This window comes from Pseudoliparis swirei, chromosome 11, assembly GCF_029220125.1.
Source record: "Pseudoliparis swirei isolate HS2019 ecotype Mariana Trench chromosome 11, NWPU_hadal_v1, whole genome shotgun sequence".
Classification (NCBI taxonomy): Eukaryota; Metazoa; Chordata; class Actinopteri; order Perciformes; family Liparidae; genus Pseudoliparis; species Pseudoliparis swirei.
In genome coordinates, this window is record NC_079398.1 from 3,762,695 (window position 1) to 3,977,895 (window position 215,201).

General features: G+C 44.7%; 12 protein-coding genes and 1 non-coding gene across 25 annotated transcripts; 6 read left to right on the plus strand and 7 right to left on the minus strand.

Annotated features, from left to right (window-relative positions):
- Positions 1 to 342: 342 nt before the first annotated feature.
- On the minus strand, positions 343 to 9,807 carry prox2 (prospero homeobox 2). Its single transcript, XM_056426659.1, has 5 exons — positions 9,709 to 9,807; positions 6,727 to 8,292; positions 4,742 to 4,849; positions 3,095 to 3,289; positions 343 to 1,083 (listed from the first exon to the last, which is right to left on the minus strand). The coding sequence occupies exons 1-5, from the start codon at positions 9,805 to 9,807 to the stop codon at positions 916 to 918; spliced, it is 2,136 nt and encodes a 711-aa protein (XP_056282634.1). The 3' UTR covers positions 343 to 915.
- A 774-nt stretch (positions 9,808 to 10,581) lies between these two features.
- On the plus strand, positions 10,582 to 19,196 carry dlst (dihydrolipoamide S-succinyltransferase). Its single transcript, XM_056426425.1, has 15 exons — positions 10,582 to 10,686; positions 11,577 to 11,610; positions 11,699 to 11,738; positions 13,319 to 13,380; positions 13,493 to 13,567; positions 13,958 to 14,013; positions 14,445 to 14,553; positions 14,644 to 14,793; positions 14,962 to 15,041; positions 15,163 to 15,260; positions 16,527 to 16,657; positions 17,047 to 17,120; positions 17,417 to 17,500; positions 17,625 to 17,792; positions 18,566 to 19,196. The coding sequence occupies exons 1-15, from the start codon at positions 10,624 to 10,626 to the stop codon at positions 18,698 to 18,700; spliced, it is 1,359 nt and encodes a 452-aa protein (XP_056282400.1). The 5' UTR covers positions 10,582 to 10,623; the 3' UTR covers positions 18,701 to 19,196.
- Positions 19,197 to 20,019: 823 nt separating this feature from the next.
- On the minus strand, positions 20,020 to 26,425 carry rps6kl1 (ribosomal protein S6 kinase-like 1). Of its 3 annotated transcripts, XM_056426423.1 has the most exons (12): positions 25,417 to 26,425; positions 24,566 to 24,667; positions 24,277 to 24,428; positions 23,863 to 23,987; positions 23,511 to 23,603; positions 23,372 to 23,419; positions 22,753 to 22,885; positions 21,242 to 22,645; positions 21,065 to 21,154; positions 20,814 to 20,896; positions 20,591 to 20,686; positions 20,020 to 20,507 (listed from the first exon to the last, which is right to left on the minus strand). In XM_056426423.1, the coding sequence occupies exons 2-12, from the start codon at positions 24,598 to 24,600 to the stop codon at positions 20,397 to 20,399; spliced, it is 2,370 nt and encodes a 789-aa protein (XP_056282398.1). In that variant the 5' UTR covers positions 24,601 to 24,667; positions 25,417 to 26,425; the 3' UTR covers positions 20,020 to 20,396. The 3 variants fall into 3 exon arrangements, 2 of the variants coding, with proteins under 2 accessions (XP_056282398.1, XP_056282399.1); XR_008833178.1 differs by lacking the exons at positions 20,020 to 20,507; positions 25,417 to 26,425 and having other exon boundaries at positions 20,664 to 20,686; positions 20,814 to 20,877; positions 24,566 to 24,655; XM_056426424.1 differs by lacking the exons at positions 24,277 to 24,428; positions 24,566 to 24,667; positions 25,417 to 26,425 and having other exon boundaries at positions 23,511 to 23,595; positions 23,863 to 24,087.
- Positions 26,426 to 27,619: 1,194 nt separating this feature from the next.
- On the minus strand, positions 27,620 to 32,465 carry LOC130201780 (leucine-rich repeat-containing protein 74A). 2 transcript variants are annotated; one of them, XM_056426893.1, is made up of 14 exons: positions 32,388 to 32,465; positions 31,650 to 31,762; positions 31,156 to 31,331; positions 30,966 to 31,073; positions 30,753 to 30,846; positions 30,503 to 30,552; positions 30,278 to 30,359; positions 30,101 to 30,186; positions 29,838 to 30,032; positions 29,665 to 29,760; positions 29,434 to 29,538; positions 28,847 to 28,951; positions 28,522 to 28,607; positions 27,620 to 28,317 (listed from the first exon to the last, which is right to left on the minus strand). In XM_056426893.1, exons 2-14 carry the CDS (start codon positions 31,747 to 31,749, stop codon positions 27,741 to 27,743), a joined length of 1,860 nt encoding a protein of 619 aa, XP_056282868.1. In that variant the 5' UTR covers positions 31,750 to 31,762; positions 32,388 to 32,465; the 3' UTR covers positions 27,620 to 27,740. The 2 variants fall into 2 exon arrangements, with proteins under 2 accessions (XP_056282868.1, XP_056282867.1); XM_056426892.1 differs by having other exon boundaries at positions 29,434 to 29,577.
- On the plus strand, positions 32,419 to 38,405 carry angel1 (angel homolog 1 (Drosophila)). Its single transcript, XM_056426891.1, has 10 exons — positions 32,419 to 32,512; positions 33,297 to 33,965; positions 34,119 to 34,342; positions 34,439 to 34,508; positions 34,653 to 35,095; positions 35,266 to 35,401; positions 35,522 to 35,632; positions 35,721 to 35,766; positions 36,683 to 36,846; positions 36,947 to 38,405. The coding sequence occupies exons 1-10, from the start codon at positions 32,419 to 32,421 to the stop codon at positions 37,099 to 37,101; spliced, it is 2,112 nt and encodes a 703-aa protein (XP_056282866.1). The 3' UTR covers positions 37,102 to 38,405.
- A 1,064-nt stretch (positions 38,406 to 39,469) lies between these two features.
- Positions 39,470 to 45,687, minus strand: vash1 (vasohibin 1). 2 transcript variants are annotated; one of them, XM_056426894.1, is made up of 7 exons: positions 44,806 to 45,687; positions 43,773 to 43,861; positions 43,012 to 43,068; positions 42,286 to 42,360; positions 41,745 to 42,126; positions 40,855 to 40,973; positions 39,470 to 40,753 (listed from the first exon to the last, which is right to left on the minus strand). In XM_056426894.1, exons 1-7 carry the CDS (start codon positions 45,025 to 45,027, stop codon positions 40,681 to 40,683), a joined length of 1,017 nt encoding a protein of 338 aa, XP_056282869.1. In that variant the 5' UTR covers positions 45,028 to 45,687; the 3' UTR covers positions 39,470 to 40,680. The 2 variants fall into 2 exon arrangements, with proteins under 2 accessions (XP_056282869.1, XP_056282870.1); XM_056426895.1 differs by having other exon boundaries at positions 40,864 to 40,973; positions 44,806 to 45,672.
- A 414-nt stretch (positions 45,688 to 46,101) lies between these two features.
- Positions 46,102 to 51,053, minus strand: fcf1 (FCF1 rRNA-processing protein). Of its 3 annotated transcripts, none has more exons than XM_056426898.1 (8): positions 50,972 to 51,053; positions 49,265 to 49,329; positions 49,002 to 49,073; positions 48,755 to 48,903; positions 48,566 to 48,638; positions 48,370 to 48,457; positions 46,486 to 46,580; positions 46,102 to 46,344 (listed from the first exon to the last, which is right to left on the minus strand). In XM_056426898.1, the coding sequence occupies exons 2-8, from the start codon at positions 49,297 to 49,299 to the stop codon at positions 46,296 to 46,298; spliced, it is 561 nt and encodes a 186-aa protein (XP_056282873.1). In that variant the 5' UTR covers positions 49,300 to 49,329; positions 50,972 to 51,053; the 3' UTR covers positions 46,102 to 46,295. The 3 variants fall into 3 exon arrangements, with proteins under 3 accessions (XP_056282873.1, XP_056282872.1, XP_056282871.1); XM_056426897.1 differs by lacking the exon at positions 50,972 to 51,053 and adding an exon at positions 50,491 to 50,592; XM_056426896.1 differs by lacking the exon at positions 50,972 to 51,053 and adding an exon at positions 49,898 to 49,998.
- arel1 (apoptosis resistant E3 ubiquitin protein ligase 1) lies at positions 50,030 to 62,602 on the plus strand. 3 transcript variants are annotated; one of them, XM_056426887.1, is made up of 22 exons: positions 50,233 to 50,377; positions 51,077 to 51,184; positions 51,623 to 51,791; positions 53,595 to 53,815; positions 54,332 to 54,403; positions 54,569 to 54,795; positions 54,948 to 55,185; positions 55,303 to 55,472; positions 55,641 to 55,821; positions 55,935 to 56,176; positions 56,269 to 56,346; positions 56,435 to 56,576; positions 56,654 to 56,775; positions 56,873 to 56,948; positions 57,119 to 57,228; positions 57,647 to 57,826; positions 58,145 to 58,270; positions 59,191 to 59,320; positions 59,429 to 59,487; positions 59,575 to 59,664; positions 59,766 to 59,941; positions 60,584 to 62,602. In XM_056426887.1, exons 1-22 carry the CDS (start codon positions 50,320 to 50,322, stop codon positions 60,684 to 60,686), a joined length of 3,078 nt encoding a protein of 1,025 aa, XP_056282862.1. In that variant the 5' UTR covers positions 50,233 to 50,319; the 3' UTR covers positions 60,687 to 62,602. The 3 variants fall into 3 exon arrangements, with proteins under 3 accessions (XP_056282864.1, XP_056282862.1, XP_056282863.1); XM_056426888.1 differs by lacking the exon at positions 50,233 to 50,377 and having other exon boundaries at positions 51,037 to 51,184; XM_056426889.1 differs by lacking the exons at positions 50,233 to 50,377; positions 51,077 to 51,184; positions 51,623 to 51,791 and adding an exon at positions 50,030 to 50,048.
- A 17,598-nt stretch (positions 62,603 to 80,200) lies between these two features.
- On the plus strand, positions 80,201 to 168,889 carry LOC130201776 (latent-transforming growth factor beta-binding protein 2-like). 2 transcript variants are annotated; one of them, XM_056426885.1, is made up of 41 exons: positions 80,201 to 80,989; positions 83,688 to 83,761; positions 98,888 to 99,149; positions 115,269 to 115,495; positions 117,149 to 117,322; positions 121,615 to 121,821; positions 123,070 to 123,353; positions 124,790 to 124,892; positions 133,473 to 133,547; positions 137,679 to 137,801; positions 137,887 to 138,051; positions 139,726 to 140,022; positions 140,744 to 140,763; positions 140,924 to 140,960; positions 141,409 to 141,483; positions 142,244 to 142,369; positions 143,353 to 143,481; positions 143,622 to 143,741; positions 143,986 to 144,105; positions 147,826 to 147,945; positions 148,091 to 148,213; positions 148,324 to 148,449; positions 148,524 to 148,649; positions 148,839 to 148,964; positions 149,146 to 149,271; positions 149,723 to 149,848; positions 151,379 to 151,504; positions 151,793 to 151,912; positions 152,077 to 152,202; positions 153,314 to 153,436; positions 154,738 to 154,866; positions 160,109 to 160,237; positions 160,454 to 160,588; positions 161,549 to 161,755; positions 162,205 to 162,297; positions 162,617 to 162,745; positions 162,928 to 163,068; positions 163,356 to 163,529; positions 163,616 to 163,885; positions 164,507 to 164,656; positions 166,731 to 168,889. In XM_056426885.1, the coding sequence occupies exons 1-41, from the start codon at positions 80,556 to 80,558 to the stop codon at positions 166,931 to 166,933; spliced, it is 6,180 nt and encodes a 2,059-aa protein (XP_056282860.1). In that variant the 5' UTR covers positions 80,201 to 80,555; the 3' UTR covers positions 166,934 to 168,889. The 2 variants fall into 2 exon arrangements, with proteins under 2 accessions (XP_056282860.1, XP_056282861.1); XM_056426886.1 differs by lacking the exons at positions 80,201 to 80,989; positions 83,688 to 83,761; positions 98,888 to 99,149; positions 115,269 to 115,495; positions 117,149 to 117,322 and adding an exon at positions 118,512 to 118,592.
- A 1,070-nt stretch (positions 168,890 to 169,959) lies between these two features.
- pomt2 (protein-O-mannosyltransferase 2) lies at positions 169,960 to 179,872 on the plus strand. Of its 3 annotated transcripts, XM_056426922.1 has the most exons (22): positions 169,961 to 170,198; positions 170,446 to 170,732; positions 170,820 to 170,904; positions 170,992 to 171,096; positions 171,193 to 171,301; positions 172,788 to 172,896; positions 173,334 to 173,493; positions 173,583 to 173,689; positions 173,773 to 173,855; positions 174,495 to 174,604; positions 174,693 to 174,759; positions 174,859 to 174,919; positions 175,038 to 175,116; positions 175,494 to 175,645; positions 176,348 to 176,439; positions 176,526 to 176,602; positions 176,685 to 176,756; positions 177,400 to 177,459; positions 177,543 to 177,648; positions 178,264 to 178,404; positions 178,881 to 178,992; positions 179,134 to 179,872. In XM_056426922.1, exons 2-22 carry the CDS (start codon positions 170,455 to 170,457, stop codon positions 179,237 to 179,239), a joined length of 2,271 nt encoding a protein of 756 aa, XP_056282897.1. In that variant the 5' UTR covers positions 169,961 to 170,198; positions 170,446 to 170,454; the 3' UTR covers positions 179,240 to 179,872. The 3 variants fall into 3 exon arrangements, with proteins under 3 accessions (XP_056282898.1, XP_056282897.1, XP_056282896.1); XM_056426923.1 differs by having other exon boundaries at positions 169,960 to 170,732; positions 175,527 to 175,645; XM_056426921.1 differs by having other exon boundaries at positions 169,961 to 170,732.
- A 2,181-nt stretch (positions 179,873 to 182,053) lies between these two features.
- On the minus strand, positions 182,054 to 182,125 carry trnad-guc (transfer RNA aspartic acid (anticodon GUC)). Its single transcript has one exon. It is a non-coding gene; the product is annotated as a tRNA-Asp (tRNA).
- Positions 182,126 to 183,495: 1,370 nt separating this feature from the next.
- On the minus strand, positions 183,496 to 193,795 carry LOC130201425 (ribosome quality control complex subunit NEMF-like). The gene is made up of 32 exons (XM_056426426.1): positions 193,647 to 193,795; positions 193,479 to 193,547; positions 192,855 to 192,957; positions 192,613 to 192,738; positions 192,347 to 192,495; positions 191,589 to 191,656; positions 191,370 to 191,453; positions 191,165 to 191,238; positions 191,006 to 191,076; positions 190,821 to 190,896; positions 190,533 to 190,673; positions 190,178 to 190,386; positions 189,909 to 190,079; positions 189,757 to 189,820; positions 189,551 to 189,639; positions 189,369 to 189,472; positions 188,999 to 189,061; positions 188,780 to 188,892; positions 187,972 to 188,029; positions 187,789 to 187,847; positions 187,585 to 187,705; positions 187,244 to 187,499; positions 187,099 to 187,141; positions 186,910 to 186,959; positions 186,583 to 186,709; positions 186,134 to 186,211; positions 185,831 to 186,046; positions 185,702 to 185,737; positions 184,909 to 185,015; positions 184,329 to 184,372; positions 184,153 to 184,232; positions 183,496 to 183,798 (listed from the first exon to the last, which is right to left on the minus strand). The coding sequence occupies exons 1-32, from the start codon at positions 193,703 to 193,705 to the stop codon at positions 183,721 to 183,723; spliced, it is 3,186 nt and encodes a 1,061-aa protein (XP_056282401.1). The 5' UTR covers positions 193,706 to 193,795; the 3' UTR covers positions 183,496 to 183,720.
- A 92-nt stretch (positions 193,796 to 193,887) lies between these two features.
- LOC130201426 (MAPK/MAK/MRK overlapping kinase-like) lies at positions 193,888 to 199,068 on the plus strand. Of its 2 annotated transcripts, none has more exons than XM_056426427.1 (12): positions 193,888 to 194,226; positions 195,049 to 195,163; positions 195,523 to 195,612; positions 195,705 to 195,775; positions 195,913 to 195,991; positions 196,112 to 196,160; positions 196,265 to 196,443; positions 197,075 to 197,176; positions 197,290 to 197,463; positions 197,624 to 197,783; positions 197,871 to 198,065; positions 198,312 to 199,068. In XM_056426427.1, the coding sequence occupies exons 1-12, from the start codon at positions 194,040 to 194,042 to the stop codon at positions 198,387 to 198,389; spliced, it is 1,479 nt and encodes a 492-aa protein (XP_056282402.1). In that variant the 5' UTR covers positions 193,888 to 194,039; the 3' UTR covers positions 198,390 to 199,068. The 2 variants fall into 2 exon arrangements, with proteins under 2 accessions (XP_056282402.1, XP_056282403.1); XM_056426428.1 differs by lacking the exon at positions 193,888 to 194,226 and adding an exon at positions 194,304 to 194,685.
- The last annotated feature ends 16,133 nt before the right edge of the window (positions 199,069 to 215,201 follow it).

The following is a 215,201-nucleotide window of genomic DNA, read 5'->3' on the forward strand; positions in this document are numbered from 1 at the left end:
GCACCGGCCGCACGATGAATGCAGGCCTTAGAAAGTTGACTTGAATTGGCTTCGGTGGACAATGTGGACAGCAGAGTGCGGGGGACATTTAACTGCTGGCTGCTGGACGTGGATTAGAGGCACCTCAGGGGCACGGCAGGGGCTCGACCCATGTTCAGAGGGAGAGTTCAACTTTTACAACTAAAAACAAAGCATTTACCTGGTGCGTTTAAATGCTAAAATATGGGAAAGCATTGCCAAAGAAAACCATAACACACAATTTGTATATTATAATTTAGTGCAGCATCTTTAATTGTAATAATCATCCGGTACAGTGTCTGTGAACGAAATATCAGAAAATGATTGTACTTTACATGACCTTTTATACGTGATAATAAAACCCACAACAATCACTTGTTTCCACATGCACATTCTGGGGAGCTCAACATTTACAACGTGATTATAGAACACTATGCGACGTAAAACTGTAGCACATTCACATGTTCACAACACACACAGCTCTGAAGTTAAATGAAAAGCAAACTAATACTGATAGTAATTGCCAAAAAAAACCTCTTCCAGTTCAGTAAAATCCTGGCTACGCTCTAGTTTCATGATAATACATTTTAACACCTACGAACTCAGAAGCTTTCTAAATGTGTTGAGGCAGATTATACAAGTAAACACTTCACCATAGAATAAACCACAGGATCATCAACATCTCAAAATGATTGTTTGTAAAAGTAGAACATACAGCATTTTAGACTATATAGCTTATTAATATTTAAAATGGATGTGTCTGTGAATTATGAATGATGAATTATCCAACATCTACATTTCACCTCACTAAAATGCACTACAAGAAAGAATGACAACATTCTGGAATTGTTAGTGACGAACTCCAATTCCTTCGCTGTTATAACGATCCACTTCAGCCTATAAATAGGAAGATGTCTTGAATTCCTCCGGGACGTCGCTGTCCAGTTTGCAGATCACCTTGTATATGGCCTTTTTCCAAGAGGGGTCTGAATCTTTGGCTGAAGAAATGGCGCTGTAAAACTCACGCAAGGTGATCTCAGAAACCTCCATGAATCTGTCAGGAACCTGCAGAAGAAAGAACAAGTAGAAAACCACAAGTGAAGTCAATCTCGTTAAAATCATCTTCAAATGAGGAAAGCGGTGCTCCGTGTGATGCCGCGTTACGAGCGTGCCGAACAATCTGTCTTGAAGACCTGTAGCGCAATTCTTCAAACACTCCAACTGATGAAAGGGAGCTCATGTCTTTGTTCTCTGCACACATACAAGAAATGTAACGCTGCCATCATTAGCGTTCATTTTGATGCCTGTTTGAGTAGCGAGTCTTGTTTTCTTCAACCTAAACTACTCGTGAGCTTTCTTTGCATGGATTCCACCCATCAACACATCATGAAAGTGAATCCCACCAGGAATAAAGGGGATTCAAATAATTCAATTCAATTCAGTTTATTTGTATAGCCCAATTTCACAAATTACAAATTTGCCTCGGAGTGCTTTACAATCTGTACACAGACATCCCTGCCCCAAAACCTCACATCGGATCAGGAAAAACTCCCAAATAACCCTTCAGGGGGAAAAAAAGGGAAGAAACCTTCAGGAGAGCAACAGAGGAGGATCCCTCTCCATGTGCTATAAGACTTGATAAAATTAGGTTTAGGTATAATCTTGTGAACATGGGTAATGGCAGTGACCTATAACGACAGCAGGGTCCATCAAAACGCATCAGATGCTAGGGATGCTGGGAGAAAAACGCCACGCGGCCCTCGTTTCCCGTCCACTGACCAGTGAACACAACAGCTGTTGGCACAAGTTATACGTTATTTTTCTTTCCCTTCATCTCCTGACACAAAAGCGTCCCTGGGAAAGGAATGTCTTGGTCCCAAGGTAAAGAAAACGATCCGGTCCCTTTCCCACCGAACGGCCTTCTCCCTCGGAATCCACAGCGTCTTTCTCAGCATTCCGCATCAGTAGCAATCTCAGTCTCGCTCAGGCGTACCGGTCCTCTAATCCTGAGTTGTTTTAGTGGGATTGTGCGGCTTCCTCTTCCCACAGTTTGATAAAGCATCACTCTGGAGTTTAGATAGTGGCTGTAAAGGCCAGCCACAGGTGCAGTGTGACACACAGGTCACGGACATGCGCGCTGACAGGAGAACAGACTGCAGAGAGTGAGTGAGACGGCCACAATGCCATGTTTGAAGGAACATTTTGGGAAATACTCTTCACTATCTGTCAGATTTAGATTGATCTCTCTCTATTGTCTCTCACTACGCACCTCCAGAACCCACGATTTAACGGTGTACGTCTCATTTGATGTGTAACTCTGAAACAAGAATTCAATGTATTTGGAGGCGATTGCTCATTAAAAGAATAAATTCCTTGTAAATGGAAAGTTGAAGAGGCGCTGGTAGGTGGATTGCGTTATCTTCGGACAGAGCTAGGCAAGCTGATTCCCCTTGTTTCCAGGCTTTATGCTAAGCTAGTGTGAGACAGTTAACTCCGATCATCAACAGTTATTTCAAGATCTATGCCTGAGTAATACTTTTTATTAAATACAGTTGTCTATGATAAACTATACAGAATTCAGTTTGAAACAATGGGCGGTCTGTGGACGCAGTGATTCATGCTCCCTCAGCTGAGTTATACTCTGTATCTGAACAGTTATTAGTTATTATCAACAGTCGCGGGGACAGATGACTTCACTAGGTTTATAAGCTAGTAGCTGTGGATTTACATTGAACTGACAGATATGAGTATGTAATGGGTAACAATCTCATCATTCAAATGTCGGCCAGAAATCCAATAAGCACATTCCCAGAAATGTCAATGTGAAAAATATAACTAATATGTCTAAAGTGACGAATGTATGTCCTGATGTAAGATTTGTGGGGGATTAACCCGCAATGGATGAAGAATAGACCTGCACATATGCTCCTCTCATGAAAGGAAACGTTGCTTATCTGTCGCACAATGTACAATGAGAGCAATACCTATCACAAAACCACACAAGCAAGATACAATTATTTCGGCGGAACCATACACGCTCCACTCAGAGGAGGACTGAGGAGTGAGTGGCACTTACGTGGAAGTCATTGGCTTTATTGTAGTGCATGTTCAGGGCCCGGAACAGCTCTGAGTCCCTGCCGACCGTCATGTCTTTGATATCGCTGACGCCCTCAACGATGGCCTGGCGGGCAAACTTCTCCATCTGGATGTAGTAGAACTCCCTGAAGTTACTGAACCACTTGATCAGCTGAGAGGTGATGCAGCGGTTGAACTGCAGAGAAAGGAGACACAGACCGTCTCTCAGTTTGGAGCAGACTGACATTCAGAGACGTGTCATCGACAATAATATGTCCAGATGGATCGTGCTTGAGCGAAACAATGAATCACGGACAGCTCCAACAAGGTGCTTTTCTGACCCGTGAGCTCTCTGTGAAGAAGGGAAATGAAAGCAGGGATCATCCTTTTTGGGATAAATGAAATATGCAATTCAATTTCAGACTTCAGTTAGACCATAGCAAAGTTAGAAAATATGAATGCTTTTCAATTAAAAAATAAATGGCCGTCTGATGCTTTGGTTTTAGCCATCTTTTCAATAATTGACTGAAACCCATCATTTGGTACCTGTAGGGCAAAATGCCACCAAATGGTCTGTCACTCTATGCGACATTAATTGCTCTGAGCTTTTCCCACCACTGTCCGGGGTGAACAAACATCTGTCAGGGCTCTGTATTTCTAAACTCAGTCTTGACATTAGTCTTGTTATTCTATCTCCTCATCCAGAAAGACAGGAAAAAATGCCTAAGGGCTGGGCAGGCATCAAAGACGCTTCTTCTCTCTGGTGCGGTGGGTGAGAAAGCGGCAGCATAAGGACAGAAGGAAGCTTCCCTCTCATTGACTCGGGGTGATAGGATGGAATCAGACACTGGGATTAGGTGCCCTTTTGTTCAGTGCCACTTCCCACCACAGGATTGGAAGCAAGGAGGAGACGTTCGCAGGGCTGCAGCAACAGCATCCTCCCCCCTGACCCCCGGGGTCAGAGCAGATTGAGAGGCAGGGGCCCGCACTGGCTCAGGGATCCAGGGCCGCAGTGGAAGGAGAGAAGATAGAACGAGGAGACGGAAGAGAGACTCGGGAAAAGAATAAGTGAAAGGGAGGCCGGAAAAGGAGGTATGAGCGAGAGTTTGTAACATAAGCAGAAAGGATGTACTGTTCCTATCGGAAAAGACTGAAAAGAGGGGAGCAGAGATAAATGGGATGGGTGATGAGCTAACAACAGGAGACAGATTGGGAGACAAGAGAGAAGACAAAAAGAGGAGATAGAAGAGGAGGCGTGACACGAGCCCACGGCCAAAATACACAGGATGTTGTGTTTCGGGCCAGCTCATCGCCGCACAAGTCTAATACCAACTCTGTGTTGACACTCAATAGCAATGCCTTGCCTACAGAGTCCTTTGTCACTCCATTTGCTGACTGGAGTGGCCTTTTTAAAGAGAGAATGCCCCTGTATCTCCCTCTGCCCCCAGGACATACGAGCAGCTCAGTGGCTTTGTTCTTTAAACCCTCTGCGTTTGTGTTTCTCTCCTCCGACACACTGCTGATTTTGGAGTCCCAAACACACACTGACAAGTAGATACCGGGGAGTTAAGCACAGGACAAACAATCCCGCCGGTTGTTTTGACATGTTAAATAAAAATAGATTTATTTATACGTAAAAATTAATTACCTTGACGTCAGGGAAGAAGGTTTTCAGCACATTGGAGCTGGGGTAGCGGGTGGAGAAGAACATGAGCTTGGCCTTCTTCAGATGGCTCGGGGTGAGGCCCTCCTGGATGTTCACATTTAAGTTAAGGCAGAAAAAACCTGACAATTAAATACAACAGACTGAATCAAGTCCCGTGCAAAGTGATAGCAGACCAGAGTATTGTGTTGCCTCAATCTTCAGCTAAATTGAATTTCCCTAAAGAACAGCTCGGCATTAACCGGGGAGTCAATAATGACCCTAACATGTGCGTATTGGCAAAACAGAATTACGAATTAGATTAGGGATTTTTAATTAGAGAGTGAAGCACTTCATGCCTGGCAGTTCAGACAGCTTGTTTTGAAACGTTTTGAAAAAAGGAGCTTATTTTCTGATATAATTAAGTTGATTTAAAGAAGACATATGTTGCTATATTCTTTTTTCCTCGGAAAAAATATATAAAAATCCTGCAATTTTGTAAAATCTTACTAAAAGGTTACAAATAATATATTTTCTAAATAGCGTTTTAGGTTAGCAGTATATTTTTTAGAAATAAATAAATAGTGTAAAATCTCAACATATATTTCCTCTATTGAACATTTTAATAAATTCAACACCTTCTCAAGCTTCCCCCTATATGCAATGAAGACGCTCAGGAGCATTTCCTCTGTAGTCCACCACCACGCCGTAGGTCATAATATTTCCGTATCAGGTCACCACGCCATACATTTATTAGGGAAGCCTACCTTTGAAATATGGAAGTTGGGATGAAAGATTTATTGGGTATTGTTCAAAGAGAAGCAGAGCTCTTTGCTCTATGGAGATAAAGCGAATCCTGAGAGGCAGCCCATAATATTCCTATCTGATGCGTCGCGACAAGAGAATCCACAATGCTGAACACTTAGGTCACTATTTTAGCATAATTTAATTTACAAAGAGCGATGGTGAAGAAATTATTTCTGTAAATTAACTTAAACAAAGAATGATGAAATGTAGATATTCTGTGATGTGAATGTCGGCAAACACATACGCAAATAAATCACACATTTCCTCCTGAATAGAATAAGTTATCCCAGAGGGATTTTCTTTGGGTTCCTATGAGGCTATAAAACTGTTATCTTGCACTCTATTTCAATCATGTACATTCTGACAAAGGTATCCAACAACAAATGCTCAAGACAAGAGCTCAAGTGCTATGGTTGGGAGGCACTTTTGGTTTCCACCAGCACTCAGATGTGACCTTTTAGATGCACCCCTATCACTCTGATGATGGAGAAATAGATCCTGCACCTTTTCAAGTCTGAAAAAATGACGCTTCCTGAAACAGAAACCGATGCTTTCTCTGCCTTTGAAAAATTGGCTTTTGTTCCTGGCAATTCTTATCAAAGCCTTGTATTCCTTTTTATTTGTCTTTTTCTAAACTTAAAGTCATTACTCCGCTCAGATTAAAGAAGACGCTCTCATTTTCTCCGGGGTTAGCAAGATCAAAGAAAAAATTCTCCTTGAAGTTTGTTAGTGGAACTGCCCGTGCTGCAATGAAGCTCAAGCATTATTCACAAAGAAGAGCTCAAATAGAAGGAGCTTGTATTAAATAAAAGGCAAATATTAAATAAATGAGATATGATCGAACAAACCCTGCTGTAACAGTCTCAGTGCGGAATATTATGTTCCATAAAGGTTTTCACTGCAGGTATTTCCAAGGCAATTTTTGTAATACTTGTGTAAATTAATTTATCATAATATGTGATCATTCTATAGTAGCTATTTTATATTCAGACAGTTTAAAATAAAATAAAACAGTTGAGTCTCTTTTTTTTACATCACTGCATTTTCAACCTACATATATTGAAAAAATATATATGTGTCTATTGTCTCGATTGATTTTGTCATTATTATTAAGCAACACTGTTTAAAATCTTGCATCAAGAAAAGGCAAAACGCATTGCTATTTCTTTTCTGTGAAAGGATATGTTGAGTGACATGTAGGGGTTTCGTTCTGCCATCAGTTCACCGCACTCGATCTTGACGTGAGGGAGACACAGATTGTCCACCGTCACTCCCCCCAGGGCCGAGGCACGGGGGTGGTGTCCGAGGTGGCCGGACGTCACCTTGGACCTCACGGCGATGGTTTCCCAGGGCAGCTCCACCGAGTCCGGGGAGGTCCTGTCCATTGATGGGGGCATGCAAGGGAGACCTCCAAAGCTGGAATGGGGCCCGTACTTGAGAAGATGCTCTAGGATCTGACTGTCGTGCAGAGGGGTGCTGTAATTGAACTGAAATGGTGTCTGGTGCACAGGATAGGGCCTCTTCACCGTGGGGGGCACTGAGCTCAGAGGGGTCACGGCAGGCTTGCGGACCACCAGTGACAGTGCCTCCGTCTGGTCCTGTGGACTTTGGGCCTCGGAGCTTTCGTAATACTCGAGAGAGCGGGGTTTCCCCGCAGCCTCCTCGTCCTGACGCCGTTCCTGGGTGGAGCCGGCCTGCTCGCTCTTCCTGTCTGCACCCACACCGATCAGCATCTCTGGAGATGAACACATGCGCTGCTGGGGGGACAGATCCAGCCCTGCGGAGGACACCTTCTTGAACACCCTGTCCACACAGTCAGTCACGGCCCTGGAGAGCTCCTGCTTCAGGGCTTCCTGCAGGTTCGGACTTTCTCTCCGGTGCGCCGGATTACCGACTGCTTTCATTCGGTCCTCGCACTCCGCGGTCACTCGGCTGTTCTTCCTTTCGAATTCATCTTCGGTGCTCGCGTGGCGCGACTCCGCCAGGCCGTCGCGCTCCACGGCGACTCCCGTCTCATCTCGGTCGTTGCGTTCGGGGTCTTCTCGGTTGTAAACGTGGAGGAACTTCTCCTGGAGCTGACGCAGGAGCCTCTGCATGCTGTGGAGCTGCTCCTTCAGCTTGTGACACTCCTCATCTTTGGCGTTGCAGTCGTCACTGCTGCCGCTTCCGGGTCTTCTGTTGGCCGGTGCTCCGACACTGTGTTCCTGATGCTGAGGCAACCGCTGCTTACGTTTGTTCTCCCTGTATGCTTCTCTGGCCTCTCTGGTGTCTCTGGCATCCGAGTCGGGCCTCTCACTGTCTCCATGCTGCCTGCTGTTGGGAGAGCCCGCCATGACCCTGATAATGTTCTCCACTCTGGCCCTCTTGGCCTGCAGGTGGTCCGGCACGGGGTGCTCCCCCTCCGTGTCGGTTCCGGTAGAAACGTGACCACTGGGAGAGGGCGCTTCCACCGCGCTGTCCTTTGAAGAGACGCTGCACTGGTCCTCCTGGCCGGAGTCAGCGGCAGTGGAGCTGGAGAGGTAGAAATGGCTTTCATCTAGCGCCCTCTTGTTGTGCATTGTCTTGCGAAGGAGTTGAGAGATGATGGAGCCGCTGGAGTACGAGGCCAGAGGCTCGTCATACATGTTTCTGCGGAAGCAAGGCAACATGACATCGGGTTTGTCGTCGTCGAGGCAGCCTTCGCTGGAGTTGTGCATGTTCTGGTCAACTGAGGTTCGGGCCGGCTGAGAAAACTGGCTTTCAGACACACGCTGCGCAGTCAGAGTTATGAAATACAAGAGTCTGAAAAGACAGAAAACACAGCAACACAGTTAGGATGATAAACACATTTGTTTTTATGCTTTACCCCTTTATTGTTCTTAAATCCTGCATGTGTATTTATTATATTTCTTTTTGAATTTTGCAAATTAAAGTGAAACATGTTTGAATCTTTTTTGTCTCTATGATTGTTGTTGAACAGTGCAATTTAAATAAACAATCATGATAATGTCATTTCTCTTGATGCTTTACGTACGTAAAATAAAGTACATTCATTTGATCAGATTCATTCACAGGTAATTCTGTAGTTTTGTTTAGAAAACCTGAAATTAGACTTTGACTTGAAATGTCTGCATTAACAAGCAAATACAGAATTACTTTTACTTATGATAGAAAAACAAAGGACACTGCAATATTTGCAAGATGCTCAGCCCTTTAAATAAAAGAGAGAGAGAAAAACAAAATGCACAACCTTATTAAAAAAGCTAGTGCGTCCTTTTGTATAATTTCATGTGGTTGTAATAATACAACACAAAGGATAACAATAACAAATGTGATATACTTATGAAAGGTAAATACAGCTTCTGAAAGCAATCGACCACCACGCACAAGAAACTGCTCTGTGTATTATTTACAGGAGAATGTATCATGAAAACCTTTTTTATAGTAGTCATCTTAAGAAATGATGAAGAGAATATCTTGGTAAAAAGAGATCCCACCACCCTAGTTTTATTCCTTTTAAGTTATTTTTTAGAGAATATTTTCACACCATGTGATGCAAGTACATTGTTGAACTAATTCATTCAAAATATTTCTTTATATACAAATGGAGCAGATGGAGTTGAAAAGACCATATTTATGTATATGTTAGTGCATTCTATGTCAGTCCCACCTATGTCTATATTTTTTATTTAATTAAAACCTTCTTTCGGTACCAAACTCTTTTCAGAGAATATGTAAAAACGACTCACTTATTTTGCACATTTTGAGATAATTTAATTGTCCTATTAATGGTGGACAGGATTAATTTAAATGTCTCCTTTACTCTTTTCAGTTTGAAAATGCCCTGCCACATAACGGACACACTGGTTATAGCTGATGTGCACTGTATGGAGAACAAACAATTTACAACCAATTGTGTTAATTTGAAACTCATTTACATATATTATGACACATAAAATAGACACTGGACAACATAATAACAACTCACCATACATTAGATTATAGTTGTCAGCTGTAGGCTGTTGTAAAAAAAGAAAAGCATGCATGAAGTGTCAAAAATACCTCTCGTGAAAAACCACTCAACTCAAGTGGTGGCTTCTGGAGCGGCTTGAGCTGCAGCACCTATTAGTCACGCGTCTCCAGGGATGCAGCCACAGTTCACACACAGTGCGCGGCGGGGACCTTACCTGTTGCGCCGGGACGTGCTGCCGAGCTGATGGCCTGCGCAGACTGACAGTTGCACAGGACGAGAGTGGAGGCATCACACACAGCTGGGGCGTGGCCATGTGAAAGCAGTGAGGTGCACGCACTTCGCCGACATAATGTCAAGACAAGGAGGAACATGTGTACGGTGTTGGAGTGATGGTGAACTCAGTGTGGTTGAGATTAAAGGCTACTGAATTACCAACAATTAAAGGCCAATAATTGTGAGTGTCACCTTTAACTGGAAACTGTATGAATACATGATGTAGGCCCGATACATCAATATAGACTAATCTGTTGCGATCCTTAAATCAGTCAATCGTTTTATTTAGCTCCAAAGAGTTTCATTGGTGGCCCAGTGAAACAGACACAGCATAACACACATAGACACGTTGAATAAATACAAGTATGGATATAAATGTACGTATATGTAAGTATATATGTATATATAATAATAATAATAACATTAATAATAATGATAATAGTAGTAATAATAATAATAATATATATTTTAAACTATCTGGTGCATATTTGAAGGTAATGGCCAAAACCCAACCAAATATTAGCTTTTTCAGTTGAAACTTATCTTTTATTCTGTTCTATTATGTTTCTATAATGCATATTTATCATGCATTGCCCTATCGTATCTTATCTTATCTCTCTGTTATTCTATTCTATTATGTTATATTCCCTGTTAATCACCTGTGAAAGTGGTTAAATTCTTTATATGGAGATACATTTTAGCCACTCTTTAAAGTTGTCTCGAACGATTCAGAAGGGACCACAATGAGGACTCCCCCCGCCCCCCCCCCACCCCTCCACTTGGTTTCTCCCACAGTACTTCCTCTTTTCCCGGCTTGTCGCTGTGACCGGAGACAGGCTGCTGTCACACGGCCACCATGTTATCCCATTCCCGGTGTGTCACCCGGAATTTTGGCCGTTCCCTCTCCGCTATCCGCCAGGTAGGCAACACGCTAGTAAAACGCTGCCATAGCAACCGTCGGCAGGACTCCTTGCGGCATTCGGCTGCGCGCGAGGCGTTCATGTGTGCAGCGCTACCGGAGCTAGCCTTAGCTGTAGCCTTAGCTGTAGCCTTAGCTGTAGCCTTAGCTGTAGTCTTAGCTGTAGCGTTAGCTGTAGCGTTAGCTGTAGCGTTAGCTGAAGGCCACGGCCAGGACGTACCGGTGTCAGCCAAGGACAGGATGACACCTTCCTTCGCGAGGGCCGGCTGAGCCAGGGCTGCAGGTGAAAAGCAGTGCCCGCTGTGGGGTTGGGCTCACCTTCTCGCATGAATGTTAAAGGTGTTCGACCCTCAGCAGAAAGTCTCTAGACACACGAAGCGTTACATGAAACGGTCGGTTGGCTCTGCTTCTAGCTGTCATGTCGAGGTCACGTTGAGGTTTATTAGAGAGAAATGCACAAGGACTATTATAGCGAAGTTAACGGAAGTAATCTGTAAACGTCTTCTTGGTTTAGAGTGTAACTGAGAGGATAAGTCAGCAAAGTCAAGTGTCAGTGAAGTTCCGGTTAGTGTCTCAACGTTAGTTGTCAGATTGACGTTGGATCTGTTCGTGTAAAGTTAGCTGCTAAAATAACATGTGCACAGCCACCTGTGTGCCAGGTAACTGTGTTGATCGTGACTAAAGTCATCGTCTCGCTCGTGGAAGTGACCTTTGAACCACAGCACTGACTCACCTCCTTGTTTTCACTCCATGTCCCAATTGTTATTTATTAACACTGTTAGACGTAGTCATTGACCTTGTCTTCGAGACATTGAGTTATGTTTCTGCACAATCATTAATATTTAAAAAGTTGACGTCGTTTTGTAATCACTCACTGTATGTTGTCACAGGGGAATAATGCATTAGCTCGTCGGGCCACGTCAGGTATGTGTTGTTCAAGCATGACGTCTTAAATCTCAATCTAGTGCTGCAGCAAGACGTTAACTCATTGTCCGTGTCTATTGTCTTGCAGCTCTGTCAGCTAGCCGCGCTCTCACGTTGAACAACAATGTGTAAGTATGTTGACTCACTAAAACACCAAACTATTTGAAGTGACAAGCAACTGTAAGTCCACCTGTCTCACCTTAGATCTGAGGAATGTCATGGACGGTGTTCAGTCCCTCAGTCGTTGACACCGGCTCTCATAGTGTCATAATAGAACAGCTTTTAAGTGATCTAGTCTTTTTATGCAGAACTTTGGTTCCCCTAATTTAGTTGTCTGTTTTTAATTTATTTGGTTTTTAATTAATGCATTTTTTATTTTCCATTTAATTTTTTATTTTAATATATACTTTTAAATGTAATATTGGTTTCTTGCTATTCCACTTGTTTTGCTTTGACTCTCTGTGGAGCACTTTGTAAACATTGTTTTTAAAGGTGCAATATAAATAAAGTTATTATTATTATAACTTTGCCACCATGTGCCTTCACATGTATTAACCACCCTTGAGTTGTTTTTACTATTTGCTGCATTACAACCGTGTTGTTGTTGTTGTTGGATTTGATGCAATGGAGCAAGACACAAGAGTCAAAATTGGTGTAGTGAAAAAAATTAGACATTTCCTGAAAAGTGGTGTGTGCATACGCATTCTCCCACTTAGCTGTGAAACTCCAAAATAAGAACTGTTGCTACCAATTACCTTCAGAAGTCATTAGTTGTATTAAGTCTAGCTGTGTGCAATCCAGGTGTTGGATGATCTTAGTATATGTTCACACACCTGTCCTGATAGGAGTCTGCAACACCACTCAGCCAGCAGCACCATTCAGACCAAGGAGCTCTCCCAACAGGTCAGTGTTGGGTTCATACAAAGTCTAAAATGTAACATCCCACAGCGCAAATAAAATAATAATAATAGTGCACCACAACAAACCTGCTAAGAGAGGGTCACCCACCAAACCCCCGGACCAGGCCCTGAGGACAGCAATCAGAGATGCAACAAAGAGATGACAGACGGCCCTGAAGGAGCTGGAAAGCTCCGCAGCAAAGATTGGAGTGTTTGGAAAGAGCTTTAGGGAAGAGGGGCCAGAAGAAAAGCCATTGCTTAAAGAAAGAAAACACCTTGATGTCTAAGTGTGTTTTTTTATTTTGTGGTGCCGTTTTAATTTTTTCCATTTTGGAAATGCGTGCTTTTATTTTGTCAAATTTTTTTTTTTGAGAACTCGTTGGTGTTCATGTTGCTGCTTGCTTAGCGGTGTCGTAGACTCGCTGGCCTTTCAGAACAGGTGTATCTGGTTGCAGCAGATCTTATTTAGGGGCTACATAGCAACGGCTACATATGCACACTCCACTTCTCAGTTTTCACAATATTAAAAACATTTAACTGCACCAATTCCTGTTATTCTGAGTAGCTCCATAACATAAAATCCCAAGAAAAACTCCATTTAGATTCCGGGTTGTAATGCAACCGAGTAGGATCAACACCAACATGGGGGGGAATGCTTTTACAAGGCACTGCATGTCGTGTCCATATGTTACATACACACGAGACATCTGAATCGGTCATTGTTTTTTAACTTTTGGGCTATAAATTGAGTTAATTTAGGGATTTTTATTACTTGTCTGATTTGATTATTTTCCCTTTTATTTTTTCAGAAAATCTGATCCCCGGTCCAGCGTCTTCCAAATCCAGTACTTCAGGACATCTGCAGCCTACAGTACGTTGCGGCCTACATGCATTTGATTTCTGCACTTATTTGAATGTAAAGCACGACCGCCCGTGTGAGAAGTGAAGACGTACAGATTATTTTACTTAACTTTGTTCTCCAGGAGATGAAGTTGTCACAGTCAAGACCCCGGCGTTTGCGGAATCTGTCACAGAGGGGGATGTGAGGTGGGAGAAAGGTAAGTACCTATCCTGAAAGCTGTGGTTCTCAACCTTTTTTCAGTAATGTTCGCCCCTGTGGAAATATTCTTGTAAAAAAAAAAAACATTTTACGCATTGTCTGATTTGATATATTCTCAAATCAGACACTAGTGGCCAGTTTAGTAACTTACACTTACACCTGATTGAATATTTATTAAATTATAATTTTTTTGAATTGATGCTAATTTTAAATAAATAATTTTTTTAATTTCACGTTCCACCCTGGAGCGCCTTACGTCCCCCCAGGGGTACACGTACCCCCATTTGAGAACCACTGCTGTAAATAATGTTACAAATAATACCAAATCACAACCGCAGTAAACAGTCAGTTTGCACTCGGATGATAAAATCTATCTTTCTACTTCCAGCTGTTGGAGACACCGTCTCGGAGGATGAGGTGGTCTGCGAAATTGAGACCGATAAGGTAAGACTAAGTACATGTCATACAAATTGACCACGTTAGGAAATGCTCGTAGCTAGTAGACAAAAGTGAACGCCTCCATAGTGTGTGGTCGAACAGGAAGTATTTGAGCATGTTGTTATTTTAGGGCTTAGTATTCCTTTTTACCCTGTAAACATTTATATATGTTGGTGCATGTGTGACGGAACAATGGCAAATCATTGCTGACGGGCGTCATTTTCTCCTGACTAAATCATTTTTTAAACAGTTTGATCATTTCTAAAACTGGAACGATTACATTCAACTTGTGATAATAAGTTAACGCTTGAATAAAAGCATGTAGTCAGTATTTAGGCACCAGGCACATTTAGAAAATATACTAAAACTATTGACATCATTTTTTTTTAAACAGACAATTATTCTGATGCTTTATATTTGTTCTTCCTGCCGTTAAGACGTCATTGCAGGTTCCCGCTCCTGCTTCTGGGGTGATCGAGGAGCTTCTGATCCCCGATGGAGGGAAGGTCGAGGCAGGAACTGCACTCTTTAAGCTTCGGAAAGGAGGTCTTAAATATAGTATTTTTACATGATTTATACAAAGTAAGATAATTTCTCTTCAAGTCATATCCTTACTGTTCCCCTCTGTGTCTTTAGCTGGTCCTCCAAAAGCCGAGGCCCCGGCCGCCGCAGCCCCTCCGCCGCCTTCTGCTGCCCCCCCTCCTCCCCCCTCAGCCGTGGGCCCCATTCCCACCGCCATGCCCCCGGTGCCACCTGTGCCAGCACATGCTATGAACGCCAAACCAGGTTAGTTGCCACGAGACAGACGGTCTTGTCATGTGAGAACTGTTTTGCGTGACATCTGTGCTCTTGACCTCCAGCTCGCATGATTAATCATTGTCGGCGGAGGCTTTCACCAGTCCCTCTGACCCGATGTGTCGAGACACTAACTGCTCCTCTCTGTCTCTCTCGTAGTCTCGGCCATCAAGCCCACTGCCGCTGGGGGAGGGGCTAAAGCTGAGGGAGGGGCTCGAGGAGCCAGGACCGAGAGCAGGGTAGAGCGCAGAAATAACATTGAAGGATATCTTCCATTTTTGTAGATTTGTTTAGTGATTTTGTAAAGTAAGAGTTGGGAGCTGTTTACCGAGTCTGATCATTCTTTTGTTGTTGTCTCAGGTTAAGATGAACCGCATGAGGCTTAGAATTGCCCAGAGACTGAAGGAAGCCCAAAACACCTGCGCTATGTTGACTACGTTTAATGAGGTCGACATGAGGTAGGAAATTGTCAATGAGTTGACCTACATTATTAAGCCCTCGATGCTATTCTAGATAACAAATGTGAGATGTGCTCCGCTGCATGAACACATACAAATTGAAGCCATTAAAGGGAAAAGACACACCGTACTGTAGAGTGTGGGGCTCCAAATCTGTTTAAATATCTATAAACATGTTTTCAAGTAATAGTACGCCGTACACATACTGTATGTTCAAGGCCTGAGTAACACTTGCACAAATGGTTATAGATTGGAAACTGCCAAATAGGAAAAGCTTTTCGAAACCCGATATCCTCTTAAACGCCGAAATGTAAATATTTGGTCGTAATGCCATCTAAAACGAAGATAAGAATTGTTAAAACGGGTTTTATTAATTTACAAGGAAATGTTATTGTCTGCACTCGCCCCCTGCGCTGAAGAGGACACTTTGAGGATTTCTTTTCCCCGCAAATGTGTGGTGTCGGCTTTCGGCTATTCAGGGTTTTCTATGTATCCTAATTAGATTGACATTGACGGTCTGGAGCAAGACTTCCCATGCTCGGGCTCATCTGGAGCCGAAGGAGCTGGTCCGAGCAGGAGGCCGGAGCATCTGTAGGGGCCCACAGAGACCTGCGCTCTGAGTGGAAGAGCCGCCTCAACCGATATGGGCTTTTATGACAGCCCAATAAGATTTACAGGCTCCAGAAAGTGAAGATTTTTATCGCTTCTTCTCTCCTTTCTCGGAGAGTCCGTGTCTTGGGAGGGGCTAATTATGTTAGCGGAGAAACCCTAGAGCTTCAACAGGGTTAGAGACAGGAAAACAAACAATTAAAAAGAGAGATACACGAGAAAAACGAGCAATGATGAAACGATTAGAGGGCCAATTTCAATCGCTTTAATTCACCGCGATCTGTAACAGAATTCTTTTATAGCCGTAAAAAGACATGCGTTTTTTGTCTTATCTTTAGACTGTATCTTTCATCACAGTTGCAGGGTATGACAAACTATTTTCATGGAGTTAATAAATGCCATACGTTGTTTTGGCCGATTGAATTTCAGTGATTCCTCTGTAATACAGATGACTTTTAAAATAAATTACAAAATATACATTCAACAATGAGCAACTCTGTACCTCCCATCTTTTGTATTCATGTGTATTACAATCCACACATCCTGCTTTTCATTTCGTCCCGCTTATTTTCTTTTTCCTTTCAAAATGTACTACCATAAAAGTTTAGCATCCTAAAATAATTTGCAATCCCCGATTTTATTTCTATTTCCTTGCAGCAACATCACAGAGATGAGGCAGACTTACAAAGACGCCTTCCTGAAAAAGCACAACATCAAGTTGGGCTTCATGTCTGCGTTCGTGAAGGCTGCTTCCTACGCCCTGGCTGACCAACCTGCTGTCAACGCCGGTACGGAAACGTCCCTTTGCGGTGTCTCTTTGACGGTCTCTGCACGCTCGGGTACAAGTCACTGCAAGAGTCTGACGTGAAGAAAAGGATTTGAGTCTCAGTACATTTCCTCTGCCAAACCTTAAAACCCACACCGACTTATTCACTGCCTTTAAACCACCCTGACCTATTTATTTAGTTAGACCGCAATGAAGACCGGGGGGTGGGGGGGCGTGTCTGGTTTGCTGGCTTTTACATATTTCAAATAGTCCGTGGGTTTCATCTCGCTTGCATGAAGCAGGAAATGGCACGCGTGAAAAGGAAATGAATCTTTTGTAATGATTTACAGTTTCAACCTGGCTACGTATTTCTTCTGTGTTCAATGTTTACACTTAATTTGTGTTTTCCAGTAATTGATGACACGACCAAAGAGATTGTGTACAGGGAATACGTCGACATCAGTGTCGCCGTGGCAACGCCAAAGGTGACGCGAGCGCATTTACACTGTAAAGCTAAATGTAAGCGTCTCTAATGTGTGTGTGTGTGTGTGTATTTTTTATTCAGTCATTCAAATACAATACAATATTATTATATATAATATACAAAACAGAAAGACTGAAAAGGTATAGGTAGAAGCAAAAATATGCTTATATATTCCTATCCTAAATTAACAAACAAATCAAAAAATTAATATAAAATAAAGAAAAATAACAAAGAATTAAAAAATATATATACATCCACATACATCTTCCATATAAGTAATGTGAACTTCTCTCTCAGGGTCTGGTGGTTCCTGTCATCCGCAACGTAGAGGGAATGAATTTCACTGATATTGAGAAGGCCATTAATTTGTTGGGAGAAAAGGTAATGCGTTACCTTTTCTTTGCAGTGCATATTTGGAGTCGTGTTTGGAGTTATTAATTTTTGCTTTGTTATTCCTGAGAACGTCTATTCTCTTCCTCACCGTGTGATTGATGTGCGTTCGTAGGCCCGCCAGAATGAGCTGGCGGTTGAGGACATGGACGGAGGAACTTTCACCATCAGTAACGGCGGCGTGTTCGGGTCCATGTTCGGCACACCGATAATTAACCCCCCGCAGTCTGCTATTCTAGGCATGCATGGCATCTTCGACAGGCCCGTAGCAGTCGGTGGCAAGGTGAGTTCGCTCAAACATGCAAATACATAAAATACACAATAAGATAACATATGTAGGAATAGAGTGGTCCCACAGGGCAAGTAACTTAAATATATACACTACCGTTCAAAAGTTTGGGGTCACCCAGACAATTTCGTGTCTTCCATGAAAACTCACACTTTTATTTATCAAATGAATTGAACATTTCATAGAACATAGTCAAGACATTGACAAGGTTAGAAATAATGATTAATATTTGAAGTATTAATTTTGTTCTTCAAACTTCAAGCTCAAAGGAAGGCCAGTTGTATAGCTTATATCACCAGCATAACTGTTTTCAGCTGTGCTAACATAATTGCACAAGGGTTTTCTAATCAGACATTAGTCTTCTAAGGCGATTAGCAAACACAATGTACCATTAGAACACAGGAGTGATAGTTGATGGAAATGGGCCTCTATACACCTCTGGAGATATTTCATTAGAAACCAGACGTTTCCACCTAGAATAGTCATTTACCACATTAACAATGTAGAGAGTGTATTTTTGATTAATGTTATCTTTATTGAAAAAACAGTGCTTTTCTTTGAAAAATAAAGACATTTCTAAGTGACCCCAAACTTTTGAACGGTAGTGTATACTCAATTAAACCTTTGCTGTTTTTAATTGTAAACATATGTTTCTGGCTGGTAGAATCTGTCCGACATCACAGCTCCGTTTGCCGATTCATGATTCCGTCTTCACTTGTGTGCATGCTTGTCATCGTGTATGCATCGGCTCCTTCCTGCTGGTTCAGGTGGAGATCCGCCCCATGATGTACGTCGCCCTGACGTACGACCATCGCCTGATCGACGGACGAGAGGCCGTCCTGTTCCTGCGCAAGATCAAGTCCGTGGTGGAGGACCCCAGGGTGCTGCTCCTCGACATGTAAATGCACTCCAGGCCCAACCAACCATCAGAAACGGTGGCGGTGCCCACCTGACGAAGACCTGACTGCAGTTGATGCTTTGTTGTGTTGGTTAACTCTAAAAAAAAAGTAGATTTTAGGAGAACAGTCATGCGTTGTACAGCTGGCCGTGATGGCGGTGGGGAAATGGGTCTGGGCTGTCGGTGCTGCTGGTCTCTAGATCAAACAGAATATATATTATATTACTCATTTGTGTCATTTTCTACAATCTCAACTTGCTGTGAGGTGAATGACCAACATGGAGAGAAACTGCCTAGTAACATGTTGTTTGGGTTGAGAGGAGAACAAAGAGCTCAAGTTGGGCCAGAAACCAAGAAACACTCGGCGCTAAATGAAGAAGTCGCTGGAGGTTCATGCCGTCTGGTTCACAAGGAATGAGGACAATTCTCTTTATGCTGTATAAGAGACTATTTAAGAAGGAAGAAAAATAAAGAATAAAAAGCTGCAATATTCGACTATAGCTTTTGTTTTGGCCTTTTGTCTGATGCTCACATATTGACACCTACATGTACAGGAGGAGAAACGGCACAGCTCGTCCACTTGAAACACAGATGGGTCACAGGTTCAAAGAGCCACCACTAAGTTAGTGGCTAGCTCTCACTAAACTAGTGGTTAACTCCCACTAAGTTAGTGGCTAGCTCTCACTAAACTAGTGGTTAACTCACTAAACTAGTGGTTAACTCCCACTAAGTTAGTGGCTAGCTCTCACTAAACTAGTGGTTAACTCTCACTAAACTAGTGGTTAACTCCCACTAAACTAGTGGTTAACTCTCACTAAACTAGTGGTTAACTCCCACTAAGTTAGTGGCTAGCTCTCACTAAACTAGTGGTTAACTCCCACTAAGTTAGTGGCTAGCTCTCACTAAATTAATGGTTAACTCCCACTAAGTTAGTGGTTAACTCTCACTAAATTAGTGGTTAACTCACTAACTTAGTGGCTAGCTCTCACTAAACTAGTGGTTAACTCCCACTAAGTTAGTGGCTAGCTCCCACTAAGTTAGTGGTTAACTCACTAAGTTAGTGGCTAACTCTCACTAAGCTGTCCACTGCTTATTCAGGAAACCTTGAATGGAAGCATGTTCTTGTTTCTGCCCTCATGTATTCAGGTGTTCCCTTTAACTTGTCACCTGCGTGTCAGTGGGTTGTTGAATGTTGTTTCATAACTAATAAGTTTCAACAAGTCAGAATACCTTTTGAATAAGTCAGAGATAAACTTCTAATGGTATTTTGGGACCTTGCTTTACTCTATCGAGCTCATCTGTGAATAAAGTACAGATATCGAAAAGAAGTAACAATTTATTGCCTGATATTCTTGTTATTTTACAGAATGTAATGGTGGACAGTCCGAACATTTGTAATTGTCAGAATTTACTCTAATACGTTGTCAGTTTTTTCATGCATGGTGATGCATGGATACTGACAAATGTAAATATTCCCAAATTGCATCAACGGTACTAAAATTGCAATCACGAGTCCCCAAAGTAAAATAATAAATTAATTTCATATTTTGGATGCGACATTCTGTTTTTATTGTCATTTTTCTTTGTGAAACAAAGAGAACCAGGCTCTGGTTGGTGCTGTTCCCACTCTGGCCACACGAGGAGTCGCTGCTCAGCTCGCATGCAGAACACAGGGGTCAGAGGTGAGGCAGCGGCCCCCGCTAGCAGCTCAACGCCTTCCAGGAGACGCTGCTGAAGAAGGGATGACACTTGATGTCGCTCACGCCTCCGCCTCCACAGCCCAAGCGATAGCCGGCGTCAAACTGAAGCAACTGAAGCGGCACAATGGAGAGGAGTAGAAGATTACATCACGAGTTAAGGAACCGAGCGTCACACTTCACGCCTTCGGTCTCACCTCTGTGAGCAGAGACGCAGCCGCGGCGCTCAGGTGGTTGGGGATGACCAGCTGGGTGTGAGAAAGGATTCCTGCTGGATGGAGCTGCCACAGCGGCTGCAGGCACAGGGAGGAGAGCGCGTGAGGGGCCTCGACCCCGGGGCCACAGTTTGGGGGACGGGTGCAAAAAAAGGACAGACATTGCAGACTTCTGAGTCGACGTGCTTGTGGAGACGTCACTTACCATTCCTGTTAAGAGTTCAAACAACAAAGCCCCAAGGCTCCACCAATCACAGGCCTCCGTCACCCTGGACACACCACCGATTTCTGTCAACATACGAGCCGAGTTTAGTTCATCCTGAACACGTTTAAAATGTTCTGCCGATGTGTGAATATTGCCATGCAATTTGACCCCATGTGTAAAGGTGCTCTGCTTAGTACCACCACTAGGTGGCAGACTAGGTGGTTTCATTGGACCGTCATGCATATCTTTACCTGGCGCACAGTACATCTGTTCCATGGCTTTGGAGCTGATCTCTGACTGGACCTCACTCCACTGTCCGAAAAAAGTCAAACACACCTTTCCTGTGAAAACATCGCATTTGATTTAACATCTAAAGTACTGCAGGATCCCACATGCAATCTTTCCCGGGTATTTGACGATGAACTCACCGTTGCTAGTGAGCAGAACGTTTTTCGGGTTGAGGTCCCGACACCGGATGCCTTGCTGATGAAGACTTTCCAGGGCCAGCAGAATCTGAGCCCCCCAGACACGCACCTCTGCCTCCGGAAGCCCCCAGCAGGTCGGCACGGCCTTACCCGTAGACGTGGAGGACTTCCCGGGGAACCGAGGCAGGTGGCACCAGCCATCCACCTCGATGATCTGGTCGTCCCCCTGCCCCTCCGATTCTTCCGATTTAAAGAAATCATCCGGCGCCTCGTCCCTCACGTGGGACGAGGCGCCGGTGGCGCTGGAGGACAACCAGCCCACAAACGAGTGCTCTTTTCCCAATGCCACCTCTCCGGGACAAAGCAATTCGCAGGCCTCCTCCACACCCTCCATCGTCTCACTGGAACACGTCTCCCCTTTGTACACCTCTGAGAGGGCCGAGGCGATCCCTGAAAACGGCCCCCGTTTCCCTGCAACGCCGCGGGAAGCGGAGAAAGGGCCAGAAGTCTCTGAGACGTCCGTGTGGTCAGAGAACACGGCTCTGTCTGTGCTCCTGACGACCACCATGCCGTTCCTCTCCTCTGTGGTGGGACTGCTGCCGTCTCTCTTCGAGTCCGTCGCCACATCTGCAGAGTTCCCCGTCAAAACAGATCCTCGGTGCGAGCCTTTGGTCTCCCACGATGCCTTGCCACAGATCTGGGTTTGGCAATGGAGAGGAAGATGCAAAATGGCCGGGGATGAACTCAAACCGTTAGTTTCACGGTTTCCCTGATTTGTGTGAGGTGGAGTTTGTCCAAGCGGGCTGTTGAGATGACCGCCGGTCACTGCGTAGGGGTTCATTTGTACGCTGTTATGAACTGGATCCGCAACTTTCCAAGCCACTTCGAACTCCGAGCTGCACTCCGTCAGTCCCAACGCCGCTTTATCCTTCCGCAGTTCGGACATGACATCGAGAGCTTGACTGACACGAGAGCAGGCGAGAGGGAGAGCCGGCTGCTCCCGGGTTTCGCCCGAGTGCAAACACAAGCTGGGAGCCGGTGGATGGATGCGGGCGTCGACCTGCGGGTTCAGAGTGAGCCGATCGAGCTCGGTGTAGAACGACGCCGCGGAGCGCGTGTTCTGCAGACAGCCCGTCTCCTCGATGTAGGAGTGGGTCCCGCAGCTGTCCAGCCGCCGCTGAGTCTCATCCCACGAGGTGGGGAAGTCGGTGTCCGGGCTCTCGTCGCATGTTTGATCCGGAGTGACTCCCGCGCTCCCTCTGCCGTGGCGCTGGTAGTCTGTGCTGATGGTGGGGGAGGTGTAGCTGGTCTTCAGCTTGATGCTGGGTTGGCCAGAAACGAAGCATTCCGGGTGTTCCTTGGCCTTCTCGTTCCTCAGCTTGTGCAGCTTGGAGAAGAGCCTCCCGCCTAGGGCAATCAGGGGGGAGGGGGGGGGGACACACACACTGGATCAGACATCGGAGCACATTCACTTCTTAAAATCCACCAAGCGGAGCCGTCGTCCTGCAGCTCACCTTTGACGTGCTCCAGATGCAGGTACACGACGTCCTCGCTGACGTAATATCGCAGCAGCTTCACCATGTACGGCACGCCCTGAGGAATAACGGTCGACCGGTCCCTGCTCTCCCAGCTCGACTTCACCAGACTCTGCAAGAACACACACACACATAATGTTTTTTTGAAATGTGCACAAAACACAGGGAACCTAATCAGAGATGGTTAAAAGAAAAAAGAAATATCCCCTTTCGAGATGACTGTGTGTGTGTGTGTGTGTGTGTGTGTGTGTGTGTGTGTGTGTGTGTGTGTGTGTGTGTGTGTGTGTGTAACCGTGTCTCTCTGGTCACTGAGGTGCACTTGCATTGACTAAAAGGGTGAGAGCTTTCAAGCCGATCAATGCTGGATGATACTCAGTAAGACAGGATGCAGAGCGTCAACTGCCTAAGGATATATAAGTACTGGCTTCCTGCCCGGCAACAACCCCCAAAACATCTCCACTTTCAGTGCATAGACTATATGTAGACATACGGCCCTGTTCATTTAAATGTATTATTACCCAGAGGAAAGCACAATCGTGGCTTCTCTGGGCTGCACCTGTGATTTACTAGAGTATGAGGAAATAAACTGAATACTCACCTTCACAACAAACGTCTCCTTGTGTACCATACTCTGGACAATCAGGACCTTTGGAATTAGAACACAGCACAACGTCGATGAGTGTCGCGGCACGAAGCCAACGCCGGTGCAGAAACACGGGGGTCTTTCACCGTCTTACTTTGTCAGTCACTCCCACCACCTTGCACATCTCCAGATCCTCCACAGGTGAACTCAAGTGTCTGATTGGACGGAATCTCAGGCTGCTGTAACCCTGGTGATGAAGGTCACGCAGGATGTCAGCGACAGAACAATGAAGCACAAAGAAAGACGTGTCTCCCTCAGTGTTTGGGATGAGTAAGTCTCATGAAAGAAGCAACGGAGAACGTGCTCTTTTGTGTTCATGCTTATTTATACAATATCAGACTTAAGGCGTCAACCCTCCACTGGAATTACATTCACCGCACATTCGGAGCAAATGAGTGACGGTAAGATTCACTTTTTGTAAATGGCAGGATGATGGATTGTCTTACCCCTAAATGAGAGCTTCCCTTCCCCAGGTTGTCCTGCAGATGCGTGATGAAGATTTCTTCAGCTCTCTTCAGATACTGGGTCGTCTTCCTCTTCACAGCCTCCCGACGTTCCTTGTTCGGATCCACTGTAAAACAGTTGGGCTCTGTTAGAAAAGAAAAACACCGGATCTCTGGGAATTCACTGAACCTAACAGACAAGAGTCTTTCTCTAGAATAACGGTAAACACTGCGAGGGAGAAATGTCTGGCCAGCAAGAAAATCTGTGTTTAACTTTTGGTTTGTCACTTCCTGTTTCTTATTCCGTCCCACGTGTTCCCATCACATGTCCTGTTCAAACACGCCTCTTCCAATCCCCCATTCACAGTCCCACATGGCTTCAACGCTCGCGTGTCAGACCGGGTGGCGTCCGCTTACGTTGAACCCCGTTCAGCAGCAAGTCCACCCCGTTCTTGTAGGAGCTGAAGGCGGCCTCGTAGTCCTCGTTGACCTCGCTGTCCAGCGCCATGCGGATCTGCTTGGCCGCCTCCAGCAGGTAATCTCTCTTTGCCATCGCTGACCAGACGGGCCTGAGCACAGCATAGAAAGTTAGACTTCATCCACACATGGTCCAAAGTCAAGTTACGCAAGCTTTCTTGTTGACTTAGGAGCTGAAAGTGAATCTCAGGTCGCTGTAAGTGGATCATACTGCCGCTCCGAGACTCACCTTTGCTCCCCCGTCTCGTCAACAACAGGACGCATCCCCGTCTGGTGTCACGCGGCCCCCGGTGACTCCCTGGCTCGGGCCTCGGAGGCGAAGCGTCGTCATCTGAGCCGGTGGAAACAAAGAGTTAACCTCCGGCACAGGAAGTGAGTGCGAGCGTGCGTCTACTATTCCTGGAGGATGGAACGAAGCGGAGTTGCAAACGTCCGAGAGGACAGGGAGATGAGGGGCAGGGACGCGTGTCTCGGGTCCATTCTGTCGTGGCGTCTCTCTGGAGGATGGTGGGAGCCTAAAGACGACACCGGTGTGGACGCCCACATCGTGCCGTATGATCCACATAATGGATGCTGCACTGGAGGCTCACACTGACATCAACCCACACACGTATGAGCACATGAAGGGAATCATTTCCAGGATGCAAATGCATTCTTTGCTGACCTAAATTGTATAAATAGAATCATGGAATAATATGCAATTAATCTTTGTTTACATTGTATTACCAGTCCGACAGGGAAGGCTAATGGCGACTAGAAAACCTCCCATTGGTGCAAAATAAGATGTTCCCATTCTCTGAATGTGGCTACAGCCTGAACCACAAACATGACACACACACACACACACACACACACACACACACCACCATCCTGGCTGCAGTCATGGAGGTGACATCATCTAAGGAGTGTTATGAAACACACAAAGCCATGTTCAGTCTCCTCCCTCATCATCTTCTCAACATGCACTCCCACAGCTAAAGAGTTAGCCATCACAATGATGAATACATGGATAAATAGCTTGGAAAACAGACACACACACAATCACACACACACACACACACACACACACACACTCTGTACCTGATGTGAGGCAAGTATGCCCTGGACCCTCCACCCGCAGCAGCAGCAGCAGCAGCAGCAGCGGCGGCCACACACTCCTCTCCGGAGCCAGGGAGGAGGACGGAGCTCAGGCGAGGCTCCCGATTGGCTGAGCATGATGTCACTTCAGGGTACCATTTCACACAAGGCGCTCACTACCCCCCTCTCATCCTGACAGAGGCTGGTCGATTTAAAGGGACAATACTCTTTTTGGTTACACTGACTGAAGGCCGTTTCTAACCCTGACTATTCCTTCCTAAATGGATTGTGCTCCGCCTTTAGTGCTGACTCGTCCCATATGACCACAGCTGCATTTATAAACTTGATACTAATTCCATGATTTCCTTGATGTCTCCCATCCGCTCTGAATGGAAGGCGCACCCCGCCCAGAATCTATAATCTGCCGGTGCCCAGTGCCAGATGGAGCCATGCTCCAGTCCCAGCACAAAGGAGAGTCCCCCCCCCCCCTCCCCAGGGGAGGGCCGGTTTACAGAAGGGGGTGGAAGCTCCATCACGGAGCAGGATGTGAGGAGAGGGGGGCCTGAGATATCATTTTGCTGCAACCTTATCCAAAAAGAAGCAAGAGAGGGTTCTGGTTTACTTCAATGATGACTTTACACCTCAGATGTTCATTCAGTCACACTTTATTGTGCACCCTGTTACATGAATTGAAACAAAACATCTCGTACGAATGCTCAAAATGTATTTCTTGCTTTTGCATAATCCTTTGCAGATTAACAAAATCCAGTGTTATTTGACTCCTTAATACAGGAAGATACCAACCAAATAACTAAATAAGGATAGGTAAACATAAACAGAGTTAGTACAGTATGTAAAGACTGGTAAGTGTGAACATAATGAAACGTGAACATGGCAAACTCGGCACTTTACTTTACTCAGCACTGTACTTTATTTTCACCCTGTATACTTAGTATTAGTATTTAGCTTTTAGTATTGTGTTTTGTGTTTTATATTTGTTTTCATTGATGCTCTGATGTGCACCGCTGCTGTGATTTTTTAAATGTCCCCACTGTGGGACAAATAAAGGAATATATCATATTATATAAATGTCCAAACATATATATAAATCCTTTGGACAAGAAGTATACTCAGATTATTCTCTGACTAAAATCATCGACTCGAAATGTGACTTTTTCACCAAAATGTGAAAAACACAAGATGCTGTTTCATATTCACTTCATTGATGTGGATCTCCGCCTCCGGCCTCCGACCTCTGGTAACCTGCTGCATGTGTTCGACAGGGCAAACACACTCCAGTGCTCCTCCAGACGTGGTCCTGTGAGCCCCCGTCTTCCACCAGCTGCAAGCAAACTCAATTATTTTACTGAGAACACAGAATGCCATTCTGTAAGGAATAACAGTCGTCTTTTAAACTCACGAGCCAGAGTCATCGAGAGAGTTTATCGGTGAGATGTCTGGTTGCTGCTCTGATGTTTGGGGTTTACAGCCACATAAGAAAATGATAAAACATGCCACATCCATCCACATAATCATTTGCATCCTTGAGATCAGTGCAGGTGTGTTTACTGAACACACTATCCTGGGATTACTATTTAAGATTGTGGGTTTTTCTTCAAATAAGTTTTTGTATATTTACTCACTGGCAACATCTGGTGCACTACGCAACACAATGAAGTGTTTCAGAATCTGTATATTTGACAACGAGGTATCACTTAGGCGGAATGTCGTGTTTCTATGTGACCTGAGGAGACATTTCCTCTTGATTAGACACACTCGTGCTACAGTACCTCATTAGTGACAATAGGAAGAAGGTCCCTCCCATTTGAATGATGCTTGGCACCAACATGTGGCCTGAAATGATAGATAGATAGATAGATTGATAGATAGATAGATAAATACTTTATTAATCCCTAAGGGGAAATTTGTCGTAGCAGTAGCAGCACCAATAAACTAAACACACGAGAATAAAATATAAAATCTAAAAAACAGGGATGAAAGATATAGAAGTATACAAAGTAAAAGATAAAATAAAATATATATGTATAAATACAACATATATGCATACACAATACAATACTAATGACAAATTAAATTAAATATAAAAATATTAAAGTCTGACCGAGCTCCCAGATGTTCCCCCAGATGCTCTGAACGCTCAATGCTGTGCACATTTGTCATTTTTTCAAAAATTAGAAACAAGATGATAAATTAAAGTCTATATTTATTTAATAATTGTGTTGCAAAGTAGACAACAGGCAAAAACAACACTTTTAAACCTTTACACACAGAGTTTTACAATCACTGGACTTGAACTCTTTGAGTCTTCAATCCTTTCTTTTGGTGGTTTTCTTTTTCTTAACTTTCTTGGATTTGGCTTTCGCCACTGGCTGCTTGGCATCAAGAGCAGGCCTGGACCTGGTCAGGTGGTACGCGGCGGGGCTCAGCTCGCTGTAGCCCATCTCTGGATCCGAGCGTAAACCCTGGGCGGAGACGGACTTGCCGGGGGAAGAGCAAGGAGAGTCATCCAGCAGGTTGGGCTGTGAGTAGGAGCGCACGGCCGGGGAACTGGTGGGCCGGCACGGCGTCGCGCCTCCGAACGAGGGCAGGTGGACGTGCTCGCTGCTCAGGTTGGTGACGGAATAGCGACTGCTGTTGGACATGACGATGTGGTGCCAAGAACTTAGAGGGGTGGCAGAGAAGTGCTGAGGGCCGTCGGAATCCTCTTTGGCTCCTCCCGGAGATATGACCATTGAGCTGCGTGGCGTCACAGCCTCCACGGCGTTCTGGAAGGTCTTGAGGATGCGGTCGCTCTTCTGCTTCTCTTTCTTTTGACGGGACTCAACCTTCTTCAGCTGCCGGCGGTGATCCCTCATCATCTGTTTCCTTGTGTCTGCCAGCCCCCTTCACAGAAACATCGGATAGCATCAATCTTTTACAAGCGTCATAGACGGTGAAGATCTGGACAAATAGCTCTTATTTAAAACATATTTGCTCCCATGCACCATCAATTAAACAATGAAAGGGTACGCATTCACAGCAACAATAACTTAGGAGGCTTAAAACCTGTGAAACTAGGTATGATCCTGATGTGGGAGACATGCTCACCTGTAGTCCACCATTCCTGTCCTGTCACGATCGAGTCTCTGAATCAGCTCCTCAAGCTGGTACCGATCCAAAGGAATACTTGATTGCTATCGTGGTTTCACCGGATAGAAAAATAAATCAGTTCCACAATGTATTCTTTCAGCGATTCCCTAGTCACCCACAGTATGTTTTACTGATTCACTGCGTGTTGGTCCAGGATCAGCACCACAAGAGGACCAGCAGAGAGCTAATCGTGCGCCATTTCAAAAAGGTCAATTTCATGGTACTCTGCCCTGCAAATGTCAATGACTCGGTTCACAGTTCAAAACAATGTGTATTTGGAAACCTGCACCGCCTTCCTGAAGTCAGCAGCAGGGACTCGCATTGTGCCATCTTTGTCAATGTTCCTAAAGAAATCCCACAGGCGTAGCTTGCATTGATCCAAATAGTCCTTCACAAACATTGGGAGGGACATTTTGAAAATTACAAAACAGATGTAACAGAAAGAGTTGCCGTCATTTGACAGCTTTACTAATTTATTAAAAAACACTTAAGTAAAACACTTATTATATATAGAAATAAATAAATATATTTATTAAAACACTCTATGTATATTCACATATATATATAAATATATATAAATATGTATATGATACTACATTTTTATATTCCGATTTATTATATATATATATAAATAAATATATTTATTAAAATATTTATTATATATGTATATTCACATATATATATCTATATATATAAATAAATATGTATATGATACTATATTTTTATATTCAGATTTATTATATATATAAATAAATAAATATATTTTATTTATATTATTATATATGTATATTCACATATATATATATATATATATATGTATATGATCCTATATTTTCATATTCAGATTTTCAGGAGTACTTGTTTACATACCTGGATGACTTTCATTGGATCAACACGTTTTGGAGGCTTCTTGGCGATGAAGCCTCCGACTCCTCCGTACTGAACATCCAGGCTGGGATGCTCCTGACATGTGACCTCCAACAGATGCACAAACGTCTCATTTACCAGCACATTCTGGATTAAAGGTCAAACACAATACTGGTGTTGACAAGATGGTATCCACAGGACAGACAGACAGACAGTGTTGCCACAGCAACTCACACATATGTTGATCTCCTCCAAGGCAACTCGAGGTGTGTTCTTCACCACATGAACCAGCGCCAGTGCTCCCTCGACTGTTAGCAAGTTGTAAGCCAGCTACGGGGGTGTAAAGACAGCCCATTAAAAAGCATACTGATGATGCGTGTTAGCTTCACACACCCTTGTCCACCCACCAGGAGGACTCGCAGTGTGTCGTTGAACTCAAGACCCCTGCACAGCATGCCGACACCCTCGTTGGTGATCCGGTTGTTGTTGAGGTCGAGGTGCACCAGAGTGTTGTTGAATTTTAGGGCCTCTCCCATGGCCAGAGCGCCCTCATTACCAAAACCGTTCCATGATAAGTCGAGGTGTGTTAACATCATATTCACCTAAACATGGAGAATGGGATCAGATGTTGCCAAGTATGTGATCCAATGGATCCCTTATTCAACCATACCTTGAGTCCAGCACAAAGAGCCACAGCCCCTTTCATTCTAAGATGGTTCCAGCTAAGATCCAGCACCTCAAGACCTTCATTATTTGCTGTAGAGATGAAATGTCTCTTGATTGGCAGAACATTCAGGGAGTAAAGAAATGACACATCTACAAAGACATTCGGATTAGTAAACTGTACCCAACAGTTGTCCCATATGTTCCCCTCCTTTTCCACAGAACTCATTATGGCTCAGGTCTAGCTCCTTCATTCTGGAATTGGTCTACAAGTAAAGAATTTTAGCGTCATCATCATTACAAAAGAAACAGACTAGCCTACCACTACTACGCAACACACCACGACTAAAATGCAATTTGTCATGTAGGAATTGAAAGTAAGAGTTTGGATCACTGATTATTTACTTACCAACAGGGCATCTGCAAAATATTTTGCATCATCGTCAGTAAATCTATTTCCTGTTTGGACGAAATATGAAATGTATAAATATATAGAATATGTTTACTTATGTATAAAATACAGTAATCTCATACAGACTACATTTTCCGATCTAGTGGGAAATTGTTTTCTTTTCCATCGTTGAGTCAGGCCTGATCTGGTCACAGTACATCACTCTTCTGTCAATACAGTAAAAGCTGTTAAAGTTACCTGAGATTACCTGAAAGTTTAATAGATCTTAATGAAATGTTGTCCAGCAACACTTTAGCTACATGTTCAGCTCCTGCAGACTTCAGAAAGTTATCGGACAAATCCTGAAAGTGAAACAGATGCTGGTCCAGTATACACTGCATGCTCCACTGTGAATGCCCATTAAAGATGCCACCTGCAAATCTCTTACGCCCTCTAGTGGTAGGTTAGCAGTCCGACATACCAGGTGTTTCACGGTGAAATTAACCCTCAGCATCTCCACAAGGTATTTGGCGCCCTCCGCTTGAATGTGATTGTCTGCCAGTTCCAGAGTGTTGATATGCATATCAGCCTAAATACAAAGAGCGTATCATAAATGTTATATTACAACAACAAAAAGAGTCTGCGCTCGATAGCGTGCATTTTAAACTTACCACTAAAGCGATAGCAAGCGCCTTACACCCCAAAGGCCCCAGCCCATGGTGGTTGAGATTCACGGTTGTAGAATCATAGTTTCGTATGAAGTAGGAGACTGGCACTACGCCCACCAGCTTGCAGGCCTGGAGGTAAACGTCAGGTATAGACGTCTCCTTGTTGCTCTCCTCTTTTTCTGGAAATTAGTAAGCTCATATGAGTAAGTGGCTATACATATATATATATATATATATATATATATATATATATATATTGTGATAATTATTATATATATATATTGATAATTATTATATATATATAATATAATATAATAATTATCAAAATAATTGTCAAAACAAGACATTTATTTGCAATATTTTTGATGTTTTTAACCACATGATCATGAATTAATATTACACATTTACGGCTTTACAGTAAGAACTTCAAAGTGGCTTCTACTGTCTTTACCCAACGACTCCAACAATGAATCCAATAGTTAGTTTAATGTACTTACCATCCGACTCCGAGTCTGTGTCAAACTCATCGTCCGAGGCCTGCGGTTGAGTTGGGGATGGACAATCCTCCTCTTTTAGGCAGAGGCCCTCCAAAGACATGCTGTCAGATGTCCTGTTTGAAACCATTTCCCAGATGCAAAGGGAATACAGTCTCCTGGTTATCTGTTCACGTATTGCTGTGTGTTCTGTTTGGGGCGAGCGGCACCGAGAAATGAAGGAGGCTTGTGCTGTCCGGCAGGTAATTCTACCCCTCAGGTAACGTTTCATGTGTAGCGGCATCAACAATTTATGCCTCTGTGTGGGTACAATGTTGTGTTTACTTTATTAACACTACGCAGCAACTGTAAGTAGGTTACATTTGTGAAATGATTTGGTGGTTGAAAGAAAAGTGACATTTTATAGCATGGTGTACATTATTATATTATCTTTCTTTTTTTTTATAGAATGCTGTTTTTTGTTTTGTTTTCTATTTCAGAATAGTATTTATTGCCAAGTAGGTTTACACCAAGGCCTACCTGGAATTTGTTCTGATGTATTGGTGCATACAGTGAACATAACACATACAAACACAATAAGTACTACACAATCACAATAAGTACTACAATACAAAAAAACAAAAACAAAACAGGGCAGGAGTGCAAAAATGCAAGGATTAAGATTAATCTAGATTAAGACACATTCATTGAAAAAAACATCCGTGAGCAGCCACACCGGTGACTGTCGACTTGACCCCTCACCTTTCTCGCCATGACCCACTTTAGAACGCGCATGCGCAAACGCCAGTCCGTAAGCATGATCGGCAGCCTGTTGTGCTACGTGCTCTACCCACTCGCACGGTACGTGACGCGGTGGCGGCACTGGGGTAAGTCAGCGTGTCCCTGTGTGCGGTTCAGTCCAGGTTTAGTCCTGGTCCAGTTCTGGTCCGGTCCTGGTTCGGTCCGGCAGCTCTCGGTACATTCAGTCCGCTGCTGGCCGAGCAGCAACTCGACATGTGTCGGTTCTTGGACCTGAAACGCGCTGTGACACTTTGCTCGCGGTTCTCCGGTGTGAGCTACTAGTTCTTACGGGAAAGTATAAGGCACAATATCGTATTGCCGTTGAGCTAAATCCGAGCTAAGCTCGTAGAAACTAGCGTTAGCTTACTTTACTTCTCTTAGCTCGCGTCCCTCGTGACGTCACAGCGTGCCCACGTGTGACTGTTTTCATACCTGCGAACTTGTCACCTTTCGGTGAAATTCACCGTTTTGAAATCAAAATGGGTCATCCACCAAAAAAAGGAAGTTGGTTCATGAATGACCATATTATATATAATGACAATTTATATTTATTGCTATTATTAAAGGGCCCGATCACTGACTTAGTGTCAGGATGGAGGACCTATTGTTCTTTAAATGTTTAATTTTATGTAGATGGTCAGAACAATCAAATGACCGTAGTTCATACAACGTGGATGTGGTCAAAAAAAGTCACCAGCCCCCCCCCCCCCCCCCCCATGAGTTTGCAGGGATGTGTTTTGCTGTGTAGTTGTGGTTCAGTAAGATGGTTTTTCATCTTTTACAAAATCAGAGACGCAAAGCTAAAGGGCTCCGTGTGTCTGAGCTTCGTATGAATGCACCCGTGTTTCTGACGCTCCTCTTGTCTTCTAGAGGCCTCGGAGAAGGCTCTCCCTCCTGCAGAGACAACCCCGCTGCGCCGGGGGCTCACCCCGGGCAGTGGGACGAAGGGAGAGACGGAAGACAGGATGAAGGAACCGAGCCCAGAAAAGGAAGAACAACGGTGTGTGGCTGTCCTGCACGAAGAAACACAGAATGGGGCGGCCTCAACGGCGAGTGAGCTGGACTGCAGCTCGACGGAGGGAGAAGCGGAGACAATAAATGGACTGCAGCAGGACAGAGGAGACTCTCCCAAGCATAAGGTCAGGGAAATAACTGTTCACCAGGAGGTGCTCCTTGTGACGCAAAATACGGAGGAAGGGATTATTTCTCCAACTGGGAACATTGTCCCAGAAGAAGCTCTCGGGGACACCGAGTCGATGACTCCAGCTAAAACTGCATCTGAAGTAACCGAGCGCTGGGATGAATACGTGTCGCCGACTGCCAATGAAATTCCTGGTGGGGAAAGCCATTTTAAGCAGTCATTTTCCTGCCTTCCCTCTGACACTCCAAGCTGCCTGCAACTCAGCGGGCAGCAGGAGACACAAGCTAGCTGGCACTTTCCTGCAGGACCCGGCCTGGCAGAAGAGGTGCGCTGCCCGCTGTGGCAATTTCCTGCCGTGAGCTATTACCCTCCGATGGAGCCGGCGGCTCCATTCGAAGGTGAAACTCCGATATCTCCCTTTGCTGGAGCGGTGACACGTGTCGTCTTTGTCAATTAACGTAACAGTCGTGAGATGTGTCCAATATCACCAGCAGTTTGACATCCGGCTGTTTATTTGCACGGACTTGTGTGTGTTTTTGCTTTCCACGCAGTCATGTGGAGAGTATGGGAGGAGATATCTGAGAGAGCCACTTCGGCCGAGCCCTTTCCGTTCACCACGGCCTCGATGGACTTCACCGTGATGTCCTACAACGTCCTGGCTCAGGACTTGCTGGAGGCCAACCTGGAGCTGTACACACACTGCCCCCTGGAGGCGCTGGACTGGAGCTGCCGCTGCAGCCTGCTCCTCGAGGAGCTCCGGAAGTGGGAACCAGATGTGAGCCGAGTGTCATTTATAAATGCATATTGGATCCATTTTAATTGTAATCCTTAGATGTCCACTCGTGAGTTTAGTATTTTCTCTGGTATTTAGATTCTGTGTCTCCAAGAAGTTCAGGAGAACCACTACCATGAACAGCTGTATCCGGCGCTGTCTCTCATGGGTACGTCGTGTGTGTGAATGCAGCGTGCCGATCGCGTCGCGTGACGTTGTGACAGCCGTGACGCGTGGTGTCTCTTCATGGTGTCTCTTCATGGTGTCTCTTCATGGTGTCTCTTCATGGTGTCTCTTCCTGTCGTCACTCAAGGCTACGCCGGCGTGTTCAAGCGGCGTTCGGGGGCCAAGACGGACGGCTGCGCGACGTGCTATCGCACAAGTTGCTTCTCCGAGTTATCGGTCGCCACGCTGGAGTTCTTTAAGCCGGAAGTGGAGCTGCTGGACCGGCACAATGTGGCCATCGTGCTGTTGCTTCAGCCAGTGGTCACCCAGGGGTCGGTGGTCAAGGCAAAGGGCCTCCCCCTGTGCGTGGCCAACACCCACCTGCTCTTCAACCCCAGGAGGGGCGATGTGAAGCTGGCTCAGCTCGCCATGTTGATGGCAGAAATTGACAGCCTCGTCAAGTCCTGTAAGGCCAAAGGTGAAGACTGTAATCTTCTATTGTGTGGGGACTTTAACTCTGTCCCCCGAATGCCTCTTTACCAGCTGATCACCACCGGTCAGCTCTACTTCCAGGGTCTGCCAGCATGGATGGTGAGACTTGAACACCGCAAAGAATTGCCAAGTATAATTCCCAGAAAAATATCTCTTTGCTTCTCCCACGCTTGTTTTGAATAGTTCTATCTGTGTTTTTTTGGGGGGGAGGGGTACATCCATGGAGGACTTCCCTCTTTAACCATCGATGTATTCACCGTGTCCAACAGATATCAGGTCAAGAGGACCTGTCACAAAATAGCCACAGTCACAGGCTGTACGCCCCCCTGTGGCCCAGCTCACTAGGAATCACTGACGGCTGCCAGCACGCGACAGTTAAGGACGTGTCGAAGAGCCAGAAACCAGGTCATTGTTTGTTGTGGCATTTTATTTTTGTAATCTTGATCCCTGGAAAAAGTTTCAGTCTTTTGCTTTTTAATCACCGCTCGCCTCACTTCCTGTGCTACATTGGTTCTTCTTGTGTAGGAACGCATCAGTACGGCCACGACTTCATGCAGCGGCTGCGCTTCTGTCCAGCTGCACGTGTCCGTCCTGTGGACTTGGAGCGGATCCCAGGTGTGACGCTCGACACCCCAGGTACGGCGGACTCGCAATGCAAAAAGCACAACGTCACTCTTCACCGTCATGGTTTGAATATCTGGGTCTTCTTTCTTTTAATGCACAGACGCTTCGAGGGCAAATCAATCGTATGATCAATCGTATGATCAACGGTGAGTGTTGGAGCTATTTAATTTGACATTTGTATTTAGGTTTTATTGTAAAGTATTATTGATTGTTTATTGCTTATTACCTTCGCATTGAAAATGCGGAAGGTAATGTTTTGATCGCCGTGTATTTATTTATTTATTACCTTCGCATTGAAAATGCGGAAGGTTATGTTTTGATCGCCATTTATTTATTTATTTGTATGCGTGTTACTCGCATAACTCAAAAAGTATTAAACCGAATCGCATGAAATTTGGTGGGATGATTGGTTATTATCCGGGGACCATTTGATTAGATTTTGGGATCGATCGGGTCAAAGGTCAAGGTCATGAAAAGGTCAAAATCTTCTTTTCACCATAGCACAGTCAATTTCTATCCAATTGTCATGCAACTAATGCCAAAATGTTAATAATTTAATGCCCGATCTTGTGATATGCGAAGGTATGCGCTCTATCGAGTGCCCGTTCTAGTTTAGGTTATATTTTGATATGTTAGTTGTTTCTTATGATAGTTGTAGTTTAGTTTAATATATTTAGTTTTAGGTTCACTGATTGGGTAACACTGGGCACCTGTGGTTATATGTAGAGGTGGATAGGCACAGGACCAGCATGCACCAGGGTGGCCAATGTTTTTTTACCACAGCACAGAGAGGAAGTGTCAACATTTTGTTCGTTCTTTATTTTTTGGTTTAAGATATAAATTATCAGAATAATAACAGGCGGAAATGGACATTACCTTTTTTTGCATGCGTCGACACCGAAACCCACGGTGCATCAGTGGCGGTTTGACTTATAGTTTTGTTTGATTTCGTACGACAAATGGCCGCTACAGTGAGTTTACCTCGTGTGATGTGCAAAACAAGAGTATATTACAACACTGGGGAGTGAAGGCTGAGTGAGGTGGAATTGTTCTGTGCCACAGGTTCAGACACACCATCAGTCATCAGTTGGACCTGGAGTCGGTCTACAAACACATCCTTCCAGGCTTTGGCAATCCAGAAATCACGACCTTGCACTCTGAAGGGGGAGCTACTGTCGACTACATCTTCTACAGCCCGAGACGCATCTCCACCTGCGGTCCAAACGGTATGAGGACATGACACAAAAGCAAGTGTTGCGGCTGTGAATGAATTTTCTACGGTAGTAACGTGTTGGTTCTTGATGTTTTTTCTTTTTTTCTCGGCAGGCGACTTTAAGAGTGTGGGTCTGAAGCTGATTGGTTCTCTCTCCCTCCTATCGGAGGATGTCTTATGGTCAATGAGGGGCCTGCCCAATCACATTTTCCCCTCTGACCATCTCAGTCTTTTGGCCAAGTTCCAGCTGGACCTGAATGCTGCATGATGGGAAAGACTGGGTGAACTCAAAGTGATGTCAGAAGATGAGCATGTTGGAATCTTCTGCTAGTTTTGTTTGTTTTTGTCAGTATGAATTACATAACTTTTATAGTTCACTCCTTGCATCAAAGAAACATATTTTTCCAACTGAATGGAAGTAATATTTTTGTTTAAAAAGAGACTGAAAAGATAAAGGATGCCCAGATAAACGATGCAGTGCTTTGACTCATTTTATTAATAATAGTGTTACAAATTTAAAAAAGCAGGCAGTGATTGCTTTAATAATTCCGGGCGTGACGATGCACTGACCTGTTCAGCTGCTCTTTCGCTTTTTAATTTATTTTAAACCCAATTTTCAAAAAGCGAGTTCGATTTCCGGTTGAGTCGGTTCTATTTTTTCAGGCGGTAAGAATTTAGAATAAATATGTTCCATCATCTTGTGGCTCCTTAGTGACTTTCTCTTCTCAACACACTGCAGAAGTGAGTCTGCCTCCAGCCATGTGTACGTTGCTCTTTCCCAGAATTCCAATGCGGCGCAGTCGAATGCCTCCACCACAGCCTCCAGTATCCCGACTGGCCCGGTGCTGAGATAGTGACCTGGATGTGGGCTCCGCCCCTCCCATCCCAACACACTTAGGTACTCGGTTGTTGGGGGAGAAGACGTCTGGCTGATGCCTGACTGAATAATTCATTTAGAAAGTTGTTCGTGCGTGATGGGGCGCAGCTTAGTGCATGTGGGCTATAACATGTCTGCAGAGGTGATTACCATCAGTAGGATGTCTCTCACTCGCCCCTCGCTCATTCTTGTCAATGCAAACCTATTTGCTGTTTACCGTAATACAACAATCCATTGAAAGATAAACAATGTAATGTATCGAGACATCAGATTGGGTGAATCTTCATTTCCTCCTGTGGCAAATCAAATGCACCCAAGTATGCAGAACGGTAAACAAAGACGGTCAGTAGGTTTTTCTTTTCCCAAATGGGTCGTCGCGCCTTCTGCTTCTACGTCTCACAAACTGGTGGGCACAGCGTTTGACATCTGGAATCCTCCGGAAGGGGTTTGTTGATCTTCATCATGACTTCTATCTCCTCATTCGCCAAGCCGACTGCAGCGTGTACCCTCCTGTCACCTTCACAGTGACTAACATATTTTACCCTCGGGGTCAATTTGACCCCAGCAATTAAAACCTCCAGAAAATTATTAGAATTTATACTGTTTCCCAAGTGTAAGTGTCACTTTGTTTGTTTGTTGACGACCTAAATAGCCCTTTAAATAAATAAAAAGGTTGATATTTACCTTTGCATGTATTTATTTGTATGCGTGTTATTCGCGTCACAAAAAAAGTTGTAAACCGAATCGCATGAAATTTGGTGGGATGATTGGTTATTATCCGGGGGCCATTTGATTAGATTTTGGGATCAATCGGGTCAAGGTCATGGAAAGGTCAAAATCGTCTTTACCATAGCGCGGTACATTTTTATCCAATTGGCATGCAACTAATGCCAAAATGTTCATAATCCAATGCCCAATCTTGTGATATGCGAAGGTATGCGCTCTACCGAGTGCCCATTCTAGTTCGTTTATGTTTTACACAGTGAAAGACAGCCTGGGCTCAAATTTACAAATGTATATGTTGTGTACAGGACATTGAAAACATATCAAGTGAATTTTAGGTTTTTCCAGTTGTCCCCAATAAATTAGGAAGTCATAAAATATGAAGCAAAAAAAAAATTGTCAATCATTTTTTTTAGAGACGTTAAACATTGAATGGGGTCAAATTGACCCCAAAGGTAACAGGAGGATTAAGGAGCTCATTATTGACCCCCACGTGAAAGTGGTTCCTTGCCAACTGGGTTTCATTGACCGTAGCTGCCATTGATGCTTCTTAGCTGATTGCTGTGAGGTGGACTTTCATCCCTGAACATGCTGCCAGCAGACTGCAGCGATTACTTGAGCCGACTGCAGAAGCACATCAACGGGACGAGGGGTGGAACAATAACAGCAAGCGACGACGAAAGACCTCCTTTTTGTTTTCAGTTTGGAAGTGATTCTGAGATCTAGAAGTCGGACACACTTGTTCTGACTCGAGTGTTCCAGCGGTGTTCTGCTGCACACTCAGGCGGATGCTTCCCTTTTAGGGAGTTGTTGGTATCAAGTTTCCTTTGTGTGTATAAACCGAACAGGAAGTGTTAAGAGATCTCCCGAGTCTGCTCTCCTCATCATTTGTCTTGGTGCCACAAGCTGAGGACACTCGGAGGTCAGCAGAAGAACGGACACCATTTCCTGTCTGACACCTAATTACAGCAAACTCAGCGATTAATCGCTTTCAGACCACGGCTCTCGTATTCAAAAAATGTGATCAGAAACCAAAAATGTGTTGCCACGATCCTTGTGGCCCTTTTATTATGATCTTATAAATAAACAGTCTTTTTGGGCAAAATGATTGTTGCACTGAAATGAAAATGGACAACACCCACTCTACACATACAAACGTTGGCTGGGGCCACATTTCCAAGTGTGTGTGGTCAATTTTGGTCGACTGGTGATCGCCAACACTGTAGGAAGTATAAAATGACAATTTACATTTAAAAAAATTACAAAATGCAGATAAAAGTGCTGTAAACAAAGTTCTTTACACCGTAGCCGAAACGGAAGTCACACCACGGAAGGCAAGTGAAATATCAGATAGAATTGCTCCAAATAAAAGTCAGAAACAATGTATATATGTGTATATATATATAAATCAGTTATACATTGACTTCTCGTGACTTCACATCCACATGAAATGCAGAGGAGGTCCGTCAGCTGCGTTGCTGTGAGTCGCCTTCGTAATCTCACGTGAACGGTTTATATATTCATACAGAATAACTTCTCTCATATTACCACATTACAGATGACCCGACGCTCTTGAATATACTTTTGTATATCGTGTGTTCAATCCCATCAGTCTTCAGAATGTCAATGGCATGCTAAATGTGCTAGCATTTGGATATTAGATTTTAAAAAACTATCATCAGAGGTTGCACTGCTTCGTGTTTAGTTGGACATTATGAGAATAACGGGGTGGATATAAAAGGTTGTTTTCCTCTCTGAGTTTTCATACAAGGCACGAGGGTAGTGGTTTGCAAACTCGTCACTACACAAGCAAATGCTGCCCGCAGAGCCGAAGTGGATTAAAAAGTACAGGACATGAATTTGCACACGTTACAGTACGACGAGACAGACTGCAGGAGAGCTTGTGTGAAACGTAACACCACAGAAGCCGAGGATAGGTCCAATAACACACGTACACTGAGTGGCAGAGAGTCACATTGTAGGTTCAGTTAAGTTCTTTTCAATGTTTACAAAGTGCTGCACTCTTGTCCGATTTGTCATCATTTGGGATCGTTGCCAGCCCCAATGAGCCCGGCGTCAGGCGGAGCCTCGAACAACGTGGACGTGTGGAAGCTGAGTGAGGCGTTTGTTTTGAGAGGGAAAGTTGCTGGTGACCTATTCAACGTGAACAGGACAATGTGTGCGGAGAACCGGGCCCGTGGAACACGTGTGCGGTACCGTGTGGCTCTACGAGCGAGCTAAAGTTCTTCACACTCGAATCTGGTATCCGTTCATGTCTGCAGCGGATTCCGGCTCCGACGCTTTCTTCTCTCCAGAGGGTCTGCAACAAAACACACACAAATACAAATATATGAGACGTTGAGTTCTACTCACATCAGAAGGCACTCGTGCCTTTGTTTCAAGTGAAGAGCCAAGTTATACCCGTTATACCGTCTCTCAATGCGGCTGATCCTCCGGATGGGGCTGCCTGGTCCTCTGAGGGGAGAACCCATGCTGTTTCTCCGATCTTTGGTGGGAGAAGGCGGCGCCGGCTTTCCGATCTGCAAACACACACACACACACACACACACACACATATTTGGTGTTTTTATATTTAGTTTAATTTGTCATTAGTATTGTGTATTGTGTATGCATACATGTTGTATATACAGGACTGTCTCAGAAAATTAGAATATTGTGATGAAGTTCTTTATTTTCTGCAATGCAATTAAAAAAACAAAAATGTCATGCATTCTCTGGATTCATTACAAATCAACTGAAATTATAAGCCTTTTATTCAAACTCAAATATCCTATCTCTAAATATTAGAATATCATGAAAAAGTATACTAGTAGGGTATTAAACAAATCACTTGAATTGTCTAATTAACTCCTAAACACCTGCAAGGGTTTCCTGAGCCTTGACAAACACTCAGCTGTTATAAATCTTTTTACTTGGTCTTTTTCTTAAGCTGTAATATGTTTTTTAGAAAATAAAGAACTTTATCACAATATTCTAATTTTCTGAGACAGTCCTGTATACATATATATATTTTATTTTATATTTTGCTTTTATATTTTATATATTTTTTTATTTTATTTTAATTCTTGTGTGTTTGGTTTATTGGTGCTGCTACTGCTACGACAAATTTCCCCTTGGGGATTAATAAAGTATATATCTATCTATCTATCTATCACACACATCTCCGTCAACTCTCGCTGTAAAAGAGCTCCTCGAATAGCCGGGTCGACTGAGTCCCGCTGGATGAAGAGCAGTCGAGGAGGCCAGCTCTTCATCGGTGTCTCTATATCACTCCCCCCCCCCCCCCCTACCTTCAGCCTCATGTCTCGAGCGTGTCTCTCCAGCTCTCTCCGCAGCTCCTCCTTGGTCAGCTTGTCCACGTCGAGGACCGAATGCTTCCACTCGATCTGCTCCACGCTGTGAGCGTCGTGGGACACGTACTGGCCGATCCGGACCTTGCGTAGGGTGTGCCAGTAGCCCCTGTAGGCGCCTTCGAACTCCCGCACCAAGTCCGTCAGCGTGCGGAACTCCAGGGCCTTGAACATGAGGTCGTCCCGGCGGCTGATGCCCAGCGCGCCGAAGCGGCCGCCGCTGTGGACGCCCAGCACGATGTGGTGGAAGCGGTTCCCTGAGAAGTGAGACTGAAAGCTGAGGGGGAAGCGCTCCACACCGGGCATGTTGTTGGTGAGGGAACTGTACGCGGGCGGGTCAAGGAAACGGTGGACGTTTTGGAGAGGCGACGAACACACACCGCCCAAAAAATAAGAAATCACGCCCCGTCAACAAACCACGACTGGACACAGTACAAGCGGAAGATATCACAGCGTACAGGACACGCAGTGGCAAGGATACATCCCCAGGATCACCGCCTCCAGGCATTTGATTGGCAGAGCCTCCCGCGTCATCTCCTTAGCGATGTCCATCAACCTGTGTGGAACAATGGTTGCTGTGATGTAATACACCACTGAGGGCACTGACATCAGGGTTCTTCACATTTTGACCAGTGGATTTCCAGGACTTTTCCATGACTTTAAACCAAATTTCCATGACCAAACTGAAATCTCGGTATAAACATGAAAACTGTAGAAAATTTAGCGTATTGAGAGCTATCGCCGGCTTATATTTTGGGCGTCTTTCTTTAAAAAATATATTAATTATTTCAAACTCGGCATAATTGAACATGTGATTATAACAAATTTCCATGACTTTTCCAAAACATTGATGATTTAAGTTTTTTCCATGACTTTTCCAGGCCTGGAAATGACCATTTAAAATGCCATGACTTTTCCAGGTTTTCCATGACCGTAGGAACCCTGTGACATGCACACACCGCTGCTGAACACACACTAAAACACGTCTGTGAGCCGGGGAAATAAAATCCGCGGTTCAATCTAATAAAGCGAGGTCGTGAAAAGGATGTCCTGCTGCTGCTGCTTGATGTCTGTTTCTACCCACAAAGCCTTGAGGCGATGCAGCTGATCCACATGCAGCCCATTGGCAGCACAGGCTAAATCTCCCGTGACGATGACCTCCTGTCGCCGGTGACCAGCGGTGGGTAGAAGACAAAGATATGCTTACGCGGTAAGAGGCCGACTCTTCTTGATTTCGAAAAACTGTGTCCCCGTGTGATTGTACCTGTAGGACAGTTAAGGTCACACCGTGACACAGCGACGCACTGTGGGGGAAGACTCTGGGGAGAAAAGAGAACCACTGAGTGTTTGGTGATCTTCATCGGCTGTTGGTTAATTATGGATGAATTTAGTGTCAGAACGCAAGTCAAGCGTCGAAATCCAGACTGGTTGCTGTCCTGGCTCCTGATTGGTGGAAGGAGCTCCCCACTGACATCAGGGCAGCAGGAAGTCTCTACATCTTCACCGGAAACTAAAAACACATCTCTTCCGACTATATCTGGATTAAAACACAGATTAGCACTTCAGTGGCCCTTAAATAGCTCTTATTATGGTACTTTTGTAGTTCGACTATGTTGAGGAAATGTTACTTTCTGTATTCTTGTTGTTCTGAGTTTGTACTCGAGGTTGATTCACTTATTGTAAGTCGCTTTGGATAAAAGCGTCTGCTAAATGACATGTGATGTAATGTAATGTAATATAGAACAAAGTATCCAACTGAGACCTACTTTCTCATGTTCGGCTGGTATGTGTATCAGTGTGCCGAAACAGTGGGTCAGTAGGATGAAAGACATTTAGTTTGGACGCTGTACATCCATTCGAGTATAAACGATTGATATATATATCTAACTATTGTCAAACACATCTAGATGCATTGAATAATTACCGTGGCGCTAACCGGCTCGCTATACCGACTCAGTCAAAGGATACTGCAATTCCCTGATGTACTTCTGTATTGCTTCCAGGCGCTGCGGGGTGGTGGTGGTGGGTTGGTATGTAGGCACACTCGGCGTTGGAATCTGCGGGACAGAGCATCCAAACAACGTCCTCAACGCGGGACAACAATCCCAACATTCATTGCGGCCGGAGAGCGTGGCGTCATGTGACCACGGGGCTGTTTCCACGTTCAGCCAACGAATGAGAGCGTTCTCATCGATCTGGTGATGAATGGGTTTAAGGTTTTGCTCTCGGGTGTCTAAAAACATCTGCGGTGTGCAAATGCTCCATGTGGAGTAGAATAGAAACAATATTGTGTTTTACGATGACAAAATACACTACCGTTCAAAAGTTTGGGGTCACTTAGAAATGTCTTTATTTTTCAAAGAAAAGCACTGTTTTTTCAATAAAGATAACATTAATCAAAAATACACACGATACATTGTTAATGTGGTAAATGACTATTTTAGGTGGAAGTGTCTGGTTTCTAATGAAATATCTCCATAGGTGTATAGAGGCCCATTTCCATCAACTATCACTCCAGTGTTCAAATGGTACATTGTGTTATCGCCTTAGAAGACTAATATCTGATTAGAAAACCCGTGCAATTATATTAGCACAGCTGAAAACAGTTATGCTGGTGATATAAGCTATACAACTGGCCTTCCTTTGAGCTTGAAGAACAAAATTAATACTTCAAATATTAATCATTATTTCTAACCTTGTCAATGTCTTGACTATATTTTCTATTCAATTTTCAATTCATTTGATAAATAAAAGTGAGTTTTCATGGAAGACACGAAATTGTCTGGATGACCCCAAACTTTTGAACGGTCGTGTATGTGATCATTCACAGCTGATTATTTCAAATGGCTCACTGCAGTGACACCGTACGCTCAGCATGTTCCCAGGTGTACATTGTGTGAGCTTCACCTGCACAGTGTGACGTGCACCTGCGCTGCTCCCGTCGTGCACAACCAGCGGCGACTCTACACGTCGGACACATCCGACCCTTCGGACACCTTACCTTGGGGAGGTCAGCAGCACCCCGGATCTCCTTCCCCGCGGCGTCTCCGTCGGGGTGTATTCGAGCCACATGGCGCCACATCCTCTCCCACGTCTCCTCGTCCACCGGGAGGCCTCCTCTGTTCACGAAGAAGGGCACTCCTCCATCCCTCAGCTCTTCTTCGCCTTCCTCCTCCTGCTCGTCATCTCTCAGCTCCACTGAGCCCACGACGGGCCTCAGCATCCCTCCTCCAGCAGGAAGCCGAGGCACAGACACGTCCTGGACCTCTCTGGTTAATCTGCTTGCAGGTTTAAATAGGTTTCCGCAGCAGATGGCCAGCTCATGACACCAAGCAGCTTCTGCCTCAATTATTATTTATTTTACAAAAAGTCAATGAGTCTTAAATGTTAAGGGACATTTAGTGTCATGAAGTACAACAAAATGTTCCTTTTTAAAAAAAATAAAGAACGACTTTGCTGTAACTACTCAGCTCTGCTCGTTCATGTGAATGAATACAATAAAACGATATTCAGCCGTGAGACGCGTCGCCTGTTTTATTGCCGATACTGTGGAAGTTGACAATACGCGTTGCCCGTTTCAAGTCGGCCGATGCACCGCCGCGCCGCCTGCGCGAGCGTTGATCTCCGCAGACAACAAAGTGTTACAAACGACTAGTTCCCGGTTCCGTTAGAGGTCACACCGGAGATACCGAGCCGCCGGACCGTCACCTCGACACTCCTCGCGCGTCCCTTCATCTCCGTTTCACCAAATCATCGCCGTCGGTCCTCCGGTGCTCACCGGTTCATTGTTCGCAGACGCTCCCGGTTCAGAGACTGCGGGCTGGACTCACTTCCAACGAGCCGCTCGAGACACTCCCAGAGCCCCGGCTACTGCGCATGCTCAGTGCCGAGCGGATGAGCTCAGCCGTGACAAACGCTGCATTTAGGTACTCCCGGTAAAGCGTTAATCTGAGATCCGCTTGTCAGTTATTCACTTATTTAGGTGCGTTTTGGCTACAAAAAAACAGTACGAACGCAACAGCACCGGGGAATGGTCGGTAAAATCTATAAAAAGGTTTTTAAAAATACCTTCTCCTTTCATTTATATTATATATAACAATAAATAGCATTGTAGGAAAAAAGCACAGACTGTCATTAAACAAGAGCACCCAAAACTAATTAATTAAGACCGAAGCAGATGCGTAAAATTATGAACCTGAAAGTACTTTTGTATTTTTTCCATAGTAAATTTGCATATATGGTCATGTGACAAACTTGCCTCTACATATTTGGTGTGTTGAGAAAAACTGAAGACCTGGACATTGCAACGATCGATTTATTCTCGTAACAAAAAGTTTCATTAAAAAGAAAAAAAAGAAAAGTGATTTGCTGTCAAACCCCAGCCCAACCGTACCGAATCAAACCTCACACTATATTTAATGGACATAAAAGGAGAGTAATAATAAACACAGAACTTTGTCTATTTACAGGTCTAGCTCAGTTGTAGAAATGTTAAACCCTTGGCGCACCGTAGTCATCGGGCATCCGTTCAATATTGTACCTGGATGAACAAAAACAGAAAAAAAAACATGTTAACTGTGTTTTTGATGAAGTCCAGAGTAACAATGTTGTGCAAAAAAAGGCACACGGCTAAAAGTTCCCGTATTTTGAAAGCTAAAGTAAGCACCAGGAAGAGTGTTACCTGTGGTTTGAGATGTACATGATGGGCACGCCGGGGATCTTCCTGACTCTTCTCTTCAGATCTCTGTCCACAGTGGCCAGGATGTAACACTTGTGCTGTGGACATAGATTTATGCTATTGATTTAAACTGTGCCAAAAAGTGCCAAAACTACACAGTGCAACATGCCATACACTTATCCACTAAAAGGATATAATGACTTGTTTTAAATATCAATTACACCTGCGCCTTCGCTGCTATGGCGAGTCAAAATGCCTGGTCTATTGCAAAAAGAACATTACTTAACATATTGTACGGTATTAAAAAGAACAGACATAAGCTGGGGTCTCATTTATATAACAGTACGTAGAATCCCCACTAAATGTCTGCGTACGTTCAAAGGAAAAAATGCACGTACAATAAAACATATTCATATATAAAACATGCGTATGCCTGCCAATGAGCAATTCTTCTTTTTTCTTTTTTTTCCCAAATACTATAAATGTGCGCAGCTTTTCCTACCCAGTACAGGCTAACATTCAACCATAAAGTCAATACAGAGCACTTTATGAATGTTGCAGCATAGAAAGGAGCTGCTGATAAGTGGGTCTTTATGGGAAACCCCGGCATCTATCAAGAGGAAGAACGCGCGCTCACTCCTAATTCTTCCATTAACGCAGTCCTAACCGTGTCCATCGTGCAACATAACACCTTGCGAGTGTCTGCGTTGTATTTATGTTTCCATGCTATCAAATGATCCCGACACAGTGGAACCCACCTCTCATTTTGAAGAAAAAGAGTTTGATAGGTGAACTTTTGTTTTCTTGACATTTTGATTGGGTCCGACGATGAGGATACGGCGTGATCGTGGAGCGACAGTCGCCGTGGTTACTCCTCTGCTCCGGTGGGCTGGAACACTCTCATGAGTCGCATCAGACAGCCGTTTACAGTTTTTCCGTGTACCACGTGCGGTATCGGTCAATGTGTTCACTGCAGCGATTTCACTTACGAACTCATGTTGTACATATGCGCACAGCATTAAAAGGCCTATTGAATACGATATACTCTGTTCTGCATGTTCTTTGACGCTAGTTGATTATTTCATCAGCTGCTCCACAAGTGTCGGTCATGCGGCCTCTTCTTTGCTCCGAGGAGAGCAGACGGCGCTCATAAAACATGAAGCAAAACCTCAAATTTCCATGCAACAGTCCGACTTCAATTCCCCATCTGCGTCACAGATTTCTCGCGTATCCAAAATGTTTGTACACACGGGTCAGAGTTTTTGTAAATGTGCGGTCCTTCTCCTGTCGAGTTTGTCTTTATAGATCACAACTTGTGTGGGAAGTGCCGTCCGCCTCTTCAGGCCCCATTTTGGGTGCATGCAAAGGTTATAAATGAGACCTCTGGTGTGTTGGAGCGCGTGTTCACGGTACACACAGGAGCAGTGCGGCTGCATTGTTGTACACCTTCAGCATTACTTATTTATTAATAGTCAGGTTTATAATTCTGTTCTCATCCTCTAAATGGTTATTGGCATGATCATAATTAACATTCTAAAAATAAACCATGACATTTTCTGAGACTTATCTTAACCCTTGTGTTGCCTTCGGGTCAATTTGACCCGATTCAATGTTTAACCCTCCGGTTACCTTTATATTTACTAACATATTTTACCCTTGAGGTCAATATGACCCCAGCTATTAAAATCTCCAGAAAATTATTAGAATTAATATTGTTTTCCAAGTTTAAGTGTGAGGTACTTTATGTTTGTTTGTTGACTCCCGAAAGAACACCGACATTAAACATTGAATCGGGTCAAATTGACCCGAAGGCAACACAAGGGTTAACGTGAAGATCTCATACCGTTAAAACCCCAATAGCAACAACTTAACAATCAATTATATTACCTGTATTACCCTCTGGACTAAACAGTCATCGGCGTACGTCCCCTTGTGTGTGCACGGGAACCGCTCGAACCGTGGATCCTTGGATATCCTGCCATCAGAAAAACAGCAACATGTTATTATAGGGTAACTTGTGAATTTAGGAGTTCATACCCCAAGAGCAATTATATATATATATTATATATTCAGCAGCTTGTACCTGAGTGCGACTCTGTACTTCATTCCAAGCTTTTCAATCTCAGCCATCACACAGTCTGTGATACATGGGATACCTGGATTGGATAAATTTGCACAAAGAAAAGAATGAATCTGATTATATATACTGTATCAATTAAATTGAGAAAATGGTTAAGATTATCATTAATATTTACGACTTAACAGTCCTTACATTTTGCATACAGGCAGTCCATCATAGACTGAACTATGTCCAGTTTGGCCTTGATGGAGAAGTTGATGAAATTGGTGTCTATCAGAACGTGGTACGGTGGACCAAGCTGAGTATTGTACTGGAAGAACAGACATGATGGGTACTTTGTCCTGCAGAAAATGATGACGGACAAAAAGAAAATATCTCAAGGAAACATCCATCTCAAGTTCTTCATCATCCTATTCAAACTGTTGCGTTGCAAACTTACACTTCTCTCTCCTTGAGCAACGAAGGGTCTTTCTTCTTTTTCTCCTTCGGTTTAGCTCGGTCTTTCTCTTTTCTACAAATCAAACAAGGAGTTATGGTGCTTGCACTCAATTAAGATCCCCACATAGTGTACGTATTCAATCTTTCGTTGTGTCGATTTTGTATTTGATAGTTAGCTGGATTAAAAGGAGGGATAGAGTTGAAGAATAAGACGGTTAAACGGACTGAGTGAAGAAGAAAAAAAGAGCAACTTTGGAAACTCACATTCTGTTATCCTTCGGACTTATCATTCTCTTCATTGCAGCAAACTTCTTTGTTTTCTGCTTCCCCTAGATTTAACAAGGTAAAACACAGATAAATGAATTACGACCAACATAAAACAACCAAGAGTTGCATAGCAGGAGAGAACACTTAAAAACACAAGCTTCAGTGAATAAACATCGACAACCATCTCTCAAAGCCTCACGTTTAATCATTTAAAAACTTAACCTGACATTATTGAAGCATTTCTTTCGATAGCAAGTCATCGTCAAGTAACAGAAGTTACACAAACAAACACTGAATGTGTTAACGCTAGTTAGCTAAACAGCTACATCTAACTCGGGCTACATTCGCGCGTGGCATTTAAACTAAATTAATGTTGAGACCAAGATCTTTGAATCGATTAATCTAAATGATATACATAAACACATAAATCATTTCTATCAGTAGCTGATGTTTCGAAGTGAAACGTTAGGTAAATTAAGTTTAAATGCGTTAGGCGCTAGGCTAGCTCCTTTAGCTCAGTGGCTTGCCTGCTAAAAGGCTTCAACGCCAAATAAATAATTAACTCAATAAGTAAAAAGGGATGTAAATCGTCAAGCCAGTCGCGATGTAACGCAGTTAAAGGTTACATACCATGGTTTTATATTTGAGCTGTCCGATCTGAGTGGAACCTTCTCCTCTCCCCCTCGTGCGCCGTATGGACCCGATTACGTGTGACGTAATCAAACCTCGACACGGTTTCTGCGCATTTCCCGGCTGCTAAGCTAACGCTCAACAGACGAAGGTAACGACGCCGTGTGTAATATAATACATTAATTATATGTTTAACACGCGCAATTGCGGTCTGTGTTTGCGGTGCGCTCTCGAGTGGAGTGGCGTGGACGTGTCGTGTCGCGCGTCCCGATAACCGCCGCGAGGTCAGGCGACGAGCGCGTTGAAACGCTGCGGACCTCGGTAGCTCACGCGACTGCTAGCATCGTGCTCCGGTTCGCTGGTGACTGGAGCTGCGGCTGTCGGCTGGGACGATGCTATCGGATGCTAACTGATGCTATCGGATGCTAACTGATGCTATCGGACGCTATCCTTCGCCTCCAGCTTTACTCGGCGAGCCAGGTGACGATAGTCTGCAGATAATCTGTGTTGGTGATGATGCTCCGCCGCCGGTGTGTTGTAGTTTCTAAAAACGTCATGCGAGCTCCTGCCCGGTAAAGTTCCCCAAAGCTGACCTTTGAGTCGCGTAGCTTTGTGGTTGTTTATGACGGTGGATGACATTTAGAATCGTTGTGACACCGGAGCTCCTCGGGCATCATTCCGTCCGGTCGCGTCCTCTGGACTGTTGGACCGGGTTGGATTGAGAGTGTAATTCAACGTTTACTGGCCCCGTTTCTTTGACTTTGATAAGTTGTCTCGGCTGAACAGAGGCTGGTGAGAGTTGTGTGGTTCTTTCTTCGCTAAGTTATTCATGCATATTGTACTTGCACGTGCTGTTATACTCCCGACAGCCATCACGTCTCCAAGGTGACACTTGAACATTCATGTTTTCTTGACTAAGCGGTTTATTGTGAAGCTGCTCTCCGACGAGCTAAAGTCACAATGTTCCTTTTTTTTAAAGCATTTGTTGCAATTTAAGCATTTTTTGGTCTTTATTTTGGTCCGCTCGTTTCCCACCTAAGCAGCATCTCTCCAATTGTAGGAAACTCGACTTGCCCCCTGGTGTGTGGCATCTTTTCTTTTAGCGCAGAGGGTCTGAGCGAAGGCTGAAAGATGGTCTGATGGACCGCCGCTTCTTCCTGACCTTCCTCTTCTGCTCAGTGTCGTGGATCTTCTTCTGGGAAGTACGCTGGCGGAGAGGAAAAGAGAGTCAGATTGAGGAATGGCTCCAAGGACATAGCCTCTCTCAATACAGGCATCTGTTTGAAGGTCAGTGTCTTACAGTCATCTGCATTTGAGATGTGCTCGGCCTATGCAGAGTAGCAGGTTGGGAGTCTGATCCTCGGCGGGGGAAGCAGCTTCAGTGACCTGCACAAGGACACTTCTGCTCCACGGGTCACTCACCTTCTGGTTCCGATGGTTTCCCGAACGCTTATCCAGTACCTTTCTGAGCTTTTGCAGAAATAGCTAATATAAGCCTCTTGTCGAACTGGACTTACCTGTTTAATGCAAGGCGATTGTGTTGCTTATCAGAGATTTTGGTGTTGCTTTATGAGATGCATGTGTGCGTGGACAATCAACCCAGGCTTAAATGATTGTTAAAATACACTCATCAGTATTTAAGCACGAGCTGGGGGCATTTCCGACGCTGATTTGTTGGCCCGCATGTGATTGGGGATTCTGATGTGCTGTTCATGTGTCATCCAGATGTACAGACACTGGAGGAACTGAGTCTGAGTGCACTGAGCCGTCTGGAAGAGGTGGTGACGGAACAGCAGTGCTGGAGGAAAATTGCAAAGGCCCACATCCAGCTGCTCCGAGACTTTGCCTTCCAGGAGTGGCTTTGCTCCCAGAGCCTGGGGCACTATTACCATACGTAAGCAATATAAGGGCTCGACTTAAACACGGGTAGCTTTTCTTTTTCGGGAACAATTTCTCGTTGGCTCGTCATGAATGTTTGTTTTTCTCAGCAGAGACTTTTTTCTTTGTGTGTCTTGGACTGGTTATGCGGTCATGCGTCTGCCAGTTAACACAGGATGCATTTACACACGTCCACTTGAGGGCAGCCTCGGCTTTCACAGCTGACTGAGTTTGCTGACTGAGCTGTGGAGGCTGCGTTTTTCCAGAGGGTCACTGCAGTAAAAATGTATTCTTCAGAGACTGAGTGAGACCCTGCAGCAATGCAGGTGTTTATGTATGTGCTTTGGGTCCTCTATATTGATGCAGCCAGAACCGGCTATGATAAGTAGTTGTAGCATTATGTAAACGCTGCCTCAGTCAACAAGGTCAACTGTCTTTTTAAAACACACGTCGTGTCGTGTCTTTGTGTGTCTCGGGAAAACAGTTTGATATGGGTAAAGGAACACTTCCTGAAGGTTGTGTCTCTCCTGATATTGCTCCCTCCCGCTGCTGTTTTGATTGACTGGACTTTAAACCTTTACTGATGGCACAATGATGACATTCAGTCGATCAGAGAAGAACCGTGAGGTAACAGAAGATGATCTTTGCACGGATTTCTTAGCTAAAACATGCTGTAAATGGGGATTGGTTGCAGATTCACATATGCCTCTCATTACTTGTCAGATAATTAGTGTAATTATGAATAAGATGATAAAATATATGCAATTATATACTTTAATGAAAAAGTATATAACGTTTTTTTTTTCATCATCAATTCAGTTGATTTTGTATAAAAATTACAAATTTGCCTCAAAGGGCTTTACAATCTGTACACGTATGACATCCCTGTCCCAGGACCTCACATCGGATCAGGGAAAAGTCCCAAAAAATAAAACTCTTCCCGGGGAAAAAAGAGAAGAAACCTTCAGGAGAGCAACAGAGGAGGATCTTTCTCCAGGATGGACGGGTGTAATAGATGTCATGTGACCAGAAGTAATCATTACAGAGTTACAACAAATTCAATAAGCATGAGTGTATGAGTGGTTCGTCGTGGGCATCCAGACCTCCGTGATCCATCAGGCAGATGGAGGTAGAGGAGGAGTGGGCGGGGCATCAGCAGGGCCATGGCATCAGACCCGGCCAGGTCCAATGGACCCTCTGAGACGTGAAGTCACAAAGACTCCGGGGAGTTAAACACAGTGTAGATAAACAACCACGCCACACACTAAGAACTGGATGCAACAGCGTGCTGGTAACTTCCCATGTAGTGATATGATAAAAGATAAAGAAGGAAAAGTCAGATACTTCAGTTTTGTTGAAAAATCTCTTTCGTTGTCACTAAAGTACAATTAATACTGCTAGAAGAATCATTATCAAGATAATATTGTGTGCTACCATCATTTCACACAATGAAAGGTGAGTTGAGCACAAGCCAGTTCTAAAGCAAAGGTAGAAGCTTTGCCATGCAAGAGGATGTTTTTTTAAATGACTGGTTGCCATCATTTATCTGCTGAGCATTTTTCTCTGCTGTGCTTATCGAGACCTTTCCAGTCCTTTGGTGCAACATGCCGCCCCGTCTCGCTACACCCTGTTGGTGACTCACGAGTCGAGCTGATAACATTGATGAAGAATTTTCGATGTGGGAGAACCTGTTGTGTGCACTCGATAGACGTGAAGTTAGCAGTCATGTTCGGGTTGTTTTATAAAGGCTGCACTTGTATAAAGTTCTCTCATTCCTGTCGATAATCCACTTCATATACGTTCACTTTTCCCTCTGCAGACTGAAGGACTTGCGTTGTCGGAATCTGGATGATCTGGCTCAGTTTGACAGTCAGCTGCAGCTGTCTCTAGCTGGCTGGGGATACTACTACGAGGACTACATTAAGTTGTCGACGGGCATCAGGATTCTCCAGAACTCCCGGAGGAGTCGTGACCAGGACTACGAGATCCGGCTGGTGCACAGCCTCGCTTTGAGGCGTCTGAATGAGAGGTGGACAATCGGTGAGATCCGGATCCTTTTCTGCCCTAGTTTGTGCTGCTTTCCTCAGCTGCACGTTATCGAAAGGCATTTTGATATAAGATGGATTGAACCATTGGTAAGTGTTGCATGTCATTTAAATGTAGGGGAATGAAGTGTTGTAACGGAGAAGTTCAGCCCAACACCAGTTTGTCTTTTTCTCTCACAAAACCACGGTATTCCTTCTCCTCAAGGATGATTGTCGGGTTATATGAAACAATACATGTGTTTCACTTTATAGCATTCTTATTACATTGTGTAGTCTCGCTCATGGCCTGGTTTTAAACATGCATATCACATTTCAAAACTGGCCACTTGAAATACACCATTTCCTGACTTTTTGTTGCTTCATTTGACATACCATGTCAAATCTAGTGGTGCTGATATCCATCCTGGGGTTATGTATTCAAAAAGTAAAACCATAGAGATTTAACCAGCAGGAACTGTGTACTGTCTTACTTTTCCCTATTCATTGGTACAATGTCCTATTGTCTTTTCAGCGGGAGCTCTCATATTTGGCTGTACTGTGGCGCTGTGCTTCTTGATAAGGGACCTCATGTTTTACGTGATTGGTGAGTCCTGTGTCAGCTGTTTGGATTGGGGTGGCGTTTGTATAGCCAAAGTGTCGCCATAAACCCACATCAAATCCAAATGATTTCAAAAGCAAATAAATACCTTTTCATGTATTGTAATTTGTAAACAACTTTCCTTTTGTGCGTGTTCCCTTCTCGCGACAGGTGGAATTACTGTTTCCATCATAGCGTTTGTCTTCACCATCAAGTTCCTGTGTGAGCTTGCAGCGAGGGTTGTCAGCTTCCTGCAGAATGAAGATCCCGGGCGACGCAGCGACCGCAGCATCTACGACTATGTCCGGGGAAACTACCTCGACCCACGCTCCTGCAAGGTGTTTTGGGACTGGAAGGAACCACAGGAAGTGGGGCAGACCATCAGCTTCGGTGTCCAGGTGACGCTTGACTCCGAATGTGCCGACGCTAAAGACGTACCGTACCTCTTGGTTCTAGTCGAGTTGACTTTCTAACAAGTGGCGTACGTATGCTGCAGTGACGCTGACGTCTAAAACGTCCTTGTGTGGTCTCTCTTGTGCTTCCGTCTTAGCTGTTCTACAAGAACGGCCAGCCTTTTCCGGCCCACCGGCCTGTGGGTCTGAGGGTCAACATCACCCACATCGAACTGGCTCTGGACATCCCTGTGACACAGGAGGTTCTGCAAGATCCAGAGTCCAATGTGGTAAAAATCGCCTTCACTGTGCGCAAGGCCGGACGCTACGAAGTTGCTGTCAAGCTTGGTGGCCTCAATGTGGCCTACAGCCCGTATTACAAGATATTTCAGCCAGGTATTCCTTCTGCGTGTGCTTTGAGATCCAACTCACATTTTGTGGCATGTGATTATTAATTTGACACGCTTGTATTTCTCATCGAGTATTTTTCTGTCCTTTTTTTATTCACTTCAGGTCCAGTTGTCCCATGCAAAACCAAGATAGCCTACCATTTCTCCACCCTGGTGCTAACAAATGGCCAGCAGCACACGTTGCAGGTTGAGCCCAGAGACGAGTACGGGAACCCCACCAGTAACTCCACGTCTCTCACGGATGAATCCAACTACAGTGTCCATTTGCACTCTGTAAGTTATGCAGTTCACTGTCATTTGAACATTTACTTTGTGATTCTGACTTTAATAAATAATAATAAAGCATTTATTTTCACCTTTCTGCTCCCAAATTGCACATTTCACTAGCTTTACAGTGTAGCACAACAGGCTGGAATTCATTTTGTTTTCCCGTCCCCGCAGCTGGGCACGGTGGATGACGACAGCCTGGAGGACTACTACAGTCAGTCAGTGACGCTCAATAAGCAGCAGTGCCAGGTTCTGCTGAAACTGACCCTGAGGAAGACGGGCTGCTTCAGGGCCCACATCTCTTACAAGGGCGAGCCGCTCAGCAACGGGGAATTTAACATTATTATTCTCAGTGGTGAGCGGCCGATACATGCAGAGGACAAATACACCACGGTTGAAGAAATCGCGGCATGAAAATGCGGTGTACTTATCAACATCTAATACTCATACCGTCATTGCATATTTCAGAGAATGAGAAGACCTGCGTGGAGAAGAATGTGTCCACTCCAGGCACAAGCATCTACTTCGAGGCGTACCTTTACAGCAATGGGAACTACAGTTCCTCATGGCAGTTGCCACCCTCCTCTTTACTGGCTCCCCAGAGGAGGCCCTCCACGGGAGAAGAGGAGGAAGAGCACGACTCTCCTGTGGAGGGACAACCTGAGAAGGTCAAGAAACCAAAAAAGGTCTACTGTTACATATCGCCAAAGGTAAGTGGCCGGCGTAAAAATTGTTAATTAGTAGGAATTTTGGACTACAAGGAAGTAAAAAATGCTTTATTTGAGACTTTTATGCCAAACAGCAACTCTCCGTGAAGGAGTTCTACCTGAAAATTATCCCATGGCGCCTTTTCACCTTTCGAGTATGTCCAGGAACGAAGGTAAGCGGAAGTAACGTCAGAATCCTGGACAACAGGCCACTGTGATGGCGTTTGGCAATCTCCCAGTAAACCGCCGCTCTCTTTTCAGTTCACCTATTATGGCCCTGACCCGGTTCACAAGTACCTAACTCTAGTGGTGGATGATGGGATACAGCCTCCTGTGGAGCTCAGCTGCAAAGACCGGAACATCATGGCCGCCACCTTCATTCGCTTCCTGCACAAGAACATCGGTTTGTTTGAGTCTCGAGCCGCACGCGGCGCACACCGTCTCTGGGCCGCGGCAGTAAGTCGATGGTGTCGTCCGCAGGTGGCTCCGAAACCTTCCAAGACAAAGTGAACTTCTTTCAACGTGAACTCAGGCACATCCACTCCAAGAGACCTCGCACCAAGACCTGCCTAAAGATCACGCGGCACTCCATTCTGGACTCGGTGAGGGCCGCGTCACCGCGCCGCACGTCCGTGCGTTACGAAAACAGCCAAACAGTCGTGGTGGTTTTGACTCGTCTGTCTGTCCCTCTTTGCTCAGTCCCTGAAGGCCACGAAGAACTTCTCCGTGTCGGACTGGAGTAAGAACTTTGAGGTGGTCTTTCAGGACGAGGAAGGTAAACGACACATCTGAATGTGGTTGCCGGAGCTTCACGCTGTGTTCGGCGTGTCCGTGAGCTCCAATTGAGTGTTGAGCATTTTTGCTGTTGCAGCAAAACACTAAAAAACCAAAAAGGTCTTTAAAATTGCATCGGAATGAAAGTTACAGACGCACCTTTCTCTGCAGCGCTGGACTGGGGAGGGCCTCGAAGGGAGTGGTTTGAGCTGGTCTGTAAGACCCTCTTCGACACCTCCAACGAACTGTTCACCCGCTTCAGCGACAACAACCAGGGCCTGGTGAGTTAGTCTTTGCACCTCCCTCCACATCTAACACCACTCATCTCATCCGATGAAGAAACTAGAACGGGCACTCGGTAGAGCGCATACCTTCGCATATCACAAGATTGGGCATTGAATTATGAACATGTTGGCATTAGTTGCATGCCAATTGGATACAAATTGACCGTGCTATGGTAAAAAGAAGATTTTGACCTTTTTATGACCTTGACCTTTGACCCGATCGATCCCAAAATCTAATCAAATGGTCCCCGGATAATAACCAATCATCCCACCAAATTTCATGCGATTCTGTTTAATACTTTTTGAGTTATGCGAGTAACACGCATACAAATAAATAAATACACGGCGATCAAAACATAACCTTCCGCATTTTCAATGCGAAGGTAACAAGAGAGCATTCCACTCCGCTCTGCAGGTGCACCCCAACGCCGAGCGGCCGGCCCTCCTGCGCCTCAAGATGTACGAGTTTGCAGGTCGCGTCGTCGGGAAGTGCTTGTACGAGTCGGCTCTCGGCGGCGCCTACAAGCAGCTGGTCCGGGCGCGCTTTACACGGTCCTTCTTGTCCCAGATCATCGGCCTCAGGATGAACTACAAGGTATGGACCGCGGTACATTCCCACAGAAAAGATGTTTTCCTCGGCCGCTGGAAGGGTTTCATTGTTTACGCCTTGTTGTCAGCTCGTCAACTTCTCGACATTCCTCACGAAGCCGACAGACCTGATTTGTTTCTCGGCATGATTGATTTCATGGAAAAGAAGCCAACGTGTTTTGCTATTTCCCCAACGTACGGTTTCAAAGCGGAGGACTAAAGCCGACCCGATCATTTTTGTGACCTTCCATCAGGATGATGAAATGCTCTTTGTTTTAAAAAAAACGCAATTTTCCTGTGTTTTCGTTTCATTTTCCACACGCAGTACTTTGAGACGGACGACCAGGAGTTCTACAAAACTAAAGTCTGCTTCATCCTAAACAATGACGTGAGTGAAATGGATTTGGTGTTTGCCGAGGAGAAGTACAGCAAGTCGGGACAGCTGGAGAAGGTGAGGCAACACTTTGGGAATGACCCCTCCCCCTATTTAGATGGGAGCAATAATCCAAAGAAAAGAAACCATATTTCTCTTTTGGCAACCGTTTTTATTGAAGTCGGGGAGTTGCGAGTTTATCTAAAGCTTGTTGTAAAATGCCACACAATAACCGTCTGTGTAACTTCCCATGTCGAGTGCTGCTTTTTATTGAGATACATACATATATATACAGGACTGTCTCAGAAAATTAGAATATTGTGATAAAGTTCTTTATTTTCTGTAATGCAATTAAAAAAACAAAAATGTCATGCATTCTGGATTCATTACAAATCAACTGAAATATTGCAAGCCTTTTATTCTTTTAATATTGCTGATTATGGCTTACAGCTTAAGAAAACTCTAAAATCCTATCTCATAAAATTTGAATATTTCCTCAGACCAAGTAAAAAAAAAAGATTTATAACAGCAAAACAAAATCAAACATTTGAAAATGTGTTTCCAGGTGTTTCGAGTTAATTAGACGATTCAAGTGATTTGTTTAATACCCTACTAGTATACTTTTTCATGATATTCTAATATTTAGAGATAGGATATTTGAGTTTTCTTAAGCTGTAAGCCATAATCAGCAATATTAAAAGAATAAAAGGCTTGCAATATTTCAGTTGATTTGTAATGAATCCAGAATGCATGACATTTTTGTTTTTTTAATTGCATTACAGAAAATAAAGAACTTTATCACAATATTCTAATTTTCTGAGACAGTCCTGTATATATATATATATATATGGCTCCAAACTGTTATTTACTTTTCGATGAAAAGGAGTTGGCCGTTCATGCTAATGCTGTCGAGAGTTCTGACACCAGGCCTCCTCTCATCTTCCCTCTCCTGGCCACTTCTCAAAGACGTTTATATCGTGCCACATGTTCTCTTGCAGGTGGTGGAGCTAATATCGGGGGGATCTCAAATTGCTGTGAATAATGAAAACAAGATGCATTATCTCAACCTGCTGGCCCAGTACAGACTAGCCAGCCAGGTGAGAGATGAGGTGGAACACTTCCTGAAAGGTGAGCAAACCAGCACAGCTGCAGCCTGCCACTGCCTCTGCCAGATCCTCTAATTTGAGGTCTCCGGTAATGTGCGCGTAATTAGTGTAATTTCCTGTTCAATTGCAGGCTTGAACGAACTGGTTCCAGAAAACCTGCTCGCCATATTTGATGAGAATGAGTTGGAGGTATGTGTGATTAATATAATAAAATCCAGTTGATCTTTGGAACACCGCCGGGTAATAGTTATTTGTTTTCCTTTTTAATGTCTTCAGCTGCTGATGTGTGGCACCGGTGACATAAACGTGCAGGACTTCAAGACCCACGCTGTGATCGTTGGAGGATCGTGGCACTTCAGAGAGAAAGTATGTCACAGGAACTGTTCCTCCATTTTCTTCCCACAGCAGGCCGGGGATGTGAGTTGTCGTCGGCATTGTCGAGCGTGTCCCCCCGATTGTCTCCACAGGTGATGAAGTGGTTCTGGGCCGTGGTGTCCTGCTTCACCCAGGAGGAGTTGGCGCGTCTGCTCCAGTTCACCACCGGCTCCTCTCAGCTGCCCCCGGGGGGATTCAACACCCTTTGCCCCTCCTTCCAGATCATCGCCGCCCCCACACACAGCACCTTGCCCACTGCACACACGTGGTGAGTAGGAACGCTTAAAGGAGGAGGCTCGAGGCTTTGGGGACCAACATGTCGGTCTGTTCATCCAGACTGATCCAAACAACAACAACTACTTGACTGGAACTTTTTACTGACATTTTAGGTCCCCAGAGGATGAAATGTACAGCTTGTTTCCATGTTTAAAGTGGAATATCTTAACATCTCCCTAATGGAAATGCACGTAGAAACTCATTGTTCTCCGATGATGTAACATAATGAGTTTGGCTCTCTGTCTTTTCTCTAATGTCATCATCGGTTACATTAATTTCATCTTTACATTACATGTCGTTTAGCTGACGCTTTTATCCAAAGCGACTTACCATCATGTTGCATTCATACACCATAGACACTCATACAGGGAGCCATTCAGGATCAAGTGTCTTGCTCAAGAACACATGACTAGGGCATTCTCTCTCTCTCTCTCTCTCGCCACTAGAGGCCTAACATGGCCAAAAGAATCATTTAAAATGTTTCGATTGTCGATAAAGTTATAGAATATCACTATTTTAAATAGTTTGGATCTACAAATGTTTTAATTAAGTGACAATGAGCATCATCTAGAAATGTTACAGTAATGATTGGGATGTAAACATCAGCTGACTGTTGTCCAACGTTTCGATCTAGTTTTAACCAGCTGTGCCTCCCGACGTACGACTCCTACAAGGAACTGCACAAGTTGTTGAAGCTGGCCATCAGCGAGGGCAGCGAGGGCTTCGGCATGCTCTGACTCGCCCATCGCCGGCGCCGCTGGACCGGTTTCCTGCGTTCAGCAGTGGGCTTCCTGGCAGAATCCCCCAGACTCCCTATGGATGCTCTCTCAGGAGGAGAGTCACAGAAGACTGTCCTGAAACTGGAACTCAACATATGAACTCTAATGCATCTGTTTGTATATAAAATATCTCTCTTTAAAAAAAAAAAAAAAGAAGGAAACCAGCAGCTGCTGTAAAAAGGTGAGGTTTGGGCTCGTTGTATTTCTTAATCCTAAAGTTTGCTTAGTTTTATATGTTTGAAAGACACGCTGTGCGAGGAAAGGCCTCGAGTATTACGTCACAACTGCTTCTTTTGCATTTTGCAAACTGAGGAACACTTAACAGCGGCCGGCCTCCATGTGGCGTCCAGCACTTCGGCCTTAATCGATCAGGGACGGATGTGTGTTTGTAGATATATAATATCACTCTTTTATTCCAATACTTGTACATACTCGTGTGTATACATCGGTTTTCATCTTATCTTTCCGGTTTGACGTTAAGGGAGAAGGGATTTCTTTATTGTTGCACATTTCGATGGATACATTACTTTTGCTTTCTTTCTTTTTTTAAATTATTCTCAAAGAAGGAATGGGTTTAAAAAAGAAGCCAAGTCATTTCTATTGTTTATACATGTTTTTAACTTATTGCATCTTAAGCAATATTTGTGTTGACCCCGTTTGTCCGGAGCTGTAGATGTTGTTTTATAACCGGCCTTATCCACGCCCCTTGCATCTGACTGTCCAGAGAGGTGCGTAGCGAGGAGAAGCAGAGTTGGCGATGGTAAGTCAAAGGTTTATCACAGCATTTCTCCTGTTTGTGTCCATCTATAACACGCATGTTGTTATGTACGCCGTCTGCTTCTCATGTTTTGATTCACAAGCTGTTCTGGGAGTCACCACCAAACGGCCACGCCCACGCATCCACTTCATAGCTCCTCCTTCCTTTAGTCGTATCCCGCGTCTTCAGGGACTCGGAGCATTATGTCAGTTCAGATTATGTCCCCGTTTGTTTTTCTTTGTTATTATAAAACTATTTATTTTTAATGTTAGTGTTGTCGATATCCTGAGCCAACAGAGTTGTTTTTCTCCTCTTTTTTTTTTGCCGATTGTGCAGCGATTCCTTTGCTTTTCCAGAGTTGACATGTTCAGTAGCCACTTGGTACCCGTCACACGGTTTGTAGAGCGTTCAGGTCAAATCATTGTTTAGATTCAGAAGCGTAAAGTTAATGTCCGATTCGTCCCGATAGTGTTATGAACATGAACATTTGAACACGTTCACATTCCCCACAGAGCACTCCGGGTCAGCTCGCCCGGGCCACCGGGACATCTCACTTCACGGCGGCTGACCGGCGTGGCAGCAGGTCGGCGTCTCTTTGTGTTTGCTCACCGGTCGACTCGTCACCGAGCTGGCCCTTCACAGCGCTGAGAGGTTTAGAAGAGGATCTATGGAGTCGTGTTTATTTGGGTTGTGCAATGTTGACCGAATCTACTGAGAGCGGTGGGAAAAGTGCTTAATAAAATGTTCCATGACGGGTGTGTTGTCTGCACCAGAACCAATGGCTGATATCACATTCACGCCAAGTAAACGTAGTGTAAGTGTTACACACATTCGCTGTTCCATCAGATATGTCCATGATAAACAAATATGAAGGTTTGTCCCGTAGTTTTATGTTCTCATTAAATGTTTTGAGTTCCATCAGCACTCCTCTGTTTTATGTTTGTGGTTTTTCTGGGTTAGAGGCCAGAGTGTGACTAGATATTTCCCTCTGACCTTTAAAGCTGGGATACTTTTTTCTTTCCTTTTTTTTAAAGGACAAGCCTCTGGCGAATGTTTGAGATTCTCTGCACTGCAGGTCCTTTTTTTGTTTATGGAAATAAAAAAATAATGAAATACATTTTTAATCCGTATCTCACTTTTTGTGCTTTTGTCTGATTGCGTTAAAACCCGCGTGACCACACAATCACACACACACACACACACCTCTCACCTTCAAGTCTGGATTTGGACTTTGAGATTGTTCGTGGAGCTGAGAATGCAGACCAGTCTACAATTGCCAAGAGTACTTTGAGACGGGACTAAAGGTGTACACAACAGAATTAATAATGTTCACAAAGTGTCATCCTCGTATCCAGGTAAAGAACAGAACGTGTGTGGTTTGTGAAGACTCATCACTTGCAGCAATTCAATTCAGTTTATTTGTAGAGCCCATTTTCACAAATTAGAAATGTGTCTCAGAGTGCTTTACAATCTGTACATATAGACATCCCTGACCTTTGACCTTTGACCTCACATCGGATCAGGAAGAACTCCCAAACAACCCTTCAGGGTAAAAGGTCAGAACCCTTGAGAGAACAGAGGAGGATCCCTCTCCAGGATGGACAGGTGTAATAGATGTCATGTGACCAGAAGGAATCATTACACACTAATTAAAACACAGGAACAACACAATGAATATGACAGTGTGTGAATAGTTGGTAGTTGGAATATTCCACCATCCAGACCTCCACCATCCATCAGGCAGACGGAGGTAGAGAGGAGTGGGCGGAGTCTCAACAGCACTTTTCTTATGTGGGACAACATGGTATTGATTAAGAGAGAGAGATTACATTGTGTTAAATATAACCATATCAATACATATAAAGAATCATCTAAACTCATTTCTTGAGGTGTCGCCTCTCGGCCAGCAGAGGTCATGTTTCAACCACCAGGGGGCAGTGGCTCGACACGTGACTCGACCAGAGGACACGTGTCTTCTGGAGGGACAGCTTCAAGCAGGATGACGAGGAGCTTTCTGTCTTCAGCTGACCCTTCACAATTCCATTCTTCGACATTGCAGACATTTCTCATTTCCCCCACGCACACACAACACATACCTCGAGAACACGTGAAAATAAACACGGTTCATTCAAACCTGCTGGTTCCACCTCAGCTGAAGGTCTTATGGAATCCGTCTTCTGAGAGCTGCACTGCGGATGAAATGTGATAACACCGAAACTGAAAAACAAGTGCTCCCTTTCCTTTCACCGCGGTGGCGTGACTGACGGCCGTATCGGCACGAGATGTTATGGGAATATGCTCTCGCGTTGACTGAATGTTTGCAGTGTCTGATGATGACCGTTGAAAATGGCTTTGCTTGACGGCTGTGGACATGCCGGCCCCCGTGTTCCTGCCGCGTCCCCTCACTGTGGGCCGAACACTATCAGGAGCGGGCTGAAAGGCATCTTGAAGTACTTGGAGGTCGCTGTCCCGCTCTTTAGTCTTGGCATACACCTGTCTATTTGCAAAATGGTCTGTCTCAAATTCCCCCCAGGAATGCTTGCTAAAGAGGGACCACGAATCAGAAAGTCATCCTCTGGCACTCATGAGGAATAATGTACCGTGTTGGACTGCTAGTCCCTCCCCAGAGAACACGTGGGAGATCGCTTGACAACAATACTGCGCATTTTTGTGAATTCAACCAATTCAAAAGGAAAAACATGTTTTTCTGACATTTTCCGTGTAAGCCTACTATTCTATAAACATCTCCAGACCTGACTGCAGCTCGGTTTTGGGGTTCGGGGGTTGCCAAATTCCAGGGGTGATCCAACCAAAGAATGTAAACTTGATCGAAAGCACAGTGCCTCATCGCCCATCTCTGAGTCAGACACCCTGCCTCGGAGGAGATGTCCATCAGCTCCTCTGATCAAAGATCTTCTCCTCCGGCAGTAAGTCACAGGGCACAGAACACAAACATGGCACGCTTTGAGTATCTTTAGATCTTGACCGCTCAGCAATGGGCTTCCCATTCCAACATGCAGGTCTTCATTACCTGATTGGATGCCACTGATTACCTGCCAACTGGATTGGCTGCAGGTATTCATCATCTGCGATGATTTGGCTGATTTGGAGGCCAATCTCAATCAGCGTTGTTGAAGGACAGGAGAGCGTCGCTCCAGCAGCAGACCTGGCCTGAACTTCTCCCCAGGAAGTTTACCCTTCACTGTCCAGTGATCTGACTTCATGTTTCATGTGAAAGGTCCTTAAGGTCTTAGTCCACACACAGGTAAACTTCAGGTTTCTGTGTGTGAGCAAAATAAAAGAGATCTCTTGCTTCTTTCCCTAAATTGAGGGGGAATCTTCCTCATCTGTGTTGCCTGTAGTTACCTTATCAGGTTTTTACCGGCTCCCTTTATGACCGTCTCTGCAGTCGATGTTGTTGAGGGTTACGGGGAAAGCGGCGGTGAGAAATGCGCAACACAGCGATGACACTGGGCTGGCGACTAAGTGCGGCAAAGGAATGTATGGATGGGATGCCGCTGCTGATTAAAGATGTTTTCTTCCTCTCCTCTTGATATTTCACAGATTCCTTGTTGCTCCTATCAATCCCCTGGGATGTAAGTGCTGAGACCTGACTCTCAACACCCGAGCCAAGATGCTGCAGGTCCACTCTGAACATGTTGTACAGATGTTCATGGCCCCCAGAGGATGATTCCTGTTGGCTTTTGGGATTCCTTGACTGTTCCTGTAGCGTGAAATGTGTCAGCAACTAAAACAAATGTGTCCCTTCACGGTTTGATCAAGTGCCAACATCAACCTTTCCCTTTGTCCAACGCTGTGGTTTATGACCAAATACCTACAAAACTAATAATAATCGTATCGGTCTCAGATGTGCTGTCTTAAAATGGCTCAATATGAAGATATGCTGAGCATTTAGCTCAACGCTGCTGTTCCTATATTACTGTACCTATACGCCTCACAGGACCGCAGGCCCGGAGACTAGCTGTAGACTCTAAGTCTTCAATGCCGCCGCCTCATAGCCACGTCAAATTGCCCCTTTAACTGCACATGCATCTAAAAGGCTTCGGATGGTTCCAAAACCACAGAGAAGAGCAGCGTCGTTTACGGCTTAGAGTCTCAAGGTCAGCACCGAAGTCACCGTCATTAATCCTGACTTCCACAGCTATAGGAATAGAAAATAAGCACTGCTCGATGGAATGCTCGCCCCCCCTTAATGATCTTGAGTGTGCCAAAGCCTGGTGGACACTGGCCAGGAGAGCCTGGCATTGGCCCTCTTTCCAACCACAGCTACTGGAAGCCAGTAGAGCTTCAGGCCACTGGGTTGATCCTGAACACTGGAAGTCTCCAAGTCAATCCCGCTCAGCCAAGTGGTCACGTTCGACCACACATCCACATGGACGGAGCCAGGATGCTGCAGTCTGAAGTAACTCTAAATCAGGGGTGCTCACACTTTTTCAGCATGCGAGCTACTTATATTATGTTATATATATATGTATTTATTTATATACACACAAAGTAAACCCTGAAAAAGCAGGGTTGTCATATTTTGTTTGACTGTAAAAAGTAATTTACAGTGAAAAATTGGAGTAAACTCATGAGCAAGAACAGCTGATGTGGTGACGTCATCAAGTTAGCTGCTGTTCCAATCGCAGAAAGACCGTCCTCCCGTCCTCCCGTCCTCCGGACTCTGGACTCCCAAGACCAGACTCCAAAAGAACACAAGTCTGTACTCAGTGTACTTTGAATTGAGAAACGGCTATTGTCACTGTAAATAACCCCTTAAAAGGTGTATTGTTTCGTGTTGATTGCCTTCTTTTGTATCTGCTTTATTGGTTTTGAATGTATGCCTTTTTATATTGTATTGTTTTAATGATTTTGTATATGTTTTAATCTACTTCCTCTTAGAGCTAAATCGGAGTTTTTTTCAGCGTGAGAAATACGATGTGTGGCGGGAGTGCGTGACTTAAGACCGAAATGCGTGAGTCTCACGCTCAATGCGTGACACTTGAGAGCCCTGCAATTACTTCTGCTGTAATCTGGTGCTTTAGAGAAAATTATAGGGTGGCCAATTTTTTTTTATGTCATGCGATCTGCCAATACTACGCCGCGATCGACTGGTAGATTGCGGCGATCGACTGGTAGATCGCGATCGACGTATTGAACACCACTGCTCTAAAGTATGGGGATCCAAAGAGTGTCTCACTGGATGTCAAAGACTAGTTACTGTCCCGCTGCACCTAATAGAGGAGCTGGACTTGGGGTATCCAAGAGCAACTGCACTGCAGTACCTATGGTTCCATATTTGTGAACGAACCAGCGTAGTGGTCGGTGGTTTAGGCCACACCACAACAATGTGGAAGTTAGTCATCTTTTCATGCCAACGTTAGTCAACTCTGACTTTCTCCAGTTCGAGGATGAGGTTTTCAGTGAGGTTCACTGACCACAGCCGTGCAACCTCAACAATAGCCACATCTGGCCTCCACATTTGCCATTTCCTTTTGTGTACAGATCAGCTTACAGTGTGTTTACAGTGCAGAGCCACATATCACCTCCACCTTCGCTGTGCCGTGAAGTCCAACCTGTTGCCAGGAAAACGGTCTGACGGCAGCATCAAAGACGCCGGAGGATTGTTGTTGATGGGGTTTTGCGTTTGCGTGAGTTTTGCTTGGCTCAGAGAAGAAGCGTGTGAGAGTCTGAACGCGTCACACTACAGACTGTTGGATTTACTCGAGGGGAACTGCCTGAAACCAGCGAGTTAGAGATGTATACACTAAAAGGAGAGGTGCAGCACACCTTCTGGAAACTGCTGATTAAGGGAAGTGCGCTCCAGTCCGCTGCCAAGTCATCCTGAATAGGGATGGTCGGCACAGGGACCACCCCGTCGAGGCAGGGGAACAGACGGAGGCTCTGTTTGAACTGACAGAAAGATTGACTGCATCCCACCAGCCGCCGCTTCCAGGACGTGTCGCTCAGTTCAGAACCCCCGAGAAAGAGACGTGTTTGCAGTTTTTTTCCCCCAGCTACATGTTCACACGAATAGCAGATGCACATGACAGCACCGGACGGTCATTGCTGGATGTAAAAAGTTGGATTCAGTGTATGTAATCACGAGGAACGCACCACATGATATTTTTCACAAATCATTCCTCCTGCAGGTCCCCGTCCTCATAAAGTTATCAGGTTCCAGGTGCGAGGCGGCCTGCGGAGGACGTGATGTAACTCATCCAGGCTCCCCTCTGCTTTCTGCGTTAGCATTGTGGGTCATGGCAGGAGTCCCTTCCTGTTTCAGGGTGTCAGGGTGATGATGAGGAAACCATCCAGGACACTCTGGGGAGGACGTTAAAGGCCAGAAACAAGCGAGGACATGAGAGAGGCCACGGACACGGCAGAGAGTGTTTGCTTTGCTCCGGGTGTGAGCTGTGCAGGGACCTGCCTGTATATTTGTCTTTTTATGGCGAATGGTTGAAAGCGAGGCTCCGCAGAGGAACCCCCATCGAGGTTCATCACACTGCGACACCAAGAATATCAGCAAGAAACTGGCATCTCAGTTTAAAGACCTTTCGCTTCTTCTCATTTGCCGAACACATGACTTCACACATTTGTTTACATGATGAGATATGACTCATTCTCTTTGAGTTATTGCAAAGAAAAGAGTGTTGTGTTTTATGCTGTGACTGTGGGAAGTTAATGGGTCTTTGTAGATAAGAGACATCTGGCGCTAACAAAACAAAGAATGCATTTCGTGCGTTACAGTTTTCAACAGACACATCAACGTAAAACGGAACAAATGCAACAGACATGTTCGGCATTACTGTGAGAATTATCACTCCAATTTGCTGTTCAGAGGTTGCAATCCCCACAACTTTCTTTCCCAGCTTTACTCTGTGAATCATCCTCCATGTTTCAAGTCGTCCGTTCAACATGTCGAAGCCAACCTGCTGGACTGGACATCCACATTTCATCAGATACACCGAGCGCCGTCCGTGGCCTGCGGTCGAGATAGTTTCCATCCGCCGGATTAATCTGTAATCTTGTTGCAGTCTTTAGAGAATGCAACAGTAAGGTTTTTGTGGCAAAGTAAACATTACATCAGCAAAGAATTTGCCCAGAAAGACCTCTCTAAGGACGCCTTGCATGCAAATGAACTTCCAAGAGTTTCCAGTCAGAATCGACAGTGTTTCTTACCACGTGAATATGAAAATATTCAATTTTATGTCTTTTGCTCAGCACGAAAATGACGTAATAAAGGCTGTTATGCAACAAGAAGAGTTCCTGGGTATTTGCGACAAGGAGATTGAGCTATTTTCTGTTTAGGTTTGTGATTAACAGTCTCCAGGTTTCCTCCAGATGTGGCTTGGCCTCAGACACATACTCGGTATTTTTTGATCAATTCCCCAATAACAGAGCGACCCAATACGACACTATCCATAATAAGGGATGACGCAGTGATCTAATAAGTAGATCCGACTTCTCGCTGCCTGGAATCATTCTTTATGCTAAATGGTGGACAGATGGTTGGACCCTCTGCAAGCAATCACAGCAAATGATTACCAAACTTCTCAGCACACACCATCAACTGGTGAGATGAAAACAATCGGGTGGTGGGAAACAGTAGGAGGAGGAATTCGACCATCGGGGCCTAATATTAGCCAGGCCTTTCTTTTTGTGGTGACTGGTCCACAGAGGAACCCTTTGTTGTTTTATTAAAACGGTACACTTTCAGAGGGAAGTTGGACTAATCAACAAACAAACAAAGGGCTGTTCATGACTATCAGCTTCGTTGTTCCATTCCATTTTCCATTTGCCCAGTTTGAAATCCCCTGCAGCCTTTTAGACGATTCCCAAACACAAAACCTGGTACAGAACACGATGTGCAAAGATTTTAAGACAGAATGTGCTCTGAAAAAACCTAAACCTCCCGTGCAGTCTTAAAATAAAGGCCCTGTGATTGATTCCTCTTGGTTATCTTATCTCAGGGGCCAATGCAGTAAAGTAGAAACAGTTGAAAGACAATTTCTGACGTTATCGCTTCGTTAACGGCGCTGGATAATTGTCACGTCTGTCCTCGTGTATTTTTCTATTCAGTTGTCATACTGTTTTAATTAATTTAGTCATTTAGCCCTTCCTTCGATAAACACGGTCCTGAACTGTGCCAAGACTGTCGCTGAAGAATGAGTCTGATACTCATTCTGCATCGGAGGCACATATTACCGAAACAACACTGGATCCCTTATCACAGTCAGATCACTCCATAATGACTCAGTGAGAGAACAACCTTCAGATGCTCTTGTCTTTTTATGCGTCATTGCATAATATATTATGGGGGCGTCATGCATCTTAACATTTGTCATAGAGAACAAACACTGTGGAAACCCTGTGCTTATCTTTGGCATCGCATTTAGAGTTTAAATAAGCTGTTGTTCGCTGGCTGATGTATTATACAGTTGAGTGTATATATCAGGAACAGAAGTCAAATGTATATTTAGCCACTCAAGATGCATACTTAATTTCAAGTTGTATATCATTGTAATTCCACTATGCTACTTGTATCTTATATCTCACCACATCTATGAAGAACACCTACTTATTTGTGTGTGATTGAAGTTACGGAGAGGACTTCTTCATCCAGATTAAACAAGCAGAACAGAATATGTAACCCTCCTGTTACCTTCAAATGTACTAACATCTTTTACCCTTTTTGACCCCAGCAATTAAAACCTCCATAAAATGATTAGAATTAATATTGTTTCACAAGTTTAAGCGTGAGGTACTTTATGTTTTTTGTTGACAACCTAAATAGCCTTTTAAATAAATATAAAAGTTGATATTTCTTATATGTTTTACACAGTGAAAAACAGCCTGGGGTCAAATTGACCCCAAAGAACACCGATGCGTACAAGTTGTGTTCAGGACATTGAAAACATATCATCATGTGAATTTTATGTTTTCCCAGTTGTCCCCAATAAATTAGGAAAAGTCATGAAATGTGAAGCAAAAAAAAGTATGTCAATCATATTTTTAGAGACATTAAACATTGAATGGGGTCAAATTGACCCCAAAGGTAGTAGGAGGGTTAAATGAATGACCGATATGAAGGCCGCCGCCCGGCTGCTTCCCCATGCTTCAGTCTTTGTGCTAAGCTAAGCGAAGCTAACCAACTGTATTCATGGACACACATGAGAACGATATCAAAGTCCAGCTAGAATGAAAATGATATAATTATTCCAAATACCAACCAAGTCATTTCATTTTTCACATCTAAAGCTCAAGAGTAAATGAACTTAGCTACATCATGAACATGCTGCTTACGTGTTAACGCCTCAGTAACAGTAATCCAATTATATAACAGGTTGCTCACATGGACGATTCTGCTGCATAATTGGTGCTCTGACATTATTCATTTGACTTTTTCTCACGTCATGAAGTATTTTGAAATGATCATATTGTTTATTTGACCAAAGTAGCGAATCTGTTAACTGGATATTAGCCTCCTATGATCTAGTTGCTGTTCACGCCGTTAACTCTCTTCCTCTCGAACCCAGGCATGTACTGCATTGAACTGGTGTGAATGAGCACAGCTGCACATCAACTTTCACAGCAATGAAAGATTGAATTATCATAAACATGCTCGACCCATCGGTCTCAATTCAATTGCATCTCCCCAACACCAATCCATCAAAGTCAGCATCCGATGCCCGGCGGGTGACCGTCGGGTCGTGTGCGTGGATGCGTTGCTCGCGATGCCGTGTGAAATCACGAGGATCGGCTGGATAAGTAAACTCACCTCTTCTGGCACTCGAGGCTGTTCAGCAGCACGTCTGTCTGCGCGCTTATTAAAACTCGGCTCCCTAATGAACGCTTTGAAGCCCGCTGAGCGCCCTGGAGACGGGGCTCTGGACACACGGGGCCTCTCTTCCTGCTCCCTACGGAGCGCTCCAGAATAAAACTCAGCTGTACCGGCAGGCTGGGGTAGAGTCATATAAACACTTTTACATTACGGGGAACTGGAATGTTAACAAAAGACAGTCCCGCAGAACAAATTCTTCTTCCTCTGAGTTTTATTTTCGCACAAGTGAATTTGAAAGCTGATGGGGAGAGCCGCTTGAAAGACTGTTTTTCTTTTTTAAACCTTTGTCATCTTGTCATCTTCGCCTCACTCAAACCTCACTGCTGCGGCATGGCAGAGTGGGAGGAAATGGCATGTGTGCGTGTGTGTGTGTGTGTGTGTGTGTGTGTGTACTGGACACAACAACAGCGCTGTAGACTTGTAGACAGAGTTGCGCAATAACACATCCAGCCCGACGGCTCCCTCGGGGTGTGATTCAAGAACTCGGCCGGGAGACATCCAGGAACTAAGGTTTACGTTACAGACGTGGAAACTCTATTCTGAATAAACCCCATGATCTGCTCCATTGAGCCTCTGTGGTGATAGTACACCACAGTTGAGGTTTTTTTCAAATGTAAAAAGCAGTTCAAAGAGATTCCACACAAGTGTCATGATGAATGGGGCCAATTTTCCCAAAACATCTGTCGCAGGCCTCGGTATTGGGCTGCCCGCGGGGCTCTCGCAGACAGGTCAGCGTCGTCAGAGAGGCTTCCTCCCCGAGCAGCACACGCCTCTTCTTCCCCGCAATCCCATGGTCAAAACAAGGTTTCATTGATGGCCGTCGTACCGGCTGGACTCAAGTTTGGTCTTTGTTGTGTGCCGTGTTGGCGTTACCCTCTTGACCCTCACGCTGGAGGGATCCCCATCCAACACTGGTGACTGATAATTAGTGAAGCTCTGTGGCAGAAAACACTTTGAAGTCATCTCGGGTAATTGTGGTGTCATCCCCTTGTTCCTTGAAGCTCCCTCGCATCAACAGAACGTAAAAGGTTGGTTCTGACTAAATGGACTATGGGGAAATGGTTTAATGGATTGAGAAATAAAAAATGAAGCTATTCAGGTTAAATTGACATCATGCCGGGGGTTAAATCGCATCATGACCTTCTGCCGCTCGACCTTCACTGTTCATCGATGGCAGTGAAGAAGAGTTCTCATTCAACTCACTGTGTCACGTTTGTTGACTACCTAAATAGCCCTTTAAATATATAAAAAAGTTGATATTTCTTATATGTTTGACACAGTGAAAAACAGCCTGGGGTCAAATTGACCCCAAAGAACACCGACATTAAACATTGAATGGGGTCAAATTGACCCTAAAGGTAACAGGAGGGTTAAATACACAGGGAAGGTGGGGAACGAGACACAGGTGGACACAATGAGGGACGGGGCAGACCATCACAGGGACAGGAAATGCAAGGAAACAGAGGACACGAGAGACAGGGACTTCAAAATAAGACAGGGACTTCAAAATAAGACAAAACAATACACCAAAACTCTGGATCATGACAAACTGTTGCTGAAGAGCACATGACTCTCTGCTCACAGCTCACCAGGCATGAGGCTCGTCCAGCGGGACCGGCAGCCGTCAAACACGATTACATGAGGCTGGACACTTCATATAGGAAGAGGAACACTGCTTGAAAACACGACCAGCAATTAGTTTGGCCCGAACCACGGCGCCATCCCACATCGATGTGCTGCCGGAGGCTGTGAGTCAACCAGCCAACGGGGTTCATGTGCATTATCCAGTCCTTCACCTTTATTACTCAACAGGTCTGATATACAAACCACTGACAACTTTACTAAATCTTTCCATCATCCTGCGTGTGGTCGGACTGTTAAATAGGCAGCCTGGAGTGAAATCAATTTTAAAAAAGGGCCGTTTAATTTACTTACAACATCATCAACATTACAAGCTGTTTTATTGATAGCTACTTGGTTAGAATGTATTTAAAAAAGGAGAGACCGTCTGGAGGCAATTTAGCAGTCAAGAGAGAGAAATCTAACACTTTCTGTGTAACTGTGAACAGTATTTTTACGGGCCCTGGTTAAAAAATAAAACCCAATTTGGAAGATCTGCGTGATACTCAATAAAGTTAATTATACAACTGATGGAATCACGCCAATGTAGCCTCTTGACTTGGTAACACTGAGAATTTGTTTTATAGTCAGACCACAGAAGCTTCAGTAAATCCAGTTGCATGTCTGAAACACATTTGATTTAAATGGTTAACTACCAGAAAGTCATTGGCAGTTTGGTGCCAGACAGTTGGCATGAACTCACAGGGGCCTGTCTCACCTTTGCCCTCATTTCTAAAACATCCCATCCAATATCGCCTCTGCATCATTAATGTTGGGCTTTATGAAACTGTGTTGAATACAGCCATCAGTTAGTACTTTTGTGAGATTTGTGTGTGTGAAGCAGTTTTTTTCTCCTGTGGTGGTTGGGGGGGGGGGGGGGGCATGTAGATAATTGGAGTAGATATCCATTTCTAACATCCCGGTAAAGCTACTAATGTGGAAAATGCTTGACCTTGATTTTCCACAGTGGGTTGGCCGAGACGACGTGAATCGGGACCGAAGCTGCGAGGCGCGGCCCTCCGTCGCCCGCTCAGGACAAAGAGCCGGTCCGGCGGGCCTCGCCGAGGTCAGGTCACAGCCAGGAGGACCAGAAGGAAGAGAAGCCCACTGGGCCCTGGCGACGCACAGAGAGGCGCTCTGAATCAAGGGTGATGGGCCAGGAAAGTTGAAAGGGAGGGGGGGAGAGAAAAGTGGGGAGAAGGAAAAAGAAAGCTCCCGGTGAAATGCCAGGATGATCTATCACACACACAATCCTCTCCCGCTGCTTTTTCTTTTGTCAATTCTTCTAAGAGCCAAAGAAAACATGACGACTCAATACTTATGAATTTACAAGAATGCGTGTCGCCAAGGGCACAATCTCCACCCCCGTAGTTATTTAGACATTACTGCCTGCATTGATTTATGTTGTGATTGATTTCGGTGATTTTGAATGTTTCAGGCTACATCTGGCGGGAAGGGCTCCACATTTTTGGAAAAATTGTTGTTTTCTGGAGAGTTATGGCAAGTTCCTATTTGACCTAATTGGCTGCCAGCATGATTCTCCCTTTAACGCCTCTAGCTTTAGAAAGCACTTACGGTATTGAGAAGTAGATTTTCTAACTGTGTGGTCACATTCGTCATTTTAACAGCCCACCAAGGCTTCCATCGATTTTAAATGTGACAAACAAAACCAGGAATTGTAATAAATCCACAGGAATCTTCCTCTCTCAGTTTGTCTTGTCTGAACCAATTGCCTTGAACCAACACATTTCCCTTCTGTACTGGGGAAGACAACTGGACGCTTGTGACCACATTTCTGTTCTAATGTGAAGCAGCTTCCTGGATCACATTTCAAATCAAATAACGGAGCTGGTTTACGTTTTGCTTATCTTGCCCCTATATGGAAGCAGGAGGGTTTAACTTTCTTAAATTCCTATCTCAGGAACCAGATTCCACTCAAATATTCCGGGAGCAGAACTATTCAGGGTACCATCTCCATGAGAGTTTGCGTACAGCCCAGGGATTAACCTTGTCCACTACACAGTTTATTACATCGGCACAAAACACGTACATCTGTCCTCCGAGCCCTTGCTGACTTACAATTTAGCCGCCATCAAGTCAGGCAGAAAACTGGGCTTTTGACCTGGTCACAGAACATTTCAGACTCACTCAGTACAGCAACACAACCGAAGATATAGGAAGATGAATTTAGTCTTTTTTGTTTCTCCAAGATCTCCAACCATCTTGCTTCTTCTATTGAGTCCATCGATGTCCCAGACTGTGCTCCAACGCGTGATATGATGATTTCTGTCCAAAAGCCCAAGCCGCTTGTCTTCTGGTGTGGCGTTTCAGAGGGCAGAAGGGTAATTTGTAAAAAGGAAGTCCTTAATACAATCTGTGTTACAGTTTTATTGCTGATTTCTTTTCGCACTGTCATCCCAGGCAGCTTGAAGCCGTTGTTAACCTAACAACTCACACCCATAAACGTGTAAACCGATCATTTAGCCGTGAAGAATGCGTCGTGGATGGATTGCCGGTGCTATGATAGCCAACGGTGCTAAAAATCTTTCTGACATGTTTCTGGATCGCTTCTCTATTTGAACTCTTAGATGTCGAGTATTTTCATTTCGTCTTCAATAATTCATTACACTGTTCTGCGAGGCTTACATGTGCGGCATGGCCCACACGTGCACTTCTCAGTGAGTGTGTTCAAGTCGGCACTCGCAGCGCCCATTAAAAAGAGAATAAGTATGAACATCATGAAAGGCGAAGGAGAATGGTCTGATGTGACCTACTTCTATCACCACGCTGACAACACTTCATTCATCCAAGCTGGGGGAGACCCTCAAGTCCTTGGCCTAAACACATTACATGTATCCTGCTCTATCTTCAACTGTCTCCCTTTGTTGCGTGAATGCCTGTTTAATGTCCACGGCTCAATCTGCTCCGGAGCCCGACAGAGGTCTCCAACATTCCTTCAAAGGAGAAGATGTCATGTTCAATGAAAAGAAACCACGTGAATAAAGCACATTATTTGAGCTTTTATGAAGCAGTTCTCTGCCAATTGAACCTCCCTTTCCACCTCACGGAGGCCCAGTCTGAACAATGTTTGTATTATGTTCGCTGTTGGGCGAAGGCGAAGGAGAGCCGAGGGCTTTGATACGAACGGCAAAAGGTAGCGGGCGAAGTGATTGACGTTCCTTTTTCTCTCCATTGAAAGTCATCACAGAGACCGATTCACATAGATCACTTAAAATTCTGGAGGCGAGGCTCAGCATACTCTGTTGATACTTGCTCATAATGAGAGTCCTACATTCTGGGTGTAATGATACTGTTTGGCTTTCTAATGGGAACACTTGAACTCTGACCCTTCACTCGCTCCGCGGTGACGAGGCGGTCCTTCAACCGAATAGATGCAAACGTCTCTCTGTCGGGGTGTTCGTGCGGACAGGTGAGCCGTCTGCAGTTTGTTCCCATTGATAGAATTCATTGGAATCTATCAAGTGTGTGTTCAGTTTTGCCTGCAGTCATGAATCGAAAACTATCAAGGACACGGGGCAATTAAAAGCACTTAGTATCTGGATCGAAGTCAAATCCACCTGGAGCTTTCTTCGGCAAACAGGCACACGCATGCGAGTTGTTTGCGTCAGTGTAATCACAAGACTTGGAGATTGTTATTGTTCCTATGAGCCTGTGCTTTGTATGAAACTATGCTGTGTAATGCAGTTATATTTCTGCTCTGTATTTGAAAGATGATAGGAGTGGCTTGGTTTGTCATGCCAGAGTTTTCAAAGGACTCTTTGTGTTGAAGCGTCGGTCATAGCCAGAGACATCCTCCCGCTATTTACTCTAGAGTTCCTCCAGATGCTGCAAATTGTATCAAATTGAGCCACGTTAAAGCCACTTTCATAGCCCCGATAGCGGCGCCACACATCACAAGTTATTCCAAACCAGGGGTCCGTGTGCCCCAGGGGGGTCTGCTGTTGCCAGGGGGTTTGTGAAAGATTGTTGAGCAGCTCGACTACTTTACCTCTTAAACGCCAGCCCTAGGCTTGAGAAAAAAATAACATACCGCATATGAATCAGGAATAGCTTCTCATCCGTCTTTCTGGTTTAATTTGATAGGTAAGAGGCTAAAGAATATGAATTCACTGTAAGTAAATATATTTATATTTCAATTCCAGAGTGAATGAGATGTACTAATGGAAATAATTAGATTGTTATCCTTGTCTAGTATATAATTTAAATAGGCAATATCACCATTACGACCTAGATCCCAGATAGTGATGCAGCTGAATGTCTTCTGCTGCTCTTCACCAGACAACAATACATTCTGTATAGAATCGTGTGGTCTCCATATTTTGGCCAATTTTACAGTTTACATGTGGACTGTTTATTTCCATAAAGCCAGGATTTTTGTTGACATAAAAATATGAAATATGAATTACAAACCTGCCAGATTCAATAATAAACATCACACACACAGTATAAAACAAATATATGCAATACTGAGCATCATATTACCATCAAATGACCAATGATAACATGTTAGATAAATAGTCACAATCAGACAATGATGATGTCATGTTAAGTATGTCCTCCATTACTAACATCAATTGAATTCAACCCATATGTCAATTAAATATTTCTAAAATGAAATTAGTCAATAATATGAGTGAGTAGTCACAACGAATTAGTATGGTTTTTATATTCTTTTCGGAATATAAAAAAACAAGAAGAAGCATATTTTGATAAAAGCAGCCCAAATGTCGTCGACGAACCCGGCGCTAATCTCCACAGACAAAACAGACAAAAGTTGCGGTTTCCGTCCAATCTGGCAACCCTGAAGCTGACCGGCGTCACGTGTAGGGACCGCCACAGCCACCAGGGGGCCACGAGGGGCGCATGCGCAACAGGAGCCAGGACCCTCCCACACACACACACACACACACACGCTGAAAGTCAGTCAAACTTGACTAATGCGACTTCCCAACGTTACTGAGAGGCAGAACCGTAAGTCACGTGAGCAGTGTTGCTTGGAGTCTGTCAAATGTAGGTTAATTAACAAATTAAAAGCATAAGCGTTATATAGTCCACACCCTCCTATAGGTACTATATATGTTTGATTTAGTTTGCTAAAAGCAATGGATACATGCTGACATAGACATTCCTAGCTGAAACAACTGCAGTCTAATGCGAAAGTTCTGGAATAAATTCCATTTAAATGTTTTCTAGGGAGTTGAAAAAACAAACATTTTGGACGCTTCCATCACTGAGTTTTGCTCGGCGTACACACGCTTGCATTACTCTGTGAAGATAGTGAAAGTAATGGATACACTGAGATGATTTCTGCCGTTAGAAAGTAGCAGTGCAACGCAAACTTGACCAAATTGACAATATTTTGTGAACTACTCATTATTCATTCTTTATGTAATTGAACGCATCGTGCTAAATAACATCCAGTTAAAAAAATCTGTTGAACTGAACCGACTTGGAACATGACCGTGGTGAGGAGGAGGAGGAGGAGGAGGAGGAGGAGGGGGGGGGGCGTCTGTCTGACGGGGCTGTCGAGGTACATCTGCCAAGAAAAGGTTGAGCGCTCTGGCTCCACACTAAGACCACAACACGGGGAAACAGATTAAGGCTCTGATTGAGGATCTAGTGCAGGAACAGCTGAGCGGCCGCCAGCTGCTTTCTCACACGGGTCACCGAGGGGAACTCCGGGTGTGCCCTCGTCACCTTCTAGGATGCACGGGGTCAACCGGCCACGACCTTTGCGGTCGTCACCAGCGAGGCGGCGTGCCCGTGCGTGGAGCGAGACTGTCGGACAATTGTGAGACGAACGCAGCCTCCTCCTCAATTAGACTTCTTACGGGTTGCAAGATGAGCTCTGATCCGCCGTAGCGCTCAGCCCAAGTCTCCACATTGTTTCCTTGGAGATTTCACAGGAAAGACGACTCCTCTGTTGTTTTCAAAGTGTTCATTCAATCACCTAAAGTTTCACCACAGCTATGGGGGAAGAGGTGAAGGAGTGGGCCGCGGTACCGCCGCTGTGTGCTTTGGATGACAGTTCAGCGAGTGGTTACGGTGCTCAGGGACATGAGAGGCAGGCGTGCATCTTTGTGGGTTGAATGAGAGGAGAGAGTAAAACTCTTTTGGGGTTGTTTAAGATCTTATGGGAGAAGAGAAATGTGTTGTTTCAGACGGAGGGAAAGTGATGATGCAGCGAGGATGAGAGGGGGAGATGAATAGGATTTGTTACATAACCTGTTTTCAAGTTAATGACTGAGCTTCCCGTACCTTTTACGACCAGATCAAAGCACGTCTGTAAACCCTCGAGATGCAGGACGCACGTGTGACGCGCTTACTGCCTTCTGAAAGTTGAGCTGCAGCCAGCGCCGCCGCTCCCACGACGCGCACCGAGTCCTGAGGGGGCACCAACAAATAGTTCATCATAGTTATCATAATTATAATGCCGATATTATTTCAGTATAGAAATTGTAGGCACCTTTTAGGCATTTATATCACAAAACAGGCAGAACTTTGACATTAAGCTTCAACTTTTTGAAAAATGGCCGAAAAAAAAGACAACAGGAGTCAGGAGCAGAAAAAAGGAAAAGAAAGAAACTGCGAGATGACGCATCACTTTCAGGTAATCCATGTTTAATCATTGTTAAATACGGGAAATGTGCTGCTAATTTAACAAAAGTTTATTTGGGGGGGGGGGGGGGGGCATCATGAAGGAGTTATGCTCAGGGCACCAACATGGCGAGCAGCTGAAATTGAATCCCATAATTGAAACAATTAATCCCCACTCAATTAATTAAAATCGTTATGACAGAGAGTGCATTAACTCACATTATCCAGCAATCAGCGCTGTAGATTCTCAAAGAAAAAACATCTGGTTTCTGAAGCTTTATGATATTGTCCTATATAGCCTGCCAAATCCAATGTAAGTGGAAGGTAACGACGAACGCAGCTGCCTCGACGATATAACTCCAATAGCGTCGTTCAAAGGAAAAGGTGGGGGGAAAGACGCACGGCAACATGATGTAACTTACTTGGCACCGCGCGTGCTGCGTGTGGGCACATGGAAGCGCGCGCTGCCGTGAGTGAAGCAACAACACGGCGGCGGAGGGGGGAGTTTCTTCTTGCGGAGCGCGTGCAACTCCCGGTGACTTCAGATCCAAGGAGGTGGCGATCTTCATGGCAGCGCGATTCAAACGGTCTCACTTGGAGCAGGAGTTCACGCTGCAGCAGCCCCGGAGCCAGCGCGCGCGCCTCTCTTTCTTGGTTTCACATGAACTAAAACAGATGGAATATTGTTTGCGCAAAAGAAGAGTTCTCCTGCAGCGCGGGAAGGGGGTAACACAGCTTGGAGTTTCTCACGTTGGACTGTAGTGAGGTGCTGATTTGACAACCTGGAGACATTCTGCGTAAAGTCTTACCTGGGCATTATGAAGAGGCATCCAGGGGTTCTTTCATTCTTGGGAGAGGATGCCGTCTTTCTGAACTCGTGTTCCTAAATCGCGGACTTGTATTTTAATTCGCTCACAGTTTAGTGGCTCTCCAGAAAACGGTTCAACGCCATCTGCCCTTTTACGCGGTGCTTTTCAAATCCAACATGGACCGTGCGGGATTTGCTGTTTTGATGGTTTTGACTGTTGCGCTTCTGCGAATTGGTGACAGTCACCAGGACACGACAGGTGGGAGGAAAGAGGGAACGGCGGCGGGCCGGGCGGTCTGGAACCAGCGGCAGTCCCGGGTGAGGAGTCACGGTCACTCGCCATGGAGACCAGCGCACGGTGCATCCCCTGGACCATCCGGGACCGACACGTTTAGGACTCTACTCCGCGTGCCGAGGGCCGCACACCAGAGGCACGCCTCCAGAGCGGGGCCGGCTCGGGCTGCAGACGCCTCCCGGGAAATCCTCGTCTCTCCGCCGCGGGATGGTGCGCCGCGCGCCGCCAGACACCCGAGCAGCCAGCAGCACAGAGCCAGAGTGAACCTCAGGCAGAGCAGCAAGCCCAGATCTGGCGGCACGAGGAGACTTGCTGGGTAAGAATGGCAGCCAAGTGCTCTCCAGTCTCCCACACAATGTTTTACGTTGCTTTATCAAGCTGTTCAAGCCGTTTAAGTCCACCATGCAGAACTGTGTAAGGGATGTGTGTGTGTGCTATGTTACTGTACACGAGTCCACGCTTTCTGTAAAGTGGTTGCCAAGACAAAACAAGTCATGATGCAGCACAAAGACCTGCAAAACATGGCTGCAGCGCGTCGCTCCATATCAATACAAAGCGGTGTGGATAAAGTGCACGAAACTCATTCAGTATAGTGAAAGTTGTATATCAATTACTAAAGTATACATGTTGTCATCAGAGTCATGGCAGGACATGAAATAATAGCCGTGGTTAAACACTGTGATTACTGATGTGGAGACGGATGATGACCAGCAATGTATGAATGGTTTGAGACTAATGCCTCACCATCTCCTTCTGTTACTGCACATAGCGGTATGTCTAAATGGGAGAATAGGAGAGTGGCTGCAGACTCCTTCAATGTGTGTGTGCCCCGGTTCTGCTGTTGCCTGTGGCCATGTCCTGTGAGTGGTTCTGGTGGCTGGTGGTGAGCATTTGAGAATTTGCTTATAGTGATCACAAACACCTGTTTCCACCATGGCTCTCTCTCTCAAAGCTGCAAATCCTTATAGTCGTGTTGTCTCTGTTAAACTCCAGACAGGAGGGTGGGTTGTTTCCACAGTAAATCCCTTTTCATTTTTTGTGAATCGAACACTCGTGCATTCAGTCCTGTTTGTTCCATCGGGACAAAGCGTGATGCTCACTGCACTTGAGGGGGATTTGAATGGCTCAACGTGGGGTTGCAGACAATGACGTTTTTTATTCAATAATGTCATAAAAGAGGCCCGTGGCTTGAGGAAATTGATTATTTATTTGGCCAATTATATGGGAAGCACCTAACAAGAGAATTCAAATCTATAGTTTCATCTGTATAGGCATACATGAAGTGCACTCACCTGATGCCGTCCGGTACGTGGGTACATCTGCATCGTCTATGATATCAATGTATTGCGCACCATCGACACGCCCTGATCCAACTCGCCTTAACCCTCCTGTCGCCTTCGGGTCAATTTGACCCGATTCAATGTTTAATGTCGGTGTTCTTTCGGTAGTCAACAAACAAACATAAAGTATCTCACACTTAAACTTGGAAAACAATATTAATTCTAATAATTTTCTGGAGGTTTTAATTGCTGGGGTCAAATTGACCCCAAGGGTAAAATATGTCAGTAAATATAAAGGTAACAGGAGGGTTAAACATTGAATCGGGTCAAATTGACCCGAAGGCATCAGGAGGGTTAAAAGCCACATTTCTTATTATATCCGTCATCGTGAATTGAGGCGCTGTCTATTTAAAGCAGGGCATAAAGAAAATAGCTGGCAGTCTTATTGGATCCAACATGCTTTATTGCCTTTCCAGACGAGGCCAAAACAAACAAACCCCGGTGTTGAATGAATGGGTCTCTTTGAGTTTGAAAGAAGCCAAAAAGGTGGCGTGACACAGCTCCTCGTGAACATTAACATATAGTGAGTGACTGTGATTTAAAAACTTTGATTCATGGCTTCGGATGAATCATCCGGCGCTTGTTGGAGAAAGTGCGTCCATGACACATTTCCTCTTTGACTTCCCACTCGGTCGCTCTACCCAGAGGCACCGGCGGCGCCGCGTTCGCTCTCCTTTACATTCGCCTCGACTCGGTACGACTCCCTTCTGTTCGAGTGCACCTGTCAGACGTTCGTCTCATCCAGATCGCTCAGAGGTGAAATAATACTCCACTGCCTCGTGTTCTGCTTTTAAAGGAAAACATAACTAGGTGTGAACATGGTGTTATCCACATTTTCACCTAGGGCTTGATCCTAATTATGTTGTATATAGTTCTCCATTACATACATATATCCCTTGATGGAATTTGAACGTGATGACTGATGTCTTTGGCACGAGTCTGGCCTGATGTGTTTGATTTATGACAAACTGAGCCTGCCAGAGGGCCCAAACGACTGCATGCTATCCCTGTGACGCCTCAGTGAGGCTCGCGGTATCTAACGAGCGCAATCCATCTGAGGTCAGTGAGTCGATTCCCGTCATCTTCTCAAATGACCATGAGTCAGACCTCCACTTACTGTAACATCTCGTGAAAAGATGATGGGGCACAGATCCGTGCCAGCGCGTCGACTGTTGCTCTAAAGTTGCTCTCGCGGTCTGGTGTCTTTTCATCCATCTCACTGCAAGAGTTGGCCTGCGCTGTCAAAGCAGGATTAAAGAGTGCAAGGAATCCAGTTATAACTGTTTAAAAGTTGTCATCTCTCATTTGCTCCGTGATTTATAGAAGACGCAGGGTGCTTTTCATGTCCCGCGTGTCTCACATAATCCCTACAAGGCTCCGATAACTCTGTTTTTGTTTTCACTCTGGACTCTCGCGTCACAGGAAGAGGGACGTGTGGGTCCACGTTCAGATTGAGTTTCGTGACTTGCCCTGAAATTTGTATCAAATAAAATGCAATTACAGCGTAATCTCTTAAGTGTTCATATCGACAGCCTTTGCAATCAGATCGGTTTGTCATGCAAAGGTCCATTTCTCTCTGGATCACGGAGAGGCCGTCTTTATTAAAGAATGCTTGAGACGGTACCGTCAGTGTCTAATTTCACCTTGTTTTTCTTGCGTATGTCTTCCTTTCAGACCTAATGTCTGTGGGGGTCAGCAGTGCTGCTCAGGCTGGGCGTTGGCATCAGGAACCAATCGCTGCATAAAACGTAAGTACTAAAACCTGAGTGTCGCCTGTGAATATTTAAATATATGTAATATGCCTTACTATTCTTTCATTCAGCTGCTAAGGACAACCAATTGAATTCTTTGCAAATGAAGGTCATACTTGATAGTGAAGTCTTGAAGTGGCACACAAGCACAGTCATTATTTATATTATAGCGTTTTAACTAGAAAGCTTCTCAGACAGAGAGGTTCTACAATATCATACTGCAGACTGCAAACTAACACAGTAAATAGCTACTAATGACTATCACGTTGCGTGAAATTGCCCTATGAAAGTTTTCCACGGGTGTTATTGCCCCCCGTGCCTATATTTAAGATCTTCACATTTAAATTGTCATCGCCTAGCACTTAGCTCTCTAAGTATGGGTGAAACGGCTCCTTTTATTTGACCACAGCCGTGTTGGGTATCCTAACCGCCAGATAATTAAAAGAGAAATAGAAGACACTGGCGGAGAATGAATGATTGGCCACTTCTTTAAATGCAAAATGTTACAACAGTGTTATTAGGGCGTATAATTTACCTCCATGGGGCCACATTCACTTTTTGCAGACGTATGGCATTAACAAGGCATTATACAACATACATAGGCATGTCTACAGGAATGGCTACAACTTCCACCAAATGTACTCCCTAACACCATCACTGTGCTGCAGACCAAAATAACAGGTTGGTTTTAGAGAGAGTTATCTTAAGATTTTACATGTGACGTAAAACACACACGGCAGCTGGCAACTATCGATCTATCTATTTATCTATCTATCTATATCTCTCTCTATACCTATCTATCTATCTATCTATCTATCCATCTATCTATTTATCTATCTATCTATATCTCTCTATATATCTACCTATCTATCTATCCATCTATCCATCTATCTATCTATTTATCTATCTATCTATCATCTATCTATCTATTTATCTATCTATCTATATCTCTCTCTATATATCTACCTATCTATCTATCTCTCCATCTATCTATCTCTCTATCCATCTATCCATCTATCTGTCTATTTATCTATCTATCTATATCTCTCTATATATCTACCTATCTATCTATCTCTCTATCCATCTATCCATCTATCTATCTATTTATCTATCTCTCTCTATCTATCTATCTCTCTCTCTCTCCCTCTCTCTCTCTCTACCTATCTATCTATCTATCTATCTCTCTATCTCTCTCTGTCTGTCTCTCTCTCTCTATCTATCTGTCTTTCTATCTGTCTCTCTATCTATCTATCTGTCTCTCTATCTATCTATCTATCATCTATCTATCTATTTATCTATCTATCTATATCTCTCTCTATATATCTACCTATCTATCTATCTCTCCATCTATATATCTCTATCCATCTATCCATCTATCTATCTATTTATCTATCTATCTATATCTCTCTCTATATATCTACCTATCTATCTATCTCTCTATCCATCTATCCATCTATCTATCTATTAACTATCTCTCTCTCTATCTATCTATCTATCTCTCTCGCCCTCTCTCTCTCTCTCTCTACCTATCTATCTATCTATCTCTCTATCTCTCTCTGTCTGTCTCTCTCTCTCTATCTATCTGTCTTTCTATCTGTCTCTCTGTCTATCTATTTATCTATCTATCTATCTATCCATCTATCTCTCTATCTATCTATCTATCTATCTATCTATCTCTATTTCTCCCTCTATCTATCTATCTCTCTATCTATCTCTCTATCTATCTATCTATCTGTCTATCTATACTTCGGGTTGACTTGTTTGCTGTTCCCTCTGTTCCTTTCTGCTAATTATGTCCCTCTCTCACAAACACACACACAACTTCACACACACACACCAACACACCTGCACACACAGTGAACACACATCTCAGCCAGTCGATTACATAACAAGCTGATTGGCCCCAGCAGCCTCCTAATTAGATCTCCTTCCCTCCTTCCTTCCTGCCCTCCTTCCCTCCTGCCCTCCTTCCCTGGGCAAAACCTTCCTCCCTTTTTTCTCTCAACTCCCAGCTAAAGACACACTTACCAAGGTGTGAATGACCTCTAACGTGGAGCTGCAGTCACTCCCGTTAAAAGGGTAAATACTTTTAATGTGCCAGAAAGTAACATGTCCAGTTTAGCGTGCCTGTGTTAAACAAGGCAGTGCATCTGAGCAGGTCAGGGATCTGTCCAACCATCTGGACCCTCTTACAGCTTGGCCCTCACCCAGGTCTGACTGGAGGCTACGCTATCCTCAGCTGAGTGAAGCCCCACGGCCGGCGAGGTGCCAACATAAAGGTCCCAGACTGGATCTGGGACTGGAAGCCCCCACGTAGAAGACCTCCGTGCAGGAAAACAAGCTCAGGCGATCTTCATTCTGTCCCCGCCTGAGGGCCAGGCGGCTTCACTCGGGGACGGCGGCAGGAGAAAACATGTTCGCAGTTGGAGAAAGAAAAGGAACAAACGCGTCGGAGCGAAAGTCAAAACACATCGCGGCCGAGCTGCGTCTCGGAAACTCTCGCTGAAGGGATTGAAGTCGTGTCTAATATTAAAAATGTCGTCTGCTTCTCCCCGCGAGGCTGGATCGGGTGTCTGCAGTTCTGGTTTTCTGGTTCTCTAACAATACCTCCTGTGTTCGATCGGGTTGAGCTCGGAGCAAATACATGACAGGAATATCACTTGTTGTTAGACGGTCTGCGTCTCTGTGGGCTGCAGCCGGTTGTCTGGCCCTGAAGCCTCCACTCTGCCCACGTCTGACTGTCTCTGTTCTCCTCTTCAGGAGGGATGGCGAGCAGACTTGTTTGTGCGTCAAAGTAAATTCCATGCGCTGAAAATAGCCGACGTTGTGCGATTGAAAGCTTTGATCGTGAAGAGGAACAGAACATTACATTTCCACCGCCGATGTTTGTTTCTATTCTAGTTAAGCTACCAGCTGCAACAGAGATATACGACTTCATAGGTTTGATCCAACCAACATTGATTTTATTAATGGTGGCCGAGAACCAAATGTGTGTGTGTGTCGTCTTTGGCTGGTGAAGTGAGGCCATGTGTTGGCTTGGCTGTGATTCTTTTACTTTACTCGCAAGCAGGAGCTCCCGTCGAGATGAATTGAGCGGCTTGTTTTTTTGGCCGCCGCTTATAACCCCCCCCCCCGTGTTGAAGTCACATCTGTTCATCAACAAGTATTGTTGCTGAGATGAAGAGCAGAAAGCGGCCGCATCAGCCCGGCCTTGACTTCTGATACAGACCGTTTGTGAGTAACCGTTCACACCGGCTTGAGCTCGAGACGCGTCGCGAGACTTTAACCCGTCGCTCGTACGGCGGTAACGGCGGGACGTGGGAATCTCGCACACCTGACGCTAATTGCCAAAAAGAGAAAAGGTTCAAGTTGTTTTGGTAATATGCACCATCGCCACAGACATCTGATGACAAAATACCACGTTGCTTACCTTTTGGAATTAGGATGAGCGTTTGGGTGTAAATACAGTAACCCGCAATAAGGTGTGTAGTACACTGTAGAATTACTGTTTTGAAGTTTCTTGGGAAAAAAACATGAAAGTAAGACCTCTTAAAGCCACGTTACTCCTTTTGTATCTGCCTTCAGAGGCTCCACTGTCACATTGGCACCGTTGAATGTGTCTCCACTCTAATCCCGAGCTGCGAGGTGGATTCTTGGACGGGTCACCAGGTGGAACACAGACCGTCTGAGCTCAGGTCGGAGCTGCCGTGAAGACGCCTCTTAGTTTTCCAACAAGAGGCGAAGCTTCCTTTAGACACAGCTCTGCTCCGAGCTCAAATATAAACGTCGGCCCGCTAGCCAGCGTACAAAGACAACGTGGAGACGGTGATGTTCAGCAGATATGTTTACCGCCGTCTTTCATTCCGACCACGTTGTGACGAGAAGCAGAAGAGGAGCGCCATTTGTTTTGCGGCTCTGTGTTCATAAACAAAGTATTGGACGAATAGAAATTCCTTCTGAGGGAGACATACACATCTGTAGTTTCATGGAAATCCAATCCAATAGTTATGTCACTAAAAACCACATGATGCTATGTCCAAAAAGGAATACGAGGTGTTGGCGTAGCTCACACTGCCAGGGTCACTTTATATCAGAGTTATGTTGTGTTGCTCGGGCTTCTCCGGCCGACATGGTCTGCCACACACAGAGCGAACACCGTGTTCGGGATAACATAGAATACCTCTGAACGGGGTCTTCGGACGAGTTAACTTCACCACGCGATGCATCGCACTCATTCGGCGATGGCACGCGATGCACATGGCGACTGAGAGCGCCACCCTCGAGGAAAAGCCCGCGGACGGCGTTCCCGGGGAGGAATACAGTTGTTTTCAGTCTCTTGAGCAGTTGGTGATTGACAGATTGCATCGCGGTAGAGAGGAGTTTCTTTTTGATTGCCTTCCAGCTTTCTTTGGCCTGCTGTGCCGCTCAGAGCCCCATCCCAACCCGAAAATAACTCATCATGTAGAGAATCTCTCTCTCTCTCTCTCTCTCTGTCATGCTTACCTCTCCCATCACAAGGTAGCATTCCTTCTCTTTCTAAACATAAGATATGGCATGTGGCATGTTCATTCCACCATGTCACCAGTGTAGTTTGAGTAGGATTGAAGGAGCATGTAAAGGGATTTGTTTGCTTTTGTTGTTTTGTTTGTATTTTATTCAGTCAATCAAATCAAATACAATACAATATTATCCTATATAATATAGATAGATAGATAGATAGATAGATATATACTTTATTAATCCCCAAGGGGAAATTTGTCGAGTCGAGTCAGTACACACACAAGAAAAAAAAACCAAAAACAAAAAATAATATAAGGTTAGGGTGATGATCTGGCAAACTGTGAACTGTTGTGATAGCGGCCGGCAGTGTGTCCTGTGTATCTCCTGGTGTGAGGAGTGGCAGCGGAGAAAGTAAGAGTCTGTCCCTGTATACTAGGGTCTGTAGGGTGGTCGAGTTCGTGAGAGTGGTCACCAGTTTCTTCCACGTCCTCCTTCCCACCACCTGCCCTCCTCTCAGCCACCTGGCAGCCAGATGCCCAGCCACCAGTTTGTTAGCCAGCCTGCCTCCTCAGTTGGTTGTTTGCGCGGTCCCCCAGCAGCCACGGCTCAGCCCCACACAGCAAAGGCAAAGTGCAGCACACTGGCCACAACCGACTGGTAGAACAACTCCAACATCTTGCTGCACCGAAGCTTTCTCAGAGCTTTCAGGAAAAACATCCCCTTCTGCCTTCTTTGGCCTTCCGTGGATGTTGGCCTCGAGACGCAGTCGGTACTTCTGCTCTCCCATGTATACGTCCACTCCCCCACCACTCAGACCACTCCCAGGACACTCAGCCCTGTCCCACACCACCACCTCCTCCTCTCTCCACCACCATCTCTCTGGTTCTGGTCTTTCAGCCTCAGTTGGTCATACCTCTGCCTGGCCCCTCTCCTCTCCTCTGCACCCAACTCCCTGTACCACCTCAGCACTCTCCATCAGGTGCAGATGGCATGACTGGTACTTCTGCAGATGGCATGACTCACTGGACTGGAAGAAGTTGGGAAGGAAACAGTTGGTGTGGGGGGGTGAACAGGAAGGGGACATTGACAGAACAGACGCCCCCACGTGACAAATCACCGTCCAGACAGCACCTGACCCATTGGTGATCCAGAGATGGTGGTCAGAGGTCCACGTCCCACCCGGACACTTCCAACCCACAGCTCAGCTGCCACGGGAGTAAATGCACTGGAGAAGGCAGTGAAAAGTGGGTGAAACACACATCCATCCAGGTGCGAGGTGACTCGTGCGCCAGGGTAGATGATGGCCAGAGGGACTCCCAGGAGGGGCTGGTAAACATGATGCAGAGGGTCCAATGATTTGATCTCACCTGCGAGGGCTCAGGCGGACCAGCCTCTCTCCAGCACTCCTCTCACACATGAGGGTGTGAGGCGACTGCCCAGCAGAGGTGAATCGGTGGAGGTGACTTTGGGGGACGGACAGGACTGGGGCCAGCACACACTGACTTTGACAGAGGCGGACGAGGACACCACACGGCGCGCTCCCTGGGACCAAAACACTGGGAGGCTGGGGGTTGCGGACCACAGGGCTGACCTGGGCAGGACCTTCAGCTCTGCGCCTGTGTAGTTCTCTTTCTCACCTTCTCACCTGGTCAGTCGTATACAAAAGAGAAAGACTGAAAATGTATAGGTAGAAGCAAAAAATGCTAATAAATTCCTATCCAAAATTGAAATCAAAATAAATCAGAAAATTAATATAAAATAAAGAAGTTTAAAAAAAAGAAGAAGAAAAAAAAAAAAAGACACAAAAAATATATTTATATATACTACCACATACATCTTCCATATGAATACGTTTTTAATTACATAACTCTCAAGAATTGTTTTATAAATAATTCCCTAATAGTTCACCATTCTTACATCCATTTCAACATTATTCCAAAATTGGACTCCTACAACAGAAATACATCTTCTTTTAATCCCTTTTTTAGCCTTTTGTACCATTAACTTACAAACATCTCAAATCATATTTACACTCATGTATTGAAAATAATCTTTGTACAGTCTGGCAGTGACTTTGCTTTAGCTCTGTACATTGTCTGCATTATTTTATAATAAACCAAATCATTAAATTTCATAACACGTGATCTGTAAAGGGATTGACTGTTCACCATGACTTTTTTTAATGTTCATAGATCAATGAAACATCGGTATGATCTTAATCCACCCTTTTGTTGTTGTTTGTTGACCCTATCTCTCCGTCAGCGTGACACACATTTTATCTTCCAACATGTGTGAAGCAGCTGGTAAACTATCAAGGACATACACGTGTTAACGTTTTCTGACCTCCAAAAGAGGACCCAAAAATGAAGGTTCACCATCTTCACCTAATAGATACAAGCCGTCTCAGTTTGCTTCGTTTTAACCTCCCGACACGCGGCAGAATATCCACATCGGCCACGATCGAGTAAGATTTGCAGTCTGCGTTTGGACAAAAACTCCTCCTGAACCTTGGCAAGAAGTTGTGGCAAGAAGTTGGCTCAGTAAGATGCATTTTCTCTTATCTCCACTCGTCACATGTGCGTGTGTTTTGAAGGGTCGAAAAGAGATTTATTGTGCGTAACGAGTGAATGAATGAACTGGACTGTTCTCCTTGGGACGGTTCAATGCGTGCAGCTGAAGGTCATGAGGCCAGAGTCGAGCACATGATGCAGCGTTTGCAGCTTGACCCGCTGACTCACCAGCACATCCATAGTCCTGATACATGCATCCGTCTTTTTCAGCAGAGATACTGGCGATACGATGAGCCGATAGCCTGTGGGAAATGTGCCATTTTTAATCTACAGAATCCCAACAGAAGCTGAAGAGTGGGGAGTTTACTTCTCAGTACGTTTGATTAAGTTTAAGTAATATCTCACTCACTAAATCACTTATTTGTCATGACGATGCAGCATTGAGGTATTCAAATCACACAAAAACTCAACTCTTCTCCCAAAGGTTGAAAGAAAGAGAGAGAAGAGAGAGACGGAACACCGGTGAGAACCCTTCCCTCTGAGCGGCGCCCTCGGTTTTACAAGAACAGGAGGAGGTCGTTTTTTAAAGTTTCTGGCGACTTCATTGAGCCGGGTTTGAAACGACTGCAGCGGAGACAGCCACACAGCCTTCCTCAGCTTTATATGCCGTGTGTGGATTTGTGGGGGTTGCACAGTTCACAGTTCAGGGGCATAGCACTCCCTAGGCAGCCCTGCAGAGAGTTATGGCCCATTAGACATAACCTGTAATCAATACACACCCCGTTGGCCCAAAACCCATCATTAACATCGACGCCGGACAGCTCTGAAAGTCTCCCCAAAACCAGGAGTGCTGCTTTCTCCACTCCAGCTGGTGTGTCTGTTTGTAGGTTGCAATTGGGTCCTGTTGAGGCCTCCTGCGCCACATGTTTTTCTAATTGCTACCATAGCGTGGTAAAAGTGATGGACTATCAGCGTCTGGACGGAGTCGTCTTCCTGTAGAGGTTTTTTCTGTTGTTTGTTTATTTTAACTTCTTCATTCACGAGCTGTTATAATACAGAGATGATAAAGAAGTCGAACAACGTTGGCCCGAGGAAAGCTATTTTTCAACAACACTTCTTCCACGGTGTCACGATGCACAAAAGAACAGAAGCCCTCGCAGATCTCTCAGCGGTAAGCCGAGAAAGCCGCACTTGGCTCGACACTGACGAAGCGGCATTAACCGCCGGGACCCGTCTCCTTCAGTCACGCGCACGCTCGCCGAGGCCACGCCGTTGCTCGGGCGGCCCGCGGCCCGCCATATATCACGGCACCCTCCTGCTTAAAGACCATATGGAAGTTGTTGGGATGTGATCCCCCAGGAGGATGGGGTTTGTGGCTTTCTGGCGAGCACCGCGTCTCGCAGGCAGCTTTACAAGTTGCGGGCGCACACGCCCCCCCCCCAGATCCCGATACCCTCCACAGAGCGACTCAGCATGTGGCTCATTAGAAGCTGAATGTGGGGGTCTGAGGGGTGCGGTGCACGGAGGCACGATATAGCGTGGCTAAAAGTAATGTACACAGCGTCACGGGTCAGCTGTTGCTCAACAGAATGCCCCCTCGGAGCGGAGGTGGGTTCGGTGGATACGCATTCCAACTACTGTATCGGACCAAAAATCCCCCACTGGTTGAAAAATGTGCATTAAAGACAGCGGCACCTTAATCTGGTGAAATATTAGACCTGTAAGAGAAAATAAAGGATCAGTCAAACAGCGTCGGGCTCTCTCCCTTCTGCTACCGATTAGAACAATGGAGAAGTTTCAGCCCCAGCTCCAGCAGTGTGGCTGGAGGCAGCAGGAAAGGAAGGATAGCACTTGAACCGGCAGCCATGTGGAAATCACATGTTGTAAAGAGATTAACGCTCATTTGAAATGATGATAGCGTTGATGTGTTAACTGCTCAATAAAGCAATTCCTACTCATTCAGTGGATAGCGAGTGCGGATGAGAGGTGAACTCCTCCGCCGCCACGGTTTCATGAGATCCGTCCGGTTCTGTGGAGACGGCTGAGACGAGGCTCCCGCCAGGGTTGCCAGGTCTGTGACAAAACCAGCCCAATGGCCAATAAAACCAGCCCAAAAACCAGCCCAACATCAGAACTCAAAAAAATATGCCCAAAACCAACCATATACTTTGCTTTTTAAGTCCATGTGTGTGTGTTGTAATGCAGTCAGTTTGGTAGGATTTGGGTATAAATACATTATTTCATTTAAAATATGGATTTTTATTATAAGATATTCATGTAATTTGCATGCAAAATAGGTCTACCCGAACCAGCGGACAAAAAATTCAACCCGCGGCAACACTTAAAAAGCCCCCAAATTTCGGAAAAAAATGGACCTGGCAACACTGGCTCCCGCCGTCGTTTCCACGACGACGCATTCAGTCTCATAACGGTCTGCAGTTCTCTTTGTGCAGTTTTGTTGCAGCAATTCTTATTGCCTACTTTAAAACAAGTTGAAGCTTTCAGCTTTTCACAAACATGGCATCCACATGGTTAGACGCACGTTCTACCTGCAGCGTTCACACGGTGCGGACGTTACGTTTTTTTAGGCCGACCCGGATGTTAGCATTACACTGGCTCCCTCGACAACAAGCTAAAAGCATTTCAATCAGGAGAGACGGGTATTTAGAGTTTAACAGTCATTTATTGCAATAGTGCAAAGTCTTTTTGGCGATTGGACTCTGAAGTAGGATAACCCAGGGGTGGAGCTGCTGATATCTGCGTGGCAGAATCCCCCCATGACTAGAGCTGAAACAACAACTCACGGAAACAGAGGACACATTTTAAAGTTGTACCAACGACGCTGTGATAGGCTTACGACACTGGGCTGCCTCTAAATGGTTGGTTCATTCATTGAGCCCGCCCCCAATCCGCTAATGGAGTCATCGCTGCGAGACTGAGGCCACGTTTACACATAGCCGGGTATTTACAGAAACGAAGATTTCTGCCCCTCCGTTTTCAAAAATAACGTCGTACACACAAGGTCGTTTTCAAAAAAGTTTCTGTTTATATGAACCCGCATAAATACGCCCCCGGGCGCCGTCATAACTATGCCAAACCTGTAGTCGGCAGTGTAACGAGAAGGATAAAGACATGCAAACCAATCAGAATTCTCAAGACTCGAGACCTCCGAGGAGTGTCCTCATGTCAAGGAGGAAATAACTCGGGCGCACCTGACAACGAAAATGAAGGCAGTCGACACTGGACGTAGGAGCCAGTGTTGCCAGGTCCGCGGTTTTCCCGCGAATTGGGCTACTTTTGAAGTGTTGCCGGGTTGAATTTGTTGTCCGCTGGTTCGGGTAGACCTATTTTGCATGCAAATTACATGAATATCTTTAAATAAAAATCCATATTTTAAATGAAATAATTTATTTATACACAAATCCTACCAAACTGACTCCAGATCAGCACGTACACACATGGACATTGGACACGCCCACATACACACACTTTAAAAGCAGTGTATATGGTTTGGCACGGGCATATTTTGAGTTCTGATATTGGGCTGGTACACACAGACCTGGCAACCCTGGTAGGAGCGGCCAAACTAACTGTAAACATAGGACGCTCACATGACGTGAAGCATTTTTAGTCGCATACTGTGACGTTTGACAACCTAAAACTCCGTTTGACCTCGTTCAAACACAAAAATTGAGTTTTCAGAAATCTCCAATTTGGCCGGAGTTTTTAGAAATGATCGTTTTCCGTGATAAAACCTCCGTTTTTGTGTAAATGAAAGGCCAAAACGCATGAAAATATATGCGTTTTCCCATCGTGTAAACGGGGCCTGAGACTGCTGGCGGACGATCCGGCTATAACGGATGTCTGAACTTTCACTGAGCTACATTTTTACATTTGATTTTGGATTCTTGCAGAAAATGAGCTCTTTGGCAAACACAATCTCATGTTCTGGGAAATAATCTTCAACGATAAACACTACTTTTGGGGTTTTTGGAAGCTTGGATACAAGCAACGGGAGTAAAACGCTAATGTTGGGCTATAAACGAACTGCACCGCAGTCACACGAGCGCGGGAACACACAACGAGGCCCCTCGACGTGAGTGCGCTTTCCAGTCTCATTTATACAACCTTTTTACAGACACATCAGAGCTTTCATATTCCCAAGAGAGATATTTCCTGACTGATTTTATGCCGTAGAACAAAACGTGTTAACCACAGCCCTTATTTTTAGGCATCTAACCAAAAATCCATTAAATAGCCCGGTACGACAAGGTAACCAGAGGTGCAAACATGCGGACTCCTTTCCAGGGTTGAGGCACATTGCTGCGTCACTCTATTATGACCTTCAGAAACGGCCACACTGAAATAGCCAATTATAGGTAAATTGCCGCAACGATAATTTCTAAAGCCGTTTAATCTCCGACTGTTATATTCCAACTTCCCGGCTCTCAGTCACAGCGCTGAAAGAGCCTCTCGTCAAACCTTTTGTTATATTCTACTGAACTATAATCTTCGGAGCAGCTCCCAGCCTCTAAATCTCATAATGGTGCACAGCTCAGCCTGCAGAGAGTCCTTTCCAAGATTATTGCGATTATGCTTTCATTGTCAATATTATTTTCAAACGTCAAGTTACCCCCTGGTAGCACCGTTGACCTGCGCGAAGTGAGGAGATTTCTCTACATGTTTGAGTTATGTCAGATATTGGTTTCAAATGTCCCCGTGTTGAATGAAAAGACTGTAAAGATGTGATGGGTTGTGTTACTCTGAGTCAGAGCGAGGGGAAGGTGAGTCTCTGGTGGATTGTAATGAACTGGAAACAAGCTCCGAGTTTGGAAATTAGAGTCCAGTGGAGGAACGAGATTTTACCGAGATATACACGCACACGCAAGCCGAAGCTTGTAACAGGTAACTAACCCACGAGAGCAGTGATGGACAACCTCAATAAAGCCCCTGGGGTCGCTTTAATACGCATTCATAATTACTGTGTGATTGCCTCAAATCCAACCGAGAAACTTTGACAACAGTAATAACTTATTGATTGATTACTTCCCAAGTGAATGCTTTTTGGAGAATAACGGATTCTTGGATCCAACATCGGATTCAGACGTTTAGACCTTGTTAAACTGTTCTAATGTACCTTTGCTTTTACAGGACTGGAAGGAGAACAGCTACACAGACCTCAAGCTCACAATATATTTTAGCCCATATTAAAAGTGTTTTATTATTTTTTTCAAAGCTGCCAACTACAGTCTCCTATTTTCAAGATGACTGGATCCGGACACAATCTCCCCAAAACAGTCAGTCTGACGCATAATTAAGGCTGAAGCGGTAATGTCAGGAATGTGTTCCGTTTCTCCTCTTTTATTTCCCGTTTTTATTATTCTCGCAAAGTAATAATTGCGGCGCATATTTGTGAAAATGGAAGGAATGTGAGCCAATTAGTTTTAATGATGTGCAAGACGAATCTGCATGACAGCAATTACTGCGACAATGTGTTCACCGGCCCAGAGGCCCGGAGACGGGCAGGCAGCGGGCTTCACGTGGGGCTCGTGTCTGGCCCGGAGTCACTGACCTGTCTCCTTCATCCCCCAGCACAGGCCACATGTTCGTCCGGTGTCAGTTCTGTGGCCTCGCAGCTTGGAACGGGTCGGTGCATCCAACACGTTATTCCAGCCAGCCACGAACGCCGTTTCTCATTTCAACTCAGACGGTTTATTTGAAGAACGCCCTCTCACACTCTCTTCCCCTGCAGCACAACGACACAGGAATCCGTGGCTTATTTGATCCGCCGCTTCATCCCCAAACTTGAAGTTGAGCAGACTCCGGACAAGGCGCTGGCACCCTGCCAACCTGTACTTGAGTCAGATGATGGATTTAACTCCTCGCCAAACAGAGCTCAGGCTATTCCTATTTTATCCCTTGATGGAGAATACGGATCACATAACAGGTTATACAAATCCACAACCGCATTTCTCTCAATGTGGATGCTTCATCAAAAAAAAAAGGGGGCTACATTTTCCTGAGAGAGGTTAAAATGAAATGATTGAGTGAATTTGAAGAGAGGGGAGATCGTCTGATAGATAAAACTCAATTTGTAGTTTTTCCTCTTTATACAGTCATGTCGTGGTCTTTCAATTAGCGTGCGTCACGATGTGAGAAAACTGAAACTCCAGCGCTTTGATTTGACTTTCTTTGTGGTCTGTAGAAAATAAAAGTCTTGACCAGTGGTCCCCAAACTAAGGCCCGCAGGCCGGATAAGGCCCGCCTCCACATTTGGCCTGGCCCCATGAACAATACCAGAGACTGAATACCTTCGCATTGAAAATGCGGAAGGTTATGTTTTGATCGCCGTGTATTTACTTATTTATTTGTATGCGTGTTTCTCGCATAACACAAAAAGTATTAAACCGAATCGCATGAAATTTGGTGGGATGATTGGTTATTATCCGGGGACCATTTGATTAGATTTTGGGATGATCGGGTCAAAGGTCAAGGTCAAGGTCATGAAAAGGTCAACATCTTCTTGAATCGCATGACATTTGGTGGGATGATTGGTTGTTATCCGGGGACCATTTGATTAGATTTTGGGATCAATCGGGTCAAAGGTCAAGGTCATGAAAAGGTCAAAATCTTCTTTTTACCATAGCACGGTAAATTTCTATCCAATTGGCATGCAACTAATGCCAAAATGTTCATAATTCAACGCCCAATCTTGTGATATGCGAAGGTATGCGCTCTACCGAGTGCCCGTTCTAGTTTATTTTTGTATTTTTCTTTAGTCTGGCCAGGCAAATCCTCGACTAGCCCCTGTCAAATAGAACGGAATAATGGCCAAAAGTTTAGGTAAGATCCCGGAAAGGGTTTTTAATATTTGGTTATGTGGCTTTCTGGAAAACAATACATGTTTACATGTAGGCACCCCTGCGATCGTCTCACTTTTTCTGTTACAAACTGACCCCGGCCCCCATCAGAGAAGGGACAAGTGATGTGGCCCTCACAGGAAACAGTTTGGGGACCCCTGGTCTTGACGCTCTCGTGTTTTTTCCTGCGTCGCTCCGGTTTTCGAACCGGCGTCATCTCGTTCGACATGTTCAGGGTCCGGTGTGCTTTCACTCAGAGAAGCAACACAAAGTGGCTCCCGGAGCCCGAGCAGAATAACAGGAAGCGTGCAGCAGGTAGAGCGCCGTTCGCACCCAGTGGGTCCCTCTCTCCGGCTGCCAGCGCTGCTCCCCGCCAAGAGCTGTGGCAGCGTTCCTGCCTGCGATCCGTCAGTGTCCACAGCATCTGTGTCAATAGCATTCCACGGCCCTGTTTGCTTTAGCCGCCACCGAACCGGCGGCCTGATTTACCGTTTGAGGACAATGTCGTAAATCCTCGAGTGCCGTCTACGACGTGCATTCGTGTCACGAGATGAGAGGTTGTTTACTTTTAGAGTGACGGCGATTATTCTTTTTCCATGACCACAAAATGACCTCAGCGCTGCGTATTCGCAGACTATTGATACGCGTTGTGCACGCATTCGTCTTTTAAGTACAGTAAGCCGCTTAAAATTGGAGTTTGTTTTTCAAATAAAAACATACAGGCCATTTCTTTGATGAAGTGTCCGCTATTTACAGTTGGCCTTCAGTTTTTCCCATTCGCTCATGTTTTTATGACCTCTTACTTTTATTGCCTTTTGAAGCTTCCTGTGTTACAGTGAAAGCACACGCTGGATTCTAGATCAGTGACGAAAGATATTTTTAGGAAATCACTCTGTATAGGAACACTAAACCGAGCCATGAACCCGGAGTATAGGCTTTACCTCCTAGGACAGGATTTAATGTGAGTGATCATATACATTTCGTCTAACCAGGGCAGTTAAAGACTCAAGTGAAATTCAACATGACAGCCCCTCCAGGCTCTCTCTGCTGAGTGGAAAGGACAGGGTGGGTTGAACATTTCGACTAATGGCCCCGTGATTGAATCAATTTAAAGTGAGCTCCGGTTTTGAGATCAGGGATCTCCTCCTGCTACTGCTCCTGCTTCTTCATAGGAGGGGGGGGGGGGGGGGGGGGGACGCATGCTGGAACATGACCCGCTGAAATCCTGACCTCCATCTGTGCTCTCTCTTCAGCCGACTGCCAGCCCCCCTGCCAGAACCGGGGCTCCTGCAGCCGGCCGCAGACCTGTGTGTGTCGCTCAGGCTTCCAGGGGCCCCGCTGCGAGGAGGTGACTCCAGAGCAGGTGTACATCCGCGATGGAGGCGCTCTGAAGCGCGTTCAACCGGGGACCAACCCTTTCCAGAAAGACCAACCGCGGAGAAGGCCCTCGGAAAGGCAGGCCATCGATACCACCAAGGTCCAGACCCCGCGACCTGCGACCCCCAGACAGCCCGTGTAAGTGACGCAGCTGTGCTTCCTTGTCCCGTCTCTTTATAGCCAGGAGGAGACTCACAGCGTTGCCAAATAAGGATGGATCAACTTTAAATGATGGTGCCCTCACACCAGTCCAGACATTTGGATTCATTCATCCAGCTGTTTTAACCCTCCTGTTACCTTTAGGGTCAATTTGATCCGATTCAATGTTTAATGTCGGTGTTCTTTCGGGTCAAACATATAAGAAATATCAACTTTTTTATATATTTAAAGGGCTATTTAGGTAGTCAACAAACAAACATAAAGTACCTCACACTTAAACTTGGGAAACAATATTAATTCTAATAATTTTCTGGAGGTTTTAATTGCTGGGGTCAAATTGACCCCGAGGGTAAAATATGTTAGGAAATGTAAATGTAACAGGAGGGTTAAACATTGAATGGGGTCAAATTGACCCTAAGGCAACAGGAGGGTTAAAGTGACCAGGCCTTTCTACTCGTATAGTTTGCACTCGGCCTCAGCGATTCTTTAATCCACTTTTTAAACTTTTATTTTGAGCACATTAAACATGTAAAAATCGTATAAAACTTAAACTTCTAACATGAGCATTGTTTATATCTCCTGATCCACATTGTCAGTCCTGCTGAAAGATGAACCACAGCCGGAGATTTGGGTCTGAAACGGCCGATAAACTCGTGTTCTGAAAGAAGCCTGCATTCCCTCTGATGGCCAGCAGGGGGAAAGTCAGATTGTATAAAAGTCTATGAGAAAATGACTCATAGACTCCCCACTTTATTTATTACCTCAGTACACGTGAATGTGAGTTTATGGTTTCGATTGAATAGTTTTACTTCTTCTTCAATGCAGAATGATGTTTCATTTAGTAAATGATGGTCCTGTTTAATGAAAACAAATGAAGACAAAGCAGAGTATTCACTCTCATCGTGTGTTTTGAGTTCATGAAAGTCTATTTTAACCTTCTGGTCGTCTAACAGCGTCTTGCTCAGCGTGTACTTACACCATATTGTGTTTTCTGTTTGCAAAAAAACATGCTCACATAAAAACAAATTGACAAACTGCGCTATTAGAATTGATCTAAAGTTCATGAAGCTCCCGTTCAACACTGGTTAAGTTTATCGCCGCGATAAATCAAACTAGATGAACGGGTTCATATGTGAAATCTTGAATACACTCAAAGTAAAACACATTTGCATGCAGCTGAAGCCATCTGCCTGACAAGGTATCAGGATAAATCTGTGAAATGTAGGAACTTATAGCCTGATGTACCAGACAGGAGTATTAACCCATTCTATTTGCTGTGAAATTAGAGCTTTGCTATTATATTTCTCTTCAGGTTCACTTTCTTCTTTGATTTATTGGAATAACTGTGACGATAATATATCCAAATAATAATAATAGGCCTCCTTCAGTGCATTCAGCGAACTCTCCCAAAACGGCTAATCAGACAGGAACTGTGTCTCGGCTCTTAATCCATGACTGTTTTAGTTCCAATCGCGTTGGAATAACTTTTGGGTTTGATTAATCACTTTACCATGGCTAGAATCACCGTATATTCTTGATCAAGGATGTTGAACGTATGTAATTGTTTCCGGGAGGAGTTTTGATGGATCGTTATTACTTACAGGTTTAGACTCATCTTGTCAAATCCTGCTCCATTCTGGGTTCAGGCCCAGTGTTTTTCTAATCCACTCCCAGTCTGTTAAAGTGCAAACAAAAATTGTTTGGCCGCTGAGGTCATCTTTAACTTTTTAGCCGGTTTGTCTTCTGGGTAATTTCTCTCCACCAATACCACGTAAACATTCTCAATTACATCTGACAGTGATGGTGCTCCTGCTGCTAATTGTGAGGTCTCTTGAGTCGCTTGTGCTTTTGTTGGTGTTATATAATTACGCTGGATGAGCCGTCCACATGTTTGTGGTAGCTCGATGAAAGTCTCCTATAAATGTTTTGGCAGATGGTTCTTGAAAGAGTTTTTATATATGTCCTCCTTCCCAAAACTATTATATTGGACTTGTCGTCAATCTTCTAACCGACGCAGGACCTTTGCGGACTGCACACTTGTGATGCATATGTTGTCTTTGTTCTTGACTCACAGGACATTTTTGCGTCCTGAGTCACAGATCTGGGACAAATCAAAGGAGACGAGACCGCGGGTTTAACGCAGCGAAGAGACGGGCGGCGTGCCTGAGTCACAGCTGCCCCCGCACTATGACTGTGCGCTCGTGTTTTTGCCGAAACGGACTAAGAGGTGCTGTAAAGAGTTCAATAGGAGCCATTTCCCTCTGTTGGAGTGAAACATTTCCAAGCATGCAGCTCATCCTAATCGAATTATGTGTTCTTGTAACCAACATATTTCACTGAAATTGGCAGGACCGAATAAAAGCCCTCAGCCAAGATAATAACATTTCTTGTTTTCAACATTGTTCAAAGAACTGTTTAAATACTTGACTCTCTTCCATTGGCACGTCCAGCAGGAGTGTTTGTGTCACACACAGATGAAGCTCAGCCCTCGTGAACTGCTCCACATTTTTTGCATTCTCTCGGCCCAGAATCATCTTTTATGGGTGGATCGGTCTTCCCTCTGGAGAAGCGGTGGACGCAACTCTCGGTTTCACGTGTCGGACTGAGGTTCCACTGTCTCCGAAGCCAGAGAAGCGCTCGTAATGTGAGGTCACAGAAAGAGAGACAACCCCGGGGCCAAAGCTTAATTAAGGAGTAATAAGAGAGTGGGGAGGACAGACAGATAGATCGTGTTGGTTTTGCCCCCGCTAATATATTGAGGGGGAAAACACCACCCTGTACACGCAGCTCCAGTGTTCTTTAATTGATGTCTTCTGGAGAAGGTGTGAGGTGCCGTATATGTCTTTCTTGGAGCGGACTCGGCTTGTTATGTCAGCGGCACCCTGTTACTGACCCGGTCTGTCGAGAGGCGCCAAGAACAAGAAATAGTGCGGAGAAGGAGCGGGACGGGCAAGGAGGGAGGGAACAAAAACAACGATAATAAGAGAAAACATCAATTAGAGAGAGAGAAACTAATCTGCTCTGCTGAGCGAGGTGTCGTGATGAGGATAGAGACATCAGCTGTGGACTCAGCTGTGAAATCACGCTGCGTGCACACGGGAACGTGTCCGTGGTAAATTTTACGAGAATTGTCAACATGTCGGTGAAGATTATACTTAATTTAATTTTCAACTGGCCAGCACTTCAATCTAGTGTGGCGAGACTCAGGCTTTTTAGATAAGGTGTTGAGCTACCATAGAGCTTTTGGACAAGTGTGACTATTCACTTAAGTAGGCGTTGTTAACTACCATGCAGGGTTCGTACGGTCATGGAAAACCTGGAAAAGTTATGGAATTTTAAAATGGTAATTTCCAGGCCTGGAAAAGTCATGGAAAAAAACTTAAATCACAAAAGTTTTGGAAAAGTCATGGAAATGTGTTATATTCACATGTTCATTTACGTCGAGTTTAAAATAATTCATATGTTTTTAAAGGAAGACTCAAATTATAAGCTGGCATAGGCCAAATCCAAACAGATTTGCACATAAAGGATAATAGTTTGATTAAAAGAATAAACATTTATATAAGTGTTTCTAAGAATAAACATGTATAGTAATGTTTATTCTTTTAATCAAACTATTGTCTCTCATTCATTTGTTTCATTTAAGGTTTATTGTATGCTTTGTAATTCTCATTGTTTGAAAACTACATTTTCAAAAAGTTTTCATGTACACACCGAGATTTCAGTTTGGTCATGGACATTTGGTTTAAAGTCATGGAAAAGTCCTGGAATTCCATCGGTCAACATGCGTACGAACCCTGCCAGGTAACTCTGGCCGTGGTTTGAAAGCATGAGAACTGGAGGTCCAGCTTTGTGCCTTCCCAACAATCGCGATGTCAAGCGAGAGGTGTGGCGCCATCTGCAAAGTAGTGTGTGTTTCAAGTTGTTAATGACACAAAAGACGCTTTGAAATCTGATTCCATTGTAATTGCGTTTCATATTTAATGTTAATTTGCAGTTTTCTCAAGGCAAACCTTCGGGGACCAATCCGTCCATCTCACTCGGATGGAATTTCTCTCTCTGAAATCTCCTGACGACTGCCATGTAGTCAGTCCTGTCTGGGCACAGCCGCCTCCTGAAAAGTTATTTTAGAGAAAAAACTATTTCCTGAATAGTCCTACTGAATGAATCTAGCACATTTATGACTGACAGCCTGGAATAAAAGTCTTGTTGGGATGGACAAAACATATGAGGAAGCCAGTGGGTTTGTGGGACGTGGGAATACAACTCCTTACCTCACCTTGTAATCCTGTATCCAGCCCTCCATCTCGCCTCTGTCCATTTCAACTGTGTCCCAAATGTCCCAGCCGCCTGTTCTGTTGGATTAAAACCGTAAAATCAAAAAGTAGGTAGCGTTACATCCTATACGCAGCTGGCAAACAAATATCTGTTTCCTCCTCTGACCCAATGCGATTTACTGTAAACCAGCGTTTCCTGCTGAGCTCAGCAGCAGTGGAAGGCTTGTCCCTGTCAGCACGAGACCCTGTAGATCACAGCGAGGCTGTCGGCTCCCGGTATGAAGGTCAGGGCCAGCCGTGAACACTGTGATAATGCACAGAGGAAGTATTCAGCACCTCCTATGAGTCCTTCATTCAACTCCACAGCCACGCCATCCCCGCCCTGACGTCGCTCCACTGCAGGAAGCCGAGCGGGGCCGAGCAGGATGTGTGTGCGGTTAGCAGGCCGTCTCCCTCGGTTACGTCGTCACTCTCAGGACAGCTGTCGGCAGCTACCTGGACAACATAGCTTTACTGGGACTCTGCATGCAGAACTTAAACCAGGGGTCCCCAAACTTTTTCCTGTGAGGGCCACATAACTTTTCCCTTCTCTGATTGGGGCCGGGGTCAGTTTGTAACAGAGAAAGTGTGACGATCGTTGCCTAAATCGTTGTCTAAATGTAAACATTTATTGTTTTCCAGAAAGCCACACATAACCAAATATTAATAACCCTTTCCGGGATCTTCACACGTTCTATTTGACAGCGACTAGTCTAGGATTTGCGTGGCCAGACTGAATTTTTTTTTTAATACGTCTCTGGTATTGTTCAGGGGGCCGGGCCAAATGTGCAGGCGGGCTGTTACCGGCCCGCGGGCCTTAGTTTGGGGACCACTGACTTAAACACTCAGTAGGTTTGTATAACTGGAATGTATCACGAAGAGAGGTAATTATTCTAGTCGTGGGCTGGAGTTTGGAGTTGGAGTTGTTGTTTAAGGTCAAAGTTCCTGAGTGATATGTTACAACTGGAATTGGTAACGATGTGAAGCAATGAGTCCACGCCGTGACGCACAGAATTAGAATCTGGGGGAAAGAGAGTCGAGTCGGTATCAGCAGACGAGGGGTTTATTTGGTTCTCTATTTTAAATGTTTCACGTGTACACTACCGTTCAAAAGTTTGGGATCACTGAGAAATGACTTTATTTTTCAAAGAAAAGCACTGTTTTTTCAATAAAGATAACATTAAATTAATCAGAAATACACTCTCTACATTGTTAATGTGGTAAATGACTATTCTAGGTGGAAGTGTCTGGTTTATAATGAAATATCTCCAGAGGTGTATAGAGGCCCTTTTACAGCAACTATCACTCCAGTGTTCTAATGGTACATTGTGTTTGCTAATCGCCTTATAAGACTAATGTCTGATTAGAAAACCCGTGCAATTATGTTAGCACAGCTGAAAACAGTTATGCTGGTGATATAAGCTATACAACTGGCCTTCCTTTGAGCTTGAAGTTTGTAGAACAAAATTGATATTTCAAATATTAATCATTATTTCTAACCTTGTCAATGTCTTGACTATATTTTATATTCATTTGATAAATAAAAGTGTGATTTTTCATGGAAGACACGAAATTGTCTGGGTGATCCCAAACTTTTGAACGGTAGTGTAAATCCAAAGGCTCAATGTTTGGCACATTTATGTCGTTGCTGATTACAAATTTGGTCACACACAGTAACTTATCGCGTCGTTGACGATAAAACAAAAGCAGCCGGGGACGTGGAGCGGAAGGTTCTCCGCGTTAACTGTTCATGTCGTCCCTGTTTTCCCGGTGAGCGCCGGCGGCCACGTCTTGTTGACTCTAAGCTTCGCACAGAGCCGCGCGGCCGCCGCCTCTCAGAGGAAGCTGTGGTCAGAGTGGAAGTTCTACATGTTCATCATCCATGACTGGTCAGACTAACTGCTCAGTGACCTCACCACCTGTAGAAAAATATTGTTTTTACAATATCAACAATCTGAGGTTTGGACTGTTCCGAAACTTGAATAGAATCATAAAAGTTGGAAGGCGGGAGTGGAAACTCGCTCAACGAGATTCTCGTAACTCAGTTAAGAGGATAATAAATTTAAAGAGTAGCACGAATCCCACAGTAGCTTCCCATCTCATAATTCGTGATGCTTTTGTCTTTGATCAGGTATGTGTGTTTGTAAGACTAACATACACACTACCGTTCAAAAGTTTGGGGTCACTTAGAAATGTCTTTATTTTTCAAAGAAAAGCACTGTTTTTTCAATAAAGATAACATTAATCAAGAATACACTATATATTGTTAATGTGGTAAATGACTATTCTTGGTGGAAACGTCTGGTTTATAATGAAATATCTCCATAGGTGTATAGAGGCCCATTTCCATCAACTATCACTCCAGTGTTCTAATGGTACATTGTGTTTGCTAATCGCCTTAGAAGACTAATGTCTGATTATAAAACCCTTGTGCAATTATGTTAGCACAGCTGAAAACAGTTATGCTGGTGATATAAGCGATACAACTGGCCTTCCTTTGAGCTTGAAGTTTGAAGAACAAAATTAATACTTCAACTATTAATCATTATTTCTAACCTTGTCAATGTCTTGACTATATTTTCTATTCAATTTTCAATTCATTTGATAAATAAAAGTGAGTTTTCATGGAAGACACAAAATTGTCTGGATGACCCCAAACTTTTGAACGGTAGTGTATATTATATACCGTTGTGCCTGGGGAAGTTTCCCCACTGTACCGCCTGGTCTGCTTTGCTACTCAAAGACGACGTGTCCAGAATCCTCCTCCTGTCTCCCTCGTGTTTCGCTGCCGGAGGAGGCCTGCAGACGACGAGTCGGCTTGAAGTAGAGAAGAGGGGTTAAAGTGCAGGGTGATTCCCACAGGTTGCATGCGCCGCTCTCTCCTGAACGGAGCTCTATTTCGCTTCTGAACCGGGCCGATGACAGCGTGTCTCGAGCTGTGATTTGTATCCCTGCGTGGGGAGACTGGGAACGAACCTGAATGAGGTCAGGCTAACTGGCGTTCTGCTTATTGCCTGAGTGTTTGTGTGGCGTTGTGGTGCTATGCAACCTTCCCTTTAGCCTGATCCCTGCTCCATTGTGTGTTGTCACTTGTGATATGATTGGGATTGGGCTTTCCGGAGCACGCTTGGACATCCTCTGCCACAGTTTTGTAAGTGTTGAGGGGGGAATATTGTGTACCTCTGCTACTGTGGGTCAACGGGTCAAGCGCAAACTCGGCTGTGGAGGTCACTTTGTCCTCAGGTGAACTCTCCACATTCTACAGAAGGGAAATAAACGTTGGATTTCTGCATAATTTATGACAATTAAACAAGATTGATTTGGCACGCGTCTCGTAATAAGCGCGTCTGAATGCACTGTCGTTTTTTTTTTATGTGAGCGAGCTCACCACAACGATATTGACTGATCCAGGCCAGGAAGAGTTGCTGTGTTTCTTTTCTACAAACACAAACGAGTCCCATGAGTGTTTGGCTTCCTGCTAGGCCAGAGGGAACAAAGGACCATAGAGAACTCAGCGTGGGACAGATATGTCTTTCTCTCCCTCCATCCCAACTCTCCAAAGCCCCATCCGAAACACGCTCTCCGGGCCGCGGTGCCAGCAGGCTCGCCGTCTGCAGCCAAATTCTTCTCATCAGACAGGATTGCGCAGATGCAGCTGTCGCGCGAACGCTGTGCGGCAGCCGCAGGAAGAGGGGCGTCTATCCCCGGATGCACTCCAGCTCTGTGGCTGAGGCACATGGAGAGCGCGTCAATCGGACTCATCGCCCAGATATGGGGCACGGGGGTTGAAAGCATGAATAAGCAAGCGCTATGGCCGTGCAGCACCACTAGGGGTACAGATACACGTCACACACGTGCACGTCTCTTCTCTAACATTCAGACATCAAAGCTCAACTTTGTGTCGGCCTTCTTCATGTCTGCATGTTTCCTTTGTGTTCCCTGCAGGGTTCGTACGGTCATGGAAAACCTGGAAAAGTCATGGCAATTTTTAAATGGTTATTTCCAGGCCTGGAAAAGTCATGGAAAAGACTTAAATCATAAAAGTTTGGGAAAAGTCATGGACATGTGTTATAATCACATGTTCATTTACGCCGAGTTTGAAATAATTAATACGTTTTTTAAAGAAAGACGCTCAAAATATAAGCCAGCGTATGCACTCAATACGCAACATTTTCAAAAATGTTCATGTTTATACCGAGATTTCAGTTTGGTCATGGAAATTTGGTTTAAAGTCCTGGAAAACTCATGGAAATCCACTGGTCACAATGTGTAAGAACCCTGTCCCTGTGTACCTCTGGTAACGTTTGAATTGCTTTGAAACCCAACGTTGCAGACCGGGACAACGATTCCCTTGATCACGCCTCCTATGGGAAACCCTCGTTGGCTTCCCGTCAGAGCCTTCTGACACGTGACAGTGACCAGCGCACCGGCGTAGCCCCAGTCGGCTCTTCCTGCTCACGTCTTGTGGCATTTTGCAAAGTGAATGATCAGAGCAACTCCAATGAACTGGAGAGTATTGAATCGCCTCTCAGCTCTCCATGTCTCCAGGCTTTTTGATTCTGGCTCCCGAACCACAGCGACCAGACCGCTTTGCTTCCGACCACAACAGGTCCTTTTGGGTTTCTTTGAGCTTGAAAAGCCCACATTATAAATGCTGAGGTGAGGACAGACAGGTTGGCACTGCTGCTGGCCCCCTGGAGAAGAAAAGGAAACCGTATCACAGCTTTTGGCCTGTCACCGAGTCGACGGCGGGAGTCGTACGTTCTGATCACGTCGTGACCGAAAACCTCAGTGAGGTTACATTTAGAGAAAATGTACTTTCATGCAGGCAGGAAGGGAAGCTAAAGCCGTACAATTAAGTGGAACATGACCTCTTCGCTTGTCTGTGCAGCTCTTGATCCAAATAAAAGTCTTTGCTAAATCAATTTTTCAAGAACCTTTGCTGCAATAGGCCCAGTTGTTGCTCTAATATAAGCCTCATGCCCAGGGGGGCGAGAGAGAAAAAGCTTTCTGAATCAATCCAACCCGACCGTAATTCATTTCACCCAGGGTCTGGCTGCTACTAGCGAGATTCCTGGAAGGCCGTCCAGACAGAGAGAACATTATTTAATCCAGCCTCGGTGGCTGTTGCGATAAGCCCTCAGACACACCCAGATTTTCACAAGGGGAATTATTCTCCCGGGACCCACAATTATCCAAGTCGTGATGACGGGAGATGTTATCAAAGAGAGACCGGGCCTTAATTGCTCGCTGATGTTTGGCTGCATGCTGCGTATGTGAGAAGAACTCGTCCTTGTTTCAGGAGAAACGGTCTTATCGCTAAACGCTGCACATGTTTCTGTGACTAGGTGTGTTTTTGTTATTCCTCGTTCATAGTATAGGATGCATTGGACTACTGGCACTACTGGCAATGTTGAACTACTTTTCCCACGGAGCATTCGGACACAATGTCATCATTTGTATTTTTCATCTATTCTCACTAATTATTCATTCATTATTCAAGTTTCAAATGTGATTTAGGGTGACTTTAATTTGCAAGAGGCTGGTGTTGAGTTATTGTTGAATTCACGAACTTCACCACCATGCATTGCATGGCCTTGTTGCTATGAGAAACACACAACAACAGCATAATGAAAAGGCCCTTAGGGATGGATATTACGTTTATGGGTGCTTGCTAAGCGGTTGAAACCTCAGGATTTTATTGAAAGAAATACACAGGGACCTCAGTGGTGAATGATGAATGGATGAGGGCGTTCTGCATAAAGCCTGAGGAATGTATGACCACGGATGACCACAGTGGGGTTTGACCACTGGTGTTGCAAATGGTTTGGTGCACTTACTGGGTGCAAGATTCATTATTTCACCTCCTAAAATACACCAACGCTGTTAAATTCGGATTTAAACGTGTTCCTTCTTTGCCTGTGGTCCGTGATAGGTAGATCAAAACATGGGAAAACTCCCCGAAAGTACAAACTAAATAGACCTAAAATGTCCGATTAGTAATTCGTCCAATTCTGTCGCGAACAAGTCATGATTGGAACATGAATTCTGCTTGGCAGCCGATGGCAATATCTTTGCCTCTTTTCCTAGCTACATGATAGTCAATGGCGGGCTTTGGAGAGCAAAACATGAACAAGAGTCAAGTGTGTATGTCTTTGCTGCTGTTCTGGAATATCATCTCCTGGGGCGCGTTTCAACCGTGTGTGATTGAGTCTGTGAAATGTGAAGCGCCATCTGTTGTTGAGTTTTAAGCAAAGGACAAATCTCTCGCATTACCATATCGTATTCTTGTAAAGTCTTTGGGCTCCATGGATATCCTGAATCTCCTTATTGCCATTTGATGGGGAACACTTACAACAGATCGGAAGATCTATTTTTCTGTCGTTCCCGCCCGTGACACCGATGATCTGCACGTTTGACCTTTGAAATGAGCGATGGTCTTCACTGTGAATGAGATGAATGTGTGTAAACTGTAATCTACTTTCACATTTACCAAGTAGCCTTCAAATTGCTCTAATTATCCGAAGTTATTACGTAATAGTTTTTTTTGGGCTGACGCTCCACAATGGAAAGACGTAAATAGAACCATTAAACATTTTGTATAAATAAAAAGAATAATGACTTGGTTTTCTGCAGAGACTCTCGTGTCGATTGGTCGTAAACTCACTGAGGTTTGCCGCTCGTCGCTCTGAAGGCCACGTTCAGTCCAACGCGAAGAGGAGCGAGACGGGACGCTGCAGTGACGAGGCTGGGAGCTCTGGGGTTGTGCCGTGTGACCCGGACGGGGACGCTCATGCCAGACACCTCTGCCTGCTGTCAGGCGCTCTTGTTTAGACAGTGTGTTCATAGCCAAATGGCCACATCCAGCCACCGCTCCTCATATCAGTCTATGTTCTGCATTAGCTGCCGTAAGCCAGCAATCCCAGCCATTAGATGCGGGTTCGGACTTTGGTATTCTCAAACAAATCAAAATGAAAAATGAGCTTCGCCGAGGTAGACTCGTGCTGAGCTTCGAGCGGTTCGCAATCCTTTCCGACCTACTTGGCATCCTAAGCCCTGAAAAGCTAGGCTCTCCGACTGAAACGCATTAGTCGTAAGTGACAAATATACTTTAATTCTTATGGAGATTTATAGAGAGAGAGAAGATACTGAAAGCACCTTCAGAGACTGAACTGTGAATGAATCAGCTGTGGGCCATACGTTACCGTGCAGTGCTTCAGATAAACACTGCTCCGGCCTCGTCATGCAGAGTGGGCTACGGAGACGCTTTGAGATGTAAACAACTCAAGAGGATCTGGGTCACTGGGCGCGTGTGTAGGTGTGTGTGTGTGTGTGTGTGTGTGTGGATGAATGTTTTAGGTGACCAGGATCATCAGATAAATCCAGAATGTCTTTGTCTATATAAGAAAGAAGGCAGTCCCCACTGGGATGATGGGAATTGTTGTTTTCCAGCGCGAGTGCGATTCAGCGTCAGCAGACGCCCAGAGATCAGAGGGTTTGGAGACGTTTTAACTCTCCTCCAGTTCTTTGTGCTGGCTTGACTGAGCTGTCTGGCCTCCTCTGCAGCTCATTTGGGTCAGGAGGTCGGCTGGAACCGCCACGACGCTGCCTGTCATGCCTTCACGAGCGTGAATATTCATGTCGTACTGCCGCAATGAGTTCAAACATATGTAGCGGCCGAGTGCCAAATAATACTTTTGCAACACATTGGACGCTTTACAGTTGTTTCATGCACAATCGTGTCAAATCTTGGCCGTCACTTTCCTCAAACGCGATGAGGTTCGGTTCTAACGGCTTTCCCGACATGAAGTGAGCGATGACGAGTGAAGGTGGACAGCGCCAATGGCTTTATGTCTCAGTACGAGGCCTCTGCCGCTGTCAGGTATACACACTTTGATCAAGTGCTTGGACGGAGACTTATTGGTGCGATAGAACTGATTGCTTGTCTTTGAATGTAGTTGTTGAGCACATGTTATAAACATGAAATAATACAGAATAAATCATGTGCAAGACCCGGTTAAGCATCGCTTTGCATGCAAGGGAATCTTTCTAATGTAATCCAAGTATCTAAATGGTTTGGCCTCATGATTTCAACATGTGTTCATAATGATTTTTATTTGGCCGTTGGTGATGTATATACAACCTTTTGGAAATACTTGTATTCACTTTGTTTCCGAGAGATAGATCGGAAGAGGATACGAATGACACAATTTATAAACTCAACATATTTCTCCTATTTAATTTGCCTCAATTCTGTCTTTGTACCACATGCTCACGCAGCGGATGTCCTATCAGCGCCGCACATCACGTCATTAAAACTGTATGTCCATCATGTGGGACCCAACGCGCTTCCTATCCGATGGTCAGACCGTGTTCCGCGTGATCTTGGCAGAGGTCTCTTCAAAATTGCTTTCAAGTCACCCGGAACAAGGCGGGGGAGGGGCTCCTCGGATCGCTGAGGCCTTGAAGTTCCTAACGATGATCTGATCTGCAGGCAGAGAGGGCAGCGGTGAGCTCGTGATGGGAGGAAGTCACTTTGCCGTTGACAGCGAATAGAGACAGAACGAGTGACATCTCGGCCTAGGAAGCAGGAAGCAGGATGCTTGCGGGCCAGGTGTCACAGTCCGGGGATGGAAAAAGCCGATCGTAATCTGGAGCGGGCCGTTTAGCTGGGTTAGCCCCCCCCTGTAAATCCTTGCCAGCTTGACACCAGCACCTCTTGTCTCCCAGTGTCACATCCTGTCCCTGGGACCCGCCCTGGAGATTCAGGATCTGGGTGAGCAGCTGTTGGCTGCCTGTTGTCTTTTGAACAGATGACGTGAGAGACCATTATCAAATGTTTGTCTCCCTTTTCCCCTTTTCATCTCGTGTCCATGAATGTGGATTGTGAATAAAGGGACATGCATAGGCTTGTGCTATATCTAGCACAGCTGGGAGAGGGTGTGTGTGTGTGTGTGTGTGTGTGTGCGTGTGTGTTTGACAGAGCTGATTCAGTGTGTAAATAGGTAATTTGGGATTTGATTACAGCCTCCACTTTACAGGGCCACAGGTGTGCTTTGTAGACGTGTTCCTCTGATCTCCGCGGCATGGTTCATCTTTTTCTCGCTCTCCTGGGATCCAGATGTCTTTTCTGAATCTCAGCACTCGCCAAGCGTCCCGACACCCCCGCAGCCGAGGCAGGCCGGTCTCCTGCCTGCCTGTCCGAAAGGTGCGCGCCTCCCCCAGGTCGCTCACATGAGCTCAGCTTCCAGGTCGTGCAACACAGACTCAATAATTGACCCAAATGAAATGCTCACCGGTAAATAAAAAAATAAGAAGGCCCGGAAAAGCTTTGTTCTTCGACCCTAGTTTTAATACTTCCTCCTGAGCAACACTCGGGACCTTACTCCACGGTTGGCCAGAGTCAGACTGAACAGGGAGTTCATAATCTAGTCAAGCAGACACCGCGGGTGATGAAATACATTCTGTAGTCTGAATGGAAACGGTCTAATGTGTTTAATCTCACACTTTTCTCTGAGGCAAGCGGATCAGACTGGGACGTGTGAGTCTTATTCCCTTTGGATGCCTGGAAATCTTCTCTTGCAAGACGGCTTTAATGCCAAACAGAATCTTTTCATTAATCAGGAAGGGTGACGACTCTGCGGCTTAACAGCCGATGTTAGTTGGGAAAGCCTGTGTGCTTAAATAATTATATGGTCTTATTAATGTGATTAAAACTAAATGACTTCCAAATCATTGCGTCTCATCTTCAAAATACAATTAAGCAAAGCGATGACCTAAGACATAATGTTTGTCCTGCTGGAATATTATTTTCTGTTGCAGACACTGACCACACTGAAATGGATTTCACAGGGATGCACATATGTTGCTGATTGTTAGTGTGGATATGTGTGGGATATCAGCGTCATATGTTTATCGTATATAGTTTATACCTCGCCCCTCCATATCTGTCTCACCTCCTCCAAATCAGCATCCCCACCCGGTCTCTCAGGTCGGCCTCCTCCATCGACCTGAGACCACCACGGGGTCAAGAGCCTTGAGCCGCTCTGCCCCTCTGGAGCTCCTCCCCCCTGACATCAGGAACATGGACTCAATCTTTTTATTCAAAACCCACCTCAAAACTCAACTTTTGAGGCAGGCCTATGCCTAACTTGTTCCCCTCTGCTGCAGACTGTTCTGCTTTTTTAACTGTTCTGCTTTTTAAAATTGTGTCCCTCCTTGAACTGTTTTTAATGTGCTGTACGGCGACCTTGAGTGCCTTGAAAGGCGCCTTATAAAATAAATGTATTACAGTTTTTGCCTATTGCTTACACACATTTTGCTAAATTTGGCTCATTGTGTCAAAACTCTACACACAAGCAAAGAAGACACCACACTGGGAAATAAACCATTCACATCTATGTCAAATCGAAACTCTGCTATCAAAACCTAACAATCCTTTGTCAAAATGTCACTGATGACAAAATGATGCCCACTTGCATCATATGAATACACTTTCAGATCAGCAGCAACACACTAGTCTACTTAATATAAAAAACTGCCGTCTTTTGTTTTCAATGTTTATATTCAGTTCCATAGAGGGCATATTTTCACAACAACCAAAAAAATTAAATACTGAATTCAAAATCATTACATTAGTATATTTTCCAGTGCAGTACATTTAGTTAAATCAAAAATAAAACAAACAATACACTACTGTAAACACAGAAAAACACAATTGTGCACAAGTGGGCGTATGGATCCTGCCGTCTGTTGGGGTCTGGCCACAGGATCTCATCAACATCACAAGCAATGTCTTCTCTCGCTAAGCATCGGGGAAAATATCCCCTTGTGTGGCGAATCCATCCCTGGATTGACCTCACCTCCATGTCTCCGCAGGCCTGTTCCATTGCCTGCAGAAGAGGCATACGGGCATGTGGTTGGCGGTCATATACGCGCCATCTCCAAACGGAAAATAATTCCTCTATAGGATTTAGAAATGGCGAGTAAGGGGGCAAGTACAGAACTTCAAATTGATCATGGTTGGTGAACCAGTTCTGGACCAGAGCAGCCCGATGGAAACTAACATTATCCCAGACAACAACAAACCTGGGCTGCTCTGGTCCATCCTGTACAACTACATCATGAAGTGCATCTATAAATGTGAATATGTGTTGCGCATTGTAGGGACCCCGTTTGGCATGATGGTGCAGTAGCCTTCGAAGACTCATGGCAGCACACAATGTGATGTTTCCCCCGCGCTGCCCCGGGACGTGCCAAAATTGCCCTTTGGCCAATTATATTACGTCCCCGTTGTCTGTTTTTGCAAAGGTTGAATCCAGCCTCGTCAATGTAAATACATTTATGCGGCTGGGCAGCTCCATCCATGTCCAAGATTCTCTGTAACAAAATGTTTTGTAGCTGGCTGATTGGTGTTCAGTTTTGTCAGTAAGTGTTTTCAGGTGTGTCTATGTCTTTTCAATTAACCAATGTGTGTTGTATTTTGTATAGAGGTGTTTTCCCAATGGTACCCTGAGATTTCATTTTTGAACTAAGTGTCTTATGTATGAAATAGTGTGTAGTGTCTAGGAGCAAGTGTGTTGCAGAAAGGAGCAAGTGTGTTACAGAATTGCAACTAAAGTGCAAAGCAGCGCTTTTGTTTAAGGTATGGTTACACTTTGTTTAAGGTATAGTAACAACAACTTCAAGTTATGTTATTTTGGTTTAAGCATGTGTCTATAGTGTTCAAGCAACGGACAAAAACTGTATTATTATTATAGTCTTGTGCTGTTGTGACTGACAGGACCCAGGTGAGACGGGGACCCCCTGACTCCTCCCCTCAACAGACTGGGACCTCCCGCACTGTGAAGCGTTACCCGTCATCCTCCAGGCCCATAACGTCCAACAATCTGCCGAACGGCCACGGCGGCGAGCGCAGGAACTGGCACGGTCACAGGCATCGCAACGCGCACAGGCCGAGCGGCGGCAGCCAGCTGCCCGGGCAGTTCAACAACGCATTATCACCTGCAGGTAAGAAAGAAGAAGCATGTCCATCACACCGTAAAACGAGTGCCACAAAACGGATATCGACTCTCACTTTACACGCACGCTTATGTTTTCCCGCTCTCCTTCGCCACGTGAAAACAAACACGATCAACAGAGGCTCGCTGACACACGTGCACATGCATGGTGTCGTCGTCGAATGGAACATTAACCGCAAGGAAAGAATTGGCAGCGTCCCTGACTGCACTTCCCTTCTCCCACTGCCCCCCCCCCCCTTCCTGTCGGCTGCATCACACCAGACAGACAGACGTCTGACATAACAGCTCCACACAGTGTGTGTGTGTGTGTGTGTGTGTCTGTGTGTGTGTGTGTCTGTGTGTGTGTCTGTGTGTGTGTGTGTGTGTCTGTGTGTGTGTGTGTGTGTCTGTGTCTGTGTGTGTGTGTGTGTGTGTGTGTGTCTGTGTCTGTGTGTGTGTGTCTGTGTGTGTGTCTGTGTGTGTGTCTGTGTCTGTGTGTGTGTGTGTGTGTCTGTGTGTGTGTCTGTGTGTGTGTGTGTGTCTGTGTGTGTCTGTGTGTGTGTGTCTGTGTCTGTGTGTGTCTGTGTGTGTGTGTCTGTGTGTGTGTCTGTGTGTCTGTGTGTGTGTGTGTGTCTGTGTCTGTGTGTGTGTCTGTGTGTGTGTGTGTGTGTGTGTGTGTGTGTGTGTGTGTCTGTGTGTGTGTCTGTGTGTGTCTGTGTGTGTGTGTGTGTCTGTGTGTGTGTGTGTGTCTGTGTCTGTGTGTGTGTGTGTGTCTGTGTGTGTCTGTGTCTGTCTGTGTGTGTCTGTGTGTGTGTGTCTGTGTGTGTGTGTGTGTCTGTGTGTGTGTCTGTGTCTGTGTGTGTGTGTCTGTGTGTCTGTGTGTGTGTCTGTGTGTCTGTGTGTGTGTGTCTGTGTCTGTGTGTGTGTGTGTGTGTGTCTGTGTGTGTGTGTGTGTGTGTGTGTCTGTGTGTGTGTGTGTGTGTGTGTGTCTGTGTGTCTGTGTCTGTGTGTGTGTGTGTGTCTGTGTCTGTGTGTGTGTGTGTCTGTGTCTGTGTGTGTGTGTGTGTGTGTGTGTGTGTGTGTGTGTGTGTGTGTCTGTGTCTGTGTGTGTGTGTGTGTGTGTGTGTGTGTGTGTGTGTGTGTGTGTGTGTGTGCTCTGCTGGTCCACGATCTGTTGAGAGGAGTGTGTGTTTTGGGGAATCTGCCCTGTCACCTCTCTGGCATGACAGCCGCTGAACCCGCGACAAAAATAAACGTGATCTTCCCTCATTTTGTATTCTCCCTTCACCACTTCAGCATCAAGCTTCTCTTCTTCTTTATTTTGCCGTGTAGCACAGAAAGTCTGTTGAACAGCTTCCCGACATGACACAACGTGAACTTGCACTCCAGCTCTCTTTGCCTCCTTCGTACATACAGACATCCAAGACACCTGAGAGACAACGGGCTTGGAGGCTGGCCCGACACTTCATGGTATTCTTTCCCCCGTTAGCCGGCCCGTGGCACATCGCTCATTCAGCTGCGGCCGTCGGCGCGCTTTATAAACCTCCGACGGCCCGGGCGGGGAGCGTGTCGCAGTGAGGCTGAAGGGGGAAGGATGCAGCTCCTCTCCAGCCCGTCTCCGCCGCGCCTCCTTCTCACCCTGGTGTGTGTGTGTGTCTTCCAGGGGCAAACCTCACCTCCAACTTGGACCGCATCAAGATCGTCTTCACGCCCATGCTGTGCCGGCGGGTGTGCAGCGGCGGGCGCTGCTACAACAGCTGTGAGAAGGGCGACATCACCACGGTCTACAGCGAGAACTCGCAGCAGCAGTCCCCAAAGAACCAGGGCTTTCGACTCTGTGAGTGTCAACTCCGGGGCCTCTGATTATAACGAACCCGTATCTTTACCTTCGCATTGAAAATGCCGCGTATTTATTTGTATGCTTGTTATTCGCCTAACTCAAAAAGTATTAAACCGAATCGCATGAAATTTGGTGGGATGATTGGTTATTATCCGGGGACCAGTTGACTAGATTTTGGGATCAATCGGGTCAAAGGTCAAGGTCAAGGTCATGAAAAGGTCAAAATATTCTTGCATCGCATGACATTTGGTGGGATGATTGGTTATCATCCGGGGACCATTTGATTAGATTTTGGGATCAATCGGGTCAAAGGTCAAGGTCATGAAAAAGGTCAATATCTTCTGACATCATGACATTTATTATTGATTATTGGTTATTAATCTAGATTTTGGGATCAATCGGGTCAAAGGTCAAGGTCAAGGTCATGAAAAGGTCAAAATATTCTTGCATCGCATGACATTTGGTGGGATGATTGTTTATTATCCGGGGACCATTTGATTAGATTTTGGGATCAATTGGGTCAAAGGTCAAGGTCATGGAAAGGTCCAAATCTTCTTTTTACCATAGCACGGTAAATTTTTATCCAATTGTCATGCAACTAATGCCAAAATGTTCATAATGCAATGCCCAATCTTGTGATATGCAAAGGTATGCGCTCTACCGAGTGCCCATTCTAGTTCTTGTATTCTGTCATACATTTTCTTCTTCTTCGCCTCTCTGTCAATGCTTTCTGATTCTCACACACTTCCCCCGTGTCTCCGTCCTACTGTCTCATTCTTTTTTTATTGGGTGAGCTTGACCGAAATGGGTTTCCAGCGGCATGCTGCTTGTTCCTCAAAGAGGAGGCTGAGTGGTGGAGATTAAAGCTGAGAGCTGTGCTAAAAACTCTCACTGTCAAAGAGAAAGAGAGAGAGGGAAAGTTGGAGGGACGGGGTTAGACCAGATTAAAAGCGAGCCCTGTGATAGGGGGCTAATCTCCCCCTCACACACACACACGTGGAGCTGGTGGTCCCACGCTCCCAACACTTAGCCCCATCTCTTTGCGGTTTACACCTCGCGGTCGGCCCTGCCGTTAACCATTTTACGTGCTCCCTGGGAGAGCGGGAGCGTATGAAAAAGGAGAAAGAGAGACAGAAAGAGAGAGAGAGTAGCAGCATGAACAGGATTTTTTAGGGATTACATTAAACTTTTCATTTATCCGGGGGGGCTTCGCTCCAAATTCACGCAGGAGTATCCATGGGACGGGACTGTGCGCTCAATGCCGAGGGTAAGGTTGTACCCCGGCATGTTTCTTAGTGTTCTCATCGGTTTTAAGGGTCCAGCTAAGGCTCAAACTAATTACTACTTGTGGATTAGAGGGTGCACATACCACACACACACATACAAGTCCTCTCATTCACATAAATGCAAACGCAAACCGACACACAAACATGCAGCCGACCTTCACTGAAGGCTCTTTGCGAAGGACTTAGCTGACTTTTGAATTTATAAACAGGTTGAGGTTGCGGATTTCTGTGCCCATTAATGGGTCTTAGAACATGGCGTCCATATTCCAAACACTTCAGCGTCCTGGCAGAGGAACTTCCCCGCGATTACATTCCTGGCACCTCCACGTCTTCCTGAGCAGCGGGTTTGTTTTCATGGCCCGATTTCAGTCTGTAGAAATCTCCCTTCATTATGCAAAAGCGTGTGTTGAAGAGTGCGTTAAAAAGAGATCGCTCTCTTTTTAGGATAGCATCCTGTTATTTTCTTGGGTGTGCGTATTCGTCGAGGAATGTCGAGTGGACAGCAAACAGTTATCTCATCTGTTGTTATGCTCGGTACGCGATGCAGTAAAATCCGGCTGGATAATTATAACAGGCTCCCTTGATACGCACATTGTGTACAACACTTACTTTAACGCTCCTGTTACCTTAGGGTCAATTTGACCCCATTCAATGTTTAATGTCGGTGTTCTTTGGGGTCAATTTGACCCCAGGCTGTTTTTCACTGTGTCAAACATATCAGAACTAGAATGGGCACTCGGTAGAGCGCATACCTTCGCATATCACAAGATTGGGCATTGAATTATGAAAATTATGAACATTTTGGCATTGCATGCCAACAAAAAAAAAAAATGTATGGTAAAAAAGAAAAAAACCTTTCCTTGACCTTTGACTTTGACGATTGATCCCAAAATCAATCAAATCTAATCAAATGGTCTCGGATAACAACCAATCATCCCACCAAATTTCAGAACATTTTACATTTTTCATGACCTTTGACTGACCTTTTGACACCTTTGACCCGATCGATCCAAAAAATTCAGTCAACTGGATAATAATACAATAATCCAAAATCATCAATGCATTCATGCGATTCATCATTTTTTTCTTTTTAAAGATTTTGACCTGTTGACCCTTTGACCTTGACCTTGACCCGATCGATCCCAAATCTAATCAACTGGTCCCCCTATAAATAATAAATCCCCCATCAACCACGATTCGGTTTCATTCAATACTTTTTCTGCGAAGAAAAAGATTTTGACCTGTTTGTGACTTTTGACCGACCCGATCGATCCCAAAATCTAATCAATGTCAATGAACTATAATAATAAACAATCATCACAAATTTTTTCATGCGATTCGGTTCAATACTTTTTTTGTTTTTAAATATAACAAAATACAAAAAATAAATAAACATCGGCGATCAAACCCCCAAGGTAAATATCAACTTTTTTATATATTTAAAGGGCTATTTCGGTAGTCAACAAACAAACAAACATAAAGTACCTCACACTTAAACTTGGGAAACAATATTTATTCTAATAATTTTCTGGAGGTTTTAATTGCTGGGGTCAAATTGACCCAAAGGGTAAAATATGTTCGTAAATGTGAAAGTAACAGGAGGGTTAAAGCCTGATTTTAGATTTGGTAGAAGTCTGTTTATTACGTGAGAAGTGTGTGTCTGTTTGCTTGTTAGAGGTTGTTAAAGGGACAGACAGACAGGCAGACATTAGGCAGAGTCGACAGGAGGTTGTTGTCTAAGAATAAATCCTGCCCCATGCCGGTATGGGACAGGCCTGACACAGACCAGTCCAGGCCTGCATCCCACATTGGAAGGATTTAATAGCCTCCTTGAACTGATCATTTAGCCAGTGTGTCGAATCACTGGAGGACTTCTTGTGTCTGTGGTCACCAACTCTGGACCTCTCTCTCTCTCTGTGTGTTTTCAATCTGTTTCATCCTTCCTCCTTCAGTCTCAATGTTGTTGTTGCTACGAGCGAAGGAGCTCATTCCCTCCATCTCTCTCTGTTCCCTATTTGTGTTAGTGTCTGTCTCAGCTCGACAGAGAGGATGCAGCTCACTCCGTGTTTCCATCACTATCGGCGTCTTTCATCTCATAAGAGTGGGCCGTGCTTATGTCCAGCTGCCTTGTAGAGTAGTCCTAGTGGTGCTGCTGAGCCAGAAAGGTGCAGCGCTTCACTCGTTCATCCTTTCATCCGACTGTCCATCCAAAATGTTCCTTTTCTGATTTGTCACGGTTGGATAGTTTTTCTTTCTTTCCCCATTTGATAGTCTTTGATGTTTTGAGTTAGGGGAGGTCAGGTCAGAGCGAGTCTGTAGATGGGACCAGGCCCAAGTATGTAGTGATCTTGGCTGGCACCCATCCTGTGTGCTACAAGATAAGGCGAGCCAGGGAAAAGGCTGTGAAGGCAGTGCCGCCGAACATCTGGCCACCGCTGGCCTTTTCTCTCTTTCTCTCGCCTTGGTAATTTGCAAACTGTAAATCGAGCCGTCGACTGAGTTGTGTGATTCGATTGACGTTTATTGTTGAGAGCCAGTTGCCCTACTTGGAAATTGTGTCCAAGATATGAACGTTTGGGAAATTCATGTTGTTTTCCCGACAGATATCCGTGCATATGCTATTTTTTTCCGGAATTACTACAGGATGAATCACCGCTCGTCGCCATGCACTGGAGTTACTGATGTGAGGCAAAAGATGCCAGTAAGGGAGGTGCAGCAGGAGGCCTTCAGGTCTGGTGGGGCCAAAGTAGAGAACAGCATTACAATTTGCTAACCATCTGAAAACAAAGCCTGTCCACATGAAGCCCCAGCACATGCCCTTCCTATTAGGAAAATCCTCTCTGTTCCTTATTACCAGATCCTGGTGCATGAGGATGCATAAATCGGTGTAACTAAATGTGGCGTGTGTGCTAACAATCCTTTCACTTCGGATAACCTCTTTATCTCCTTCTCTTTCCCTTTAAATCCCCCAACCCTGTGCTTCTCTCTCCGTCCTCTCTGCAGTCTTTTGCCAGATACCCTGTCTCAATGGAGGCCGATGCATCGGCAGGGACCTGTGCCGGTGTCCATCGAATTCAACAGGAAAGTTCTGTCACCTGCCAGCCCCGCCTCTTGCTGCCAGACCCGCCCCTCACAACAAGGATGCCAGCCACCAGAAACGCAAATCTCCCCTCCACTCCATGTACACTCTGCCACTGTCCAATCAGCAAGGTAATCCGCCACTGCTGTAGCCAATGGGAAGGCAGCCATTGGCCACAATTCACATGCTCAAATGTTCAAAAGCTGGAGTGATGGGGGCCTTCATCCTTTGAAAATGTGTTTTAATGCAGAACAACGACTGCTTGATTTTCCATTGCTGGCCAGCAGTGGAGGTCAGACTCTATTTTGAGCAGAATAAGTAATGGTCGACTTAGTGGAAGCCCTACTATTGTCCACACAATGCTGCTCTCATCAAACAGAAGTGGTTATTAGAAACAGAACAAGACCACATCATGAAGTGATGAGACTGAAATAAGATTAACTCACTTTCTATTTCTCCTGATTTTCAATTTCCTCATTGTGTCATTGCGTCAGTAACTCGCTGCAGCTTAGCCTTAGATAAATACATTTCCACTCAGAAGTCTTTTATCATCCATTTTGATTAAAATGAAAATAATAATAATGAAATTACACGAGTCCAATGTCGGAATTGTCGTGTCCCAACGAAGAAATGATCCTTCATGTCCGTGTGCTTTATATGTACTCTCAGTCTCATGTGCGGGGCTCTTTATAACGTCTACATCTTCCCTGTCTTCCTGTCATCTGTCATGATTCATGAGTGTGGCTCAGGATTCTGGGAAAAAACCCTGGCACTCTCTGAAGATAGATGCTTCCCTTCTGCGAAGAGGACAAAAGAGCTCATTCTCCACATTTCAACATCTTCTCAGTTCCTCAGCAAATCTGTTTTGGGTCTTTATGATGATTTGATTTAAACCAAAGAATTTTAAAGTCTTTTTGTTATTGTTGTTGTTGTTTGGTAATTTCTTAATAGTTTCTTCATTTTTGGGAATTCCCCAAGTAAATCTCATAACTTGGTTATGAAGCAAGCTGAGTGTGTGTTAAACAACTCTGTGCAGGCTGTTAGCTGGTAACTCGAAACTGCAGCGCGCATATAATACAGCTGGTATCCCTTGAATGAGATGCTTACACTTACATGATCTCAACTTAACTGGTCACTCGGGGCTTAGCCCCTAACTCTGTGGCGTGGTCCGGGGATCCTCCACTGGCAATGCTCTGATGAACTTTTGTGATGTTTTGTGTTATATGAAATAAACAACATGCCTTTGTGATCAATTTATCTTCATTGCGAATTTTAAAATGTTCGGCGAGCCGCCCAGAACCTTATCTGGCCCGCTGACCATGTGACACTGCTGTAAATGTTCCTCTATATTGTATAAACTGGGGTCTCTTCTTCCCCAGTGTCTCTCCACCCATCCTTGGTGAACGTCCACATCCAGCACCCTCCAGATGCCGAAGTCCAGATCCACCAAGTCGCGTTGGTCCAGCCAGGACAGAGACCGGCCGCCGCAGATGGGGCTCACTCGGTCCAGCAGCGCTCCCAGCCCGGGAATGGACACGAACCCACCGATGACCACAGCAGCAGGCACCCACACACCAGCGGAAACGGGCATCACCCAGCCAGAACGCACAACCATCAGAACGGACACGTCGGGAGATGCTTTCAAGAGACAGATGATGGACAGGTATTGTGTTAAGTCATTAAAACACACTATGTACACTGTCATCACCAGCTGAGCTAACCCACCTGGCGTGTCCTCGCCCCTTGGAGGTGTTGACACCAGTGAGGGAGCATGTTGTTTTACCACAGGTACGGTCACGCTCCCATCCCGTCCCCTCCTCTGATTGCTGCTGTCTCAAACACGAAGCGGGCCTCTGGCTATGACTTATGTCATGTCCAGGATTTATTAGCTTGGACCACACATGTCATCTCATGTTCCACCAGTTCCCCAACATAGGCATGTTCTGAGTTTGGATGTGTAGTCCCACGTTGTCCTCTTTGCAGCTCCGATGTGACGATGGGGGGCCGCAGCAGGTGGCCCTCCGTCACGGTGTGTATGGCACCATGCATACAGGATGACATGCACCACATATTGACTGTAGTTTGTCATAATAATATGATAGATAGATAGATATATACTTTATTAATCCCCAAGGGGAAATTTGTCGTCACAGTAGCAGCACCAATAAACTAAACACACAAGAATAAAAAAAATTATATTAAAAAAAAAACAGGGATGAAAGATATAGGAGTATACAAAGTAAAATATAAAATAAAATATATATAACATATATGCATACACAATAGACAATACTAATGACAAATTAAATTAAATGTAAAAATATTAAATATAGACAGTGTGCAAAATGCAAAGTGTGTGTATATGTGTAGTGTAAATGAAATGTGTGTATGTGTGTCGTGTAAATAAATGAAATGTGTGAAGTGCAGATCAACATAGTGTAATAATAATATAAGAACGTCACAACAGCCATTCATGGAAGGGAAGAGGAAGTTAGGAAAGTGAAGTACCTGAGTGTGAGTTTGGCTGATCTGAGGCCTGTGTTTGACTCTTAGCCTTTCGCTTTGCAGCCGAAGCGACACCATGATCTGCTGAACAGTTGTCTTGCCAGCGCTATTCCTTGAACACGTTTTTCGTGCTGATCTGCAGCTCCCACTTTCTCTGCTCTGGTTTCATAAAGAACTTAGAAATTAAAGCATTCAGTCAAAAGGGTTTTTTCAAAGCCCCAATTGGACCGGCCCAGAAATGTAGTGTTCAAAAGCTTCGGCCGCTCGTTTTCCCTCTTCCCCTGCCAGGATGCCAGTTTGGTGTTCTCCAAAGGAATGTCCACTTTCGTCTCTTAAACCTCTATTGGCAAACACATCAATACGGTCTGATAGGAATCTATCTTCACAATTAGCCAAGTGCCTCAAAAGGCGTGCCAGGAGGCTCGTAGCTGTTAGAGACTCGGTGCTCGTGTCCTCCTCCAACTAACTCAGATCAGATGTGTCTGGTTTACTCTGTCCTTACACAAAGGTACAAATAAGCATGTGTGCACAAATATGTAACATTCATTAGAATAACTTGTTTCTTAGATTTAACGCAGATGTGTGTTGTTGTAGTGCGGCAGGCCTCTGCCAGGCCTAACCAAACAGGATGATTGCTGTGGAAGCGTGGGCGCCTCCTGGGGTCTCAACAAGTGCCAAAAGTGTCCGACCAAACCAGGTAAGGCCTCCTGGCTTTTCCTCCACTCTGTTCAGTTTCATACTTAAATCTAATCTATTCATAATCTGGTCTTATTCTGTTGGTATCATTTTCTGATGTGCCTTGTGTATGTTGATCTCTTGGTGTTCTTGTGCTGTTTATTCTCATTGGCTTAAAACAATAAGACGCAGTATTGCATATCAAGGTGTTTATTCAGGGTTGCCTGTTATATTCTTTAGCTGCAGTTGTTTATGCCTTGTGGATTTTTACAGCATTTATCACAGGTCCAAACCAAAGTGACGAGGATGAGGATTAGCATGTATCATACTTCATTACTCACTCCTCTGAGGTGGCTCTGACTCGGCCATGCGCTCTAATAGCAAGAATTAAGCTGTTTTGGCTTTTTTATAAATAAATAAAAACCCGGGAAGTGAATGAAAACACATTTAGCATGAAGATGGGCGCCTGGCAGGACTGCCACCCACCCTGCGGGCGGATTGAGCCAACATGGCCTTGAAGGGGGAAATGAACACCCGCGGTTCAGCCGCTTCCCAACCTGGAGCTGCGGTTGGTTTGAGAAAACAGCAGCTGGGTGGTTGCACGCCGTCACCGCCAGGCAGGGTGGGTGGTGACACCCCTCACCGTCGATGGAGACTCTCACTCGGCCTGACAGCTCTGCGTGTTCCATGGAGGGCAGGACCTCCGCAGGCGGTTGAGGGCCTCCTGGAAGCAGCTGTGTTGGCATGTGGGGGCATTTCATACATTACATACAATCATATTACGGCCGTGCCGGCAGATGTTAGTTGGCTGTCAAAGTCATCATACTCTGTTTAATGTCTGACTGGACCTTAATCAGAAGCAGACGTCATCCCTTTCTTTCTATCTCCTTCGTTCATCATCGATGCCGATCCATTCTTTTCTCCCCCACTCTCCTTCGCCCGGGGCATGCCAGATTCCTGCATCCCCGGTATGATCTCTTTTGAGTCCCAGATGTTTCCCCCTGCTCCCTCCTTTGAAGTTTGTGGCAGAAACGGAGTGAATACCTCTTTCGCTCATTTCTGTGGTTGTTTTGGGGGGGCAGCGGACCGTTAGCTCGGGGTCCCAGGTCACACGCAGGCAGGGAGGAAAGGATCGGAAAGAGAGGGGAAATGAAGTCATGTATGTCCCAGAATAATTGGAAGGAGCTTTAATAAGTGAAATGTTTGGCGATATGTTTTGACCAATCGTCTCTTACTGGTCGAGATGCTTTCTTACGTTTGACAGGAATAATATATAACCTGGAGACAACAGTCCCAGAAAGACAACGCTGTCCTCATTCATTTCATAGTAAACGGGTCAGTTGTCGGCTTGCAGTGTGACTATGACGATGTGTAAGTACAGTTTGTATTTAGGGGTGTAATGCCATCTTCTTGACCACACTATGTTCACCTCTGTTTTAGGAAGTCTTTATTTAAATAAGTCAATAGTGAAGAATCACAATCAGCACAATGCTTAGACACACATGCAGCCTCAGAATGTATTGCTGTTCGGTTGGGTCTCGTTGTAAAGTCTGAAAGTAATCATTTCAGGGCAGCTGCGATATTGCCGAGCGGACGTTATGGAGGCATGAATGCCACTGCATCCTATCTCAGTGGGAGCCGAAACCCTCAGGAGCCAGAGCCTTTAAAAGTCACATGCGGAGGATTCCTGGGTCATAATGAGATCCAGATCAACCAGAAAAGGCTGTAGTCAACTCCATCCTTCTGGTTCTGATGATAGGGAAGCGTGAAAAAAAACAACTGCATTGGACTCTTGTTTAAATTTCGAAACTGATTCAATCTGGGATGTGAATTGAATGTAGAGTTGGTCCAAACTGTCCTTGAGTATGGGAGCTCACCAGTGAGCCAAGTGAGAATGAGAAAGAGGAGGAAATGTGGATGTCCAAGAATGAGCACATGACGGTAACTGAGAGCAAGTGTATCCTTGAAAAGCAAAGAGACAGAAGGCCATGTTGGCTGTGGCCTGAGTCTGACCCGTTCTGCAATGTTGGCATGACGCTCTATAATTGCGCTGGCCCTCACTGTGAGTTTCACAGCTCGTGGAATTCCACAAGCCGTTTGTCTCTTAATCTGTCATTGCTGGGCAGCGTCCCTCTCTGTGAGAGGTTCCCAGGAGCCAGATGAGATGTGGGTCCTAAAGTAACCACCACACCCACAGGAGCCTTGGCTTCCTCTCACTCGACGTACCTGGGTCATCAAGGTCATCATGATGTCACCGCCCTATGTTTTTGCCCCGCCTTAGATTGTCGGTCCGCCCTCCCCTTCCTTCTTTCTGTCTCTCCGTAACGAGGACCTTATTCTTCAGGAGGTTTAGATCAATAACGTCAGATGAGGTAAAGGAGGAGGGGCCCCCACAGAGCTCCACAGATCGTCCCACATGAACTCATACTCGCCCAAATCTCCCATATATTTCCCAGACATTAAATCTGACATCCAACGAGCGGCCAAACCCTGCGCTCAATACTTTTTATTTGCGCTGATCAAACATGAATTCTTCTTAATTAACGAAAACCAGAGATGCAAGAGGCAGCAAGAGAACAGATGCATTGGAAACAGCTTCTCGTGGGGATCAGATGGAGACGTCACGTCTCTGTGACAGCGTCTGATTCATTGATGTTGACTTATTGTTATTCCTTCACAACTATAATGATGGAATCTATTAGCTGGGCAGCAGTGTGGCTAATCAGTGCTGAGCAGACCCAACCGCTAAAAGACATAAATCCCCATTAGAGGCAGATGGATTTGAAATTTGTGTTGCATTTCCTCATTGGATAGAAGTGAAGTTAAGCACATTTCTATTGGGAATGTACTGTGGCATGCCTTCTGTTGGAACTAGCCCAGGTGGTTACGATACCACAGTAAATTGGAGATTATAGAGGAATGTGGGTCTGTTTTGATGCGGTTTCCATTGCCATCGGCGGCTCGGAGAAGGGCATTAAGCTACATTTTCAAACTACAAAAGAGATGCAAAACGCATACGTGTGTTAATAGAATCAATGCAAAGTATATTTTAAGTAAAGATTTAATGTTGCAGAACATTTTTATCCTCTCCCAATCACTGGTTGTGGGATGGTAATAGCAGCGTCTGGACACATTAGTCCCGCGTCTCCAAACCTTTGCTTCAGTGGCAGGGACACGTTATCGACAGGGCATTTGATATGGAGCGTGCTAGAATGGCAAATGTGGCGCGTGCCAAGGAGACCTTCTGTTTTCAAAGCAAATTACTTTCCCTTAAACTGTTTGCTCGACTCAAGCACGGCTCTCAAAGGCCAAGACGAGATGGCTTTGACATCTCAGAGACTCAAAAGTCTCGAAACTCTGCGCGTTGATTAAAGATCTCTCCTTGCTCGTGGTTTTCTTGCGGCGGCACCAGGTTGTCCCGTGGCGGCATGTCAGAAAGTAGATTGCCGGAAAGGATCCGAGGAGCACTTGGCTTTGGTGTTGATTGTTTTCGGACAGATTGACCCCCAATGGAGTGGAAAGGAAGACTCTCTCCTGTTCCCGCCCCGTGGATGGCATCAATCCCTCCTACCTCCATCCTCCGTCTCCCACACACTCTCAGCTTTTCCAGACAGCTAATAGGAGAAGTCCAAACACTGAGGTTGCCTCCCAGGCAGATCCCTGAGGAAACTGGTGAAGGGCTTTGAGCCCTGTGAATGATGGACCAGACCTTTCAATCGTCCAAGAAGAACAGCCTTCGAGCCGGGTGGTCTGCAGAGTGATTATACCAAATTAGCAATTGAAGATTTCAGTCCAGCCGAGGAGCCCATTTGACCATAAACTCTCTCCATTCTCAGCCTCCGGCCTTTTTCTCTCTTGACTGTCTCTCTCATTTAGCATAAGCTGTCCTTTCATTTGAATACCCTCAGCAGGCTCCCTGTGTGGACCAAATTATACTTTCATGTTTAAAAAAGAGATTAATTCAGATTAAAATTAGGGCAGCACCGTCTATGTAAAAGCGCCACGGAATTTTGAATTACACTTTCAGGTCAGGAAACTTGAGCAAATATTATTGAACAGTTGCCAGTGGAATGCACAATACCAATGAATGGAGACGCACAATAAATCAGTAAGGAGTGACGATGTCTTTTGTTAAACTGGGCTAAATGGATATACAACAATTGGAAGCTTCCTCAGTGGACACAGAGCGGTCTGGCTCTACGGTCTTTGTAACCCAGGGTGACGCTAATGATGCGCAGCTTGAGCTCACTCTCGCCAACCACTGCCTGTGTAACGCCATGTTTTCTACACAAGTAACTGTAGAAACAAGCATGAGAAACATAATTAATCCTCTTAAGGATACCGTCATTCTTAGCTTTTTGTACCCGATTCGTAGTTCTGCTGATTATCGTCTTTTCTGGACTTGAATGCTCAGAAGACGTGGTTCTGGTTTGCTGGTACAGTAATCAAAGATTTAGACACAAAGATGTATCAAGACCTGCTCTAAAATTGAAAAATGAATTGATGAGTGGAACGGCCAAGACTCTCTGCATCGTATAATCCACGCATCCTGCAAAGGGCAACCGGTATGTCCTGCACGTCTAGAGGGCTGTCGTCAACCTCATGCTGAGTTTCAACATCTGGTCCTCAAACAAATTGCCCCAAAGGAACAACAAAGATCTCCCGAACTGAACTCTGATAATAAGCATTTTCAGATCCGGGAGGCAAATGAGAATAATGTTGAGCACAATCAACCAAATTAGATCCCGTGTGCAAATAAAGATGTACGATCATAGACTGTACATGTGTCCGGTGTATGGGGAAACATGCCAACTTCACATCACGTGCTGTTTTATGCCTGTGCGGTACTTACAGTAATTAGGCTGCTCAAGACTTTTACAACATCTCAATCTTTTCTCTCACGCCATTGTAAGACGTGTTTTGAAATGCGCTGTCTCTCAGATTCATGTTGTTACAGACTGCAGAGGTCCTCACCTCCCTGCTAATAAGCTTTATTGAGACACCCGGACCTTCCCCTACTGGGCTTCCCTTGGCATGTGCGCCCTGCTGTCACTCAGCCCAGACTTCCCCTGATCCCATCGCTGCAGGAGGGCGTGCACACCGCCCGAGCACAACAGCTCATTACTCAGAAACTTTGAAAGGGGGATTAGGAGGAAGAAGAGGCGGTGGGAGGGCCGACGGGAACGGGGGCGTCGCTTTGACACGGTTCCCCCTTTTCCCGTTGCCCCCTTCATGCTGACCCACTTCTGCTGCGACAACCCTCAGGTACATTGACCGTGCCCGGTCCAATTGGTCACAGCAGGACAAGAACATAACGCAACTTCCAAGCCCGTGTTCCCAAAGCCTCCATGTGCCACACATTCCAGTAGCTCCTGGGAAAATGACACTAACTCATGACTGATTGTTATACATATTGACATTTTCTAGGCACTTGGTTTGGAATCCAAACCCATATGGTGCCTAATTCTTTCCATTAAGCAAGATTGAAAATGAATAATTGAGCTTCTAAACACAGATTTTATTTCGAATTAGATTCATTGTATGGGTTTGCTTATGTCTGTTGGCGTAGGTAGACAATTCATCCCGAACACGTCTGGTTCTGCTTGCCCCCATTTAGGAATCCAGATAGTCATTTACATTTACATCCCTTCCAGCAACTTGTCTCTCTTTCCCAGCGCGCTCTGCCAGTGTTTTCTTTGCTTGAGACTGTATTTTCTTGCATGCGTACCTCTGTTTTCAACCCTTCATTGCTGGGGCAGCGAGTTCAAGGCAGCGCGGGACTTTGGTCAAGTCTTGTTTTTTCGGTCCGTGGTTTAAACCAGAGTTGTCAAACTCATTTCCACCCTGGGCCACATCGGCATGACGGTTCTCCCAACGGGCCGGTAACTGTAACACCGTGGAAATGTAACTACTCCCCGACATATTGTTAAATCACTGTCTTTACATTTGATTCTTGTTTATTCAAGTGTAAAAATATTGTACGTCAATTTTTATATAATGTCATAATAAATGTAAGCGAATTTCTCTGTTATTATAACACAAATCCATTAAATGTATGGTTAAAAAAAACACATTTTTGGCAGAGTTGAGAGGCTCATAACTCCACTTCAACAAATAATTGTGAGGTGCTAAGAACATGTGTGACAGATGTGGTCTGGGGAACACCTGCTGCATACCTGTATGTGGTCTAGGGAACATCTGCTCACATACCTGTATGTGGTCTGGGGAACACCTGCTGCATACCTGTATGTGGTCTAGGGAACACCTGCTCACATACCTGTATGTGGTCTAGGGAACACCTGCTCACATACCTGTATGTGGTCTAGGAAACACCTGCTCACATACCTGTATGTGGTCTAGGGAACACCTGCTCACATACCTGTATGTGGTCTAGGGAACACCTGCTCACATACCTGTATGTGGTCTGGGACACACCTGCTCACATACCTGTATGTGGTCTAGGGAACACCTGCTCACATACCTGTATGTGGTCTGGGACACACCTGCTCACATACCTGTATGTGGTCTAGGGAACACCTGCTCACATACCTGTATGTGGTCTAGGGAACACCTGCTCACATACCTGTATGTGGTCTAGGGAACACCTGCTCACATACCTGTATGTGGTCTAGGGAACACCTGCTCACATACCTGTATGTGGTCTAGGGAACATCTGCTCACATACCTGTATGTGGTCTAGGGAACACCTGCTCACATACCTTTATGTGGTCTGGGACACACCTGCTCACATACCTGTATGTGGTCTAGGGAACACCTGCTCACATACCTGTATGTGGTCTGGGACACACCTGCTCACATACCTGTATGTGGTCTAGGGAACATCTGCTCACATACCTGTATGTGGTCTAGGGAACACCTGCTCACATACCTGTATGTGGTCTGGGGAACACCTGCTCACATACCTGTATGTGGTCTAGGGAACACCTGCTCACATACCTGTATGTGGTCTGGGGAACACCTGCTCACATACCTGTATGTGGTCTAGGGAACACCTGCTCACATACCTGTATGTGGTCTGGGGAACACCTGCTCACATACCTGTATGTGGTCTGGGGAACACCTGCTCACATACCTGTATGTGGTCTAGGGAACACCTGCTCACATACCTGTATGTGGTCTGGGGAACACCTGCTCACATACCTGTATGTGGTCTAGGGAACACCTGCTCACATACCTGTATGTGGTCTAGGGAACACCTGCTCACATACCTGTATGTAGTCTGGGGAACACCTGCTCACATACCTGTATGTGGTCTAGGGAACACCTGCCGTTTTTCCTCCTTGAAGCACAGACATGTAGCACTTTCCCACCTTCTTTAAATTGCCTTCCCTCTGCATCAATCTTTCTCTTCGTGGACATTTTGGGATTATTTGTCGATCTTTTTCAATTGAATCACTTGTCTTTAGTTAAACGCCGATATGGAAATACTGCTTTCTCGTGGTAGGATGCCGTTCACAAAATTGACGTGCATTGTGGGAGATGTAGTCTATGGTCCCTATACACTGTGAAGCAGCATATACTTTAATTTGAAGACAATCGTATATCTTTCAAACTGTCGCGAGCCATTAAATTAAATATATATTGAAATCGTGGCAGAAACAACATCTCCCATTAGATTTATGTGCTAAAGTGAATCATGGCTATCAGGATTAGGAAGCAATTTAAAGCACAGTATGACCATCATTGCTTTAAGCTGTCTGATTTGTAACTGTAATCTGAATCGGCTGTAAGAAACAGTTCCGTCATGCTAATACGCATGTCGTTATCCTCAAAGCTTTCCTCACCCAAACACACATTTACCCTCCAAAATCAGAGGTCGGGTCCCCTCCTTTCAAGATGATATGACGCATTCTTCATCTCAGTTTATGTCATGGAAAGATCTGCAACTAATAATCACCCTGTCTCTCTCTCTCTGTCAAACACTCAAACAAAAACAGACGTAAGGCCGTGTGATCGCCACGCTGTCCTCTCTGTACACGGCACCGTGTGCTCGGCTGCGTGCCGAATGAATAATAATGTTTTCAGACCTCTGTCACGATGGCCACACTGGGTTATTTACTGCAGCTCTTCTGTGACCCTCTAATGTACACACCTGAAGCACCCGGCGTATAACTGCCATTGATTTGGAGAAACAAGCAAGAAGAAGTGTTGAGCCAATCACAGTAAAGCATTAGTCTCTTGTTTAAGTCGATTCGCACTGCGGTTGACGATAAAGGTCAGGTCTGTCACAGAGGCTCCTCAACAAATGTATGATGTAAGCACTTCCTTCATGTGTCCCTTGGGGTCGAGGAGAATTATAGGTAATATGATTATAGATGACGTCGCGTGTTATCCCTCCTGCTGGATGGCAGTGCTGTCTTATAAACGTGGTTAATGGGTATCCATTTCCTTACACTCACTCTGGAGTCCCACGGGGCCTCGCTGTGGGTCCCCTCATTTTTCCGCCTGCCAAGACGCTCACATCTGTAAGTTATACGGTCCCCTCCGAAAGCCAGGCTCCTCTGGACGCAATGCGTTGTGACAGGAAGGCTCACGGATCGTGCTGCTCCTCTCAAGCTGTGCTTTCTCTTTCTGTTCGCAGCATATGCCGTGATTATGAACGGACAAGTGGAATGTCCCAAAGGTTTCAAACGGACGAACCTCACTCACTGTCGAGGTAAGCTTGAAAAGAAGTCGACGAACGGGACCGAAGTTCAATGTGTTCTGAATGTTGCCGTATGATTTAACCCAATACATATTTTAATAGGTAGCTTACCCATTGTAGCGGCGTTCCGTCGTTGTTGTTTTCTTAATCCGCTAAAGAGCTGCAGACACAGTGAGTTTGACAGGAGACCGTTCATTTCCTTTTCTTTCGATTTTATTTTAAACAGCAAAAAACGCTGACAAAGTATACAAAATAATAAACGTTCAAAACGATCTCATGGTCTTACGGTAAAAAAACTATATCTGTCATGTCTAATGCGGCTCTGTTCTTACACCTGCTGCCGTCATGACGTCATTAAATAGCCTGGCTCGAGCGTCAGTCATTAACATAAAGATCTTTTAATATATTCAACGTATAGTTCCTCCAAAGTGAGCATAAATCTAAATATTAAATTATAAACAATTCTGAAACTTAAATTGACTAAAAACACACTTGTGGCTCTTACACCCAAAATAAAAAATTTAGCTTCTATAAAATATAATGACATGGATCTGATAAAAAACGTACTGCCCGTATGTTTCCATGCATACATGGATCCCTGTGGGCCCATAGAAAGGTTTTGCTTGCTGTACTTCTGGCCCCCATGGGAACCAGGTCAAGACTACAATTAGCCTTAGTGCGGGGTCAGAGTTCAGCAGCTAATAAGCACCTGCGGCGGCTGTTTTAATTGGTCTTTAGGGTATTCAGTTGAGAATAGTACACCCGGCTGCGATTATGCTAAATGTGGCTCAGTTGCGGGCCTGTTTGTGGCTCAGCCTCCTTATTTATGACGGCAGAGGAAAACCTGGAAAACGAGCTCAGCCGACTCTGTGTCGACTGTTCCCGAGCGTCCGCTGGGTATTTCTCTGTTGCAGCGTCCCATAGGTGTCTCGTTGAGAGCTGGCTGGTAGATCCTGAAGCCACCCACAGTGTCGACCCTCGAGACAATTTCCCACAACACAACTCGGTCTATTTATATTCGTGGCCGGTGTTAGTGTACAGCACTGGAATAAACACGCGTAAACAAATAAACCACAGATGACAGGCGGTAGACGCTCGGCTTAATCTCCGAACACTGGCGCCGATACCTTCTGACGCTCTAACTGAGCTGCGTAAATGACTTGATCACCTTCGCATTGAAAATGCGGAAGGTAATTTTTTTTATCGCTGTGTATTTATTTATTTATTTATTTATTTGTATGCGTGTTATTCGCGTAACAAAAAAAGTTGTAAACCGAATCGCATGAAATTTGGTGGGATGATTGGTTATTATCCGGGGACCATTTGATTCGATTTTGGGATTGATTGGGTCAAAGGTCAAGGTCAAGGTCATGAAAAAGGTCAACATCTTATTGAATCGCATGAAATGTGGTGGGATGATTGATTATTATCCGGGGACCATTTGATTAGACTTTGGGATCGATCGGGTCAAAGGTCAAGGTCAAGGTCACAAAAAGGTCAAAATCTTCTTTTTACCATAGCACGGTCAATTTGTATCCAATTGGCATGCAACCAATGCCAAAATGTTCATAATTCAACGCCCAATCTTGTGATATGCGAAGGTATGCGCTCTACCGAGTGCCCGTTCTAGTTAATGGTGTCATGATCCAAAGGACAAGGGAGTGCAGCAACATAAGGGTCCAGTGCACAGCGATGACTCCATCTATAATATCATGCCTCATCCACTGGTTCAGCAAGTTCACCACATTATCTGATACAGTACAATACTATCGACTGGGAAGTATATTTTGATGAAAATAACGACTCGGACAAGGAGACACTTATTTTCCAATAGTGTGTCAACAAGCCAACACATGTTGAAATGTATCTTTCTATTATTCACGCTTGTTCTTTTGTGATTGTTTCAAGATGTGCCTCCCTTACAGTTGCTCATTTCTTGCGTTCCAAAATAGCAAAGCTGACAGTTACCCACAATATTTACTGGAGCGCTTTAAAGTCGCTGCTCCGTTCCCCCCAAATTATTTATAATTTCAGGTTTCACAGCAACTGCCAAGAAGAAGAAGAAAAAAACGTATTTTCCTGGGACTTTTTCATTTTGATCAGGATGGCGTCCAGCTTGTCAAACTGGGTCTCCTAGTCTGGGCTCTTTGTAGTATGTTTTATTGGAATAGAGCAGAGCGTGTCTCATATTCAGTAATTGGCACGATGTGCTGCTTGCATGCCCGCGACCCTTCAGTGATGTCCACGCTACGATAAGATGCCCCACGATGCTCTCTGGCTTCAGACGAATCCTTATCTCCAGAAGCTGCTTCTCAGAAACTAGGTCAGCTGAATTGACCACTTGTCGCGACGCTTGTTACATGAATGGCACACTTCGATGTCGTCTCCGTCGTGCGTGGTAAACCGGTGCCCGGAGCAGGTCGCATTACTCACAGGCCACATGATGGAAGTCTTACGTAACTCTCCTGACATTTTGGATCAACTTAATACGAGTTATTAACCATTTTAAAACACTGACATTTTACATTTATTATCTTGAATACCACAACTGGTTGAGGCCTTGATGTATATTGGGTTATACAGCAGGAATGTGCTTGTGAAAATGTACTTTTCTCCATAATGGCTGCTTTGGCTGTGTTCTCAGAATACATGACCCTCTATTCTCAGTTTCTGAACGGATTTCTTTCTGGCCCCGTGAGTTATGTCTGGTTTGAGACCTCCAAAGTAGTCACTGGGTTCTCCCTTTAGCAGCAACAGCCAATACATATTAAAGAGGGCAATGCTGCCAATGTATTTGACGGTGTCTGCCGGTGTTTATATGAATATTGATTTATTTTTGAAGTTACGAGTGGCGAAGGTCAAGCAAGGTCACAGCAAGCTGCCTTACACTTGATGCAGTGGAAACGTATCATTAGACAATAAAAACAAGCAACCGAGCATAGATTCAAAATAGATGCTGAGATTAGTGCTGATCATGACAGGTTGTCATGGAAGTCAGTTTCAATCCCGATCAACCCGGCAGCAGACTGTAACAAGAGCGCTAATCTGGAACTCAACCGAACCGTGGATTAAAGACCCCATGTGATTCAGGCTGAGCCCAACGCTGACCTGAACTCTGACCAGATAGCATGCTGCTTGAACTAAACCCAGCTCCCACAGTACCTGTACAGGATTGTTGTTGTTCCGAGCTCTGGAGAGTGTGTCTATCAGGCTCTGGCGGTCTGCTTCATTGTCTTCACAGCCTGCGCCTCATCCTCGCTCATCCAAACAGGTCTCTATTGCTAACAGAGACACAGGCTTGTTTACGTCGTCATAACGTAGAGGCCGGAGGCTTTGGCATTTTACGGCATGGAAAAACAAAGAGCAACAAAAATAGAAAAGAGGAAACAACTAAAAGAACATGTAAGCATTCTCTGGCTTTGTGTTCAGTCCACATCATTTATCAGCCTCAATCCCATATGAACTCATTTTTATCCAACAGGAAGCAAAACAAGAGCGGATTAATTAAAATTGGGAGGCTGTCGGGTTCCAGTCGTCAACGCAATGGGGAAAGACCTAATGATGTGTTCTTTGTTTAACACGTAGAACAACACACTTTCCTGGTCCCATTGTGCTCGCAATCGCATGACTAAGCGCCTGAAATATGTCCCCCTATGCTCCCGGCACATTAACTGGCTCGCTTGCCTCCATTCGGCTGAGTGACTCCTCTGGTCAATGCATCGCTCCAGTTCAGGAGTCAGAGAGGGAAACATTGACGTAAGCGAGGGATGCTCTGACCTTATTGGACACTGCAATGGGAAGATGCTGGGGCAGATAATAATCCTACACATTCTTCCATTTCCTCCGGGTGATTGTTCAGATTTCAAAGTCAAGGTTATCACAGCCTTGAGAGTATATAATATAACCTATAAGCGGCGGTTTTGAAGATCTACTGCAATATTCTCTCACCTTTTAAGGTGTAAATGCTTTCCATCATCTCTAAAACATCATCTCTAAAAGCCTTACCTCATCTCTGCTCTACACTCACTGAGAAATGCAGCACAAAGAATTTTCAATGTCAAAGGAAGAAAACACGACTTTGTGATATTTCCACGATGAGAATGGAACAGATGCTCCGTGACTGACGTCCTCCATCTTCCACAGACATCAACGAGTGCCTGTTGCCGGGGCTCTGTAAGAACGGTGAATGTCTCAACACCAGAGGAAGCTACAGGTGCACGTGTAAAACAGGCTTCTTGTTGGGCGCTGACCGGAGCCATTGCGTCTGTGAGTACCACCATCACATGAAGGCTGTGCTCGTTGTCTCATGTCTTGCATTGGAGTGAGGAGGACCCATCGCTTCTCTCCCTAGCGGACAAGGCCGTGTCTGACCAGAGGGCCTTCTGCTACCGGTCGGTGTCGGCGGGCACGTGCTCCCTGCCGCTCGCTCAAGACATCACCAAGCAGATCTGCTGCTGCAGCCGCGTGGGCAAAGCCTGGGGCCCTGGGTGTGGCCGCTGCCCTTTGCATGGATCAGGTACCGCCTCCAAACTTACACACGACACTGTTTATATACAAGACCTATTTCCTCATTCCTCCACACGCTAAATCCTCTATTTCTGGTTTTACTGTACCGTTGCAGGGGTAACCACTTGCCGATATAAATTGTCACATTTAATATTATACAAGGATTCACAATTGTAGTGAAAGCCCGGGTAACGGATATTTACCACTCCCCATTTTGCAATGCGACAGGCTTGTGCAGCAGTTCAACATACCCAAATGTGCTTTAAGTGGAAAAGGACTAAAAACGTAACAGTTTTCATATTTCGGAGGCTCCATAATAGCGGGAGTCCGTCTCGTGTTTTCTCTCCAAACCACAGAGAGAAACCCTACGAGACCGCAAAGCTTCACAGTAGAAATAAACAGCTCGGCCAAGTGAAATATGGGAAGTAGTTGTCATCTTTTTTCCCCCATACCGATCTAATCTTCAAAGTCTCTGAGAGGAACAGGCTGGTTTTATGGAGTGTCTGTACTGGCCAGTGATTCATGGGGATTGTCATAGATCAGATATCACATCCACAGACCTCCATGGTGCTGCTCAGCCAGGACTGACACAGACACACAGCCCCTGATTATTTCAGATGCTGGCTTTGTATGGCCTGACAAGCTGTTAGAGCCATGTTCTGAACCAAGCAGCCAGGCCCATTACTCGTGGCTGGGTAACAGGAGCCGGTTGACTATCATTCCATATTTAATGCAGTGGTTCTGATGTGGCTCCTGATCATATGTAGCCCCATTTCCCTCCGCATTAAATTCAGCATTCAGTAGCATATCATACCAACATTTCCTGCATTTACTGTGACCACATATCTGCCATTGCTCATATATCTATTCCAGACTATTTTGGCATAGAGTTGCTGGTTTCAGGTCAGGTAGGGGACACAGTGCTACTCAATTGTAATGAATTCACCATTGCTGAGGTCGGTTGGGCTCCGACACAAAGAGGTACAGTCCCTGTTCTGTTATGTCGCCGGCCAATCCTCATTTAGCCTCTCATCCACACGCCTCGACACCGAAGAGTTCAAAGGTCAGTCGGTATAACACGATCCTCTACTTCCCCCACTGGCATGGCTTGATGGGCAGATATACCTCAAACCTTCCAAATCCCCTTGCCGGTGGCCCTCTGTGACAGCTGGCCTGCCGACTAGCTAGCTCTGCGGCTCGAGCGAAACACGACCTCCCTCGTTCACGGCGCAACATGCTAACGTAACAATATTACACAGGAGGCCTTGAAGTATCGATCTGAATATCAGACAGAAACATGAGCAACTAGAACGGGCACTCGGTAGAGCGCATACCTTCGCATATCACAAGATTGGGCATTGAAATATGAATATTTTGGCATTAGTTGCATGCCAATTGGATAAAAATTGACCGTGCTATGGTAAAAAGAAGATTTTGACCTTTTCATGACCTTGGCCTTGACCTTTGACCCGATTGATCCCAAAATATAATCAAATGGTCTCCGGATAATAACCAATCATCCCACCAAATTCCATGCGATTCGGTTTAATACTTTTTGTGTTATGCGAGTAATACGCATACAAATAAATAAATGAATACACGGCGATCAAAACATAACCTTCCGCATTTTCAATGCGAAGGTAACAATTACACTCTGGCCTCTTGTGTGTTTCCTACCCTGCAGACCATTTCAAGGAGATCTGCCCAGCTGGTCATGGGTACACCTACTCGCGCTCTGATGTACAGATTTATGTGAGGCAGCTGGAGGAAGAAGACCTGCAGAGCACAGGAGTGTCATGGGAGGAGCAAAGCCCCACTTTCCCTCAGCCTCCATCCTCTCTGCCCTGGCTGCCCCAGCCGCCACAAGTCCACCCACACCCCGAGTACCCTGAGACACCACAAGCACCCCGCTACCCTCTGACTCCTCAGCAGCCTCTCCGTCCCACTCACCCAGCCAAACCGACACCGATGCAGCCGGAAGGTGAGGATATAATGTCTGGTGTGATACATCTCAGCAAGTTTAGTATGCATTTTGGAGTTATCCAATCATGGTTTTCTCTTCTACCTCAACACACAGCACACACGAAGCAGGAAACTGGGTAACACGATCCGATTTGATTTTCTACAGGATGTGAAAGGGATCATCTTTTTTCTGTGAGGGTTCAAACATCAACAGGATGTTTTATCTCCAGAGATAAATAAATGCTTGATCCGATGTTGAACATATTCGGAGTACTAGTTAAGTACCCCATCCATCAAAGTGAAACCCATTTGAGCATCACAGCAATGCACACAAGTAATCCACACTGGCCATGCATCTAAATCCTCAGGATTTCCTGTAGATGTATCTTCCTGATTTAATGCTCCTGAAATACTTTAATGGCAAAGTTACAACAATTTGATTTATATGAGGAGACAATTCTGTAAATATTTAGGGATGTTAGTCTTCATTATCAGAGATATTTTTGTTCCTTGTCTCTCATTGCATTTTTCCATTGCTGGCAATCTGCACTACTTTTGTGGTTTAGAGGCTAAATGTGCCCTAATCTTTGTTTTATGAGAAATAAAGACCTCCAAAGCTGCGATTGAAGTGTCTAAAAAGAACACGGGCTGTTGTGCGTACTGAGCCATAATCCTGCTCGTTATTGCGAACAGAATGTCAACTTTTTGCTCCTGATAAACTTTTCTTCTTCTCGTTGCAGATGTGGAAATTCTGAGCCTGGTAAGTTTTCTCTCCCTGTCGACCTCTTGGCAAATCTTTTAAAAATGTTTATCCTCGAACGATATGCTCTAGCTATCTCAGCAGGAGGGTTTGTTGGGATTATATAACATACTGTATGAAAATGAATATATTTGACATGTAATATTTGCTTGTTTTCCAGCCAGCTGTTGTGACTGACTCACCACTGAAATATCCAGGTATTTGTCTCTTGGCTTTATTCAAACGGATCATATACCACTACCTGATCTCTGACAACAGGTGCTGCGATGCTGTTGTTCAATGCCTCTCTTTTGAGCTCAACGGCCAATGTTCATTCAAACACAGAGATGTGATGTGTTTTCTATGAATTGCTCACTCTGGCGGTCTCACTTCTGGACTTCGCCAGGGAAAACATTGACGTTAAAGTCTGAAGGTTGACGACATTCAATGAGTCAACTTGATTTATGTTGGTCCTTGTGCTGGTTTTAGCCTGGAGGAAAGCGTAGATCATTTTTATATAGCTGCCCAGTGAGTGACAGCTGAGGCGGTCGTGGTTGGGAAAACCAGGCAGTGTCTCGTTCAGCTTGTAAATAATGAGAATGTACGTGTCGCAGTGTTCGCGGTTCACTGCGTTTGCTCTCACACGGTCTCAATCTGTCCTCACAGAGGCTTCTCCTGACTCCTCCATCATCAACATGAGGCCGAGTTCAGAGGACAAAACCCAAACAGACTCAGCCACAGGTAAAACATACTTTAGAATACACGTGTTGAGCACATGGGCTTTCGTAAAGCACTCGATATATAATCACTGATTTCAAAGTGACAGGAGGGTAGAAATAACATGAGCTCTTTCATTTTGTACACTTTCAGTCAACTGCCGGCAGACAGCGGCACGTCCCGTAAGACATGTTTTCAGGCTTGCCCAGAGTTAAACCGATGAGAGCTTGTTTTACGCTTTTATTTGACCCCTTTTCTCAGAGCCAATTTGACTTGAAGAAGCCGTGTTGCACCGAGGGCGAGAGAACAAGAGTGTTCCTCTTGGAATCTGACAGGCTCGATTTATAGAAAAATAGAGTGGGGAGCAGACGGCGGGGTTAACGTGTGTATTTGGGAAGAGGAGAGTTTACAGTCATCCTTTAGAGAAAGACATACTTTACTGTGGTTTCCTTCACAGAACACAGGGGCCCAGTTCACTCTCCGTCTATTTGGACAGAAAAAAACGCCAATGTCCGGCTGTATTGTGCGTGACCTGCTTCTTGTCGACCCCTTTGTGAGCGCTCCATACCACCTGTTAGATCACTACACTGCTGTAAAACCTGTCCAATCCTCCAAGACCTTACCTATAAAACAGCAAGACTGACTCCCATGGAAAACAACATGTGTTCGTGGAATGCAGTTTTTTCTTTTTAACAGTGTCTGTAATGTTACGTAACCTTAGGTCAAAAATATCCTTGTCTGCCTTCTGAGTTATGACCGTGCATATCTCTGTGGCTTTTTGTAGGTATTGACAAGTGTGCCAATGCCCCCGCCATATGTGGCCCTGGGAGATGTGTTCCTGTGCAGACCGGCTACACCTGCCTCTGCGAGCCAGGGTTCAAGCTCAGCGCGCTGCAGACCAACTGCATTGGTAAGCAACGACGGGAGGAAGTGAGAGATAGAGGGAGGTAGAGGAGGGTAATGGCGGGACACACAAAAGAAAGGAGGCGCACGCAGACACACGCGCCGCCGACACCAGAGGCCCCGGTGGATCCGTCCGTCATCGTCGCGTTCCTCAACGCCAAACACGACACGGCGCAGAAGCCTCGAGCGAGGAGGCGAGCCGAGCGGAGAGAGAGGGATTAGTTTGTTTTCGTCGACCTGCTCCGTGATGCCTGACAACAGCGGACAGGCCAATCCAAAAAGCTGCCACGGCGCTGTGATCCCCGACCTCACGGCGAAGGCCTTGGCTCTCTCTCTGCTCGACTCGGCCGGGCTCGGATCCATCGCTGAGGAATGCCCGCGCGGTAGAGCAGCTTCAGTTTCAGGGCTTGGAGAGTGTAACGGTCTCTGCTGGTGAAATGGAACTGAAAAAGCGATGTCCCATCCAGGGGCGTCCCTAGCACATTTGGCGCTCTAGGCGAGCTTCACTCGTGCCCCCCCCCCCCCCCAAAAAAAAATTTAAAACGATTTTGCACGAAAACAGAATTGCAACTTTCAAACGCTATTTTGCCCTTCAAGACTGAATTTCTTTCAAATAAACAGAACAACGATCGCAACAATGAACAAACATTCAATAAAGAACAAAATCCCTGATCAACGGTGCACATTCACTCCCTCGTCGCCTGCAAATAATGTTTTTTTTGTTTTCTGTTCTGTTGATGGCTGGCAAACAACACTCTGAGAAGGTCTGGGTCACTTGTGGCACATAGTATTCACTAATTTTAAGCAATCAATCTACCTGAACAAAATTAGACAAAACGGAATAAAACGGAATTTTTTTTAAAACTGCCCAGCAAAAGAAAAAGAAAAAAAATTCCTGTAGGAAAAACCGCCACTGGTCCCATCCAACCTCTGGTTCTCACCGTCTCCGTCTCCTGCCTTTTTAATCTACATCCCTGTCTCCCGTCGCAGATGTGAACGAATGCGACGAGGACCCGTGTGAAGAGAAGGGCCGCTGTGTAAACAGCTACGGCTCCTATACCTGTCACTGCCACAGCGGCTACAGCCAGGTGATCACCCAGAACAGGAAGTTCTGTCAAGGTGAGACGCAACCCAAAAGACAGCAGCGGACAGAATGTTTCCAGTGGACCCTCGAGCTCTCGTCCGTCAGCACTGTTCGTTGGAAACGCACAAAAGTCACTTTCTTTTCCGTTCCCCTCGGTTTTCTTCCACACTGGCAGACATTGACGAGTGCGCCATGCCCAGCAAGTGCCAGGATGCCAAATGCGTCAACACGGAAGGATCTTACACCTGTGAATGCAGCGGTGGCTACGCCAAGTCTCGGAGAGGCCGATGCGAAGGTGACGCGCGTGCACGAGCTCCGACGCACAATCCCAGCCTGACGTGTTTGTTTGCTGCCATAAGTTAATGTGTCGCTTGGTCACAAAACACATGTATTTTCCTCGAGTCAAAGCCAGGAACAAAACTCCGCTCGGTCCGTGACGCAGGGATCGTGTGTTTGTTCATATTTCTCCCATGCGCGTGCACATTGTTTTCATTTCAACTAAATCCAATTGTCGCATGTCCCGCCCTCCCCCCGAGCAGATGTGGATGAGTGCGGAGACCCCGGCTCCTGTCCCGACGGCGTCTGCGTCAACACTCTTGGCTCCTTCCAGTGCCATGCCTGCGGCCCGGGGTACAGGCCGGTCGATGAAAGATGTGCGGGTAAGACGACTCCACATCCGATCACAGCAGAACCGCCACGACCCAAACTCCTGCGGGGGTTTCCGACCGCCGCGTGGAAAGAAGCCGGCTTTCCCCGCTCACGCTGGAAACACTTCCTGTATGAGGGAACATTTACGCGGCTGCTCCCAGTTGGCATCGCCGAATATAACCGCCGTGGCGACGGGCCACGCCGGTAACGACTCGCTGACAGCGCGTGATGCGGTCCGCGAATAGCACACGCTGAATTAGGTTCACTGAATTGCGGCTTTTTGCTTAAAGGGGCGCTCTGACTGCTGATGTGCACAAACACTTTAAAAAAAGAAACTATTTTTTGCTTCAAAAGACTTTATATTGGGTTTTTTAATATCCAGTGCGGACCACTTCTGGGCCCATATGACAGCCTGAACCGCAGCGATGACGGCTACATTAACTTCTGTTAAATCACCTATTAACCCTCCTGTTACCTGAGGGTCAATTTGACCCCATTCAATGTTTAACCTCCTGTTACCTTTATATTTACTGACATATTTTACCCTTGGGGTCAATTTGACCTCAGCAATTAAAACCTCCAGAAAATTATTAGAATTAATATTGTTTTCCAAGTATAAGTGTGAGGTACTTTATGTTTGTTTGTTGACTACCTAAATAGCCCTTTAAATATATAAAAAAGTTGATATTTCTTATATGTTTGACACAGTGAAAAACAGCCTGGGGTCAAATTGACCCCAAAGAACACCGACATTAAACATTGAATGGGGTCAAATTGACCCTACGGTAACAGGAGGGTTAAAACCCATTTTTATAGAACAGCTTTTAAGTCTTTTTATGCAGAACTTTATTTCCCCTAATTTAGTTGTCTGTTTTTAATTCATTTGGTTTTAAATTATTTAATTTTTTTATTTTCCATTTTATTTTTTATTTTGATATATAATTTTAAAAGTAATATTGGTTTCTTGCTATTCCACTTGTTTTGCTTTGACTCTCTGTGGAGCACTTTGCAAACATTGTTTTTAAAGGTGCTATATAAATAAAGTTATTATGATTATTATTGTGGGCCCAACACACCCCGCCTTTCTCTCCACGTAGATCGGTTCCACTCCTCCACCTGGCAGCCTCTGCATATCCCTCAATATTCTTGAAACACATTCACTGTGTTATTGCGGATCCACTCCTTTGATATCGCTGGTGGCCCCCGACAAAAGATTGTTTAGAATACTTCAATTTGGGAGAGTCCAAATATTTTCTCTTGGCCACAGCCTTGAACAAACAGCGTATTATTGTTGGAGAGCTGTGGCCACTGTACTGTCGGGCCCAGCGGAGGCTTTATTACCACTGCTGGGCTACGTGAGAGGACCGAGCCGTCACAGGAGATGTATGAGAAGGCCAAAGGATCAAATCCCCATAACGAAGAGGTCCCGGCACGCAACTAAATTCTCTCGCTCACCCGTAGTGTCTGAGGGCCGCTGTTAAACTCTTTATTATTATATTCAAATGGCCAACAAACTACAGTTGGTGTGTGTTGTGAAAGTGTCCCTTTTACATGAGAGCCTGACTGCTTTTACGTACCACATCCCCTCTCTCTGACCTCGCACCCCACTAATTTGTTTGGAAACCGGATTTTCAGGACCGAGTATCCCAGAAATGTGACAAAGCTGAACGACAGAATGATATCAAAAAATTGAAACGAACTTAAACGATTACTTTTCTTCTTCTTTTTAACCCTCCTGTTACCTTTAGGGTCAATTTGACCCCATTCAATGTTTAATGTCGGTGTTCTTTCGGGTCAATTTGACCCCAGGCTGTTTTTCACTGTCAAACATATAAGAAATATCAACTTTTTTATATATTTAAAGGGCTATTTAGGTAGTCAACAAACAAACATAAAGTACCTCACACTTAAACTTGGGAAACAATATTAATTCTAATAATAATTTTCTGGAGGTTTTAATTGCTGGGGTCAAATTGACCCCGAGGGTAAAATAATATGTTAGTAAATGTGAAGGTAACAGGAAAATGTCTCAGTAAATCTGACGACCGCTGCCCTTGTTTCAAGTCTCTTAATTCCCTTGCCTGTAAAGATAACTCTACTTCCTGTTTGCGAGTCTACTAACATTGTGGTGTATAAACAGCAGCTGAGAGGAACCCTGTAAATGAGGGGTAGCATTGGAGGTAAATATGTTTACTCCCATCATCCTCCCAGGCGGCGCTAACAGGCCCGAGTAGACGTCTGGCGCTGGGTTTCCAGTATTTGCTTTAGTCAATTGACATGAGCGTCGTGGTTTGGTCCCAATTGGGCGAATCCTGGATAAGCCTAATTGCTGGTGTGATAGAGAAAATAGCTCCATTCCCTTGTCAGGGCTTATCGCGGAGGCCTGAGATGTGGGATGATTGCAGAAACAAAGCATCGGGTCATACTGACAGACGTCTGGCACGAGGGCCCACGGCTAGGCGTGTCTTCACTATATCAGCGTCTCTGTCACTCCGTCTCGCCACTTCCTTTGTAGTCAAATACATTTCCTTCCTCCCTTTTCTTTTTCTGTCTCGTTTTCTGTCTCTTACACTCTAACAGTCAGATTTTCTCTCCTCGCATCTTTACCAAAGCTGAACAATTGCCATTTTTTTAAAACTTCCCCTATAAAACATTAATCCTGCATAAAGTTTTCCACAAATGTGGTTCCTGGGTCGACCGAGTGAAAACGACAGTTATACTGCCGCACTTAGTATTTAAGGATTGCTGTTTTATCGTTTAGCACGTATATTATTCTGTACTTGCTTTCTCTTTTCTGATGCAACCCTATATTTTGTTTTTATTTTCTCTATCGTTTTGCCGTTTCCTGTTGCAATGGCCCAATTACCCGTAAGAGGGCAATTTTCACCTCGACTTCCATTCAATCACACGTCCTCAGGGACTTCCCTCCTCAGACCCTGAGGGTTCCGCCTGGTTGTTGTTGAATCTGATGTAATGCTTTACTGCTGTGAGCACCGGAGGTGAAATTCCATTTACTTTCACTGTTTTGGGGCGGCGGCTATCTCATAAAAAAGGCTGTTTCTAAATACCGATAGAGGTTGAGTAAGTGAGACTTTCAATTTGGGTGAACTGACCCTTTAATCATGCTGCGTAATTGCGGCACAATGAAACCTTAAAAAGCCACCTCATATACACTACCGTTCAAAAGCTTGGGGTCACTTAGAAATGTCTTTATTTTTCAAAGAAAAGCACTGTTTTTTCAATAAAGATAACATTAACCAAAAATACACACTCTACATTGTTAATGTGGTAAATGACTATTCTAGGTGGAAACGTCTGGTTTCTAATGAAATATCTCCAGAGGTGTATAGAGGCCCATTTCCATCAACTATCACTCCAGTGTTCTAATGGTACATTGCGTTTGCTAATCGCCTTAGAAAACTAATGTCTGATTAGAAAACCCTTGTGCAATTATGTTAGCACAGCTGAAAACAGTTATGCTGGTGATATAAGCTATACAACTGGCCTTCCTTTGAGCTTGAAGTTTGAAGAACAAAATTAATACTTCAAATATTAATCATTATTTCTAACCTCGTCAATGTCTTGACTATATTTTCTATTCAATTTTCAATTCATTTGATAAATAAAAGTGAGTTTTCATGGAAGACACGAAATTGTCTGGATGACCCCAAACTTTTGAACGGCAGTGTATATATAAATATGTTGTGTCCTTTCCCGACTTCTGCCCTCAGATGTAAACGAGTGCTTGAACCGAACCGTGTGCGGCCGTGGCCGGTGTGTCAACACAGAGGGCTTCTACAGGTGCAACTGTTTCCACGGATACAAACTCTCACCAGACAATGTTTGCCAAGGTACCCGTCAGTCAGACACCCATAACGCCCCGTATTCACCACGGCGCCATTGAAGGTTTATAATATAAAGGCTGCAAAAAGTGAGTGGCGGTCTTTATTTGCTGATGCCCCCTTCCCCCCCCCCCCTCTTGTGTCTTTTCTCCAGATGTGGATGAGTGCGGGCTCCCCGGATTGTGTCTACACGGCCGCTGTGTCAATTTGGACGGCGCCCACAAATGCACCTGTAACTATGGTTACCAAGTCACCTCAGACGGCAAAGCCTGCGAAGGTCTGCAAAGGATTATCGGCTGTCGGGCGTAACTCGTCGCTGCATGCTTCTCGGCTTGTGGGGCTCTCTCGACATCAGCGTGACGTCTGCAAATTTTTTTTTTTTGTCAGATGTCAACGAGTGTGCAGCTGGTAACGTGTGCCCTGCGGGAATCTGCATCAACGCTGCAGGTTCATTCACTTGCCAGAACTGCAGGTCTGGGTTTGGCCCGTCAGCTGATGGACTCAGATGTGAAGGTATGAAACGGACCTGAAGTGGGAGACGGGGATGATCGGCACAGTTGTGGTGAATTTGTGTTTCGTGTTACCAGATATAAATGAGTGCGCCCAAGGGGATCTGTGTCTTGGTGGAGTGTGTGCCAACACGGAGGGGTCCTACACCTGTACCAGGTGTAAGGCTGGCTACCGAGCGTCTCAAGACCGGCAGAGGTGTGAAGGTAAACTCAATCATCAGCTGGGCTCCCTCACTCGGTAAAAACCATTCGCGCTTTTACAACTGTTGAAGACGTACTGAACACATCTGGATAGTTTGCCACCTCACCATTAAAACCTCTGTGCCAATGAATTCCATTCAGGTATTATTCGGTCTTTATAGTAATCAGTGTCTGTGCTTGTATTTCCTCCAGATGTTGACGAGTGCCACTCCCTGTCTACCTGTGCCAATGGGATATGTCTGAATTCAGAAGGCTCTTACACCTGTGAGAACTGCCCTACAGGGTACAGAGTATCCTATGACGGGGAGCTCTGTCAAGGTTTGTTTATTCAAGACCACTTTTATGAACTCCTGCTTAATATCATATGTAGATAATTCACCCTGAGATAACTAACACGGGGTGGGTTAGTGGTTCTTGCCTTTCATCAGGAATGTGGGTCTTTTTTTTTCTTGGCTGTCTGGCAGCGAGTGTCTCACAGTTTGTGTTGTTTTCACGCCAGATATCGACGAGTGTGCGCTGCCCACTACATGCCCGAAGGGAACGTGTACAAACACGGAGGGATCCTTCACGTGTATCGTCTGTCAACCTGGTTTTAGAGTCTCTGACGATGGACAACACTGCGACGGTGAGGTGTTTGGCTTTGTCTGTGCAGGAATGTTGTGTTTGTAGCCTCTATCCAACCACGCCAGACATCTCCTTATGACCCAATAACTGGTGGCACGTACCCAGTTGGATGAGGCAGCGTCAGCTGTGACAGCTTGGACCCTCGAAGAACCATCATCTGATTCCAAAATCCCCAAATCCTGCTCCTAGACATCACATCATAGCTGGATCCTGGACCTCTCTGCCTCTGGCAACGCTCATCTGATCCTTGCTCAACACAATGAGACACCAGCCCTCAAATAGAACAAGATGATGTCAGGCGAACGTCCCGTGGATAGAGATAGACGTGTCGACATTTGTAATTCCTAGCTCCAGTGATTATCCATCTAACTGATTAAATCTGGCGGTCATTTCCTCATCTGAAGCCAGAGATGGTAATCTGTGCTCTGATGTGTCCGTGTCTTTGTGTCCAGATGTGGACGAGTGCTCGGTGGCGAACAGGTGCCCGGGCCAGCTGTGCTTGAACACCCCAGGATCCTACACCTGCAGGAGCTGTGAAGCTGGTCTGCGACTGTCTCAGGACGGCTACGGCTGTGAGGGTAAAGCCACCTCTGTGTTTCTCTGCTACTTTGAGCCGTCGCTATGGGAACATTGTACCCGCGTTACAGTCGACCACAGTCAAAACTAGAACGGGCACTCGGTAGAGCGCATACCTTCGCATATCACAAGATTGGGCAATGAATTATGAACATTTTGGCATTAGTTGCATGCCAATTGGATATAAATTGACCACGCTATGGTAAAAAGAAGATGTTGACCTTTTCGTGACCTTGGCCTTGACCTTTGACCCGATCGATCCCAAAATCTAATCAAATGGTCCCCGGATAATAACCAATCATCCCACCAAATTTCATGCGATTCGGTTTAATACTTTTTGACTTATGCGAATAACACGCACGCACTCACGCATATAAATACACGGCGATCAAAACATTACCTTCCGCATTTTCAATGCGAAGGTAATGAACGGCATTAGACCCACAACCACAATCTTTACAGTGCTCCGTAATTCATCATGACATGATTTATGAGATCGATGCGGTGAAACGACTCCTTTGACAAATCCAGGGAGGTTTTATCTGTCATGACTTCATGAGAAGCAGAAAAGAGATGACTGTTTAAATAGATTCAAGCGTCGCCTCAGCTCGTCATGGACTCTGTGGTGTGTTTTTGAATGGAAGCGCGGACGTAGCCCGAGAGGAAGATCCCCGACTGATACGTGTCTTTGCTCCGGGAAAACTTTTTACAAAACAACCCTGAGTCCAAGTCGGCCTCAGATAGGATTTTAATGGATGTTTCTGATGCCAATGGAAAATATTAAGAGCTTAATTTAAAATGAAGTCAACCACTCCCCTGCCTTCCACGCACTGCAGCGAGCTCACCCTGTTGAACTCGCTCTGTTCACCCGAAAGGAAAAAGGAGCACTTAACAATGGCCCACACTGTAACGACTCGGGGAATTTCCAATGATCGCATGACGGCGAGCCAGTGGCTGTTTGTAGATCCAGCATTCTGCGCCACCTGTAAAAACTTGCTGTTTTGGATTCGATGACCATCCTGCATACTTATCTATCCACTCTTTTTAATAAACAACTGTCAGTGCGATCTAATAAAGAGGGCTTTGCTTACTGTATGTTGAGCTCAGTCACACACACACACACACACACACACACACACACACATGCATATAGATAGATAGATATATACTTTATTAATCCCAAAGGGGAAATTTGTCGTCACAGTAGCAGCACCAATAAACTAAACACACAAGAATAAAAAATAAAATATAAAAAAACAGGGATGAAAGATATAGGAGTATACAAAGTAAAATATAAAATAAAATATATATGTATATATATAACATATATGCATACACAATACACAATACTAATGACAACTTAAATTAAATATAAAAATATTAAATATATATATATATATATATATATATATATACAGACACACACACACATATCTTTTAACAGATAAGACAGCGAATGGTCAAAAAGTGGCGGTTCTGTTGCTTTAAATGATAACCTCCCACCAACCTTTTCTTTTTCTCCTGCGTCTTAGACGTGGACGAGTGCCAGAGGCCAGGTGTGTGCCCCACGGGCGTGTGCACCAACACAGAGGGCTCCTTCGCCTGCACCGCCTGTGACCCGGGCTTCACGGTGGCTCCCGACGGGCTCTCGTGTGAAGGTACGAGAGGGGAAGGTTCCCTGCGGTCACTGACATGTATGATTTTCACAGTCATTTGTTCCAGCATAGAATGGCCCACTGTAGTAAGATTACGTCATCGCTTGCTGTCGTCGGTTCATCGTTACTTTTCCGACGTGTTCACTGCGGTGTGGAAACTCGTCATCCAAAGGACCAAACTTGGTCATATTTGAAGTGAGACCCAGTGATTTACAGCCGGTGGTAATCTGGCAAAGTGATGACATGTGCGTGTGTGTGTGTGTGTGTGTGTGTGTGTGTGTGTCAATGCAGATGTGAATGAGTGTGAGGACCCCGGCCTCTGTGAGGGAGGCCAGTGCACCAACATCATCGGCTCCTATGACTGCCTCTGCCCTGCTGGTCTAGAGATGGTGGCTGGGACGTCTTGCATAGGTACACACACACACACACACACACGCACACACACACGCACGCATACACTCTGAGTCATCGTTCACATCTCAGACACATAATATATCCCATGAGTGGTTAACGGCTCCTCGTAGCTCACATCGTGTCGGCATCTTGACGCGGCTGTGATTGTGTATTCTCGACAGACGTCAACGAGTGTTTAACCGTCGTGGGGATCTGCGGAGAAGCCGAGTGCCTGAACACTCAGGGCTCCTATATCTGCATCTGTCCTAATGGATACACCACCATCGATGGAAGGACCGGCTGCCAAGGTACGGCAGTAACGGCAATGGGAAATCATTCAGAGGATGTTATGGGCTTTGTGTAATTAGATGAGGCAGATTCCAAATTGGACAAAGTTGGTAATAATGTAATAATCAGCCCCAAAAAACTCAAATAATTTGATGGTAGCCTTGTTAGCTTGCACAGGTTTCTTCACTGAGTGCCATATATGGCTCTTCAGGTGATGGCATATGGCTCCCAGAAAATGTTGAGTTTAAAAATAAAAAAATCTCCGCCCGCCCCCCTGTAATGTTCTCTTTCGCGCCAGATTACAGCAGAAGTAATTTAAGGTCCTTTTTTTAAAGACGTCTTTGTTCTTTTAAAAAGTCCCCCCCCCCCCCCCCGTAGCATCATGCAGCACCAGAAGTCGCTTTAAAAGCAAGACATATTTAATTTATTATACGTTAAAAATACGATATGGCTCTCAATTAAATATATTTTAAAATATTTTGCTTTTATGGCTCCCCCAGTCAAAAAGGTTCCTGACCCCTGCCTTAAATGAACTCCAAAGCTATCCAGTCAAATTATATGTATGTATTTACTTATAGAACGGGCTATTGTTGTTGTTTTTTTCTCCCTACCTTTGCAAACAGGTTTTTTCCTCGTCTGAATATCAAAGGTTGGAAAGGGTAGACACACTTTTTCCCCAGCGATGAATTTCCCCCACTTTCTAGCTTTCCCCCCAACTTTTACGGCGAGTCCGAGCGCCTTACAAGTTATGTTGTAATGCCGCAATTATACACCAATCTACCGCAAATCAAGCATGCCGCATTCATTATACATTTTTTTTACGAGTCGCAGGGAAATGTTCTCAGCCTGAGAGCTGAGGTCGATGTTTTTCCCTCCTATGTTTCCTGTTTGCCAGTTTACGGTTAAGTACTCCAAATGACCAATGCCTCTTGTGCTCAGACAAGCGCTTGATTACACATTCTTTTTGTTATACTTGATGAAAAGCAGCGGCGTTCCCAGTGGACTTAACAAAGACCGAGCATATATGGGGATATTTAGTGATAATCAATATGTAACAAATCTCGAGACCCACCCTTTCTCTAAGTATCCCTCTTAATGCATCTGCTTTGCTTTCCCCCCTCTCTGCCTTAGACGTGGATGAATGCAGTAAAGACAACGTGTGCATCCAGGGCGAGTGTCTGAACACCGACGGCTCCTTCATGTGCTTGTGTGAGGCGGGCTTCAAGTTCAACTCTGACACGGCCGACTGTGAAGGTAAGACACATCAGTTAGAGCCCCTCGACTTTGGAACGACCGACCGGAGGGGATAAGGCTCGCAGAATCAGTAACTTCTTTTAAATCACTTCTTAAAACCCATTTTCAGAGAACAGCTTTTAAGTGATCTAGTCTTTTTATGCAGAACGTTGGTTCCCCTAATTTAGTTTCTGTTTTAAATTTATTTTTAATTTATTTGGTTTTTAATTTATTTTTAATTTTAATTTAAATTGTTAATATATACTTTTAAATGTAATATTGGTTTCTTGCTATTCCACTTGTTTTGCTTTGACTCTCTGTGGAGCACTTTGTAAACATTGTTTTTAACCCTCCTGTTGCCTTAACATTTACTAACATATTTTACCCTCGGGGTCAATTTGACCCCAGCAATTAAACCCTCCAGAAAATTATTACAATTAATATTGTTTCCCAAGTTTAAGTGTGAGGTACTTTATGTTTGTTTGTTGACTACCTAAATAGCCCTTTAAATATATAAAAAAGTTGATATTTCTTATATGTTTGACACAGTGAAAAACAGCCTGGGGTCAAATTGACCCCAAGGAACACCGACGTTAAACATTGAATGGGGTCAAATTGACCCTAAGGTAACAGGAGGGTTAAAGGTGCTATATAAATAAAGTTATTATTATTATTATTATCATCACAACTCCCTGATGATCTCCTGCTGTGTGTCATCGTGAATGTTGACCCCTGACTCTGAGGTTCCTATGCTCTGAGCAAACCAGCATGTCGGCATTAGTTTGATCGTCTCGCTGCATTTAGGCTTCAGCGTACCCATCGAAGCTCAGTTGGCTTTGATTGATTATCTATTGGCAGTGGGGACTGGGCTCCAGTGAAAGCGTCCACGCCTGGCCTAGAAGCTTTCCTCCTGGGTCTCCAGAGTGAGGGGTGCCTGGAGTAAACGGCTGGAGGCCTGAACTCCCTCTCCCCTGAGGGACGTATGAATGACCCCATTGTGAGCAGGAGGTGTCTCTCCCTCTGGAACGTCTCCCTTTAGCTCCTTCTTCGCAAGTTCTTCGGTTGCTGTGATAATATTGTTCTTGGCCATTCCTGTTGCCTGCTGTGTTTACTGAGGACGGCCACACCACAGGCCTCCTGGCCGACTCCCGCCGCACAGCCGGTACACTGGAAGCAGGAGAGGAGGGAATACGAGCGTGCGTGCGGGGGTTTCATGCGTCCGTGTTAGCGTTTAATTGCACATGTGGTTGTGTTTGTGCCTCTGTTTGTGACCAACATCTCTCTCTCTCTCTCTCTCTCTCTCTCTCTCTTTCAATGCACAGACCAGAATGAGTGCAAGGACTTTGGGAGTTTGGTGTGTGGAACCTGGCGCTGCGAAAACACCATCGGCTCCTACCGGTGCTTCATGGGCTGCCAACCTGGCATCGATGGAGAAGACGCCGCAGACTGCGGTGAGTGGTCCAACCGCATACTGTTAAAGGACTAGCACACCCAATTATGTTAAGAAAAAAACAGGCAGCTTAGAGGACCTACGAGGAGTAGACTGTAGTTAAAGATAGCGGGAAGTGCAGCCTCAAATCACCTGGGCCCTCCACATCCTCTCCAGCGCTCTCCCTCTGTGCCGAGATCATGATATCTGTTTGGTATGCAGACACAAAGAGGCCGACGGGAATCAAAAAGATGTCAGGTGCTCGAGGTCCCGCACCAGAGGCCATGGGGGGAGAAGAGGAAAAGTAGCCCCTGAAATTGGGGCACTTTAGAAAGAGAAGTGCACTGTCATTGGAGGCGGTGTGCGAGGCCAGCAGCGAACAATGGTTTCATTAACAGAACATAGGGGCGAATGGTGGGTCTCTGGCAGAGAGACACGCTGGAAACTGATCACCGCTGTTCTCCTTTTTGAGAGGGAAGACCATTTTCTGAGCCGTACCTCTTATAAATGCATACAAACCTGGTCTGGATTGATTCGCTAGGTTTGTATTGATGCTCCATCTGGGCCCCAGTTGGCCAACAACAACTGAAACATCTCCCTGACCACCAGAATACATAAAGCTTTCTTTATTTACTGGTAGAATTAGAAACCTCGGGCTTCACGATTCTAGTTTTCACTCTTTATTTGTAGCGCACGTTGCGTCTTTGTTGTTCTCACGGCACATTAAAACACCAAGTCTAGTCCATCAGGAATATGTACGATGAAATAAATATTTTGTATATTTAGCTTAAATATTTCCCCCATATTATCACATAATCCAAACAGTCACTGGAGCGTGACCGAGAGCATCCGGACGGAATGACGTGTTGGCCTGCAGATGGAGGCTGTGTGCATGTGTGTGAGTGTGTGTGCGTGTGTGTGTGTGTGTGTGTGTGTGTGTGTGTGTGTGTGTTTGTATTTGAGAAGGACAACAGGAGGCTGTAACCGTTGTCGAGATGCGCTCGGAGTGCAGAGCGACTTCACATATTCTCATGACCATGAGTTTTTATTGGACCGTCAACAGATGGAGTTCAGGGGCGAATATGCTGATTGGTGACAGATCAGACCCCCCCCCCCTTCCCCTCCCCCTCCACCCGCCTGAGCCCCGCTGCGTGCGGCTGCCTCCTCGCTGCACTTTACGGCGGTGCCTGTCTGGCCCCAGCTGAAGAGCGCCTGTCGTGAGATAAGGGCAGATTGAATGCAGCTGCTGACCTCAGCTCCTTTAGCGTCAGTCAAAACACCGCGAAGCAGCTCCTATCCGTGCGTCGTGCTCAAGGGACCTGATTGAAAAAAGCTTTTTTTATCTGCTTGGAAAAAAATCATCAAATATTTAAGATGAGGCTCGACACTGTAATAGTTTCTGTTTTTATTTGTACTCGCCGGCCTTGGAAGGGGCAGCGGTGGTCTTTGGCTCGTTTAGATTTAGAGACCATTTTACAAAAGGGGAAAACAGGGTTTTTTCCACAGCAGCTCGTCAGCTGTGCTGTGAGGGCTGCAGTTGTGATGCTGTACAAAAAGCTCCTTTTGCATGTGAAAAAGGCATTAAGAGTGTCGTTGCATGTCATTGTTCTTTAGCTTTAACCCTTGTGTTGCCTTCGGGTCAATTTGACCCGATTCAATGTTTCACCCTCCTGTTACCTTTATATTTACTAACATATTTTACCCTTGAGGTCAATATGACCCCAGCTATTAAAATCTCCAGAAAATTATTAGAATTAATATTGTTTTCCAAGTTTAAGTGTGAGGTACTTTATGTTTGTTTGTTGACTCCCGAAAGAACACCGACATTAAACATTGAATCGGGTCAAATTGACCCGAAGGCGACAGGAGGGTTAATTCACCATCATGCTCATAAACTCCCTCCAGCCAGGCCTAGTCTGTAATAAGGCTTGCTCAAAGGCGGAAATTGTCTGTGGTCACACTCTTGCTAACCTCCCAACCCTTTAAACGTATAGAAATGTGAAGACTTTACCATGTGTGTGTGTGTGTGTGTGAGATCATGCTCTTGTGCAGACGTGTGTGGATGTGACATTTTGACCTCCTCCGTACCAACCCGACAGAGGTGGTAGATTTAATGTCAGATAGAGTGCAAAACATGCTTCCTTGAAAACAAATACCTCTCCTCATCTTCGCCCAGTCGTGTGTGTGTCGTAACCTTTGCACATGGGTCCAATCAGACAAGGGGTTGCCCAGAGAATACGGGAGTGCGCGCCGCGTGGGTGAGCCAACAGTCACTGATTACGATATTCTTGTTGCCTGCCACCATGTGCTCCAGATTAACACACATGGCATCATTAACCCTCCTTACCCCCCCGACCGCAGCGTCACCGGATCCAGGAAGCAGGTCCTCCTGGGTCAGAGCATTAGGATAGGTGCCTATTGGACACCTCGGCTCCGCCCACTTTAGGTGAACTCCTCACCCTCTTCCCTGTCTCAGTTCTTCCCTTCAGGCCTTTTACAGCTCTGCATGTGTCCTGACGGAACTGATTATTCCATGGAAAGACTAAGAAAGGCAACCCCACGTCCTGCTGGTGTGAGCCGAGCTCTTGGTGGAGTTCTCTCATTTTGTATTCCTCGTTTATTTGTTCCTCCTCAAAGCATTAGTGCTGGGATCAACAAACCGACTTTCTCCTCGGAAGGACAGACGGCAACTAACGCTGCGACTAAAACTCAACCCACCTGAAAAACAAAATAGCTGCGGTCTCGATGCTCTCATTCCTTCCCAGGATGATGATCTTGATTGCGTCTCTTCACAACATTTGATTTGCAACAGATTTGTTTTCACTTTGCACGTGAATACAAATCTGCCTGCGGACTCTTGATTATTTTGTATATTAGCGGCGACCTTTCATCGCCCTCCTCCCGGACCTCCCGGCTTTCGTCCGTCGTCATTCCAACATTCCAACCTCCACTTACGCTCTTCACACTTGAGAAAATGTTCCTCAAACTCTGATACATAACACGTTTCCCCTAACTCTCTCAGTATACCCATATTTTTCAAATAGCAATATCTTACGCATCCAAATAACTTTCCCACTCCTATATCGGTTCGGCATCTCAATCCTCTGCTGCAAAATGCAAATCCGACGGGTTGGCGGTTTTCAGTATGCGTCCATCCATCCTCCCTCGATCATCTCGCGGCCATTTGGGCCCACCAGTCTATTCCAGCAGTCCTTTTCAGCCTTTCCCATGAAAGGTTTTTACAAATGACAAAGGGAATTTTGTCTCTGCAGTTTTATGAGCTTGTGGGAGCCCCTGTCTCTGACCCGGGAGGCATGTTAGAGAAGTGGTCAAGTGATGGCAGGAGGACTGACAGACAATTTGTCCCAGAGAAAGCCTGACAAAGTAGTCGCCTGTGTCGGAGGGGGAGCACACGGTTCAAATCAAATGGCTTGTGGTTTTTCTGGCCCACCTTCTTCACTTGATACATCCTTTATGAGCGCTCGGAGGCTAACTAAAACTGGTTCAGACAATATGTGAATGCCTGTGCTTTGCACTCCATAAACCAGCTCGCTGTAATCGATGCCACTGGACTGGACTTGTCTGTTAAGTTGTTGTGATTTAATTGTCTGCATGTTTTCCATGTTTTTTTTTCTTCAACTCTAGCGGAATAACTCTCAGTCTTGGAAACTTTGAATAAAATGGTCATGGAGAGCTGTCATGAAACTAAAAATGAAATCGTGCTTCTGATAAAACCGACACAGTAATTTCACATGTGCAGTTCTTATCAATTCATAATGTTCCCAATTTAATGAGTATAATGAATATACATGCACTTCACTTGTTTTGTTTAGTTATTTCTGAAGTGAAAAGACCAACTTGTGGATTCTTGAATGAGTTGCGTAACACATTCATCCCTCAAAATATGATCAAAAGATGCCGTTGCAGACAAAAGATTGAAACAGATAAATACGACATTTAGTTTTCAACACTTAACTCTGAACGAGTAAACACATTGAACAGTTCAGAAGGACTGAACAACAAATGGTGGTTTTGCGACCCTGAAACTGATTTAAAGGTTAGCATTGACAGATGGAAAACCAAACCGACGAGAGAACAAATTCATGTAACTTAAGATGTGATTGTTTTTTAAACTATTACAATCAGACTCGCCTCCAGCCGTTTCAGTCTTTGGCCTTCCTGCTTCCTCGAGACGCCAAGAAAGAAGAATTTTGTGAACAAAAGTTTCTTTTAAACAGCGAGTGGTAGGGAATCAGCAGTGCTGGCTCACACACGGACTCAGCATGTAGCCAGCATGTCGTCTCTGGTTTTATGAAACACGTTTCATGATTTATTGCCCTGCAAACAACAAAACTACCGACGGCTGCCAGCGACCACATTTGATCCCCGACGTTCATTCGGGTCCGATGCTCGGCATCTTTTTAAAGTACCATTTAAGATTTACGGCTCAAGTCAAACTCATTGAAATGGGAACATGCCCATTGATCAGGAGGGGAAGCAACTGGGCTGTCAACACTTTGTTTCATGCCAAACCTGAACTGTCAGCCATCTTTCCTCAACTGCTTGTTGAGCGTCTGGGTGAACGCTGGCTGCTGGCGGGATGCTGGGAAATCCTGCGTCTCTTACACTTTGCCAACATCCCGGTGACCTCAGTGTCACTTTACTTTGTTTTCCCCCTGTATATTTAGTATTAGTATTTAGTTTTTAATATTTAGTTTTGTGTTTTATGTGCACCGCTGCTGTGATTTTTTTTTATTTCCCCACTGGGACGAATAAAGGAATATCATATCATTTCTTACTCCATTGACACAAGAACATTCACTTTATTTAGTTTTCCAGATCCATGGAGCTACGCTCACATTTCACTGATCAGATGCAGATGCAGATGCAGATGTAGAGCGGTAGAGAGGTAGAGAGGTAGAGAGGTAGAGAGAGAGAGAGAGAGAGAGAGAGAGAGAGAGAGAGAGAGAGAGAGAGAGAGAGAGAGAGAGAGAGAGAGAGAGAGAGAGAGAGAGAGAGAGAGAGAGGAGACTCCCTTGACAGATATTAAAGTTTGAAAACCCTCTTAATTGATTGTCTTATCTGCACACCGTTGCTGGCATGTTATGATTACAGTGATTTATGCTGTTACTGTGAGGTCACAATGGTAGTAATGTATATTTTGGAAAATTGGCGCCGTGTTTAGAGTCCGTTTGCGCAGAGAGTGACGTTGTAAATATTAACGTTGCGCTCACCTTTCCGTGCGCTCCTCTCTCGCCCCGCAGATATCGACGAGTGCGTTAACGGAACCGTCTGTGGGAACTACGGCTTCTGCGAGAACACGGACGGCTCTTTCCGCTGCCAGTGTGACCAAGGCTACACCAACCCGCCAGGAGACATGAGCAAATGTGTCGGTCTGTAACCGCTCTCCATTAGATCATTATATTGCATTACAAAATAAGTGTAGTAACACTATATGTTTTTCTAAAAAAAAACTATGAAATCACCAAAACCAACAATGAATTAATCACACTTACAAGTACTGTCTGTGCAGCCGGAGCGTGATGGAACTCCTCCGTGCCTGTGCCTGATCTTCCTGACCTCACGCCCTCCTCTCCCGTCTCTCTCAGACGTGAACGAGTGCGAGATGAGCTTGGCGCTGTGCGGGGAGGCCCTGTGTGAGAACTTCGATGGCAGCTTCCTGTGCATCTGCCCCAACGACAATGAGGAATTTGATCCCATCACCAGCCACTGCCGCTCCCTGGGTAATGGAGCGGGAACAGCACTCACCGTGACCCACGGGACTTAATACTCCATCCCATCATTGGGAGACGGAGTTTTCCCTGATTTAATGAGCCGTCTCTCATTATCCAAACAAGGTTGACGAGGCGGACATGACTTGCTCCACGTCTCTTGACCTGGCTGTTTCCATTTGTTTTATAGGCGAGGGTTATGGTTGGGTGCCTACAAAAAATTCTATTAGTGTAATCCCTCGAACGCACGATGAAGTAACTCCTCCCGTAGAGCCAAGTAAATAACCCGAGTGCCGAGTTACCGTCAACCTATTTCCTGACCGAGACAAATAGGGATATACGATGCGGCCGTTGGCAATTAGCGCCACAGACACATCGCTCTCTTCCGGGCTAAAATGATCTTAAGTGCAGAGGTTACAGATACGCAATGCGTTGTGATTTCAGGACAGAAAAGCTTTTGAGTCATGGAAGCACCATCACGTCTCCATCTTGATAGGCATATGTGTACACGAATCGGGGCGTATTTACATTACTAGGCCCTCAGCGGGGATGTTTTTCCTTCCGCCTGGGCGCTAAACCCCAGCTATGCCACTGTGTACCTTTTTGCCACATTCCGCTGTTTGCTTTTGACGTGTGTTCATCAGTCACGTGAGAGTGAATGGTGTGTTGACTCACATGCCAGTGTTTCCATTTGGCTAAGCCAGCGGCTTAAGGGGCGAAATGCCTGGGCCCACGCCTTTGGACAAAAGAGCAGGCTCAGCAGTGGCAGGCGAGGTAATGCACTACCTGCTGGAGGCCCGTGGACACAATAGAAGCGCGACGCAGCGACTCACTTTAAACACGTTGAGATCCCACATCCATCGGGAGATGTGAGAGTTGAATTCCAGCCGCCTCCGCAGGTGTGTCGGTGTATCCGGCTGTGACCTCTCAACCTCCCTGTCCTCAATAAATGCTTCCTTTGTTCACCTGCAGCTGATCTGGATCCCACATCCGCTGCTCGAGTCCCTCCGTCCGCCCCCGCCGCCGAGGAGAGGAAAGAGTGCTACTATAACCTGAACGACGCCAACTTCTGCGACAACGTCTTGTCTCGCAACACCACCAAGCGGGAGTGCTGCTGCACGGTGGGGGCCGGCTGGGGGGACGACTGCGAGATCCACGCCTGTCCTCTCCAAGGAAGAGGTGAGACGATCGGCCTCGACGCTGTAGAATAAAGCGGGTTGAAGATTGTTACCTTCGCATTGAAAAGGTTATGTTTTGATCGCCGTGTATTTATTTATTTATTTATTTGTATGCGTGTTACTCGCATAACACAAAAAGTATTAAACCGAATCGCATGAAATTTGGTGGGATGATTGGTTATTATCCGGGGACCATTTGATTAGATTTTGGGATCAATCGGGTCAAAGGTCAAGGTCAAGGTCATGAAAAGGTCAAAATCTTCTTTTTACCATAGCACGGTCAGTTTTTATCCAATTGGCATGCAACTAATGCCAAATGTTCATAATTCAATGCCCAATCTTGTGATATGCGAAGGTATGCGCTCTACCGAGTGCCCATTCTAGTTCAGTGCGTGTTTTCATTTGTTTCATCTTGTCTCTCACTCATGAATCCATTTTTATATTTTCCAGATGATTATAACCAGCTGTGCCCGCATGGCAGTGGATTATTACCGCTGCCTGTTTCCTCTACACACTATGTGGGGGGACAGGACCCTTACAGAGGTACTTTCTTTCAGGAATACTTTTACTTTACTGACATCCAAGAGCTTTTATAGCTTCGCTTCACACACAATTATACATATACAGGTGCAATGTCAGCAGGCCGTTTGACTTTTCCAGACGTTTACGAGACTGTCGAGACTCTCCAGCGAGCCACGGCTTCGGGGCATACCTGCCTCCATGCCTGACTCATTACATTGGCCATCGTGTGTCTTTACAGCTTCTTACAAGAAAAACATGAATAACGTTTAAAGCAGCGTGTCAATGTTTTGACCGCTGTTACTTTCCACGTCACTTTCCACGAATCTCTTTCCCCCCTCAGATGCAGACGAGTGTGAGATGTTTGGATCAGACATCTGTAAGAATGGACAGTGTTCAAATCTCTTTTCTACTTACACCTGCTACTGCCGCTCGGGCTTCTACTACGACAACCTCCGGCTGGAGTGCATGGGTAAGAAATGGCTTCTGTTTTTCGTTTTAAAACTTTTGAAACAGATGAACTGGGAAAAGGTTTTTCATTTAAACTACATTTACGATAATTGGTCCCCCGTGCTTTGTCCATCAAATGCTGAATCTTTTTTTCATGATCATTACTCCATATTGTGATTTCTGTGTCTTTAAATGTGTTTTTAGATTACGATGAGTGCGGGTTTGGAAACGCCTGTGAAGATGGAGAGTGCGTTAACACGGCCGGGTCCTTCAACTGTTTCTGCAGTCCTCCATTAGTCCTGGACAGCACACGCCAGCGCTGCATCGGCTTCAACGCCACAGAAGGTGTTACAGCATAATGCAGTGAAGTTTCACAGCGGGAGAATTGTTTTAGAATGTTTTACTGGTCGTGATCAACAGAGAATAAGTCTGTAAAAAATAATCAGAGAAACGAATAATCAATTTAGCTGATCGACGCCACACCTAAGTTTGTTGTGTATCATGAATGTTTTGACGTGGATGCCCTTACAGAAGTTCACTTTTCTTTTCACGACCACAGAATGATATTTAGGTGATATAAACAGCTGGATTTTTCGTTTACACTTCTCCTCCCTCCTCATTCTGTCTCCCAGAAACTCTGGAGCCGGATCACGATGTGCACATGGATATTTGCTGGCAGCATCTTGAAGGGGACAACATCTGCTCCCAACCCCTGCAGGGACGCAGAAGTACATACACCGAATGCTGCTGCCTGTGGGGCATCGCCTGGAGCGGACAGTGCGCCTTCTGTCCCAGGAAAGACTCCGGTGAGAAGCCGGATGCACGACATATGAACACGTCATTGTTGTTAACATCCGAAAGCCATAACTCCGCCGTGTGCTGCTGTATTCAGACGACTACGCGGTGATGTGCAACCTTCCACGGAGAGGAGAATCAGACAGTCTGCGAGAGAGGCCGGGGTACGAGTACGGTCTCGAGGGCCCAGAGGAGTCCTTCGTTCCTCCGTACTGGGACAGTTACGGCGGCCCTGCAGGACCCTATGACATTCCCGATGGCATTCCTCTCTTCAATGACAACGACTACGGCGTTCAACAGCGACCTTTCCGCGTTCCCGTTCAACGACCACGAGAGGGGCAGCCGCGGCCAGTGGCTTCCTATGCCGGTGGGTAAATGCATCCTGTGTAATATGCAGCATTCTATACGCTGTATTGCATTGGTCAATCAAAAGAAATGAGCTCAATTGGAAATCATTAGATCGGCATTACTGGTTCCCTAAAGACCGGCGGACCAGCGATGGGCAGAGTCATTACACTCATGAGTAGCATCATGGAAGATCACAACATTGAAAGGACAATCTTGCATTCAAATGTTTGTTTAAACGATACTATATGAGTATTGCCTCCACCTCAAAGTGTCTTTCGTTGATGTGTTTTTATTAAAATGTATCAAATGACCGTGGAAAACGGTTATTTGAAATGATGAACCTCCAGAGACTGTTTGAGGAGCTTCATCGGGGTATTCTGCTCAATGTTTGGGTTCAGTCTCACAGCTCTCATAGCAGGCGGCTGCTGTCGGGGAAACCGCTCTGAACGGCAGACAGACAGAGCATTCAGCAGCTCAGGAGCCTGGTGTTCATGTCAGTAGTTGGTAGAGAACAAACCAAGGAGGTAGAAATAAACGAGTGAATAGTGGACTCCAACTCCAAATGAATGATGGTTTTGCTTCGTAAATGCTTGTTGCCGGGTAACAAACGGGTTTCTTCCATATTTCTGTATCCAATCAGATCGCTACGATGGCTTTGAGGGTCTCCGGGCGGAGGAATGTGGAATCCTGAACGGGTGTGAGAACGGGCGCTGCGTCCGCGTGCGCGAAGGCTACACCTGCGACTGCTTCGACGGCTACGAACTGGACCTGAAGAAGATGGCCTGTCTAGGTGAGTCCTTCCCTCCACGGACCACCCATGTGTAGGCTCGGTGCTCCAAGTTAAAATGTTCAGGGCCTTTTCTAGATGGAATAGGGAATCAATCACACGTCATTTAATCTTGCTTTAAAATGTGGTGTTGAGTCTCAGAAATCCCACCGCAGTGAACTCCGAGTTCAAGTCTTTTGGAGCCAGGGCTTGGATTCATTTCAGTGAGGTAGCCCTCCATGCAGTAAATCATCAAGCTCAAGGAGAAGCTTGGAATTTAACAACCTTGCATTAAGTTATGTTTTATGGGAAACTAATGAAAGCAGTGCACTTCTCAAAACCATCACGTTACCCTTTGGTCTGAGAGTCCCGCTCTGCCAAGAGTAAGGAGACCTTGAATCGTAGCCACTCGGTATATTATATGAGATACTATATCTTTAAAGGGTACTTTGTTTGTTTTGTAAGAAAGCGAGACGGTCTTGTTGTAATGAAATGCTATGGCTACAATATTCTGTCTGCGGACAAGCTTATCAGCTCCAAGGCCAGACGCTTCCCAAGGAAAGTGATTGAATTCCAACCCTGTGGAAACATGTGGGGGCCGTGCAGCGCGGGCCTTCCTCCTTTCAGACATATCAACACGAGCATTTCCCCAGCAGAACATGACATAAACAGAAGGAGGGTCATGTGAGACGGACTGCGATGAAATGACAATCAGACCTCCCGAGGTGCCGACGAAGGGAAAGAGAAATCACTCGCAGGCCGAGAGGAAACCGAATCCGACGCCTTGTTAATCATTATCATTGTCAACAGTCCGCTGGCAGCTCCAGTTTGATTAAAGATATTCACAGGGTTCGTACGGTCATGGAAAACCTGAAAAAGTCATGGAATTTTAAAATGGACATTTCCAGGCCTGGAAAAGTCATGGAAAATACTTAAATCACAAAAGTTTTGGAAAAGTCATGGAAATTTGTTATAATCACGTGTTCATTTACGTCGAGTTTAAAATAATTCATATGTTTTTGAAAGGAAGACTCAAATTATAAGCTGGCATAGGCCAAATCCAAACAGATTTTCACATAAAGGATAATAGTTTGATTAAAAGAATAAACATTTATATAAGTGTTTCTAAGAATAAACATGTATAGTAATGTTTATTCTTTTAATCAAACTATTGTCTCTCATTCATTTGTTTCATTTAAGGTATATTGTATGCTTTGTAATTCTCATTGTTTGAATTCTACATTTTCAAGAAGTTTTCATGTACACACTGAGATTTCAGTTTGGTCATGGAAATTTGGTTTAAAGTCCTGGAAAAGTCCTGGAATTCCATCGGTCAACATGCGTACGAACCCTGGAAACAAGATGAAATATTTCCGTTGAGTGAAAACCTGGTGCCACCAAATGTCAACTTTTGTGAAGCTAATTAAAACACTCTGGTTTATTGCGTAACCATGTCAACAACTGCAGCTCATGTGATGGCTGACGTGGAGCAGCGGGTCAGATCACATTATCAGATTAATCGTTTGGTTGTTTTGTCCGAGCGACAATCCAAAGATCCAAAAACACCCAATTTACTAAAATGTGAGAAGCAGACGAGCAGCAAACGCTCAGGTAGAAGAAGCCGAGGCCAGAGAAGGTTTGACGATTGATGGATTATCAAAATACAGCAGATACATTTTCTTTCGATCGACCAATTGCAGCTTCAGGACGATAGATATTCAATTTAAAAAAACACTCTGAACACTTTCACTTTTTTTTCAGATTTGAATACATAATGAACACTACTGGGAAGTTCCGAAATGAAAAACAATTCTCATAACATACCTTTGCGAACGTTTCTCCTCCGTTAGTTTAGTCAGTTTGGTTTCATCTCCTGATGAAAAGCGAAAGAAAGACAGAAACTTAGCAGGGAAGGAAAAAAAAGAGAAATAAGGGAAGTCCAAATGAAATGAAATGGACATTATTAATGGTTGTAGCATTCCAGGATCCCACTCCTCATATACCCACAAGGCCACTCGGCAGCAGATGTGGCTCAGGCAGATGTTCGGGCTGTGAATTCTCCTCGCTGACGAACTCGTCGTCTCTCCTTTTCTCACAGACATCAACGAGTGTGAGGACATCAGCGACACGGTGCCCTTGTGTCAGAACGGGCACTGCACAAACGCAGAGGGCTCGTATAAGTGCAGCTGCTTGCCGGGCTTCCTGGCCACCGCAGAGCCACACAAATGCATCCCGGAGATCCCGGAGATCCCGGAGATCCCGGAGATCCCGGAGTCTGGTCTTGTGGAGACAGGAAAGTGAGACAGACTGCTGGCTTTTCCTGCTCCCTCAAAGATCCCCTTACACCCTCTGCCCTCTACCCCAGGGGCCTGGCACTAAACCTCCAACAGCAACGCTTAGGCATCCCAACATGTTACCCTACACACACACACACACACACACACATTCAAACCTCCGCACACACGTTCAAGAGGACCAGGAATTGTGCAGTGAATGTGTTACATGGGATTTAGCATTCCCCAGATATCCATTTGCCGTAAAGGGATTGTGTGGACTGATCTGTTTTACTCAGTAACCCCGGGCAATTTGATTCGCAGATATATTTTCCACATAATCTTCTCTGTCACTTTTCTTTGTTGTGTTATTTATTTCATTCGCATGACGGGCCTCTGCAAACATAGAAAGCGACCTATTTCAGAGGGCGTACTTGATTCCTCTCCGTAATTGACCTCAGAGACGTGGGGAGATAACGAATGTCTTTTGGAGGAGAAGGAATGCCATACGAAATCAGCCATTCATAAATCAGTGTGCGCCTCAGTGTCAAACCGCTCACCAATTGTCTCACTCAGTCATGTTATTAACATTGGCCTTGGACTAAATGGACGCCAGGGTTGATAAACATCAGAAATTCAAAGAACTTTACCCACAACCGCCTTCCTATTCTTCAAGATTAACCACAAGCTGAAGAATCTCCGGACCAGGAAGTGAGAAGTGACCACAGCCAAACGAACACATTTCAAACGTCAGCCTTTACTTGGACTTGGAAAGACTGTAGATGTATATGATGATCTTTGTAACTTTTCTTTTCTAAGGTGCAATATGTAGAACCTGCCTTCCTCTGTTTGACACCATGTTGACTGTCTTTAAACCTTGTTGAGTAGGGAAACATGGACCCAGTTGCTGATCCCGACAGCACTACTTGTTTTATACTTTTAACACGTTTTGACTCATCAAAGTTAGTCTCTAGGCTACATTCTGGTCTAACTTCTGAAACTATCTTTAAACATCACAGCCCTTATGGACCAGCGTCACACCGGCAAAAAGATCCAGATCTCACATCAGACCGTTGGCATGTTTGCATCTCTGAATGCAGAGAGGTTTGGTATATTTTGTACAAATCTAGTACTATGTATTATTTTTGTTACATACTCTCTTAATGCATTATAGCACAACCAATATTTTTGTTTGACATACAACATAAAATGTAAGAAAAATCTGGCATTATAGCTTTGGAGATTTATACATGACTGTAAAAATGTTGGTTTTTTCATGTTTTTTTGAAGCATATCTTTTTCTGAATGAGGCGAGTGGCTGACACTGTACCAGAGGAACTGTGTGTATACCCTGCCCTGTGGAGCAGACTATGAAATGTATTTTTTGGAAGTGGCAGCGCTGTTCGAACTGCAGACATTGTGTCTCTTCAAGTTCATCACAAAGACAATGCTTTAGAAATACAAGCACCAACTTATGTGTGTCACAACTTTAAGGCTAAATATTAGTAATTGTGAACATAATTTCTCTTAGACTTTGGTGGCTCCTAATGTCATGAATGTATCATAGGCAGTACTGGCCGACTCATTTGGTTTCTCAACTCTCACTTATACCTTTTTGTCTTTTATATTCAGGTTTATTGGCATTATCTGTCTCATGGATTGAACTTCTCAGCAATGCAGAAACATGAAAGTCTAATTCCAACTTTGGACAGCGACAATAAGTTCATGACTAATAGCCTAAACATCCATTCATAACCTATTAACCTACTGTTGTACAAATGTTTCCACTCGATGTCCACTGAACTTTACCGTGCTGTTCAAATTATCGGCAAGTTGGGATATTTAAAGTCTTTCAAAATCGAAAATAACTTGAGATAAAGGTCTGGTTGTAAAGCTGTGGTCATTGGAAATATCATGTTCATTCATTGTGTTGACCTCTTGACTGTAATCGCTGTCAGCCTTAAAAATAAAAACATAAAATATATCAATCTCTTTGAGGATTTACTTGGAAGAAAATGGCACCAAACACACCTTGCCTCTACTGTGTGTATGCAAATGCTCTGCTTGGGAAGTGTATTTGTTTTAGAACAACAACCGTAAGTATGTTATGTGTAGTGTGGAGTATACTATGGCTACTACTGATAATAAAGGCACTGGACATTGTTCTTGAACAGTTGTGTGTGTGTGTGTGTGTGTATGCACATCGCATCGCAGGCACATGAGTGTGTGACGTAAGGGGTCCGAGGTGATGGAAGACATATTTAGATCATTTACTAAAGTAGTAATCCCACAAGATACAAATATTCCATTCCAAGCCAAATTGTTACCACAAAATGTACTTTCAGCTATCAAATGCATGTATGAGTCAAAAAGACCCGTTTCAGAGAGCTGCATTGGTAAACACTATTGCTGTTGGATTATTAAAGTATTATTGTGTACATCCTAGAATGCAATCATCATTGTAATGGTGCAGCTAGTAAGTTCACCTGATTCATATACTGTTGTATATTTCTTTTCTTTTGGTAAAACAAATCTTCATTCAAAAAGTAACTATAGCTGCCACATAAGTGTAGTGCAGTTAAGAGTATATATATTGTCTTCTGAAATATATTGAAGTAGAAGCATTACGTAACACAAAATGAAAATACATCAGGGCACCTAAAAATTGTACTTACAGTATAAATGACTTTAGCAAATGCACTTAGTTTCTGACCACTGGTGTTTTGGGCTATTTTACTCGTATCAATGGACACACTTAACATTTTTGAGGACCGGAAATTCTGACTGTATTCATTTTTAAACGAAACACAATTGTTTCGTCGATGTTTAGATCTCTGTTTATTTCTATCTCAAAATTATGTATTAAACTACATCGCCCTCTAGTGGCCAAATAGCCTCAAATCACTGCTTTCTCATTTCTTCCTCAAACGCTCCCTGATTGGTTAACCAGGGAACGACCCCAGAGGGATTCTGGGTAATTGCGTTCACCCTTCAACGGCCGAGCTCACATACGTGAAACGGTAGACTACATCTCCCAGAAACCACCTCGCTTCATAGGTGTTCCGTTGGCTCGAGCTACCAAACCTCTCGTGCTCTAACTGTGATGCTAATGTAAACATTTTAATAATAAAACGGTAAATTGAGGCGAAAGCGGCCGTTAGTAATTTGTCACATATGACAAGGAATGCCGCCTCGCGCCGAGTGGACCGTTGGTTGGTGAGCGAGGGAAGTTATCGAGGGGAAAGTCCGAGTAGCTCGGCTGCGATGTGACAGAGTACTAAGTACCCGGGAAGGTGAGTGATCACTGTCAGTATCACCTGCTTGTATATGTCCAGTGTTCAGGCTCCCGGTGCTCCCGTGTTTAAGCTAACGTTAGCTGTGCTAAATGTTGTTATTGGCCCCAGACAGCACGGTAACACATCTACACGAAACCCCTGTATTAGCTCTTGTATGATCAAACGTTATAGGTAGTGCCTCCATAATATTAGACTTAACGCGAGGGGCTTCAGAGAGCTCAGGTTTCGTTTCCTAATGGCAAAGGAAGAATGCATGACTCAATCGACCACAACGAGGGACACGTCAACACTACGCAACAGGAGAACCGGTCCCACATCTTCAAGGGAGGCCCTCCAGGCCCTGGAGGACAGTCAGGCTGCTGGCCTCTCGCCAGAAGATGACACTCAGTCTTCAAACGGGACATCTCATCACCTTTCGGCCGGAGGACACGTCAGCCGGGACCCCCAGAGCGGCGGCGTGGTGCTGATGCTGGTGGCCGGGCTGAGCTTCGCCACACGCCTCTACCGGATCACAGAGCCCCCTCACGTGTGGTGAGGCGAAGGTCCTTTGGCGTGTCGATTGTGTGTCTTAGCGTGACTTTTAATTTTTTTTTTACATAACTGGTGTTGATTTTCCAGCTGGGATGAGACGCACTTTGGAAAGATGGGAAGCTACTACATCAACAGGACCTTCTTCTTCGATGTCCATCCTCCGCTTGGAAAAGTGAGATCACGGATGATCCCTCTCCACGGCGCGTCCTCGGGGGAGACGTCTGCAGTTTGAGGATTGAGCTCCGTTAATCTGTTGCAGATGCTGATCGGTCTCGCCGGTTACATGACCGGTTATGATGGAAGCTTTCCCTTCGCAAAGCCAGGAGATAAATATGAACACCACAACTACTGGGGGATGAGAGGAGTATGTTCTGTTCCACGCAATGAAACCCTCTCTTCTTATTGATTGACAATGCAGTTTGAATATTTAACTTGTCGTCCTGCCTCTTGCCTCCAACAGCTCTGCGCCGTGTTGGGCTCCTTTCTCCCGATCTTCGCCTACCTCATCGTGCTGAACTTATCTCGGTCGTACACGGCTGCTCTCATCACCGCCACTCTGGTCATATGTGGTGAGTCATCCCAATTTGTGGTTTATTTCACTGATCTGACGAACACCAACTTTTTTTTGTCACTTAAATTGTTTTATTCATTTAGTAATATAAACATAAAACAAGTACAAATATGTCAGACATAAACATAAATATATATACACACATACACACACAAATACATACATACATATACACATATATATACATATACATACATACATATACAGGACTGTCTCAGAAAATTAGAATATTGTGATAAAGTTCTTTATTTTCTGTATGCAAAAAAAAAAAAAATCATGCATTCTGATTCATTACAAATCAACTGAAATATTGCAAGCCTTTTATTCTTTTAATATTGCTGATTATGGCTTACAGCTTAAGAAAACTCAAATATCCTATTTCTAAATATTAGAATATCATAAAGTATACTAGTAGGGTATTAAACAAATCACACACCTGGAAACACATTTTCAAATGTTTGATTTTGTTTTGCTGTTATAAATCTTTTTTTACTTGGTCTGAGGAAATTTTCAAAATTTTAGATAGAGATTTTTTTTTTTTTCTTTTTAAGCAAAAATTAATCAAAGCAAAGAATAAAAGAAAAAAAGGCTTTCATTTGATTTGTAATGATTTGTAATGAATCCGAATTTTTGTTTTTTTAATTGCATTACAGAAAATAAAGAACTTTATCACAATATTCTAATTTTCTGAGACAGTCCTGTACATACGCATACATACACATACACACATAAATACATATACACATACATATATATACATATACACACATACATATACACACGCATACATACACACACGGGGCGGCTTTAGCTCAGTGGGGTAAGAGGGCCGTCCTGCAACCGCAGGGTTGTGGGTTCGATCCCCGCTCTCCCCATTAGTTGCAAGTCGAAGTGTCCTTGAGCAAGGCACTGAACCCCAGCTGCTTCCCGGGCGCTTCACTGCAGCCCACTGCTCCTTAATAACTAAGGATGGGTTAAATGCAGAGAACTAATTTCCCCTTGGGGATTAATAAAAGTGTATATTCTATTCTATTCATACACACACATACATACATATACCCTTATATATATACATATACACACATACATACATATACACATACATATATATACATATACACACATACATATACACATGCATACATACACACACATATAGACACATACCCCCCCCCCCCCCCAAAACAACAACAATAAAAAGACAAGAACAACACAAAGCTACCCCGGCACCCCCGTAATGATCTTTTACTTGTCAGTGTGTACACGCCACCCTGCATCTATATTTGCATTTCCCTCAAAACCCAAATCTGCCCCCTCAGTATTTTTATTTTTTTTATTTGCAATCCTACTTTCAAAAGCAGCCGTCTCCATCATGAGTTTGAGTTTGAACGTGTATTTCAATATAACACGATTCAATGCATCGCAATGTCTGGCTGCCTTTGGTCATGAGGACACTGATGTGCTTCATGTCCTCCTCCCGACAGACACCGGCTGCATCACCATCTCCCAGTACATCCTGTTGGACCCGATCCTCTTGTTCTTCATCATGGCCGCTGTGCTGAGCATGGTCAACTTCAGCCTGCAGAGATTCAGGTAGCGCACCACTATGCAATGTAATGGTGACATCATTCATTGATTCATCAATTATTCGACCAACAGTGAGTCGATGATTATAGTCAATACAGTCAACCCTTTAATCATCAATTATTTCTCTTTTGATTTGGAAAAAAATGTCCACACATGTGTTAACTACTCACTTTCCTGTTTCCTATTCCACTTCTAATACTGCTGATTTATTTTTGTTAAAATAATTTGATTTAAAACCTTGTTTTGGACCCATCTTTATTTATGATGGGTCTTCCAACAATAATACAACTTCCCTGCTGGGTGGTATTGTTTAGTATGCAATGTGAAGTGTTTAGTATGCAATGTGTATTGTTTAGCATGCAATGTGTATTGTTTAGTATGCAATGTGCTCATCCTCTAACTTGTTTGCATTCTATTTGAGCGCCTTTGTTGTTTGTGTTCAGGCCGTTTACGTCGTCCTGGTGGCTGTGGCTGATACTGACCGGTGTGAACCTTGCCGGGGCCTTGGGGGTGAAGTTTGTGGGTCTGTTTGTCGTCCTGCTGGTGGGGCTGAACACCGTCTGGGACCTCTGGAGACTGCTGGGAGACCTGAGCCTCTCACTGGTAAACAGCAGCACACGTTGAGCGGCCGTGGGAACCGATTGTGAGGATTCACTGTTCTGTGCTCTTCCCGCCTTATTCTCCGGCTCCAGGTGGAAATCACAAAGCACTTCCTGGCTCGGATTGTCGGACTCATCCTGGTTCCACTCTTCCTCTACGTCACAATCTTTGCCGTCCACTTTGTTGTGTTGAACAAAAGGTGCGTCTGACTGCCGTGTCCAGCCTCTGCTGCGTGAAGACGGCCACGTCGTTTGGGTCATCGCGATTGTTTTCTCTCACCAGCGGACCGGGCGACGGCTTCTACAGTTCAGCTTTTCAGTCCCGACTAATCGGCAACAACCTCCACAATGCCTCCATGCCCGAGTGTGAGTCCCAAACAAGTGTGTGCACGAACCACACAACGCTGCAGCTGTGTTTACAGGGTTCGTACGGTCATGGAAAACCTGGAAAAGTCATGGAATTTTAAAATGGTCATTTCCAGGCCTGGAAAAGTCATGGGAAAAACTTAAATCATAAAAGTTTTGGAAAAGTCATGGAAATGTTCTTATATTCACATGTTCATTTACGCCGAGTTTGAAGTGATTAATATGTTTTTTTAAAGAAAGACGCTCAAAAACGCACAACATTTTCTAAATTGTTCTTGTTCATAACGAGATTTCAGTTTGGTCGTGGAAATTTGGTTTAAAGTCATAGAAAAGTCATGGAATAGTCATGGAATAGTCATGGAAAAGTCATAGAAAAGTCCTGGAAATCCATTGGTCAGAATGTGTAAGAACCCTGTGTTTACCTCGACACCTGTAAGAGACAGAGGGCGTTCCCTCAGTGTTGACGACAGCCAGATGGGCGGAAACGTTTGCGTATTCTTCTATTTTATACCAAGTTCTATAATTGTCTCTTGCGATGGGTACTTGTCAGTTTAAGCTTCAAAAGTAATGTTGTATTCTATGTAATTGTTTCGTGTGTTTAGTAATAATTTGGGGCAATATCTTGATCCTCTGATGCAGACCTGGCCTATGGATCCATCATCACAGTAAAAAACCTCCGTATTGCTGGAGGCTATTTGCACTCTCATTGGCACTTATACCCAGAGGGCGTGGGAGCGAGGCAGCAGCAGGTCAGGCTAAAGGCTCAATGGAAATCTCAAACTTCATTAAATGTCTTATCAGCGATCGTATTGTTGATTTTTTTATTTATTTCTTCAGGTGACAGCCTATCTCCATAAGGACTACAACAACGTGTGGCTGGTTCACAGACCGGATAATAATGCATGTGAGAAGATGCATTTTTGTTTACTCTCGAGCGATATCGGTGTTATTCATTTCATAAGGAAGTCACGGACGAGCCTCTTGCTTTTTTTAATCTCCACAGCTCAACCCGGGACAGCTGACCTTGTTCGTCACGGTGACATCATTCGACTGGAGCACAAGGAGTAAGTAGAGAAATGAAAATATTTGATATGATATCCACCGATTCAAAAGACGTCGGGCATCTCAAAGTCACGCCGATCCAGATGCTGTGCGTGTTGTGATGGTTCCCGCTCCCTTCAGAACCACCCGGAACCTTCACGGTCACCTCCACGAGGCTCCGCTCACCAAGAAGCACTTCCAGGTTACAGGCTATGGCATTGTGAGTACACCCATCACATAAAGAGAGTCCTGTGTGCCCTGTCCAGTTGACTGAAGGCATGTAACACGACTCCTGGCTCCTTGACTCTGCATCATGATTCAGGATCGTCGTTGCTCTGACACCAAATGAAAATCACTCGATTGATGCAAATTGGCTTTTTCGTAAGTCCGTTGTCAACTTTCAGAGAATCGTTCATGTTGATGTTGTTTTGAAGTCTGTTTCCTATGATAAAACTGTAACGCTGCCTTCTTGAGCAGGGCCCTCTTGTAAAACTACGAATGGCCTTACTCAGCATTAATAACATTGCACTCTGATGTCGTCATGTAGTTGAATATCCCCAATCTCAAAACACATCTCCACCTTTGGCCTGCTCTTAGAATGGCACAGGTGACACCAATGACCTGTGGCAGGTGGAGGTGTGCGGAGGCCGGAAGGGTGACCTGGTGAAGGTGCTGCGGAGCAAAGTCCGCTTTCTGCACCGAGCCACCGGCTGTGTGCTTTACTCGTCCGGAAAGACTCTCCCGAAGTGGTAAAAGGCGTCTTCTCCGCTCCTCCTACATTCATTGTGTAGTGGTGGAGGAAGTATTAGGATCCTCTACTTCAGTTAAAGTACTAATACCACACTGTCACATTGTTAAAAGGAAAAGTTCTGCATTGAAAATGTCTTCAGTAAAAGCACGTGAGCATAATCAGGAAGCGTCCTTAACATATTAAAATAAAAGTACTCAATATGGAACGATTCCCCCTGTGGCTGTTTATATTTATACACTATTATTTATTGTTACTCACTCACTGTAAAAACTGGATTATACTGTTGAAATAGGCTGAGGTAGATTTTTAACTGCTGTTGTAAATTGCATTGTTGTTGTATTATCATTGTTTAGGACTGCAACTCATGACTATATTATAAGCGTCTTCGTGTACTAGAACAGCGCTACAGAAGTCTAAATTATTATTATTATTATATTCTCCATTACTCCTTTGATTGTTTGATTTTGTAAATATTCTGAAAATAGTGAGAAATGTTGTCACAGTTGTCCAACAAATGCTCTTCTAATGTTTCTTGAATGCAACATCTTAAATTGTTAAGTCACGACTAACTAACGCTGTGGGATCATTTTAATGGAATAACAAGTTGAGAATCTCCCTCTGAAATGTAGCTTCAGTAAAGTCAAGGTAGTACTTTAATATGTGCATGGCGGGTCAAAGGTCACGTCTCGTTTGTGTCCAGGGGCTGGGAGCAGGTGGAGGTGACCTGCAGTCCCTACTTGAAGGAGACTCCAAGCTCTCAGTGGAACATCGAAGACCACGTCAACCCCAAATGTGAGAACCGCATTCCGTGTGGCGCCGACTCCGCCTCACGATGTCAGACACTAACCGACACGCCCCCTTCGCCCGTCTGTGTTCAGGGCCCAACATCAGTCTGTCTGTGCTGAAGCCCCATTTCCTGGAGATCCTCCTGGAGTCCCACATCGTGATGATACGAGTAAGAAACCACGAGAGGCCGCGGATCCGTCTGCTCACAGAACGCGGCTCATCGCTTGTTGACGTTAGCTTTGTCTTTTTAGGGGAACAGTGGCTTGAAACCCAAAGACAATGAGATGAACTCCAAACCCTGGCATTGGCCCATCGACTATCAGGTACGTTCAAATATATATATATTTAAACTCTCACACACACACATGTACACATGCATTTTTCTTTCTTTCTTTATTACCTTCGCATTGAAAATGCGGAAGGTAATGTTTTGATCGCCGTGTATTTATTTATTTATTTATTTATTTGTATGCGTGTTACTCGCATAACACAAAAAGTGTTAAACCGAATCGCATGAAATTTGGTGGGATGATTGGTTATTATCCAGGGACCATTTGATTAGATTTTGGGATTGATTGGGTCAAAGGTCAAGGTCAAGGTCATGAAAGGGTCAAACTCTTCTTTTTACTTTCAAGTTTTATCCAATTGCCATGCAACTAATGCCAAAATGTTCATAATTCAATGCCCAATCTTGTGATATGCGAAGGTATGCGCTCTACCGAGTGCCCGTTCTAGTTTCTTTCTTTTTCTTTCTTTTTTCACAATACTCTGACTTTATGTTGTGTTCACTGTTTCGTCGTCCTCTAGGTGTTATGTCTATGTATTGTCTTATAATAAAAAATGTAATCCATTTTTTTTTTTACTATCAGGTATGTTGAATAATCTACATTATAAAGTGTATTCTTTGATCAAACTCTAAATGCACGAGCACGTTGATCTACTAAAGTGTCCTTTGTTTCTGCAAAGGGCTTGAGGTTTTCCGGAGTGAATGACACCGAGTATCGTGTTTACCTGCTGGGGAACCCCGTAAGTCTGAAGCTTGCTTCCTGTTTCCTGTTGTCGCTCTCCTCTGACCTCGACGCACATGAACACGTGTTTGTTTTGTTCAGGTGGTCTGGTGGATGAACCTGGCCAGTTTGGGATTGTACCCCATCATGGTGGCAGTGGCGTCCATAGCGCTCCAGAGAGGTTTCTCATTGGGCCAAAAGAGAAAAGGTGCTTATTGACAGGGAAACTGATCGGCAGCAATAGATGATTTATTTATTTTTTCATTTATATTTTATTAATGTTCAGAGTCTCGCATACACATATTTTAATTTTTCAGATTCTATGTATAAAGAGGAGGAAAAAAAACACACATATACAAATAAAGAAACAAAAACAATACCATAACACAACTATAAATAAAGCAGGGAGAAATCATTTCCCATAGAGTAAAGAAATACAGTCAGGCCGTTTATCTGTGACAGTTGCACCACTTTTGCCAGCGCTTAAGAAATGTCTCCATTCTTTGGTGAACATGAGCTGTCATCTGCTCCAGATCATTTTCTTGAATCATTTCAAAACTAAACAGTCTGTTTGCATTCATAATATTGCATAAAGCTGTTATTCCATTTATCTCTCCATTTTTTGAATCTGGTGTCCATTTTATTTGGTGTGAAGTCATATCCACACCATTTAAGGGACAGTCGTTTATATTCTCTAATGATATTTTTCCACACCTCAAGGGTCAATTTGACCCGTGGATTATCAGAACTGGTTCTGTCGTGTTGCAGTAGATGGTTTATTTAAACATTAAATCAAAGTTCCATCCTCCCCTCTGCCGTTCAGAGCATTCTCTGGTGCTTCAGAGGGAAGGCGGGCTGCTGCTCCTCGGCTGGCTGCTGCACTACGCACCTTTCTACACGATGGGCCGCGTCCTCTACTTCCACCACTACTTCCCTGCAATGCTCTTCAGCAGCATGCTGACAGGTACCACACCTCACACCTCACACCTCAAAGGAGGGACGTGATGCAAAGATACCTCGTGGTGCGAAAGGCAAAGGGCTTGCAGCGGATTACAGCGACATTGTAGATGATGTGTGACTTCTGTAGATGTCATTGTCAATTGGGATTAAACATCCATTTATCCACCGAGAAATCAGAGGGCACAAATGAAACTTTTAACTTTAGAACTTGACGGACAAGTATCAGGTTGTTCCTACATCCGTGGGAACATTGCAAGCAGGAGCTGCGCCAAACTTTTATGGGTGAGCCAAAATGTAAACAAATATAGGAAAAAAACAATAAGTTGTCGTATACAGCTCGGTGACTCAATGGCATGATTGTACTTCCTGTCTGGATCCCCTAGTTTAGCCCCCTCTGTGGTTTATAATTATTTAGCATGATCAGGGTTAGATGTTCTCCTGTCGGTCACAGCGTCGTAACATTCCGTTTGTTTTCCACAGGAATCACGTTCGACGTTCTGTTGAAAAGCACCGACCTGCTGCTCCGCCCTCCGTATTCTGATTGGCTGCGGAGACTCGGGCTGCTGGTGCTCCTGTTGAGTGTTCTCTACAGGTGAGCTGACACAAGAGTAACTATGGAGGAAAACTGTCTCCCAGTTCATTCCAGCCCGGTTTACCTCACAACTCATTTTCAGTTTTAAGAGAGCTTCTTTTACGTCGCATAAATCACTCCATCCCATTCTCCGTCTGTTAGCTTCTACCTGTTCCATCCGCTTTCCTACGGCATGACGGGTCCTCTGGCACACGAGCCGGGCAGCGCCATGGCCGGCCAGAAGTGGATGGACTCCTGGGAGTTCTAGTACACACGAGAATACACTAATATTGTTCTGATAATGAGGGACTTTATTCAATCGTGTGTCTCAAAGACTTATGGTTTTTACAGCGTTTACATAAAATGATCATTTTCAAAAGGTACCGACTGCACACACCGCTATTAAGTCTCTACCTGTCCATGTATTTATGCGTCTCGACATTTTCAAGTATCGTAGTCTATAATGTTTAAAGAGTGCTTGGTGAAACGGACCTGGATTAGTGCAATATGGAAGCCAGAGTTGTTGAGCATGAGAGAGTTCAGTCCTCAACTCTTCACCAAGCTGCCTTAACTCTCAACACATCTTACATCTGGGACTTGCAGTTTATCTCAATACTGTATGTTACAATGATATAAGCTAGAGTGCCTGGAAGGAAGTAATTAAGTAAATCTGAAAAGCTCAAGTGTTGCATCTCCGTGTTGGTACGTTTTCCAGATAACACTTTCTTGGTTCCATAGTTATCGGCTATCAGACTGTATTTTCATTTGAGATCATCTTGGTCTCAGTGCCCGGTATTTTTATATTTAGACATCCAGTATTGGCCTGTTTTTACATCGCAATACTACTGCTGACTGTGTCATGTACCTTACAGTATGAGCATTAAAATGGGATATTCTTGTAGTGTGTGCTTCTGTTCTTATTTATATTTCATTCAACCAGGGCGCGTCTTGAGATTGAACGTCATGTTTTCAAGAATGTTCTGGCCAAGATGTGCAGAAATACTGAGCTGCAGACGGGTACAGTAATACAAGACGTGCCACAGAATAACTACGGTATCGAAAATTATCACAATTGCATACAAGATTTCCAAAATAAGACCCCTTGATCATCTTAAAACAACCCAAGAGCTGCGTGAAATACTCAAAATACAAAGCACCATTTATGATTGTCATCTGGGATCTTTATTTATTTGTGACTGCTCTCAGTTTTGATGTGGTAATCTGGAGGAGATTAACACCATGACACTCATCTCCTTGACTCATAGCTAACACGAAATAATAATACGTTCAATCACTTTAAATAAAACCACAAAGATGTGAACATTTATACATTTTCTGGATGGTGGAATATGCCGACTACCAACTCTTCATCCACTCCCTCATATTCATTGTGTTGTTCCTGTGTTTTAATGTGTGTGTAATGATTCCTTCTGGTCACATGACATCTATGACACCTGTCCATCCTGGAGAGGGATCCTCCTCTGTTCTCTCCTCAAGGGTTCTGACCTTTTACCCTGAAGGGTTGTTTGGGAATTGTTCCTGATCCCATGTGAGGTCAAAGGTCAGGGATGTCTATGTGTACAGATTGTAAAGCACTCTGAGGGGAATTTCTAATTTGTGAAAATGGGCTATATAAATAAACTGAATTGAATTAGTCTTGCTAAAATTAAGAAAATTAAATGACATTGCTTGACATGCAGCAGTATAAACTTATGTATGCATCCCTTCGCAAGTGAAAGGTGCATCCTGTAGGTATTACCAAGAGTCAGGGCAAAATATATAAAACATGTGTCCCTGTATTGGGCTGCACGGTGGTGTAGTGGCTAGCGCTGTCGCCTCACAGCGAGAGAGCCGTGGGTTCAATTCCCGGTCGGGGCGGTCCTCCCGCGTGGAGGCAGCATGTTCTCCCCGTGGCAGCGTGGGTTCCCTCCGGCTTCCTCCCACAGTCCAAAGACCCTGATGAGGATGAAGCGGTATGGATGTATTCCTGTATTTATATATTTGTGGAAATGTGTTGGTTCTTTATTCTGAAAGAGGCTTTCAAAGGGTCTCCGGTAGCATTGTCATCTAGTGAGCTGCACGGTGGTGTAGTGGCTAGTGCTGTCGCTGCCACGGAGAGAACATGCTGCCTCCATCCGTGCGGGGTTAGGGTTACACTCATCAAGTTTCAGATCGTAAAGTCACAGCAACACCAGATTCTGTGAGTCTCAAGTGAAAAGAAGTCAGGCCAAACACTTGTGTTACTATTAATTATTCATTCATGTTAAGGTCCAGCGTTTTCCTCTCTTGTTGCTTCAAGATCAAACTCAAAGGTTTTAAATTCTCCCCGTCGGGTAATCGAACCCCGGTCTTCCGCGTGCTGCTGGAGGCAGTACTGCTCCAGCTTTGTGCTCTCCAGAACCAAAGTCAATATTTCTTTACTTTTTTTTTATTCGTGGCTTCAGTTTTTATTTCTGCAAACATGAAAGAAAACTGAATGAAAGCTGCAAAAGTTTCTCCACCGGCAATAAATTCTCCCCGTCGGGGAATCGAAACCCGGTCTGACAGGCGGAGATACTGTCCACTATACTAACTAGGAGGGATAGTGTTCCTATGAAACAGGTACATTATCTATATGTACAATATAGGACACATGTGCGTTAGGTTTATGTCTAATGACACAATACGATTTTTATTTTATATATTTAAATAAATAGATAGATTCCCTTTTTTTTCCCCATGAAGGGTTGTTTGGGAGTTTTTCCTGATCCGATGTGAGGTTTTGGGAGAGGGATGTCTATGTGTACAGATTGTAAAGCACTCTGAGACAAATTTCTCATTTGTGAAAATGGGCTATACAAATAAACTGAATTGAATAGCTGCTGGTGGACGGACACACACACACACACACACACACACACACACACACACACAGGTGGCGGTACTTCTCCAGCAGGTGGCGGTTCTTCTCCAGCTTTGTGCTCTGCAGGACAAAAGTCAATATTTCTTTCTCCTTTTGATTTGTGTCTTCAGTTTTTACTTCTGCAAAAATGAAAGAAAACTGCTCGTCAGCCTCGGAACAATAAATCTTCAGCAATAAATTCTCCCCGTCAGGGAATCGAACCCTGGTCTTCCGCGTGACAAGCGGAGATACTGTCCACTATACTAACGAGGAGGGATAGTATTCCTAAACCGCAGGCAACCCTCTTATATGTACAATATAAGATACATCAGTCATATGGGACATATGAGCATTAGGCTATATATATAACTTGTATTTTTTTACTTATCTGAGGACATCAGAGCTGAATTTCCTGATAAATCTTTTGGAAAAACTCACTTATCTTTTCAAATGAGTTGTTACTGTGTTTCAGCTCCATGTGTCCAGATAGTCAAAATCCCTCCATGAGGGAATGTTTATACTATGCTATACTATTTTTATGTTTATCTATTTCTTGTAACTTAGTTTTGTATTGTTTGTGTTTTATTTCGTTCAATATACTTGTTTTTCTGAATTATTACCGATTTATCTTGCGTGCAAAAACTGATCTCAAAAAGTGACGATCCCAATTTACCAAAAATAATAATATAATATACAAGTATAGATAGTAAATTAATTCTCCCCGTCGGGGAATCGAACCCTGCTCTTCCGCCGCATGCAGTGTGCGCTGCAGGTGGCAGTACCTCTCCAGCAGGTGGCGGTCCTTCTCCAGCTTTGTTTTCTCCCGTACCGTCTATTTAACGAAACTCAATATTTCTTTAATCTTTTCTTTTGGTCCTTCAGTTTTTATTTCTGCAAACATGAAGGAAAACTGAATGAAAATGGCAAAAGTTGCTCAACCAGCAATAAATTCTCCCCGTCGGGGAATCGAACCCCGGTCTCCGCCCTCTCCGGGACCGGGGATTCTTGAGCTAAACGGCCCTAAACAGCTTCCCATTCATTCTCTATGGCGGTGTCGAAAATCGCCGATGTAATATATCTCTGGCCACTCGCAGCTCAGTGGCGCTGTTTTCAGAGTGAAGCTCCTCCCCCTCCTTCGTCTCTCATTCACTCTGCCGTGAGAAGGACCGACTCTGGAGCTCTCCACCGTTATGTCAAACAGTAAGTCGTTCTAACTTATTACAATTAACTAACGTGTAATACTGCAATTTCATTGGCTGTCAGTGAGTTCCCACTATCCACGTCTTGGTCCTCATGTTCTCCCTGTGGCCGCGTCGGTTCTCTGGCTTCCTCCCAAAGACATGCAGTTCAGGTTCATCTCTAAATTGCCCGTAGGTGTGAATGGTTGTCTGTCTATGTGTGTCTCCGGCTTCCTCCCACAGTCCAAAGACATGCAGCAGGTGAATTGATCTCTAAGTTGCCCATAGGTGTGAGTGTGAATGGTTGTCTGTCTCTATGTGAGCCCTGGATGACCTGGCCAGGTGACCCTGCCTTCGCCCTATGTCAGCTGGGATCGGCTCCAGCGCCCTGCGACCCTGATGATAATGGAATGGAAATACGCCGAGTGTATTGGATGTTGAGCCACGTTGCACTGAAACGTCTCATGTCAGTCGGGCTTTGTTTCTATTTCCCTTGGTGTTTTTTTATTGTCGAATACAACGCATCATTTTCATTCGTACAAAGAATAAACACATGAACATATTTTCTGTTCATTTACATGGTTGGGCAACAAATACAATCAATATTTAAAATGAAATTATTCCTGAAAGGGGAACTGTACTGTGATCAGAGCTCTCGGGTGAAGTCTCCCAGCTGTGTTCATCCGTCTCTTATTTCTTCTTGACCGACAGCAGGTTGGGAGCAGACACTTTCACTTTGCCCGGCATGTTTCTGGATAGATCCGTGTCCTGCGACACGGGACGACATCAGAGGGGGAAACGGTTTCAATTGTGAAACGAAGAAAAACAAACTGAGTGACTTCAAATTTCTTATTTGGTCCAAATCTCAAAGCTACATGCAACAAATAATTTTAATAAGTAAGCTAAGCTTGATCAATAATTATTTAATCAAGTGCAGATTATTCTTGTAATTTTTGTAAATCATTCAACAATACTTGTTAACAGTAAATATATAATTAAGTAATATTTTTTTTGACATACCATGACTTCTTCCGACTTATGACATGCTACGACTTAAATTAAATAATAGAGATCATACTGTAATACTATATGTCATAAACAAATAGCAGTGCACTTCTTTACCTTGACGCTGCGGAACAGGTCTTTCTCTCTGGTGGAGGAGTCTCTGGCTTTCATGAAGCTGAACACTGCAGTACGAGCAGCTGGTACAAACAACAAAAAATATAGTTTTAAAATCAGTTTTAAAAAAATAATTCAGCCAAGGCTTTCTGAATATTCTAATGCATCACTATTATTACCTTTTCCTTTCTTCTGAGCACCTGGTGTCAGTTTCACCTTGTGTCTGTGAACGAAACAAACTTATTTAGCCCCGGCAACCTTCCTTTGCCTCTTAAAACACTTTAAAAAATGTGAATTGCTACCTTGGAAATATACCTCAAAGTTGGCTGAAAGGGGACACTTGATAAATGCAATGCTGGTGGCCAGTAAAAAGACTATACAGAAAATGATTACCAGAGTGTCCTACAAATACATCATGGAGAGACATTGTAAGCGAAATCTACAGAATGGAGCAGATGACAGCTCATGTTAACCAAAGAATGGAAACATTTCTTAAGCGCTGGCAAAAGTGGCAACTATGCCGCAGATAAACGGCCTGACTGTATTTCTTACTCTATGGAAAATGATTTCTCCCTGCTTTATTTATAGTTTTGTAACTATGGTATTGTTTTTGTTTCTTTATCTGTATATGTGTTTTTTGTTTTGTTTTTTAACTTCTCTTTCTACATAGAATCTGAAAAATGTAAATGTGTACGTGAGATTCTGAACACTAATAAAATGTAAATATATATATATTTTTAAAAGGTTAATTGCACGTACTTGTAGTTGGAGAGGGCCGTGTAGGGAGCGCAGACGGGCACGGCGAACAGCAGCACGTCTTCAGGGTGAGGCTGGCCCGACAGGGAGGTGAGCAGCGTCTCTGCCTCCTGGAGCACAGAGGGAAACTTACTGGTGCGTTCAAGGGTCGCAGGAATTATATATGACATTCATAAATATATTTGCATCATAATCACCTGAAACTAAGAATTCTAGAATTTTGTTAGTTTAGAACGACCCCTTCATATATCTAAACGGGGAGCTCTTCACAGTCGGCCGCGTTGCTCCACCATGTTTTCCAAACACGATGCCGGCGACAGCCTTTTGGAGTTTGTACGTCGCCTCCAGGGCACCGGAGTTCACAATTGTGAGACGACTCCTGCACACTAATGTGCTCATTAACTAATTAACTAATGTGATGGCACATTTTTTTTCCCCCACCCAGAAGGAGACTTTTGTCTTCAGGTCATTTGATGAGGAATCAAATGATCCAATCACCCGGTGATCAATCAAGTGATCAGGTCCCTTTTATGAGGATACTCAAGAGAAAGATCCTGTGAATTATAACACCTGTATGGCTTTATCCTGTCCTCTGTTAGAATTTGTCTCCACAAGTGATTGTTTCTTTCACATAAGAGAATACAATGAACAATATAGAAAATTCCCATCACACTAAACACTCATTTATCCTCAAAATGTTTTTTTTTTAAATTATTAAAATACTGTAGTTACATCGTAGAGGGAATAAAGTTTTCTGTTAACTGTAAGAAGTCAAAAGTTCACATTCAGAACCCACCTCCGCCCCGGGGTTGTCCTGGTCCACCTCGTCTTCCTGAAAGAGAGAACACCATTCAACATGTACACTAAACCATCTTTTTCCTCCACACATGGAGCACATCTCAGACGCTGGGATTGGATCTCGTACCTTGTCCTCTTGTTCAGCCGGACCTTCCTCCTCTCCCGGCGGCCTCTCCTCATCACCCTCCACCACCGCCGCCGGCTCCGGTGCTACGATCTCAACGCGAGTTTTCTGGGGCGGTTTCTGAGAGGCTGGTTTCCTCACCGCTTCCTCTTTGCCCTTCCCCTTCCCCTTCTTTCCTTTCTTCCCTTTATCCTTATCTTCCTTCGGGGCACCGGCGGACTACGGCAGAAAAGCGTTTGCGGCGGTGTCACTGGACAGAACGGAGCGACGACCGTGCGGAGGGGAGTTTTCTTGATTGGTCCTCACCCCAAGCAGCTGCATCATCAGCTCCCGGTCCTCCTCATCCTGGTCTTTGTACTTCTCTTTGATCTTCTTCAACTTTTTCTGAGGTGACGACAGGGAACGAAGACGCACAAAAACAGCAATAAACACACTAGGACATATATCACAATAGGGACGGTATTGTTTAAAAAGACGAATACTGTATCCATCCATTTTGAGATAACAAAAAAAATCACAAAATTAAGAAAAGAAAAATATGTTCCTCCTCATAATTTGTATAAATATACTGGTGTTCTTTTCCTCCTAATCCCATGTACATTTACTATGGTTTTATCCCTTCGTGTATATTTTTTTCTTCTTTGGTATGTCGCATCTCTCGTGGAAAGATTTTGCAAACTCATACTTGATTTGTTGGAATTTTATGACATTTGATCCTCCGAGCAGAACGTCTTATCTTATCGGACTCCTCTCACCCGTTGACCTCTCTTCAGCGGCTGCTGGGAGGAACCTCCTCCTCCACCTTTGGATCCCTGGTCAGCTGACGGCATCTCGGTCTTCTCTTCTCCGTCGCAATCTTCCCTTTTCTGCTTCTTGTCTTCTCTAGTGGGAAAGACAAAAACACCGGATAATTAGAGACATACGAATTACATAAAGCACTTTAAATAAACACACATTACGTTTCGTTTCATAAACCAACAACATGTCTCCTACCTGCTGCTGAAAGCTTCTCACGTTTGTGGGAGGAGCTTAACAGGAAGAGGTACATGTTGGATGTAAGTTTGTGTCTGTTATTCCATTACCTTTTTTTCTTGGCAGCCATGTGTTCCCTCCCCTGGGAGTCGACCTCAACCTGAACAGAAATCAATGAGTCAACATGAGTATGAAGTGGGACGCCATCATGACATCGCCGAGATGAAACCGAGAAGTCGCGATAGAAGAAAACCATCCATATAAAAGATGATCCAAAACTTAAGACGGCGACAAATTACCTGAGGGCTCGGATCCTTTTTGAAACCCGGGTTCTGAGTATTTCTAGAAATCAGGAGAGACTCATTAAGTACCATCCATCGTGATGTGCAATGATTGAACCGTGAGACATCCTCAGTGTCGGCGTCGTCGCCACGGTGACGTTACCTGCTGGGCCGTAAATGAGACAGAGAGATGGTCGTGTCCGGAAAGCTGAACTCTTCGCTCTGCTCGTTCTTCGGCTCCTTCATGTCCTCCTCGCCGTCTTCCTCTCCACTCTTCTCCAAGTTGTCCTCTTCGGGAACAGCGGCCAGTTCTCCACTCGCACCATCATCCCCCCCGACCAGCTTCTCGGTCATCTTTTTCATCCCTCCATCTCCTGCCTCTCTTTCCTCCTCCGGCTCTTCATCGCTGCTGTCGTCGCCTGCGAAGCCACAGAGTTAGCCGCGACGCCCGGTTCCAGTCGTCGCTCAGGCTGCGATTCAAGTCGTTCCTTTTGCGTGCGCTACCTATCAGCTCCTCCTCTTCCTCCTCCAGCTCGGCAGCTCTCGACGAGACGTCCCGCACGTCCTCCTCGATGGTCTTCACCTTCCTCTCCCCTCGGTGCCGGAACACACTCTGCTCATCGACCTGCACGGAGACGAGCGTGGAACCCACATGTCTGGAGGCAAAAGGGTGAAACACGTGTCCTCGCCGCTCACGGCGGCGTTTACCTTGAAGAGAAATCCGAAGCCCATAATCAGGTAAGAGGGCGGCAGGAAGTTTTTCTTTCCTGGGAGAGCAAGACGTAAAATGTTAGGTCGTCTGCTAGACGGACGACATTAGCAGATACACGTCTCACATGTCGCTCTGGTGCTCGAGAACACGGAGACACGCGACACGCGAGTGTGTCCCACCTCTGATCATGAAGCTTCCAGTGGTCAGGTACTCTCCAGTGGGAGCCGTCTTAGACACCTGAACACAGATGAAAGACGCTCATTGATGTGAAATAATGCCAACAATTCTACTACATCAATGTCATCATGATTTACACCGAGTCTGTATTATGTCCGATCACACACTTTATACTTGTAATTTATTGCCACTAGTATATGAACACCATAAGTCAGGGTTCTTACACATTTTGACCAATGGATTTCCAGGACTTTTCCAGGACTTTTCCGTGACTTTTTCAAGACTTTTCCGTGACTTTAAACCAAATGTCCACGACCAAACTGAAATCTCAGTATAAACATGAACAATTTAGAAAATGTTGTCCGTTTTTGAGCGTCTTTTAAAAAAAAAAACATATGAATTATTTCAAACTCGTAAATGAACATGTGGATATAACAACATTTCCATGACTTTTCCCAAACTTTTATGATTTAATTTTTTTCCATGACTTTTCCAGGCCTGGAAATGACCATTTTAAAATGTCATGACTTTTCCAGGTTTTCCATGACCGTACGAACCCTGATAAGTATGCAACACCGTAAGGAATGTAGACTAATAAAAAGTCTATGGACCATAAAAAGTAGGTAAAAAGATGACTGAAAGACAAAAAAATATGGATAATGATAATAATACATTGTATTTTATAAACTACATAGGTATATATAAAACTGTAGCTGTAATCAGTGTTTAAGAGATACAAGTATGAATATCTAAAAATAAAAAAACATGAAAAAAGCTGGCACATTTAGTTGCCGGATATCGATGACTCGCCTGATGATGGTGAACCCACCAAGCACTGGTGATGATCTTGGCATCCCAGGCAGCGCTGTAGCACACCGACATGGTGCCGGCTTCGGTCAGGGTACGAGGAGGGATGGGGACGCCTGCAGCCGGGAGAGAGGCGGGGAGAAGAAGTGGAACAAGTCAAATCGGGTTTGTTCAGGAACTGGAAGCCTCGGATCAGATAGGGGATGAAATGCACAGGTGGACCTGAGGGGTTTTTGATGATGCAGCTGGTCGCTCCGTGGAGGTCGGCATGAATATAAACATCCCCTGACAAAGTAAAAAAGGCACAAATTAGAGGATAAACAGCTCCAGTTTGAAGGAATTCACTTTTTTTTTTAAAGGTTAAGAGTATAGCCTTTGATTCACTCTGACATGATGAAATAGCTCATTCTTCTTTCAGTCTACTTTACACTTGAAATTAAATAAAGCATTTATATTCATGCATAAGAATATTCACCCCCCAACCTAATGATATATCCGGCGACTTTGCATTCTCCACTCATAAACATATAAAAGTTCCATTAGTTTGTTGCAAACCGTCCAGCTTTAATTTATTTAGAAGTTAATGTATTACCCGCGCGGAGGTAGCGTTTGACGATGATCTCGTTCTGCTGCTGGTCTCTTCCTGCGATGATGAGATAATTCTCGGAGCTGATGAACCACAAAAACTTCTCAAACCTGCCAAGAGGGGAGAAACGGATGAAAGGCTCCACTGGGCTCCACTGTGTTGGGCTCGTGTGTTTGAGAGAGGCCTACCAGTAGACTTTCCTGGCCTTCTGAATGGTGGTCACAGTCTGCACCTCTTTCAGTGTTTTCTGGGTTTTTTTCTCTGCAGATTTCATAGCCTTGAATGACATGAAAGTGGAAGAACATTTAACAGTGTACAAAAGTGCGAGGACGTGCATGTGGTTCTAAACAATGATCCTCAGAAGCAGAAAAAGCAAATAAAACAGCTTTCTTACCTTGCCTGCTGCTTCCATAGTTTTATGTTCCTTCTTTTCAGCACTACGCTTGAAGTCATAGTACCTAGAAATCACAGCGACAGGGTCCATCAGCTGTAGAAGCACCACCACAGAATGCCGAATTCTGTCTGAAAGAATACATGGACACTTACTTTTTGGCGTTGGCGTAAGCCGACAGGCCAAGATCCACATCTACCAGCGTCGGCTTGTTCTTCTGCAACTTTTTCTGTCCTTTGTCTTTATTTTTGTTTTTCTTCCCTTTCTCCTCCACCACATCTTTTTTCTCTTCCTCTGCTTGGTCGTCCTCAGAAATATATGGATTTCTGGATGGAAAAAAAAACAGGATACACATGAGCCAAATGGTGCATCAACAACAACAATCAGAGCGGCCTGTGTGCCTTCAGGTCTCAGACGTTCTCACTTTAACAGCATGGTGATGTGGTTGGTCTGCAGCTTCAGCTCCTTGATGGCGCAGGCCACCGGGTCGCCGGCCGCCTGAGCCTCTTTGACGAGAATGCCGATCTCAGTCCAGTCCACCTGATTGGCCAGCGCGCTGCGCACCACCTGCAGCGCCCTCTCCACCACAGACATGTTCATCTCCACCAGCTCGCCCTTTACTCTGTCCACTTCCTGCAACACACGAGACGAGACAAGACTTTATTTAACATCAGCCGTGTTGCGATGAGACGACCGAACGTCCATTTGCGCCACCGACAATCCCGTCTCACAAATAGATAAAGGTGGAAGAGCAGGAGTCGTTGTACTGTAATGCTGACCTGTGTTTGGTGCAAGGCCTCCAGCCTCTGCTCGTGGTCCCTCTTCACATTGTCCAACTTCTTCATCGCGTGTTTCTCCAGCTGCAAGGCCTTCATGTCAATCCTCTGACTCTCCATCTTAGAGTAGAACTCGTCCACTGCCTGAGCGAGAGGACCACATTGGATTCACACAACGTTCACGCCAGAAGTTTGAATTCACATTGTAAAGAAGAAAGGATCAATATTATTTCCGAAATAAGCATCAAGTAATAAAGAGATGATGGATTGAGCAGCCACGCCAATGATTACCTTATCAAAAGTATCAAACTCCAAATAGGGGCTCTTTTTATGCTGGGCAAAGAGGAATGGGTGGAATTCATCATATCTGAAAGAATCATTGAGGTAAATGAATTAACAAATATATATCAAATAAAAAAACGCTAGAAAAAAGGTGGGTCTAGGTACAAATTGTGTGTTAAACCAAACAGACATACGTGAGCAGTTCTTCACTGGGTTTGTCCGGAGTTAAGCTCGGTTTCTTCTCACTCTTTTGAATGATGTAGCCCTTGAATTAAACAGAGCAGAGAGTTTGTGAATACAACTAATCAATTACAAAATGTCAAGGAACTAAATGCTAATAGGAGAGCCCTCACTTTGCCACTGAAGTTTTCAGTTTTTTCCATATAGGTTTCTGCAATCTGCAGGGCTTCCAGGATTTTAGGTGCAACTGAAAAAGCAATCAGAAAAAATACGATATTTATTTACAGAAATCATTTTTTTATCGTAAACTAGAACCACTTCATCCACTGGTCTGTTACGGCAATAGACCATCAACCAGCGACCTGTATTTATTTATACCTGCATCAACTGGACCGTCCACTTTGATGGAGCTCGGCAGTCCCACCTCTATCAAACTGTGTTCTATCAGACTCGCTCCGTAAGCTGGAGGTGCGTTTGGAAAAAAACACAAAACAAAGTTCAGTTTGTTCATTTACATGATGAAGTCAAAATAATACATTTAAACTCGAGTGCGTCTGCCTCAGTTCAGCATTTCAGAACGGTCGCCTCGCTACTTACGAAGCTGAGGGTTCAGGACTCTTTTAACTTGCTCTCCGTTCGGTGCTGAGCTGAGGATCTCAGTCAGGCTACAAAAAGAGGAATAGGATATAATTGTGTTTTCACTGGGAAAGAGTAACGGTGCGTTCACACCAAAAGCGAAACGCGCGACCAAATCCCATGAAAAGTCAACGTACAGACGCGCGTGGCTGCGATAGACGCGATATTTTCCCAGGCGGCGCGTTTGGGGCGACGCGATGCGGCCGACGCGTTTTCAGCGGCGCAATTTTCGCCCCGAGTTGAAATATTTCAACTTTGAGGCGGTCATCTCGTAACTCGGGCCAATCGGCTCTTGAGTTCCGCTCTCGTAGCTGGAAGCGGAAGTCTTTCAGGCGTAACAGTAACTTCATCGGTGAAAGTGACCGAGCTGAGTGAGCCTACGGGTGATGTCATGAACCCAAACACGAGGGCGTTAGTGTGTGGGATGTCCACGACAAGTATAAAGCAGAACTAGTGGTTAGTTCTTCATGGTGGATGAAGAAGATGATAACGGCCTTTACGGAGACGAGACACAGAGATAAGCCCCGCCCCTCGCGGAGCGTCTCGCCGCTTATGGCGAGAACACGGCGAACGGTCGAGCGAGTAAACTCACGCGGTTTGGGCGCCGCGAAAAATCGCTTCGCTTTTGGTGTGAACGCACCTTAATACACGTTTATTGAATTGTGATGGAAGTCCATCGAGTGCACAAACTCAACAAGTACATGTGAAGCTGCCGTTACCGGTCTAAACTGAAGAGAGGTTCAGGGGGTCGGGCGTTCTCCACGGGGTACCGCTCTCTCACGGCAATCTTAACATCTTCTGCATCCACTGTACGAAACCTCAGGAGGTTCAGGATGGTGAACTCATAGTCTGTGAGGATGACGTTACCCTGAAGATGGATATGGACAAACCAACAAATACACACAAACATGTGTATTGATGTCATGTTCTGGGTCCAGGCTGAGAAGATCATAAGTGTGATATATGCATCCGTATGTTTTCTCACCCTGTCATACAGTTCAATAATCAAGTGGTAGGCAGCCTCATCGGAGCCAAACTGGAGGTCGACAATCCTGTCAATCCCAAGCTGCTTAACATGGGTCAACCGCCGGGACTTCAGGTGCTTTCGACACTATGGAGAAAGTGGCTTTAAACATTCAGTTGTATTACAACCAACATAAGCAAATACACGAAATTCACAAGAACAAGAAGTTTGCGCGAGATATTTATCTATTTTAAATATCTTACTTTCATTGCAAAGCCCGAAGGCATCATGTTCTTGGGCCATTCGAAGTCCGTGGAGTGAATCCGGGTCCCAGACTCAATCAGGAGAATAGCTTTGCTGTCGGGCCTGAGACAAAGATGTGACACCGAGTTAAGAGTTATACATCGTGACTGAAAGTGGTGGAAGATAACCAAGTATATTTATTCAGTTATTCAAGATGTGACACTAAGTTATACAGAGTGACTGAAAGTGGTGGAATATAACACAAGTATATTTAGAGTAATTGTTTTCATTTTGAGGGTACGCTACTTCCGTTTCATGCCACATGATACTTCACCTACTCACATTTCTCTAGAAAATACTTTGTATTTATGACAGCTATTGTATAAGAAGAGATTTAGATTTAGCATATGGTGAGCTAATAAACTAACAGTGACTGGGCCACTCTGCTACTTTTACATCGACACCGTTACTTGAATCCCATCATGAAAACACTTCCTTACTTAAAATGTTAAACCCGAAACTTGAGTGAAGTTTCTATATTTGTAATAATTCATCTTTATATGGTGCTGCTACTTTACTGGAGAGCGTTACGAGAATGGAAACACCATTACACTTGTGGAGAAAGTTGTTCAAACTGTCCTTACTTTTGCAGACGGATCAGATACGTCTTGGTGTCGATGTCATACACGTTGTTTACTCTCATGCCAAGGTAGCTGTGAAAGAACAAACGCATGATCAACATTGTATGGACACATCCACATTACCGGTGGTTAGCTTAGCCACTCGGCTGGGACTAATAACGTGTGACCTACTTAGCACTGATCTCGGCAATAACTGCCCTGATGTCCACGGTGGTGAACCTTGTTTTCATGCTGACGGAAAGACGGACCACAAGTAGAAACACGAAGGAATTGACATGGCTAGCAGCTAGCTGCTACTTCAGCAGGGAAAACACGCAAGGCACAACTGAGCATGCGCACAAGTGACGCGTTTTTACGGAAGCCGAAGTGGAGCAACAACAAAAAACCGAAGCAGGTCCACGCCTTTTCCACACAACAGACATTAGCGAATAGAATGCATTGATTGTGAATGGGAGAAACTGGTGCTGAGTAACGTTGTGCTATGACATGAACGCAGTGGACCGGTGGGCCGTTTCTACATCTGTGCACGCTCATGGTCGACTCTAGAGCATTTAAAGTGCACGAATGATGCACTACTCCAACTGGCTTATAGGCGTGAAAAACAGGGCAAGCATACGAAATGCATGCAAAACACCACCTAACATCGATCGGAACAAAAGGGGCCCGCTCAACGTTGATATGCAGAACAACAATCCGCAGTCTAACGAGAGGACACTTGACCTGACGGCCACGACCCACCTCTGGAAGAAAGGTAAGGCGGCTCATTGTGCCGCTGCTAGAAACACCGTCGCGTTAAATATCTGGGCCTGCGGCGAATAAAAAGGCTTGACAGCTCTTTTTGTTAACTTGATTTTATTGTCATACATGGCAGTGCATGCTGTGCTGCGTCGCTGCTTTCTAAACTCCATTGTTTTACGCGGTGCGGCGGAAGAGAGTCAAACGTTCAACGGGAGTCTCCAGTTCCCTCCTCGGGTCAGAGCGGAGGGCGAAGGCGTTCTCCGTTACCAAGGCGACGGTCAGCTAACAGGGCTAGGCTACCGTCGCGAGGCTAGCGGGGCTAATAGCTAGCACCCGAACTGAGACTTTCTGTTCCTTTTGACTCTCGCAAAAAACAAAATCTCCGTACATTTAAAACCCCGTTGACATGACAGGTGCGCGTGGGGTGAAGACTCGACGTGCGCGCGCCCGCTGAGACACAAAGGAATGCATCGTAAGTTGTGACTTAACGCGACACGTTGAGCTTTCTCCCCGAAGAGTTCCCTCGCCAGCTGTTTAACCTCTGGAGGAGCTAGCTGTGACTTAAGTGTGTCTCCTAAGGAAATAACTAAACAAATACGTGGCTTTTGACCATTGGCGTTGTGACTTTTTCTTGTTTTTTGTTGTTGTTTTGCGTAAAACAAGACATTTAAATATGTCAGCTTTGGGTTTTTGGAAATCATTATTTTCTGACATTTTGAAGACCAAACAATCGCTGAAATGGTTTCACCAGATATTTATTTAAAATATTTCAATCGCGTATTCCCTAATAATTTCCCCTTTAATCAGTCTTGTTTTTCTTCTTTTTTTCTTGCAGGCTACAAAACAATCAAGAAAATTGGGGAAGGCACATTTTCAGATGTGTTGAAAACTCAGAGCCTGAAAGATGGGAAGTTCTACGCATGTAAAACCATGAAGCAAACCATAAACAGGTATGTATTGTACAACATGTCCTGTGCATATAGGCCCTCGTGGTGCATTTGACCATACTCTATTCTGGACACCTGTAACACGAGTCAGAAGATGAACTCCCCCTTTGCCTTAAGTATCCTATGAGATGTCGACTTACTCCGCCATTCCACTTAGAGTGGTGAGGTAACAATAGATGTCTCTGGATGAAATTTGAGTTGTCAGTGCAACATGAACTTTCCCATTTAAATATGCCATTTATCTTGTGTACATTATCCATTTATATTGATTATTTGTTTGATGCAGTTATTTTACTCGCATTTAATGATAATACATGTTTACGCCTGTCAAATGAAAAGTGCACATGTCATCTGTCATCAAGTCTGGAGCAGGCCAACAATCTGCGGGAAGTCCAGGCAATGAAGAGACTGAGCCCTCATGCAAATATCATCCAGCTCCATGAACTGATTTTGTGAGTACTCCAGTGTTGTCTCACATGTTATCGTATCGGCTCGACCTAGTTTCATGTGCCGTGTCATATTAATCTAACACACAATGTTTCAGTGACAAAGAAACTGGAACTGTGTCTTTGATTTGTGAGCTGATGGAGATGAACATCTATGAGTTCATACAAGGTAAGTGCAAGTATTACCGAGTGCAAGCATGTAATAAGTCATTCTGGGGATGGATGGGAACGTGAAGGTGTACAGTGGACTTTCTGGAAACATTTGGGTGAATTGTGGGGTTTATAGCGCTTCTTCATCCTTTGCAGGAAGACAAACGCCACTGCCTGATACTACAGTAAAGAACTACATGTACCAGCTGTGCAAGTCACTTGAACACATGCACAGGTAGTTATGAAAACACCTCGGGTCACACGAAGCGGGAAACGTAAAAAAAAAAAACACATTCATAACTATGTCGAGATCGTTTTCCTTTTTCACGTCCTGTTTTTCTTCTTGTTTTTACAGCTGTGGGATCTTTCACAGAGACGTGAAGCCAGAAAACATTCTCATCAAAGTGAGCTGCGTCATTATCACGCTTTGCTTTAACAGCGATCAAAATAAATACAAATATTTCATACACGTGTAAAAAAAAAAAAAATGAATTTGTACTCATTGCAGCAAAACGGTCTGAAGCTCGGCGACTTTGGCTCGTGTCGGAGCGTCTACTCCAAGCCGCCGCACACGGAGTACATCTCCACGCGCTGGTACAGAGCACCCGAGTGCCTCCTCACTGACGGGTACTACGGCTTAAAGATGGACATGTGGAGTGCTGGTTGTGTCTTCTTTGAGATCATGAGGTACTTCTGCAGGGAAAGGGCACGTCTCATCTGCAACACCCACAGGACAGTTCATGAGTTAATGACAGGAGAGGAATTCTCTGATTCAATTCAGTTTATTTGTATAGCCCATTTCCACAAATTACAAATTTGTGTCAGAGTGCTTTACAATCTGTACACAGACATCCCTGACCTTTGACCTTTGACCTCACATGGGATCAGGAACAACTCCCAAACAACCCTTCAGGGGGAAAAAGTGAAGAACCCCTCTCCAGGATGGACAGGTGTAATAGATGTCATGTGACCAGAAGGAATCATTATACACACAAATGAAAACACAGTAACAACACAATGAATATGACAGAGTGGATGAATAGTTGTCGGCATATTCCACGATCTAGACCCCCACGATCCATCAGATGGAGGTAGAGAGGAGTGGGCGGAGTCTCAGCAGGGCCATGGCGTAGTTGGTAGTCGTCATATTCCACGATCCAGACCTCCATGATCCATGATGATGAGGTCACACACATTCATCTCAGAGTTGTCCTTGATCACGTGTGCAAATATAATGTTACCAATCTTTTTCTTCGCTCTGTTTGATCCTGTCTGCCGCCGCAGGCACAAACAAGTGTCAAATACTTGTGTGTTTCAGTTTGCGTCCTCTCTTCCCTGGAACCAATGAGTTGGACCAGGTCGCCAAGATCCACGATGTGTTGGGGACACCAGATCTGAGTATTCTCCAAAAGTTAAAGCAGTAGGTGTTCCTCCTGTAACGGGTTCTTTGATTTCATTGTTGTGACTGTGTATATATTTTTGTATGTGCTTAGAAAACCAAAGCGTCTTATGGTTTTTCTTGTTGTCTGGCAGGTCTCGAGCGCTACATTTCAACTTCCCCCCGAAAAAAGGAAGCGGTATCTCGCGGTTGGTCCCTCACTGCCCGCCTCCAGCTCTGTCACTCCTCTATCAGATGCTCGCCTACGACCCCGATGAACGCATCACGGCAGAAACGGCTCTACGGCACACATACTTTAGGGAAACCAGGTACATCTTGCCAATAACAATCAATTCCTCACCTTGCAAACATACTAAATCAACTTTAAATGATACCGTTGACCGGCCTGCTGGTTAGTCCAACTGGAGACAAAGAACTTTAATTTGAAATACTCCTATCTCGCTGTCCCCCCCCCCCCTCCCCTCGCAGGCAGGCTGAGAAGAAAGTCGAGACTTTTCAAAGAGTATCTGTGACTATGGATGGACTCGAGAGTGGCGGGACACACAACGCCTTAGACCACATCTGGCGCCCAGCCAGACTCGGCAAGCAGCTGAGAGGAAGACACACGAGGCAAACCCCTTTAATAAGCGTAAGTTATGTTCTAATCAACTGACGTGAAAATGTCTGAAGCCGATAAGTCCAAACCGGTACCGTCCACGACTTCCTCCCTCTCCAGCACAACACGAAGCACGTCGTGGAGCCGCTGATCCGACGGAACGGCCCTCAAAATTCCACGGAGCTACCTAAGCTCAACATGGTCGGGCCCGGGTCACAGACCTCCTCCTTCCCGGTCTGCTCTCTGCCTGCATTCACCCACCGAGGCACTCTGCCGAGCATCACGTCCAAAAAGTTCCAGTCGCGGTTGGCGAAGGTAAAATCCGGAGTGCGACGCAGACATCCGGCTTTTTACATGTTTGAATCATTTCGGTGGAAGTCACATCCGCCCAGGGCGCTGGGAAACTTAAGTTAAAACACTGCCGACAGGTTTTGTCTCGCATACGAGTTAAAAAAAAAAAAGAAGCAAAAGGAACGTCACATTAATGTAACTAAACAAGTCACGAAACAAAGTGCCTCGATAGCGCTTTGATTTGTCATGCTGCTCTTCCTCTCTTCACAGCCCCGGGATGAGTCGCACCGCGTGGCTTTCAAGACCTTCTACATTCCACCTCTGGATAGGAAGCGTGGAGGCTCCTGAGGATCAAAAAGACTTCCAACGGATCATTGGAAAACGTCCTTCCTAAAACTGGATAGACCGATACTGTTAAACAAATTGTGGAGGGGACAATGTTTGGACCGGGCCAGATGTTGAAATCTATGAAGCAACACAAGCACGGCAAGAAATGCAATCAACACCGCCACGCCGGTCATATTCCCAGTTGTGACTGCTCTCATCGAGCTGTTTTTAGTCCATAAGATTACATTGGATTAAGAGTGAAGTTTGGTTATGACCTCAGTTTTACTTGACAATAGTCAGGTGTTACATGTTTACAACTGTTAAGAAATATACTTAAATCTGAGCCTATTACACCAGCGAAGCAATAACAGCCATTTACCATGGTGAGTGGAATGGTATTGAAACTGATTAATCCCGTTGGAAGGATTTTTATTGCTGTGTATTATTTTTGAGCACCAAGCATTTCCTCAGATTTGCGTGACGCCGACTTCAAGGGAATCGCTGTGTGGCTGTGCGGGTCCGCCGGTTTTTAATTCTGTGAGATATTTCCTCGATCCAGCACCCCGCCCAACCGGACACTGAACGCGCGTGTCTTTTTTTCTATTTTTTCTGAATGAAATGGTTTAATATATTTGATGAGTGACGTGGTCAACTTCCTCGGAAACAGGGTGCCTTTTAAAAAGTCGTCACAACCCTCGGACCTGTTGTGGTTGTCTTATTTTACAACCTCGACTCACACATGATAAATTAATGAATAAAAACATAACTGTGTGCACAAAACACACAGGAACTAAACTGGTTTGTGTTTCTCGAGCACAACCTTAATTACATCACAATCAGCAGGTAGAGGATTCATGAAATATGGGTTATTTCCTCCAACATGTATTCATCAGAAAAACTTGCACAAAGAAAGTTATAATAGCAGATTTAATATGACATGGACAAGTGTATAATTGTGTGAGTTAATGCACTCTTGTTACTGAGCAGTTGAAGGCAGTTACTTATTCACACATGCTGAATTTTGTTTCTTCTAAAATCCAAAGTCTACTACTCTTGTGACGGAGTTGACAAGGCGCTTGTTGATCGAGTCGTCATCATGCGTGAATATAGACACATCCTGTCCTAGAGGGTTGACGGGCGCCTCCGTGCTTTAGTGGTGGCAGGCCAGTAAGACCTGTTTCCCCTGTCTCCCCAGGGCCGCCCTCATTTCTGCCTGACAGGCTCATTTAGTTTCTTCAAAGGAGCGAGGAGCCATTTTTACCACTTAAGATTAGCCGGACAAATCTCTTGTTATGTTGGGTTCCAGCAGCTTCCTCACATTGTTTTGAAAACTCATAAAGTGTTGTTTGACGAATGGAATTGGGGGTGGATATCGAGCTTAACACACTACAGTAACAAAATGGCACTGCGCAGAACAAGGCCATGTCTGGCAAAGTTAATTTAACTGAAAAATATGGTTCTGTTATGTAAATGGGAAAGGTTCTCCCATGGTACACCCTTCAGCCAATTAAAAATAAATGGGGCTAGTTTTGCTTTTATAACCCTACTGACAAAAAGCAATAAAACTAAAACAAACTAGAATGGGCACTCGGTAGAGCGCATACCTTCGCATATCACAAGATTGGGCATTGAATTATGAACATTTTGGCATTAGTTGCATGCCAATTGGACAAAAATTTATCGTGCTATGGTAAAAAAAGAGTTTGACCTTTCCATGACCTTGACCTTTGACCCGATTGATCCCAAAATCTAATCAAATGGTCCCCGGATAATAACCAATCATCCCACCAAATTTCATGCGATTCAAGAACATTTGACCTGTTCATGACCTTTGACCTTGACCTTTGACCCGATCGATCCCAAAATCTAATCAACTGGTCCCGGATAATAAACAATCATCCCACCAAATTTCATGCGATTCGGTTCAATACTTTTTGAGTTCTGCGAAAGATTTTGACCTGTTCATGACCTTTGACCTTTGACCCGATCGATCCCAAAATCTCATCAACTGGTCCCCGGATAATAAACAATCATCCCACCAAATTGCATGCGATTCGGTTCAATACTTTTTGAGTTTTGCGAATAACACGCATACAAATAAATAAATAAATACACGGCGATCAAAACATAACCTTCCGGCATTTTTGCGAAGGTAATAAACAGAGCACATCTTGTTGGGTGAGGTAATAAAGCATTGACAGTGTGTGTCATTGCTCCATTTTAACAACATATTTACAACATGCTCAGCCCTCACACTACCGGCCTGTCCCACTTCCCACATCAGGTCATACCAGTTAACAGCATGGAGGAGACCACGCAGCCAGAAAGAGGGAGACCCTGCAGCTGCATGCGCGAGGAAGCAGGGGGGATGCAATGAAGTGAGTTGGGATTTTTTTTTTGTGACTTTCCATCCTGCAACTCTCATTGCAGTGATTTAAGTAGATCTGCATCATTCATGCTTTTACTTTGAAGTCAAGCACAAAGCCCGCGGGCCGGATGCTGCCCCCCACGCCCGCGGCGGCTTGAAAGACATGATCGCCTTTTCTTTCTAAAAAAATGTAAGAAAAGAAATCCTGTGCTTTTATTTTGAAGTCAAGCACAAAGCCCGCGGGCCGGATGCTGCACGCCACGCCTGCGGCGGCTTGAATGACAGTCGCCTTTTATTTAAAAGAATTTCAGAAAAAAAATCCTGTGCTTTTTTTTGGAAGTCAAGCACAAAGCCCGCGGGCCGGATGCTGCACCCCACTCCCCCAGCGGATTGAAAGACATGATCGCCTTTTCTTTAAAAGAATTTAAGAAGAAAAAATCCTGTGCTTTTATTTTGAAGTCAAGCACAAAGCCCGTGGGCCGGATGCTGCCCCCCACGCCCGCGGCGGCTTGAAAGACATGATCGCCTTTTCTTTCTAAAAAAATGTAAGAAAAAAAATCCTGTGCTTTTATTTTGAAGTCAAGCACAAACCCCGCGGGCCGGATGCTGCACGCCACGCCAGCTTGAATGACATGATCGCCTTTTCTTTAAAAGAATTTAAGAAAAAAAATCCTGTGCTTTTATTTTGAAGTCAAGCACAAAGCCTTTGACCTTTGATCTTCAAACAGAATTGAATAGAATGTTGTGACATCACGTCAAAGCCACTTTTCTGTGGTGAAACCTCCTTATAGAGACCCAACTAACCAAGGCACATCTTCAACCCTTTTTTTCTCTGGATCCTCACGGCAAGTTATTACTGACAACCAGCGCCAAAGTCATTAATACACCACAACCGTCTTGTTAAAGACTCACCACAGAAACCTTCAGGATACATATATCTCTCTGCGCCTCTCCACTTTGCTTCATGGATTGCGGAAATAACAAAAGACACGGCGCTGGCCGCCGTCACGGTCGTCGCCAGCAACGTCCTCAGGACAATCAACAAGACCTTCCACAGGACCGTCCTCAGGAACCTCCTCAAGGTCAATATCAATCTTGGGAATTTCCATTGTCTCACGAACATATAGCCCATCTGAAATGGGTTATTTTTCATTCTGAAGATGAGATCCAGAGTCTGAGGATGCGTCTCGATGAGAAAACTGAGATAATTCATATTCTCAAGGAAGAGAACGAACATCTCTTTGAGAAGTCCCAAAGCTCAGAGACACTAGAAAAAAAGATCCAGACACTTGAAAGCCAAAACCAGGCCTTGCAGGACAAATGTGAGGCTCTTGAACAGAGGACTGTCCTGACAGGAGATTATTGGGAGACAACAATACAGAATTTGCTCTCAGAACGCCTTGCTATGACGGAAAAGTTTGAGGAAAAGTTGGAGGAGCAGCTCGCCGAGACAGAGCGGTTGGAACTGGAAAATCAGGTCCTGACTCAGAAACAACAGAACCACGAGTCAGAGACCGAGCAGGTCCAGCAGCTCACAGCCCAAAACAAGATGTTGGAGGAGGTCAGTCTCCAGCTCAAGAAGAAGAATCTAGGCTTCTTTGGGAGAAAGATGCAGGACAGAGACACAGAGTTGGACAAGATGAAGAATAAGATGGAGGTGAAGCAGAAGAAGATGGAGGCGAAGCAGAAAAAGAAAAAAGGGAAGCAAGTGGTTGTGGAAAACCAAGAGGAGACGGTGAGTGTTATTTCAGCCCGATGCACACAAGCGTGTGACCTGGAAAGAAAGAGCTGCGAGACACTGACATTTAAGCCCAGAGTTCACTTAAGCCAACTGGAAGAGAAAATCCTCAATCTCACTGAGACAATTGAGGCCCAAAAGCAGCTGCTCAGCCAGAGCAACCAGTCCTGGCAGGACAAATATGACGCTCTTGAAGAGAAGAGCGCCCTGACGGCAAATGGCTTGGTGACGAGAATTAAGAATTTGCTCTCAGAATGCAGAGCTGTGGAGGAAAAGTGTCAGGAGCAGATCGACACGGCAGAGCGGTTAGAGCTGGAGAAGCAGGTCCTGGTTCAGAAACAACAAAGCCACGAGTCAGAGATCCAGCAGTTCACAGACGAAAGACAGATCCTGGAGAACGTCTGTCTCCGGCTCAAGAGGAGGACTCTAGGCTGCTTTGGGAGAAAGATGAAGGACAGAGACACAGAGCTGGACAAGATGAAGAATAAGATGAAGGGAGGAGAATAAAAAGTGGTTAGTCTCGTGACAGACAGAAGGTGCTACACTGATGGAGGTAGATCCTCCATCAGTTTGTTTGTTTGTTTCACACACTGTCACTTACACACTGGTGGAGGTAGATCCTCCATCAGTGTGTAAGTGACAGTGTGTGAATCAAAGCGCTGTTCATGGGAAGACTCCCAGGCTCTGGTAGCCAATGTTGATGTGTCCTTGGGCAAGACACTCGACTCCAAATTGCCCCCGTAGTTGATCTACGGTTTATGAATGTAGTCCTGATGGGCAGGTGCTGCGCTGATGGAGGTAGATCCTCCATCAGTGTGGAAGTGACAGTGTGTGAATCAAAGCGCTGTTCATGGGAAGACTCCCAGGCTCTGGTAGCCAATGTTGATGTGTCCTTGGGCAAGACACTCGACTCCAAATTGCCCCCGTAGCTGCGGCCGACTCCCTTTCCCCGTGACCCGTCGGCGCTGCGGCAGACTCCCGTTCCCCGTGGGAGCCGGCCGCAGCGTCGACGGGTCACGGGTCAAGGGAGTTGGTCCCAGTGCCGACTCGTTCCCCGTAACCTGTCAGTCATCCGTCAGCGCGAAGGCCGACTCCCTTTCCCCGTGACCCGTCGGCGCTGCAGCCGACTCCCGTTCCCCGTCGGGAGCCGGCCGCAGCGTCGACGGGTCACGGGAGTTGGTCCCAGTGCCGACTCGTTCCCCGTAACCTGTTGGTCATCCGTCAGCGATGCGGCCGACTCCCGTTCCCCGTCGGGAGTCGGCCGCAGCGCCGACGGGTCACGGCCGACGGGTCACGGGGAACAGGGGTCGGCCATTGCCCCTGTAGTTGTACTACGGTTTGTGAATGTAGTCCTGATAGGCAGGTGATGCGCTGATGGAGGTAGATCCTCCATCAGTGTGTGAATGACAAACGCTATTCATTCAACATTCAGTGGGTTTTATTACCCAGGTGCTCAGATCCCCCCCCCCCCTCAAAATTAGTTAAATATATTTACTATTAAAACAATTGATTAATCCAAGTGGTTTTTTTTAACCTGCTGCTCAGGTTTTTCCACACACAAAAAAATCAATTGTTTTTATACTAAATATGTTTAACCAAGTGGATTCTATAAACCTGGCGCTCAGGTTTTTCCCACACAAAAAAAATTCAAAATTAGTTAAATATATTTACTTTTAAAACAATTGATTAATTCAATTGTTTTTTTTAACCTGGTGCTCAGGTTTTTCCACAAAATTCCAAATCCAAAATATTACAATGTATTTACTATTAAAACAATTGATTAATCCAAGTGGTTTTTTTAACCTGCTGCTCAGGTTTTTCCACAAAATCCAAAATTCAAAATTATTACAATTTATTTACTATTAAAACAATTGATTAATCCAAGTGGGTTTTTTTAACCTGGTGCTCAGGTTTTTCCACACAAAAATCTATTGTTTTAATACTAAATATGTTTAACCAAGTGGGTTTTATAAACCTGGTGCTCAGCTTTTTCCCACTTTTTTTTTTCAAAATTAGTTAAATATATTTACTATTAAAACAATTGATTAATTCAATTGTTTTTTTTAACCTGGTGCTCAGGTTTTTCCACAAAATTCAAAATCCAAAATTATTACAATGTATTTACTATTAAAACAATTGATTAATCCAAGTGGTTTTTTTAACCTGGTGCTCAGGTTTTTCCACGCAAAAAAATCAATTGTTTTAATACTAAATATGTTTAACCAAGTGGGTTTTATAAACCTGGTGCTCAGGTTTTTCCCACAAAAAAAATTCAAAATTAGTTAAATATATTTACGATTAAAACAATTGATTAATTCAATTGGTTTTTTTAACCTGGTGCTCAGGTTTTTCCACACAAAAAAATCTATTGTTTAAATACTAAATATGTTTAACCAAGTGGGTTCTATTACCCAGGTGCTCAGATCCCCCACCCCCCAAATACAAAATTAGTTAAATATATTTACTCTTAAAACAATTGATTAATCCAAGTGGGTTTTTTTAACCTGGTGCTCAGGTTTTTCCACAAAAAAAATCTATTGTTTTAAAACTAAATATGTTTAACCATCCATCCATCCATAATCAATACCGCTTATCCTCATTAGGGTCGCTGGAGCCGATCCCAGCTGACATAGGGTGAAGGCGGGGGACACCCTGGACAGGCCGCCAGTCCATCGAGGGCACATAGAGACATACAACCATTCACTCTCACATTCACACCTATGGGCAATTTAGAGATCAATTAACCTGACGGCATGTCTTTGGACTGTGGGAGGAAGCCGGAGAACCCGGAGGGAACCCACGCTGCCACGGGGAGAACATGCACACTCCACACAGAAGGACCGCCTCGACCCTATGTTTAACCAAGTGGGTTTTATTAACCTGGAGCTCAGGTTTTCCCACAAAATCCAAAATTCAAATTCCAAATTCAAATACAAAATTATTACAATTTATTTACGATTAAAACAATTGATTAATCCAAGTGGTTTTTTTTAACCTGGTGCTCAGGTTTTTCCACAAAAAATAATCAATTGTTTTAATACTAAATATGTTTAAACAAGTGTTTTTTTAAAAACCTGGTGCTCAGGTTTTTCCACAAAATTCCAAATTAAAATCAAAAATTCAAAATTACTACAATTTATTTCCTATTAAAACAATTGATTAATCCATGTGGTTTTTTTTAACCTGGTGCTCAAGTTTTTCCACACAAAAAAAATCTATTGTTTTAATACTAAATATGTTTAACCAAGTGGGTTTTATTAACCTGGAGCTCAGGTTTTCCCACAAAATCCAAAATCCAAATTCCAATACAAAATTCAAAATTATTACAATTTATTTACTATTAAAACAATTAATTAATCAAAGTGGTTTTTTTTAACCTGGTGCTCAGGTTTTTCCACACACAAAAAATCTCCTCCGTGAACCGCCACCTTAACGTGGTGGAGGAGTTTGAGAGGCTTGTGATCCTGGGAGCTGCGTTGTCCGGGGCATTAGCCCCTGGTAAACAGGTCTCAGGGGAGAGCCTAGACTAAGAGCGGTTTATGTGCATCATTTATATATTAATAATATTAGTAATTGTGAATGACGGTTTATGTGTTCAATTCAGTTTATTTACAATCTGTACACATAGACATCCCTGTATCCATATGTAAGCAACTTCTTCTATTATAACATAAATCCATTCAATCAGAAATTAAACCCACATTACTGTATCAAAGATCAAACGCACATTATTACACCAACTTTGTTCCAAAAATTTTGTTCACAGTTGAGAATAAGAACATGTGTGACAGATGTGGTCTGGGGCAGTGGTTCTCACCTGTTCTGGGCAGTGGTTCTCCACTATTCTGGGGCGGTGGTTCTCCACTGGTCTGGGGCGGTGGTTCTCACTTGTTCTATCTATAGTCCGGCGAGTAAACTCACACGGCTAAACTCACTCTAGTAAAGTAACGCAAACATTTTCTTCACTTTTGGTGTGAACGCAGCATGGAAGAGTGTGAACAGATGGCACTTTGCTGCGTAGAAAGTTACCTTCAAAATAAAAGCACAGTATCTTTTGCTTACATTTCTTTTTGCCCAGGCAAAGGTTATCGTATGTCTTTAAAGTCGACGGGGGGGCCACATAAAATGACGTGGAGGCCAGACTAGGCTCGCGGCCCTTGTGTTTGACCCTTGTGCTCTAGATCACAGGTGTCAAACACGAGGCCCGCGGGCCGGATGCTGCCCACCACGCCCGCGGCGGCTTAAAAGACTTGATCGCCTTTTCTTTCAAGAAAAAATCCTGTGCTTTTATTTTGAAGGTCATTTTTTCTCCAGCGATGTCGTCTGTTCACTCTTTCATGTTGCGAGTACACCAAAGAGAAGCGAACTCTCGCCTGGCTTTACTCGCCAAACTATTTGCGATCGTTCGCTTCATTCACGCTAGATGCGCCGGAGAGGAGGCGTGGCTTATCGCCATGAAAACAGTTCATTACCGCCGTCCACCATGTAAGAATGCTTGTGTCATTACAGTGAGACTGGTGGGGAGTTATTTGACAATGATTGCAGGTGTATTTAAATGTGTTTTGGACCACTTCTGTGCTGCAGAAGTAATTTGCTTTATTGCTGTGGTTAACCATGAAGAACCTCCACGTTGGCTTACAGGCAAACATGCTCGACAATGAGCTTTTAATCAAAATTATATATATATTTACATTTCATATGAATATAATATCATAGCTCGCCTTTTCCCCCTCCTCTACACCAACTCAAAGTTTGACTTGGTCTCTCTTGTGTACTCAAACCGTTTGCATAAAGTTACACATTAACTAACGTTGTGCATTCTTTGAATCGCGCCACAATTACTGGAGGTGAAGTATGTGTCCCGAGTCGTGAGCTGTGGTGAAATCTTGGCTCTCTCAGTTGTTCCCACCAAAGAAGGCTCCAGCATGACAAGAGCTGATGGGCTAAAGATAAATACAGCTGCAAGAAATATGTAAAAAACAGAAATCTACAACCTGACAGGGCACATTGTTTTCCTACAATAGTTCAATCCACAAACTGCATCTACCTAGAAATGTAATCAGGAGTAACCCCTTTATCAGATATACAGGTAACACCATCAACACTCACAAAACTGCACATTAAACTCGGAGAGACTCCCTATGAGTGGGTAAAAAGGGAGTCCAAATATCAATCAGAATAACTGTAAACAAACAGGTAGTTTCCCCAAATAAATTAATTTTCCACAAATATTGCTGCTTCCATGCTGTCATTTCTCTTCCCTCCTCATTCCCGATGTTGTTCTACCTGTGCTTCGTTTGAAAACCAAAATATTTTTTTATCCCATATGACTTCCCCCAGAGCACCATCTTTGAAAAACATTTGTGTCCACTTAACCCAAACAGACTGGCACACAATATAACATGCAGTGCACTAATGCATTCAAGAAACTAGAACGGGCACTCGGTAGAGCGCATACCTTCGCATATCACAAGATTGGGCATTGAATTATGAACATGTTGGCATTAGTTGCATGCCAATTGGACAAAAATGTATCGTGCTATGGTAAAAAAAAAGATGTTGACCTTTCCATGACCTTGACCTTGACCTTTGACCCGATTGATCCCAAAATCTAATCAAATGGTCCCCGGATAATAACCAATCATCCCACCAAATTCCATGTGATTCAAGAAGATTTGACCTGTTCATGACCTTTGACCTTGACCTTTGACCCGATCGATCCCAAAAACTAATCAACTGGTCCCCGGATAATAAACAATCATCCCACCAAATTGCATGCGATTCGGTTCAATAATTTTTGAGTTTTGCGAATAACACGCATACAAATAAATAAATAAATAAATGGCGATCAAAACATAACCTTCCGGCATTTTCAATGCGAAGGTAATAAACAGCAGCTGCAAAAACACGCCAACTGAGATGTGGCTTCCAAAAAGGGGCCAAGGCAACGCTGGAAAGGTGATTGGCTGCTACCAAATGTAGCTTCTGTAAAAGTCTCACGAGGAAGTTTGATCTCACACTTCTTCTGTCCTGTGTTGTCGAAGCTCATTTTGTTTACACATTAACTTTCCTCCTGCCCACAACAAACCGATCCGTATGATTCTCTCTTTTTTTAGACCAATAGTTAAACCATGATCTCCACCTCCCCCATGGCTGCCGTCACCTGCAGTCTGCACTACTGATTCAACAGGAAGCTTCAACATCCACTTGCTGTCTGCATTACCACAAGCATAGACTCCAATCAGCATCTTTTAGAGTATTGTCTGCATGATGATGACGATTTTATGCTGTCTGCATCTGGAGGTTTTTTTTTTCCTAGGTGAAATGCACGTTATTTCCTAAGTCTAAACAAAGGGATTAACATTTTAAAACAGACTGTAAATGCGTGGCAGACTATAATGAGCTTTGTATATCTGTCAGCACCAAGTGTTGTAGACATGCATTATATGTTTATGACTTCCGTGGCTGGAGATAAAATGTCCCCAATCCTGTTTCTCCTTGTCCCTTGAGTTTGTGATGTAGCCTCATTGTGTCAAATAAAAATGCATTTGACGTAAGAGGCATCAAATCCAAACTTGATTTAATTAAATCAAACTGGTCAAGGTCATAAAGAAGACACCCAGACCTGAGGTTAACTGAAAGCCTGCCACGGACTAAAAGGAAGGATGGGAGTAGAAATTAAAATGCGATAGCCGAGAAGCACTGGCATCTCTTTGGTGAAAGGAGGGCAGTAATCAAATCTTCTCCTCTGAGAAATGGAAACAGAAACCGGCTTTTAAAATGTCCGCGCAAAGCCAAACTTCAAGCGTGCTGGCGGTTTGGGATATAACATGAAATTATTGAGATTGTGACCATGCAGATGCTCTGAGTGACTTGATGATTTTGAGATTAGATGTATGGAAAGAATATTGCTTTCTGAAAATCACAGCTGTTGTGACACACACACACACACACACACACACACACACACACACACACACACACACACACACACACACACACACACACACACACACACACACACACACACACACACACACACACACACACACACACACACACACCTGAGGTTTTCATGATCTCAGGGATGCTCTGAAAAACATATGCTTGTCAATTGTACTCGTTTTTTTACTCCATGACCATCAGTACAGTCACTGACCCCAAATATAGGGACACTTACTGTAGCATATCTTATCAAACTAGGTCCTGTGGGCTTACACTGAACACTAACACTTGACTCTAACAAGAAATAAATGTGATTTCAAAAGGAAACTTAAGGCAGCAATAATCAGAAAGGAAATTATAGTAGATTAGGTTATTATTTTAGCTATTTAAGGTATTTGGGTATTATTATTTTACTTTTAATGTAAATGTTGTTTTCAAAGTCTAAGTGTTTTTGTGAAAATTGATCATGCTGTGCTGCATTTTATGTATTTGTATTGTAATGTTTCTTTTGCCTGGACCCCAGGAAGAATAGTCTCCACTACGGTGTAGACTAATGGGGATCCTTAATAAACTAAACTAAACTAAACCGCGTTGGGGTTTCTGAAAATCCAACAAAGTAGCATCATCTAATCTATCGTCTTTCCATTCCGTTCAAATATCCAAACCGCTCATCCCATTTGGCGTCGTGGGGGTGCTGGAGGCGATCCCAGCTGACTGGGTGAAGGCCGTTCTTATCGCAGTGGATCGCACACCTACAGGATATTTAGAGTCCAATTAACCTGAGCTGCATGTCTTTGGACTGTGGGAGGAAGCCAGAGAACCGAGATTAGGGATCGAACACTCGCCCCTCTTGCTGTGAGGTGACAGTGTGAGCCGCTGCACCGCCACCCAGTCCGTCTATTGCCTTTTATTTCTGTAAAAATATTCAAATGTAAAACTGGAACAATCAGTGTGACACCGGGGTGGAGCACTGCACCAGATGTATCAACTCATGATACCATTTACACCAATTAAAGAGTATTTATTTAAATGATGGATGTTGTTGCAGTAGACGTTACTCAAGACTTTGACTTCCAGGCTCCACAGTGCCAATAAAAACATGCACCGACATCCTGGCTAAAACTCAATGAAAGGCTTACTGGTTCACCAGGTTCACCTGGTCCAGCCCCTTGATATGCTGCTATAGGCTTATAGCTGCCGGGGGACGTTTAGGATGCACTGAGTACCTATCTCCTCTTTTCTCTCCTTAAGGATGAATGTTCATCTCTCCATCACACGTTACTAACTCTGCTTTCTCCCCGGAGTCCTTGTGACTTCACGTCTCATGGGGTCATCGGACCCTATGAGACGGCATAGATCCTATCTGCTGATGGATCATTGAGGTCTGGGTCGTGGAATTCCTGCTCCTGACTACGCCACTGTCCTGTTGAGACTCCGCCCACTGTTGAGACTCCGCCCACTCCTCCTCCCCACCGCCATCTGCCTGATGGATCGTGGAGGTCTCCATCGTGGAATATGCCTACTATGAACTATTCATACACTCTGTCATATTCATTGAATGTATTTAAACTCTAAATCTGTCCTTCTGGTCACATGACATCTATTGTTCTGTCCATCCTGGAGAGGGATCCTCCTCTGTTGCTCTCCTGCAGGTTTCTTCCCTTTTTTTCCCCCTGAAGGGTTATTTGGGAGTTTTTCCTGGTCCGATGTGAGGTTTTGGGGCAGGGATGTCTATGTGTACAGATTGTAAAGCACTCCGAGACAAATTTGTAATTTGTGAAATTGGGCTATACAAATAAACTGAATTGAATTGAATTACAACACGTCAGTGACGTGCGGTGAGGTTCATGGTTGGTGAGGCACTGACTCCTTTAGTGTCAGATTTACAAATATATAAACCCAAAAGAGGAGCTTATTCAATTGGCTACTGGTTATTTCATGTCTCAGCATTCTCCACACAACACACACGCGCACACGGTACATATTACAGATACGTAAAACTTCCTTAGCCTACGTACTTCGCGGCAAAAAATAAATAAATGTAAAACTATATTTTTTAATGCAAAGTAGCGTGAATATATGTGCATAAACTTGACTCGCAAGCATTATAGTTTTGTTCAGGGGCGGCTTGTCCATAAGGGCGATTGGGGCGACGCACTGCCTCGGGGGAAAAGAAAAAAGAAAAGAAAAAAGTCGCATTCTACCACTAGACGTCTGCTCTGCCTCTGTATGTCATTGTCCAATCAGGTAACAGTCATTCAGTCAGCCTAAAGTCGTGCTTCAAATGGCCCCGCCCCTTCTGGGGCGACTTTGGGCGAAATGAAAATCGCCCCAGACCTCTCCCATTGACTCCAATGTTAAACCCATTTTTTTCACAAAACAGAGCTCTCAATGCATTCTCTATGGCTTCCGGGAGGAGTCGCCCCTCCAGGTCTTGTCATCAGTAATCGACGTAAAAGCGTCTCAGTACGTCATACAGCTTCGACAGAGGCGTATTCAGTCGGCCAGTGCTCAGGGCAACAGCAGCGATTCAATTCTTTCTTTGAAAGAGACTCCTTTCGGTCGGCGTAACAATGAAGACACATTGGCAACAATATAAGTCGGACCTCCTAGAGCAGCGGTCGCCAACACGTCGATCGCGATCGACCGGTAGATCTCGGAGACGTTCGCTGTCACTCTCCAAAATAAAATGAAAATAAAATCAGAAACACATTGTTCCTCATTCTCGAACATTTTCTAAAGTGTCTTCTGAAACGTTTTCTTCCTGACGATCGACGTCAGAAAAGATCTCCGCCTGATGTTAATGAACGCCTGAAAGCGGGTTCTCTGACAGCCGTGTTGTCAGCTGTGCTCCTTAAAGAGGAACGTAGGACGACAGGTGAGGCGCAGGGGAAATGCAGAAAGACCTTTATTGATAACTTCACATGTTACACAAGGTCAAAGTACAAAGACATAAAACTAAGTCATCAATAAATAAATGTTGAGATGCCTGTACCTTAGTGTAAATGTTTACGTTACGGCATTAACAAGTTGCGCCTGCGCATGCGCCACAGCCGAGATTATTGGCGACTTGCCAGGTTTTACCTCCGTGAGTTTGGCTTTTCTGGTGTTGCCCTTCAAAACAAAAGCTCAACATTGAGCTTTTTTCTTGTCTGGTGGAGCAATCTGGTTTACTTGAAAGTAATTACAATTGCATGTATTCTATTATTTGAAAAAGCTCAGATGCAGGAGTCACAAATGGGGATCTGATATTTATTATTATTATAATTATTTAAATCTTGTTGAAAAAAATCACCAAATCAAAGACCAGGAGCTGGATTACTGACAGCAGCTAACAGACGGCCTCAGACTGTCTGTGCTTATGAACTAACTACAAGCTCACAGGCAGAGTTCAGTCACAGCCGTCACACTGACTGGAGTCACATGACTTGATGGCATTGTGATGATGCTACACATAGACAGCTGTCTGAAGGTCTGTGGTTTTGGGTTAATCATTATCAAAAAAATTGCCCCCCTGAGAATTTTTTCAGGAGCCGCCACTGGTTTTGTTTTGGAGTAATTTGATTCGTGTGTTTTTCTGTCTGTGTGCTGTTTGTCCTGGCGATTCGAGAATCGCCGTCCCACCCACCCCAATGTGAATCTCTGAGCCCCCCCTCCCCAGGAGTGTGAACCCGCGTGAGATTCAGAGTAAATTCCTGCTGGATATCACGTCTATATATAAACTCTGTTTCGGCGCTCTGTGATGTCACTAGTGACGTCACAGCACAGAACCGGAAACGCGCGCTATTAGCATCCGTGAGCTAAACGGCGCTAGGCTGAATTAAGAAAAAGTTTGAAGCAAACCTTTTAGCTCCGGCGTTGGTCTACCTGTGTTAATCACGTCCACTTTTGACTTAAAGTCCAGTTTTGAGACATTTTTAAGCTTAGATATAAAATCCTCTTCCATGTTGGTGGTCTGGCGTAGCAAAATACAAAAACAAACGGACTTGACTCGCCTGGCGCCTCAGCGTAGAAGAAGCAGCAACAAGTACCCGTTGGCTCACTAGCGCCCCCTGCAGGGCGGCAGAGTATTACCTTCTTCTTCTTCTTCTTCTTCTTCTGTGGTGTTTTACGGCAGCTTGCATCCTTTTAGTTGCACTACTGCCATCTTCCGGTTCCCAGCTACTATACTTTCCCCATCAGTCCTGTTGCTCGCAAAAAGTGCATGAAACACCCTCTTCCCAGACCACTAGACCCCCACTCCAATATACTTCCTAGCTCTCTTCCCTTCATCCCTAGTCTCTCCATTTCTTCCAACATGACCTTCCTTTCTGACCTGTATTTATTGCATGTGGTGACAACATGTTGTAGTTTCTGGTGCCTGGCAGCGCTCACAAAGTCCAGTTGGGTGTTTCCCCATCACAAATAATGTGCTGCATAAATAGCTGTGCCCAATCCTCAATCTTGCCATTGTGACTTCTTCCCTCCTATTTCCTCCCCTGACTTTTACCCCCCTCACTTTACTCTGGATTGAGTACAAGTGTCTCCCCCTCGTCTCCTGGTCCCATTGACGTTGCCACACCCTGTTGATATTTTCCTTGATGATGCCCTTTCCCTCTGCTTTAGATAACTTAACATCTACTTGTACTCTGTTTTCCTTTAGTGCTTGTTTGGCTAGTTTGTCCACTTTCTCATTCCCTCTTATACCTACATGGGCCGACACCCATAAAAATACTACTTCAATGCCTTGCTCCACTGCTCTTGAGTGCATTGTCAATATTGTAAACAGGAGATCTTGTCGCGTTTTGGACAGACCCGACTTCAGACTGGCGAGTGCCGACATGGAGTCACTGCACACAAGGACTTTGCCTGGTCTTTGTTTCTCAATCCACTCTCATGCCAAGACAATTGCGTACAATTCAACTGAATACACAGCCAGAAAATCCGAAGTGCGTTTGTATATTTCATAATTTTTGCTCGGGACTGAAACAGCAGACCCTGTACTGCCTGCAACTGGATCTTTAGATCCTGAACGACACATTGTGACGTGCTATTGTAAAACGTAGGTTTGACAGTAAGTTTAAATACAATTTTACAATAGCAATAAACCAACTCATCATGGACCCCGGGACTGACTGACTGTCACCCCCAGGACTACCACCTCTTCTTCTCTCTCCTCTCCTCCTTCTTCCTCCTTCCTCCTCCCTCTTCCTCCTCCTCCTCCCTCCGTTGATTGTTGTTTGTTGTCCATGTGTTGTTTCTTCCACCAAAAAAAAAAAAAAAAAAAAATTTTTTAGACGTTTCTTTTTTTTCTCATTCTTTGGCAATAAACCTGTTTCTGATTCTGATTCTGATTCTGAACAAAGGTGGGGTTGAATACTTTTTCTAGGCGTCGTTTACTCGCGATGGTCTATTTCCAAATGCTGCGAGTTAACTCCCCGGGACAAAGGGCTGCAGATTTATTCTACGCCACCTGATTGCCTTTGGAGAAGTCTTTTAAAGGCACTTTGACCTGTAATGTAAATAAATAGGTTTGGAACAGTCAACAAAATAAACACCTTTAGATAAATTATATATGTGATCTGTAATTTATATGGCCTTAAGAAAGTCGTAAATACTTTTTTTTTTTTTTTTCGTTTTGAATGTAGCTCCAATTGAAGCACTGTGGCTTTAAAAAAAAAAAAAATCAAATTTAATTCAGAGCTGTGAACAAAATGTGACAGTCTGCTCTGTATTATGTTGGTTATTGTGACGCATTACCAGATTAAAGAAGTTACGGGTCATTTGAATGATGTCATCGTTA

Excerpts from the sequence above, each read along its gene's own strand:
- LOC130201426 (XM_056426427.1), top strand. The coding sequence starts at position 194,040 with ATGATGCACTACTCCAACTGGCTTATAGGCGTGAAAAACAGGGCAAGC. Across the intron at positions 196,161-196,264 it reads CAGAAAACATTCTCATCAAA|CAAAACGGTCTGAAGCTCGG; the intron begins GTGAGCTGCGTC and ends TACTCATTGCAG. Across the intron at positions 197,784-197,870 it reads GGCAAACCCCTTTAATAAGC|CACAACACGAAGCACGTCGT; the intron begins GTAAGTTATGTT and ends CTCCCTCTCCAG.
- LOC130201776 (XM_056426885.1), top strand. The coding sequence starts at position 80,556 with ATGGACCGTGCGGGATTTGCTGTTTTGATGGTTTTGACTGTTGCGCTT. Across the intron at positions 147,946-148,090 it reads ACCAGACAATGTTTGCCAAG|ATGTGGATGAGTGCGGGCTC; the intron begins GTACCCGTCAGT and ends TCTTTTCTCCAG. Across the intron at positions 164,657-166,730 it reads GAAGAAGATGGCCTGTCTAG|ACATCAACGAGTGTGAGGAC; the intron begins GTGAGTCCTTCC and ends CTTTTCTCACAG.
- fcf1 (XM_056426896.1), bottom strand. Across the intron at positions 48,904-49,001 it reads TTGCTCAAGGAGAGAGAAGT|GACAAAGTACCCATCATGTC; the intron begins GTAAGTTTGCAA and ends CATTTTCTGCAG. Across the intron at positions 46,345-46,485 it reads ATGTACATCTCAAACCACAG|GTACAATATTGAACGGATGC; the intron begins GTAACACTCTTC and ends TTGTTCATCCAG.
- vash1 (XM_056426894.1), bottom strand. The coding sequence starts at position 45,027 with ATGCTGAGGCCCGTCGTGGGCTCAGTGGAGCTGAGAGATGACGAGCAG. Across the intron at positions 42,127-42,285 it reads GAGGCGGTGATCCTGGGGAT|TTCCCTCACCAACAACATGC; the intron begins GTATCCTTGCCA and ends GCCCGCGTACAG. Across the intron at positions 40,974-41,744 it reads CTCGAGACATGAGGCTGAAG|ATCGGAAAGCCGGCGCCGCC; the intron begins GTAGGGGGGGGG and ends GTGTGTTTGCAG.
- pomt2 (XM_056426921.1), top strand. The coding sequence starts at position 170,437 with ATGGCAAAGGAAGAATGCATGACTCAATCGACCACAACGAGGGACACG. Across the intron at positions 173,856-174,494 it reads CAATGCCTCCATGCCCGAGT|ACCTGGCCTATGGATCCATC; the intron begins GTGAGTCCCAAA and ends CCTCTGATGCAG. Across the intron at positions 175,646-176,347 it reads GGAAAGACTCTCCCGAAGTG|GGGCTGGGAGCAGGTGGAGG; the intron begins GTAAAAGGCGTC and ends GTTTGTGTCCAG.
- angel1 (XM_056426891.1), top strand. The coding sequence starts at position 32,419 with ATGCGCAAACGCCAGTCCGTAAGCATGATCGGCAGCCTGTTGTGCTAC. Across the intron at positions 32,513-33,296 it reads GACGCGGTGGCGGCACTGGG|AGGCCTCGGAGAAGGCTCTC; the intron begins GTAAGTCAGCGT and ends CTTGTCTTCTAG. Across the intron at positions 35,633-35,720 it reads TGTGACGCTCGACACCCCAG|ACGCTTCGAGGGCAAATCAA; the intron begins GTACGGCGGACT and ends TTTAATGCACAG.
- dlst (XM_056426425.1), top strand. The coding sequence starts at position 10,624 with ATGTTATCCCATTCCCGGTGTGTCACCCGGAATTTTGGCCGTTCCCTC. Across the intron at positions 13,568-13,957 it reads GGATGTGAGGTGGGAGAAAG|CTGTTGGAGACACCGTCTCG; the intron begins GTAAGTACCTAT and ends TTCTACTTCCAG. Across the intron at positions 17,793-18,565 it reads CCGTAGCAGTCGGTGGCAAG|GTGGAGATCCGCCCCATGAT; the intron begins GTGAGTTCGCTC and ends CTGCTGGTTCAG.
- arel1 (XM_056426887.1), top strand. The coding sequence starts at position 50,320 with ATGCTAACTGATGCTATCGGACGCTATCCTTCGCCTCCAGCTTTACTC. Across the intron at positions 59,321-59,428 it reads GGTGGAACACTTCCTGAAAG|GCTTGAACGAACTGGTTCCA; the intron begins GTGAGCAAACCA and ends GTTCAATTGCAG. Across the intron at positions 59,488-59,574 it reads TTGATGAGAATGAGTTGGAG|CTGCTGATGTGTGGCACCGG; the intron begins GTATGTGTGATT and ends TAATGTCTTCAG.
- prox2 (XM_056426659.1), bottom strand. The coding sequence starts at position 9,807 with ATGGCCACGCCCCAGCTGTGTGTGATGCCTCCACTCTCGTCCTGTGCA. Across the intron at positions 8,293-9,708 it reads AGCACGTCCCGGCGCAACAG|CGTGTGTCTGAAAGCCAGTT; the intron begins GTAAGGTCCCCG and ends CTGACTGCGCAG. Across the intron at positions 3,290-4,741 it reads CCTTCTTCCCTGACGTCAAG|TTCAACCGCTGCATCACCTC; the intron begins GTAATTAATTTT and ends CTTTCTCTGCAG.
- rps6kl1 (XM_056426423.1), bottom strand. The coding sequence starts at position 24,600 with ATGCGTCCTGTTGTTGACGAGACGGGGGAGCAAAG. Across the intron at positions 22,646-22,752 it reads GCATCTGGAGCACGTCAAAG|GCGGGAGGCTCTTCTCCAAG; the intron begins GTGAGCTGCAGG and ends TGATTGCCCTAG. Across the intron at positions 20,508-20,590 it reads CTGCGTCTCTGCTCACAGAG|TTGCTTCAGTTTGACGCCGG; the intron begins GTGAGACCGAAG and ends GTGCCGCTTCAG.
- LOC130201780 (XM_056426892.1), bottom strand. The coding sequence starts at position 31,749 with ATGTCTTTGGAGGGCCTCTGCCTAAAAGAGGAGGATTGTCCATCCCCA. Across the intron at positions 31,074-31,155 it reads CGCTTGCTATCGCTTTAGTG|GCTGATATGCATATCAACAC; the intron begins GTAAGTTTAAAA and ends CTTTGTATTTAG. Across the intron at positions 28,318-28,521 it reads ACAGGAATGGTGGACTACAG|GGGGCTGGCAGACACAAGGA; the intron begins GTGAGCATGTCT and ends GTTTCTGTGAAG.
- LOC130201425 (XM_056426426.1), bottom strand. The coding sequence starts at position 193,705 with ATGAAAACAAGGTTCACCACCGTGGACATCAGGGCAGTTATTGCCGAG. Across the intron at positions 190,080-190,177 it reads CACATCACCATGCTGTTAAA|AAATCCATATATTTCTGAGG; the intron begins GTGAGAACGTCT and ends TTTTCCATCCAG. Across the intron at positions 186,047-186,133 it reads TGATGATGCAGCTGCTTGGG|TCCGCCGGTGCCCCGAAGGA; the intron begins GTGAGGACCAAT and ends TTTCTGCCGTAG.